Source organism: Xenopus laevis, chromosome 6L (genome assembly GCF_017654675.1).
Source record: "Xenopus laevis strain J_2021 chromosome 6L, Xenopus_laevis_v10.1, whole genome shotgun sequence".
NCBI lineage: Eukaryota > Metazoa > Chordata > Amphibia > Anura > Pipidae > Xenopus > Xenopus laevis.
Window position 1 is genome coordinate 44574811 of NC_054381.1, and position 255126 is coordinate 44829936.

Below are 255126 nucleotides of genomic sequence, written 5' to 3' on the forward strand. Positions count from 1 at the left end.
TCAGATACAGTTGCAGTAAAATCAGTATAACATTCAGTCCAAAACATTATTTTTGTTGTGGCTAATGAAAGAAAATGTAATTCCAAACAACTTTCCAATATGAGTTCATTAAGAAATGTCAATGAACACATAATGGAAAGTTGTTCGGAACAAAATTTTCTTTCACTAGACACATAATTTATCTATGTAATTGCTACTAAAAGAAGAATCTGTCTGTCCCTTTCTGTACCACAGGTCTGAGTTTTGAAACCGTTCCGTTCATCACCTAGCTCCTAGTCTTGAGACTATGCAACTTAAAAAACTACAAATTACTAAAAATAGAGATGCATTTGTGCTTTACAAAGACATAGCATTCCTGTCAAGAACCCTTCATATAATATACTGCATACCTGCTAGAGTAGCGGTTTTCAAACATTTCTATTTCAAGCCCCACTTGAGGTCAACCTTTGGCTCATGAGGTGAGTACAGATATAGGAAAATAGCAGTGTTTGAGTCATTCACTCATAGTTTCAAGAATATCTACAATACCAAAAATATATTCACCCTAAATCTTACTCTAACTGACCTTCAAATTAGCTCCAATTCTCAACCGCTCTGGTCTTCTGGCAGAACCACCCCCCCCAACCCGCACTGCTACATACTCTCCTCTTGGGGACCAGCCCAAAGTTTAGGAACCACTGTGCTAGGAAAAACAACATTCCCTTTTTCTTTATTATGCAAATCAAAATCTTAACTTCACTTTTCCTTAAGAGTTCTATAGTTTGAGAAATATTCTACAATCCTTCTATGAGCATATACTCCACTATTCGATTCTGCCTCACTAATATTTTGATACTGCTGTATGTACAATGATTACATTGATCAGTGCTGTTCAACTTTTTCCATGTACTGGGCTGATTATTTGTCATGCTGCATGCCTGAAAGCCAGCTATAGGTATAGGTTCTTTACTTAGTATTCACTATTCCATTTTTGAGGTTTTGACTTTATTAGTATGAATACCAATAAAACATTAAAACTGAAACCCCACCCCAAAATATGATCTAGTTAAACTGTGACATTGCAATTTCAATGGTGTTTTTTTTTGTGTGATCATGTTATGTGTTGTTGGGAGGGTACACAGATTCTTGATATCTACGTATGTGAACACCGATAATTTTGATCTTGGATATTATTGGATCCTTCTTGCCTCTCATTTTGATTGATCTCTCACTTATTCCTTTACTACCATTTTCATGTAATTTTGAGTTGTACTTATGTCCCATATGATCCTGTTTTAAAATTAAAACTCAATAAAAACATAATTAGAAAAAAAAACTAAAACCCCACATGCAATCTGTACTTGCTAGGGTTGGTGACCAGGCCCGGATTTGTGGCAAGGCCACATAGGCCTTGCATCTTTGAAGCACTGGGGACTTAACGCTCCCCATCGCTTCTGCCTCAGTGAGCGCCACAGCCGGCGCTAGGTCCCTGTGGACACAGGGTGGCGCGACCGGAAGCAGCAAGGGTATGGATCGTGCAGCCTTGGGGCACCGCTTCATTAAATCCGGCCCTGTTGGTGACCCTGACAACTTGACAACATTATCAAGTATAGGATAGGGTTGCCACCTTTGCTGGCGGTTAAACCCGAACAAAGGGGGCGGGGAAGATACCATTGGGGGTGGGGCAGTGATGTTGGGGTGGGTTTGATGACATCAGAAGCTGGTACAATGATGTTGGTGGCGTTACGTCCAGTTTTCTCTCAAAGTTTTGAACCAGACAGAAGACTTTGAATGGACAGCCCTTTGAAAAATTGAGATGTTCAATTGAAAACAACATGGACAGCAACCCTTTTTCTATCTATATTCTGCCTGATGAGTAAGCCCAATCCTTTAATTACTTTGATTATCTGTTATACAGAAATCAGTAATCCGAAAGCTCTGAAATACAGCAATGCTAATTTAGAAAAACGATTTTTTATTTTTGCTTTGCTTTTTTTGTTTCTGTAATCAGAAATGAACTACACATGATAATAACTAAGCCATGTCATGGTCAGTAGTGTTGGACTCAGGGGCCCAATGGGGCTACTGCCGCTCCAGCGTGCTGTGCTTGCGTGTATGGCGCTACGATTGTGCACATGTGCCGAGTACGCAGGCAATTTTTTTGGGCGTGAGCACCCTAAACAGGGAGGTTGCGCCATTAACAAGCGGATCTGGTCTGGCTAGTGTTGCCACATTTTTTGGAAAAAAATACTGGCCTTCCTGTATAAAATATCAGCCACAGTGGAGTAACTACATATCACTGGGCCCCTCAGCAAATTATTTTTTAGGCCCCCAATATGTCCTGTTTTACCAATATTTATTGAAATTGTATATAAATGAAGGACTCATGGGGCCCCTATACCTCTTGGGCCCCCCTGCAGCTGCAGGGTCTGCTTCCTCTGTAGTTACGCCCCTGACCGGCCAGGTGGCAACCCTAGGCTTGGCGGGGCTCACAAGAGACTGGGGCCCACCGGCCCAGTCTGACCCTGACGGTCAGTATTTAAATGTTTTATTTATTGGTCAGATTATTGTTTGGGTTTCACAAGGCAGAAAGTTGAGACAGGAACAGGCCTTAGAAAAACTGAACTGTTCGGGTCAAAACCAAAGAGGTGACAACCCTAGTATAGCAAGAGGCAAAATAGAAAAGCTAAATAGTTTTAAAAAAGTGAATTTAAAGTTGAACTTTTCTATTTTTTAAAAAAATAAGTCCCCTTCAGGTCGCCTATCTCTGTACCCCCAGTGTTTTTGCTTGGGTCTGGGAGTAACTATGCCTGGGGAAAGGTGCCATTATAATCATGCTCCTGGTCACAGCTAAAGCAACTGCCATGCACGGCCCTCAAGCCCTGGAGGCGGCAGTGAAGCTACAGGTGTAGAAGAAGAAGCATTAACCAGCCGCACCAGTAGCTTCTCCCACAAAAGCAAAGTGGGTGCAGTGTGAGTGACAGCTGAGCTGGGAGGGGGAGGCCTGCACTGGATTTGCCTTCTCCTGAGCTGTCAGTGCTGCTGAGCCACAGACTGGCCTGTGAGAGGGAACTAGGCGAGAGGAGACTGAGAGGAGTGCGAGCAGCGCCCACTGGCACCGTGACACCTGCACAGCGGCGGAGCAGTAGAAGCAGCAGCAGCGCGAACGTCATATGAGCGAGCAGGAAGTGCTGGGAAAGTAGTGGGAGGCTTGTTGCGAGCAGCAGCGGCAGCTCAGTGCCATGGGCTAAAGGCGCTCTTCTACACTCCTACTGTCCAGCACCGGGATGGCCGCCTCCAGCAACTCCAGCCTGTCCGGCTCCTCCGTGTCCTCAGGTGAGAGGGGGTTACTGTCTGCAGGGGGTCATTTCTTGCTGCTGCTGTCTGACAGCATCTCTCAGGGAAATGATCGGTGTCTTTCCTCTGCTCCCTTCTGTGACAAGTGCCTTCGTTTTCCTACCGGAGTCTGCTGAGCTGACACGTGAGGCAACACACGGCACTTTCCCTGCACTTGGCACAGCTGCCTGTTGTTATTATTATTATATCATTCACTAAATGCCACCGGCCATTGCCACTGCTTTATCTTTGGTCCCTTAGACCTGTGGCATTCGGCTGCTCCTGAACTACAACTCTCAGCACCCCCAGAGACTTCTTATTTACCTAAAGCTGTACAGTCGCACAGGGTGGACATTTCTATCCTAATAGTCCTCTAAATGTGTTTTTTTTTGTGGTGGTGTGAGGGGTACGAGTTAGAATATGGGGTGCAATGTTATTTATGTACAGATGTGTCCCAAGATACAGAATCCAGGCTTTTATCTGAAATTGTCCATTTATGCCATGTTTTGTGTATGCTTTTTTTTTTTTTTGAGAAAGGGTTTGCTGTGCTTATTCTTGTCATTTTATTGGTGCACCCCTCCATCATTTATTGCCTTGTGTCTATGTGTGTTCACTAAAGGTTCAGCCCCGATGTACAAAGTGCAACATAAATGGCACATGCTGCGTGACAGTTGTTAGCGGAGGAATCACTTTAGGAACCATTAGTGATGGGCGAATTTGTCCCCTCCGTTTCGCAAATTTTTCGCCAGTTCTTCATGGAAAGGGAAATGGCGGTTTTGACGCTTGCGACAATTCGCCGGCGTCAAAGTTGACGCTGGTGCCCATTAAAGTTAATGAGTGTCGGATTAAAGTTAATTGGCGCCGGAACTGTTGCTGACGACGTTGTTTTTTCAACGCCGGTAAATTTTCAAGGCAAATTCACGGAATTATTCTACAGTGTCGAAACTGGCAAATTCGCGCCTGCCGAATAAATTCGCTCATCACTAGGAAGCATAAATTGGGCAGATCAGCTGTACAATGGACCTAGGATACAGTAGGGTCAATCACGTTGTACACCTGTTGCTTTAGGGCTAAACTGAACGGGACATTTGTATCAGATTTTGTGGGTCAGACATAAAATCTTATTATACAGCATGCGATATTGGGGGGTGCTTTAATGTAAGTCGGATCAAATAAAATCAGGTGGTGTGTTTTGTTCATGCATCTACATCAACAGTCAATGTGATTCATCTAGTTGGATGTAGACACAGCCTGGTGTGTTCCCTTGCCTTCTGGCAAATAGCCTCTATGTAGTTTGCACATCAGATATTTATATCAGTCCCATTATATTATACATTGATATTTAGGCCCTTGCCAGGAAGGATGCAATCTATTGATCTAGTACCATCCTATAAAATCTCCTGTGTAGTTTAGCTGTCTGTCATGACCCTGTACTGGCCGCACACTAGCTGCTGGGTCTGATGTTGCTGTCTCTACACCCGTCTGCATTCTAGTACAGTTATGGGATCCGTTATCCAGAAAACTGTTATCCAGAAAGCTCTGAATTACAGAATGCCCATCTCCCTTCTAATTAAATAATCCACATTTTTTAAAAATTTCCCTTTTCTCTGTAATAATAAAACAGTACCTTGTAATTGATCCAAACTAAGATATAATTAATCTTTATTGGAAGCAAAACCAGCTTTTTGGGTTTATTTAATGCAGGGGTGTCCAAACTTTTGGCTCGCAGAGCCACATTGGAAAAAGAAAAATTGTCTAGGGCCACACATGAAATACACAAACATGTTTGATTTGTAAAAGTAAAGGAAATGCACACAAAAGAACTACAATGCCAGTTGGATAACCAGATGGAGCTATACACTGAAATATGGGACACCTGGATATTAAATAGACTTATTATTATATTATTATTACTAACTGGGCAATGGGCAGAGTCCCCCCTCTTCCTATATCTTTTGCGACATGACGTTTCCTCGGGAACCAAGCTGAGCCACATTCATATGCATCCTGGGCCGCATGTGGCCCTCGGGCCGCAGTTTGGACACCCCTGATTTAATGTTTACATCATTTTCTAGTCGTCTTAAGGTATGAAGATTCATATTACAGAAAGATCCATTATCCAGAAAACTCCAGGTACCAGGCATTCTAGATAATAGGTCCCATACCTGTACTGGTGCTAGAGGGAAGGATGATGACAGTATTCTTCTATGCTATTTTATCCATAGTATGTGATTATTTCTATTTAACCCTGATGCACAGTACAGCTTACTTATGCATATTCCTGTATGTGGTCGGCAGACCACCACAAGCGTACTAGCATAAATGGGTTTTATTTGGCTGAAGCGTGGAAAAAACATGAATGAAAAATACATTTCAGTAATAGGTGATTACATCTGACCATAATAGGTAAAACATGTGAAATTAGGTATGGGATCCGTTTTCTGGAAACCTGTTATCCAGAAATCTCTGAATTATGGAGGCTGTGTCCCATATCCAAATAAGCCAGATTTTTAAAAAATGATTTTGTTTTTCTCTGTAATAATAAAACAGAACCTTGTACTTGATCCAAACTAAGATGTACTTAATCCTTATTTGAAGCACAAGCAGCCCATTGGGTTTATTTAATGTTTACATGATTTTTTAGTAGACTAAAGGTATGAAGATCCAAATTACAGAAAGATCCATTATCCGGAAAACCCCAGGTCCCAAGCATTCTGGAAAACAGGTCCCATACCTGAATTTTTTCCATGAGTGAATCTCCTGTAGTATCACAGTGAACCACCAGCGGTCTGCAGCCCCTAAATGGGCATCACTGATCTATCTTTGCTCTATATTTCTAAGGGCTTTTACACATAGGCGTTTTGGGGTTTTTAAAAAAACATGCTGAATGCTTAAAATACATTTATTGCTTTTATATGTATTTTTTGGCGCATTTGTTTCAAATTCAACCCTCTATAAAACATAAAACAAAGTGGCATAAAACACCCAATCTACATGAGACCTTAGACCCAATACAAGTGCAGTTTGTCTATATTATGTATTTATATTTATATAGTGCTATGTGTGTATGTGCACTGTACAGCAGAAAATACTGCAATCGAACAATCAGGGGTTAATACAATAATAAATACAAAGTACCGTTACATTATGTGTTAGAGACAAGTGGACAAAGGTCCCTTCCCCATAGACGTTACGATCTAAGTGGGTTGGGTAACTTACAAAGACAAATGAATATATTTAGTGCTTCAATTTACAGTGGTTATCACTGCATCATAAGTGCCAGAACTGAGCCAGATGTTATCAGAGTGCCCCAAGTATACTCAGCTTGATTTATTTAATAATTTGGTGAATTATTCATTTATGGAAAGTCCATGTTTTGATTGTGCTATTTATGGGAAGTCCATGTTTTGCTTGTAATGTTTATTCACAGCGTAACATAGAGCATAAGTATATGCTTACTTAAGGATTCTAATATGAAAAAATTACAGTATTTGTTCCTCCTATATAATTACTCTCTCTGAGTGATATTAGAATTTTGATGTTTGCACCTGTTGTGGCAGAAACAGACTGGTTGACATTCGCTGCAGAGTTTCAGTCTTTGGATTCAGTACCGACAAGTGGTTCAACTTGCATTTGCCATTTAGTGTTTGTGTTCCATCACATGGCAATACAGGTATGGGATCTGTTATACAGAAACCCGTTATCCAGAAAGCTCCAAAGTACGGAAAAGCCGTCTGCCATAGACTCCATTCTATCCAAATAATCCAGATTTAATAAGATATAATGAATCCTTAGGATGCAAAACCAGCCTATTGGGTTTATTTAGAGGCACATTTATCAAAGGTCGAATTTTGAATTAATGTTTTTATAAAAAGTCTAATATAAGTAATATATATGTTATTTAATTAAAGAATTGAATATCTAAAACTTGAACGAATATTACCAATCTGAAAACTCAAATCAATTTAGAATCGAATTTGACTAAACTCGAATCGAGTTTTTTCTCTGAAAAAAACTGGAATGTCAGGAAGGCTAACTAACATCTTAAAAATAGCAGCGGGACCTCTCCCATTGACTTATATATGAACCCGGCAGGTTTTAGGCGGCGAATAGTCAAATTTGAATTTTTAAAGGGCCAAGGTTTGATAAATATTGAAATTCGAATTTGAATTAAAATTCGAATCGAGTTTGGATTATTCACTATTCAAATTATTTTTATGGTTTTGACCATAAAAAATCGGAAATTCAAATTTTGAATTCAACCCTTAATAAATCTGCCACTAAAGAAAAAAAAAATGACAGCTCACTTTAGTAATAGATTGGTGTGGAGTAATGATATTTGTTTTCCACATTCTCTCCAAAATAGTGGTGAAAGATCCGGAAAATGTTCTTGATATGTAATACATATAGATAGTGTTTGCATCCTGGGGATAGCATTCTGCTAATCTTCATTAGAAAATATTTTCTCTAGAGTTTTTTCCCATATCTCTTTTGCAGGAATTTTGTTAAATTCAGCTGGTTCTGCTGCTAGAGAATAACTTATGGCAAGTCCTTTCTTTTTATCAGATTCAGAAGATATGAAGTCTCAAATGCAGTTAGAGGAACATCAGTTTTTTTCATCAGTCCCATTATATTTTGACCCAGGATCTGTTCATCCAACACCATAATACAAAATCTCCTGTGTAGTAGCCCTTAGTTTTACAAGTTCAGATCTAAGGCCAGAACAAAGCATGGCAATGCATTGTGAGTTTTAGCAGGGTAGAAATGTAGATTATGTCTCACAAAATCATTTGATAGAATGAAGAATATAGTAGTGTTATCAGTCTAATAGACCTGGAGCTGCATATTATACTTGGGTGCTTGTCTTGACATTCGGGGCTCTGGTGTGTGCTGCAGACTTGTAATTACCTAGAAATATTCTTGTGTGTAGGACTCTACGATGTACTCCCAGTTAGAGGGTTACTGGATAGAAGTTTATCCAAGTTGCAGCTCTCCAGCCTACTGTTCATTTACTATTACCTGTTGGAGGACCCCAGGTGGGATATTTCTGTTGTAAATTCTTTTTGTCTTGCCAAAGAAGCAGCTTTATTTACTTATAGCGGTCTTACATTGAATTTGTCATGACATATCTCTGCCGATGCTAATACAATGTGACTATTTGCTTGACAGAAAGAAAAGAGATACTTAAAGTAATTATCAGACAATTGGGGCTCATTTATCAACACTAGGCCAATTTGCCCATGGGCAGTTACCTATAGCAGCCAATCAGTGATTAGCTTTTTTTAAGACAGCTGCAAGTAGAACAATTAATGCAACGATCTGATTGGTTTCCATGGGTTACTGCCCATGGGCAAATTTGTCCAGTGTTGATAAATGACCCCCAATGTTTCTGTCTGAAAATAAGGAAGTGAAAACTAATCGAAACATATTTAATACAGATTTACTTTTCTTTAAATTGCTGTTTTTAATATAGTGTTGATAATTTTTCCAAAGGATATCATTATAAGGGATATAGCTGCTTAATGAATGCCATCACAGATGATAAATAGTGAATAACTGTGTCAGGGACAGCAGAAAGGTCCAGAAATAAAGAATGGCCTTTAGACTTGGTCTAATGTAACTATAAAAAGAAGCTGCATTTTGTAAGGGGAGGCCCTTGGAAGATTATAGGGGCAACTTCTGATACCTCTCAAAAAAGGGTAAATATTTTATATTTATGCTGGAATTCTGTTTTAATGCTATACTGGATTACATACAAGAGAAGTTAAAGGAGGATGTTAAGTCCTCCAGTTGTGAGTATTTTCACTTCTCTGCAGTGTGTGCTTCATTTAAAACAGGTCTCTAATTAGTTTCATGTTTTTTCCACTGTTTTGCTAATTAATTTTAATGGAAGTTCAAAGTTTCTCTCAGTATCGCCTATTTATAAGTGAAATTTCACAAAGCATTGAACTATTAGTTAATTATACCATCTGGAATTTGGTGGCCTGTATTACATTGTATGTATGGATCTATTTGCAGAAGGTGATCTATAATATCATTTCTGGATTTCAGATTTTACAGGGAAAAATCAGTGTCCACCCTATTCAGTAATGTAACTAGGTGGGGGCCGTGCAGCTGGGCCTCCTCACCCCTCTCTGTATTGATTTTCTTGGCGGCAGCAGACGGTTATATCGGTGCGCAATCTGCCGGGGGGCTGAGGGCCTGGTCCAATAGCATCCCCCTGCACCCCTGGTAGCTCTGCCCCTGTTCTTATTGCTGTGGGTCAATAGGTGTAGCAGAGTTGCACCTAATGAATAAACATGCTGGTGTCATTTTGATTTGCACAGAAATAAATTCGAGATTTGACCATTGGGGCCTCTTAATTGATACATTTCTTATCTTTGTCCCTGCTGAGCAGAATCCCAGAGTTTCATTAAAGGAAGCTGTTAGATATGGTACAATAGTTGCTAATATTCCATAGATATGACTGAGAAATGTATCAAGTAATGTAGCAAACTGTAACAATTAAGAATCTGCACCTGGAGCACATTGCTGTCCGACTGAAACACCAGAGACAGGAACTTTAATTACGGGAAAACAAACAAAAATAAAAATGGAAAGCAATTGAAACAACTGAACTCAAAAAAAAGTGTTTGGAAGGCGAACAGCCCCTTTAAGGTCCCTACACATGCATAGATGGTTTAAATGCACGTTGAACACTTCAACATGCATGTATTGCATTAATATGTTGTTTTACTTTTTAAAAAAAGTAATCCTTCAGCATGTATTATACAATTTTAAAATATTCAGGAGGTGCATTAAATGCGTAAGAATGCAGCATGATGCATAAAATATTCTTGTTCAGGCCCAGTCATCTGAAAAGTTATTCATCTACCCTAAAGAACCTGTAGTACCAGTATCCAGTGTTCTCTAGTAATGTTTGTTCATTCAGTCCCTGTTCAGCTAGATTGGCTGGCACTGCATGGCTTGGCTCTATTAGTATGCACCTACCGAGCGTTGTTTGTTTGCTTATGACTTTTTATTCAGCATGTGTGTTTTGTTTTTTTATTTTTTGTTTTATTGGCAGCTACCACGCAAAATTGACAGTCCTTTATATTTTCCAATGCCCACATGGATTCCTTGTAGAAAGCAATAAAACGGAAGCAGCTAAATGTTGCTGAATATAGTGAGATTTTTTCAGGCAATCTAATATAAATCTCCTTTATGTGTTACAAAGTATTTAGCCACTGAAACCTGCATGTATTTTTATACTATGGTATACCATACCTTAGATTTCTTGTCAGATATTGGGGGTTATTTATCAAAGGTCGAGTGTTAGAGTTTTTATACCTAGAATAAACTCGAATGAACTAGAAATTCGAATGGTATCTTATTTAAGTAAAAATTCGAATGGCCAAAAAACAATGCGTTCAAGTCCCACAACATGATTGATCATTCGAGTATTATGCAAAACCCTTAAAAAAAAAAAACTCGAACATCAAACAGGCTGTTATCTTCTTCAGGTGGTTCAAGGGACCTCTGCCATTGACTCCTACATGACCTTGACGGGTTTTAGTTGTAGTGTATTTTCGGATTCCAGCTATTTCCAGGGTCTGGGTACAATAAATCTCAATATTCAAGTCTTTTAATAATCCAAGTTAATAATTCACGTTTTTTTTTGTGTTTTTTTGACCAAGAAATACTTCTCTAAAACTCAAATTTTTGTGGAAAACACTACGAACTTTAGAAAAACCTGCCCCTTATGTTTATCTATAGTCTTTTTATATTAAGATACCCTTGGAGATCCAGACGTTTGATCAGGGGCCCTGTGGCTCATAATACATAATTAGTATTAGTAATTTAGCCAAAGTTTTGACAATTACTAAGATTTTAAATATGTTTTCATTCCCAGTCTTATCCTAACTACCAGCCAATGTCCCACTCGTTTTGCAGCAACTCTGCCAGGTTCTATTGCAGTTAATAATTTAAGGTACATGGGTCAGTCACTGGGGCTCATTTATCAACAATAGGCAAATTTGCCCATGGGCAGTTAGTTACCTATAGCACCCAATCAGTGATTAGCTTTTTAAAGAAATTAGAGGGGTTGCACACTCAATGAGATTTAGTAGACAAAGGTGGTATTAAAAAAATGTTCTTTTATAGTAAATTTTATAGTAAAAGAAAAATTTTTTAATACCACCAAATTTTATAGTAAAAGAAAAATGTTTTAATACCACCAAGTCTCATTGAGTGTGCAACCACTCTCCATTTCTATATACTGTTTTGGGTAACTGACTGTGGGATTACCTGGGGTTATTTGCACCTCGTATACCTTAAAAAAGTATTTTTTCTATTGTGAATATTGGGAGTGCCCTCCACCAACTTATTTTTGTATTAGCTTTTTAAAGCCAGCTGCAAGTAGAAAAATGAATGCAACAATCTTATTGGTTGTTAGAGGTAACTGCTCATGGGCAAATTTGCCCAGTGTTGGTAAATGACCCCTACTGTGCCTTATGCCCAGAGGTAATTTTTAAGAGTAAAATAGAAAATTTCTGCCATATATTGGCTGTTTTTTCACATAGATTGATATCTTTTGTCATTGCTAATGTTTACATCAGAAAGCAGAGGGCAAAACTGAAGAATTATACACCTTTCTACATCAACACATTTTCACATAGTTCATGACTTAATATCCAATTTCCATTCATAAATTCATAAATATGCCCCCATATAGGGGCATATTTTTATGTGTAAAACAAAATTTGTTTTAAAATGGTGTAAAAAGCTGTGTAAAATAAATGGTGAATTTATCAAGGTGTGTTTTATTTGTACTCCATGCGAATGCCAGATCTTAAGCCGTTATTTTACACCGCTTTAGACCTTTAGAAGTAAGTTCCGGTGGAAGTTGCTCAAATGAGCGGAAAAAAATGATGCAATTTTTACGCTGTTTTTTAAACATCAATGTCTAACGGTGTGAAGTATTTTTCCGCCGTTCTTTACACCACATAATAAATCTGCCCCGAAATGTATATGATTGTGTAAAAACTGCTTAAAAACTTCTTTGTGCCTTTGCCTGAAATATGTAAATTCGGCTATGGCAAGGTATGTGTTTTCCCCCCCATATAAAATCACGTTAGCTTGCCCCCCATTACTTTTTGTGCACTTGTGCATGTTTCCAGATAATGTAAACATTGCCGTTGCTGGAGTTTCCACACAATGCTCTTAATTATCAGTGGGTGATTTTTGGTGCCTTTTTAATATGGAAAAAAACACTGCTAGCAGAATGCCAGAGACTGCCCCATGTCATTACACAATTATTTAGAAAACATAAAGGTGTAGTATAGCTTTCTTCTTTCAACTTGTTAAAAAGGGTGGGTGGCTGCTGAATGTTTTTTCCATTTCAAATACTAGTTTTGTTAGAAGCGTGAATAAAATTGAGTGGTTTGGTCCTCTTGCAGCGTCTGGGAGACAATTGCTTCCTGGCTTCCTGTTAGAGTGGGTTGCCAGTGAATGAAGCTCATATCTTTTAAAGGGCAAAAATGTGTTCTGTGAATTAGTTTAACAACATCAGCCTACTGTACTCTACCCCATACCATGACCAGGATCATATAAAATAAAATACAAGGGCCTTGAGAAACTATTGACACAGATAAACCCTGGAGCTACCACCGCCTTTAAACTAGGGCTGCCACCTCAGGGACCCCTACACCCCCCCCACCCCAGCTGTGAAGTAACCTTCGCATTCTGCAAGGAATATGAGATGCCACAACCCCCCCCCCCTGCATCATGGGAGGTCAGAGGTGAGTGGTCTGGGTTGGCAGGACCTACTGGGCTTTTTCCCGGTCCAGTGCAGACTGTAACTATGCTGGAATTTCTGGAAAAAACTTGAGGCTAAACACCTGGACTCCTTTTTTGAGTCTACATTGCCTTACAAAAGTATTTACTTTTTACATATTTTGTTACATTCCAACCTGTAATTTAAATGTTTCTTATTTTATGTGATGGATCTGCACAAAATAGTCTAAGTTGGTGAAGTGAAATGATAAAAATATATATAAAAAAGAATTAAAAAAAATGTATTCATCCCCTTTGCCATGAAGCCCCTAAAAAATCCTGGTGCAACCAATTACCTTCAAAAGTCACATAATTAGTGAAATGAAGTTCACCTGTGTGCAATCTAAGGGGCCCATTTACTTAGTTCGAGTGAAGGAATAGAGGAAAAATAGTTCGAATTTCGAATTTCGAATATGGTTAATTTGACCATCAAATGGGCTACTTCGACCTTCGACTACCACCTTCGACTTCGAATCGAACTATTCCAACTAAAAATCATTCGACTATTCGACCATTCGATAGTCGAAGTACTGTCTCTTTAAAAAATTCTTCGACCCCCTACTAAAACCTACCGAGGCCAATGTTAGCCTATGGGGAAGGTCCCCATAGACTTCCTAACAATTTTCTGATCGAAGGAATATCCTTCGATCAATGGATTATTCCTTCGATCGTAGGAATAGCGGTAAATCCTTCGACTTCGATATTCGAAGTCGAAGGATTTTACTTAGACGGTCGAATATCGAGGGTTAATTAACCCTCGATATTCGACCCTAGGTAAATGTGCCCCTAAGTGTCACATGATCTGTCAGTATAAACACATACATGGTACCACAACAATGGTACCACAACAAACTTGCCAAGAGAGTGCCGCCCACCAAAACTCACAGACTGGGCAAGGAGGGCATTAATCAGAGAGGCAGCACAGAGAACAAAAGTAACCCTGAAGGTGTTGCAGAGTTCCACAGCAGAGACTGAAGTATCTGTCCATAGAACCACAATAAGCCATACACTACTCCTCAGAGCTGGGCTTTATGGAAGAGTGGTACGAAAAAAGCCATTACTTAAAGTTAAAAATAAGAAGGCATGTTTTGAGTTTACCAAAAGGCATGTGGGCAACTCCCCAAATGTATGGAGGTGATGAGAAATTGAACTTTTCGGCCACCAAGGAAAATGCAATGTTTGGTGCAAACCCAACACATCCTATCACCCCAAGAACACCATCGCCACAGTGAAACATGGTGGTGGCAGCATCATGCTGTGGGGATGTTTTTCAGCAGCAGGGAATGGGAAACTGGTCCCAGCCAAGGGAAAGATGGATGGTGCTATATACAGGGATATTCTTGAGCAAAACCTGTGTCAGTCTGCCTGTGATTTGAGACTGGGACGGAGGTTCACCTTCCAGCAGGACAATGACCCGAAGAATACTGGTAAAGCAACACTCGAGTGGTCTAAGGGGAAACACTTAAATGTGTTGGAATGGCCTAGTCAAAGTCCAGACCTCAATCCAATTGAGAATCTGTGTTCAGACTTGAAGATTGCTGTTTACAAGCGAAAACTGTCCCAGTGGCAAGATGTGTCATAGAGATTTATCCAAAGTGACTTGCAGCTGTAATTGCCACAAAAGGTGGCTCTACTAACTTTAAGGGGGGGGGGGGGTGAACAGTTATGCACGCTGAAGATTTCTGTTATTTTGTCCTATTTGTTGTTTGCTTCACAATAATAAAAAATACATCTTCAGTTGTAGGCATGTTCTGTAAATGAAATGGTGCAAACTCTCAAACAATCCATTTTAATTCCAGGTTGTGAAGCAACAAAACATGAAAAATGCCACTTTTGCAAGGCACTGTAGGATCTGACACGAGATATGTGCTGATTTGTAGTGCACTACATAGATCATAGACATGGAAGAGAGGTTGAAAGTGAAGGCCCATGTCACTTGGAGGAAACTTGGAGTAATGTACCATTAAAGTGAATGGCAAAGCCAAAATATGATATACCTTTAGCTTTCTAAAACGGTAATAGTTTTTATGTTAGCTCTGAAGAAGTAGTCTATTATAACTATAATCCTGGGAAAACTGACATAGGATCTGAAAGGCACCTTCTAATGCTCATAACTGGTGACTTGGGTTTGTAGGATATTTCGGAGACAAGTCAAAGCTGAAGAGAAATGTGATGTAAGAGAATGCAGTGTGAAATGGAAATGTAGGTCATTTGTTTGCTGAGTTTACAAAACTACAACCATAAATGTTTTTAATCATGTGCGCCTGCAAGGTAAGGATGCCTTTTGGTGAATGTGCAAAGTTATCAGTCATGTGTCTATACCATTACTCCAAGTGCTGTCAAACATTTCATGACAAGTCCTTTTGCAGTATAATATTGAAGTTGCTGATCAATATGGTCATTACATAATACATACACTGATGAATGTTGCCTAATCGATATTGAGCTTCAGACTATGTATAGAGCTTTTACATTTTACTAGGCTTTGTATGTTTTTGCAGCTGGCCAAGGGCATTTCTAGTCAGATTTAACCTCTGCTTTGTGAAAGCAAACACAAGCTACTTGTAATTAAAATTTAAAAGCAATGAAGTGATTGTGGAATTCAAAAGGAAAGTTAGGACGTAATATTGACAAAAAGTAAATAAGACATATCTAGAAGTCAAATCGCTTTCAAGGAAATGATTTGTATGAATTGTATAACTGCAGAAAAATGTCACAAAAAAAAGAGATGTTCTGAAACATGTCTTTTTTGTAGCATAAAAAGTAGATTTTTGTGGCTACAAAATACCCTGCCATAGACAATACTAGAGAATAGAAGAATTGCCTCTGCTAAAACACATGTGGGGGAAATATAATAAAATTTGCAAAGAGCAAAACTTTACGAATAAAAATTTGCCTGTCGCAATGTAATATTCTTTGTTAGGCTTTTATTGCATTGCAAACCTTAATTGTGCATTGTGAACCTTTAACATCTGCTCTGGAGTTTCATTTTTTTTTTTTGTGCATTGTGTATTTTTAAACTTACTCCAACTTGGCCAGTCGGCCAAACTTATGATTAGGGGGGAAAAGAAGAGGGGGTGTGGGGTGTGTGTGTGTGGGGGGGGGTCGGTGATTGAGGTTTTTTTCTATACATAATCTTACAATGTATGTGAAATCCCTTCCTTGAACAACCATATATTCCATACTTCTTTAAATGTACTCATTTTACCATTTTTTAGTGGAGAGAGTTTCTCCATCTCAATTGTCCACCATAGTTTATTCTGAATCTCTTGCATTGTTGGTGGGGGTCCTTTCCATTTTTTGGCTATTAGATGAGTTTCGTTAATTATTTTGTTGCAAAAAAAATTTGCAATTGCATACTCTTATTACATACACTGTGAACATTTTCAAAAGCAATTTGGTTGCAAACTTTACAAGGAAGTCGTCTTTAATCAGTCAAAAATGGCTTAAACATGGACCATTATCTGGCTAGATGTCAATTGAGCAGCGGTTGGGGTCGACAGCTGATTACCTGTATCTCCTCAAGGTGGGCATATCGCTGAAATATCAACTTGTTTGCCTATTTCGCCAAACAAGCAGATCTTTCCATGTAGAGCCAGCCTTAGACTCAGTTCCTAAATAGTACAGTATTACAGGAGGCTGGATTTTGAAAAAGGAAAATACAATAAAGTAGAATTTGTTAGCAAAGTTAGAAACCCCTCTACTGATGGAAGGTAAAACTGTACAAATATGATTCCATTAAAAAATGGAAAGATGGCTATGACCACACCTACTTTGTAGCCACACCCTCACATACCACAACTGTTTAACAAAAACATACCCCGTTAAAATGACAGCATCAGGAGTAATTTGTAAAAGTATTATGAGTACTTGTGTTTTAAGATTTCATGCTGCCTAAATATGGACATTAAACTGAGCACAGGGCTGCTGGCTTTAGGGATCAGCACAGCAATGTTATGGCAAACTACTGATAAATTAGTGATATTGTTTAATATTTCTGTACTTCACAAATGATTTTGCTGGGCCTCTCAATACACGATGCGGGCTAATTCTCAAATATGAGTGCTTGTGCCATTTCATTTATCCATTGCATGCCCTTTTGTCTTGGTTGCAGTATGTTGGTTAAGGAGTGATGGAAAAGCAGAAACAGCAGCATACATGTGCTAATATTTGTATAAATATGCCATATTAACACAATGCATATATAGCATAGGAAGGTGCCAGTTGATTTCAGGCAAATAGGTATGTGGGGCTGTTTGGCACATTTGGGACATAAACATGCCCTGTCATAGCTGTACATCCCTGATATAGAACACCTTCGAGAAGATTCAGCTTTTTTTATTTACCAGCTTCTAAGGATTTAATGAGCATCCATCTGTCAGAAGATGTCAAAAATGATCAATTAATAGAACATGGTTCAGTTTAAAATAGTATTGGATTGGGTTGAATAGATTAAAAGTAACAGCTCTTTTGTGTTTCATAGATCTGGGTTTCAGGGTTGCATGCTATGGACAATAGAGAGCTGGCAGCACTTGTTCCGTCCATTCTGTGTGAGTCAATGAGAGCACTTTCCTGTACAGGTGCTACCTGACACCGACTACCTGCGGCAAACTATATGATGGTGCTACACAATGCTCTGTCTGCTATGTTCACGCATATCCCTTACAGTGTAGAATAGGTAAATAACAAAAACCCCTGATAATAACTCTCTCTTGTCATTGGCAAATGCTCTTCTCTCAGACAAACCGAGTAACCACTAGAGACTGAAACACACGCTAGCCAGACATATGTTTTTCCATCATGTTAAATTCAGCTTTGCTACCCATTGTAAGTTCTCAGTTCTATAAATGACTACTTATAGGACTACTCAAAAGTTCTGCTCTGCAATAGAGAATGTTTAGAAACGCAGTCCCAGTTGCACTGTACAAGGTGTTTAACCTATTTCACCAAACATGCGGATCTTTCCATGTGGCAAGCCTTAGACTCAGTTCTTAAAGAGTACAGGTCTTAGAAAGAAAGTAAAAAGAACACTAACACCAAAAAATGTAATGATAATATAATATACAGTTGCCGTGCACTGGTAAAATGGATGTATTTGCATCAGAAACACTACTATAGTTTATATAAACTGGCTGATTTGTAGCCACGGGGGCAGCCATTCAAGCACAGGATACACAGTAGATTTTCAGCTTTGAATGGCTGCCCCCATGACTACACAGCAGCTTGTTTATATAAAGTATAGTGATGTTTCTGAATCAAACACACCAGTTATACCTGTTTTATCACACCTCGACCATGGAAACAGATCTAATTCGAATATTCGCCACCTAAAACCTGGAAAGTTGATTTATAAGTCAATGGCAGGGGTCTGTTGACCCATTTGAATATGTTATTTGGCTTCCTGACATTCAAGTATTTCTCTGAGGAAAATTCGATTCGAATTTCGTTCGCATTCAAATTGAATATGAATCAAATTTTCGGGTGGTTCCCATTCAATCTAATTTAATACAGTCACATTTTTTTAATTTATAACCTCCCAGTTGAATTGTGAGTACATTCAAATTTATCAGAGTAAAAAAAAATTCATGCAAATTTGTCCTATGATAAATAACCCCCTAAGACACTTTCATTTTTTGGTGTTACTTTTCTTTTAAGTGTTTCTACACAATACTGTAATTCTGCCCGGTTTAACTCTTTCCCTTCTGCTTTCTGTCTCCACTGAAACCAGCTTTATATGTCTTGCTCTGATATAACATGGATACATACATTGTAAAAATGTTTATAGGGCTAAGAAGGTTTGGTTAGCTCTACTGTAGCACACCAAATGTAACATTTTAACTTTTTAAATGTTTAAAAAGTTTAATAATCTTCACTTTTGATAACATTAGAATAAGACAGGTTTCCAACCACTGGCATAATGCTTTTGTTTGATTGCCAAACACTGAATGTAAGTGAACGCTCTGGAGATTGGATTGCTGTGGATTTTCTCATAGTTTTAAGTTCTGGGACAATTTTCCAGCAGAAATGCATTAACATAGAAAACATCAGAAATCATGCATGTAAAGCTTCTTTTCAATGTTAAAGGGATACTGTCATGGGAAAAAATTTTTTTTCCAAAATGAATCAGTTCATAGTGCTGCTCCAGCAGAATTCTGCACTGAAATCCATTTCTCAAAAGAGCAAACAGATTTTTTTATATTCAATTTTGAAATCTGACATGGGGCTAGACATTTTGTCAATTTCCCAGCTGCCCCATGTCATGTGACTTGTGCCTGCACTTCAGGAGAGAAATGCTTTCTGGCAGGCTGCTGTTTTTCCTTCTCAATGTAACTGAATGTGTCTCAGTGGGACATGGGTTTTTACTATTGAGTGTTGTTCTTAGATCTACCAGGCAGCTGTTATCTTGTGTTAGGGAGCTGCTATCTGGTTACCTTCCCATTGTTCTTTTATTTGGCTGCTGGGGGGGGAAGGGAGGGGGGTGATATCACTCCAACTTGCAGTACAGCAGTAAAGAATGATTGAAGTTTATCAGAGCACAAGTCACATGACCTGGGGCAGCTGGGAAATTGACAAAATGTCTAGCCCCATGTCAGATTTCAAAATTGAATATAAAAAAATCTGTTTGCTCTTTTGAGAAATGGATTTCAGTGCAGAATTCTGCTGGAGCAGCACTATTAATTGATTCATTTTGAAAAAAAAATTTTTTCCCATGACAATATCCCTTTAAGGTGAATATGTCAGACAGAGTTTCATAGAAGCCCTAAATGGAGCTATAAGTGGCACATGGCTTTTATGAATAGCTAGAGTTTGGTAAACATGAGCAGTTGGACTAGGGTCAAAAAACATGAATATGTTTTAAGAGTTATTACAGTAGCCAGTACCTCTTACTCTGGTGATTAAATGGCAGTGCAATAACCCACAGCAATCAAACAGAGATTTACATTTCATTATTCGACCTGCAGTAAACTGACAAAAGCTAATTGCTGATTGGTTGCTATGGGTTACTGTACCCAGGCCAGTTTCCCGGTAATAGTAAATTAGCAAAAGTGTTTAATTTTAATGATTTAGTTAATAAATTATTTAAATATTTTGTTGTATAGAGAATTTAATATAAAGATGCCAGCTTGTGTGTGTTTTACAGACAGTGTGCTTGGTTGCTTGCATTTTGTTATTCAAGTACCTAAGCATATATGTAAATTTAAAGTTATGGGCACATAGGTTTTAGTGGTCTGGATTTGCCTCTCCATATGCTTTCATGGCAATTACTGGTGCAATTATAGGACAGATGAGTATGTTATAGAATGTCCAGTTCCTACCAATGTTGAAGTTGGTCTTCATTATTTATATTTTATAGTTTTTGAGTTTTTTCTTCTGACTCTTTACTGCTTTCAAATGGGGTCACTGACCCCATCTTAAAACAAATGCTCTGTAAGTCTACACATTTATTGTTATTGCTACTTTTTATTAATCATCTTTCTATTCAGGCCCTTTCCTATTTATGTTCCATTCTCATATTCAAGTCAATTCATGGTAGCTAGGGCAATTTGGACCCTAGCAACCAGACTGCTGACATTTCAAACTGGAGAGCTGCTGAATGTAAAGCTAAATAACCACAAATAATAAAAAATAAAAAACAATTGCAAATTGTCTCAGAATATACATAATAATAAAAGGTAAATGTGATTGATCGATTGATTGATTCTAGGAAATGTGCAGTGTGCTAGTGCCACTGATTTATTGAATAATGGGAGAGTTCAGATAATAAACAACACAGCGTATTGGTTTGTTTTGCAAGGAAAAAGTAAAGAAGTGTTGGGGGTCTCCTTGGGAAATAATGTATGTATATTCTAAGGATATTCTCAGTTGTCAAACAGCTAAGGAGATCAAAGTTGTAAACAAATATTTTTTAATGATGTCTGCAAGGTTATTTTGCTTTGTGGTAAATTTCAGTAAAATTCTTGTTGGCTTTCCTGCTGACGTGATCATCTCCCATCTAAGGCTTGGCCATAGTTGCCCTATATCACGAGTGCTTTCATGTCAAAAAGGTGACACACTATAATACTTAAGGGCATATACTGTATAGCCACCAGAAAGGATGTAACTAAAAGCATTTTTTTTATTTCCCATACAGACTAGAAGTTATTCTGTTGTTATTATAGAAACTTTTTTTTGTAAATTTAATTAGTAACGTATCGAGAAAGCCCTTCAGCAAAGGAAGCTGACAACCGCCATGTTGTTTTTCAGCAAGGCCCCTCCTTCCATCACAGGCAAGCTAGCTTCACCCCCACCTTGCCACGTTCTGCATGCTGCATTTAAGATCGACCTCTACTTTCTACCTCTACCCATGCCTCAAGATGACCTGTCTGCTCTTTGGAGCATGTGGCAAATCGCCTGTTTCCCTGCCCCTAGTTCCAGGCCTGTTTGGTACCTTTCTGTTGAACATAAAGGCATCAGTTGCATTCTTCTCAGGCTACATTAACTAGTGACAGATACTTAGGGTTCGGTAAAGCGCCAAAGCTGCATTTTCCTCAGGTTACATTAACGAGTAATCAACCTTTGCTAATCTGCTTCTCAAATCCGTTTTTTTAAAAGCTTGGTACAGAACGTATCAGTATCTGACAGGGCTGGAACAAGAGGTGGGCAGAAAAAGCACATACCTAGGGCAAGCAGGTGAGTTGGTGGTCAGGGGGAATGATATCAGGGGCAGATATTGACAGTGGGTTTGTCATGGCCACATCTGCATACTGGGCCAGCACTTGTATCTTGTATCAAAATGCACAATTACTAAAATTGTCATCATTATACATACATATATATATAAAAAAATACTGTGTGTGTGTATGTATATATATATATATATATATATATATATATATATATATATACACACACACACAGTATTTTTTTTAATTACTCAAATTTGTGAATTTGGTGGGAATTTCATTTTATGTTGACTTAAGTCTAGACGTGTTAATTGAAACACATAGTTTTGCAGTGTATATTATTCATATATATCTGTAACTGCTATTCTCCTTTGCTTTGAATGTAGAAAGGAAGGGGCCCTACTTGGGCATATCTGTATTTGATTGGAGCTAGTTGCATGATAAGATCAAAATGTAGACTAAGCAGCAGTTTAAATTGAGGTTGATCAGTGGTTTCCTGACTGAACAAAGAGCTAGTAATGCCTCATCATTATAAAGATATTATTGGCAGTTTAAGAATTGCTGATGATTCTATTATAACGTACAGGCAAAACCTAGATTTGTTTTTTTGAATGAGAAAGTAGAAAGGACAACATTTTTTTCAAGGAGAATATACCAAATTTCTTAGCTGATTTTACTTTCACTTGTCAGCAACTGTTTAGTAAACCAAACCCACAAATGGACCAATGTTATACTGTGGAGTTCTTTTATATCTGATTTTATTATTTGTAATGTGTGGAGACTTTTATATTGCCTCTATCTAAGGTAAAAATCACTTATCATCCATGGGGATTTATACGTTTGAGTGGTAATATGTAAGAAAGATAAAGTAAGTATAAATACCTTCAATTGTGTTCTTTAGTGTTTTAATTTTTTTAATGAATCCATTTGTTATTTTGTCTTTTCTACCTTAATATATATATTAAAGCAGACCTGTCATCCAGAAAAAAAGCTATATAATAAAAGTTATTTTCACATTAAAGGGGACCTGTCACCAGAAAAAAATATTCCAAATTGTATTTTATTACGTTAGTCAAGCAAAGTAAACTTTAATTACACTATATTAACCCTTTACCTGCCAGCCTTTTTGTCCTAGATGCGAACATCTACTGCCAAGCAGTTTTTAGATATTTTGCACTCTTTCACTTTAAGGGCCTTTCCTGGGGCGGTCTTTTAGTTTACCCAGCAAAACAATATATTGTTTTTTTCAGGACAACCTGAACTTTCAAAATATGCAGGAATTTTGGTGTAATTCTACTTCTGTAAATAAATATTGGCTTCTAAGTGTCCAATAAAATGAAAAAAATCATGTTTCACAAAGAACAATCACATATATCAGAAACATCATTTACTTAATGTATGAGAACACAGCCTATTTGGAAAGGTCTATGTCTCCTGAACGCGGCAATACCAAATATATATAGTTTTATGGAGATTTCTCACTTGTATAGATCAAAATCTACAAGCAGTACACAACCAAATTTCCAAAGCTCCGCTCCCCAAACGGCATACTTCTGCTTTCAAGGCCAAACATTCCACTAACAGTAGGTTTACCCTAGAAAACTACCCATTATTAGAAAGAACAGATTCTGGTGAATCAAAAATGGGTAAATATATCGTTGTACTCCAAACTACCAAGTTGCAATTGTTTCCTAAAGTTATAATGTTTTATAGAAATTGGTGAATTTTTTGAAAAATTACCTCAAAGCTTCCAATCTACAGAATCATATCTCCCACAAATCATTAGGTATCAATGTAAAACACCCCAAATATGAAAGCCTGGGGTCCGCTGAACAATTTGATGCCCAATATATATAGGTGTACCCAAACATGTGGCATATAGGGGCCCTAAAATGTAGACACCTCATTTGAGCTATCAGTTCTGTAATTCCAGATACTGCAAAATCAACACATTTGCATCGTTTTGGGGGGGGTAAAAGTAGAAAAAAGTAAGTTCACCCCAGAAAACCATATATTTTCGGAAAGTACACATTCCCACGAATCTAAATTGGGTATGCATGTCTTTGTACTACAAAGTACCAAGCTGCAAATCATTCCTAAATGTGGTGATTTCGGTGACATTTCCAAAAATCACCTCAAAATTTCTACCCTGCAGCATCGTATTACCCACATACTTTTAGGTATCAAGAGAAATCACCCCAAATATGAAAGCCTAGGGTCCTCTGAACACTTTGATGCCCAATATATATAGGTGTACTCAAGCACGTGCCATACAGGGGCCCCAAAAGGAAGACCCCCATATGGTCTGTCATTTCAGGTACAGCAAAATCAACACATTTACATCATTTTGGGGGGGGTCAAAAGTAGAAAAAAGTAAGTTCACCCCAGAAATCCATATATTTTCGGAAAGTACACATTCCCACGAATCTAAATTGGGTATGCATGTCTTTGTACTCCACAATAACAAGCAGCAAACCATTCCTAAATATGGTGATTTTGGCAACATTTCCAAAAATCACCTCAAAATTTCTACCCTGCAGCATCGTATTGCCCACATACTTTTAGGTATCAAGAGAAATCACCCCAAATATGAAAGCCTAGGGTCCTCTGAACAGTTTGATGCCCAATATGTATAGGTGTACCCACGCACGTGGCATATAGGGGCCCCAAAAGGAAGACCCCCATATGGTCTGTCATTTCAGACACTGCAAAATCAAGCCATTTACATCGTTTTGGGGGGGTAAAAGTAGAAAAGGGTAAGTTCACCCCAGAAAACCATATATTTTCGGAAAGTACACATTCCCACAAATCTAAATTGGGTATGCATGTCTTTGTACTCCAAAGTACCAAGCCGCAAACCATTCCTAAATTTGGTGATTTTGGCGACATTTCCAAAAATCACCTCAAAATTTCTACCCTGCAGCATCGTATTACCCACATACTTTTAGGTATCAAGATAAATCGCCCCAAATATGAAAGCCTAGGTTCCTCTGAACAGTTTGATGCCCAATATGTATAGGTGTACCCAAGCATGTGGCATATAGGGGCCCCGAAAGGAAGACACCCATATGGTCTGTCATTTCAGATACTGCAAAATCAAGACATTTACATCGTTTTGGGGGGGTCAAAAGTAGAAAAAAGTAAGTTCACCCCAGAAAACCATATATTTTCCGAAAGTACACATTCCCACGAATCTAAATTGGGTATGCATGTCTTTGTACTCCAAAGTACCAAGCCGCAAACCATTCCTAAATTTGGTGATTTTGGCGACATTTCCAAAAACCACCTCAAAATATCTACCCTGCAGCATCGTATTGCCGCATACTTTTAGGTATCAAGAGAAATCACCCCAAATATGAAAGCCTAGGGTCCTTTGAACAGTTTGATGCCCAATATGTATAGGTGTACCCACGCACGTGGCATATAGGGGCCCCAAAAGGAAGACCCCCATATGGTCTGTCATTTCCGATACTGCAAAATCAAGACATTTACATCGTTTTGGGGGGGGGGCAAAAGTAGAAAAGGGTAAGTTCACCCCAGAAAACCATATATTTTCCGAAAGTACACATTCCCACGAATCTAAATTGGGTATGCATGTCTTTGTACTCCAAAGTACCAAGCCGCAAACCATTCCTAAATTTGGTGATTTTGGCGACATTTCCAAAAATCACCTCAAAATATCTACCCTGCAGCATCGTATTGCCCGCATACTTTTAGGTATCAAGAGAAATCACCCCAAATATGAAAGCCTAGGGTCCTTTGAACAGTTTGATGCCCAATATGTATAGGTGTACCCACGCACGTGGCATATAGGGGCCCCAAAAGGAAGACCCCCATATGGTCTGTCATTTCAGATACTGCAAAATCAAGACATTTACATCGTTTTGGGGGGGGGCAAAAGTAGAAAAGGGTAAGTTCACCCCAGAAAACCATATATTTTCCGAAAGTACACATTCCCACGAATCTAAATTGGGTATGCATGTCTTTGTACTCCAAAGTACCAAGCCGCAAACCATTCCTAAATTTGGTGATTTTGGCGACATTTCCAAAAATCACCTCAAAATTTCTACCCTGCAGCATCGTATTACCCACATACTTTTAGGTATCAAGATAAATCGCCCCAAATATGAAAGCCTAGGTTCCTCTCAACAGTTTGATGCCCAATATGTATAGGTGTACCCAAGCACGTGGCATATAGGGGCCCCGAAAGGAAGACACCCATATGGTCTGTCATTTCAGATACTGCAAAATCAAGACATTTACATCGTTTTGGGGGGGGTCAAAAGTAGAAAAAAGTAAGTTCACCCCAGAAAACCATATATTTTCCGAAAGTACACATTCCCTCGAATCTAAATTGGGTATGCATGTCTTTGTACTCCAAAGTACCAAGCCGCAAACCATTCCTAAATTTGGTGATTTTGGCAACATTTCCAAAAATCACCTCAAAATATCTACCCTGCAGCATCGCATTACCCACATACTTTTAGGTATCAAGAGAAATCACCCCAAATATGAAAGCCTAGGGTCCTCTGAACAGTTTGATGTCCAATATGTATAGGTGTACCCAAGCACGTGGCATACAGGGGCCCCAAAAGGAAGACCCCCATATGGTCTGTCATTTCAGGTACTGCAAAATCAACACATTTACATTGTTTTGGGGGGGGGCAAAAGTAGAAAAAAGTAAGTTCACCCCAGAAAACCATATATTTTCGGAAAGTACACATTCCCAGGAATCTAAATTGGGTATGCATGTCTTTGTACTCCAAAGTACCAAGCCGCAAACCATTCCTAAATTTGGTATTTTGCCGACATTTCCAAAAACCACCTCAAAATTTCTACCCTGCAGCATCGTATTACCCACATACTTTTAGGTATCAAGAGAAATCACCCCAAATATAAAAGCCTAGGGTCCCCTGAAAAGTTTGATGCCAAATATGTATAGGTGTACCTAAGCATGTGGCATATAAGGGCCCTAAAATTAAGACCCCCCCCATATGGTTTGTCATTTCAGGTACTGCAAAATCAAGACATTTACATTGTTTTGGGGGGGCAAAAGTAGAAAAGGGTAAGTTCACCCCAGAAAACCATATATTTTCGGAAACTACACATTCCCACGAATCTAAATTGGGTATGCATGTCTTTGTACTCCAAAGTACCAAGCCGCAAACCATTCCTAAATTTGGTGATTTTGGCGACATTTCCAAAAACCACCTCAAAATATCTACCCTGCAGCATCGTATTGCCCACATACTTTTAGGTATCAAGAGAAATCACCCCAAATATGAAAGCCTAGGGTCCTCTGAACAGTTTCATGCCCAATATGTATAGGTGTACCCACGCACGTGGCATATAGGGGCCCCAAAAGAAGACCCCCATATGGTCTGTCATTTCAGATACTGCAAAATCAAGACATTTACATCGTTTTGGGGGGGGCAAAAGTAGAAAAGGGTAAGTTCACCCCAGAAAACCATATATTTTCGGAAAGTACACATTCCCACGAATCTAAATTGGGTATGCATGTCTTTGTACTCCAACGTACCAAGCTGCAAATCATTCCTAAATGTGGTGATTTCGGTGACATTTCCAAAAATCACCTTCAAAATTTCTACCCTGCAGCATCGTATTACCCACATACTTTTAGGTATCAAGAGAAATCACCCCAAATATGAAAGCTTAGGGTCCTCTGAACAGTTTCATGCCCAATATGTATAGGTGTACCCAAGCACGTGGCATATAGGGGCCCCAAAACAAGACCCCCATATTGTCTGCCATTTCAGATACTGCAAAATCAAGACATTTACATTGTTTGGGGGGGGGGCAAAAGTAGAAAAAGGTAAATTCACCCCAGAAAACCATATATTTTCGGAAAGTACACATTCCCACGAATCTAAATTGGGTATGCATGTCTTTGTTCTACAAAGTACCAAGCTGCAAATCATTCCTAAATGTGGTGATTTTGGTGACATTTCCAAAAATCACCTCAAAATTTCTACCCTGCAGCATCGTATTACCCACATACTTTTAGGTATCAAGAGAAATCACCCCAAATATGAAAGGCTAGGGTCCTCTGAACAGTTTGATGCCCAATATGTATAGGTGTACCCAAGCACGTGGCATATAGGGGCCCCAAAAGGAAGACCCCCATATGGTCTGTCATTTCAGATACTGCAAAATCAAGACATTTACATCGTTTTGGGGGGGGGGGCAAAAGTAGAAAAGGGTAAATTCACCCCAGAAAACCATATATTTTCGGAAAGTACACATTCCCACGAATCTAAATTGGGTATGCATGTCTTTGTACTACAAAGTACCAAGCTGCAAATCATTCCTAAATGTGGTGATTTCGGTGACATTTCCAAAAATCACCTCAAAATTTCTACCCTGCAGCATCGTATTACCCACATACTTTTAGGTATCAAGAGAAATCACCCCAAATATGAAAGCTTAGGGTCCTCTGAACAGTTTCATGCCCAATAAGTATAGGTGTACCTAAGCATGTGGCATACAGGGGCCCCAAAAGAAGACCCCCATATGGTCTGTCATTTCAGATACTGCAAAATCAACACATTTATATTGTTTTGAGGGGGGCAAATGTAGAAAAAAGTAAGTTCACCCCAGAAAACCATATATTTTTGGAAAGTACACATTCCCACAAACCCAAATTGGGTATACATGTCCTTGTACTCCAAAGTACCAAGTCGCAAGTCTTTCCTAAATTTGGCGATAAAAGCAACGGTTTTTACATTTTTGAAAATCGCCTAAAAATATTGCAATTGGCCACATTTATCTCACCCAATTTCTTACATACAATTGTAAAATAACAAATATTGATGCCAAGGGACGACTGAACAGTTTGATGCCCAATATGCATAGATACACCAAGGCAGCTGGCATGTGCAGACCCCAAATAAAAATAGTGCATATGAGTTTTCTCCGCTGCCGATTCGCCTTCTGTGAACATAGACCATTGACTTCATATTATGTGCCTCAAGACCCTCCTTACAGCAAAGACCCCCCAAAACCATATGTTTTTGGAAAGTACACATTCTGACGAATCCAACAAAGATAAAGACGTCTTTCTACACCAAACTACCAAACTGCAAAGCTTTTCTAAACTTAGAGGTTTTTACAACATTTCTGAAAATTGCCTAAAAATGCTGCAGTTTGCCGCATTTTTCGCACACAATGTTTTACGTACAAAGAAAAATCACCCTAAATATGGACGTCAGAGGTCTGATGAATAGCTTGATGCCCAATATGCATAGATTTACCAAAGTATGTGGTGTGTACGGACCCCAAATGAAAAACATGCATATGAATTTTCACACTAGCCAACTAAGCTGCTGAAAACAGTACCCCAACTTTGCGTTATGTGTTGTAAGACCCCCAAACTGTAAAAAGCCCCCAGAACAGCATACATTTTTGGAAAGTACATATTCTGACGGATCAAACAATGTAAAATCTATCATTCTATACCAAAGCACCAAACAGCAAAACTATACTAAAGATACATAAGGAAAAATAATGCAGGGATAAAATTGCAATAAAACCACAAAAATTGTGTAAATCAATGAAATAACAAAATTACTGATCCAACAGCATAATTAGTGGCCAAAATCGATTACCCAATAGTCATGCTGCCAAAACAAATGGTTTTTAGGGGTAAAAAAACACAAATTAGTAAAATGAAAAAGTAAAAAAAAAAAAATCCCTCTTTGTGAGTTTTTTGTGTATACATGTGTATACACTTCTAAAAGTGGTGTGACAGTGTGTATAAGTGTGAAATAAGTGCAAATAAGTGTACATAACTTTCCAAAAAAAAATTTAAAAAAAAAAAATCTTTACTAAAATGATTGTGTAACTGTGTACAGATCTATACAATGTAGTGTAGTGTGTATGTAGTGTTTGTGTAGTGTGTAATTTAGCAAATAAAGTCCACTTACCATTGCTGGAGCAGGGGAGAGAGTCTAATCCTCTTTCAGCAGCGTGTGTGCTGAGTCACTGCAGTCAGGAAGTGCGTGGGCGTCGCCAGAGCAGCAGAGAGCAGAAGGAAGACGGAGGAGCTGGTAAGTTGCTTCTTTTTGCGATTTTAGGTCGATCCTGCAACAATCCTGTTGCAGGACCGACATGACAGCCCCCCAGCCTTGTTGCCCAGGGGGCTGTCAGCACTGCTAAGTCTCTGCAGAGGCGGCTAAAGCCGCTGATGCAGAGTACAGCATGTTAAACTTCAAGAACGTACAATGTACGTGCTTGGCAGTTAAAGCCCTTGCCTGCCAGAACGTACAGCGTACGTGCTTGGCAGGCAAAGGGTTAATTATCTGAATCTTGTTTCCTTCAGTCTGGGAATTAATAATTATAGCAAGAAGGCAGTAGCCAAATTTGCTGACACTGTCTACATCATCATCTCATTTTTGTCTCAATTTTGTTTGTGCACCAGAATGGGGGACCTGATGTCTACACCCATGCACTACTTACACAATTAAATGGTGAAGGATGTGAAGAGTGCAGTGACATCTAGTAAGTGCTGAGTGAAAGAAATTGCCTGCCCCGCAGCTATGAATGCTTAAAAAAAAATAAGAATTGGAATTGAGGTAATTTTCAACTTAATCAAGAACCAAGGCCAAGGGAGGTATAGACTATACAGGCAATAATGTACTCCTGTTGCAAATATAAGGATATTAGAAATCTCTGACTATTTCTCTGACAATTTATGGCTATGGTGCATCACATGAAAATAAATTTGATTTGATGATTACACTTTCATCTCAGACTGTAGGGTTCAATTAGGAATGCAAGTGTAGAGTGCAAAGTGTCATTCTGGATTGTGGCAGTGGCAGTGGAAGTGGTAGCTCCAGGCAGGGGTGGGCCAAACTTACCGGGAGCCCTAGGCAACATGGTTGGCCAACTTGCTTCCCTCGAGCAGGAATCTGGGCACCACGGAACACTGAAACCCGGATTAGGGATAGGCAGAGGGCCCACCAACAGGCACCTGCCCAGCGCCCCTCATTGTTGTGCCGTAGGCAGGTGCCTATTATGCCTACCCCTAGTACTGGCTGCAGGGTTGTCCAATGGTTTTTGCTGCAAATATGAACGTGGGCATCATGTTTATGTGCAATGTAAGGTGTTACGGAATGCCAGGACTGCATCTATTTTTGCAAATGATCCCTTATATCTGGCTGTTTTTCAGCACACTGATTTTTCATACATTTCGATGTACAACAGGCTTCAGCCGCAGCCTAAATTCCTTGAAAGTGACAGCCCTGAATTATCCGCAAGATTGACTGCTTTCTCATCTGCTTATATTCACATGCACGTTGAAAGAATGCATATTTAAAGTATGCATAGCCCATAGCGCTGGATAATATCTATAGCTGAACTGAATTTTAATCATCTCATCACAATCAGGCTACACATTTAGCTCATTTTGCCTAGAATTAGCTGACTGAAAAATAGTGTGAATTGTTTTAAAGTGATAGTGGCTCATGAAAACAAATAGGCTAATTAAAATAAATATCTTCAGATGTGCCCTTGGTGTTGCTGGAAATACTTTTCATTACTACAGAATTCTGTGATAGCCCTGCTGCAAGACTAAGCATTCATTTAGATCAAAGTGTCATTTAAATGGGACATGAATCAATACCAGCACTAGAAAAATCATCAATTTGACTGGGAAGTTGCAAATGCCTTTCATTTTGCCTTTATAAAGCATTTATATAGCATTTTATAGTTTTACAGCTAGTACCTGAAATTATGCCCTGTAAATATAGCAACTCATATGCAATAGGAGTTTTGTATTGTATCTAATATAGTGCTGTTAAAAGTCTGGCTACTGTGATTGCTTGCCTTGTGTACACTTTAAAAGGTATCAAAACAGAGATTAACTGCCCCCGCATATTTGACACCTTGGATTCTGACTGTAATCATCTGTATTGTTCAAACCCTGTAATTCCTTGGATTGTTCACACCTGTAATTCCTGCATTGATCACACCTGTAAATCCCTGCATTCTTCACACCTCAGACTCCATATTGTTCACCTGTTCACCCCTCAAACATAGTATAGGAGTGGTGCTAGCATTATGTCACTGTACTATTGGTTACTTGCATGGTCTTGATAGGTTTTTCTGTCTCCTGGCCTGTTCTGCCTGTGCCTTATTCTGTGTGCCATACTGTGCCTACCTATGTGTGCCACACTGTGCCTGGCCTACGCTATCTGTTGGAGGCTAAAGTGGGTGTGGTTTTAAAGCCCAGGGAGTAGTCAACACTTGCTTCCCTTATTGGCCCTCCACCACACAGGCCAGAAGATTTATACCTTCAGAACCACAGAAGTTGGACAGCAATGCCTTAAGCATTCCTTTCCAATTGTAACAGGCACTTTTGTTTGGGATAAGCTCTTTGGAACTAAACTGTGGCCAGATTTTAGCAGCAAGAGAATCTCAGATCTCCAACATGAGAAGACATGATCAAGGCCACCATTTGAAAATTCTGCCATCTAAGTAGAATGGGATCCCAATGAAAGGCTCACATATAGAGCACATGTGACCACACCCCTGATCTGCCCTAGTCAACACAAATATTCCCCATTTGCGGTTCATGATTTAGACTGTCTTGTCTGCTCAGGCCCCCTACTGTCATGGTTCCATTGACAGGACTCTCTCCAGTCCACCTCTTATGGCTATTGCTATCTTGTAGAGTTTTGATTCTGAGTTTGATTCTGAACTGGGCACAATCTGCAAGTAGTTTGCGTCTTCTCCTTGTGTCTGTGTGGATTTCCTTCAGTTACTTCAGTTTCTACGCAGACTTCAAAACTTACAGGCACATTGATCAACTCCTGATGAAATTGACCATAGCGTGCTTGTGTTGTGTGCTAGCGATTAGAGTGGGAATTTATATTTTCTTTAACATAAACCTGTATGTTCAAAGTATACACTCATGTATTCTACAGTGCTGTGAAATATGTTGGTGCTTGATAAGTATGTGTTAATACAAATCATATTATAAGCAGGGAGCGCCTGAGTAAAGGGCAAATGCAACATGGTCTTACTACTCAGTCACACTGTTTGCTGGGGGACATTATTTTAAATGCACTACAGACTAAGAATGCTAATAGGCAGTGTAGGACTCACAAGGGGCCTTGACGTGGCTGTCATATTTAACCCAAAGTGTTATACGAACACCTGGCAATCTTGCTCCTTCTTTTTATGTTCAAATAATTTTCTTTGTCATTTCTAGCAGCTGGTCATCTAGCAGAATGTGGGTTAGACCAAGTGTTGGAGATCTCTTACTGGGGCTCATTTATAAAAACTGGGCAAATGTGCCCGTGGGCAGTAACACTTGTTATTGCCCAATCAGTGATTTAATTTTTTTAAATCAGCTGCAGGTAGAACAGCCCCACTGTGTTTGTGTTTCTGCTGTCATTGCTTGTTGCCTTAATGAACTATAGGCTGGAGCTATTTATGAAGCCTAGATTTTTTTCTGGTTGAGTTTTTTAGGGGGAAAACTTGAAGTTTTAGAGGTATAAAAAAGATTTATACTGCTCCAAAGCTTCTAAAAATCAGAATCCGAAAAATACTCCTGAAGTCATATAAAAGTCAATGGCAGATGTCCCTTTTACAATTTGAAGATGTTTCTTGCCTTCATGATCTTCGCAGGTTTCAGGCTGTTTTTTGGTATCTGAAAAAGTACGTTTTTCGGGCAACAAAACGAAAAAGTCACACGATTCGATTTCATGCACGATTTTGTTGTGACTTTTTCCTGCATCTACTTTTCCGATCTGATCTTTGAAAATTTCATAGATGGGAATTGGGTCGACTTTGTTTTAATTAAAAAAATGGGAAAAATTTGAGTTTTAGTAAATATCCCTCATTGGGGCAAATTCACTATGCGCCGAAGCGCATAACGCTAGCGTCAATTCGCTAGCGTTGGTCATTTTCGTTACTTCGCAAATTCACTAACGAACGCTGGCGTAAATTCTCTAGTGTTACTTCGCACCCTTACGCCTGGTGAATTTGCGCAACGGACGTAACTACGCAAATTCACTAACGCACGCATTGTACTGAACGCTACCTTTTACGCTAGACTTCCTTCGCCACCTCAAACCAGGCGAAGCGCAATAGAGTAGATAGCGATTGCTTCAAAAAAAGTTCAAATTTTTTCTATGTCCCAAAAAACGCTGGTGTTTTTTCTATATTATGGGTGATAGACTGAAAAAGATCAAAAAAATTTTTGGGGCTCCCCTCCTTCCACTCTACATTTCCTAACTCATGGCAACTTAACTATACAGTGGGCACATGTGTAGGGCAAAATAAAAATTTTATTTGATGTTTTGAATTTGGTGCCATATGCAAATTAACCATCGCTAGCATAACTTCGCTTAGCGAATCAACGCTAGCGCAACTTCGCAACCTTACGCTACCCCTGAGCGCAACTTCGGATTTTAGTGAATTTGCAGAGCGCTGGCGAAACTACGCCTGGCGAAGTTACGCCTGGCGCAACTAAGAATCTTAGTGAATTTGCCCCTTAATCTTGCGTTCTGATCTTTTACATGGGGGAAACATTTATATATAGTATGGGCAAGGTAAGGTAAGTATTGTACGTGCCTTTTAAATGCTCAACTACAGCAAACCCTAGTACACCAATAATATAACGTTATCTAACATGTTACATATGTGTATTTTAAATTGACAGGGTCACTTTATAAACAAAAGGGTACAAAAGGGTATTTAATATTTTTTACTGTTACATATGCTTAAAACGTTCTCTTAGCCTGTACCGCTTTAAAGTATAATAAAGTGTTTAAAACAAGTTCCCTGAGGTTACAAGATCAAGTGCTGTGATTGGTTATTGATTTTCCCCTTGTAGACTACAGCATTTGATTGGCTGTAGCATAACATTGCAACAGGACACATTTCTTACACCTTCCATGAGTGTATACTTTGAACATGTCAGAGGTGCACACGTGTTGTGAAACTTTTGGTAGCGACATGAAAGTGGGTGGAATTCGATTTGATGCTCATGAGTCTCTAGTAGGGTGCCATGCTGGATTGTTTTAAGCAATAACTTTTCTGCAGTCAGAAGTACCCATCTGTCTCACTAGCCATGATGACATTCATTTACACTGGTTGTGTATAAACCATAATCTGATAAAGACCTTGGCATCTGTATTTGGTGGTAAGAATGGCCTTAAACCCCCAGATAATCTTGTATGTAGTCAAATAGTGTGCTTACTGTCCTACAATATGAATGACTCAAAGCTGCAGGTAAAGAGACATATTGCTGAGAGGGGATAGTGAGCACTAATTGGATTATTTTAGAAACAGTACAGAATTTTTAATTGATTATAATTTGAAGCCTTCTCTTTTCAATTAGATGAAGCTTGTATTATATTTTCACTTTAGGACCCTTAAGAAAATACTTTAGTAAAAAAGGAACAAAGCCTGTACATAGGACACTGATTTAATTTTTAAAGAATATTGTATGTAACATAAACCACCATTGTAGAAATTATTGCTGATCAAAAAAATGCAGTAAAGGTATGGGATTCCAAATACACAGAATAACATGCGCTAAAGAAATAACAATAGCTGGCACTGGTGAGGGTGTAGAATCACTCTGGCTAGAGATTTTGACTGGGCAAAAGGTAACAAAAAGAATTATCATTGGTGTATGCTATAAACCACCTCGTATAAGTGTCGAGTATGAAGCCCAGCTACTCTTGCAGATACAAGCGGCTTCACAGCTGGGTCAAGTTGTTGCTATGGGTGACTTCAATTATCCAGACATTGACTGGGGTAATGGGGTTGCTAAAACAGAAAAAGCTAGTAGGTTTGTAAATATGCTGAATGACAACTTTTTATTCCAGCTCGTTCAAGAACCTACTAGGAATAACTCTCTTTTGGACCTTGTAATAACTAATAATACTGAACTCATCTCTAACATTTGTGTGGGTGATCATTTAGGGAATAGTGATCATAACATGGTCTCCTTTGAGATTCTGTTGCAGAAGCAATTCTATAAGGGAGTAACTAAAACACTAAATTTCAGACGTGCAAACTTTGACAGTATAAGGGCATCTCTGCAACATATTAAGTGGGAAATGCTTTTCACAGGGTTAAACACAGAACAAAAATGGGAAGTCTTTAAAATGCTGCTTAATAAATATACTTGTCAGTATATTCCAATTGTAAGCAAGGAATGTCGTTGCAAAGCAAAACCTTTTTGGTTCAATAGAACGTTGGTGTTGAGGTGGGTAAGAAAAGACGTGCTTTTAAGGCTTTCAAGTTAGCTGGTACAGCCGAAACATTTATAAGGTACAAGGAGGCCAATAAATCATGCAAAGAAGCTATAAGGCAAGCTAAAATTGCTATAGAAAAGGATATTGCAGCAAGCAGTAAAAAAAATCCAAAATTATTTTTTAAATATGTTAATAGTAAAAAAATGAAGCAGGAAGGGGTGGGACCCTTACTATCAGAGGGGGGTCAGCTGGTTGATGAAAACAAAATAAAAGCGCAGATTCTGAACTCATATTTTTCATCTGTCTACACAAATGAGGAACCAGTAAGTGAAGGTTTCCTTCTTAACAGTCCCAATTCTAGTAATACAACTAATGATGCATGGTTCACACATGAAGAAATTCAAAATAGACTTGAACATGTTAAGATTAACAAAGGTCCAGGGCCAGATGGTATTCATCCCAGGGTAATTAGCGAGCTTAGCTCTGTGATTGCCAAACCTCTTTACTTCATTTTTCAGGATTCATTGAGATCTGGCATAGTGCCGAGAGACTGGCGAATTGCTAATGTGGTGCCTCTATTCAAAAAAGGATCCCGTTCTTAGCCTCAAAACTATAGGCCAGTTAGTCTCACGTCAGTGGTAGGAATGCTTTTCGAAGGCTTAATAAAGGATAAGATACTGGACTTCATAGCAAATCATAATACTATGAGTTTGTGCCAGCATGGTTTTATGCGTAATAGATCTTGCCAGACTAACTTAATTTCTTTTTATGAGAATGTAAGTAGAGACCTCGATTCTGGGATGGCAGTGGATGTGATTTACTTAGACTTTGCTAAAGCATTTGATACAGTGCCACACAAAAGGTTACTGGTTAAATTAAGGAATGTTGGCCTGGAACATAGTATTTGTACCTGGATAGAGAACTGGCTAAAAGATAGACTACAAAGAGTGGTGGTAAATGGAACATTTTCTAATTGGACCAGTGTTGTTAGTGGAGTACCGCAGGGCTCTGTACTAGGTCTCTTGCTTTTCAACTTGTTTATTAATGACCTGGAGGTGGGCATTGAAAGTACTGTTTCTATTTTTGCAGATGATTCTAAATTGTGCAGAACTATAGGTTCCATGCAGGATGCTGCCACTTTGCAAAGTGATTTGTCTAAACTGGAAAACTGGGCAGCAAACTGGAAAATGAGGTTCAATGTTGATAAATGCAAGGTTATGCACTTTGGCAAAAATAATATAAATGCAAGTTATACACTAAATGGCAATGTGTTGGGAGTTTCCTTAAATGAAAAGGATCTAGGGGTCTTTGTAGATAACACGTTGTCTAATTTTGGGCAGTGTCATTCTGTGGCTACTAAAGCAAATAAAGTTCTGTCTTGCATAAAAAAGGGCATTAACTCAAGGGATGAAAACATAATTATGCCTCTTTATAGGTCCCTGGTAAGGCCTCATCTGGAGAATGCAGTTCAGTTTTGGACTCCAGTCCTTAAGAGGGATATAAATGAGCTGGAGAGAGTGCAGAGATGTGCAACTAAATTGGTTAGAGGGACGGAAGACTTAAATTATGAGGGTAGACTGTCAAGGTTGGGGTTGTTTTCTCTGGAAAAAAGGCGCTTGCGAGGGGACATGATTATACTTTACAAGTACATTAGAGGACATTATAGACAAATGGCAGGGGACCTTTTTACCCATAAAGAGGATCACCGTACCAGAGGCCACCCCTTTAGAAGAAAAGAACTTTCATTTGAAGCAACGTAGAGGGTTCTTCACAGTCAGGACAGTGAGGTTGTGGAATGCACTGCCGGGTGATGTTGTGATGGCTGATTCAGTTAATGCTTTTAAGAATGGCTTGGATGATTTTTTGGACAGACATAATATCAAAGGCTATTGTGATACTAAACTCTATAGTTAGTATAGGTATGGGTATATAGAATTTTAATTAAAAGTAGGGAGGGGTGTGTGTATGGATGCTGGGTTTTCATTTGGAGGGGTTGAACTTGATGGACTTTGTCTTTTTTCAACCCAATTTAACTATGTAACTATGTAACTATCTACCATAGCGTCAATTCTTTTTATCGATTCAACCGTTAAGGAAGTCACATGGTGAGAACAGAGACTTTTACCACTGAAATAACAAATTGGTTATTTACCGTATATACTCGTGTATAAGCCGACCCGCGTATAAGCCGAGGTACCTAATTTTACCTATGAAAACCAGAAAAACGTATTGACTCGCGTATAAGCCTAGACACAACTCAGAAAAGTCTCAGAAATATCAAACAGTCGGTTTAATGTTAAAAATCAAGCCATGATGCTTAAAACATTAATTCATCGTACAATGATAAAAAAAAAACCTCTGGTAGATGAAATAGATATATTAAGAAGACAGCTGCCTTACCGGTAAATTTGCTCCAATGGGGTGGGGAAGAGCGAGAGTTGTAGTTGAGGAGGAGCCACAGGTTGCAGACATGAGGCATGGCCTCCCCATACAAATATATGGCCTCCCCATACAAATACATTGTTCCTACACCCAGGCACCTTCCCCCTCTCTTACTCCCACCTCGGGCCCTGGGGATTAACAGTACGAACACACTCACAGCTCCAGAGCCGAGCCGCGAGCACGGACACTGGGGAACCCGCACTCACTGCAACATGGCGAGGGAAACGACGACGACCCGACTTGTATCAGTGACACATATATACACTGCCCTCCACCCACAGTTAGTGCCCCACATATACAGCGTCCCCCACATGTAGTGTGGCAGTGACACATATATACAGCGCCCCCCACATGTAGTGTGCCAGTGACACAAGGAAGGAGGTGTATGTTCCACGGAGCATACAATCTATACACTTATACTGGGCACTGTAGCAAAACACAAGTTTTGCCAACCCCCGGCCACATTTTGGGTACAGGGGGAACCAAACAATCACTCACAGGGAAGTCCTGGAAGTCACGTCCGACTCCGGCCCGTGGGCGCCTGCTCTCTTCCCGTGGTAGGTGACCAGAGAACGAGCCGAACACCCTGCGCTCCATGCCGGCCCGCTTTTCGGACAGTGTAAGCGGCCTACTTCACCGAATCCCTCACTTTCCGCTTCTTTTCCCGCGGCCTCTGCCCCTTGCGCGCCCTCCCCTCACAACCCGCTAGGCCCCGCTCCAACTCCGCGCGCTTCCGGGCTCTGACACAAAAGGCCTAGCGCTTATTCACTTCCTGCTCCTTCCCTCCCACTTATTGTTACCGGTATACCTCCCACAGACCGCGACGCCTCCTAGCGCTGTTCTCTCCTCGCTGCTCTTCCGGCTACGGTACTTCATGTGGGATTCATCAGCAGCTGACCCGCGTATAAGCCGAGGTAGGATTTTCAAGCACATTTTGGGTGCTGAAAATCTCGGCTTATACGCGAGTATATACGGTACTGTATCATCCCCTGATAAAGAATTTAGAAAAATAGTGTTGGGTCTTATGTATTGTCCCCAGAAAATCAAATGCTTGGAGGGAAAAAATTGCGCCTGGTGGGGGAAAATTTAAACATTTTTATAAACGATGGGAATGTGCTTTTCAGCAATTACAGCATACAATCTTACCATCATCTGTGTGAAGCTGGAGTATAGAGTGAAAGCACTCTCACATCACTGTTACAAATGTCTTAAAGTTAGTCCCCTGAAAATTGTCTAACTGCCTCTATATGAACAGTTTATTAGAAGGGCCACTTGTGGGTACGATACCCTAGGTCAGTGCTGTCCAAGTTCTGTGGTACCGAGGGCCAGCATTTTACTGGCCTATGTGAAGGAGGGCCGATAATGGAAGTCAGTGTTGGCCACTCCCCCTTTGAAACCACACCCACTGTAAACCACACCCATATTACCACAAGAACTTTTAAGATCATATCCACATTAACGGTGGTAGCACACCAAAAAACCAAATGGTTGGTGCTCACTACAGGCAAATACCTTATCACTCATATCTGAAAAATTTAAGTCATGTTAAAAACATACCCTTAAATCCATATGCCTCATTCTCCCTGGTGGATAATACAACAACCCCCCAACATATGATTAAACACCTTAGGGGCCCTTAACAACTATTTCCAAATGCTAATAACCCCAAGAACAAACCCCTAACAGGCTTACATTCCACAGGTAGCGTAGGGCAAGCAGAGAATGGCACACACAAGCAGCACTGGGCAAGCAGAGAATGGCACACACAGGGAGGCAGGGCCGAGCCAAGGTATTTTTGCACCCTAGGCAAGGGCTTCAATCAGTGCCCACCCATTCCTGCATTACCATTTCCTACCTTACCAGTCATATAGCCCCCTGTACCTGTGCCAGCACCTATCATATTGCCTCCATTTGTACCTATTCCAATGGCAGTCAATCCCTCAGATTGCCCCCAGGCCCCAATCTGTACCTGTACCAACATAAGACAAAACAGCCATCATATTTTTACCCCCAATCTGTACCTATGCCAGCGGCAACCAAAAGAATCCATCATATTGCCCCAATTTGTATCTGTTCCAGCAGTAGCCAAAAATCCATCATATTGCTCTCAAACATCTGTGTACCTGTGCCAGCAACCACCATATTGCCCCATGTACCTGAGCCAGCAGCAGCCAATCCCTTATATATTGCCCCCAATCTGTACCTGTGCCAGCAGCAGCCAAAAAATCCACACTATTGCCTCCATATTTGTACTTGTGCCAGCAGCAGCCAAATATCCATCATATCATCTGTTTACCTGTGCAAGTAGCAGCCAAGATATTGCCCACAAATATGTACCTGTGCCAGCAGCTGCCAAAAGGGAGCTGGGAGTGATTCTGTCTGGAACAGGGGGTTTATAAAGTTGAAAAACTATTAAAGGCCAAGCAAATCAGGATTTAAAAAAGAAAGAAAGGAAATTCCCCTTAAAAGTGTGCCACCCCCATGATTGTGCCCTAGGCGGGCGCCTACTCTGCCTGCCCCTAGTTCCGGCCCTGCAGGGAGGGAAGGCAGAACAGAGCAGGAGACAAGGAAAGCTATCATTCTAATATGTACTACATACAGTGACACAATGCTGGTGCCCCATTAGCATTCTGAATAAGGTGTGAACAGGTGAACAATGTGGGCAGTTTCAGGTGGAACAGTACAGGGCTTTAGGATGTGAACAATAGAGGTGTCACAGATGTGAACAATACAGGGGGGATCACAGGTGTGAACAATACAAGGGGATTAGAGTTTGAATTTGAGATTTAAACAATGCAGGGGCCAGTTTACCTCTGTAGTGATACCTTTTTAAATTTACATAAAGTAAACAGACACAGCATCTGGGGGGCCACATAAGGGGGGGTCGCGGGCCGCCAGTTGGACAGCCCTGCCCTAGGGGTTTATTTATCAAAGTACAAATTTAGCTCAATATTTTCTGCTACAAACTCAGATCAAATCCGCTCTGGTGTTTTACGCTTATTTTTTATTACATTTTCCCAACAATTTGCTTTGCGGGAAAAATCCGATTTTCATGATTTTTTCGGATTTTTTTCATCCGATTTTCACAAATTTCATGATTTCTTCTGATTACAAATTTCCTATGTATTTTAAATTAATTGTATTTGTATTGCTACTGAAAACCATGTTTGCCCTTGTCTATTCTCTGCCCTGGTGGCTGAGACTGTGGAAACAATGTAAGACAAGGAAGCTGATTAACAGATCTGTCTTTGCTATGGAACTAAGACCTTTGAAACATTGTTTAAAAGGTAAAAACCAGAAGTTAGGCAAATGCTGCTTTCAATAGTAATGGGTTTTACAGATAACTTTAAAACTACTGAATGTTTTTAATAAATATATTTTGGAAAGTTGCCTAGAATTATGTTTTCTTTTATTAGGCAAATTTTTATTTTGGGGTTGACTTTCCCTTTAAGCAACCTCTTCAAAACTTCTTTCTTTTCAGCTCTCTAACTCTGAGAGGGCCACATGGGACATACCGGTAACTGTTCCGTGAGTTTGCAATTGATCCTTAGCATGCAGATCAGAGTCAAAGCAAACAGTTAAAGCCCATGTGCCCCCCCCATCAAGTCACTGATTGGTTACTGCCTGGTAATCAGTGGAAACCAAGAGAGCAGCAAAGCAGGAAGTAGTGTTCTGGCTATTATGTTAGACATCCAGTCACTCCAGCCTTTATACATTACATTTTTGGCTAACTAACTATATGAAAACATGTTTTATTTACCCAGTTTTTATTTTTATATTGAACAATACCTTTAATCCAAATCCTACCTCTTGGAGCTCTAGCACAGTCTCTGAGTCAGTTTTGTCACTAACGGGCAAGTGGCCCAACTATTGAGAATGGAAGCACCTTTTACCCTCATATTTGTATCTGTAAGTTACCAACTAGACTAAAGCTCTTCTGGCCAGAAAATGTCTTCCTCCTACCTTAACTCGTAGCACTTAATCTTTGTAACTCTATTTATATTTTGATTTATTGCAAAACTTTCTTTGTGTCTTTACTATTTATATATTGGAAAAGTGTGTCACACTGTATGAACAAGTACAGTAGTTATTTTTAAATAAAGATATACAGATACATACTAAGTTATTGCATAGTCTTTTCTCTATGCAAGATTGAGCAGCCTCGTTTTCAAATGATTATTCTATTTTTAGCATATGCATCAAAGAAAACGTGTGTGCCTCTTCTTGTTTAAATAATTACTGCTTTCCTGTTGAAAAGCTGTGAGGAAAGCTTTGTGCTGAGGCTTACTACTTTTAATATCACCATTGAAACAGATGTTGTACATAGTAACTGTGGTAGTATAGGCTATTTTAGTTTTTTAGAATGTACTTTTTTAAAATTTGTATTGTTGTTCTTCCACATCGCATTCCCAGCTAAGGGTATTAATAATGAAATTAGCCTTCTATTTGCTGCTTAAGAGCCATAACCATCCACTCTTAAGGTAAGGTTTTCCAGTAGTTACTGAACTATTGTTGGTTGAATTGGGCACTGATGGGCTATGGCACAGCATATTGTCATTTGCTGAGAACAATCAGAACCACATTTCTGTATTGTTTTTGTATAAAGACACAATAGACGATCACAGGGGAAGACTAACATGGGGATGTTTGGAATAACTGATGAGATAGTAATTTGTAATGATGCACAATTTAAATAATGGGGCATTTTTACGAGTTTTTTCTTAAAGTGACTTCCGCTAGAAGCAATGTAACTAAACAGCGGGCAATCTGGCATTTGCGTGGCATAAAATTACACACACCATATCATATTTTACACAGTTTTTTTGCGAATTTGTTTTACACAGCATGATAAATATGCCCATAGGTATATTTATATTCCTGCGTTTTATGCTACTGTCAGTCAAGAATTAAATCTGTAACTCAAAATGATTATTGTGAATGCACTGTAAGATTATGTGTTCCTCACTTGATCTCCATTGGACTATGGGCCAACATTCAGATCAATTCAATTTGGCTCAGTGAGTGGATGGCCAAATCAGGCCAAGATCCTTGTATGGTCAGTTTAGGAGATTGGGCAGGGGGATGCAATTACACAAGAGTGCAAAGGCGTCATTGCTGATGCCTAGGATCACTTGAAATGTCATTTTTCTAGGGCTACATACTTTCCTAGTAGATGGAGCTGCTCACAACTTCCAAGCACACAGAGTATTAAAGCAATATAGATTAATATGCGTGTGTGTATGGCTTCATAGCAGCAAACGACCAGTTTGGATAATGTAGCCACAACAATAATAACCTACAGGAATCCATAGACCTGTATGTGTGATGAAGTGACATGCACAAGACTGAAACAGTCTTTCAAAAAAACAAGTGACTTGAAAGCCATAGCAGTACATCTATTTTAATAGATCAAGGCAGACAACAAGAATCAGTGCCTAACTTGAAAATTATGTGGAACAAATCCTAATGCAATGGAATTACAGAAGCAGAAAGACATGCACTATGACTGCAAATGTATGTTTTCAGGCGTTAATCGTCTTGCACTGTGACCTGACCAAAAATTTCCACCACTGTTACATGCAGTACATGTTAAAGCTGTTAGGTAGGACTTTGATACATTTAATTTTGCAAAGTGAAATGAAAAAATGTCATCACCGCTATGAGCAAAGCAAGGCTTCTAATGTCCATTAATGGACATAGCTCAGTGCTAGAAATGGGATGCTGGTGAAGCAGGTATATGTGGCACTATGCAATTGTTAGAATTATTTTCTCTGCACTAACAAACATATTTAGAAGGACAATTTCCTTATACAAAAAAATTTGGCAGAAATGCACTTGTTATGGTGGCACAGGCTTAAGTACAGCCCGAGATACCTGTTTAAAAGGGAATGCTGCATGGTGTGGTTGGAGGCCATCCATCTTGGTCTAAGATACCATATCCAATATTATCAGTATGCTGGCTTTAACAAAAATCTAAAATAAAATTCTCCATTTGTAAAACATTGTACTGGGCTGCTCAACTAAAGGACATAGGCAGCCTGACATTAATATGAATCTTGACAAATGCTTGATGTTTCTTATCAATCATACAGCTGCCTGACAAGTGCAGATAGCAAGTCACAATTTCCTTTGTCAAACATAAATTATTTTGACTTTCCAGATAAAAATATCTAAAGCTATTGACAAGGAAAAACTCATATTAGCCAAAAACATTTAAAATAGAAGACAATTTATTAAAATTCAGTTCATATGAGCTCAGTAGCGAAAGAGAGAAGTCTATGTTAATGTTCAGTGTGTCATAGGCTAAAAGAAATGCTGATATAAAGCATCTGTCCATGTAGTGCTTAGCTAGCTATATTTCTAGGTGACAAGATATGCAAAGTCTTTCATTTCTGATATAGATGCTTTTTGGTAAATGCATTATAGAAATAAAAAAATGCCCCTGCTTGGCAGAGTCTTTGGTTAATAATAAATATACGGTAAGTATGCTGATTCTTAAAGGGAAGTCCTGATTTTGACAGTTCAACCCGCAGTCCCGGCTTGTTACTGAAATGTCACAACTTTCTCTTTGCTCTCCTGCACTGAACAGTCAGAAATATACAGCCGCAATGTGCACTTGGATACGTTTGTAACAATATAAGATGAGCAGGTCTCTTGGGTAAACTGTGATTAGCAACTTAAAGGGCAATTAACCTTCATTAGCAAAACTGTAATAACACATAAAAACTACAGAAATGTGTTTAAAATTCCATAACCTGCCAAATTTTGTAAAATGAACATGGTAATTAGGGATGTGGCCACCAAAATGGGCATGGTCAAACATTTTTGCCTCACATGGCAAATATTTTTGTCCCTCTTTCTATTTTAAAAATGTTGGGAGGTATGAAAATATAGACTATTAAGTATCTAACAGTGTGATTTTTTTCTAAAATTATCAATTTGGTCACTGACCCATTTCAGCATGTGTAGGGTTCATCAGGTGGTTTGGAATTAAACAAGTCTATGCTGACCCATTCGGCCAGATCATCCTCTAGTGACAGCTATCGTGTCTGTATTGGCACTTGCATGATCAGGTCCCACTTCTAGGTGTTTAGTTTAGATTGCATTTGTATTTATATTTTCTATGCCTACAGCTACAAACATCTTATGATACAGTATTTCTGTCTTTTTTTAATGTTGTCATTTGCTAACACTGGGCAGTTTTTACCATGCAGTAACCCATAATAACCAATGAGAAACAAATATAGAAGTAAACAAATAACAATATCTTAGTTGTGCTTTTGCTTTTATATGCTGTTGTTTTGTAAAGATTGCTAACAATGTTTTCTTACCAAATCCTAATTTTAGATAGATGGCTGAAAATGAATACATTATTTGATTAACTATTTTTCATAAGCTGAGAGGCACTGCTTGCCATGGATCACTAGCCTTGGAAAACAAGAGAGCTTTCTTCAATTATATAATTTGCCCAGTCCCTTCTCTGCTGTGTGCGTAAGAGTGTGCGTGTGTGTGTAGCAACTTCCCCTAAAAGGTCACAATTGGTGTCATTTCAGAGACCTGCATTTTTTTATTAAGTTTTTTTGGGGGATTATGAATATATTATTTGTTTATAAGTTGTAAAATGGCTATTCTAAACGGCTGCGTGCTCCTCGGGGTAGCTTTTGATCATCGCACTAGAAAGATTTCACCTGGCACAGGGTCAGATGCACAGCGGCAGAAAACAGCATTTGACATGCACAATTTTTATCCAACTGAAAGAAGATTCAGAAAGTTTGAGAAATTTAAGGCAATGGAAAATTCTGTCCAATGCTCATAGTCTCAAGTAGGTCCTTTATAGTTCCAAAAAAACAGAATTGCATGTTATGAAAGGTCTTGTAAGTTTGTGTATGTGATATGTTTAAGATAATTAATTTAATTTCTGATTCAGGGCACAATTACACCACCAGTAACATCATAATAGAGTTCAGAGAAGCAAATAGATATTCCTGGTTTGAATCAACTTGGACACCTGTATTAACTATCTTCATGTAAATAAATAAACAACTGTCTAAAGCTACCCATACATGGGCAGATCAGCTCATTTGGAGAAGTTGCCAAATGAGTGGATCTTGCACCAATATACCCGCCCTAGGGCCCACAATCGGATCACAAGGCCAGGAATGAAGAAGTTGGGATTGAGGGTGCATCAACAAATTGATGCAGTACTGGATTCAATAGGAATTTTAAGACTGCCCAATCAACATCTGGCTGATTTTCAGCCAGATACCAATTGCGGATTTCATACCATGCAATTGCAAAAGCCCATCGGAGGGCCGTCATATTCTCTACATTGTATGGCCACCTTAAAATACCACTATGGATTATAGAACTGACTTTGCGCAACACTGGATAATTCACACAAATGTCCAGAATTTTTGAAGGCTTATCCTTGAACCTAAAGGTCAGGAGTGCAACCACGGTCTGACAAGAAGGGTTAAAAGATCCCCCCCCATAAATAAAGTAAAATGCCTTTCTACAACAGTATTCAGTTAATACTGGGACACCTGGGGCCCACCAAAAAACCTTTGACCAGGGGCCCAATCTCAGCACTATTTTCTTCCTCTTCTCACTCCACCTCTATTCTCCTAGTCTATTTTCTTAACATACTTTAATCTATTATTCCATCTATATAGCCTCTTTATTCTCATTCTCAATATAGACCAAATATTTAGAAGCAGACACCTGGGCCCACCGGGAGTTTTCCTGTTATCCCAGTGGGCCAGTCCGACACTGGTTAATATAAGATCTTGGCCAAATCCCGAACTGAATCCTGGATTCGGTGGATCCCTAGTTGATATGAACCGTAGAGATCATAATAGAAATTAAGAAGTAAACCTTGCTACCACTTAGATCCAACTCATTAGACAAATTTAGATTAATAAACTAGTGAAACCATACAGGCTAACAAACCGAGAAAGTTAGGCTTCTACCAGCATTCCGTTATACAAGTGAGCAGCAGTCTAGCTTCCCAAGTGTGAGACACGCCGGGAGATTGCTTAACTCCCTTACCTCCCGGCGCATCTCTCCTAGGTTGTTGGCGCGCACTTTCGGGTCCACAGGAAGAATGACGATGGAGCTTGACGCCAAGCGTCATGACGTCATCAGAGGTGCCGAATTTGAATCTTTAGCGCCAAAGACTCCTTTAAAACGCAAATCTTCCATTTTGATGGTGCCCAAGCTGGTTTCAGTTCCTGCCGAAGCGCTTTGATTCTGTTTTGAATATCTGGTTTTGACCTCTGCCTGACTCGTGACATTGTTTCCTGCCGCTTGCCTTGACTCTTTGCCTGATTGTGACTACATTATCTCTAAATCCCTGCTGGTATCTCGTTTACGGACCTGAGTCTACTTACGCACCTCCTTGTTGGTTTCTGCAGCAGAAAGCCCGGGACCCCTATAGGGCGTCGGTGAACATTGGGATCCACAGGGTCTGCCTGTGCGTCTGAAGGTAACCATCACTGTGCAATATTCCCAATAACGTGAACGTTACACCAAGTATCCTTAGCAATTCAGGCCTAGAAGGACTGCTGACTGCATTGTATTGATAAACTGTATTGTCAGAAATGCTATTTTGAAGAAAATGTCAAAGATTTTGAGGTTGACAATGGCATGATTTGTATATACTGTTATTCCAGCCTGTTCCTTCCAAAGCACTTTATCTACCATAACCCAAGCAAGGAAGCTTCTGTAAACAGTGAAAATAATCCCTTGAGTTTTACAGATCTTTCTGTAATTTGGATCTTCATACCTTAAATCTACTAGAAAATCATGTAAACATTATATAAGCCCAATAGGCTGGGTTTGCTTTCAATAAGGATTTCTTATATTGTGGTTTGGATCTAGTACAAAGTACTGTTTTATTGTTGCAAAGAAAAAGGAAATCATTTTTTTTTAAATCTGGATTCTTTCAATAAAATATAGTCTATGGGAAATGGCCTTTCGGATCCCATACCTAGAATACATGTTAAGTTGTCCTTACATTAAATCACCAAACTCCATGATGCTATGCCTGGTTATCTACACCTTTTTTATTGTTCCCTAATTAGATTCTAAAGTGTGACAAGTAGGGATTTTCACGTCTCTTTCTATTTGAGTATCATTTAATTTTTCCTGTAACATTTTTGCTCTGAGTGTCCATGTGCAACCAACTTTGAAGAAGAACATTCCCAGTAGACCAGCCTCATATCAATGCATTATAATTCTCATAGTTTATGCTTAATGGATCCAGCTGCCAACAACAAAGAAAAAAAGCAAGAAAATACCAATTGTGCTTCTTGAAAGTTTAAATTCATATTGTAATACCCGCTATAATATTTACAAAAATTACTGAAAATCTCATTGAATGTCTAATATGTTTTTAAAAAACCTCATACATTACAATAACATTGGTTACATTTCCATGTGTTATATAACTAAAACACAACATAACAAAATATAATAGTAATTGGTATTGTGTTTGTTGCCTTTTTAACATGTTTACATAAGTATTAACTATTTGTTTTAAATCTAAACTAAAAATGCCTAGCCAATGGTTTTATTTGACCATTGGGGTAGGCTTAAGACCTCCTGCCTGCCCCAGAGCATGTGAACATGTGGTTTATGAGATAATTGTTCCATATAGTTTGAGAAAAAAGAAACCCCACCAAATAGAAGTTTCTATACCTATACCAAGTCAAATTGAACCGCAAATTGCAAAATCAGGCTAATTAATGATAATAATAATTCATTAATAAAAGTGCTAGTTATTAAGTTAAGTAAAGTGCTAGTGCAGATAAATAAAATGAAATTAATCAGTACCAAAGGCTGATAACAAAATTAATTATTTCTGAGACCAATGGGTATATTACCCCACCAATAAATTCCAGTAATACCCCTTAGTAAATAAATTCATTAATTAATTCATATAAAATGTGATTAAACCAGGTAAGTATAATAAATTAGTATAAGTTACAACAATAAAGTGCGGTGCAATAAATAGGTTAAAAAATGAGACTTGGTAATTAATTAGATGGTTAAAAAGGAATTGGTAAAAGGATGGCCAAAATTCAAAATGGGTTAAAAGGTTATTCGGTCATATTCCAAGATTAGAGTTGTAAGAAATTGGAAAATATAGTGGGTGGAGTTGTCCCAAAAACTAACTGCCTATTTTGTTTCTAAAGCCTGGGACACCACAAAGTCAAGGCAGGACAGGGTAACCGGAGCTGTGGCCTTGTAATTAAATTGCCCTACCACTTAAAAGAGGCTAAATAGCCCTAAAAAACCACAAACTCACGGCCCCTTAGAATGGAAGGAAGATAGAAGAGGTGGTATAGTAAGGAGTTTAGACCAAAATTCCTGCCCCCATAAAGATATCCAGTATATTCCCCTAATGGAATTGTTGTTCAGAATCAATTTCGTTAGAATAAGGAGATCAATTTTCAAAAGAACGCCGACGCGCGTTTCGCTTAGAAGCTTTGTCAAGGCGAAAATGAATCATTAATAATTGTTCCATATCATGGGGAAAAAAAAACTACTTTAAACCAATACCAGAACCCTTTCATGTAAATATAATCAGGGAGGAAACAGAAAATGTAATAGCAGATCCTGTACAAATGGTGTTTGTTTGCCCCAAACAACTTCCCCAACTTTCCCCCCATTTATTTGACTTGTCATATAGCAACTTATGTGTGTCGAACCACGGCAGGATCTTCTAATTAGTCACAGTGGATATTTTTTGCAAATTAACAGTCTGGGCTTTATTTTTAGATATAGCTTTTAACAGAATATTGACATACATTGCAGCTCTAAATTACACAGTATAATATTAAGGAAAAAAGACTGTTTGTAAGTATTTGTTTAACCTTACGTTTTAAGGTTGTGTTTGACTCGTGTAATGCTTTGTGATTAATAACACTTATTATTTTCCAGCTAACATTGTGAATTGATGTTTCCTATTTATTTTCTAATATGTTGACATAACATGAGATGGTTGTGTTGCCATTACATTGCCCTAACATAATTTTCTTTCTGCTTATGCACTGACAAGCCAATTTTCCTGTTTCAGAAAGCTTCCAGGCCAAGCCACATTAAATTACATCAAATACATTTTATTTATTTTACTGAAAATGACAATATGAGATTTGACATTTTTTTACCCTTTGAAATTGCTGCTGTATATAAAAATATGGAGATTAATTGTAATGTTTTCCTGCATTTCTGGCAAAATAGACATTGTAGTGAGCTACATACAAATTGATATATAATTGGCCATGAAGACAACCAGGATTGATTGGAAGTCCACCAAGTTCAGGTCCTACAGAACTTTAGCGGGTCAGTCACTAGGCTGAAAAAAAGATTCATGTCTTTGGTGAATCCTTTGATACTGCTGTAACAAAAAGGTTCATTTATATAACATAACTGGAATGTGCAACATGCAATTTTGGATGTAATTAGCATGTTTTTAGCCACAGTGCATCATCTCCCATATTTCCAGTAAAAATGCTATAGCAATTGAAGATGTGCCTGATGCAGTTGTGGCCAGTGCATTTAAACACTGCAAATGCACTTGCACTTTGATGTGGACAAAAGTGCAACATTTTGGGCACTGGGATATTGTCATTTCTGGCATCTGAGTACAATTCTTTATGCACTAGTGCTTTGTGTCTGCTGTGGGAACCATGGAGGTACTGCTTTTGAGGGTAATAGTAAGTCCAGGGTCCTCCTGCTTCAATAGGCTCACTTGCACAGCAGGTGGGGCAGCCGCATAGAGCAAAACTATACAGAAATGCAATGAGCATTTTAAGTACCTGTAAAAATGCTAATAATTCATGCAGCTTCACTAAAAATGGAACGGCATTTTTCATGGTAAATAACGATTGTGGGAAAGGATGTTGTTGTTTTAATACATCTGTTTGTTGATTTATCTTATTCCAATGATTTTTGTTCACCATATAGGAGTTGTTTAAGATTTTGACAACTTCTGTTTTGGCCAGTGCTGTGGATCAATGATACTACTTGTGCGACCTTTAGCTTGCACATTAATCTCAAAAGTTTATTCATTTTAAGAACTGTTAGGGTTATGTATTGAGAGTCTAAATTGTGGCTCATGTCACACGTGGCTGAATATTTTAGCTGGAGGAGAAAACTCCCTCAACACCTATGCTGTCTCCCACTGCCTTTTATTGGAATCGTCAGACATAGCAAGAACTGTCCCTTTTTGGGCTAAAAATGCTTTTGTCTGCGATTTCTGGCTGAAAACCACTAGTGCTGCCGGTCTGTGGCAAAGGTAGTGTGGGATGTTTCTTTGCCAAAAAAGTGCTTTGTGACTAGTATAAAACTGTTTTTAGATGGTCTTAGATCAATTAGGTTTCAAAGTCACTCTGCGACCCAAAAACTGGTTTAGAACCAGATACAGTATGCACTTTGTTTTAATAATCATGTTCCATGGCATTTCACATTATGTAAGGGGGTTATAAAGACCCAGCCTTAACAGCATTGGCACTCAATTTTAAGTCATGACCCTTCTATATGGTGCAGTGCTTATTGTAATGATACTGGATTTGTTTACAATGCTCAATCTACCGTAATTTAATGACCATTGTTAATCTGTTGCATGAGGACAAGAGTTATTACTGCGACTACACTTTTTTCAGAATTCTATGACAGTGAAGGATGTATAAATAATCCCTTGACCATTTCTCAATTAAATATTGTTCTTATTTAATAGTATTATACTCGTTATTTTGTTTAGTTTACTACATCTAGTTTCAACAAAATAAAAAAACCCTGAGAACTATTCATTTTATATCTGTGTGTGCAAGAACATTAAAATACAATTCTATTTAAAAACATGTGCAAACTTGAAAGGTCAAACAAAACCCAAATACAGGTTTAAGAAAAACCTACCGAAGTGTCAAATATATATTTTGTTTCATAAAATAGCAGAACAGGAAACCAAAGCTGAAGCATTAGTGAGACAGTAAAGCACATAAAAGACCATTTCTTTCTTCTCTTCCTCTTTCCATTTCTGTAATATTAGTGAAGTTGTTAGCATTACTGTAAATGACTTTAATTGTTCTTAAAGCCGTGTGATTATTTTTTCATAACATGGTTTTAATATTAATATCATAGAAATTAGGGTTTATCTATAAACAGTGCAAAATTCAGACTCAAAGCATACACGGATGCACCAGCCATGAAGATGGCAGCACCCCAAAAGTTAACAGTTATGGCAACCTCCTCTGCTCCTGGTAACTTTAAGAGACGATTTTACAGTTATTAAACCAATGGCGTTCTCTTCACTAGCGATGCCCCCCCAGACTTCCTTCACCGCTGAAAACGTAAGCGTGGTGGAGTTGGGGTGGGGTGGCAGATGGGTAAGAATCGACCCTGAAATGCAAATTTTTCCTCAAAATTCCAGCATACCAACAGACACATGCTAAACCACACCTTGCTTGTGATGCACAAATATGGATGCAAAATGGCATCAGTTTTGGAAAATCAGATTGTGGTGCATGGTTTTCTTAATGTATTTATGATATTCCAATATTTTATTTTGTCCATGTTTGCCAATTTGTGCATTCATTAGAACATGCATTGGCCACAAGTTGCAAAGGAGCATAAATAGACACAAGTACATTTGTGGATGTGCAGTCAATTTTGTGTCCATTTTAACTGTGGCCATTGCAAACAAAAATCCTATAATGTGCATATTGACTGCTTTCACAACAGGCGTTTTGCATTTATAAAGTAGATATAACTACTAAGCAGAAAGCATTTAAGGTTTACTAAACTAGAAAGGACGGTTTGTGGGAAAACTGATAAGACTGTTATGCAAAAGTGATACTTTCATAATTGGCATAATTGTGGCCAGTTCAAGAATATATTAAGGTAATACATTTCTTTATGCTTTCCTTCCTATCCTACACCACAATATGATGCTCTGTAACATGTATTTTAGTGTTTTCCGCAACAAAATACATTCATGTTTCTTAATAAAATTGTGTTTCTAAGAGAGCTAGTAATCTCAAAATATAAAATGGCCTATATAATAACATTTTCAGGGATATATGATTTTAGAAATTGCTATTTGTAAAGTTGACCGTACACGCATAGATTTCCGTCTGGAAATTAGGCCCATTTTCAACTGTACGACATGACCATCTGGGCATAATTTTTAGGTTGGTGTTCTGTTTTCATCAGACCAAGAATCAGTGGACAATCCTGTAATCTTTTGGGATTGCAAGCAATGGGTCAGATTCAGTTCAATGAGAAATGGTTATTTTATGGTTTATCATGTGAAAACATATAGGTGAGATTCCATTTGAGGACAGAAAACTTTTCAATTTAGTATTATGTGATAAACAATGAGATAACATTTTCTCATACATGTTAATCTGGCTCTATGGGAAAATCTGGAATTGAATTAGAAAAAATTTAGATGCAAGCAAATGATTAAGTTACGTATTCCTATTATTGTTATTACAATGTATGCTCAGTATATAAATTATGTTCTGTTGTGATAGCTTACTGCTTCCATGTAGCATGGGCATTAAAGTCAACAAAATCATCCTGAACAGGACTACTTTATAGGTGTAAATATGCAATATGTGAATCAAGAAGCAGAAAGCAGAATACCTGCTAATTAGTGTTTATTGTGCATCCACACGACATGTTTCGGGCAGCAAATGCCCTTTTTCAAGTGTTACTACTTTATAGGTTTGCAGGAAATATATATTATATAACGTAAAATAATGACTATTTTAAAGCAACTTATAACAAATGAATGGATATTAGAGCATATGGATAAACTGTTTTGCTGACAGAGGGCCAGTTTGGTTTTATGAAGGATCTGTCAAGACAAATATTCTTTTTTGTCTTGACAGATGCTTCATTGCAGTTCATATGATAATTTGCAAATACAATATGCAGAAGAAATGGACACTCAACTAGGTGCCCAAAACTACAATAGGATTCCCAATCATACATCTGCAGATTCTTCAGATTTCTATTATGGACTAACCATAAGTATTCTTTAGATGCATAGCCGCCCATTTAGGCAACTGTGTGCAAAGGCAGCCGGTTATGTTTTTAATGAAGTATAATGGTTGGTCATATATCTTAATGAAAGATGAAAACAGAATATATAGTGCATTTCAGACAGAACCTTACATTTAATGCAGCAAACTCATTCCAATAAAATAAACCCATAATACAATATTTTTACCTTTTATACGGTTTATACAGTTTATTAATGTGACTCAGCAAACACTTATTCAGTTATCAAAAAAATCTGCAAAAGCTGAAAAAATGATACATATGTGCAATGCTTAGGTTATACAGTATGTGGGTATCACAGTTACAGCAACATATTACATACACTATTATAAATAAAGTATTTGCATACATGGCTTTTTACAGCATTCGCACATTATGTCAATAATACGCTGATATATAATCAAGTACATGTCTGTTCTATTGTATAGTACATGAAAACAACGTATTATCAGGTTACAAGTTTGTCTCAGGTCTGTTATCTAATGAAATATTTGCTTCCATTTTTCTTGGAAGGTGCTACAATGCTAACTAAACACATTCCCTTCATGACTATAAGGGGTTAACATACTTGGGTTTCCCCTCTTTCTGGCAGCCTAGTTCTTAGCCATTTAAAATATGCATTATATTTGTTATTGCTTGTTTATGTGTATTGAAGTTATATCAATACATTAAATAGAGTAAACAGATGACAAGGACTAAAAATTGTGGTTTAAATGAAGCTGTGTGTGACCTTTACCCACATAGCTCTGTCTCTGTGTTCTTTATTTGTTTTGTTCCTGTTTTATCTGAGTTTGAGCAGAGAGAAGGGAATTAATCTCTACAGTCAACTGTTGTTGAGTAGTAAATGATAACTTATGTTTGTTGGCTATGGGAATTTCTGGTCTCTCTCTCTCTCTCTCTCTCTCTCTCTGTCTCTCTCTCTCTCTCTCTCTCTATATATATATGAATTTGAAATCCTAGTTAAGTGCAGTATTTTATAGTTACTACTCTTGTACTCTTGCCAATGCACACATACTGCAGCTGCTTTACTGTGACACAGCAATTTCATTTCCAGGCAGTATTCCAGCAAGGTACAATTTATTGTTGAGTTCTTAATAGTTTTAGAATATCAATTTAAACTTTTTGCTGTAAAACTTAAAGGAGAAGGAAAGTCATCCTGCTCTTGGGGGTGCACCCCCAAGTGACTGTATTTACTTACCTGAAACCCCGGGCCGGTGCTCCTATCAGCAGAAATTTGCACCGGCCCAGTGAGCATCACAGAGCGTTCCTCTTCCGGCTTCTTCCTGCTTTAAATTCCCAGGGCAAACGCATGCGCAGTTGAACGAAATAGCCGACTTTTTAGTTAAAGTTCGGCTTTCCTTTTACTGCTCATGCGCTAAGAAAGAGGAAGAGGGAAGAGAATCACTCCGTGGGGTTTCAGGTAAGTAAACACAATCACTTGGGAGTGCCTAACATTTGGCACCACCAAGTGCAGGATGACTTTCCTTCTTCTTTAAAGGCTCTATTTCCACATGCTCCTAAACACATTCCTTGCATAGTTGTGTAGAGTGGCAATGCACCACCCAGTCTGCTCTAATGAATTGACACTAGGGAACACTAAAATTACTTTCAGTGTGGTAGTCACAGTGGTAGTCCCACAGTGGGTTTGTGGCTTGACTACACATCTGTGTGCCACTCTAGGTAAATCCTGCCAGTTGTCTAGAAATGGCCCCAACATCTTTTGCTGATCACTAAATAAAACGCCTTGAAAATTATATCCCTAACCTCTAAGTTGCCTTGCCTAATAAATATTTTATGGCCTATGGGTTGAGTCGGCTTATTACACTGCTGTCTTATTACATTTGGGTTAGATATGGATTCAAACATTAGAAATATGGTACACAATGCCAATAACCGTACCATTGTTAATCAAAAAAAAAAAATAAGCAAATAATAAAGGGAGAAAAAATACAGATAACCGCCTGTGTTTCGTATCTACTGGGGCACTTACTCATAGGCCAATGAGTAAGTGCCCCAGTAGGTACGAAATGCGTTAGGCATATAACTTTCTGGCCTTTACTTTCGGAGATAACTCACATCTTTTTGCTCCTTTAGATATGGGTTCAGCTGTGCTCCAAAGACAGAAAAAATGCCACCTTTGTAAAAGTTTAATGAACATTTAGTGCACTTTTAACTGCTTAGAAATGTATTTCACGAACTCTGGCACATAAATCAAATGTTTCATTTAAAAAAGGAACAATCATTTTAGCTTTTCTATGTCCTTTGCAATTAAATGGAAGATGGGGCCCAGGGTTGTTTATCCCCACTATTTTAAGATTCAACCGAATTCCGAATCCTTTGTGGAAGAGTCGGCCAAATATTGAACCGAATCCGAACCCTAATTTGTATATGTAAATTAGGGAAACGAGGGGGAAAAAGAGTAAAAAAAGCCACATGATTTTTTGGATGTGGATTTGGTTCGGCCAGGCACTTGGATTCGGCAGAATCCGAATCCTGCTGAAAAAGGCTGAATCCCGAACTAAATCCTGGAATTGGTGCATCCCAAATCCCCAGACAGCTTATTTAGTTGAAGAACCACAACTGTACATGCCTGGTGTAAAAAAAAAATGTTTTAGTTACTACATAATAATAAATAAGCATTTATGGGCACCCACTGTGCAAGGCTTGCTTCTAGGACCAGGGTGACATAATTGCCATAGGTCTATTTTATGCAGAAGGTTTGAACCCATTTGTGTACCCCAGCTGGAATATCAGATTTGCTCTCCTTCTTTCCTGCAGTTAGATTAAATCTGAGACTGCTGCATGACCCACGCTTTGGTTTTAAAGTGTCATCTTTTATAGCAATGTTTTTGTATATTCAGAATCTTTTACTATAGTCAAATGGGTAATTGTGAACAACCACGAACATCATCTAACACAAATTAAAAGGATGGTCCTAGAGATTTTTTATGAGTTTGAGATTTATTTTTGACTAACGTAGAGAAATATTAGGAGGAATTCTGGGTGAAAAGGCCCAGTACTAAATAAAAAAAATTTGAGACTAAACTGCAACTTCATAATGTAATGCACTGTGCATTTATAAGGAGTCTCCACTCAAAAATTGAAAATGTAATTCTGACCAACTTTCCAATATACATTGATTACAACATGTCAGTGGCTTCAAAGTTATTTTAAATTGTAATTGTTACTGAAAACAGTATCTGTCTGGTTGCTTATATTCTCTGTACTGGTCCTTACACCTGAAATTATGGTCTGCGGAGCCTCTTTAAATAGCTGACTTAAATTCTTGAGTGTAAAGGAGAAGTATGTGTCATTATTGGCCCTGAGTACAAAGAAGAAGTGTGGGTCCCTCATTGGTCCTGAATACAAAGGAGAAGCATGTGACCTCCTCAGGCTACCTGTATTTCTGTTAACTTCCTCTAACGTCTTGCTTCTCATGCTAACAGTAACCATATATTTCATTTCATTTCCTTAATTAAAAGAAGATCTGAGAATTCTGACTATTCTGAGAATTCTGACACCTCTTAGATCACATGAATGCCTAGCAAAACCATACGTCAGTCACATTTTTAGCAACAGAGTTTGTTGTTTTATATTTGAGGTTTTTTTGTTTTTCTTTAAATAAAACATTTTTAATACATGGCTACAGTTACATTCTGGCTGCCATTGTTCAATTATCTTGCTTTTATCACAAATGTACAGTAAAACATTATATAAGACATTAATATTGGTCTCTAATGTCTATTCACTTTTAGCTAATTTCATTTAATCTCATAACCATGACCTGGGCAGGGCCAAATACCTGCCTTGCTTTTGCTTCATCCACCGGCCTAGAAATAAACACAACTTACCCCCTTTTTTCCGTTGGAATTTTTTTTTTCGGCCACAGCTTTATTAGAGAAACATAAACATCAAAATAAATAACAAAAACCAAATACGTAACAGCATTCTCACAATAAATGTTTGCCAGGACATAACATAAACACAACAGTAAAATTAACACCTGCAAGGTCCCTGGCAATGTACCTACAATACCTGCATGTCAATCGTACCAGCCATAGTCGCTTGTGCTCTCCAGCTTGGTGGCTACGTTGGATTGCATGCCTCAACCAACACCTCCCAGATACCAAGCAAGTCCCACTGCCAACTTGGGACTTGGTAAACTCTGCACTGACAACCATCACCGTTGCCAGGGCCTGGCTGTAACAACTGGCCATTAACCCTGAACTCTACCCTACTATGTCCAAAATGGATATCCTGCCTTACTGCTATTGATTTACATTAACTCAACTACACCCCCCAACACTAGCAACTAAACCCCAACTACGAACCCCTAGCCGGCAGCTTTGTCCCGCCCCAGTCATGAGCCCTCTGCCAGCATGAAGCTTCCCTTTATCATCTGACATAACCAGGGATGGGCTACATCCAGTTTGGGATTTGTTCAAAACCAACATGTTTAGCCAAACAGAATCTGAACAATTTTTTGTTCAAAACTGATGGAATTTTTTGAGTAACCTTAAATCTCAATATAGAACGTAGGGGTCTGATTTTTTTCTGTATTTGTTTCATTTGAGGAGGATTTGGTGTTAGGTCAGATTAGGAATTAGGATTAGGCAAATCAATAGAAATCACTACAGGGAGGTAGATTTAACAATTCTTGAATTTGGGGGGAAAAACCTTGAATGCGTTTTTTTGTTTTTTTTTACTCAATCTCTTAAAAAAAACGTATAGTCACAGTTTTTTACTGCCCAAAAGTTACACACAAGTGAAAACCATAATCTTCCTTCATTTTTAATGAGGCAGAAATTCTCAATATTTTTAATAAATCGGAAAATAAAAGTATTTGAGATAACTCTCTTTGACTTTGAAAAGTGAGCAGTGTCTATGTGAAATTCTTAAAGAAAGGAGATGCTCAGATTTTCATCAACCACCAATTTTTACCTGCAATTAACAGAGCAACATCTCTCTTTTTCTGTATAGCATAGCTCAACTAAAATGCCAGTATATTTGCCTAGGGAGGGACAGGGTTTGGCTATCCATTGGCTTCTAGCATCATAGGACGCATTTTTACAACTTTTTGTCATCAGTCGTCTTTTCTTATATCTAAAATTAACACAACATGGATAATGAAGTTACTTAAAATCTTTTCTGCCAGATTTGTCGTCTTTACCTCTTTTTAGGAGCCTGTGTGGCTGCATGCAACTTCTGAGCAAATCATTTGAAGACTGAAGTACTACTTAATCCCAGGAAATATATTCACTGCTAGGAGACAGATCTTCAGTCCTTGTACATCATACCACACAAGTGTCTATTAAATCATTAATAATTAGGAGCCGACTATCTCCAGCCATTAGGACTTTTAACTGATTATGACAGCATGTACACTTACAAATGCACACATTTCGCACACCGAAATTTAAGCGTATGAAAAGAGAATATGTTAACTGTTTAAAGTTATAGGTATTTAACATATTTGTCGATTTTACACTGCCCAAATATGAACTTTTCTGCTGAACAAGTGATTTAACCAGTCTGTTGAATTAATTATTGGTTTTGGTTTGATATTGCAACATTTGAACCATGTGTTACCAGCAGAAGTCTAATATTGCACTGGGTGACACTTGGGGATTATTTATAAACACTGGGCAAATTTGCACCTGGTCAGTATCCCATAGCAACCAGCTAGTGACTGGATTTTTTTAAGATAATTGCAGGTTGAACAAATGGTTGCCATCAGTTACTGCCCAGGTGCAAACTTTCACAGTGTTTATAAATGAGCCCCAATGTAAATCTAGCCCAAAGAAATTACCCAAGACACTTGCCCAGTACTGGTAACTCTGAGCAGTTTAGATGCAGTTTAGAGACAGAAAATGAATGAAACTGAAATACTTTGCAATGGCTATTTTTATTGTTTTTAGCACTGTAATATATGCATATAATACACAAAAGCCATGAATATCTTGTAAATTATATCCTTATAAACGGTGAGTTCTGATGTCATCGGTTATAAACGGTGAGTTCTGATGTCATTTCTGTCACATGACTCACTAAAATTTGTGTATTATAATAAATAAAATACACCCAGTTGCAAAATATGAGGATATTAGAAGTTACCTCGGAGTTTCATGACCTGTATAAAAACACTCGGCCTTCGGCCTCGTGTTTTTATATGGTCATGAAACTCCTCGGTAACTTATAATATCCTTATATTTTACAAGAGGGGGTACTTTATTCACTATATAATACACAAAAGCCATGAATATCTTGTAAATTATATCCTTATAAACGGTGAGTTCTGATGTCATCGGTTATAAACGGTGAGTTCTGAGGTCATTTCTGTCACATGACTCACTAAAATTTGTGTATTATAATAAATAAAATACCCCCAGTTGCAAAATATGAGGATATTAGAAGTTACCTCGGAGTTTCATGACCTGTAAAAAACACTCGGCCTTCGGCCTCGTGTTTTTATATGGTCATGAAACTCCTCGGTAACTTATAATATCCTTATATTTTACAAGAGGGAGTACTTTATTCACTATATAATTTCCATTCATTGTAAATAATTTATGCTGTATGTCTTAGTCGTTTTGTTTATAGAGTATCACATTAATCATTTTATATGCACTAAAACCACACATTTAATAAGAGGGTACAAATCTTTTCTGCACATATTATGAGTTCTTTATTACATAAGATAAAGTAAAAGTGCTCTTATAGTTAAAGAAAATATAACATGTTTTTGAGATAAATAACAATGCTGCATATTCAAGTGAAATATGTGCCATCAGAACATGAGCAGTTCAATCATTTCTTGTAATTATATTCTGCTGCGTGCTTGCATTGCTAAGCTCACTGGATCTCAGAGCTGCCTCTGCACAAAGGCCGAAATCAAATATTCCCTGGGCTACATTATTTAATAGCAGCTATTATTCAGCTAAAATTATGTGCACTGAGTTCAAAGTATTTCCACTTACCTATTCTTGCCTTTAGATTTTGCTTATACTTGGGATCAGATAAGTTGCTTCATGAATCCTAATTATGGATTTTGCAATTTAATGCCTCAGATGATTAACTCTTGTTTGGAGAACTGTATGATAGGCAGTGTCTAAAGGTCCCCTACACACTTTTACTGATTGATGCCTGTTCAAATCCAAAGATATATTGATCAGGTCAGTTGTGGCCTAGGGCTTAGGTTTTATTTATGGCAGAGGCCCTTGGCTAAGGTTGGTATTGGTATTTGAATAAGGTCTTCTGTATTATCCCAGCCCGCCGTGGCTTTTGGCTGTAGAGCATAAATTAAAAATTAATAATACATGAAAAGGGGTCTATTATGTGTTAATTTGTATTATATACAAATTCACAATTTGTATTTAATACAAACCAACTCTGAATTTAATGTCGGTGTGTATTTATTTTAGAAACATTTACTACACAACACATACCCCAGCCACTAACTCTTCCACACCGCGTTTGCTAACAACCCACCGCCAGCGTCCACATTGATCCCTGTAAATGTTTGCGCAATCGGAGGGTAGGGGCGGAGTGCCTAATGTTTGAATTGGGGAGCAGACCGGGGTCAGCTGGGCTCACAATATTGGGTATCCATTGGTTGAACAAGGCAACTCGACTCTTTCCAGTTTTCAAATGGGTGTCACTGACCTCATCTAAAAACAAATGCTGTGTAAGTCTGTAAATGTATTGCTACTTTTTATTACTCATCTTTCCTATTCATATCGATGCATGATTGCTATGGTAATTTGGACCCTAGCAACCTAGCTGAAATTGCAGACTGAATAAAAAGCAGGAATCTCAACTGAATCCTGAATTCGGTGTATCCCTATAAAATACAGGTAATATATGCATAAAGCAACTAAAATTTGTAACCAAGGCCCCATCTCCCTACATGACTAATATATAGTTACTATCTATGGAATCTTACTGCAGCCATTCTAGTCCATTTATCCTTCTACCCGGGAACTACATATAGTCCCTACCAATATCACTGCCACAGCTACTACTTATGCCAGTGGGTATAATATTTGCCATGATAAGAATGATTTTCTGATCATTGTTGTATTAAATATGTTGGTCATTGAAGGTATAATATTTATTGGTCATTGCTCATATATAATGTGTTTAATTGGTGGTGATTGTTAGAATAAAAAGTAAAAAAAAAAAGTTTTGGTCATTTCCAGGATATAGTATGCTGACCACTGGCAGAATATAGTAATGCTTGTTATAGGAATATATAATTTATTTAGTCATTTCCAGATCCATTGGTCTGATAATATGATGCAGATTGCAGTATATAATATAGATAACTGGAGGATATAATGGGGTCCTCCACCCAAAAATGATTTTTTTGCATAATGTCATACTATGCTTTTCTATCCCAGTAGTTTTAAAGTTGTTTGTAAATGAATATGCAGTCAAAAGAATTTAGATGGAGGACCCTGTTAATGTGCTTTTTGTCTTTCTTGATCTTTCACAAACTAGGTATTATTTTCTGAAAATTGTTCGAGTATGTGCCGTTAGAAGATAATATGTGTTTCCCTTTAAAGGACTGGTTCACCTATAAGTTAGTGTTTAATATATAATAGATTAGCCAATTATAAGCGACTTTTCAATTGGAATAATTTTTTTCTTTTTTATATAGTTTTTGAATTATTTGCCTTTTTCTTATGACTCTTTCCTGCTCACAAATGGGTGTCACTGACCCCATCTAAAAAACAAATGCTCTGTTAGGCTACAAATGTATTGTTATTGCTGCTTTTTATTACTCATTTTTTATATTCAGGCCTCTCCTATTTATATTCCAGTCTCTTATTCAAATTAACGCATGGTTGCTAGGGTCATTTGGACCCTAATAACCAGGTTGTTGAAATTGCAAACTGGAGAGCTAAAAAAACGTTCAGTTAGTTTGTCTCAGAATATCACTCTCCTCATCATACTAAAAGTTAATTTAAAGGTGAACAACCCCTGTAAGCTAATAATGTTTTGCAATATTTACCAACCAAGGAAAGCTAGATTATAGTGTGCTCAATTTTATAAATATATTGTTAGTGTTCTCACACAAAAGACTTTACTCTTGCAAACCCGTGGCTGTTTCACGCGTTCCACTGCAATGGAAGCATTTTAAAGTGAATGAGGCATGAGATGACTGGAAACTAGGTTCTTTAAACCTGCCATTTATTAGGTGTGAAGTAGAGGGCTGCTTATGTACATTGTGTCCCTAACCATGTAAATAAACATCTATATCCTTCACATGTCATAGCCTTTTTTGTTGCAGGTGCTGTTGCATATAGTTTAATAACTAACTTGTTTCCCAATTCTTTGGCACAAAATTGGATTTGGGAGTTGGTTTTGCAACTGTATAAGTTTTTGGCCCATTTTGATAACAACATTGTTAAAAAGGCAAACATTTCTGTTCATGCTCTGTGAGCAAAGGTTATTAAATGGAATGCAGGCTTGGCTGACACTGTAGATAAAACCAAGTACAGTAAATGTTACAGAATAAACTGACAGATGTAGGAAACGGCCATCACAACCTGTAAGCAAGTAGTTATTTTCTGCTTTACTCACCTTACATTTTCAATAAAGCTGAATTTATGGCAAAAAAACAAAACAAAACTGGTGGCCATTTAAAGGAAAACTATACCGCCAAAACGATTACTTAAGCAACAGATAGTTTATATCATATTAAGTGACATATTAAAGAATCTTACCAAATTGGAATATATATTTAAGTAAATATTTACCTTTTACATCTCTTGCCTTGAACCACCATTTCGTGATGGTCTGTGTGCTGCATCAGAGATCACCGGACCAGAAATACTGCAGCTCTAACTGTAACAGGAAGAAGTGTGGGAGCAAAATACAGAACTCTGTTAATTGGCTCATGTGACCTAACATGTATGGTTTGTTAGGTTTGTTTGTGTGCACCGTGAATCCTACAATCTCAGGGGGCGGCTCTTATTTTTTAAAATGTCAATTTTCTATTTATGTTTATTACCCAATGGCACATACTACTAAAAAAAGTATATGATTATCAAAATGGTTTGTTTACATGAAGTAGGGTTTTCATATGAGCTGTTTTATGCAATATATTTTTTATAGAGACCTACATTGTTCAAGGGGTATAGTTTTCCTGTAAGTGATTTATTTTTTGTTAGCAATATTGTGAACTTGATTTCAAGTATGGCACAATAAATTTTGATCAAAATATTATCATCACCCAATAAATTCCTTGCCACCCGAATTACTTTATTACTCTTTGGCACATGTCACCAACACAAAATTCATTTAAGGTGCATGAAGTAGCTTATAAGTCTATCCCAAAGTGGCATTCCCCTGACAAAGAGGATGTATATTATTTGCAAATGCACTGAGCCAGATCAATAATAGCTGCAATGTGCACACTCTGAATGGAAATATTTAGACAACAGTTATGTCATAATTAATTTCTCCTTATAAAGAGCGTTTTATCTTGCACTATAAGACACTTATTAACATATATATATATATATATATATATATATATATATATATATATATATATATATATATATATATATATATATATATCATAAAGCAAATCAGTTTTAATTAATTAGAAATATATTTAAATTTAGGTCTTGGTGCATTTTATCAATACCAGTTGTTTCATTACAAGGCCAATGAAAAAAGAATGTTCTTGCAGGCAAAGCCTTTACTATATGAAATTTCAGTAACTCAGTACAAGTCGAGCACTTCTGTAGTCTGTGTGAGCTATTGGCAGCAGGGGTCCCAACCTCAGCTGAGACTAGATATCTTCTAGGACTCAAAGGTGTGTAGGTAGCACTAGGGTCTTTAAAAAAATTATTTCATCTATGCTTGGTACCACTACCTGCCTCCTGCTCTAAATTGAGCACTGCTCAGCCTATTAACATAGGGGAACCTCCAAACCAGTCGTTAGCTCCTGGGTCTCCCTAATGCCCTGTAATGATAGGCTAGGGCGCATATTCCAAAAGAAACAGCCGCACACATCACTCCCACACTGAACGCCAAAAATATTGTTTACCAGATATTTAGCCTACTTGCATCAGATTTGTATTGGAGAGTGCACTCAATTGCAATGAAGATACACGATTACCTGGGACAAGGACATGTATGTGCAGAAGGTTTATTATGGTCAAGCTTTTTCAGACTTAGGGAACAACATATATTTCAGGCTGGAGTAATTTTTGTCCTCTAACATATTTAGAATTGCATATTTGATTTTTATCAGTTTTAAGTGAAATGTTATTCTACCAGGATTTCTCTCTGTTGGTAGCACTGCATAAACTCGCACATGGGCAAGTATAAGTAGCCAGTGTACAAACAGTAGGGCTCATGAATGTTCTAAAGAGAAGTTGTGGTCCCCTAATTATCTCATAGTCAGTTGTGTGTAAAATCACTTCCATTAATGGTGCTCAAATGCACTTTCATATAATTGTGCTCGGCAAACTCAGTTCTTCCTGTTTTCTGTTCCGAATTGATTGCTGTGGAACCTATTGATGCATGAGAAACCTGAAGCTACTGTTACCAGCCACACTTCAATTGTTTCTGATTCCCGACAACAGTTGTATGACAGTTGTGTTAAGCTTGTCACCCATATGACCCTGGGGAATTATTATTGAGAAAAACACTCCATTGTTAGAAAAAATATGGCAATTGCACTTGAAATTGCACTTTGTTCACTGCCCTTGTGGACATACAAGTGCCATAGTCACTTTAGAAATGTATTGGGGCAGTTTGGGCATTTTGCCATATAGCAGACCCCACAACCGCAAGAGGGGGACAAGAGGTCACAGTGTAGTAACATGGAAACTTGTTTTTTTATTACAATTATGTATGGCTTGGTTTCCATTGGTGCTTTTGTGTCAAAATTGATGAATTTTAGCACTTTATTCCAAAAAATCAGCAATTTTACAGCAAAATTACATGTGCACCTGCAGTTCATTGTCAATATTAGATTTTGGACAAGCAATTATTTTCCTAAACTGAAATTTTAGACATTCCGGGGGTGTAGGAAGCCCTGTGCAGGATAGTTAGAGGTGGATATCAAGATTTTATTTCAACTGTCAGTTTATTCTTCCTTATTTCTTCTTAGGGCATCCCTTTGCAACTAGACCATAATTTGTGACCAGAGCATAATTGTTTTTAAGGTATTTGTTCTGCTGGTACTTTGCTGGTCAGAGATACTCTTGAACATATTTATTAAGATACCGAAAATTCTAATTTTAAACATTTATGAAGATGTTGTTGTGCCAAATAAGACAAAAACATCCAGGCGATTTAATAACAGGATTCATGGGTTACTGTATACAGATCAACTTGATATTTAAATGCAACCTGTTTCTTTATCTTCAAAAATACACATTCAATTTATCTTTAATGCTCAAACTTTTCCCTTCTAAAAAGTTTCATTCCTGCCATTGAAGTAGGCATTGAACTTTAGATCCACTCGCATACACTGTATGCCTGTAATTGATTTTAGCATTCTTCTTTGAAATAGCATTATGCTCTGGCAAAAGCAAGAGATTATTGACTTGGCAGGTGAAGAAAATTGCAAGTAATCAGGATTTTGAAGCTGAGTTGCTTTTTTATAGAAGAAAGTGACAAGACTGGCAGAATGTAATTGGATTCAGAGATGGAGCAAAATAAAATTACTGGGTTCTAAATATCAATTGTTTCTTGTTTGCAGAGGAAGTCATGCATGCAAAGTCCTGCAGATGGGATTGTTTAGGATTCAGAATACTACATTGACCTGATAGAATGTTTGCAGAGATGAAACTCTTCTAAACTTGAATTGGATTATGTACAATTCTATGCACATTCCTTGGTTAGGTTATGAACGGTTCTATGATGTGACGCACTAACTGTATAGTAATTTGTGATAGTATGCAATATGGTAAGCACAGAACTCCTGTGCGACGCAACCTAGATATGCACACACCTTTAGGTATCCTTGATTCCTTCCTCCCTGAAATATCAAGTCTTTTACTCCCCTGCTACCACTTATTCCCTTCACCCCAGTGACCTGCCAGATATGTCATGCACAGTTCTTCCTTTACTAACTCAAATCTCAGTTCTTCCTTCTCATTCTCTCATCTCAATTGAAATATTTCCATCTGTCTGAAAGCATGTCCTTTTACCCCAGTACATAACAAAGCCTCCTCTAATCCAGCTTCCATTCATAAATTTAGTGTAAATAGTTCTAACAGGTCCTCTTCAACTCTGTCAGATATTTTGCCTTCTCCCCACCTATTTGCTGACAACCATCCTAACCTTTACTTCCCTGATTAAATTTCACATTGCTATCAACTATTTCATTATATTTATTGTCTCCTAAAGCAGGGATCTAGATGTCACATTGCTTCACCCTTTCAACCCAAATTGTGCATGTCTACTGCCTCAACATTGATTCCGGTTCTTATCTTCTCCAGGATAGACTACTGCAGCATATTTCTAATTGGTCTCCTAAATTCCCATGTCCATCTGCTGCAAATAATTCTTAATGCTGCTATCTACATTATTTTACCTGCAGCTCACTAAACCACTTTTCCTACTAAAGTCTCTCTTCTGGCTCCATGGTCAACTACCATATAAATTATAAAATTCTCATTCTATTCAAAGCGTTGTATTTCTTAGTTTCACCCTATTAATTTGCTCTCATCTCTTCAAACAAGCCCTCCTGGTCCTCATGCTCAGGTCAGGATAATCTATTGTCTATACAGTTCATCATAACAGCTGTGTTACATAAACAACTCATTTCCATGATTTTATAATGCTTTTGGAATACTTTGCCATCTTTCATCATACAAACTCCCACATTAAATGACATTAAAAAACAGGATTCCTTAGCAACTCCTCTTATTTACGTTCTGCAAAGCTTGCAACCACTATTTCATTTCTTAAATCTACACGTTTTCTGCTTTGAGAAAAATAAATGAGAAAAAGCCAGTAATATATATTTTCTTCTTAAAACTTGGGCTGTTGGAGGCTGTTGGAGAACATAGCACTGACAGCTTATATAGTTTAAAGTGGACCTGTCACCCAGACATAAAAAGCTGTATAATAAAAGTCCTTTTCAAATTGAACATGAAATCCAAATTCTTTTTTTAATTAAAGCATTCATAGCTGTTGTAAACTCATTTAAAAATCTCAGCTGTCAATCAAATATTCCCTGGCCCTCCTCTATGCCTTAGGCATAGAGGCGGGGCAAGAAATTACTTTCACTTTCCATTCAGCACTTCCTGGATATCACTGCTTTCCCCATATCCCCCATTCTCTTCACCATTTAATTGTGTAACCAGTGCATGGGGATGGACATCAGGTCCCCTATTGTGGTGCACAAACAAGATTCTGAGATGATGCAAGGCTTGTCTTAATAACAGTGTCCACAAAATGGCTCCTGACTGCTTGCTATAATTATGAGTTCCCAGAATGATGGAAACAAGATTCAAATAATTTATACAGTGTAATTAAAGTTCATTTTGCTTCGCTAATGTGATAAAATATGATTTGGAATAATTTTTTTGGGTGACGGTTCCCTTTAACGGGCTGTAATTTTACCAGTCTGGGTAAAAAAAATTATACTCAATGCCAATGTTATTTGTAGAGAAGAAAGATAACAATTATAGTGTGATGGGGTGAATTTAGTTTTTTTTGTTTGTTTATGCTAATTTGTTTTGCTGGCCAGTAATCTGTGTAAATAGCTATGTGTATAATTTATGTAAATACTTTGGGTGTTATTTAGCTTTGGTTAACAAACTGAGGCCTACTTTGTTTGAAGCATGTGACTCAGCTGTGTTCAGATTATATGTAAATGGTGCTAAAACAATTGTATATTGAAAGCTGTTTTTGCTGTATGTTAATACACAAGTGTGCATGGAAAGGTATACTTTTATATATAATAGTGAAATTTATTGTACAAAGCACTTACCTACAGCTCTCAGAGAAGCCACTTCCTAAAGGGGTGGGCAGCCTCTCCTAATGAATATTTATAGGGTAGATGCTGATCACATGGTGTCAGCATAGAGCAGTCTGGAAGCTATAAAAGCTGCAGACTGAAATCATTGGGCTGTGTTAAGCCTTTGTGAGAGGTTGTTCTGGAGCTCAGGAATGTGTGTTTGCAGGGTTACTGCTGACCGCCTGCTGGTGAAAAGTGCATACTGCAGCTTTGCACATTGTTTTCTTCATTTGCATGAAAAATAAAGCACAAACTTTCCACTGAAGATCTGCCTGGCTACTGTACTTGCATGCGCCCAGTGACATATAGGAAGGCCTGTGTTTTTAAAAAGTTGATAACCCTACATATAGGTAAAATACAGTGAATGGTCTATACTTCTCTCAAAAGCTGTGCCTATAATAAGTCAGCCTATAATAAGTCACTTGTGAACAGGGGCCAGCTACAGTACATAATAGATAGGGCTCAGCTGAACAGTACTGCAGCTATCCATAACGTATATTATGTTTGCCTCGTATTTATATGCTATGTAATGTAAAACACTACAGGATGCAACATTTTGAAAAGAATTTTAACTCTGTTTGCTACAGTTTCTTCTCTTGCTCATTACCGCTTAGTGGCAATCCTGTGTGATTGCTACAGTATAAGCCCAAGGAACATAGGAACCGTTTAGTGTATTTTCCTCTTTCAGTGTAATCCTTCAATGTCCTCCAGGACACTTTATAAACTGCCTCTATTAAATATGTTTACTTGAGTGTGTGAAAGCTAAATCTAATCTGAGAAAAGCAGTGACATATGGATCTAATCTCTAGGTTTTTGCACAGCTTGCAGTGGTCATAAAAATGCATAAACATCTAATGTTTCAATACACATCATGCAGTTACCAAGCACAGAGATAGCTTATCAATCATGTGTTTTCTAGAATCATAAATAGTAAGCTATGTTTTAAATGTGGGATGCTTGCAAACAGACTTGACAATGTACTGCTGAGCTTAATGCCATTACAAAGTATTTAAAGGGGTTGTTGTCCTTTAAGTTAACTTTTAGGGGCACATTTACTAAGCTCGAGTGAGGATTCGAAGTAAAAAAAACTTCGAATTTCAACGTTTTTTTTGGGGTACTTTGACCATCGAATAGGCTACTTTGACCATCAACTACGACTTCGAATCGAACGATTCGAACTTAAAATCGTTCAACTAATCGACCATTCGATAGTCGAAGAAACTTTGACTACCTACTTTGGCACTTTAAACCTACCGAGTATCAATGTTAGCCTATGGGGACCTTCCCCATAAGCTTTCTATGCTTTTTTTGATCGAAGGAAAATCCTTCGATTGATGGATTAAAATCCTTTGAATTGTTCGATTCGAAGGATTTAATCGATCGTTTGATCGAAGTATTTGCGGTAAATCCTTTGACTTCGATATTTGGATTTCGATGGTCGAATATCGAGGGTTAATTAACCCTCGATATTCGACCCTTAGTAAATGGGCCCCTATTTATATTATAAAATGGCTAATTTTTTTTTTATAGTTTTTGAATTATTTGCCTTCTTTTCTTGATTGTTCTAGCTTTCAAATGGGGGTCACTGACCCCATCTAAAAAACAAATGCTCTGTAAGGTAACACATGTATTGTTATTGCCACTTGTCATTACTCATCTTTCTATTCAGACCCTCTCCTATCCATATACCAGTCTCTTATTCAAAACAATGCATGGTTGCTAGGGTAATTTGAACTATAGCAACCAAAATGAAATTGCAAACTGGAGAGCTGCTGAATAAAAGGCTAAATAATTAAAAAAATGCAAATAATTAATAATGAAAACCAATTGCAAATAGTATATCACTCTCTACATCATACTAAAAGTTTTAAAATGTGAACAACCCCTTTAATAAAATGACCAGGAAAGTGATGGTACGGTAGATAAAAAGGAACCTAATATTATTTTACTGTATAATAAATACAACAAAAACTTTCTAAAATTGTTAGGTATTGAATGTTTTTATAAAGTGCAAGTATTCAGTCTTTTGACTAATTCTATAATGTTAATGAGTAACAAATACTGCATGGTAATGGTGTTGTGTGTTATAGTATCATTTCAAAGAATTAAATATTAAATCCTCACACTTTATAACAGTTAATAGAACTGTTTTAAAGGGGCCACAATTTGCACTTTGCTCTCTGCTTTCTGGTGTTTCCAAATTGCTGTAGGTTCTCTGCGGCAAGTGTGCAGGATACTAAGGTCACAATTGGGCCCTCTCCTTATCACCTGTCCTATGGCAGAAAGTTCACAGAATCTTTGCCAAAATCTCAAACTTTCACTTTTTTTGAGTATAAGTATTCACAGCTCTTTATATGGGTCACTGGTGGACCTTTATTCCACTGTTAGCTACTGAACTCTGATGGCCGCTCTGTGGCTTCTCCTACAAGTCTCCTTCTTGTCTGCAGAGAATATATAGTGAGCTGACCTTTGCTTGGTAGCATCTGTGTGGCTTGGTAGCTCCAGGAAATATTCCTTCCTGACTGCAAGGTGGCATACGCACCAGTCCCTGGACTTGTACTATGAGCTATTTCCCATAACCCTGTATTCCCTCACTTGTTAAAAAAACATCCTACCTCTTCTTAAAGCTAACTAATGTATCAGCCTGTACAATTCCACATCTTCACAGCTCTCACTGTAAAAAAAACCCTTCTGAATATTTAGGTGGAACCTCCTTTCTTCTAATCAGAATGGATGACCTTGTGTCAGCTGGAAGGACCTACTGATAAATAAAGCATTAGAGAGATTATTATATGATCCCCTTATATATTTATACCTAATTATCATATCTCCCCTTAAGCGCCTCTTCTCCAGCGTGAACAACCCCAACTTGGCCAGTTTTTCCTCATAGCTGAGCATTTCCCTACCTTTTACCAACTTAGTTGCCCTTCTCTATACCCCTTATCCGGAAATCCCCAGATTTTGAGCAATCTGGATAAAAGGTCCCATACCTGTGTTTAATATATGTACCCCATGAATATAACATAAGTAGCTAGCTGGACATTAAATTGCATCCAAACATATTCTTGATCTGAATTGATGGTGAAGTCTATATAAACAGTATGCCTTGTCCAAAAGGGCTTTATTTGTATTTCCTAAATGAAATATTGTAGTAATATTGCTGTACTTTCTGGAGGCACAACATTGTCAGCTAACCAAAATAAACTTAAACCAAAAGAGGTGACAGTTAGTGCTATGCATGTCAATGTCAACAGCTCAACACACATGGTTAAATTATGTACCTGGATGACTACTTGTTCAATAGGCAGCTCTATCTATCATGATCAGTAACTAAGAACTCTTCAACATAAGTGATAATCAATCACATCACTTTAAACATGAGGCTCCCTATTCCGTTTCCTTATCAGTATCTACAGTTATTTATACTTTTCAGTTTGTCACTGATTTATTGTATTGCCTTAATATATGTACTGATAAATACGTTTTTTTTTTATTTACAATCATAGTCTATAAAGAGTTTTTTGAGTAGTCAAAGAAGAGGCCCATATAAGAAATAGAAATGAATATCTAGAAAACCAGAAAGGAAATAAAGGAAGGAAGTGGCATCTCTTGTTATCTACAATTATATTATTAAGTCACAACAGGTTACCACGAGAATCAAAGGTAGTCTAATTATATAACTAATAACACTAATATATCACACAAAAATCCTGTAATTCATGCCAGTAGTAAAAAAGGATCTGTGCGTATTTCATAATAATTGATAATATCATCATCATATTACCAGCTGGGCTGATGAGATACTGGTTGAACCACTTTTGGGCAATATCCCAAGTTCTTCTAAACCATGGGCAGACAGGATCTTAATGTGGCAAATGATAAGTACAGTTGTTTAAGGAAACTCTAATTAACAACTGGGATGCCATGAGAAGAATGGGTGATGTGATCCTCCCTTTGTTTTAGAACCACAACACCTTCAGCTGTCAGAGGCATTCTGAGCCTTAGGTTGACTACACTTATCTTTGCCATTAAAAGTATATTTCATAGATCATAGGGCGGATGCAAATGCAGCATGCCTCAATGGACTGCCATATGTCTGATTTTGTGTTCACTTCCCAGCAGTATTTATTAATGGATTGATTTCTTTGTGTTGTAGATGCAGAGGAATACCAGCCTCCAGTCTGGAAATCTTACTGTGAGTATTGACATTTTTCTTCCTTCCATTTTTCCATCTGCTGAATGTCTAGACTGTGTGTGTACATCAATGAAACAATAAACAAAAGTTATTAAATACTTAAAGACAAATCAATAATCACAGTTAATAAATTAATTTGGCATTTAAAGTAAGTCTTCACTTGTACTGGACCAATGGAAATAATTCTACTGCTGGATCCTGCATATGCCACTTTCCTCCAGATTATTGTCAGCGCTGCACTTTTATAACCATATATTTTGTTGACCTGGCAATTCCATGACCTGTGGGCATGTTGACATTTCGGCATACATTTAGTACAGTAGATGTGCATTTATCCCATTCTAGTAAGCTGCAGCTACCAATCAGAAAATTGTATGTATTGTATTTGGTGAGGCAAAAACCTTGTCTTGGTTGCCACTTTACCAGACTCTGCAAAAAGCCACTGCCTTTTTTAGCGATTTGTGTTTCCTCTCATATTTAAATTAATGTGAGCACTTTTATCTGTTACCTAATTAGCTGCAAGAAGCCACCTTTGATAACTTTAACTGAATCTTTTTAAACCAGATTTGACTCTCTTAGTGCAGAGCCCCACTATCCTGCCGCGAACAACGCTGCAAAACAATCCTTAATCTATGCTCACCTTTTGACCACACTCTTAAATACCACGCCTGTTTTACTAATATATAACCCACATGTGCCAGTATAATTACTACAGAAAATGTATAACAGGCATCATAACAAAAGATGTGTCAGTATAATAACAACAGAAATTAATTATGAGCATATTAACTCCAGACATGCCAGTTTAATTACTACAGAAAAATGGATAATCAGCATATTAACCCGAGCTGTGCAAGTATAATGTCTGTAGAAATTGCCAAGGAGCACTCCATTCGTCACAGACAAGAAAGTAAGATCACCAGTTTAATTACTACAGAAAATGGATAATCAGCATATTAACCTGAGCTGTGCAAGTATAATCTCTGTACAAATTGCCAATGAGCACTCCATTCATCCCAGACAAAAAAGGAAGATCACTGAAAAATGGCCAATGAACACTACTTTATTTTGAGCCATGCCAGTAAGACCAGTGAAAAATGGCCATTAAGCACTCCATTAACTCCACACATGTGAGTAAGATCACTGGAAAATGGTCAATAAGCATTCCATTAACTCCAGACATGCCAGGAGGATCACTGAAAAATATCCAATGAACACTCCATTAACATGCTTGTAAGATTGGTCGATAGAGTGAAAGCAGAATATACCAGCTGCAAAGTTTCTTCTTTCCTTTTACTCCTTCTGCCTGCCTGGCTTGTCGCCAGTGTCGGACTGACACTCCCGGGTGGGCCCAGGTATCAGTGAAACATGCTAAACATTTGACGTATTTCATGGTCATTCCCTATTTCTATGAGAACAAAGAGGCTAAATAGATGGAATAATAGATTATAGTATGTAAAGAAAAGAAACTAGGAGAACAGAGGCTAAGTGAGGAGAGGAAGAATAATAGTACTGGGAGTGGGCCCCTGGTCTGAGGCTTTTGGGTGGGCCCCTGGAGTCCCAGTCCGACACTGCTTGTTACTTGCATAAATGGCTGTAGAAAAATCCAAGATGCCTGTGCGTTCCATAGTGGAGTCAACTGGCTGGAGTGAGGAGGGCAGCGGCAGAGGCAAGAAGAAAAATTAAGATATTGTAAGACAGTTGCCCCCCCCAAACAGTGTGTCCTGTGCAGAAGCCACTTTCTTATAGCAACCATCTTTGTGATGCAGCCTTTTTTTCAGTCCAGTTGGTTTTAAAGAGTTCACCACAAAGAAAGACTTTCAATTAATTTCTATTTTTTATTTGTCACTGTTTTTCTAATATTGAAGTGTAAAGTGTAGTTTTTCACCTTCTTATGCCTTTCTAAAGCAGCTCTGAAAAGGGGGTCGCTGACTCTGTAACTGTTCTAAATTTATACATTATGGGGCAGATTTATTAAGGGGCAAATTTACCTAGGGTCGAATATCGAGGGTTAATTAACCCTCGATATTCGACTGCCGAATTGAAATCCTTCGACTTCGAATATCGAAGTCGAAGGATTTAGTGCAATTCGTTCGATCGAACGATCAAAGGAATAATCATTAGATCGATTTTAATCCATCGATCGAAGGATTATCCTTTGATCAGAAAATTGTTAGGAAGCCTATGGGGACCTTCCCCATAGGCTAACATTGGCCTCGGTAGGTTTTAGGTGGCGAACTAGGGGGTCAAAGTTTTTTGTAAAGAGACAGTACTTCGACTATCGAATGGTCGAATAGTTGAACGATTTTTAGTTCGATTCGAAGTCGAAGGTCGAAGTAGCCCATTCGATGGTCGAAGTAGCCAAAAAAACACTTTGAAATTCGAACTATTTTTCCTCTATTTCTTCACTCGAGCTAAGTGAATGGGCCCCTAAGCAGGGCTGGCCTTAGGCCAATTGGACCAATTGGGCCCAATTGGGCCCCGCACCTCTGGGGGGCCCCGCACCACAGGGCAGCACAGATAATATTTCCCTCAGCACATGATGCTGCCTGGCCTGCCCCCAACTTTGAGAGTCCAGCCCATCCCCAAATCCATAGGTCTAGCCTGCCCCCAACTCTCATAGGCCCAGCTTTCCTCCAACCTTGATAGGCCCTGCCTGCCCCCAATCCAACCAAGCCTGCTCCCAAGCTGAATCGGCCCAGCCCCAAACTAATTGGCCCAGTCCACTCTCCTATTTCCTCCCTCTCTCTCTTACCCTGTGTGCCCCTATTATGTTACCTTGTCTGCCCCTTTCCTTTCTATTTTGTGCCTGTATGCCCTTATTTTCCTAAATACTTGGTGTGTCAGTAGCCAGCAACACTTTGTCTAGGGGCCCCGCCAACATGGTCCCAATTGGGCCCCACATTTGATAGGACCAGCCCTGCCCCTAAGTGTCAAATTTTGAGTTCATGGGAGTTATGTTAAACTTCAGCTCCACCTTTTCATTTGCAGCACACCACTTACTTCTTATTGCAGGGTGCATTCATATCCCGAGCTGCTTCCAAGCCCAATATGCCCAGGTGCCAAATAGGGACGAAGCACACCAACTCAGCCAGGCAATGCTTTTATCACATTTAATGCAGAAGTATTAAAAGTTATTTTAAACTCCCATGAACTCGAAATTTGATCAATTTTAATTTATTATAAAAACTTGGGTGAATAGGAATGACCCGCAAATTCGAATCAAATTAGATTCGAGTTTTTTCTCTGAAAAAAACTCAAATGTCAGGAAGGTTACAAACAACTCCAAATATGTCTTCCGTAGGCTAAAACAGCAATTCGGCAGGTTTAAGGTGGCAAATAGTCAAATTCTAATTCTTAAAGGGTCAGTGTACGATAAATTTCGAAAATTTAATTAGAATTTAAAAAAAAAACTTGAACTGAATTTTTCACATTTCCCTAGTCGAATTTGACAGTTTTGCCCATAGAAAATACGAATGTTCACTTCAACCCCTCGTAAATAAGCCCCTCATTTCTTATCTTTTCCAATGCTGAGCAGAATCCCTGAGTTTCATTAAAGGCAGGTTTCATTAAAGCAATTAACACAATAGTTTTCCACAGATGCTGCTGAGAAATGTAATAACCAATGTAGCAAATTGTAACAGTTCAGAATCTGCACCTTGAGTACTGAGGATCACGACTGAAACGCCAGAGACAGGAACATTAAACGTTAAATTTAGATTTTGGAAAAACTGTAAAGAATAAAAGATAGAAGGCAATTGAAAAGTGTTTGAATTTCTGGTAAACAATCTGAAAACAACTGAACTGAAAAAAAGTGTTTGGAAGGTGAGCAACCCCTTTAAAACTGCTAGAGCACTTTTGCTCAGAAACACTGGCATGTTTTAAGTGACAGTGACTTGTTAAAAAAAAAAGCACTTACGCTTTCAGGCAAATGCTTTTGTGAAGTGAATGGGGAGTGTTCTGAGCATTTTGTGTCCTGTCCCTAGAGCTACAAAAAAAATGCGTGGGTTACAAAACGCTAGAAATCTACCTGTGTGCCATAGACTGATTAAAGATGCATATTGGTTGCTATGGGTTACTTCTTTGTATTTTTTTTTATAATAAAAACCCACTGTTGTCAGTCTGAGCTTCATGCACAGTGATATTATGTGTTTTTATTATAATTGATAGGATGTTGTATAGAGTTGCAAAAGGATGCATATATTGTAAACTTTTGTAAAGAAATCCTTCAGCCCAGTACATATTAAAATGATTGTTACACAATGCAGAGGTCTATCTTCATATATTGTTTTAATAATTGATGTCTGTTGCCATGTTTATCACAGTACCCCTGTTGTGCTGGAGTATTTCTTCTTTCCTTGATATATATACCTTTGAGAGAAACTGTGTAATTAGTCTAAGCTAATCGGAAATCCAGCTACAAATTCCATTTTCATTAATGATATTTGCGGTGAAGAAAGCAGTCTCTTCAGCCTTTGACCTCATGCATAAGTAAACCTGGCTAAATAGTCCCTGAACATATTCAGAGAGATCTAACTTGTAATAATAAAGATAGTGGACAACCGTATACCACAGAAAATGATATTCAGCTCAGCAGAATTTTCTTAATTCTCAGTAAAACCATCAGTACAAAAGCATGTGGCTGTTCTAAAGAAATTAAGAACTTTGAACACAGCACAATTTGTACAGTAACTAGCTTGCTAGACCTCAGTCTTTACCCTGACTTGTACAAACATTCCCTCGGTGTTTTCCTATTTTCATTTCAGTCAATTTGACTACATTGTGCAAAATTACAGTCCAAGCATTTTTCCAGCGGCGCAGTGTTTGAAGCAATGAAATATGCCATGTTCAAATAGTCTATGCTGTAAGAGTCAGCATTTAGGCAGGATTAAATTCACAGTCCCACGAATGTTGACTTTTATAAGAGTGATGAAACTGAACTGGGATAGTGGACAAAATGAAAAAAATGTATACCAGTGTAAATGTTATATGTTGTTTACAGCAAATACTGCAGTTGCCACCAAGCACATTTTAAAAAGTGGATATTTTAAAAAGAAATTTATCTTTTATTGACCAAGATACCATAAGTCCTACATGGAAGACTAAAATTGAATTTCATCACGTCCAGAGCAATGAAGCAGCACCAATGTATTCTTTTGTGCATATATTCTTCTTTGGTGCAATGTATACTTCATTTGTGTTTCATGCCTTGCATTTCCTATTTCTATATGCAAAACCCACAGTATGTCAGCAGAAGGAAACCTTTTGTAAATTCAATGGATCGTATAGAATGTAATCTTTTATGTTTCACAGTGTATCAGTTACAACAGGAGGCTCCACGACCCAGGAGAATCACATGTTCTCTGGAGGTATGTACTAAAATAATTTTAATATATGGCTTGAAGTATAAAACATTTTGATACAAAAGATTTCATGTGTAGACAGATAACACTTGTAATTTGAGGTGCATTGTGAGTTGCTAGATTTCTGCATCATTGTATACAGTGCCTATTCCTTTTTTTAGAGAAATGTTTATTTAGGTATTGAATCCTCAGCAACAATTTTATTAGTACACCATGAGAATACCTCAACAGCAATTAAAACTGTAATTTCTGATATTGCTCATAACATGGTTCTGCACATTATTTTCTCTTTACCCACACCAAAAAGAGAGGTTTTCCCCAAGGCTCAGAAATTTGATCCTTAGGAAAAAGTTGTACAGTGCAAACTTTTCTCAATGCTAGATTTAAAAAAAATACTACCAGGCCAATTTTCTTCCATCTGGCATTGATCTTGGTTCATACTAGTCAAAATGTTCCTGCGGCTTAATAGTATTTATAGAATTTTAAGATTGCACCTATGCATAGAAGAAGTTGCTGGAGCATTTGATGCAATACTGGATTGGACGTTTTACTGAATTTGGTGTTTTGCATTCACTTGGGACAGTAGTACTGTGGTTGGGACTAGCCCTAGACTCTTTCCCCTTGGAACTACTAGAATACTACACCTCTCTGGTCTCGATGTAGAAAGTGCAAATAGTACTATTTTGCTGCTAGCATAATTTTGCATGAGCCTTGAAAGGGCTGAAGATTAATTATTCAGTAATATAGTATACAGAAAGAAAACTGGTATACAACTGATGCATTTGCATCTCTTAATTCAAAAGCACCCCAAAGATTATGGAAGGGTAATCCATACATAATTTCCAATCACCTTTCTTTATTTACTAAGGTACCCAGGTACTGGTTGGTAATTCATCTCCAATAGTTTCCCTCCATTAGAGGGCCCCACCAAAATGTTCAACATTGGGCCCTTTAATTGATAAGACCAGCCCAGCTCATGGAAATGAGAAACAATATGTTTCTCAATACTGTATAATAAAGTTGGAGTGTTATTTTGAAAGACAGTTATTTTTAATACATTGTCTAGGCCAGTGATATATTTGTATTTGTATCTAACTGTCCATAAAAATCTGACTCCTACCTGAAAGGAAAATGGAACTTTTAATTGGTTTTATTTAGAATGATGGATTTTATTCCCATGATGTAAAACTCATTAACCAAATTATTTTGGTTACAAGTCATCCCCCTGCCCCCATTGGCTGCTATGGCAGTTATCTAAAAGAACTCCTGCATGGCAGGTCATTGAAGCTTGGAAATGCAGACTGACACATCCCTGTGATCACAGCTTTCCTTGTCCTTTAAAGATGGGTTACAAGGTTGGCAATTATACCAAACTTTAGTTGGCCCTAACTAGTGAAAATGTTATTTTTGGCTTAACATTCCTTTTAACAAACTGAATATCCATTTAGGCATTTAAACCAACATGTTTGTGCTCTTCAGCAATTGCTCTATACTGTCTTGTTTTATTACTATGTTATGCAACAAAGGGCCCTATGTATGCACAGTATTGTAGACTATAGCAACCAATCAGATGGACAAACAGCTGGCCAGTAAATTATATTGATAAATGGTTAATTAGGCTTAAAAAAAGTTAGAGAGCTAAGGCATAGTTTAGGTGCCTCATTGGACACATGAAGTTGTCAGCAGAAGATATGCAACACAAATGTCTGTCCCATATGAGAATGAAAGGTTATAAGTACGTATACAAAATAAAATGTGTGTGCTTAGCTCAGTTTTATATACAAGTTCTGCAAGTGAAGCATGCTATGTTTATCTCACTAGCACTCATTCTCAGAAAGGTAACATGTGGTTACATGAGGTGCAATAAAAAACACTAGTTCATAAATTTGAGCCACTACTGTATGACCTTTCTGCAGAAGAAAGAAAACAAAATACTGTGAACCTGCTTTTCATTTTGCTTCTAAAATGCCTTCTGCAAAATAAGTAAGGGGAACTGCAAAATGGTGCTGGATGTTCTCTGTGCTCTGTGAGATTTCTTTGCTAGTGCTTTTGTGTATCTAACTATGTTGGAATGATGCAACACAAGTAGGAGGACTACGTCTCCACTCCATAGTCACAGTTATTTCAAGTTCAGGGGCCATAGCAAGCACGTTAACAATTCCTTGCGCTATAACACCTTTCTCACCACTGCCCTCCCACACAGATACCCCTCCATTAGCTTCCTGTTCTTCTACATATGGCACATTCATTAGCACGCACTGACTTTTTTGAACATTGTACCTGGGATCCCACCGTGAGGCCTGCTTATCATATTTCAACATTGGTGTTGGTTTTATCCTCAATGTGTAAGGTCCCATTCACATTCATACACACACACGGTCAATGTTATCTGCCAATCTGTATGTCATTTTGGAGTGTGGGAGGAAACCAGAGTACTTGGAGGAAACCCATGCAAGCACTCCTTTCAGATACTGGATACCTGGATCTTTACTTTTGCTTTTGTCAGCATCCCTGCATTCCTTTACTTTCAATATGACTTCTGTGGGTTAGAGGGCAGGAGGAAATTTGTATTTTTCATTACATTTCAAATAGAAACACCAGTAAAGTTATGGTTAGATGGCATACAAGGAGCCAAATTGCTTGGGCTTTCTGCTTTAAAATGAATACAGAAAAAGCTGTAAAAGTGTTTTACATTTTATATTTATTTTATAATGGAGAGAAATTTGATCCTTTTATCCTTACTCAAAGCCTTAGTGGAATCCCTTCTGGGCGGATGATGAACTTTACTTAGATGACCTTTTGCAAAGTAAAATTAGGTTCAGTTAGTAGTGACAACGTTTAGATATAGTAATAATAATGATTTTATTTTTATGATTAAAAAATTTAAATCTTGTCATTCATGACTTTTTCCTGTTATTAACCAATTAACCAGATTCTAATAAGTATGCTAAAAATTGCAGAAAAATAGTAATATCATGAAAAAGTCAAAATTTTTCTAGCACAATACCCAGTCAACTGGCGCCAATGCAAACATTTTTCCAGAGTACTGGATTGCCAGATGCCCAAATTCTCAGCATGAGATGAATTTAATTGCCCCAGGATTCAGTCAATTTTCTTGTCAGTAAAGTTTTCTAATGGATTGGCATATTCATAATTAGCTTTGTTTGTTTACATATTCTAGTTCAACAAAAAACATCTAATCTTCCTTGAGAAGTCCAAAGAAATTCTTTTATGTGTGGCATTACATTTTAGTGGCAGCATTTTGAGTTGCAGGCCAGAAAGAGGCAAAATAAGAAGGCTAATAATAGAGAAAGAAAAAAAAAATTACTTAATTTTTAAAAGCTTTACAGATGTCACCTTTGCCAGATGCAACTAATGTGAATATTTTTTCTTATTTTTGAACACAGGTGGTAAACAGACCAAAGCATTATGGAAGGGAGTACGTAAGCCTTTTATTTGTACTGTTATTCCTACTGTTTTCTGTATTTGCTCAGCTTATTGCCCTAAAGTCTCCATTTCTGAAGGATAAAGTCCTTTTATGTTTGACAGAAGAGTTTGTTTATAATACAGCGAATAAAGCCTATGCGTCCTTTCTCTCAGACCAGTCCGGCCACTCACCACGTTTTGCCAAACTCAAAATAAGCCACATCTCTACTGACCATGTAATTTACTTTACTCAACCCATTCCAGCTCTCTATGGGGCAGATTTACTAAAGGGCGAAGTGACTAATGCTGCCGACGATTCCCAGCATTACCGATTTCAAGCACTTTGCCAATTTACTAATGTGTGCAGGCGTAACGTCTCTAGCGAAAGAGACAGACGCTAGCGGTCATTCGCACTCTATCGCCAGAACGAAAATTCGCCTGGACGTTACTCCGCAAATTCACTAAGATGCGGATTTTACTGAACGTTACCTCTTTCACCAGAATTGCCTTCGCCAGCTGAGACCAGGCGAAGTGCATTGGAGTGCATAGATCTTCCTCAATCTTCTGTTGCTTATCATATTTTTAGTGGAAAAAGTCCCAAAAAACGCTGGCGTCTTTTCCTTTTTAGCCTGCAAAAGTCCTTAAAAATTTTTTTGGGTAACTGGATTCCCCCATAATTTTCTAACATATGGAATATAAACTGTACAGTGGGCTCATGTGTAGGGCATTATAACAACTATATTTTCTTTATTAAGGTTTCCTGGACTTATGTAATGTATTTGCTGCAACAAATACGTCCATTAAACTTTATAATTTCCCACCGTATGCAAATTAGCCTAAGCAAAGACTCCTAACAAAGTTGTGCTAGGCACTAGTGCATCTTCGCTTTGAATGCTGAAGTAACGCAAGTGAAAATTCGCCAGTGTTCGGCGCCCTGGATGCAAATTCGCATTTTAGTAAATTAGTGTTGTCTGAGCAAATTTTCGTCTGTCGAAGTGTTGCGTTGGCTGCGAAGCCGTCGCTGGCGAATTTTCGCTGCTTAGTACATTTTCCCCAATGAGTTATGTGACTGTACAATAAATTATAAGGAGCAAAAGGGACAAATGAATATTCAATAAGCAATATAGCAATAAATTGCCAAGCATTTAACCACAAATGTGGAACTGTTTTGTAACTTCATTTCCTGCTCTGCGTATCATCTAATATCCATAAAGAATGAAGTGTTGGAAATACTATAAGACTCCCTGCGGTTTGCCATTACTAAGTAATCAGAATGGCTCATTGCTTTCAATTAGTTAATACAAGCGTTGCATTCTATTTACAGAGTACAATTCCCTGACAGCCCATAGTCAACTTAAAGTGAAGAAAAATACACTACATTTTAAGCCAATAATTCAAAATTGAAAAAAAAATCCTTTTTCTCTGTAATAATAAAACAGAACATTGTATTTGATTCTAACAAAGATTTATCTATATCACAGGCACACAATCCTACTGTGTTTATTTAGGGGCAAATTTACTTATGGTCGAATATCGAGGGTTAATTAACCCTCGATATTCGACTGTCGAAGTAAAATCCTTCGACTTTGAATATCGAAGTCGAAGGATTTACCGCAATTCGTTCGAAACGAATTGACTACATAAAAAAATAGACTACATTTTAAGCCAATAATTCAAAATTGAAAAAAAAATCCTTTTTTTCTATAATAATAAAACAGTACCTTGTATTTGATTCTAACAAAGATTTATCTATATCAGAGGCAAACAATCCTACTGTGTTTATTTAGGGGCAAATTTACTTATGGTCGAATATCGAGGTTTAAGTAACCCTCGATATTCGACTGTCGAAGTTAAATCCTTCGACTTCGAATATAGAAGTCGAAGGATTTAACGCAATTCGTTCGATTCTAAGGATTTTAATCCATCGATCGAATGATATTTCTTCGACCAATAAAAGATTGCAAAGCCTATGGGGACCTTCCCCATAGGCTAACATTGACTTCGGTAGGTTTTAGGTGGCGAACTAGGGGGTCAAAGTTTTTTCTTAAAGAGACAGTACTTCGACTATCGAATGGTCGAATTCGATAGTCGCAGTCGAAGTCGCAGTCGAAGGTCGAAGTAGCCCATTCGATGGTCGAAGTAGCCAAAAAAAAAACATTCGAAATTCGAACTATTTTTTATTCTATTCCTTCGCTCGAGCTAAGTAAATGGGCCCATTAATGTTTAAATGTTCTTTTTAGTAGATCCAAATCACAGAAAGACCCATTATCTGGGAAACTCTAGTTCCCGAGCATTCTTGATAACAAATCCTAACTAAGATGCATAAATGCATATTAGTGGCAAAACAATCCTACCGGGTTTACTCAATGTTTACATGTTTTTAACAGAGATCCAAGTTACAGGAAGAATCCAATGTAACAAGCATTCCGGCATACCTAGTTTTAATGTCTGAAACCTTTTAGCTGGCTCAACACCTACAGTATATTTTGTATAATTTGGAAATACTGTATAAATTGAAATCTGAATAGCCAGGGTCATCAGATTATGTAGTTTCTGGATTTTGTATGCTTTACACAAATTATTGATATTCAGTAAAATAAATATGTCACTAAACTGTGTAATTTCAGTAGGGTAAATTTAGCTTGCTATTGGTTAAGAACATCAAGGGTACTGGTTAATAAATGTCAGTGTATTAGAAATGTAGTCCGATAGCAAAACTATATAGATAGATGACAGAGTCCTTACAACAGCAAGCGAGGAATCAGTCATCTGTCTATAGTTTTGAATGATGTACATTGTATCAGCTTTCATCACTATTAATAGCTGAAATATATTTGTATATGATTCAGAAGGAAATTTCACTATATTAAAGGGGGGTCAGATTCAAAAGGCCTAAAGTGTATGGTGCCCCAGTTTTTGATCCTGACCTATAAGTTAAGAATCCCACTTTTTTGAAACAATGTTTGCACTATGGTAGGTGGATTCAAGTGCTAAAATATACTTTTTTAAAATGTTATGAATTTTTTTTATAATTGTTATGATTTAATTGGGTGAGTGTGCATGGAGATTTTTTAGTGTGCACCAAAGTTTTTTACATGCAATAGTGTCGATATTTTAGACGTGGGTGTAGGTCAAATGCTATTCTTGCCTGTGGTGTTCTGAGGGTTCTATCCTGTCTGTGTATGTCCTTGGGTACCACAGAGAGCAATTATCTTAAGGGGGATGTTTACGCTTGAACACATTTTTAAAGTGTTAAAGATGGACTTATATAGGTGATTTTTATTAAAGGTTTTTGTATTATTAGCCTTCCTATTTTGTAGTTTTCTGCTTTGCAATGGAAAATGCAAAAAAAAAAAAACAAAAAAAAAAAACAGATGGCCTGCAAGGCATCTATTTGATCATTATTGCTATTTTTTGTTGTTTATATTTCTATTCAGCGGTTCAACTGTTTCTGCCTGGTATTTAAAAAGAACATGTTTTCTTACAGCAGGAAAAGTAAAACAATCTTTAAACGTACTTTAAATATAACTCTTGTCTCTGGTAAATAGAAAGAGCATGCAAATATTAGTCATTAAGTGACCCTTCAGTTAATGTAGACCTTGTACACCATCAATCAATTGTTGAAATATAACTCCAAACACTATTAGTCGGTCACTTGGGTGTTGGACTTCAGTTCAACAGGTATGAGGCCATGAGTTTAATAACTCTACTGTACAGTTGACGGAAACCTCCTTTATAAAAGAGGTTAATGCTTTACTGGCCTTCTGGTTACACATTGGAATTGGTTTTGCACAGCTCAGTGAAGTTTATTAAACAGCCATGATTTAAAGACTGCTGCAAGCTACCTACAGCTTTGGAAATCCACTGATAAAGCTATCTTCTGTTCTTCCTGACTCCTGTCAGTGTTTGACTTGAAGAATGAGGAGGAGAATGGAGATGGGAGCAGTGCATTTCACAGATCATAAACTAATGAATTCATATCTGCATGCTCTGCATTTATTTCTGACATATTTGTCTTACAGTTCTGTATCAGCTATCAGCTTTAAATAACAATCTCCACAACTAAGAAAGATGCTTTATTACATCAGCTCAGCTGCCTTCTTACCTCTACGGCTTATGCAACAGCTAATAGTCAGATGAGAGTATTTTAAAAATGACAAAGAAATGTACATGCATGATAAAATAACAGTAAGAAGGATGGTTAAACCCCAGAGCAAGCTGCAAAACTAGTATTTATGTCGTTCTGTAACTGTGGCCTTTGTTTTGACTTCTGCCCACTTTACTAATGACCAGGAACCCAGAATAAACTTCACAATTATATACCTTGTATTCTGTATATATACCTTGTGCAGCTGTAGCCTAATCATTTTTTTGTCTGATATCTCTCAGTCAGGGTTGTAATAATAAATGGAAATCTATCTGGGCATTTGGTGAAGACCCACCATCAGAAATTGATTAAAGCATCTCCTAGAAATGGCTGGCCCCTCATTTTAACATAGCCATTTCTTTATTTAATTTAAATTTCTATTAAAACAAAGTGTTTCTAAGGTGAGAACACCACGACACGTCTGGAGCCGACACGTCGCTATGCGACAAAACGCATGCGACGTGTAGCATGTTCTAAAGAAACAGGAAGTGAAGGAGAAATCGCAGGTAAGAACAACGCACTGCGTTTTCATCCGGCAGTCGGATAAATGTAGTTCTTACCTGCGATTTCTCCTTCACTTCCTGTTTCTTTAGAACATCTGACACGTTTTGTCACATAGTGACTTGTCGGCTCCAGGTGCGTTGTGGAGTTCTAGACTAAGGGATTTTTTTTTAATGAAAGGTTTATATCTGTGATTATGGCTTATTTACTGTATTTCCAAGCAGTGCACCTGAACCTCATACTTACCTCATTAAGTACAGACTATTTATTTATTGCCTGTCTTATTATAATCAAGTTCTCCTGCTAGAGCAGCGATCCCCAACCTTTTTTGCACCATGGACCAATTTCAAGCAAAACTATTTTAGGAGGACCCGGGGCGGGGGGGGGTTACATGCATGGCTGCATTTCAGGCTTACCAAAAAAACTGTCCAAACAGTATTTTGGTCCTTATCGCAATCAGTAGAAAGCTTCCTGGGATTCGCACAGCTGTTGTCATGGCAATGGGGCTTCAGGGAGCTCGGATTGCAGGTAATTAAGGCCTTTTTTATTGTTTTTGCAGGTATTATAGACTGCAGCTGGGACCAGAGGGGGCCCAGTTCAGTACAGCCCACGGCCCAGTGGTTGGGGGGCCCCTGTGCTAGAGTATAGTCCTATTACAAATTTATTGGGGCAGCTGTGTGGGTCCACCAATGAGATCGGTGCCCTGGGCCTACAGGTACCTTGAAGTGGCCCTGCTCCCAATATTTCTATTCTGCTGAGTAATTTCTCCCATCCAAGGGAGATACATTTCTATCATGAGCACAGCTCATAAAAGATCAAGTGAAACGAGACACTTGACATAGCACTTGCAGGTCAAATCAGTAGCAGGTCCAAGCAGGTTAAAATGCAGGTTCTGGTCACAGGTCTGCTTTTCAGAAAATGAACTCTTGCAGAGATTTACATTTGCAAAACACTAAAATACAAATTCAAAACAAACATTTTTTCTCGGTTTCCTGCTGAAATGGTTAATCGGCAGCATAGCCTTGATTTCTCCAAAGTAACCTGCTTTTTTCCTGCAGATGATTTTTCTTCTTTTTATGGTAGCTGCAAAGGCAACAACCAATCTGTACAGCCATTAACCTTCACACATTACAATGTAATTTCAATAGGAGTCTTTTGTTATAGCTGCGCCTTGGCTATGTACATATTTAACCTTCAGCAGAATACATCCAATATAATCTTCTGCAAAAGGATTCCACTGAGTCGGGTTTAGAATGTAAATTAGATCCCATTGTTTTCATAAATGAAAGTGATAGAAGGGAAATTGAATCATAATTAGTGATCTGGGCTCTCAATGTTCAGCAGCAGGTGTTTTCAACATGCAACCTTACAGTTACAGCCCATCTACTTGTGGCTGGGTTTTTTTTAAATTTAGCCATGAATGGAAGGCTGCAGGCTAAACTTCCTACACACTTATTTTTAAAGGTGTTTATACATCTCTTGTTTTACAAGAATTACCCTACGCAGTTGCACCTTGGCTGTACATCCTACACACTTGTTTTTAAACGTGTTTATACATCTCTTATTTTACAAGTATTACCCTACGCAGTTGCACCTTGGCTGTACATACAGTCCATTGTATCACCCTGCAGAGGTGAAAACAGGAAGAGGAAACATTTACATTTTCTATGCACCATTCTCTGCGTTTTAAAAAAATGATATATAGCTGAATACTGTTTGTTCTTACATTTCCATACTTACAAAATATGTCCTGATTTTGTTCATTGAAAACACAAGCACAGAAACATTTCCTGATTTATTTCTTTACTTTTCAAGGCTCAGAAATACTCGGTGGGAGAAAATAATTATGAATGAAGACAGATTCCCGAATGCCTCAACCTTGAAAGGGTTATATCCGTTACACCAACCTAGATACAGATTGGAAATTGTGTTAGGTTCTTATATAAGAAGGTGGTGCATTGATGCATACACATTTCTTATCTATAATTACGGGAGGGAGAGCTTACCCTGGCTCCCTACACACAAGATTAACATTGAGCCAGTCATCCAAAGGAACCCAAGCAGCACCCATCCCCTCAGTGGAGCATGCTGATGGGGATATTTTGGGGTCACTTTTCTTCATCAGGGACAAGATTAGGATAGAGACAAAACAGGGAGATTATAGAGGAAAATATCAGGGGCCTGATACTGAGGTTCATATTCCAGCTAGGCAATGACTCATCCAAAGATACACTGGAGGGGTTTAAAACCAAAAACCTGAATTATTTGTTACCACTCTTTTGTTTTATATGGGCCCTGGAAACTAGTGACAGCACATGCTGTCTACGATAATAGAAACATGGATAGCTGTCAAGCTGCAGTGAGAAGAGTGCTATCACATAGCTTTATTTGAAATTCTGCTATCCATATTACCATGCACACTCCTCTGACAGCATATCCATGCTAGTGCCAATAATAATGCAAACAAGCCATAACATGGGTGTCCTGTAAAAACAGCACCCATAGTAAGATTCAAGTGTCTGTCCATTTAGGTTATGAATAGCACCTTCACTTCTTACTTGAAAACATGTAATTGTAAAGGCAGAGACACGGTCAGATTCGGGGAGATTAGTCGCCCAGCAACAAATCTCTTCTTCGGGGCAACTAATCTCACCAAACTGCCTTCCCCTGCCTTCCCTCCGGCTAATTCATGCGTAGATGGAGCACCAAGATGGCCAAAAATCGATTAAAAACTTAGATTTTTATTTCATCATATTAAAACAATCGACAAACAGCATGCCCTTGTAATCCCCTGGGTCATGTGCTCAACGCGTTTCGTGACAGCTCGTCACTTCCTCAGGAGCTAACCCCTGCACACACCCACACCAATTTATAAAGGGAACGTGAACTCCACAGCACACCTGGGTGAAAAAATCAACCAACCCAGGTAGGTGTTGTATGTTTATAACACCCTCCCACAATTGACAACAGGTAATCCATAGCCCAACAATGTCTATACAAAATCAATACCTAAAACATATATACAATTAAAAACATAACTGATAAAGAAACAGAAAAAGGAAAAAAGAAGAATAAAGCTCACTGAACATGTAAAGATACTATGTTATTCTTATTATCTGATCACTCAGAAACTGCCACAAAAATTGTAACATTAATGAAACAAAAACTCCCTAAACATCAAATGTAGCAAAATGCGGGAGTACTTATATATAGAAACCACAGGGATAATCTACATTAAATTCATCAATTAGAAAAGGAATAATTAAATTGGAATGATTTAATAGAACATGAGTACATATATAATTTACTATAATTTAATTAATTTAATTTAATTTAATTTAATAAAAACAAGATAATTCCCATTCCCTATTCATTCCCCCAAGGGTCTCCGAAGTCTTTAACTGATAAATCCAATATGCTTCCTTGCACAATAGTTTTCTATCTAGATCCCCTCCTCTTACTCCCAGTTTAATGTTATCTATAACCTGAAAGGATATCCCGATCTTCCCATCATGTTTCTCCAAAATATGCTTTGCTACTGCTGATCTATAATCCCCTCTATTAACCGCTGATAGGTGTTCTAGGAATCGTGTGCCCACTTTTCTTATAGTTTTGCCTACGTATTGGGCACCACACTTGCAATTTATCAAATAGATCACTCCCGTCGACAAGCAATTAAAATATCTTCCAATAGTATACCTCCTACCCGTGTACGTAGCTGAAAATTCCTTAGACACCTGTATAAACGAACATGCCTTACACCTGGTCCTGCCACAGCCATAGTTACCCTTGTACCTCAGCCAAACGCTGTTGTCCACCGTCTCCTTGGAGCTATATAAGCTCTTCGAAACCCAGGACGCTATGTTTCTGCTTTTCTTATATACAAACGATGGACGGGCATCCAAGACTTTTGCCAGCACCTGATCTTGCATGAGAATCCCCCAGTGTTTCTTGATACTCCTTGTTACTGCTCCTGTTCCCTTACCAAAAGTAGTACAGTATCTCAGGGGTCTATTCTGTAATCCCCTATCTTTCCCTCTATGGTTACTCCCTTGTAGCAATATTTTTCTATCCATCGACACCGCCTTCTCATAGGCTGACCTAATGTCCTCATTATCATATCCTCTCTCAAGGAACCGATCCCAAAGTTGCATAGACTGACTATTAAAGGTTTCCCATGTAGAGCATATCCTTCTAAGGCGTATGAACTGTCCCACCGGTATACCCCTCAAGCAATTGGAGGGGTGGGCACTACTTGAATGTAACAAAGTGTTCCGTGTGATAGGCTTTCTATAGAGATCAGTGACGATCTTACCCTCCTTTACATAAAACATCACGTCAAGGAAAGGAATCTGAGTTTCGTGTGTATCCATAGTAAATGTCAATCCCTGTACCTTCTCATTACAATATCCAACAAACTTATTTAAGGAATCTACATCCCCATCCCATATGCCAATGCAATCATCAATGTAGCGAAAAAACCGGATTAGTTGTCCTTTAAAGGGGTTCTCAGGGACGAAAATATGGAGTAGTTCAAACCACCCCATAAAAAGGTTGGCATATGTGGGGGCGAACGACGCCCCCATCGCCGCCCCGCATTTCTGTAAATAGAAACGTCCATCAAAAAGAAAATAGTTTGTCCTAAGAAGAAAATTGATAGAATCTAATAAAAATTCTGACTGTTCTCTTGGAAAAACCCGTTCTCTCTGTAGCCAAAAACTTATAGCCTCAATCCCCAACTGATGGTTGATGGAAGAATAGAGGGCCACAACGTCCATGGAAAACCATCTATATCCCGGACGCCAAACCGTACCTTGTATCTTATCGATACACATCGTGGTATCCCTTAGATAGGTTGGAAGTTGTTCAACCAAAGGTCGTAATAATCCATCAACATAAATTGACAAATTAGAACCTAGGGAACCAATACCTGCCACAATGGGCCGGCCCTTAACCTCCGTCAAGGACTTGTGTACCTTGGGTAGTACATGAAAGACGGGAATAATAGGGGACTTGCACCCAAGGCCTTCCCATTCTCTTTTAGACAGTACCCCATTATCATACCCTTCAAGTAGAATCGAATCCAATTGGTTCATGAACTTTTTTGTGGGGTCTGATTGTATACGTGAATATGTATCGGTGTCATTAAGCTGACGTAAAATCTCATTCTCATATGTTCCCACATCCAGAACCACAACAGACCCCCCCTTATCTGCCTGCTTGATAACAATGCTTTTATCTTTACTCAATCCCCGTAGTGCTTTAAATTCTCTTATTGTCAAATTCTTACATCTTGTGCCCTTAACGGTACCTACCATCTTTTCAATGTCCGATTGGACCAATTTCTGAAATATAGATATTTGTGGGCTCTTAGAATTAACTGGATAGAAGTCTGACTTTCTCGTCATCCCTGAATGTCTCACTGCCAAATCTGCATCGTCAATGTTTTCATTCAATAAATCATTTAGGACATTTAATGTGCATAAATCACCAAAATCATGAATATCACCCCCCTGTCCCACTCCATAGTCCCCATCCTGTAAAGAAATCATCGATTCAGTTAAAACTGAAGGTGTCAGCATATCAGCCCCTGACAGAGTCACATCATCATTGTCCTCCCTGGCGGTATCCTCTTGGGCAAAATGTCTTTTCAGGGTAAGGTTCCGTATAAACCTATTCAAGTCCAGTATCAAAGAAAAATCATCGCAATTTAGATCGGGGATAAAGTTAAGCCCCTTAGATAGTACTGACAGTTCATCCGAAGTCAAAGTCTTAGATGACAGATTAATTATATTATCAAAAATAGGCTTACCCCTCTCATCCAATGGAGCCGATGTTATCTGCCCGTCGGTCCCAAACGAGACCCCGTCGGGTAGCCCACTCACCGCTGCTTGGTGCGTGCTCCTTTCCCCGAGTACCATTGTTGGGGGTATGGATCTGTATCTCCGTCCGCCCCTCCGCCTCCTCCTCTGCCCCTTCCAAAGCTGCGGGTCTTCATAGGATCCATCCTCGGAGTCGACTGATCCCTTGGATTGTATAACTGCGGCCTCGCCATCCGGTCGTTGTCCATGGCCTCCGGGTCCGACCTTAAAAAAGGAGAAGAAGGAGAAAGGGAAGGTGTACGGATGCCCCGCATCTCGCTTTCGTGTCCCACGAACTGCACCACTCGGTCCCTCTTAAGTATTGAGCGAGGTCCTGAGCCGGAGAGCACAGAATTCTGTCCCCCTCCCCCATGTGGGGAGCGCATGGGCACACTATTGGATCTCCAAACATACACCTGTCCACTATCGTAGTCACGTTTATCTCGTTGAAATTTGTCCCTCTTGTTAGTCTTAACCATATACTCAAATTGTTGCATCTGTCTATTCAGTGTATCCAATAAACTTTTGTCAAAACCTGCGCATTTCTTTGATTGTAACAATACTTGGCTCTCAGTTACTTCTTTCTGCACCTTCACCAGCTGTTGTTTATTAAATGAAATAATGAGATCCATTAATTTGTTAGAACAGTCTGTAAGTGCAGCATTCCAAGCCGGCTAGAATGTAAATCGCGGGTGGGATGGCACTCAGAGTGCTTCGTTTTCCGAAGTCGCCCAAAGTTGCCTTATGAGGAAATTTTGGGTGACTTCGGAAAACGAATCGCTCCGAGTGCCATCCCACCAGCAATTTTCATTCTAGCTGGTGGGAAGGCAGGGGAAGACAGTCTCTGCCCTTAAGGATATAGATTAAAGTATGCTGGGAAGTTCTCATGCTGTAGATTATATAGTGAATAATGTACCCCCAGTAATAATATACAAGTGCAAGTATGGGGCCCTGTTATCCAATGCTCGGAACCTGGGGTCTTCCAGATAACGGATCTTTCTGTAATTTGAATCAACTCTTAAGTCTAAAATAAAATAAGATTTAAACATGAATTAAACCCAGTAGGATGGTTTTGCCTTCAATAAAGATTAATTATATATTTGTTTGGATCAAGTACTGTTTCATAGGCACTGTTTTATTATTCACTTTAGAAATGACTTGTGAATTGGTTGGAGTCTCCCCTTGCTGCAGGTTCAGGGGGCTGCACCTAGACCACAGATCTGGAGCGGTGAATGACCTGCAAATATACAACATATTGAACAGAGTCTCTCAAGTTAGAGGTTCAGGGCATATGCACCCAAACCTACCCAGTAACTGGCTGAGCATCTTAGGAAATATAGTGCATATTACACATTGTTATAATTGTGAATATTTCTATGAGTCGTTGGGGTTGAGCATATCCAATGCTGTTCATTACAGAGAAAAGGAAATAATTTGGATTACTTGGATAAAATGGAATCTATGGGAGACAAGTCTTTCCATAATTCGGAGCTTTCTGGATAACGATTTTCCAGATAGTGAATCCTATACCTGTATAAGTTTTTTTGGAGTTCCTTGACCATACAGAGGCTGATTTATAAATGTCATGGAACTACAAGGTAACCTCTAATGTCTTCACATTTTACAAGATGGGGTACGACATGTTTTAAAGTTCACAAGTTTCAGTGAGTCATGTGACACAATTTACTTAATTTATCTCTCAGCACAAATTAAAAGCAGCATTTATAAGGATACCATTTACAGGCTATGCATGCCTCTTGTGTATGATAAACTGATAATTATAAATATAATTAGTAAGAACTTTAGGCAGCCTTAAATTATGTCATCATTCTTAATGATTCTTTAATATCATTCTCTGTTGTCTCTCAGGTTTCATGGCATCATTTCCCGGGAGCAAGCAGACACGTTGCTGTATGGAATGGAAGGAGCGTACCTCATTAGGGAAAGTCAAAGGCAGCCTGGCTGCTACACACTTGCACTTAGGTACATATATTTCTCTTGCATGTCAGTACAAACTAATGTCATGCAAATGCCCTGTAAGCTTTATTAAAGGGTGAAATTTTAAGTCCTCTAGATTGTAACAAACTGTGTCAGTTATATTTTAGCAGAATCTAAAGGGCTGCAGGTTAGCTATATCAGAATTAGTGAATGGGAAAAGTGAAAAAGTGACAGAAACATTTTTGTGCATGCCCGGGATGGCCTTTCCTGGTTAACATGTGTCTGCTGCCTTCCATTCACCGGATTCCGTTTCTTCCAATCCACCCTTTGTCGTGTTGAAACTTTAAAGGGCATGTAAAGGCAAAAAAATAAAATCACATTTTTACTTTCTTTAATGAAAAAGAAAACGGTCTCCAATGTAATTTAATTAAAAAATGTGTACTGTTTTTATAAAAACCTGACTGTATGCAGTGAAATTCTCCCTTCATTTACTGCTGTGGATAGGAATTGTCAGACAGTCCCTCACTGCTCTGCAGGGAAACAATCATATTTATGAACAGCAGGGGGAGCCCCCGCCTTACTTCCCAGAAATCAAGCAGCTTTGTTTCTTTCCCTGTAGAGCAGTTCCTTGTTTTGTGACAAAAAGTCATGTGATTTCCTTCCCCGCCCCTAGTTTGCATATGCAAATTAGGATTCGGTTCAGCCGGACAGAGGGATTCAGCCAATCCTGCTGAAAAAGGCTGAATCCCGAACCGAATCCTGGATTCGGTGCATCCCACTGTTTTTTTACACAGCATAATATATATGCCCCCTAGAACAGCATTTGGTCCAGTCTCATTTGCCACTGCAAAAATATTTGTGCATGGCAGCACTTTAATCCTGCTATTTGTGCTTGTTTGTTATCCACACTCTTTGATTGTAAACTCTACAGAGCAAAAAGCTTTTTCCTTCTATGTTTCGTACCACATTGCGCCAATCTCAGTGTATATATATTGTATATTCATTTATTCCAATGTTAATGGAAACTTTTAGTATGTTATATTTCCCTCATTCTTCCTGGGCAATCTGATATTTGACTACACATGTGCCTGTGACCAGTTTACACAGTATCTGAGTGAACAGGACTTTAAAGCTAAAAAGGTAAATACTTTCTCCCAAACCAGAAAAAAGAGGGTTATGCATGCTCGGATGAAAGTATATCTCTTTTATTCATCGCTGCATTAATAATAAGCATTGAATGTTTTTTTTTTTAAACTAGCATAAGCAATTTTATTCATGCTATAACAGATAATCAGGATATAGATAAAGATAGCACCTGGTCTACCAAAGTAACAAGTTGTTCGCACATTATTGCCCCAGAAACCCCAACTCTGATACGATAATGCAACTAATTGTACTGCCACAAACCAAATCCAACTACAGTGTGTCATTGGATGTGATTTCTGGTTGCTTTTATGAACCCTCTATTATGATTTTATGTGTGAGTAGTTGTTCCGTCTTTACTTACATATAAATTGGAGATCTACAGGAGGCCAAACTGAGCACTAGAAAGTAACATGGAAACCGATTGATGCTCTTTTTCCCAGGTTCGGTCATCAAACCCTAAACTACAGACTCTTCTATGATGGAAAGCACTTTGTGGGAGAGAAAAGGTTTGAATCCATTCATGATTTGGTAACAGATGGCCTTATAACTTTGTACATAGAGACGAAAGCTGCAGAGTATATTGCAAAAATGACAACCAACCCAATTTATGAACAAATTGGATACACGTCCATGCTGAAAGAGAAAGTTACCAGGAGGTTGAGCAGAACCAAGAATGAATCAAAGCGGAAAACTGTGACAAATGAAAGCAAGTCTGTGGACAAGGTGAATACTATTTATTATATACAAGTGTATTTGTATTATACAATAAACATGCTTGGGATAGATTCAGGATTAGCATTAAAGGAGTGTGAAAGACCAAATGCATGTTGGGTAGGTTAAGGTTTATCAGGCTGGCACACGTCACAGTCAGGTTGGCGTGATTCTCGAGTATTATGATGCCTACAGATTTGCAGTGGCTAAAAAAATATTTCTATAACCAGAGGAAAAATACTGGAAAGTATTAGTTATTCTTTTTGTTGTCATACCGTTTTAGTTCTCACTGCAGCAAATATAAACTTTAAATGTATGAGAAAAAACATCCAGTGCTTCAATGACAAAGACCTACATTATATCTTTTTTAAGGAAAGGGGAAAGGTAAAAGTCACACTTTTTCATTCTGCTATTGCTAGATGCTATTTTTTTAATACATTTTCAAATAGTGCCATTTCATTGATGTCCACTAGTTTCGTTCTGTATGCACCAGAGACAAAGCACACCATTATTCAAGGGACATACAATTACGGCAGACATTTTTACCTGTCCTCCTTTCTGATTTTTCAAATGGTTTTCTGCTTATTTAAAACATAAAAGAGCCCTCTTCTACTATAATGGACATGGGTTGTTGGCTGGGAAATTGCCACAGCAACTCTGTTCCCTACTGGGGCTTTTATGATTATGTTGAAAAAATTGGTTTATTTAAAAAAGGAAATAGTATGGTGACATTATTCTTTTAAATATTTTGCAGAGTGTATTTAATTTCATATTAAATGTCTGTCTCAGAATTACTTTCCCAGCAGAGATCTCATTAGCAGTAATATGCAGCTGTAATGTTTATGTTCTGATTTTATCAATCTGTGATAAAAAGCAATTACACAGCAAGTGAACCGTTTGCCCCATACCTTTATTGCATTGTGCTCTTCTCAAACTCGCTGTTCATTATTATTCAGGTATCAATTTGCCCTACAAGAAGATAAAATTCCGAGCATTATATTGTGTGCTGTCTGAAATGTAGAAACAAATACCATGGTTACCAGGGATACCAACATATTTCTTTGAGCAGGGTTACTCAGATACTGTATATGTTCTGGTGCTTGCTCAAGCCATGCACAATGTTTTTCATAAGCAGCGCAGATGTTTTGACTTCAAACTCCTCCTCCTTAAAGTACCATATTTGGGTAGGACTCATTTCACAGCATAGTAAGGTTTTATCAGTCCTCCATTATAAGAATATCAAGGGCAACAAATAAATGTTTGCTCCAGGTCTCATCATAATCTGTCCAAACTGGGCCCAGAATAACCAATAACGGGCCAGATTCAATTCAGAGAGGAAAAGGCTTATCAAGTAAAAAGTCATGGACGAGATTCAATTTAAGATGCAATTCAATTCAGAAAAACTTATCTAATAGAGTGAAAACTCTATTGAAGTCCATGGGAAAAAAATGGACCTGGATAAGGAGAAAACTTTTTTCTCCTCTAATTGAATCTTGACTTTTCACGTGATAAACCGTGAGATAACTTTTTCTCACTGAATTTAATCTGGCCCAATATGTTTGCTTTTCAACAGGTAACCAGTAAATGCTTCCTGCTGGTTGGTTGCTAACTTACATAGCTAATAGAGAGCCAATAAGTATCTACCTGAATTTTTAGTCCCCCAATCAGTTTCTTTTGGCCCACCAGGGTACACCATCCTCCTTACATGTTATCTTAAAGGGGTTAATATTTAGTATGATTTAGAGAGTAATATTATGAGACAATTTGCATTTGGTTTTCATTTTTATTATTTTGAGTTATTAAGCTTTTTATTCAGCAGCTCTCCAGTTTGCAATTTTGGTTGCTAGGGTCCAAAATGATCTTAGCAACCACTGCTACTTGAATAAGAAACTGGCATTTGAATGGGAGAGGGCCTGAATAGAAAGATTAGTTAAATGTAGCAATAACAATACATCTTTAGCCTTACAGAGCATTTGTTTTTTTAGATGGGGTCAGTGACCCACCATGTGAAGGCTGGAAAGAGGCTAATTAAGAAGTTGCTTAGCATTACCCATTCCATAACATACTAAAGGGTAATTGTACTTAATCATGTTTTAGGTATGATATGTATTACTTGTGTATAATAATTTCTTTAAATAGAAACTGTATTGGGATAACCAGGCTATATGGGATACCTCTCTCATGAAACTGTAGTAGAGATGTCAGCCTGGATCTTTTAAGATGTAGGTACTGTAGGGACATGCTGTAGGCAAAAGAATCTGTGTATATGGAACAAGTTTGCTTGTTTATAGTACTTCTACATTCCTCTAAACTGGACATCACCAAGGGGGTTATTTACTAAAACCCAATTTTGCCCAATTTATTAATAAAATAACTCGAATAAATTGAATCGGAAAAAAAAACAGTAAAATTGAGTGAAAACCCGAATCATATGATTTTTTCTGACTTTTTTCCCAAATCTCTTGATTTTTTCCGGTTTTTACCCTGAATTTATCAGATTATCGGGCTAAACCCAAAGCAAAGTACAGCAAAGGAATTCCAACGGCACACAGGACTGTAAGAAATTCTCCGCTTTATTTCTTACAGTCCTGTGTGCCGTTTGAATTCCTTTGCTGTACTCTGCTGTGGGGCTTGCTGAACCTCTACCATTGTGCACCAGGAATATGGTTGTTAGCTATTGGATGTGTGAGATCCTGCCTTGTTCCTAGCTTGTAAACCCAAAGCAAACCATGATAACTTCCCATTGGGATAGGGATATCTCCCAATGAATTATACAGGACCTCAACAGTTCTGAGATGGTGGATTTTCGGGTTTTGGGTTCTTTGCAGCATTGGGGTATAATAAATCTTGAAAAATTCAATTAAATTTAGGTTTTTTCTTTCCACGAAAAATTTGAGTTTTTGTCCCAGAAAGCCATACCAGATAAATTTGAGATTTGGTAAATAACCCTCTAAATCTTGGTTTAACTGTATTAGTGATTACTTTTACTTGTACTTTACTTTAATGGTTGTATGTATGTATATATATTTTTATTCATATAGCACTATTTGTGTACACAGCACTGTAAAGCAGAACAACAAATTAATAGAACAGAGTCATCACAATAGTAACTACTAATGCATATAAAGTACTGTACAATAATGAATACAAAGTACAGTTACAATAAAGAGTAAGAGCGTGTCGAAGAGACAAGAAGATGGAGGTCCCTGCCCTGTAGAGTTTACAATCTAAATACAAAGCCATTTTAATAGTATTTTGTGTATAATCACGCATAATTACAAAGCTGTTCAATGTAAGGTTTTCAGAGCATGTCAGAAGTCAGAGTCATTAATATAAAATTCAGCCAAAATGGATGAAGTTGTTTGCATTCATTTTAAAGGCAATCAATACCTTATGCAATATGCGTTCATTAGATGTGTCCCTGACTTTTGATCTAGTACTTCAATATAATACATTTTGTGCCTGTAAGTATACCACTTCTTTGTAACTCTGTATTTGTTTGTTCTTCATGTATCTGCTTTTACTGTATTGTAAAAATATACTGTTGTTAACACCGTTATGTGCTAAAAATGATGTGTGAACAAGTAGCACAACATCAATAGTTTTATATATATATATATATATATATAACAAAACATTTTAAATAAAAAAATATGAGGTAAGTGTGATGGACAAGAAGTACCCTCTGCAGGCCACATAGATAACTGCAACCTGGGCTGCCTTACGATTTAAATTTGTTCCCTGGAGCACATGAAGTTAAAGCATTTTAAGGCTCCTGTGACTAAATAATCAACAAGAATACTGATTTGCAGGGTTTCAGGGTTGACTGAACCCAATATATCCCCCTCTCAACCTTCTATAGGAGCCAATGACTAAAATAACAAAAAACAAAAATATTGTCTTGTGAACATGATATTATCTCCAGGGTTCCCATAGTGTGTTGCATCAATAGGCTCAACAGACAGAAAAAGAATCAGTGTAATGCCAATTTAACAACACATACTGGAATTGTCTCCTCTGACAATTTTGACCACAAGTTGCACAAATCAGTGCCCAGTCTCAATGACACAGGCAAAAAAATGCTACATTGCAGTTTTACAAAAACATGAGATTGGTACCCAAATTGCACTTTGCACATTGCAATGCATTCAGAAATTACCCTTATGCTGTCTAACTCTTCTATACCGAGTACATTTCATTTAATTTTTTATCTTCTCTTATTTTCTTACTCAGTATTTATAAAATCATTAGAATGCCAATAACTAAATGACATATACAAATTACTTTTGATTTTTATATTGCCTCTCTATATTTCATTCTCATGCTTACCCAAGTGTATGTTGTACTGATATGGGATATATTATAAAAAAATGTTTGGGACCTGTGGTTTTCCAGATAACACTATATGCATTAACTTATTTTAAAGGACAAGAAAACACTGTGTCCTTGTCATTCCTCACTAGGGATACTTGGGAAAGGTATCAAGAATCTGCATTAATTTTTTTTCCTTAGGCTGGTGCAGTTTTTTTCCTAAAAAGTACACCAGCATGGGGAAATACATAGCAATTGAAATGGGTGAATCCACCTTTCCCTGTCATTTACGTTTTCTAATAAATCTAAATTTTTGTAGCAAAATAAAAACTCAAATTTTTAGAGATTTATCATAGCCCAAAGCTGCTAAAAATATTAATCCAAAATACGCCATCTCAAACCTGTAGAGGTTATGTAGAAATATATGTCAATGGCAGATGTTGTTTCTTCAAATCGTGAACTGTGCTGGATAATATATATATATCTCTAGCACACACATATATTTTTGAGCAGTTTTTATAAACCTCCTTCAGGAATTCATAAGTAACCTTTCAAAATTAAAGGAGCACAATACTGAGCTCTAGTGGCTGTTATACTGTATAGCTCAGGCTCAGACTTAAATGGAGAAAAGTGTGACTTGCAAACTTGAATGAGTGGATCTTTCCCCCGATATGCCCACCTTGAGGTGGTCGATATTGTTTTGATTGTTTGCCCTCATGGCCACATCAACAAACTGATACAATCCTCACCCTGGGGCACCTTCCCGATTGGCTGATTCGATTGTTTGCCCTCATGGCCACTTCAACGAGCTTGGGAAGGTTGAGCAACCTTCCCAATGCCGCACACCCACACTTAACTTTTCAGCATTGCAGCTAGCCGAGGTGGGGCTTCATCATGTCACCTGCAGGGGAGCCCTGTACTTAATGCCTGCCATAAGCATCATATGTTCCTGGGCTCATCACATTTTCTGCAGACTGGGTAACATGCAAGCCAGGTGAGTTGCAGTGGACAGCTATGGCTGCCCACCTCATATCCCTCCTGTTCCATGTGAATTTGTTGGGACATCTTGAAAATAAATTATGACAAGGAAATCTCAGCATCTAATATTTAATAATAATTAATCAGCCTATGTGTAATTTATTTTAAATGGTCTGTGAAAGTGTTAGGCTACAGAAAATATTTACTTTAAGGATAGAGCAAAAAATAAATGTTATGAGTTATGTATCTAAAGGCAAATAGCATGTCAATGCAACTTAGTTTAAAACCCTAGCTTTTAAACAGTGTACAGTAATTAATCCTATGTCTTGATTTTACAAAAAAAGGCTATTGCAGTAAAAGTCAGGCATTCTGTAAAGTAGAACATGATAACAAATCTGTCTGGTATTCTGTATGATTAATGCAACTATACGTCACCCAGTAATTGTATTGAGAAATATTTTCCAACTCAGAGATAATAATAGGTGTGTTAATCTCAGCCAGGTTATATTAGCCCAGAGTAAACTCCATGAGTATTCTTTATTTTCATTCTTGCTTCCAGTACTTGTATATTATGTTAGGCAATGTTGAATTTTTCATTCACCATCAAATTCCTAGAAATATCTCACATGGTGGAGGTATGGGATCTCTTATCCAGAAAATCTATTTTAAGCAAATAATTGACATTTTTAAATGATATATGGAAATCTAAATACGGAAGACCCCATTTTGTTGCAAAAACCTAGGTCCCAAACATTCCAGATAATAGATCCTATATATATGGGATTTCTATATAAAAAATATCTTCTAGTAGGAATGCAGGGTCTCACACATAATAATAGTTGGATGCTGCTCTGTCAGACTATGCAAGGTACTTCAATAGTATTTTGACACCAGGGCTTGTATAGAATTATTTTAACTGAAGATCAGCCTTCCTTGTTTTTCATACATTGACAAAGCAATGCATGGAAACTTGGACAGAACAATGCAACCACTACTGGGAAATATTAATGAGATCATAATTAGTGATGGGCTAATTTATTCCCTGGGCATGGATTCGCCGTGGAAAAATGTGCTGCGACAAAAAAATTGTCACTCGTCAAAACTGTCGCACATCAAAATTATTCTGATACCCATAATGCATTTGGACAAAAGAGTCGCACGTGTAAAAATTGTTGTGCGTCAAAATTATTGGGGCGCCCATTGATTTTAATGCATTTGGACAAAAGAGTGTGTGTATAAAATTTTTCTCTCAATTGTCGCTCTTGAAAATAATATTGACGCCCATTGACTTCAATGGAATTTTTTCGCTGCTTCGGCGAAGTGAAACAAGACAGATTCGCCCATCAATAATCGTTTCTAATGCTTTATCTGGCATTGTTACATAGATACTGTACATTGCAACTGAGGTTGAAAAAAAAGCTTGTCCCTCAAGCTTTTGTCAAAATCACTCCTAAGAGACTCAGTGAAAAGCTGTAAACTCGTTATTAGGAACCTTGTGTAGTGAACGGTACTTTTGGATGCACAGGTGAACCCTGTAGGTTCCAGTGTTCACCGACTCACTTTTGGGGCCCAGGTTTTCTGATGCGGAAGCCAACAAGGAAGTGCATAGCAAAAACGTAAACAAGGTACCGGCAGGGATGAAAAGAAAGCGTAGTCAGAGTCAGCTGAAGAGTTAAAGGCAGGCGGCAATAATCATAGTCAAAAGATCAGGCAAAAGTCAAAACCAGGATATCAATAAACAGGAATATGCTTGAGCAGGAACAGATAAACTGAAGCCTAGCTTGGGCACTTCAAAAATGGAGATTGGGCTTTTTATGAGAGATTTGGTGCAAAAGTTTGAAATCACAGGACAGCCAGCTCCTCTGGTCAGGACTCAGCTGTGTACCTCCATCTAAAGGATAAAGGACACACGTTTGAGGACTGCCAAGTTCACAGGAAGAAGGAGGATTGGGTCAAAGAAGCCATATATGTGAAATCAGAAATCAGGAGGCAACGCCTGTAGTCTGCCACATACAATGCTGTTAGCATCTCTTACTGGATGGTTAATAACAGGTCATAGCTCCAATCATACTAAAACCATCAACCCCTAACTTCAAGAGGTCTATGTTCCTATGCTGGTTTTACTAAACATATTATGCTAATTGGGGTAATATTCCAGGGTATATATAACCATAAATATTTTTGTACAGGACATTCTGAATTGAGAAAGCCAGTGGGATGACTAGTGAAACATCTTCAGGGCAAAAGAAAAATACCAGTTGATTTAACTTATTACTGTAGACATTCCTCTTGATTTTTTTTATCTCTTCAGTTTTTACTCAGCAGTGCTGCAACTATACCTTTTTAAGATTAATCTGAGCTGGAATAATGTTAGTAAACACAGAAAAAAATATTCCCTACAGTAGTGCTGTATTAAGGTATGAGAATTCTTACATGTTAAATACATACAGTTCCCTAATTCAGGTACCTGCTATCCATGAAAGCTCCAAAGTCACCTCCCATAGTGTTCTTTAAGCAAATAATTTTAAAAATGGTATAGGTAATAAAACAGTACAGTTATGGGACCTGGGCTTTTCTAGATAAGGGTTTCTGTTATTTGGATTGCCATACCTTAAGTGTACATAAAAATAATTTTAACATGACATGAATCCAGCAGGATAGTTTTGCATCCAGTAAGCATTAATTATATCTTAATTGGGATCAATTACAACAGGGCTGTCCAACTGGGGACACCCCCTTCTGTGGCCCCCCACATACTGTGTCTGCTTACCATATGTAAATTTTGAAATTTATCACTACAGAGATAAACTGGCCCCCCCTGCATTGTTTAAACCTCAAATTCAGACTCTAATCCCCTGTAGTGTTCACACCTGTGATCCCCCTGTATTGTTCACACTTGTGACACCTCTATTGTTCACATCCTAAAGGCCTGTAGTGTTCTACCTGAGACCCAGACTGAAACTGCCACATTGTTCACCTGTTCACACTTTCTACAAAATGCTAATGGAGCACCAGCACTGTGTCACTGTATGTAGTACAAATTAGAATGATAGCTTTCCCTGTCTCCTGCTCTGTTCTGCCTTCCCTCCCTGTGTGTGCCATTCTCTGCTTGCCCAGTGCTGCTTGTGTGTGCCATTCTCTGCTTACTCAGTGCTGCTTGTGTATGCCAATCTCTGCTTACTCAGTGCTGCTTGTGTGTGCTATTCTCTGCTTACTTAGTGCTGCTTGTGTGTGCCATTCTCTGCTTACTCAGTGCTGCTTGGGTGTGCCATTCTCTGTTTGCCCAGTTCTGCTTGTGTGTACCATTCTCTGCTTGCCCAGTGCTGCTTGTGTGTGCCATTATCTGCTTGCCCAGTGCTGCTTGTGTGTGCCATTATCTGCTTGCCCAGTGCTGCCTGTGTATGCCATTCTCTGTTTGCCCAGTGCTTTGTGTGTGCCATTCTCTGCTTGGCCATTGCTGCTTATGTGTGCCATTCTCTGCTTGCCCAGTGCTGCTTGGGTGTACCATTCTCTGCTTGCCCTATGCTACTGTACCTGTGGAATGTAAGCCTGTTAGGGGTTTGTTAGCATTTGGAAATTGTTGTTAAGGTCCCCTAAGGTGTTTAATCATGTGTTGGGGGGTTGTTGTATTATCAACAGGGGAGGATGAGGCATATGGAATAAGGGTATATTTTGACATGACTTAAATTTTTCACATATGAGTGATGAGGGATTTCCCTGCAGTGAGCACCAACCATTTGGTTCTTTGGTGTGCTACCACCGTTAATGTGGATATGATCTTAAAAGTTCTTGTGGTTTCAGTGGGTGTGGTTTAAAAGGGGGAGTGGCCCTCCACCACATAGGCCAGTAAAACTGTGGCCCTCGGTACCATAGAAGTTGGACAGCACTGAAGTACAATATACTATTTTATATATATTACAGAGAAAAAGGAATTATTTAAAAAAATCTGAATTATTTTATTAAAATAAAGTGAATGTGAGATGGCCTTCTCATAATTCAGAGTTTCCTGTATAACAGGTTTTTTTAGATAACAGATCCCATACCTGTACATTGTACTTGATGGTAACTAAGCTACATGACTCCATATTGGTGGCAAAACAATCCTATTAGGGTTTTTTTTTATCTTATTTTTAAAAGATTCGTAGTAGACTAAAGGTATGGGGTTCCAAATCACAGATCCTGGAAACTCCAGGTCCCAAGCATTCCGAATAATAGATCCCATAACTGTACTGTTTTATTACAGAAACCATTTTTACAATTAAAATTATTTGCTTAAAATGAATACTATGGGACATGGCTTTCTCTTAATTTGGAGCTTCCTGGATAACAGGTTTCTGGATTAGGGACCTGTATGTATATTACATGTAAGAATTCCCATACCTTAATACAGCACTACTGTAGGTAATATTTTATGACTGATTATAATAGTTATTTATATAGCACTTTACAAAATAGGGGTATAAGAACAAAATGCATAGCAATTTAAACATGCAAACTGACATTGTACAGAAGCAGACACACACTGTACCATTAGCTTAGTGTCAAAACATAGCTGGGGTAGGTCAGAGCCTGAAACAGTTGATGTATTTTAGACGCTATCTACCAATGACTATAGTAATGTCAAGCAGCAGTTAATGTGTTAGCTAATAAATATTACTTTAAAATGTATTAGGTCAATACACAAACTTTGTTTTGTCAACAAACTATGCAGCGTCAGCAGAAAACAGAACAAACGGTACCTTGCCTCTGGCTGGCAGAACAGCACCTGAATTCTGATGGTATGTCCCAGGAAATAATGTGTTGCGTGCATGTGATATTTCCCTGTGATGTCACTGGGTTTGCTCATAATCCACAGAGACGTCACTGGATGCGCAGTGAGCAAACCAGGAGAATCTCATCAATGCACGGGACAGGAAAGTCTAGTGACTCCTGAAAATTTCGGGAGAGTTGACAGCTCTGTGTTTTCTGCAGTCAGCCATGAAAACCTAAATATATGTTACTTCCTAACATAAATATAATACGGTAGTTATAAATTAAAATGGTATTATAAAATATATTGTATATACATGTACTGTATGTTTTTATTTCCTCCACAAGACTACTTGTATGGACTGTTTATGTCTATTAGCATTTAGATAAAAGTCAGTAGCATGTTTAATTAAAATTGTGAGTATATTGCTAGGGAGTAACCAAACACAATTCCTTCTTTGGTTCAGTTACAACAAATATCTTAAGCCAGTTTTTAGCTATTTAGAGCTGCTTCCATCTCACTGGTAACACTTCTTGTTTGTTATGATTCTAAGAAATTGCTTCCAGCTAAATTATCTGGGAACTGGATCTCTTTCACAGCCAGTGTTGGACTGGGCCTGCAGCCTCAGGGGCCCTCCAAACCATCCCCTGCAGCCGCAAAGTCCTTTCTCTCGCCACCCTGTGTGCACATACCTTTTTCCTGTGCGTCAGCGAAACCGGGGTCAGAGAGGGAGGTAAAGAGAGGGAGTGCAGGGAGCAGGTCTGGGCTCCCATACTATAGCAGGTATAGTAGAGAGAGATGGTGCCTATAGTAGCAGTGGGGATTGTAGTCTCTGGGAAGAGACTGTGACTGTGGGATAGTAGGGAGAGATGTCTATAGTAGCGGTGAGGATAATATCTTAAATGGCAGAATATAGTCTGGTGCAGATTAATTTTTTTTTGAACCATCTATCATTGCTAGAATATTGTTTCCAGGTACATGTTGGTAATGTGTCAGTGCATAACATGAGATCTACTCTAAAAGAGAACTGGAGCATCAGATCCACTGTACACAAAATTCCCAACTATTACACTATCACTTAACTATAAATTACTACATGATAAATACAGTATGAGAGTGGGGAGCAACGGAGATAAGTGAAAACTGGAGGAAGGTCAAGGAAAATTATAAAGGGCAGGAAAAAGTGTGGAGTTGTGATCGCTACTGTGCTGTGGGTGAGTGTTGTACCAATTTTTATTTTCAAAATGTGTTTGCCCAGATATAGTGATATAGGGGGACGCCCCTAGTACATCACTGGTGGACATTATCACAACTGTTTGATCCCAGTAATTGCATGGTAAAAGCGGTGATCAAATCATTCCTTGTGGGCCAAACTCTATCTGGGCATCTGCTAAGTGATCTGAGCACTATAGAACTATAATTATCCACACAACCTCAGCCTAAAACTATATTAACTTCTGATATAAAGTTAACAGCTTTCATTTATGAACTTTCAGTAATCATCGAGCATTTTAAATTGAGATTGAAGGTGCATGAATCAAGAATTTTTTTAATGATGCTTAATTAATGAACTACAGCTATATATATATATATATATCATTTATATTTTAAAATTTTGTTTGAGTCAAAAGGTAGGTCGGCTGGTCAATTATTAATAGATTGTATATCAGCATGGACAATATTTTTCTTAATTAAGTGAATACCATTTTAAGGTGGAAAGGGTTTCCACCTATTGGTAATGGGAGTTATTTTTCTACATGATAATAAAAAACTGGAAATTGCTTTTTGGATATAGAAGCATGCTTTACAGCTAGTTAAACCTAAGCCAAAATCAAAAATTTAATTTGCTAGAGTCAGAAATAGTCTTTCCCTGCAAAGTAAGCACAAGTGGGAGACAGTATGGACAGTACAAAATTAATTGGGCTATGGCTTCATCCAGGGCTGCAGGTTGATCTTGCATGTGGATCTTTTACCTGCCTGAAAATGAAATTATTGCCTTTTTAAGTTTTTAATGAGCCCTCCTTACCCCCTTGATCAATATGGGCATTGGAGCAATTTTAGCAATGCTTTTATCAGGAAGCTGTTATCTTGTGTCAGGGAGCGGTTATCTGGTTAACTTCCCATTGTTCTGCTGTAAAGAGTGACTGAAGTTTCTCAAAGCACGAGTCATATGAATGGGGGCACATGGGAAACTAGCAACATGTCTAGCCCCATGTCAGATTTCAAAATTAAATATAAAGAAAATCTGTTTGCTCTTTTGAAAAACAAATTGCAGTGCAAGACTCTCATGGAAGAGCACTATTAGATGTTTTGTAAAAAAAATATATATATATAATATATATAAAATATATACTGTATATATCCCTACAATTAGTTAGATTGCAGCTACACAACAAAGTTGGAAGGGCAGGGTATCTGTAATCTTATTATCTAACAACTTTCCAGTTAGCATTTTCAGCAGTCTGGCTGCTAGGGTCTAAATTACCTTATCAACCATGCATTGCTTTGAATAAGAGACTGGGATATGAATAGGATAGACCTGAATTGAAAGAAGATGACTAGCAAAAAGTATCAATAACAATACATTTGTAACCTTACAAAGCCCTTGTTTTTAGACAGTGACCCCCATTTGAAAGCTAGAAAGAGTCAGAAGAAAACAATAAATAATTCAGTTATAAAAAAGAAGAAAATGAAGACCAATTTAAAAGTTGCTTACAATTAGCCATTCTATAACATACTTAAGGGCAAATTCACTAACCTCTGATAATTCGCCAGCGACGGCTTCGCTCACAGCGCAACACTTCGCCAGGCATAGATTCGCCAGGACGACGCTAATCCACTAAAATCCGAAGTTGCATCCAGGGCGCCAAACGCTAGCGAAGTTGTGCTAGCGTTACTGCACCAAGCAAAGCGAAATTGCGCTAGCTTTGCCTAATTTGCATACGGTGGGAAGTTAAAGTATATGTTGCAGCAAATACATTACACTACACAAGCCCAGGGAACCTTAATAAAATAAAATAAAGTTGTTATATTGCCCTACGCATGAGCCCAGTGTATAGTTTATGTGCCATAGTTACGTCCATTCAGCAGACTGAAAATTCGCCAGGCATTAGGGAGCGAAGTACCGCTAGAGTCTATCTCCGTCGCTAGCAAAGTTACGCCAGCGACCATTAGTAAATCGGTGAAGTACAGAAATGATGGCACGCTGGCAAATTTTCACCCCCGTTAGTCACTTCGCCGTTTAGTAGATTTGCTCCTAAAAGTTAACTTAAAGATGAACCACCCTTTTAAACACTAAGCAAAAAGTTTGTTAAGCACAAGCCCTATTAATTGTACTCATATTGAACTATTATGTTGTCAGATTAGGGAGCTAGTAGTAGCAGCTAATTTTTGTGACGACAAAATACCCTGCCATAGACATTACTGAGAATTCCCTCTCCTAAAACACAAGTAGTGTCTTAGTAAAGCCAATTATCACTATTGTCTATTTTGTAGCTATGACAAGTAGCTGCTACTAGTAGATCTGTGTGTCTTCGCCAACGGTTGTCAATGTCAGAACTCCCTGGTAGCTTTAGTTCACATAAGCTCCTTGTAGGTGCATCACACATTAGTGAGAAATTGTAAAGGAATTGATGGTCAATATTATTTGCTTCTGAAATTAGAGAGATATTTTGATACAAAATAAATATTGTGTACATTATGAAATCTCAAAAAAGCTTGTGAAATTGAGTGGTTTAAGCACAAGGCAGTTTTATTCTTATTCCACAAGAGGTCCCCCTGAGAGAGCAAACATTGATTTTTGTATTGCTAGCTACCAAGTGGCAAACACAGACCAAGTGATACAGACATTCTGCAGTTGCAAGGACATCAATGTCACCGACAAAAAAATAAGTCCATCAAGGTGGCCATAGATATTACAATTCCTGGAAAAGATCTTTCCAAAGATTGTTTGTTTCAACACACACGTGTAGAGCTGAATTGTCAGATATATACAGGTAGTAACAATAGAATTCTACCTGTATCTGATGATTCAGCACTAGTAAGGGCTAGTCCACACGAGGAGATTTTGTCGCCTGGTGACTAATCGCCTCGTCTTTTGCGCGACTATCTCCCCGAACTGCCTCAGCGTTTTTCCCCATAGGCTGCAACGCAAAGTCGCCTGTGCTAATGCATACGCGGCGATGCGTTTTTCAATAGTCGCCCAAAGTTGCCTCAGTGAGGCAACTTTTCCGGCCAGCCCAATCGACGAACCAACCTTTTTCCAGGTCTCCTGCCAATATCGGTCGGCTCATCTCCTACTATACATGCACCAAACGTCGTTCGAAAATTAGTTTCGTACAATATTATCGGTGTGTCTATGGCCACTATTAGAGTTTTTAAATGGCATATAAAAAGCTCGATATCTTTTAGGGTAAGGTCACACTGTGAGATTTGGGGAGATTTAGTCGCCCGGCAACTAATCGCCTCTTCTTTGGGGCGTGCCTCACGAGGAAACTGCGAGTGCCATGCCATAGGCGTTTTTTCATTCTAGCAGGGGGAAGACAGGGAGAAGCAGTTTGGGGAGATTAGTCGCCCCAAAGAAGAGACGATTAGTTGCCAGGCGACTAAATCTCCCCGAATCTCACAGTTTGACCTTACCCTAAAGTGCGCTACTGCTGCTGAAGGAGAAAATCTTCAAAGAAAAGGGAGTCTTTTTCTCTTCATGTTTGCACAGGAGAGTTTTGTTTGCTTGACATTAAGCTATCAGCTCCCAAGCCCGAGATAAAGAGTGTTGAAGGCTTTGCTATTCAGGGCCTGGTATAAAGGGAAAAAGAAAAGTACAATAGTTGCACTCCACTAGGGAACAGCCCACAGCTTGTGCCTCTGGCAAAGACAACCTATGGCAAATTCTTTGCATATTAAAAAATATGCCACATAAAGGAATGCTCGTGAGGAGTGAACCAGGAACGATAGGGCCATTGCAAGGCAAAGAACTGGAAATGGGGTTTAGGGATTATGGGTGTTATAGTTCCTATGTTGCTATTCGGATGGGTGGAGACATGAGGGATTAAAAGAGGAAGGAAGTGAAGGGAGCATTCTCTTGAACAGCTTTCGGCCACCCTCCCCAGAACAAGGGTAGTGGTGTTGGGGGGTGGCATTAGTGAAGTGTCGCAGCGGGAGGTGCTCTCCTAGGGCATAACAGGGGTTAGGCCTGGGGCCAAAGTGATGGAAGGGGCCTGGTGGAAGAGTCGTGAAATACTAAGGAAATCCACACCTACAAAGGAGAGCAGGCGGACCCTCGCTCTTGAGTTCAATTCTTTTCAGCTTTCAGCGGCTATCAGATGTTAAGAAAGTTAATGGTTAAATATTATATAAATGTGATTGTACATTGCCCTACATCCAACTGTTGTTGGTTTATGTTGGACGTTATTTATGTGATTTAATACATTAGCTGTGGCCTTTTCACCCATGTGGTTGGTTTGTCAATTTAAGAAGAGGAGGGAGAAACTTGGTGTTGTTGGGAGGGGCCCATCAGTTTGACGCTGCCCCTGTCATAGGTCATTCAGTCCATCATCTTTCAATTCAGAGAGCCCTATCTATGTAGCTTAGTGTGGACCTTGCTGTTGTGCCTCCTTTTAATTTCCCTTTAATTTCTGAAACCAACAACAATTTAATTTGTCATTTCACATAGTTCATAGAACAAAATATATATCGTTTATGTATATTGTCATGATAACAAGGCTGAGACTGCATATTTGTCAATGATGGCGATCTTTGATTTCCAGCGCTACATAAGGTCTTATTTGCCAACACAACGTGTATATTAAAAGAGTGGGCTGATACTATTTCTGTGCGTGACAGCTCTATTCTTCTGTCTGTTGACCCAGGGTGGGATATAAAAAAATGTAGGCATGACTATTACTTATTTTAGGAGGAAAGTTTCCTCTGCTTTACTAAATTTAGTTAAAAGGTTTCCTGTTCTCTCCTGTGCATATGTTAGCCATTAAATGTATCACTGCGTGTTCTTTTTTTGCTGTATCTGCAAAAGTGTCATACAGTCAGATCAATTGCTCACGCAGAAAAAAACCAAAACGCTGTCCATGCACCTATTTAGATTCAATTTATATTTGCTCTTCTTTTTAAGAAACTGACTGATACTAATTCCAGATCACTGGAACTGTAGTTACTGGGCATACATAGACCCTATGTTGATATAGACAGGAACATGGATGACTAAGGTTTTCAGCTTATCCCATTTATGATAAATCTTGCACTGGAGAGAAACAAAAACAATGCATTCAGGTAGCACTATGTTACTTAGCTAGGGGTGGCATGGCATATGCAAGATAGATGTCATGATGTCTACTGATACCCAAAGGAGAATTACATAAGTAGGAAAGTATGCAATGTATGATAGTACATGCATGAGATCTGTTATCCGAAAACTAATTATCTCAGAAGCTCAGAATTACGGAAAGCACATCTCCCGTAGATTCCATCTTATTCCATTAATCGAAAATATTACCCTTTTCTCTGTAATAATAAAACAGTACCTTGTACTTGATTCAAACTTACAAATCATGAATTCTTATTGGAAGCAAAACCAGCCTATTGGGTTTATTTAATGTTTACCTGATTTTCTCGTAGACTTAAGGGGGCAGATTTATTAAAGGGCGAAGTGAGTAACGCTGGCGACTATTCGCCAGTGTTACCGCTTTCAGGCACTTCGCTAATTTACTAACGGGCACAGGTGTAACTTCGCTAACAAAAGAGACAGATACTAGCGCCCATTTGCACTCTATCGCCAGGCCAATTTTCGCTCTGGCGAATGGACATTACTCCACAGATTCACTAAGATGCAGATTTTACCTCTTTCGCCAGACTTGCCTTCTCCAGCTCAGACCAGTGAAGTGCACTGAAGTGCATAGATCTTCCTCATTCTTCTGTTACTTACATCATATTTGTAGTGGAAAAAGCTTCTAAGCCCCAGAAAACACTGGCGTCTTTTCCTTTTTTCAGAGTGATAGCCTACAAAAAATTTTCTTTGGGTAACCGGGTTCCCCCATAATTTTCTAACATATGGAACATAAACTATACAGTGGGCTCATGTGTAGGGCATTATAACAACTCTTTTTTATTTATTAAGGTTCCCTGGACTTGTGTAATGTAATGTATTTGCTGCAACATATACGTCCATTCAACTTTATAATTTCCCGTCGTATGCAAATTAGCCTGAGTGAAGACTAATGAAGTTGCGCTAGGCATAATTGAACGCCAGCGCATCTTCACTTTGATTGGTGAAGTAATGCTAGTGAAAATTCACCAGCATTCGGCGCCCTGGACACAACTTCGCATTTTACTATTAGTAGTATCAGCGTTATCTGAGCGAATTTTCACCTGGTGAAGTGTAGTGATGGGTGCGAAGCTGCTGCTGGCGAATTTTCGTAGGTTAGTAAATTTACCCAAAGGTATGAAGATCCAAATTAGGGAAAGATTGATTATCGAGAAAACCCCAGATACCGAGCATTCTGAATAAAAGGTCCCATTCCTGTATTTTTATAGCACATCATAAGTGTAGCTCGATGTGCACCACTGGCCATAGTTGGCAATGAGGATGAGCACTCTCTTTAAAGTTCACTATAAGGGCCATGACACACGGGGCAGTTTGTTGTCTGTGAGAAATTGCCTTTCCCACACGTAACAAAGAGCTTAAAAATAGCTTCCCCTCAATGTTAATGCACATTGCTTAGATGGAAGAAGGCATGGTGACAAGATTACTCTGGGCCACCACATGTTAATTGGGGCGATTTAAGTTCACACCGAGGGGAAGATATTTTCAGGCACGTGGACGAGAAATTTCCCACTGACGACAAGATCCCCATGGAAAATGTATGTAAACAAGGCTCCAGGGCCTGATGGCATACACCCCTGGGTTCTAAAAGATCTTAGTTCAGTTTTAGACCAGCCCCTATTTCTGATTTTCTCAGATTCACTTTCATCTGGTATGGTGCCTATGGATTGGAGAAAAGCTGATGGCATTACAATATTTAAAAAGGGATTACGATCTCAGCCTGGCAATTATAGGCCAGTAAATTTGACATCTGTGGTGGGCAAATTATTTGAAGGCTTGTTAAGGGTTCACATTCAAAATGTTGTCCTAGTGAATGGCACTATGAGCAGCAATCAGCATGGCTTTATGAAGGATAGGTCATGTCAGACAAATTTGATTGCATTTTATGATGAGGTAAGTAAGATTCTGGACAGTGGGGGGGCAGTAGATGTGATCTATTTGGATTTTGCCAAACGTTTAATTCTGTGCCCCACAAACGACTGCTTTCTAAACTAAGGTTTGTTGGGCTTAATGAAATTGTTTGCACAGGGATAGGAAACTGGCTACTGGATCCGGTACAGAGGGTGGTTGTTAATAGGACATTCTCTACTTGGAGTAAGGTATCAGTGTTTGCAGATGACACAAAACTATCCAGCCCAATTAATTCCATCCAGGATGTGGCATCCTTGCAACATGATCTTGACAAACTGGCAAAGTCGCCAGCAACAGGAACTCCTATCTATTGCACTTTGCCTGGTCTGAGGTGGCGAAGGCAAGTAATGTTCATTGAAATCCACATCTTAGTGAATTTGTGGAGTTACGTCCATTCACCAGAGCAAAAATTCGCCTGCCGTTAGAGTGCGAAGTAGAACTACAGTCTATCTCCTTCGCTAGCGAATTTACGCCTGCACCCGTTAGTAAATCGGCAAAGTCCCGAAATGACGCTACGCTGGCGAATTTTTGCTAACGTTATTCACTTCGCCCTTTAGTCAGTTTCCCCCTTTGTGTACTTGTACAACTTTACAAATATGCCTCCTAGTATTTGCTTTTTTGTAACATATAATAATGATAGTATAATATTTTAACCACAGAGAATGAATCAAACCTTTGCTGTTTTCTGCTCATTGGAAACGATGGCCAAAAAGTCCTGTGTGCCATAGGCCATTGGAATTTCCCCATTATTAAAAATCAGCCATTGCCCTGAATATTACAGTGTTTGTTTCCCAATTGTAAGCTATAGTTAATGAAAAGGAATGTTTCCAATGCATCATAAAAGGGACATTATCATCAAACCATGGTTTCGCCTATACTAATTCATGGCTTCTTAAAGGGGTGTCAGGGTTAGCTAGAAGGAAAAAGAACAGGAATAGAATCAGAAAGTCTAACAGCACTGCATTTAAAGGCATGTTTATCGTGAGCACACAAAGGGGCAGATTTATCAAAGATCGAGGTGAATTTGTAAATGAAAAAAATTCTAATTTCAAGCAATTTTTTGTGTACTTCGACTAGGGAAGAGTCCAAATTAAATTCGAATTTGAAAAAAATTCGAAAATTCGAATATCTAAATTTATCATATACTGTCGCTTTAAAAATTCGACTTCGACCATTCGCCATCTAAAACCTGCCGAATTGTTGTTTTAGCCTATGGGGAACCTCCTAGAACCTATTTGGAGTCAATTGGTGGACTGAAAAATCTAATGCGCTATTTCTTCGATTCATACAATTCGAATTCGACCAAATACGGACCTATTCGATCGGTCTTTTCAAATTTCAATGTTTTTCCAATTTGAAATTCGACCCTTGATAAATATGCCCCAAAGTGTACAGACTGGTCTAAATGTTTATATTCTTTAGTCTGTATGAAAATAATGCAGAAGTTCTGCTTGCCATGTTTTTAATATTATGCACAGATGATTTGATAAATGTCCAGATGATATCAATAAGAAAACCCTATTCGCCTCACAGTGTAAATACTAGGAGCTACAGACTTCTGCATGAATTGTTAAGATAATAATAAAAATGTTATCCAGTGCATTTCATGAGCACTCAAGTGGAAACCTGCTTATTAATGCTAATCCTATTATATGGAGTTCAGCTGTTCTACTTATCTCCCCCGAGCACATCCCTCTGTATCTGCATAAAGATATTTATACATCTTTATCTTATCATAAAGAGATATATACATATTTAACTTATTATATATATATATATATATATATATATATATATATATATATATATATATATATATATATATATTTATATATATATATATATATATATATAAAGGTTTATATTATATCAAACAATCAGGCCCCGCACAATAGAGTTTACTGTATATTTGACCAGAGGTGATTATTGCACCTACAGCAAATGATTTATCCAGGCCCCTGGAGCATCATGGGGCCAATCTCAAAGTAATGGCCTTGCATAATGGATTTGTATGTACTCTCAGCGTGTAGACTTAGAAACCTGTTTATTAACCAGTATAGACTGATTTACACCAGAAAAGAGATAATAATTGACATATTTATAAAGCCGTGAGAACTGTGATTTCAATATGGATCACTGCAGCAGTTTCTGCCACTGCTTGCTGTGGTTTCTAATATCAGGTTCCAGGGCCTTGATAGGTCTGAGATGGCGGATTTTCTTATTCGAAAAATTTTCGTTTTTTCCACAAAAAGCCCGACCACATAAATTTGAGGTTTAGTAAATAATCCCCCTAAGTGTCATTTATTTACAGCCCTCCCTCATTCCCAGTTGCTTCCCAGCAGCCACTAAAAATCCCATTTCTTAAAGGAACATGCACTCATCACATTTCCAAACTTCCAGCACTGAGTGCTGCTGCCTTTCTGCTGCCAGTTCTTGCAATTTCAGCATAGTTGTACCATTGTGGGGAGCCTGTAGCTGTCACCACCTCATAACCAGGCAGTTGCTTCAAGGTTCCCTGTGCCCATTGTAACTACAGTTATGCTGGATTGTGGGTAAAACTTCTTACAGCAGTGTGGAGCTTAATGACTTCTTCTGTCTTTGTGCCTTATGTATATGAATTTCTGCCAAGGGAACATTGCTTCTTGTACCTACTTCATTCATCTGGCTGCCTAACCCCAAATGTTCTCTTTAAATATATTCATATTATAAGCCTTTATTCTTATCTATTTATAAGTATTTGTAGCCTGTGTTTGCCACAAATTTCTTTTGCACAGACCTTTGAACAATTGTCTCTGTTCCCATTGTCTGCATTAAGAAGCAATGCCATGTAATGTACACATGTAGTTATTCACAGTAACACAGACTTTACTTTATTCAAGAAGGGTCTGGACAGCAGATTTCCATCCTTGGCCGTTTCCACTTTAGCAGGTTGGTTTTGCTTCATTTTTTTTACATTGGCATCTTTTTCAATGGAAAAATCAATGACCCTCTTCCTGGCCTCTCTTTGGCCATTGGGACATAAACGAATCAGTGAAGAAACTCCATTTAACTCTAGCTGGAAGTAGCTCTGGTCCAGATGGCTTGACACAGTAAAGTTATATTGCTGAGACCTAATTGTCTTATGGTTAAAAGCTTTCACTGAGTTGAGGCAGGGACACATTAAAGAAATGAGTAGACAAGTGCCTTCCCACTTGGTCAAGTGTCCCCAAATGGCCATTCAAGTACAATACATCATTTAACGCTTTCCCTGCCAACAATCTTGGTGGAGCATCACCGGCAAGGTAAGTGATATCCTGCCAATAAAATAGCTCGAAGGCACTAATTCACTTGTATAGTCAGTGGGTCATTTATCAATACTGGCCAATTTTCCCATGGCACCCAATCAAATTGCTGCATTCATTGTTCTACTTGCAGCTGGCTTTAAAAAGCTCAGCAGTGATTGGTTGATATGGGTAACTGCCCATCTGCAAATTTGCCCATATTGTGGCCAGTCATCCATTTCAGACTTATTATGTATGATGTTGTTCAGACTTGTGTTCAATAGAATCAGGTCCTAGTTGCCAAAGTCGTGTAAAAATGCTTTTAGTTCTTTCAGTCAGCTTTAAGTCAAAGTTGATAATGACTGACTCTTCAACACTAAATAAAATAATGAGTCAGTGTTATCTGTTATGTACACATTTAGGCCTATGGCACACAGGTGGTTTTAACCACTTTAGTCCTCTAGCACAGAAACATAGCAGTCAAATCACCTGCCACCACTGCATAGCCAAAGTAATCGAAATGTTTATGATAGGCAGCCATCGGTCCTGACTGAGGCTCAGTTCCACTGAAAAAGATTGTCTTTTCCGGTAGCCTTTACTATATTTTATTCTTCTATATTGTTGTGTAAATCTATGTTACTTTTAATATTTAGTATTTCCATGCACTGAGCACAGTTGCACATTATGGGGCGATTTATCAAAAATCTAGTTTGTTTTTTTCATAGTTCAAGAAAAAAACGAAGTGAAAAAATCGAGAATATTCTTTGTAAGCTCCATCACCATTTATTCAAGAATAAAACCACGAAAAGTCACCAGAAAAAACTCGGCTTATAAAAGCTGACGTGGTTGTATAGAAGTCAATGGGAATGTTCTCTGACAGCCTTATTTATTTATTTACTTTCCCAGTTTATGAAAACATTTCAGATTTGAAATGGATGGGACAATGAGATTCTCACTGGCATGCGACTTTTTTTCCAAGAAAAAACGTGCAGGAATATTTTGTTGTGTTTTTTTTCTTAAATAAGCTAGCATTTGAGGAAAATGTTGCACGAGTTGTTGTTTTTTTCACAAACTCAGATTTTGATAAATCTGCCCCAATGAATAAAAAAACACTTTTCCTTTTTTTGTGCAAGAATTGCACATTCAATGAACACTTTCAATGCTATATTCTTTCTGTGTAAAATCCCTCTTAGTTGGTGGCTTTTCATATCTCCCCCACGATTCCTGCAGTTTTTCACTACATTTAAGAACATTGTATGAGTTTTACAGCCACCCCTTTCAAAGGGTGTAACGAAAGGCACCGGCCTGATGCTATGGAATGAATCCATTCCTTTTGTCTAGTTTTATGGCATGTACCCAGTGCTAAAGAGAGGACAGGACAGAGGCATGTTACCATCTGTCATTGCTGTTATGTTATATTCAATCAGAAAGAGAAACAGCTGGCACCCTGCTTTCCAATCAATGATTGCAAATAACAATTTAAGGTAGCAATTTATATGGAGACACCCAAATAACCCAATGCAGATAACACTTGATGCCTTAGAGCAATATAGCAACAATAAGGGCTCTTACTGACGAGCGGTTGAAGCTGTGCTCCCCTGCGTTCCGTTTTTCTGCGTTCAGCCGCAGGGGAGCGCAGGAATAGAATTAAGCTTTTTTTCAATGGGGCTGTACTCACACAGGTGCGTGTAGGCGCCGAACGCAGGAAAAATGCAGCATGTTGCGTCTCAACCTGCGTTCGGCGCCTACACGCGCCTGTGTGAGTACAGCCCCATTGAAAAAAGCTTAATGCGTCTATTCCTGCGCTCCCCTGCGGCTCAACGCAGAAAAACGGAATGCAGGGGAGCGCAGCTTCAACCGCTCGTCAATAAGAGCCCTAATAGTTTACAAATTCCACATTCAATGTAAGGTTGATTCTTATAGCATGTTTATCAGCTGAACCAAACAATGAGATGAATTAGAAAATATATGTCATGACTGGGGTGGTTTAGCAGGTTACAGAACTGTACCACAAGTTGCAAAATGCCTGTGGCTAATAAGATTTCATATGAGGCCAGTATCTCAGTCCTGGATAGTAACTGAGTTGAAAAGCCTTTCCTACACAGATTTCATATTGATTTCATAGATTTGCTATTGCTAACTTTCCTTATGTTCTAGGGACAGCTGCAATATTTTAAATTCCAGTATGCTTTTAGAGCTGTCCAGCTGCACAGAGGTATTTGATTATTTTTATGGCCAGAGGCAATTTTTTTCTGTTCACTATGTCTGTCTCTTATCCCTGCTGTAAACTATTTTAAACCTTATTTAGCTTTACATGGCAAGACCAAGAAAAACATTGCAAAGGATAACAGCCTATGTAAGGTCTCTTTTTTTGCCATGAAATCCAAATAGTGTTTAATCGCAGTAGCAACTAAATATAATATGATATTGCCAGTATGTTCACTTAGCATGAGAGGCTTTAATGGAGCTGTGCTGGCAGTTATATGTCTATATGAATATGCAGGTATGCGATCTGTTATCCAGATGTAATGTAATAAATTCCAAAATATGGCAGTGCTTTTTTCCAACAGTGCCCTATTTAAACTACATTTATTTATTGGTGATTGGTTTGCTTAAACTTTGAAAAAATAAGACAGAACATTGTCTGTGATGTTAACACTGATGGCAAATCAATACTGTAAAAGAGAAATCCATATAAAATTAAGGAGCACCCTATGAACAATATGACACGTTAAATGAAACAGGCATGAGTTGTAGACCAAGCAGCTCTTATATACTCCATTCTTGGCTGCCTCCTATTAAATTCTAGGACCCTGAGTAGCAGGTCTGAACTGGGACTCAAAATAGATTCTGGCATTTCAAGTACACAGAGGCCCAAACAGCCTCCACCAGCCCTCTAAATAGTGACTATGGATTCTTACCCTCTGGCATTTGCCAGAACCAACAGATTGCCAGTCCCAGCCTGCTGTGTGATCATCACCGGCATGGGATCAGCCACCTTGCTCTGGTGCTCTTCAGTCAGTCAGCCACCACTACTCCCAAGGTGACCCACACCACACACACATAGACCGATTGTTTCTGTCCAAACTGTGGAACAACATATATGAGTTCTCGTAAAGAGTGAGGGGGCTTCATGCTTCATACCTTAAATAATTCATAGCACACACACTGAAAATATAGTTAAGAGTTCATTGTATTATTAAAACCAAGTAAATCGTATTTCTCAGAATCTAGGAATGACAGCAGGGAGCCACAGTTTAGTCAGGATGATAATCTGATTTATACCACTGAAAGCTCTGACCAATTTAGACTTTAATGTAATTCACTATATCTCTGTCCTTCTTAAGGGACCTTATTAAATGTGACCATCTACTTTCCTCAGATGACTAAAAATGAATTAACAGCACACGTGCCTTAGTGATGAAAAATAGCTCTTAGGATACTGGCAGACAGGGAGTTTTGAAGCCTGTGTTTAAATCTGAGCTACTGCAGTCAACCAATCTCCCCTAAATGTTCTCCCAGTGGCAATAAAGTAAATCACCGGTAGAAAACATATGCATTGCTTCATTTTTTGAATTTGCCGAAGTTTCCTCACGAGGCAAGGAGCCAGTAGCAAGTCATGCTGCTTTTCTACAGATGGTTTTGCCACCCAAGTACAGGTATAGGATCCGTTATCCGGAAACCCGTTATCCAGAAAGTTCCGAATTACGGAAAGGCCATCTCCCATAGACTCCATTATAATCAAATAATACACATTTTTAAAAATGATTTCCTTTTTCGCTGTAATAATAAAACAGTAGCTTGTACTTGATCCCAACTAAGATATAATTAATCCTTATGGGAAGCAAAACCAGCCTATTGGGTTTATTTAATGTTTACATGATTTTCTAGTAGACTTAAGGTATGAAGTTCTAATTTATGGAAAGACCCGTTATACGGAAAGCCCCAGGTCCCAAGCATTCTGGATAACAGGTCCCATACCTGTATACTTTAAAATGGAAGCTATAGCTACCATTGAAGATGAGCCTTTATAAGAAAAAATATTGCAGCGTATTTGAAGTTTCTTGGGAAGGGAAAAAGCTATAAACTTCTTTTTGGACATCACATTGGCCAGATTCACTTTAATAAGAAAAACATACCATGTAGTTTATGTTATGAAAAGTCAATAGTCTATGGGGAAATTAGGAATTAAATTAGGAGACACGTTTTTCAGCTTGAATGGATTTAAAGAAAGGCTGGGTAGATTTAGCCGGTGCTGTCTTTTTGAGACAGAGACAGAGCCAGACTGCCCAAGAGACAGCATGAAATTGGATATTGAAGGATAATGGGCAGGCAAGAAGGCAATGAATAGCTTCCCCGGGAAGTGAATAGCTTACAGAAACCATGGCACATGCAAGTTAATAGTCCAAGGTACATCAAAGGGATATAAACCAGATATGTCCAGTAGGAGCCAAAGCTGCAAACTTGCATTCTTTGAATACTAAAGCTGGCCATCGATCCTTAGTCAATAGGACATGTTAGAAGATTTCATTCGCTTAACGATAAAATCTCTGCATGTATATATCTGACGGTATCAATGGGTGACTGTCATATCATCTGATTTCTTATTTTAACCACTTTATTTAATCTGAATGGTTAGTGGTTGGTCGGGAGATTGCAATGCACGATCGATCATCGGACATAAGGATATATCTGCACGTCTATTGCCAGCTTAAGAGATGCCTAATGATCAATTATTACCATAATTATTCTATAGAGTTGTTAATGAAACATAGAAGTGTACACTAAGGGGATTATTTAGCAAAGGTCGGGTTGTATTTTACCTGAAAAATAAGATGGAAATAGCTTGACTCTGAATATATGCCATCTAAAACCTATCAAGGTCATGTAGAAGTCAGTGGCAGAGGTCCCTTGAACCATTTCAAGATGTTTGTAGCCTTCATGATATTCAAGTTTTTTACATTTGAGATTTTTCATAAATTAGAAACCATTCGAGTTGTGAGTTTATTCGAGGTAGAAAAATCCTCACAACCCTCTAAAACTTGACCTTTGATAAATAACCTCCTAAATGTTTGCCTGGTCAATGGCACAATGTAAGTGGCATATTGTAGAATAAAAAGTAAATTTAGCATAGGAAGAAGAATTATCCTCAGACATTCCATAATACTGATTCACTGGAAGATATTTTGGAGTTGTGGGCAACTTTCTCCTCTGTTTGATAAATATGTCCAAAGGCTGGTTGTAGTCTCAAACAATGCAAGGTTTCACTCCACAAAGATATAACAAAGAATGTGATTGACAGTTGTCCTTGTAAAATTACAGACAGACCCCGTAGTGTTAACCCACTGCAATAAGAATTTGTATACTTTAGAGAATGATTTAAATAAATTAAATCATTATTTCAATAGCAAACTGTACTTTTTGATTTCAGTTTAGCTTCACTGACCACAATCTGCCAGCAGTTCCCCAGTACTGTGATCAGTCTTAAAGTATTAGGAATTCCCAAATGTTGGGGGGTTATTTATCAAAGGTTGAATTTTAGAGTTGTTTAGACCTCGAATAAACTCACCACTGGAATGGTTTCTAATTTAAGAAAAAAATGAATAAAAAAAAAACGCAAATCAGCGAGTTTGAATTGATCGCGTTTTCGGGCAAAACTCTCAGCAAAAAACATGAACATCATGAAGGCTATTAACATCTTCAAATGGTTCAAGAGAACTCTGCCATTGATTTCTACGTGACCTCAACAGTTTTTAGATGGTGTGTTTTCTGATTCAAGCTATTTCCAGGGTCGGGCTATAATAAATCTCAAAAAAGTTTTTTTTAAACCCAAAAAAATCGATGTTTGACTCAAAAATAACCTTGAAAACTCGAATTTTTCATGGAAAACACAACTCGAACCTTAATAAATCTGCCCCTTGGTGTTGCAGTTGGAAAAGGACAAGTAAAAGTATTTGTTTACTTTTAAAATATTTTGCTGTTCACCAGCACCCACAGTTAAGTCCACAAATTGAGATGTCAGTGTTAATAATGAGATTTGATGTGGCAAGAACTATTTGGGGAAGCAGCTCTTGCTATGAGACAGTAGTTGGATTCCTTGGGAGGAATTTATCATAATGTGAGGGGCATGTCTGGTGAACTCACTGGGGGAGCAGGAGAAATGATGTGGGTGGGAGTATTGAGTTTACATGGATTTATATCTAATAATGTACTGAAAATTCTTCTTCACACAGCAGCAGACGTCTGAATGAGCTGTGATATGTATTTTGAGTTGCCTGATCAGTATGTTAAAGGTTTCTGTGACAAGGGAGCTGATTATACAGCTAAAGGACATCAATACTTTTGGGATAGGGAAACTGTAATCCAACAACACTTGGAAAGCTGTGTATATCTGAAGAAGATCATAAGGGAAAATCAATGGTGAAGTCACATATGTTATAGCTGCCTTGCTATTGCAGAGAAGAAGCAAACGAGCCAACAATAATTCATTACAATTCTTTATAGTAGGAGACTATGGCGATTGGCATTGCTGAACTTCAGAGCTTTCTGGATGATGAATATTCAGATATGTTCCATACCTATATTTTTAGCCAATGTCGACTTACTTATACTATGACTAGAATTTAGTCTGGGAGAGGGAAAAGCCAACCTCACTAGGTGCCCAATCCTGCTTGTACTACATTTTTAAGTCTTCTAGAGTCACTGACGCTGAATTCCTTTTGTGGTGAAAGACACTCACAGGGTTTAGGTCAAAGTTCACACCCTGTCTGGGGGGGGCATTTTTAGAATTTTTTAAGTGCTTAAGAAAAATCTGGGGAGAGACACTCAAGTCTTAAAGGTATATTTTAAAAGTTATGACAAGTCTATGTATTGGATTGCTTTTTCTCACTCAAATTTAATATTTATTGAATAAATTCATATTTATTCTTAAGTAATCAGAATTTTCACAGGTTACGGGTGTTTTCTTTCAAAAGTAAATCCGTGTTTGTGGGAAATAACTTTACATACATAAATATATACAGGTATGGAACCTGTTATACAGATTGCTCAGGACCTGGTGTTTTGTGAATTTCCTTCTATAATTTGGATCTCCATCCTTTAGATCTGCTAAAAATCATTTAACATGAATTAATTGTTTTGCCTTCATTGATGATTAACTCTATCTTAGTTTAGATCAAGTACAAGATAATGTTTTATTATTACAGAGAAAAAGAAAATAATTTTTACAAATTTGAATTATTTGATTGAAAGGGATTCTATGGGAGGTTTCTGGATAACAGATCCCATAGTTGTATGCATATATATCAGTACTAAAACTTTGTAGATCCTTGGCTCCTTGATCAGTGATTGTGTATAGCTGAAAAAGTGACTGCCCTTGATTATGGGTGTAAGATGCAGAGTGTTCTTCATTTGTTCTTCATATGGGTCCATTAAAGGTTATTGTCACCACAAGAGATAGTACTCATAAATGTTGGGCATCCTATCAAATAACGACACAATATCTAAGCATATCTTCTAGATCAACAGCTGCTAAGCTTATGCTGTGACAACACCAAACGAAATCCTTTTAGCCCAGCCATTATATGCAAGTCTTATATATCATCTAAGTGACAGATTAAGCTGTTTTAAGACATAAAATCAAGTGCACTTACACTAAGCTGACTTCACTGAGCTCAAATATTGCACCAACATTAGCATTTCTCCTATCTTCATTCTGCATCTTTAGTATCTTGCCAACATTTGCGGAGGTCTGGGGTTACAAGATATCACTTACCCAATTGAGTGTATTTACTTTCTTGAGTCTCTTCCAGGCAAATATACACTGCCCAACTGCACCTACTTTACTTTTACAGGTATGGGACCTATTATCCAGAATTCTCAAGACCTGGGGTTTTTTGGATGAGGGAGGTTCATAAGTCTCCTAAAGTCTACTAAGAAAAATTCATTTAAACATCAACTAAACCTGGTAGGGTTGTTTTGCCTCCAGTAAGGATGAATTATGTCTTAGTTGGGATCAAGTACAAGGTGCTGTTTTATTATTACAGAGAAAAAGGAAATCATTTTTACAAATCAATTGATTAAAATCGAGTTCATGGGAGATGGCCTTCTGGCTGCCTGGATAACGGGTTGCAGAATAATGGATCCCATATCTGTACTATGTTACCCATAGTTCCCATCTCTTGGTTGTTTCACACACTGGAGTATAGCACAATGGGTATTTTAATCTCTTCTATTGTAGCAGTAATTTTTGCTTAAAATACCAGGTGATAATTCTGGTTCCAGTGTGTCCTCTGGCACTTCCTATTGAAAGGCTTTGACTGAATGCAAGAGAAAGCTTAGCAAGTTAAAGGAAACAAATCTGCAATAGTTGTAATATATATAATTTAACGAAAACACTTATCACTAATAAGAAGCACATATAAGATAAAAACAGAAATATTTCATAAAGGAAAATATTGACAGTATAGATTTTTAACAACAGAAATACTATGACTGGGACATAAGATAATCTGCAATTCCATATTACTCCAGTAATATTTTGCAGTAGTAGATTGTAGTGCAGTACCATAGAGAATAAAAGAAATGAGGAAATCCTGATGCTGCCTGCAATGCTTAATCCTTTTACATAAAATTGTGTAACTGAGAAGTAACAAAGGTCTTACACCAGAATTACCTTGTGGAACCTGGTAACAGTACATAACATTAGGTATAAATCAGAATAAGTTTTCCTACTTATTCCAACTGAAATGAGGTTATCTTACATTGATTTTAAAATATATCATTCGTATGGGTTTACAGAAGGGATGCCCTTTCAGTGGATTACAGGAGCAATTCCTTTTTGTGCTTGCCAAACCACTGCCCGAGTAACAATTAGTACATGTAATGCCCTAAATTGCAGTGTCAGTGATTTTGTGTTTGTTTGTACAGAGCTGGGTTTGTAATTAACAATATAAAATGTAATGTGATCATTTAATGTAATGTAATAAATGGGACTAAAGTGCCCTTTAAAAGTGCTGTCCTTCATAGCTCAAGGTGATCTTAGATGATAAAAAAAACCGAATAAACATGTTGGCTTGATATGACTGAGGTCTTCCTAGGGAAAGCAGCAATCATGTAACAGTAGAAAAGCAGGAACTGGAACAGCTGATCAGCTGGTGCAAGGGATTGCTTGCCTGGAGCGAAATGCCTGACCTAGATTCAGAAAAAGGGATTGGTTAAAGTCATGGACGTAGAGAAATTGGCAGCAAATATCTCATCCAGCGCTTATACATAGACATAGGCTGACAACCTGTACATCACAAATCTTTATTTTAATTGAAGGATTTGATTGTCAGACAGTTATTTTTATAATAATGGATGTAGTCCTGCTCAGCCCTGTTTGTTATATAATGACAGGATTAGGAGAAATCAACTAGAACAGTAACGGGCGGGTCATTGGCAACAGGCAAAAACTGGCTGAAACGCTTGGCTGAATTTCTCTTCCATGAGACAGTGGCAGTGGTAGCTGTGGTCCAGCTGCTAAATGTTTTAGCTTCAGTGGGATTTAAAATGCTACAAAACTGCAGGATGGCATCCATTACATTACAAGCAGTGTGCATCTTAGCTCATATTCTGCACAAACAGATTATCATGTGATATCAAATGTGTTTTAGAACATGCTACAGCAACAACAACAAAAATAAATTCACTGTCTGGAATGCCGGAATATAGATAACTGGACTGTATATATATATATATATATATATATATATATATATATATATATATATATATATATATATATATATTATATTCATAATAAAGGCATGAAGTCAGTTATCTGAATGTTCAGGACCTGGAGTATTACCAGTTATGAGGTCCTTCTATAAAGTGTTTTGCCATGCCATAGGGCTACTGGAAAATATTTAAGTGTTGTAACACATACACATACTAAAAAAGTATATTATTATGACAATGGTTTATTTACATGAAGCAGGGTTTTACATATGAGATGTGTTATTCAATATATTTTTATAGAGGCCTACATTGTTCCGGGGCTATAGTTTTCCTTTTAGCAAATATATCTGTCAATAATGAAATGGGTTGATAGAGCAAATAGTATTTCCATGTCTCTTAGCTTTCTGGATAGAAATGTTTTCCAGTAATAGATCATAAATGTATAAGTTCACACAAACAAGACAAGAATGCTCCCTATTAACATCATATTTACTGCATAAAATTACTATAGGAGCAAGCGATGCACCAGATCCAGGATTAGGTTTGGCTTTTTTCAGCAGGATTCCGATTAAGCCAAATCGAAGTGCCTGGCCAAACCAAATCCGCTTCCTTAAAATCACGTGACTTCAAAAAGGAAGTCAAAAAGAATTTTAAACGTGTGTATCTGGGTTCGGATTCAGGATTTGGCTGTATCTTTCACAAAGGATTTGGAGATTCGACTGAAACCCAAAATAGTGGATTCAGTGTAACCTTAGTTGGAGTTAAAAGAGGTACAAGTGGTATTTTCTGTAGGGCTTTTAGAAATGCTTTGTTATGAAAAAAATCCTGATAGTGACTCATGAATAGAATTGTGTTTGTGACTTAATTCTGACAATGACATGAAGTTTTTAGCAATAATAGCAATTATCATATAATGACATGGATTGTGCTTTCTTTTAACTAACTCTTATAATTACAGGGGTTGTGACACTTATATCTATTAGCAAATTTGAATAATAAACCCTTTCTTCGATAGTACTATATTAGCTTTCTGTATTATCTCATAGTTAAACCCGGATAGACTCTTGACCTATAGCAGCGACATCTGTTATCTAATTCTGATAATGTCTATTCAATAAAGATTGATAACTGTAATTGAACTCATCAGCAAATTCAGTGACATCTAGCACACTAGTGGAGTAATGTAATCAAAGGTGCAAAATGTGTTCCAGGTCTAATAACCCACATCAATCACTTGTTTGCTTTGCAGCAGACCAATAAATGTTCTTCTTTAATTGGTTTCTCAAGCGGGAACAAACTTTGCACCTGTTTATTACATTACTTTTTTATTAATCCATTTGTCAGAACCTTCCCATGCAAAACTGCTGTGATCAAAATATTTGTTTGATCTTGATCATTTTTGAGTATGTTACAGCAGTAGGCTAGCCCTCTATATGCTGTTTCTTAGCCCCATCTCCAATGAGATTTTCTGTCTGATATTGGTGTGGGCAGGCCTGCCGGGTACCCCATGCGACTAAATCCGACTTGTAACACGTTTTGTCACCATCCTACAAAATCTCCAGTGGAGTTCAGACCTTACTGTATTACCAATTTTATAGGCTTAGGGTCATGTAAAGCAAAGTATACTATAGGTCTGTAGCAGCCAATCATCAGGAAGCATTACTGTTCACCTATTCAAAAGCAAACATCTTATTGATTGCTAGGGGTACTGCTCCTGTAGTTTTGTGACTCTTAGGGCTCTTACTGCGTTCAGCCGGTGAACACAGAAAAAATGCAGCATGTTGCGTCTCAACCTGCATTCGGCGCCTACATGCGCCTGTGTGAGTACAGTACCATTTAAAAGAACTTAATGCGTCTATTCCTGTGCTTCCCTGCGGCTGAACGCAGAAAAACGAACGCAGGGGATCGCAGCTTCAAGCGCTCGTCAGTAAGAGCCCTTAGGCTTGGAATTTAAAATGCTATATAGCTGCTAGGCTTAATTACCATATCAACTAGGCAGCAGGTTGGAAACTAGAATACAAAATTAAATTCAGAGCACCTGAATGGACAGAAAAGCAATGCAAAATAAGAATGAAGCAACCCAGTTGAATTTTTTCTGGGGTCAGTGACCCCACAACTACAGTACAGAGTTTTAGTAGCAGATGGATAGAGACAAAATAGGAAGGTTAATAATTAAAAAATATATACAAAAGCTCCATGTGACACTGTACACTTTTTACGAACTGCTTGAAATATCTTTTTATTGTGGGAACATAACTTTTTCTGTGATATGTTTTATTCAACATTGTGTGCTGGCTCAAACTATAAAAACTATATATTCATGAATTCTTTTTTATGATAACAAATGTGCTAGAAAAGAACCCTTACTGTTCTCATTGCTCTTATTTTATCACTAGAATTGCATTTCATGATAAAAATAAGATAAACTGCGTAGTTAGACACAGTATAAAAAAAAAATCTTGTTTTTGTTTGGACACAGACTTAAAGGTGCAACACAGCCCCTTCTCTATCCACGGGTGCAGAAAGCATTGCACAGCTTTTACATCCCATTGAACCACTTCAGCTATGAAGCACAGCCTTAATTAACTCTCTCAGGCACAGGTGCTGGGTGTTGTCTAATGAATAATCAATCATATGAATCAATGGGACTGGCGACAGCAGACATAAGGGGTCGTTGATACATTTCCTAGCTTTGCCCCAGACTGATGAGCACAGCAGCCCTTTAGCCCTACATAAGCATGGCTGCTGAGTTCAAGTAATGCTGGTGTCCTGCCCACTAGGGATTTCCTACTGTTTTGAAACGCATGTTAATCTTGTTCTTTTTCTCTCATTTATAATTTACTCATTGATGCTTAAGGTGATGGCATCAGCTAGGTTGCAACCTTTCCTAGAAAAAAAAAAACCTTCTGATATTATTGTCTTCTTTTCCATATCAAAGAGGTGGATCCCCTTTAAATTAACTTTTAGTATGTTAAAGAATGGACAATTCTAAGCAACTTTTCAATTGGTACTTTTTTATAATCTTTTTAATATGACGTCTTTTTCTGAATCTTTCCAGCTTTCAAATGGGGGTCACTGACCCCATCTAAAAACAAATGCTGTGTAAGGCTACAAATGTATTGGCATTGCCGCTTTGTATTACTCATCTTTCTATTCAGGCCTCTCCTATTCATATTCCAGTCTCTTATGCAAGGCCACGCATGGTTGTTAGGGTCATATGGACCCTAGCAACCAGATTGCTGAAATTGCAAACTGGAGAGCTGCTGAATAAAAAGCTAAATAACTCAAAAACACAAATAATAAAACATGAAAACCGATTGCAAATTGTCTCAGAATATCACTCTCTATGTCATACTAAAAGTTGAAAAACCCCTTTAAAAACATTGATATAAAGCATTATTTCATCGACCAGGCCTGTAAATTGTCACCCTAGCACCAGCGCTAAAATCTCACATATATCCCAGAACATTTCAGTCTCTTTTTGTTACTGTTTTTATTTATTTGTATTGTATATAGAATGGGTCAGTTTTATTTTATCTACAGTTTCAATAAACAGCAACATTGCCTATTGATTTATTTTAAAAAAAAGCTGCATGCAGATTTGTGTTTTCCAACTCCACATGATTGGGAGGGATGGGAGAGGAACATGTGGTGAGATATCCCAGCAAAGAAGATGCCATGTTAGCAAATACCAAAGGGGAGTTTGGAGGCTGGAACAACAAAGAAGTTCATTAACACTAAGTAGTGGGGGTTTAGGCATTTAAATTAATATCACAATAGTGGACTGAAAAATAAGGATCAGCTTTTTAGTTCAAAATTAATTCATTATCCTACAGAAAGAATTTAAATGAAAGTAATGAAAACTGAGGATAACAGGGAAACATACTTAGGGCTCTTACAGACGAATGTTTGAAGCTGCACTCCCCTGCGTTCCGTTTTTATGCGTTCAGCGGCAGGGGAGCGCAGGAGTAGATGCATTCAGTTTTTTTCAATGGGGCTGTACTCACACAGGTGCATGTAGGCGCTGAACGCAGGTTGAGACGCAACATGCTGCATTTTTCCTGCGTTCGGTGCCTACATGCACCTCTGCGAGTACAGCCCCATTGAAAAAAACTGAATGTGTCTACTCCTGCGCTCCCCTGCGGCTGAATGCATAAAAACGGCATGCAGGGGAGCGCAGCTTCAAACGCTCATCTGTAAGAGCCCTTATACTGACTGCCTGGTCTGACTAATATGTATTAAACACCAAAACTAATGTAGTTACCACAGGGCTAGATAAAGTACCTTTGTACTTGCTGGAACCTATATTAAAACTAACTACTCACCTGTCACTTCAGGTTTCATATATTAAATTCAGCCAATTGTTCACCAGTGCAGTCTGTGATCAATCAGGGAACCATGACAAGTTATTCAGTATTGACCCAACAATTGACCTTCAAGAAGACATTCCTCATGAGTAAATGAGGGTATTCTTCAGACATGGAAGAGCTGTTACACAGAATTGTGACTTGTAGAATTTCCCCCCTGTATCCATTACTGTATATATATATATATATATATGTAACCACAATAGCAATTACTACAGTTATGGCATCCGTTATCTGAAAACCTGTTATCCAGAAAGCTCCAAATTACAGAATGGCCGTCTACCATAGACTCCATTTTATCCAAATAATCCAAAATTTTTAAAATAATTTCCTTTTTCTCTGTAATAATACTCTTGTCTTGTAATTACAGAATGGCTGTCTCGCATAGACTCCATTTTATTCAAATAATCTAAAAAATTTTAAATTATTTCCTTTTTCTCTGTAATAATAAAACAGTACATTGTACTTGATCCAAACTAAGATGGAAGCAAACCTATTGGGTTTATTTAATGTTTACATGATTTTCTAGTAGACTTAAGCTATAAAGATCCAAATTACAGAAAGATTTATTTTCGGGAAAGCCCCAGGTTTCGAGTATTCTGGATAACAGGTCCCATACCTGTATTACATTGCTGATGATACCTGCTATAAGCTATAACCTTTCCCTCATTTACATGACTATGAATGAAATGATACTGTATTTTAAGTTAATTACAGTATTAATAAATGTAAGGCTGTGACCTGAACCCTCCCTCCCATTAGGGCTTGATGTCTATATTTATAGCACAATGAAACAGCATGTGCTTCACTGCAGTCACAATCAATGGATCTGACACAAGAGTAATCTCTGAGGTAAATGATCCTCTGATCAGTGGTACATATTAACATTTCCCAGTAATTAACTACTGAATGCAGAACTTATTTATTGCTAAATAAATTCTATTGGTACCTTTCATGCCTGGACATGCTACTCCTATGGTATCTGTTTATGCTGGCTGTGCCTCCCACACACTATTTTAGCATAGCCTATTATTGTTTCTTTCCAACTTGCCATATTTTCATATATTCATAGTTTAATATCAACAGGAGGTAGAAATTTAAGCATACTCTGGCTACTAGCAAATAGCCCAGAAATCATTTATCATGAATGCTCAAAGCATTATATTGTAATGGGATGCCAAGCTGACAGCTTTTAGAGTTAGGCAGAACCTGCTATCTCAGCTTCTGAATCAAACAGAGAGCTACTACAGGTATTGGACCTGTTATCCAGAATGCTAGGGACCTGGAGTTTAAAACAAAATATGCCATCAGGTCATGTAGAATTCAATGGCAGATCTCCCTGAAGTTGCTTCTTGACATCGTGATCTGCGCTGGATAAACCGAAAAATTCAGGGTTTTTGTTTGATAATCTGAAAAATGTTGAATTTTCACAGCAAAACTTGAAAAAAAAGATCACGTTTTCAGAGCAATATGTTTCAATTTGATCCTTGATTTTGACATGACGTTTTTTTTTATTTGATCAATCAGTTAATATAGTGGATGGGAGTTTGGTTGGAGTTTTAGTAATGTGCACCTAAGTCTACTAAAAATAATTTAAACATTAAATAACCCAATAGGATTGTTTTGCCTCCTGTAAGGATTAATTATATTTTAGTTTGGATGAAGTGCAAGGTACTGTTTTATTATTTTAGAGAAAAATGAAATCATTTTTAAAAATGTGAATTATTTCATTATAATGTCTATGTGAGATGGCCGTTCCGTAATTCTGAGCTTTCTGGATAACTGATCATATACCTGTACCTATATCGCAGAGGATCCCTCTATGAGTAGCATTTCTAACCTTTTTTTTTACCCTGTGGCTTTTGCATATGCACAATGTTCTCAATATAACAGCATGGTATACAGGAGATAAAAACTACGTACGGAAATACGCAGAACAGTATAAAAAATCAATAGCAATTCCAATATGATGCAGTACCTTTTAAAACATTCTTACAATAACAGTAAGAGTCAAAAATATACGCTTGCATATGAGCTCTTTGTACTGCTTAACTTAGTTAAAGATTGTAGGTTTTGTTTATTAAAGAATGAAAATGTCCTTTAGTGTATATCTGTGTGTCTGTGATCTCAATACATCATGCTCAGTTGTTGGATAATATCATCCTGTAGTTTGATAAAGAATATATACTACTGTTCATGTCAAGCTGTTTCAGTTTTATTTTTACAACTGGACTTTTTGTCCAAAGTAATTATACATTTGCATGATGATGCTTTATATTGTACCACATTGAATGTATTAATAAGATTCATCGAGCTGCATATAAGAAGCCCAGAAAGCCATTATAATAAATACTGGGAATAGTAGATTAAAAATGACGTGCAGGAGAGCCCGGGCTAATCCTCCAAGTCCTGCTGGATTTGCACTCTCCTAGGAGATGGAAAGAGAGAGAGAGATTTTATCATTGCAAGATTAAATCATCATGAGGATTTAGCATAGTTTAATCTGTAGAGGCTCAGACCAGAAGGGCTCATGAGTTCTTTATGGGCAGCAGCAGCAGCAGCAGCAGCAGGCGTCTGGCATGATCGTGATGTGCTCACAGAGCAGAAATGATGTCTGAAATGACCAAAAGCCTGTCCTTCTGCCTCCCCCTTGCACACTGCTAACTGCTTGTTGGATGCTGTTGCCGAGGAAGGGGGTTTGTCCATTTGAAGTGTGAGGGCTGCAGTTGCAGGCACACGCTTGCCTTTAGAAGTGAAACAAAGTAGGGTTGTTAGTTATTGAAATGCAGAAGCTCCATCCAACCCACAAGACAGCCCATTCAAGTCACATGCCGGAGGTCTCTGTAGAATGGGCTGCAGCTGCTTCCAATCTGGTGTCTAGCATCAGAAGCAGCTGGACCAACCTAGTGACTGTAAGCCTTCAAGGCACACAGGAGGAAACTGAAAGGATCTGGGACCCAGACACCATGCTGACCGATGAGCCATGGCTGGAAAGTGACAAAACCTATAATGCTGTCCACAGGTCTAAGAAGGGCAGAAAGCGCCAAGAGCTGCTAGCACTCGCCCTAGGGATGAAGGTTGGGGGTAGGAGCGAAGTCCTGTGGCAACCTCTAAAACTCTTTGCCTATTCGCAGATCACTTCTCTGGTAAGAAGAGCAGCAATAGCCAAAAATGACAACCATTTCAACTACGAGAAAGCACACAACTTCAAGGTAAGTGACCTGATGGAATATTCTTTTACTGTGTTTATGTTTATTATTAATCCATATGTGTGGCACAGTGTATCCCTGCAAAAGTACAGCAAATCCCTGCAGAAGTATCCAGAGGATCTGCTGTACCTTTCCTTGTATGCAAGCATTCTGTAATACACTTCCGCTATCTAGACTTGTATTTCTTGCTTAGGCATCCATTAGGAGAAAGATCCTTCAAATGACTGCCATTATGTACAGCCTTTTTCCTTTTTCATGCCAGAGTGGCCTTGTACTAATCAGGTACAAAGGCAGAGAAGAATCCGCAGACATGTACAGTAACTTTGAAGTACATATATATGAACATAATCATTTTGTGACTTGTGCACAGATTTGTATATATATAATATATAATGACTAAATATCATACTGCTATATACCCTTAGATATTAGATACTTAGATACTGAGTAACTGACGCTTCGGCTAGCCTTCTAGCCTTTCTCAAAATATATTTATATATATGCAGTGTAGCTAACCATAATTCATACCACAGTAAAATATTATGTCCAGAGCTAGACTGCAGCCAGGGTAGGTCTCCAGCACAGTCATGCGGATCCTCTTATTTTGCAGAGCAGCTCATTTAACCATTTATTTACAGTTTTCTGTTGTTAAATTAGCATATGTATATAAATTGTCCTGGGTATACTATATTAACGTTTGGCTGGCCAAATGATAGGGGGAGATATATAGTGTTCACCTTCTAGATGCTGTTAAACTGCAACCCCCAGAATCCTGCTGATAGCCAAAGGCTGTGAGGGATGCTGGGAGTTCACTTTAAACATCAAATGAGGTCTACAGATTAGACAGTTGCTTTAGTTACATTTCAGATGTTGAATTATTATTATAATCTAGATTAAAAAAACGTTTCTGCAATAAGAATGTATAGATGTGAATGCCCTTACTCATCTTCAACTCCTGTTGTCCCCAATTAAAAATGTTGCCAATATCTGTTGGCAGATTTTGGCAACAGAGTTTTACATAGAGGCACATATATCAGGTATATTTATTGGATGACAATTCTTAGCATGTGCAAGAAGCCATCTGCAAACCTGTGCCACAATGCATTATTTTCTCTTACACAGGCACACATACATAGGTGCAGATTCAGCAAGGGTCGAATTTTTAAATTCGAATTTCAAGCTAATTTTAGTGTACTTCGACTAGGGAATAGTCCAAATTTGATTTGAATTTAAAAAAATTTAGAAAATTCGAATATCGAAATATACTGTCTCTTTAAAAATTAAACTTCGACTATTCGCCATGTAAACCTGCCGAATTGCTGTTTTAGCCTATGGGGGGCCTCCTAGAACCTATCTGGAGTCATTTGGTGGACTTTGAATATATCTATGTTTTTTTTTATTTTTTTTAAATACTTTGAATCAAATTCGATCAAATACGATCCGAATTAGATTCGAACCATTGAATACAGATAAATCTGCCCCATAGAGTATGCTGGATAGTATTTACATTTGCAGTAGAGAGAAAGTACAAAACAAGCAAATTACGCCCAATCAAGAATGGCTATTCTAACATAAAGGCAAACAAATAGGATATGTATGAGTTAATTTGGTCAGAGGATGAATGTGATTGGAGGGCTTTGTGTCTGCACTGTGCCTGTCACACTGTTCCTTCCTTTATCATTTCTGCTGAAAACAGGGATGTCTCAGATTGTCTCTGATATAATCAGCCTGTTGTGAGTGCTCCCTCTGTGCATTGGGCCCTTTCAGTATTGTTATGAAAAGCTATTCATACAATAAGATGCCAAGGGCACAGCAGCAGTCTGTGTTGCTGCCATCATAATATATATATATATATATATATGACTTGCCTTAATACTCAAGAGCACATCATCCCGGAAAGTGCTTTCTATAGATCTGCAGATAGTTAAGAAGGCCTCCTGACTGCCATTATGGCAGCCTCTGGGCCCCCTTGAAGCCATTCGTGATCGTATGGTAATTTGGCACAGTACACGCCATCTAAATGAGCATATTTTGAAGGATGAAGGTATTACAAAGCCAGAAAATCATCACGTATAATGCACTCAAGCCGCCAACATCTGCAACATGAGACTTGAATTAAATCAAAAGATGGTTAAAGGGATTGTTCACCTTCCATACACTTTTTTTCAGTTTAGTTGTTTTCAAATTGTTCATCAGAAATAAATCAATTACTTTTTATTATTACTTATTATTTGTTATTTTTTACCATTTTTCCAAAATCTAAGTTTAAAGTTGAATGTTCCTGTCTTCTGGTGTTTAAAGTGATAGTGACACTAAAAATTGTATTTAAAAATATTAATCTGCATGAAAAGTTGTCTATAGGTCATGTTGATAATTGTTTGCTGATCATTCTGCTTTTATAAGTAATTGTTACTTGAAGTTGCTAAGCCTGACTGTCCCTTCTTAACTTGTCAGAGTTTCTAATCAGTGGCGTAACTAACGGGGGAGCAGCGGGTACGATTGGGCCAGGGCCTGCATCCCCTCAGGGCCCCCCCCGCCAGCTCGCGCGCCACTAATTCCGCCGGTTCCGGGCATACGGAGGGGGGCGGGGGGCTGGCTGTGCATCCCGCACCAGGGCCCGTCCCCCTCTAGTTACGTTGCTGTTTCTAATGCTGAACGACTACTGCTGCACAAATATGGCAGCCCCCTCATAGGGAAAAAAAGAGGGTAAGAAAGGGGTAATGTAAAAGCATCAAGCACATACTTTTATGGCAAAAGTATAAATTGCATTCAAAGATAATGATATAATAGATATTCTGGTGAACTATCTGAAACCAACTGAACTGAAAAAAAGTGTTACAACGTGAACAAGCCCTTTAATCCATCCCTGTAGCTTTTGATTGTTGAACCTGTCTACATCCCTAGATTCTATATCATGAATGTCCTTTAAAGTGCCTTCATAAGCCTCGTCTTTTTCATATATCTCACAGCTGCAGTACTGCTGCTTCCCAATGGCTTGGGTTAGGGTTAGGCCTTACCCTAGTTACACTTGTACATAATCATAAATTTGAGAGGACTGGGAGCCTGTCATTTTAAAGACCCCTATAATGTTATGTGATGCTATTTCAGTCATTATTCCACCTTGTCCCCTACCAGAGAATGGTAGGGAATTCACACAGTATCTATACACATGGTACTGAGCATGTATAAAATAAATAGTTTGGGACTTTCGTTGACATTTAAAGGACCAGTAACAACATAAAATAATAAAACATTTACACCTTACTGTGCATTTACACTGTCAAAAAAATGCACCATATGTATTTGAAAATACCAGTAGTTTGTGTGGTTGCTTTGGGGGGGGGGGCCGCTCATGAACATGTAATATCTAAGGCCTCATTGAATGCAATAGACTGTCCGTGGCTTGTTTCTGAAACTGATTAAGTATCTCTGAAAACAGCAGAACTGACAGCAAAACTTAAACAAAAAGTGCATCAAGTTAGGTTTTTCATTTTTGATGTTGCTGGACTCTATCTCCAAGAAATGTCTTAAAAAGTATTCAGAGTAGTTTAAAAGGGTTTAATTCAGTGAAATGCTGATGCCACCTTTAAGTTTACCTTGGAAAGAGTAGATGGTTAGGCCCTTTCCTTTCCCTCACTAAGCAGTAGTTCTTCCATGATTGGGAACAGAATAGCCAGCGATACCCATTTAACAGCACAAATGTAGCATAGACATGTACCATTGTCATTCCTGTGCCATTAGCATAACAATATTCAGATTACAGGGTTCAAATCTTTGAAACCCAGTATTTATATCGGTGCAGGATTTGTGGCCCTTAGCAAGCGGCTATTTTAGAGAAGAGATAAGGCACAGAAATGGGTGCAGCATGCACTTGGGCTACAGTCTTGCTTGGTACACTTACCATAACACATCAGGCACTACAATGCAGTGCACTGGTTTTGCCAGAGAACCCTGTAATTAACATCTGTTTTAAATAAGGGGCAGATTTATCGAGGGTTGAATCGAAAAAAAAAATTATGGTCAAAACTGTCAAATTCGACGGAGTTATCCAAATCCAAGTTTTTTTTAAAAAAAAATTGAATTAGATTTTCGTAATTTAGTATACTCTGGCCATTTAAGAATTCAAATTCGACTACTCGGTCGCCACCTAAAAGCTGCCATATTACTGTTTAAGTCAGTGGGAGAGGTGCAGGGATCAATTTGGTGATGTTTGCAGCCTCCCTGAAACTTGAATCGAGTTTGATCAAATTCGATTCAAATTTTCAGGTCATTTAAATTGGTCCCAGTATAAAAAATTTGATTTTAATAATACATTTCGACAAGTTGAATTTCGAATTAATGGGAGTTTTAAAAAACTCGCATGAATTCGAAAGTCGACCCTTGATAAATGTGCCTCTAAGTATATTGTATGTCGCTCTGAAAATGGCCTCAACCTCTAACATGCAGGAAGGCACCAATGCAATTAACTACCTGCTGCAAATCATTGTTTTATATCCTTTATTTTAAGAGTTTCCAAGGGAAGGGAAAGTAAACAATAAACTTTAACACCAAATAATACAAGTCATTCTAATAGGGACAATAAGTTCAGTATATTATACCAAATACCATACTGATCTTATTCTAAGCAGAAAAAGTAACTTGTGAATTGTTTATAAAAGAACAGATGCGGTTCACTAGGTTTATATAAAATTAATAGATTTCGAGGACACTGGCAGTCACCTGTGCAATACCTAGGCAGTGAGCTAAAGAGCTCATTAATACCCAGATAAAAGGCCTTTATTGAAATGTGACACTAAATCCTACTGTGTTGTAGTAAAACCAGAATCCTCTGCTCCATATTAAATCCAGCCAACTGTAATAGGAAGATAAGAGATTCTTTGTAGCTTCTGTTGCACATGCCAAACACAGGTCATACACAGAGGAATGCATTTCTATATTCCATTTTACTTTAAAGTGGTTGTTCACCTTTGAGTTAACTTTTAGTATGATGTAGGGAGTGATATTCTGAGACAATATGTGATTGGTTTTCATTTTTCATTAATTTTTTATGTGTTTTTTGAGTTATTTAGCTTTTTATTCAGCAGCTCTCCAGTTTTCAATTTCAGCAGTCTGGTAGCTAGGGTCCCAATTGCCCTAGCAACCATGCATGCATTTGAATAAGAGACAGGATTATGAATAGGAAAGGGCCTGAATAGAAAGATGCGCAATAACAAGTGTCAATAACAATAAATGTGTAGCCTTAAAGAGCATTTACTTTTTCGATGGGGTCAGTGACCCCCGTTTGGAAGCTGGAAAGAGTCAGAAGAACAAACACACAGTCTTAGAGCAGAGATACACACTCAGATTCGGGGACATTAGTTGCCCAGCGACAATTCTCTTCTTCGGGTGACTAATATCCCCGAACTGCCTTCCCGTCTGTTAGAATGTAAATCGCCGGTGGGATAGCACTTGAAACGCTTTGCTTTCCGAAGTCGCCCGAAGTTCAGAAAACAAAGCGTTCCAGGTGCCATCCCACCGGCGATTTACATTCTAGCCGGCAGGGGAGGCATTTCGGGGAGATTAGTTGCCCCGAAGAATAAGAGATTTGTTGCATGGCGACTAATCTCCCTGAATCTGAGCGTGTATCTCTGCCCTTAGTGGGAGCACTTACTCGCCATGACGAGTTCTTTGTGCTACACGTACACAGCAATTCCACACAGTTGCTTTGATCCAAAGCATATAATTCGAACACAGAGCACCAAGGAAGCCATCGGTTGTTTAAAAATCACGATTTATTCTCCAAAATTAAAAACATGTCATCATACAGGATTGTCCATTTAAGCAGTCGGCCTTTATTATGGTCCAACCCTGTATGCTGACATGTTTTTGGAGAATAGATTGGGATTTTGAAACAGCCAATGGCTTCGTTGGTGCTCCGTGTTCGAAGTATATGCCAAGAGTTAGAAGAAGGCAAATAATTAAAAAACTGTTAAAAAATATTATAATGAAGACCAATTGAAAGATTGCTGAGAAAAGTTAACTTAAAGGTGATTTACCTCTTTAAAAGCAAAGGGAGCCCAAAAGTGTGGTACTGCACCAGCACAGTTGCCCACAGCAACCACTTAGATGATTTTACAACTTGTAGGATATAAATCAAAATAAACCAGGGATTTATTGGTGTGGGTAGCAACACTGATGCAAGTTAGCACTTATGGGTGTGAATTGCTTTGTGTAAAATTTTGACTTGAATGGGAAAAAGTGTCTTTAGAAGCATACCTCCCAACTGTCCCATTTTTAGAGGGACAGTCCCGCTTTTGACAGCTCAACCCCCAGTTCCTCATTTGTACTGGAAAGTCCAGTTTTTCTCTGCACTGAACAGCCAGAAAAAGAAACAAACTTTCTAACTTAATTGGCTTTTGGCAGAGAGCCCAGAACAGCCACAAAAGAAGAAAAGATACATTTGTAACAATTCAAATGTATATAAGCAAATAAGTAATTGTAACAATATAAGATGAAAAGTTAGACTGACAGCTTAAAGGTCAATTCACCTTCATTAGCAAAACTGTAATAACTGGAAAAAAATACAGTAATAGGTTCAAACTATTATATCCTGTGAAATTTTGTAAAATTAACATGGTAATTATGGGTGTGGCCACAAAAATGGGCGTGGTCAAAAAATCACCACGGTACGCGTGGCAACTTTTTTGTCCCTCTTTTTATTTCCGAAATGTTGGGAGGTATGCAGAAGTGCAGATATGACCTGTCAGACAGGCCTGAATAATGATAGGTTTGTACGCAGGTATATAAGTTAAGGCCAAAGACAAATGGCAGGTGTGCACTATATATGTAGGTCACACTAGATCATTAGCTTTTTCAGCCTGCCTATTCAGGGATTCTACTGTGAACAAGCATCACAACCTCGCATGACATGAAAAAACTCTAAAAATCCAGGGGTTCTCCATTCTGCATGTTTTTCCACTGCCTACAGAAGTATATGGTGGCACATTTGCCCCAGTAATCATTCAGCAGTTGCTTTTGTTCAATACCTGAAATATGCACAGTGTTACAAATGAGTCCCACATTTATGGTTTATAAATAAGCACAGACGTCAGAGTTCCCAGCATGCATCACTAGTGGATCTGGGGCATGTGAGCAGCCATGATCTGTCAGGAATTCCATAAATCTAGTGTGAACAAGTCCACTTTGAGACATTAGTAGCGCTCTCTTACAGACTCAGTGAGATTGTTTATCTCTCATTTCCTTTCAACTTGTCTGCTTCATTATAACTGCACAGATGAAGATGGAAATAATGCAGACTAATTAATCTTTTAAGGGGAACATAAGCCGTTCCTACTTGTGTCTCTGAGCTCTCCAGAGTAGGCAGCCAGAACTTAAAGGGACAGTATGCCCATTTTTTTCAACATTAGTTCAATGAATAGCACTCAGTGGACTGCTTATTTGTTTTGGCTTTACTTTCATTTTCAGATTAGGCCCTGCCAAGTGCGAGAAATAGCAAAAGATATAGATATCTCTTGGATATTTCTTAATTAAAATAATAGGCAAAAATGATGTCCAGTACAAGCTAATGTTGAAAAGGGGGTTATACTGCTTCTTTAAAGAGACAATGTACACTTAGGGCCAGGACTCATCAAAGAGTGAAGTTAATAGTGAAGTTCCGCCACTAGAGTGATATTCCGCCACTCTCCATTCATTTCTATGGGATTTTTATAGGCGTCTTTATCAAAGGGTGAACTTTTACTTTCACCCATTGATAAATAAGCCTTTCAAAATCCCATAGAAATGAATTGAGAGCTGCGGAATTTCACTCTAGTGGCGGAACTTCACTCTTTGATAAATTTACCCCATGGGGCATTGGTTCAACTGCATTCAGTCTGTGTTTTTTGCAGGCTAAGAGAAGGCTTGTGTTCACAGTTTCTGCTTAAAGGAGAACTAAAGCACAACTAAAGAAGTAGTCTAGAAATGCTGTACATTATATTTTAGGTTTTTGTACCAGCCCAAGACAACCAGTAAAGATTTGAGCCTCTGAAGATGTCCCAGTAGCTCCCCATCTTCTTTTCTGCTGATTCAGCAGTCTCTGTGGTGCTGTCACTTACTGAGCTTAGGGACCCACTCACAATATACAGTACAAATAGAATAGAAATGTCACAATATAAGGCTGATTAGTAATTAATACAGATAATTACTACATGGCAGCGCAGAAAACCAGTGCAACTAGCATCAGAATTTAATAATCATCCCTGTAGCATCAGCTTATATTACAGACCAAACTCATTTTCTGCTGGATAATTAGTGACGACCCCTAAGCTTAGCTTCTCAACAGCAGCTCAGAGCCCACTGAGCATGTGAGTGTCACAGACACTTTCCAAGATGATCCTGTGACAAGTTTGAAGTCCTGGATCATTGCTGCTATTGACAAGCTGAAACTTTAGGCTGGTGCAATAAGTGCCGTATATAAAATATGGCATTTTTAGCCATATTAATTTTTAGGGTTTAGTTCTCCTTTAAGTTAAATATATATGTATTTTAAACAGTTTAGAACAAGTACTTTAAATTTCCTCTGTTCTTCCAATATAATGTGAAAGAAGTAGAAGAAAGTTCATTATATTACCATTTCCAGTTAAACTCTGTGTCAAATGAATTCCCCCCTCATCTGTAAACGTGATACAGGCAGCAATTTGCAGAAGCAGTGGCATTACTACAGAGCAGGGGTCCCCAACCTTTTATAACCACATTTAAATGTAAAAATAGTAGGGGATACAAAATAAGGGATGCGATTGGATATTTTATAGCCCCTATGTGGACTGTCAGCCTATAGGAAGCTCTGTTTGGCAGCACACCTGTTTTTTATGTAACTAAAACTTGCCCTCAAGCCTGGAATTCAATAATAAGCTCATGTTTGAGGCCACTGGGAGCAACATCCAAGGGGTTGAGGGAGCAACATGTTGCCCACGAGCCACTGGTTGGGGATCCCTGCTATTTCTGGAGCAGTTAGAAAAGCCTGTTAAGCATAAATAAAGAACATTTGTCTAACATCTGGTTTTATTCTGCCCCTCATGACAGTGACCATTACCTGCATGGTGGTAGGGGCAAAATATTTTTATTTTAAGTAAAATTATGCCACTAGAGCATCATATATTTTTTTTAATTTTTTTTTGTTTAAGTTTTCTTGACTACCGAGACACATCATAGAATTATTTACTAATAGCTACTAATCAGACCTTTCCACTCATTATCTAACTGACCGTAGACTGGTCAAAATGAATTGCTGGTTGGTTGCGTTCCTGTTATAGGACAAGAAACCTCCGGGTAAATAATACAAGATTAGCTTTTAGTTAGTCTATATAAAAATGTACAGTCATACAGTAAAAAAAGGCATTAACTAGTGAAAGATAACTTAATGTTTTCAACATGCTCCATGTAGATCCCTCGTGCCGACGCAGTTACAGTAAAACATCCCATCTGTCCGAATGCTGAATAACTGTTATTGTATGCAGCCCAACTTGGTAAATGTGAATGTACACAAAACATTTGACTCATGTGGTTCTTCTGGGAAAAGAGGTCGGAAGTCCGTAGAAGTATGTGCTCTGAGATCCTGGGAAAGTATGCACGTCTTCAACTCTGCCCAATGGAAGTTGCATTTCTCAGACACAATAAAATCAGTTTTATGCTGAAACGAAGAAAAATCAAAGGAAACTTTCCAGCAGAGGTGGATTTTGGCGTGAATATTTGGCTAGTGCTGATATGAATGAGTTATCTTTTGGAAGGCCTCGTTTTCCAGTAATGTGACTCCAAAAATTAGCATTATGCTGCAATTGTATCTGATCTCGCAAAGGGCAAACATTCTCCCCAAGCCGCTCATATGTGGATTTTAAAGTCTAACGCTCTAGCAGTGGCATAATAAGAGGATTGCCATATGTGAAGCTATCCTCATGAAATCTGAATGTTTCGGCAATAGCTAAAGGGTCATAGCTTGATCATCCTTAAAGCTATAGTTCACCTTTATGTTAACTTTTTAGTAAGTTACAGAATCTTGTATTCTTCTAATATTCTAATATTTTTTTTGATTATTTACAGTCCTCTTCTGCTTCTTTCCAGCTGAAGAGGATTTTCTTTTCTTTCTATCCTGGCCCACTTTGCTTTGCATTCCAAACTGATTTAAAATACTCTCTGGTTGCTAGGGTAAATTTAATCCAAACAACCAGTTAGCCGCTGATATTTCAAACTGCAGAGCCGCTGCTGAAATCAAAAAGTTAAAAATCTTGTGATAATAATATCTTTCAGTATCCGTATGTGATTATGTACTTTGGCACAGATAATATAGTGTGGTACATTCCATAAAAAGAATGTTCCCGACATTACAGAACATTAATGTGTGCAGCTAAACTGATTAAAAGAGTTATTAAAAAGAAAACAGGAAAGGGAGCCAAACCGTCATAATGGCTCTGAGTTATTCATTTTAAATGAGTCTTTGCAGAATTGGCCAAGCCTCAAGCTCCAGCAATAGTGAAAGCCACACTGATTCAAACTATAGGGAATCCTGTCAAATGTCTACATCGAGCTAAAAGGTGGCAACCCTAGCATCAACCCATACTATAAACCTAGAAAAATATTTAATACAGATATGGGATCTATTATTTGGAAACCCAGAAAGCTCCAAAATGCAGGCCATCACACATAGGGGCAAATTTACTAAAGCGCGAAGCAGCTAATCCAGCTGTTTGACAGTTCTCTTTTTTGCATCATTTGAAATCCTGGCAGGGAAGGAGGGACTAAACACTGATGTTACAAATTATAACAACTTCTCCACAGCTTACAGACAGCATGCAGGAACTACATAACCCACAATGCATTGCACTGTGATGTTCAATTCGTTACTGAATTCACGTGTGCAGGGAATTGTGGGGTTTGGAGGATGCAGGCTAAAGACAGATGGCTGCTGATACAAAGTAGCAGTAGTCAGCCAGCTCAGCAAATTAGTCAGACAGATCAGCAGGAAATCAGGAGGCTAGGCTTAGGGAACTGTTCCAAACCATTAAAAATAATGAAAAGTCTGTATATTTTTTAACTGATGTATATTGAAAAGTTGCTTGATATTATGTTTACTTTTCAAAAAGCTTAAGTTATGTTTTGTGGAGTTCCCCTTTAAGAAAACTTGTTTTTTATGTTAACTAAGGTGCATAAATCCATATTTGTGCAAAAGAATCCTATTGGGTTTATTTCATGCTAAATGTTTTTAGTAGACTTAAGGTATGGTGATCCAAATGCCAAGCATTCTGGATAACAGGTCCAACCAGAGAAAAGGAAATATTTTATTAAAATTTGGATTATTTGTATAAAATGGAGTCTATGGTAGAGAACCTGTCCATAATTCAGAGCTCTCTGGATAATGGGTTTCCGGATAACGAATCCCATACCTGTATTAGGGTAGGACTCCATGAGCGATTTTGTTACGATCCGACGCGCTGCGACAAAATGCATGTGAATCGTCGTATGGGACAAAAATAAGGCAAGAAATAGAATTGTCGCATGTCGCAGTCGGATCGCGTTGGATGCAGACGCTGCGCGCTGCGTCTGCATCCGACAGTCGGATCGCGTCGGATCAATGCTGCGACACCATGCGACAATTCTATCTCTTGCCTTATTTTTGTTGCATGCGACAATTCGCATGCGTTTTGTCACAGCCCGTCGGATCGCGACAAAATCACTCGTGGAGTCCTACCCTAACACTTCAAAAAATGCAAAATGCAAACACAGTAGGAAGAAACCAAGATGTCAATGTAGCCTACCCTTCTTGGACTTTGTAGAGGCCTTTCATGTATTTCAAAGTATAAATCATGTTTTCATCTAAGTAAAACTTCTAGTGTGTGGATACCATTTTGGATATGCAGTTTCAAGAACCAGATTACAAAGCGTGTCTCTACTGTTCGTGTCTATTGCCCGGCTGTTTTGTTGAACTGATTTTCATCTAAAATAAAAAGCATGTGATGCTCTACTATTACTGTTACCTTCAGCGTACCATTAGTTGTATCTTGGTTATTTTGTGTGTCCTACATGCATTTTTTTGCAGTCCTTTGTCCTATACGAATCATTTTGCAACAGTTTTGTTCACTTCTAATTTAGTCAAATTCAACTCCAATACACACCCAGATATCAACGGCACTCAGCTGCATTCAGACTTTTTAGTTGCCCGACTATGGGCCAGATTCAGTTAGAGGCAACTTAGAACCCAACTATGAGGCCACTATGAGAAAAAAAGTGATCTTCAAATTGAGTTCCACAAAGGACCAGATTAAACTAAAACGGGAGGGCTTTTTTCATCAAACCTATGTCTGAAACTGGGAGGCCCATTTATTAAAGTTCGAATTTTGAATTCATGTGAATTTTTTTACTCGAATAAATTTGAATATACTTGAAATTCAAATGGGAGGTTATTTGAGAAAAAATGTAAACATCTAAAACTCGAACAAATATTCAAACAAACATTTTCCAGGAGACACATATGGACTGTTTGTTAAAAAAAAAAAAAAATAACATTATGTTTAGCGATGGGCAATTTTGTCCCGAAAAAATTAATGAAACGCGAATTTTGACGCCAGCGTCATTTGATGCACATTAAAATCAATGGGCGTCCGTTTACTTGTCGCCAGCATCGGAATATTTGCGGAAATTTTGTGAATATATTCGCTTGCGGCAAAATGCGCCAAAATTCGCCGCACATTTGCGCCTGGCGAATAAATACGCCCATCACTAATTATGTTCTATAATATCATGATGTGTTAAAGCTCAGTAGCAAACAAGCCTCTCTGAAGTGTTATCCCTGATGCAAGTTGTGAGGGTGGAATTAATGATTGATGATTGGAATGATTAGAAGCTCTTTTGGGCAGGGCCGCTTGCATTGGTTGTTTTGTATGTTTTCTTTCTATTATTGTACAACGCTGTAGTATATGTTGGTTAGTGTTGTAAGTACATGTTATTAACAATAATAAATCTGAAAGCATCATTGTTGTGTTTTTTGCTGGAAGGTAAGCATTGTTATCGCTCTCTATATAATAACGACCATATCTCTGAATCTTGCAAACAGTCTCTGTTTTTCGTAAGCCATAATCATGTTAATATTTAACATAGCAAAGAATACCCAAGACAGTTAGGGAATGCATGACAACTATTGTTGCACATGCTTTGTTATTGTTATACATTGTTATTCTCTGAACTCCATCATTGCCATGTTACTAACAGGATAAACTCTATATCACCAACTTTCAGCAAAATCACATGGCCACTACAATTACCAACCACCACATCTATCAATTATTCAGAAGAATGGCCAGTGCATGAGTTAAACCTGTACAGCTTTTGGTTAAAGAGACAAATATGAACTGGCTGTAACAACTCACAAATATGTTCATTCCCTATAATTCTTTAGCACACACTCTAATCTGCTGTGCCTCATGTCTTCATTATATAAAACTATAGGTTTCTGTTCCAGAATATAACCTATAATCACGATTCTCTGTACTGTTCGAGCTGTAGTGGACCAATTACGTTTGAAGCTAACCACTTAAATATATCTCTAAAATCAAGTTTCCAAACTAGAACTGTGCCACGCTGATGCAATGTCACTGCAAGCTTAGCCATTTTGTGTGGTTTATTTGGCTTGCAAGCCATGTAAATTCAGATTTCCCCTTACAAGGAAAACCCATTGTTTTATTGAATTTATTGTAATATACGTTGTAAAAATATGCTGTGTCATTGTAATTTCCAGTAATAATAAGAAGTGTTGAAGTCAAGAACAGCACAGAAATCAAATAGCTGTGAAATATATCATATCAGTAAAGTTAAGTAGCTGAAGACAGAAAAACTCGGTTCTCAGCTTGTCTCTCTATCAAGAGCAGTTTTTATAATGCTCTTTTTGTTACTTTATTGCTACATCGCATTCTTTTTGTGTTTAGTCTGCCTCACCATCTGTCCACTTTTTAAACCAATTTCTATTTACATTTCAGGTTCACACATTTCGGGGGCCACACTGGTGTGAATACTGTGCCAATTTCATGTGGGGTCTCATTGCTCAGGGAGTCCGATGCTCAGGTACAGACATTTGCTTAGAATTACATTTTCGTCCTTAATGCAAAATATATATTTATTGTATATGTATTTTCTGTGTAATGTCTCTTTAAATGCACTGCAACAATAGCCACTGAAGCAAAATGCACCTTATACATTCATTTCGTAATGGGTGTATTTCCTTTTTATGATTCAGTAATGTAACATAGATATATGTGTGTTGGATGGATAGATGTGAGCTAAGCTCATTTACTGCTGATTTTATCTCTCAGCTGCTGTTCTATTGAAAATCCATTTTAAGCCCCAGTGCCCCCAGAGGATCGTTAATCTAGGACCCCTTCTTGTATCTCTGTAACACCTGCTGCCTCCAAAGGTTCTATTATTTACACCCTCTTATTTAAACATTAAGATTGCTGCATTAGATAATGCTCATTTTTCTTCTGGATTTGCTATAAGGACTCCATCTTCCAAAGCTTGTTATCTGGTAGGTGCCTAACAATACACAAGTGTGACCAATAAGCAAGGCTGATCCTTTTTCTTTCCTCCACACTCAAAGGAACAGTAACACCAAAAATGAACGTTTTTTGAACGTTTAATGAAAATGTCATGTACTGTAGCTCTTCACTGGTAAACTGATGTGTTTGCTTCAGAGACACTACAGTAGTTCATATAAACAAGCCGCTGTGTAGCAATGGTGGAAATTGAAAAAAGGCTATATGGCACAGGTTAAATAGTGGATAACAGATAACACCATTGTATTCTACAGAGCTTATCTGCTATGTAAAGGTGGCCATACACGGAGAGATCCGTTCATTTGGCAATGTTACCAAACGAGCGGATCTCTCTCCGATATGCCCACCTTGAGGTAGGCAATATCGGGCTGATCCGATCGTGGGCCCTATGGCCCCACGATCGGATCCTAACAAATGGGAAAGGGCTGTCGGATCGCGGGACCGCATCAACGAACAGATGCGGCCGCGATCCAACAGGATTTTTTGTCCCATCCTATCGAGATCTGGCCGACTTTCGGCCAGATCTCGATCGGGGAAGCCCTCGGGGGGGCCCTATACACAGGCCAATAAGCTGCCTACTCGGTCTGTCGGCAGCTTTTATCGGCTCGTGTATGGCCACCTTAACTTGAGCCTTTTCTCCTTTGAATGTCTGCCCCCATTGCTACACAGCATCTTATTTATATAAACAATAGTAGTGTTTCTGAAGCAAACACAGCAGTTTTACCAGTGCAAGGCAACACTGCATTATATTTTTATTACTTTAAAACACTTTAATCTTTTGATGTTACTGTTCCTTTGGCCCCAGATGAAGTCAACAGCTTATTGCCCAGTGTATGGGGGCCCTCCAACGGGCTTCCCTGATCGATATCTGACGAAAGCTTAAAAATCCGGTTACTCGAGGATTGCATCAGTTCATTTATACAGTCCTCGATCCTACCGCACGTTATAATCCGATCGTTATACCCTAGGGCCCATGATTGGATCAGCACCAATATTGCCCACCTCATATCGGGCGGGGGTTGGGGATCTGCATATTTATGGCCAGCTTTAGACTTTGGGTTTAATTAGATTTCAGTTATCATCAGAAAACCTAATGTACCACATCATATCTGTCCTGGCAGTTTGAGCTTATACATCGCATATAGTATGTGGATGCCCAGCAGGTGAAATCTGCCCTTTTTGTTATTGTTACTATCATCCTTTTATTTGCAGTCTTAACCTTGTAGTGTAATTATTTTTTGACACTAATGACTGTTTCTTCTTGTATCCTTACACATTCTGACATTCCTAACACTTGAATGGTGATATGCTAACCTTATATTAGATAAATGAATGGCTTCCGGCAATAGGATAGATAGTCTCGTGGCATCTCCATGATAAGTCATGCTTGACTTCACTTGGGTTCTGCTACCCAATCAGACATCCAGTACTTCACTAGCAATTTAATTCACTGATGTCACACAGAATGAACGATTAAGACTTTCTGTGGTTCTTTCATAGCCTGCAGTCGAATTAGTCTGTATCAGAGCGGCAATATTTAATTACGCTTAGAGCTGAGATTTCTTCAGCCTGAGCTTCTATCTGTAGCTGCTAGCATGCTGTGATATTGCAGTCCAACAATCTGGCCACACTTAATATGATGCTAGCAGAAACAATACAAAACTGCCTTTGTGATCCTTCTCGCCGTGATATTATATTGAAAGTATATTCTGCGCTTATCTCTGAAGTACGTGACTCTGCTTATCTGCAGAACTGGTCATACAGTATTTTCTATAGGAGGAAAGGGCATCAGGGCCATAGGATTGCATGTGAATGTTACATGACAGAATGGTGGAAGAAATGCCACATTGTGTATTGTGTGTTTTGTTAAAGGCCAATAGTTTGTTCAGTGATGTATATCCTGTGTACATTAAGAAAGATGTGTGTTCCACTGTTAACAGAGACAAACACTGATTGCTAATTAAAGTGGACCTGTCACCCAGACACAAAAAGCTGTATAAAAAAGGCCTTTTCAAATTAAACATGAAATCCAATTTCTATATTTTATTAAAGCATTCATAGCTGCTGTAAACTCATTTAAAAATCTCAGCTGTCAATCAAATTACTTTCACTTTCCATTCAGCACTTCCTAGATGTCACTGCTCTCCCCATATCCCCCTGCTCTATTAACCATTTAATTGTGTAACCAGGGCATGGGGATGGACATCAGGTCCCCCATTGTGGTGCACAAACAAGATTCTGAGATGATACAAGGCTTGTCTTAATAACAGTGTCCACAAAATGGCTCCTGCCTGTTTGCTAGAATTATGAATTCCCAGACTGCAGGAAACAAGATTCAAATGATTTATAGAGTGTAATTAAAGTTCATTTTGCTTGACTTATGGGATAAAATAGGATATTTTTTTGGGTGATGGGTCCCCTTTAAACAAAAGCCAAATTATTGTAAGGGGGAAAAAAGTCAAAAGCAGTTTTGTTGCAGCCAGTCACTTTGCCCCTCATTGAGGAACAGTATGTTTTCCTATCAATGTCGTAACTATAGACGAATATGGTCACCACTGCATGAGAAACTAGTGTTCTGTATGGAGTCCAACCAATTGTCATGTTGTTCAAGCACTTTGTCCCCTAGAGGGCATTGGTGCCTAAATGCTTAGTGGAAATTTAACTGCATGAACAGATTTACCCTTCATTTCTGATCATTTTGCTTTTAGTATTCCTTGAAATATTTGTGCAAATTCCCAATAAATGCAACATGTAGTATATATTCTGTAAGATACAGTACATAACAGGCTTACCTTGTGCTTATTAGAATGATGCCAGTAATTGTATCTCTCTCAATCCTTAATGCAAATATTATATTGCTTTCTACTCATTTGTTCAACTTTTTGCCTTCTTATGAAACTGAATTCATATTCCATTGTAGCCTTATACATTTGGCAGTATGGTAGTGCCAATCATATTAAAGGAGAAGGAAAACTACGGAGGCATTTTACTGCCAATAGATTAGCTGCAATAGTGTAAGCTAGAATGCTATATTTATTCGGTAGAATGTTTTACCATACCCGATTAAAAAGCTATAGAAGTTCTCTGTTTGTTTAGGATAGCAGCTGCAGTATTAGCTTGGTGTGACATCACTTTCTGCCTTAGTCTCTCCCTGCTCACTTATAGCTCTGGGCTCAGATTACAGCAGAGAAGGGGGGGGGGGGAAAGGAGCAAACTGAACATGCTCAAGCCCGGGGCAAGGAGGTTTAAGCTGAAGGCAGGAAGTCTGATACAGAAGCCCATGTGTACACAATAGAAGGAAAGAAATGCAGTGTTTCTTTTGACAGAGGACTCAGAGCAGCATTACTTTGAGGGTTTGCTGGTGTATTTAGGTGGACCTTTCTGATAAGGCTTACTTAGTTTTAACCTTTCCTTCTCCTTTAAACAGACACTATAAATCTTTTCCAGTGCATCCCCAAGTTCACTACAGAACACTTAATTACACAGGGAAAAAACAAATCACCAATGAAAATTCTACTGATCAAAAAATTAAACCAAAGGTGCAAGAGAATTCACCAATAAGAATGCTGATTCCCAGCACTGTGTCTGTTATCTTACATAAACAGATTAGTATTGCATTTTGGAATCTTTATATTACACTGGACATCTTTGTTCAGTGCTATGAAACTGTGCTTAAAGCTTCCAACTCCAAAAAAAACATGGAGGCAGATTTACACAGATCAGCTGGATTCTCCTTGTAGGATTATTTTGCTGCCATAGGCCCCTAGAGACCCGGGGAAAGGTTTTAATGAGAAATATTGCTTTAAGTATACAACCTTGATGTTGCTGGACTACAGCTCCCAGGGTGCCTTAACACTGATAATATGTTAGTGTTAATATGGCATTGGTAGTAGGGTTGCCATCTGTCTGGTTTTGACCCGGACAATCCGGTATTTTGAAGGGCTGGCCGGGACAAATTTCCAAATTAGGAAAACCGGCAGGATTCCCTATGATTGACACAGCGATCAGGCAATCGCCGCATCATAGCCCTGCCCCTTCCTCATCACAGCTCTGCCCCCTGCCCGGTCTCCACTGTGCTAAAAGGTGGCAACCATAACTGGTAGTCCAGAAACAACTGAGTAAAGTGTGGTTGAGCAGGGCAGTACAGTAGAGTTTAGCTCCTAAGGATTTATTTTTTCATGGAAGGGTAAAAGTGCAAAAATCACTGCAGTGATTGTCCCTGCCATGTATACTGGAAGCATTCCATATAGGTGTGGGGCACCAGGGGATATAAGGTGCTTCAGAGCCCAGTGAGTCTCCAGTTATCTGTGGGTTTTGCATAATTCTATTTTACTCCACCTCTCACAATCATTATTGGTGTGGGGATGCGTGTAGCTACAGTAAGTACTAGAATTTATCAGCACCAAAAAGTTCCAGGAAAACTTCTTCAGCTATCCAACAAATGCCCTATAGTGAATCACGCCTATTTAATTACTTTACAAATATTAAAATCAAGATATTTTACATATGGGTTTTACTGGTGCCAAATTTAAATAAAAAAAAAAAACAAGCTCCAGCAACGAAACTATTGAATCGCTTCTAAACAAACATCTATTGATGAGACTGGTGTGGTTTTTTTAGAAGCAAACCAAACCTTGGCTGTTGCACGACACATAAAAGAATCACAATTATTTGCTTTGCTCATATTGTGTTTCTGTTTTCATAAACGTCTCTTGAACCCTTGTAAAAAGGTACCTTGAAACTAAGGGCAACCCCAGCGATTGTTATCTCCTGTTTCTGTTTGCTCAGGCCTCGCTCACAACAGCGCAACAGTTTCTTAGTGCACATTCTGCATGCTTTCTGCACATGTTCCATGGTTATATGTAGAGATTTGGTCATTTAACTAAATCTTTGCAGATTTCTAATAAAACAATTGTTAGATGTTGCGAACTACTTTGAGGATAGGACTTTCTTTGCAGCAGTTTTTAGAGTGTAATTTGGCATTTTCCCTATTCAGCGCTGCATTCCTGATACATTTGCAATGTCACAAATATCAATTTATCAAAGTGATAATGCTGCAGATATATTTCTTTTTTCAGAATATGCCCATACTTTTAGATTGTTATATCTATTGATCAAAACCCTCTGTAGCTCTTGTATCAGTTGTATTTTTATATCTAATCTGTTTGGTCAATGTATACACATATATGCTGTAGAATAATTAAGTGTTTTTAATAATAATAATAATAATAATAATAATAATAAAAATAATAAAAGTTACATAGTAATTTGGGTTAAATAAGACAAAGTTAATCAACTTCAACTGCTGAAACGAAACCAAGAGACCTGACTGTACACTCACATACTTAAACTATATATACTGATACATATACAGGTATGTGTCCTATTATCCAGGATTGCTCAATACCTGGGGTATTCCAGATAACGGGTCTTAACATAATTTGGATCCTCTACTAGAAAATCATGTAAAAATTAGGCTGGTTTTGCTTCCAATAAGGATTAATTATATCTTAGTTTGTATCAAGTACAATGTACTGTTTTATTATTACAGAGAAAAAAGAAATCATTTTAAAATTTTTGGATTATTTGAATAAAATGGAGTCTATGTGAGACTGCCATTCCCTATTCGTGGCTTTCTGGATAACGGCTTTCTGGATAACGGATCCCATACCCGCACTTAAAACTTCTGTTTTAAGGAATGCTTGGGTTTGCTGTTATTTGGATTAGGGAAGCACCAAATCCAAGATTCGGCCAGGATTACTCCTTTTTCGGCCATGCATTCCACAACCTCACTGTCCTCACTGTAAAGAACCACCTACGTTGCTTCAAATAAATTTGAATATACTCAAATTATTTAAGAAAAAATATGAACATCTAATATTCGATTGAATAGTCCCGACCGGAAAATTTGAATCGAATTCGAGTCTAGTTTTCATTACAAAAAAAACTTGAATGTCAGGAAGGCAATTAACATATTTAAGTGGTTCAATGGACCTCAACCATTGACTTGTACATGAACTCGGCAGGTTTTAGGTGGCGAATATTCAAATTAGAACTGTTTCCATTGGCGAGGTGTGATAAATCTCATTCAAATTTACATTCAATTTGGGGGATTAACATTTGTGTGAATTTTGACACCAAAAAAAAATTTGAATTTACTGTTCGACCCTTAATAAATCTGCCCATTAGTGCACTTTTCCCCATGTTAGGAAACTAACAGAAATGTAAAGAAAGCCATTCCATAAAGCACTATTCCTGCCATCCTAAACACTATGGGCTGAAGAGATTCAGATTGACGCCATGATTATACACTGTCTATTCAATAAACATTTGATTGTTTGTGAGAAGTGTCAGTAATTACCCATAGTTACAAAAAAGCTGTATTTTCACTGACAGAAGAATAAAGGAAATGCATTTTATGCAATCTTTTTGTTCAACCCACTGAATTAAAGCTGAAAGTCTGCAGTTCAACTGTATCTGAGTTGTGTCATTTAAAACTCATTGTGGTAATGTAAAGAACCAAAATTAGAAAAAAGTTTTCTCTGTCTAAATATTTATGGACCTAACTGTAGTTAATAAATAATCAAAACTAATATGGTGTTCCATTTGTCAAAGGATGCTTTCTGCTGTGAATAAATCGTTCATATCTCCTTGGTCCATGGATTATTTGGGTAAATTAGCAGTCGTGCAGGGATTTCACTTCTAATTGCTTTCAGCTGGTTTTAACAGGCAGAAATATGCCATGAGATGAAGCATCCAATCAGAAACAGCACATTGTATTAGAAAAATAAAACCATTTCCATTATAATCATCTTTTGCAGTTGCCATTATAAATATAATATCACATCATTGGAAATTGCTAGTAATTATTATAACTCTGCATTTTCTAAATCATGGAAATTAAAGACTGATTTAATGTTTTTAAATCATTTACGCTTTTGTGGAATAGTCTGTGTGGGGTAGGGAGTTAGTGTTTTTTTTAATAAGGGATTTGTTTCTCATTTAAAGGGATCCTGTCATCAGAAAACATGTTTTTTTCAAAACGCACCAGTTAATAGTGCTACTCCAGCAGACTTCTGCACTGAAATCCATTTCTCAAAAGAGCAAACAGATTTTTTTATATTCAATTTTGAGATCTGACATGGGGCTAGACATTTTGTCAATTTTCCAGCTGCCCCTGGTCATGTGACTTGTGCCTGCACCGGAGGAGAGAAATGCTTTCTGGCAGGCTGCTGTTTTTCCTTCTCAATGTAACTGAATGTGTCTCAGTGGGACATGGGTTTTTACTATTTAGTGTTGTTCTTCGATCTACCAGGCAGCTGTTATCTTGTGTTAGGGAGCTGCTATCTGGTACCTTCCCATTGTTCTTTTGTTTGGCTTCTGGGGGGGGGTGATATCACTCCAACTTGCAGTACAGCAGTAAAGAGTGATTGAAGTTTATCAGAGCACAAGTCACATGACTTGGGGCAGCTGGGAAATTGACAATATGTCTAGCCCCATGTCAGATTTCAAATTTGAATATAAAAAAATCTGTTTGCTCTTTTGATAAATGGATTTCAGTTCAGAATTCTGCTGGATCAGCACTATTAACCGATTCTTTTTTGAAAAAATTTTTTTTCCCATGACAGTATCCCTTTAAGGTTTTCGTCAGATCACCTGACGAAGGGGTACGTCCCCAAAACATTGTACTTTGTTGGCTTGACATTAAACACAGGCTACTTTCTTGCATTTAGTGGTGGAGGTGCTGTCTTCCTATACCCCAAGCACCGTACGTCGAAAATTGAGAGGCCTGGGGTGCGAGTGCAATTTTGCTAAACTACATCACTGTGGACCTCTCATATTGGGGAGGGAAGAATCAGAAGTAGCCTGGCACATTTTTCCAGCATTTTTCCAGTTCTTCCCATTCTTCCCAGTAGGATGTGATCTATGGCTGTCATTTGTTACTGTCATTTATCACTACTGAAATAGTGGGCTACAAATCACTTAATTACCAAGAGAACTAGTAATGTCTGACAGGGTAGCTATGAAAGCCTGTGTGGTTTGGCTGGCTGGCGAAAGACCTCAACAAGTTATTTTTGAATGACTCCTTTCCATTTTGCACTCAAAGGAAATTAGTATTATCAACAGAATTGTAAAACCAATTTGTACAAATCTTTTTTCCACACCTAAAGGAATTAAAAATTGTTTAATTGTTATTGTAATGTATTTTCCTATTAAAACTTAAATATTAGTACAACAAATTCTGCAGGAATTTTAAGTGCAACCTACTATTTTGTGGTCATTGTGGTATTTTGAGGGGCACATTTACTAAGCTTGAGTGAAGGATTCGAAGTAAAAAAACTTCGAATTTCTAAGTATTTTTTTGGGTACTTTGACCATTCAATAGGCTACTACCACCCTCGACTTCAATTCGAACGGTTCAAACTAAAAACCGTTCAACTATTCGACCATTCGATAGTCGAAGTACTGTCTCTTTAAAAAAAACTTAGACTGCATACTTCGGTAGTTTAAACCTACCGAGGTACAATGTTAGCCTATGGGAATCTTCCCCATTACTTTTCTATGCTTTTTTTGATCAAAGGAAAATCGTTCGATCGATGGATTAAAATCCTTCGAATCTTCGATTCGAAGGATTTCATCGTTCGATCAAACGATTTTTCCTTCGATCGTTCGATCGTAGGATTAGCCCAAAATCCTTCGACTACGATATTCGAAGTCGAAGGATTTTATATTGAGGGTTGAATTCGAGGGTTAATTAACCCTCGATATTCGACCCTTAGTAAATGTGCCCCTGAATGTTATTCCCAATGCTATATATTCCAGCTTTGTGTCAAGAATAAGACCAAGGCCATTCTTTTGTACTTCAGTCACTTGCTGTTAATTGCATATGATTCTGTTGTATCCAAGTGCTTTGGAACACCACACTTAAGTAGGTATTAGACTTCTGGGCATTTGCAATAGCATTTGAATCCAATCACAAACGTAGGGGCCTCTTACATTCCACAGCTATATCCACTTTCCTTTGTATAGCATATGCCTGGTAGAAATGATCATAATTCAAAATGCAAATGTGAGCATGACTACATATACTACTTCATTTAGAAAACTGTCTGTCACTTAGAGACCCATTTATCAATGGTTGAATGTTTGATCAAATGGTTCCGACCTGAAAATTTGATTCCCATTCGAATGATATTCAATTCATACGAAGCAAATTTTCTCCGTAAAAGGCTATTAACATCTCCAAATGGCTCAACAGACCTCTGCCATTGACTTGTACATGAACTCGGCAGGTTTTAGATGGCAAATATTCGAATTAGGACTGGTCAAGGTGTGATAAATCTCACATTCGAATTTACATTCAATTGGGGGATTAATGAATTTTGACACTCAAAAATTCGATTTTACTATTCGACCCTTAATAAATCTGCCCCTTAATCTTAGCCTGTGATTAAGGGGCAGATTCAATTAGATTCAAGTTTTTTTTAGCCATGAAAAAAATTCGAAATTCTAAGTAATTTTTTGGATACTTCGACCATCGAATAGGATACTAGGACTTCAAATTTACTTCAAATTCGATTCGAAGTAAAATAGTTCGAATATTCGACCATTCGATAATCTAAGTACTGTCTCTTTAAAAAAACTTCGACTTCAATACTTCGCCGAATTAAACCTGCCGAAGTGCTGTGTTAGCCTATGGGGACCTTCTAGACCATTTTTCTAAGTCTTTACACATCGAAGTAAAATCATTCAATTGTACGCTAAAAATCATTCGAAACGTTTGATTCGAACAATTTTACTTTGATCGTTCGATCGCCAAATTCGGTCAAAAATCCTTCGACTTCGATATTCGAAGTTGAAGTATTTTAATTCGATGGTCGAATTTCGAAGTATTTTTTACTTCAAAATTCGACCCTTGATAAATCTGCCCCTATTGTACCCCAACCCTGGAAATAGCTTAAAAACTTGATCAGTTTGAGTTTTTGGGTTGCTGGACTGGAACTCACAGAATCGGTTTTTCACGATCGGTAAGATACCATTCGAGTTCATTCGAGGTAAAAAAAAACTCGTGCCACACAGACATGAAACGTGTAAGGCTGGGATGATTGTTTAAAAAAGATTTTTCTACTTTTTAGCAAATCATTTTTGGTCTGATCTGCATGTGGTTTCCAGAGTGCCCTAAAGCTTCCACTTTTTATTCTACCTAGTAGAAATGACCCTAGTTGACTGGAGGTTCAGTAACTGGTGAAGACTCATATACCAGTACATTCCTGCCTTAAACTTCAGGTACAGATTGTAAGTGCTATAGTGCCTGATTTTGCCTGAATAACTCAGTTTATTATGGTGTGTCTCGTTAGTAGGATTAAATAAGGAAAATATATGACATTTTGGACTTTGATGTCATTCTAATTGCAAATGAATGCTAACTTGCAAATGATTGCTGGAGCATTAATAATAATAATATTAATAATAATAATAATGTTTCTTTGCAGACTGTGGGCTGAATGTACATAAGCAGTGTTCAAAATATGTTCCCAACGACTGTCAGCCAGACCTGAAGCGCATAAAGAAAGTCTACAGCTGCGACCTGACCACCCTAGTGAAGGCTCACAATACTCCCAGGCCTATGGTTGTGGACATGTGCATCCAAGAGATTGAAACAAGAGGTCTGGAGAATATCTTGCTTTTTCATCTTAGACTGTGACTGTGTATGAATCTGCTACTTTCTACAGTATATATTACATGTTAATATATGATCTTCTTAGTGAAAGGGTTTGAGAAGCCTAATGTTTAACTTGTTAGCTTTTTAATCAGTTAAATATTGGTGACATTTATAAATTGAAGTGCGTGATTATTTATAATTGTATCTTGATCCCATCATGTGTCGCACAGCTGCACTCTGTAATCCCTGTTTATGACGGGAGCTTGAGACACGCTGGAGCCAAGAAGAATGTGTCACCACCATGGCTACCGACTGAATAAGACTGGGGGCAACCAATCTTATTCAGTAGCCAAGAGGCATGAATACATGTCAGGTTTTTTTGGGTTGCCACCATGGGGAAGAAACTTTTACAGGATCATGAGGGTCAGGGTCACCCCCCCCAATGACCTCATGTTATGTTACACTACGACATTAATCAAGGGACTCCAACTCTCTAATTGCAATAATGATATAACCTCTGATCTCAGATCTTTTTTTCCAGTTACCTAAACATTCAAAATATCAAATTATAAAACTGAATTAAATTTTTTTTCATGGGTTCTTGTACAATTAAACTATGCTTTAGTCTCAACCATTCTACCCATAATAATGACCCTGCTAATAAAATAGGTCCATGTGCCCCCTGGATATCTCTACCACTGCTGCTAAATATCTGTTGTTTTGTTATGTGTAATTTGTATGTTTAAAGTATACACCCAATAATGAAGAAAATAGTACCCGGAGAGCACCCAATTATTGTACAGACTATGTTGGTGCTATATAAATACATGTTAATATCTATGATTGTGCAACACAAATGTTAGGGCACCTCCCCAAAGATTGTAATTGCGCATCTGATATACTGGGCCGGTGGGCCTGGGGCACTAGCCAGCGAGTGATCCTCTTTCTTCACTCGGGTTTAAACAAAAAAAACTGGCCTTTTTGTACTGTGCATGCGTCGGTCACTGAATTCTGAATAAGGAAGAGGATTGCTCGCTCGCAAACGCACCGGAGTGCACTCGCAAGTGGCCCGGGAAATCAGGTAGGTCATTAGAATCCTTGGAATCCTAACATTCGGCACTGCCCAAAGGTTTTTTTTTATTTTGCACCAGACAGTCCCAGTAGATAAGTGTACAAGTGCCCCTGTGGCTCTGTCTTTTGTAGCAAATTCCTCTAGTGCCTGGAAAGAGCTTGCGTCACTTTTGTATGTTCCTTCATGCCTCCTCCTACTCCAGTCTCTGAGCTGAATCCCTGTAGGTGTTCCCCAGTAACACACGCTCCAGCAGCTGAGTACAAACAGGATTGCCGGCATAGCCCGGGGCTCCCCTCTGATCATATCTACAGCTCAGTTTCTGTACATGATGTACTGTAAATTACAAGATTGAAATGCCAAACATAAAGATGTTTTATAATAAACAGAGGATTATTAAAATGTTGAGAGTATGTTTTACAGATTAGTCTAAACAGGATGGAATCAGAATTATTATATAGTAAAAATGAAAATGTAGCATTCAAGGTAACTTTTCCCCAAAAATGTCCTGCTTTATGCAAAATGTAATTTCTAATAATAAGAAAGGCATGTGAGGGTTAGGCATGTGAAGTAGTTTTGCCCCCCCCCCCCCGATTCCCTAGTAAATTGTGTGAAAACACCAATAAAGTGCATTTTAAGGCAAGGATTACATTAAAACACAAGCACATGTGATATTCACATGACTCTTACCTGAAACTCTACTTGTGTTTTTGGGTGAAAATTGTGTCAAAATCACTTTTACTGATCAGTGGCATAACAAAAGCATGTCTGGACCTCCACAACAGGTTCACAACAGCCCCTACCTGACCGAATAGGTAAGAGTATAGTTGGGGAGAGGAAATGTCTTTGAACTACATGTCTGGGCCCCACCTGTGACCATGGAGTCTGCTTGCTCTTTAGTTACACCACTGGTACTGGTGTTTTCACTAGATTCACACAGGCTGCCGTGGAGGGTGAATTGGGTGGTGGGATACTGCAAAACAGCAGACAAAATGCCTGAACCATGTTCTGTGCCATCCCTCTTATTATACTCTGTCTGTTAAGCTTTTCCATCCATCTGAAATCTCTTTCCTTTTTGCTTGCTATGTTTTAGGTCTACAGTCAGAGGGTCTGTACAGAGTCTCCGGATTTACTGAGCACATTGAAGATGTGAAAATGTCCTTTGATCGAGGTGTGTTTGCACTCGTCACTGCTGGGGACTTTTTAGCTTTTATAAATAAATCTATAAATCGATTTTGTGCCTTGATTTATCATTGTCACTGCAGGTATTTTATTTACCCTTTAATTACCCAGTATTCAAGGACAATAGAAAACGTATTTGGCTTCCCTTTCTTTTTTTTTGTAGCCTTTCGATTGGTGACAGAGTAGTAGGTCTAGTTCTGCAGCCTTCATAGTTTATGTACGATTGATGTTCAAAGAAAAACCTCTCAGGATTTCCGAAGAGTTTCACTTGACTTTTACCCGAGTTAACCCCTGCAGTGGTGTGAGGCAAAGACAGCAGGAGCTGACAGATATTGTAACTAGTGTATTATAACAGATAATTTACCCCCTGTTGTAAAATATGAAGTACCCTGTATAGAAGCCCTCAACCCCATGCCTTTACATAGTCATGGAACTCTACAGCGACTTATAATATCCTTATATATTGAAATAGTGGGTACATTATTCCCTATATATATGGCACTTTTTGACTTCACAATGTGCTGTTTATAACTCACAATAATCAAAGCCTGTGGCCTTGTGCTTCTGTCAGCTGAAAAAAACCATCATTTTAAATACGTGAAGAACTTCCCAGCAGCCATTGCCTGTGAAGGGGTGTTAATTATAAGGTACAGAGATCAACAAGAGCAAGAAGCAGGAGGGCTTCGGGTTGGGCATCAGTGAATCATAGTGAAGTGATTAAGAAGAAGGCGTTTTGTGATCATATATATATATATATGGCAGGTGTAGTCCCTTCACTGGTACTTATCCAAAATCCATTCACCGCTCCTCTTGTTTACATAGCCAATTCAGCGAGACATTAAATACACAGAACAAAGGGTTGTCTCTATGGGCCCTGTATTAGTGCACCTGTTGGCTTATTTTCCCTTCCTAAAAAAATCTATTTCTTTGTGTTTGGCAGAGGGGATGAAAGCTTCGCTAATAGCCCAACACATTGCTATTGTGGCTGTTAGGAGGCAGCACAATACAGGCCTCTTTCTAGTGTTTACTTGATTCAAGACCAGTTGGACAGATTTCATCACAGTCAGAGCATTTTAATTAGCTTACAATACGGAGGAACAGAAGCTGATTCATTTCTCCTCAGTCACCTCATTCTCAGGGCAATGTCCCTAGGAAGAACATGCCACTGCATCTGTATCCTGGTGCAACTCATCTCTACATTCAGCATTAGAAGAATCAATCCCATTCTGCCCTATAGGGGCTCCATCAGTCAGTATTGGGGAGCTAATTTTAGGTGGTTATTTACTAAAACTAATTTTTTCTCATATTTTACCAAAACTCGACCTAATCCCATACATGAATTTGGCTAACTTACTAATAATTAAACTCGAAAAAAGATCGGTTTGAGTTTTTATAAATACCTCAAATTTTTCTTGTGTTAGGGATAGTGTTGCCACCTGCCCAGTTTTGACCGAGACAGCCCGGTTTTTTGAAGGGCTGCCCAGGTTAAAACACAAGTTAGGAAAATTGGGCAGGATTTCCTACAATTGACACGTGACTGGCCAATTGCCAGTCACCGCATGATAGTCCCGCCCCTGACATCACTGACCCGCCACATCATGACCCCCACTGCATCATGGCCCCGTCCCTGCCCGGATTGCACAGTGTGAAAAGGTGACAACCCTAGTTAGGGAGCTGCTATCTGGTTTCCTTCCCATTGTTCTATTGTTAGGCTGCTGGGGGATGAAATGGAGGGGGGTGATATTACTCCAGTTTGCAGTACAGCAGCAAAGAGTGACTGAAGTTTATCAGAGCACAAGTCACATGACTGGGGGTAGCTGGGAAACTGACAATATGCCTAGCCCCATGTCAGAAATGTAAAATTCAATATAAAAAATCTGTTTGGTCTTTTTAGAAACGGATTTCAGTGCAGAATTCTGCTGGAGCAGCATTATTAACTGATGAGTTAAAAAAAAAAAAAATGACATGACAGTATCCCTTTAAATGGACCTATCCCATTGACTTTAACATGAATTCGACAGGTTTTAGCCGGAGTATTTTTGGATTCTTATTTTTTTTGGCTGCTGTGGGGCATAATAAATCTTTCATTTTCCTAGTGAAAAAAACTTACATTGTTAGAGAAAACAAAACTCGACCTTTTAAAATAGACCCTTTCTGTTTTCCTGTTATAAAATGATTTATATGCCTTGCATACATGGTAAATGCCAAAAAGGCATGTCAATATTATCAACATAAATATAAAAAATAACATTTTCTCTTGCATTTCTAGATGGGGATAGAGCTGATATCTCCAGTACTAGCTACCCCGACATCAACATCATAACCGGAGCACTGAAACTCTACTTTAGGGACTTGCCAATCCCAGTGATTACCTATGACACCTATTCCAAATTTGTAGAGGCATCAAGTAAGTGCTGCTTTTTTGTTCAGTATTCCTTCTGGTTTTTGTTTTTTTTTCCTCTTATTTGTGTTCTTTTTAAAAGGAAAAAAACGGTATAGTTGTCAGTTGTACAGGCTGATACATTAGATAGCTTTAAGAAGGGGTTGGATGGCTTTTTAGCAAGTGAGGGAATACAGGGTTATGGGAGATCGCTCATAGTACAAGTTGGTCCAAGTTACTAACTATGCAAATCTGACTACTATAACTGTGGCAGTGAGTAGTGCAGGGCAGGTACAAATATATGTGTATGTACTTACAAAACTAACTGTGTTCTGCACAGCTTGAGTGTGCTGGTAACTTGTGTACACACATATGAGCTTGCAGCGTGGAAGGAACATTAAAGGATAAGGAATCCATAGAAAGTAATGGCTACAATACAGACCTGGACTGGCAATCAGTGGATTCTGGCAAATGCCAGAGGGGCTGCTTCAAGATGCCATAGACAGTCACCATTTATTGGGCTGGAGGGGGCAGTTTGGGCCTCTGTGCAGTTGAAATGCCCGGCCTATTTTAATTCTCAGTCAAGACCTGCTTGAAAGCATTAGGTATGGGATCTCTTGTCTGGAAACCTGATATACAGAAAAAAACTGATGTACAGGAAGTCTGTCTCCCGTAGAGTCAGTTTTAAGTGAATGATTATATATGTTTCTTAATGATTTCCTTTTTCTCAGTAAAAATAAAACAGAACCTTGTACTTTATGGTAACTGCATGAATTCATATTTCTGGCAAAACAATTACATTTCAAAAAATGTTTTACGGTATGGAGATGCAAATAATGGAGAAACCCATTCTGGATAATGGGTCCCACAGAGTACAGGGTTACTTCTCCTTGCTAATTTACAAGAAGAAAAATCTTTCTTTTATTTATTTTTATACTGTGTGAGCAGAAAAATCAGAAAAAGATGAAAGTGAAACCCAGGACAGTGCATGCTGGCAAAGGGTGCATGACAGGGGCGGGACAAAGCTGCCTGGCAGGGGATTAGCAATGGGTTTAGTGACGTAGTTGGGGGGTGGAGTTGTAAAGGGATGTGTAGCACTAACTGCTAAGGAGGGCATCCATTTTGGAAGAAGAAAAGGAGTCCCACCCTCCCTCCCTTGTATTACCCTTTGTGCTAGTTGTCACAATTGTGGCCTGGGTAGTGGGGCACAGGATAAGTTGATGTGGAATGGTGAGTATTGGGCTGACTAACCAAGAGGTGATGAGAGGGAATAGCCCGTTGTCACAGCCGGGCGGCGGGTCCCTGGCAATGGGGAGAGTTAATTAAGTGGAGTTTTACCAAGTACCAAGTTGGTTAATGGAACTTGGTTGGTGGTGTTCCTCTCTAAGAGCGGTGGTCTCTGGGAGGGTATGTTGTATTGGGGTAAGCATGCAGTCCTGTGTACCCATCATGCTAGAAGGCACAAGCGGCTGGTGGCTTAACGATTGCATGCACCTAATTGGGTCCATTGCCAGGGGCCTTGCAGAGGATTTAAATGTTAATGGTATATCACTGTTCATATTTGTATGTTTATAATGTTGTTAATATAACTGTTATTGATATATGTGTTATCTATTGTTAAATAATCTGTTGTGCAATAAAGCTGTGGACAAAAAGACTCCAACAAATAAAATGTATGGTGAGCAAGTTGGTTATTCCTAGGCCAGTTTGGGGGAAAAGGCAGGTATTTGTCCCTGCCCATGTCATGGGTCCATACAGGGGCGGAACTACCGGTGGAGCAGGGGGTGCGAGCGGGCCAGGGCCCACACCCCCTCAGGGCCCCCCAGCAGTCCGCGCCGCATATTCCCGGCCAGTTCCGGGTGTACGGAGGGGGGCGGGGGCCCGGCTGCGTGTCTTGCGCCAGGGCCCGCCCCCCTTTAAGTCTGTTTCTTGGTTCATATACTGTGTATATATATATATATATGTGGAACAACTTGCTGAACCCAGAAGACCCTCTGCCTTCTGTCATACTGACATGTAAATGTTGCTGGGCCTGTAAGGGACTGATTTCCCCATGGCTCAGATCCATTTAAAGCTGGCTATTATACTTATTGTGGCTAGTCAGAGAGAGACAGAGCAGTCTGGGATGTATTACTGTCAGCATTCAGTAGTATGTGAATTCACTTAGTTTAGATTTTATTCAGTTGTTTCAAAAAGTAACTATCAGTGATGGTCGAATTTGTCCCGTTTCACAATAAATTTGCGAATTTCCCACAAAATTTGCGAAACTCGAATTTTGACGCCCGCGTCAATTAGTGTCAATTTCGACACCCACATTAAAGTCAATGGGCGTCCAAATAATGTTGACACGTGACAGTTTTGTCTAGATTTTTGTGACGCTGACGAATTTTCGCTGCAGTATCGTGAATTTCATCGGAGGTGAAACGTGGAAATTTGCAGTGAATTCGCGCCTGCCGACTTTATTCGCCCATCACTAGTAACTATATTAAATTGTTGTTGGGGTTAATCCATGTTTTTTTTCATCTGTTAACACACATACTGTAGATAAGAATGGAGCAGACAGACATTTTTAGGGCTGTCCCTCGGATCTGAGAATGGCACTAGAGCCTGCCATAAGAACAGGCTAGCGGACAGTCTGGGCCTCATCCGACAATAGCAGTTTGGCTCCATCAACCCCCCAGCTCAGTTAATGAAAAATATGTAACTGCCTGAATTCATATGGGTAACAGCTTTGTGACAAATCACTGGAAAATGTTCAGCTAGAGAGGTCATTTACTAAGTGCAGGGCAGATTTACTAACATTGAAATAATAAAGCATTCCCAGCATTCAAATTTTAGCACATTTATAAAACTCTAACCTCTCTGTCAGGGATGTTTTCCTTACAGAAAGTGGTTAAGCAACTGACATTTTTATCTCCTCAAGGGTTGAGAACTGAGTTTTAATACCCCTCTAAATTATTTATCCCCTTTGTAAATAGAAAGCAGGGATTCACAACTAATTATTATTCAGGAGCAGAGCACTGATTACTAGAAGGGAATGAGCCTGAATATCTGTTGTATTCCAGAGTAGGGATGCGCCGAATCCACTATTTTAAATTCGGGCCAACCACCGAATCCTTTGCGAAAGATTTGGCCCAATACCGAACCGAATCTGAAACCTAATTTGCGTATGCAAATTAGGGGTGGAAAGGGGAACAAAAATGTACTTTCTTGCTTAATGACCAAAAGTCACGAAATTTCCCTACCTGCCCCTAATTTGCAAATGCAAATTCAGATTCTGTTCAGCCAGGCTGAATCCGAATCCTCCTGAAAAAAGGCCGAATCCCGAACTGAATCCTGGATTCCATGCATCCCTATTTCAGGGATTTGGTTTGCCATATTTCATAAAATGAGTTGTAAAGGGCGGTAAACAAAGGAGATACTGTGTGAATCTACCAGAAGCAGTTTAGAAACTCACATATGCTTCCTGTATGCAAAGCATACAATGCAAATTGCATGTAATTATTATTCATTTTCTAGAAATACCTGGTGCAGACGAGAGACTAGAGGCCATACACAATGCACTTATGCTCCTGCCACCCGCACATTTTGAGACTCTCAGGTTCCTGATGATCCACCTGAAGAAGTAAGTGCTCCTAACAGTCACATGATCAGGTCCAAAGTTGTGAGATGGTTTAATAAATGTCATAATAATGTTACTTTAGGTTAAAGGGATACAGGTGACAAAGCTGTGTTTTGGCTGGCAAAATTTCTTCCTCTGGCAATAATCACACAAAAATATTGTAATTGCTAAAAAAATCTTAGCACCTGTAGGCAAATTTATTCCAGTGAGATGCAGAGAGATCTGTCAGGGCTGCCACATGATTTCTAGCCTCATAACGTGTTCTTTAAAAGGATACTGTCATGGGAAAACATGTTTTTTTCAAAACGAATCAGTTAATAGTGCTACTCCAGCAGACTTCTGCACTCAAATCCATTTTTCTAAAGAGCAAACTGAATTTTTTTGAAATCTGACATGGGGCTATACATATTGTCATATTCCCAGATGCCCCCAGTCATGTGACTTGTACTCTGATGAACTTCAGTGACTCTTTACTGCTGTACTGCAAATTGGAGTGATATCATCCCCTCCCCCCGCAGCAGCCTAACAACAGAACAATGGGAAGGTAACCAGATAACAGCTCCCTAAGATAAGATAACAGCTGCCTGGTAGATCTAGGAACAGAACTCAATAGTAAAATCCAGGTCCCACTGCAACACATTCAGTTACATTGAGTAGGAGAAACAACAGCCTGCCAGAAAGCAGTTCCATCCCAAAGTGCTGGCTCTTTCTGAAAGCACGTGATCAGGAAAAATTATCTGAGATGGCTGCCTACACACCAATATTACTACTAAAAAAAATACACTTTTTGGTTAAGCAATTAAATCTTATATGGTAGAGTGAATTATTTACAGTGTAAACAGTGTAATTTAGAAATAAAAACTACACCATAAAAATCATGACAGAATCCCTTTAAAGGGAAGGAAAGATTAAAATTAAGTAAGCTTTATCAGAAAGGTCTATATAAATACACCAGTAAAACCCCAAAGTAATGCTGCACTGAGTCCTCTGTCAAAAGAAACACAGCATTTCTTTCCTTCTATTGTGTACACATGGGCTTCTGTATCAGACTTCCTGTTTTCATCTTAAACCTCCAGGGCAGGGCTTGAGCATGCTCAGTTTGCTCTTCTCTCCCCCTCCCTTTTCCCCGTCCTTCCTACCCTCCCTGCTGTAATCTGAGCCCAGAGCTATGAGTGAGCAGTGAGAGACTCAGGCAGGAAGTGATGTCACACCAAGTGAATATGGCAGCTGCTATCCTAAACAAACAGAGAGAACTTTTAGAGCTGTTTACTCAGGTATGATAAAGAATTCTGCAAAATAAATATAGTTTTATAGCTTGCACTATTGTGGCTAATCTATTGGCAATAAACAGCTTCAGTTTCTTTACTATTCCTTTAAAGAGAAAAGAAGTCTGTTGGCTGGTTAATCTCTTTAAGTAACATGGTTCATTGACTCCCCCCAATCTGCTTCATTCTAGGGTTGCACTAAATGTGAAGGAAAACTTGATGGGAGCAGAAAACCTCGGGATAGTGTTTGGTCCAACACTGATGAGGCCTCCTGAAGAAAATGCACTCACCTCTCTAAATGACATGAGGCACCAGAAGCAAATCGTGCAGCTTTTAATACAGAATGAAGACGTTTTGTTCTGAGGAAATGAAGGAACGTCACCTGCTCGGCTGGTGGCAAGAGGCGCGGAGAGATAACGTTAACGGTTCACTCGCTGGACTTGGGTTTCTCAGCTGCACTGTGGATACAATAGATGCCAAAATGTAAATGATGACATGTCTCATAGACATACCTATTTATCTCTTTCAAATGAGGAAAAAGAATTCTTGAGAGGAGGTCCGAACGAGTCTTTTGTTTGCCTTTATTTGGCCTTTACTTATTTTTTTAACGTCTTATTAGTAAAGAAACTATATTTTTTTCAGCCCCAGAATGAAAGTGAGGTTTGCTAATATTATCCATATCTGCTCCCCTGTATTTACCTGGACAAACCCTGTATGGACTTCCAGTAGAGCCCTTAGTGACTAATTCCTTGTTACCCTATAATAAGGCCATGAACAATAATTGCACAGTAATTGATTCATCATTTTATGGAGGGTTTTAGGAGAACACTGAATCTAAATGGATTGTGACCCAATCCCCCTGGCTCATTTACTAACACTCAAATGCAAAGTCGCTATTCATAGAGGCAGTTCTTCTGAATTAGGTGCAGAAGTAACTCCAAAATGCCCCCAGTTGTTGGGAAACTGCTACTAAACTGCATTACAGGAAGGAGCACTGCATTTTGGGTCACAAAAATGGCAATTTACATGTTTTAACACTTTCCAATTTACATTAGGGTTTGTAAAGTAGCCCTACAAGGCAGGGACTCTGTGTAGAGTATTTTTATACAGTGTTAGAGCTACATTATATCAGATTATATGTCAAATAGAATTCCCCTGAAAACAAGTCATGGGTTCAAGCTGTATGTATAGAAATAGGTATTTGATTTGTTGGGGTAACCAGTTGTGAGCCATAAATGCTTGCTTATTTGGTCGTCTATTTCATTGTGGGACAATCCCTTTATAAAATTCAGTGTTTCCATCAGTTTCTCAGAGAGATGATTTATCAGCTCATTGAACCACATTTTTTATTTACACATTTCAGTATTGTTAGCTTGCAGAGTACTCTTATATGGTGCATCACATTGCCCCCCCCCCCAAGGGCACAGGATTTATTTGTATGAAATGGATCTTGTGTTTTCAAGCACCTTGAAGGTATAACTATGCCCCTCTTGTACAAAGCTTTCCTCCTCATCGTTTTACCCCCCCCCCTACAAGTCCTTTTATCCACATTTTTATCCACAGTGGTGGTGATATTCACTGCCCTAAATGCAGAAACAAGGGTTAGTAGCAACACACCAAGCACAGGTATGGGATCTGTTATCCGGAAATCCATTATCCAGAAAGCTCCAAATGACATGAATGCCAGAGACTCAAAAATAATCCAAATTATTAAAAATGATTTCCTTTTTCTCAGTAATAATAAAACAGTACCTTGTACTTGATCCAAATTAAGATATAATTAATCCTTATTGGAAGCAAAACCAGCCTATTGGGTTTATTTAATGTTTATATGATTTTCTAGTAGACTTATAGGGATACTATCATGGGAAAAAATGTTTTATGTAATTTTGAAATCTGACATATTGTCAGTTTCTCAGGTGCCCCCCAGTCATGTGATTTTGTCATGTGATAAACTCCAGTCACATTTCACTGCAAGCTGGAGTGATATCACCCCCCCCCCCCCTGCAGCCTAACAGCAGAACAATGGGAAGGTAACCAGATAACAGCTCCCTAACACAAGATAACAGCTGCCTGGTAGATCTAAGAACAGCACTCAATAGTAAAATCCAGGTCCCACTGCAACACATTCAGTTACATTGAGTAGGAAACAACAGCAGCCTGCCAGAAAGCAGTTCTATCCTAAAGTGCCAGCTCTTTCTGAAAGCACATGACCAGGCAAAATGACCTGAGATGCACCTACACACCAATATTACAACTAAAAAAATACACTTATTGGTTGAGGAATACAATTTTATATGGTAGAGTGAATTATTTGCAATGTAAACATTGTAATTTAGAAATAAAAACTACACCATAAAAATGTTGACAGAATCTCTTTAAGGTATGAAGATCCAAATTACTGAAAGATCCATTATCTTTGAAAACCTCAGGTCCCGAGCATTCTGTATAACTGGTCCCATACCTGTAACATAAATATAAAAGGCAGATATGCCAATAAGTGGCCCAGGCAGAGAGCAGGAGCCACATTACTGAACATTGCAGGATTCACTGATACACATACCTACATGATTGTGACATTATTGTACTATAGGGCACAAAGGAGGATACAGTGAACTGCTGTAGGTGACCATGAATACCGTTACACTAGCACTTTTGTTGTTCCAGGATGTGTCAATATTGTGTTTGTTGGTTTGTAGAACCCGTGCATTTTATAAGATGTTGTGTCATTTGTTCACCTTTAATTTTTGCTGACTAAACAAATGGTCAAACGCGTGGGGTTTTGTGCTTTGTTTTTATGAGCCCGTCCTTTGCAGAAAATAAAGAACTGCTGGTGAAAGACACGAGTTTATATTTATTAATAAAACCACTAATATGACAGTGTTCCCTACAGTTTATATGGGGCTGGTATACAGCTGATTGGGAGGACAATGTGTAAAGCTGTGGTTGCTACTTGGTGGTACCTGGGGTGAGGAAGACAACCGGATTAGTGTATTAGTGGTCCCCCAAACAGTAAACTCCCTCAATATGAATATGCACAATTTTAAATAAAAATAAGAACTAAAGCTTGCAATTGTACAGTCATTTCTTTGGTATTTATGTTTCAGTTTGTGCTGAGCTATGTGATCACAAAAGCAAACATATAACCACAAGCGTCCGCTGGGCATCAGAAATATGTAAAGTTAAAAATGTGCTGAGCCTGCACTAAACTGTATATCCTCTAGCTGCCTCACTTTAACCCATTGGCAACTGATGATAGAAGTTCCCTAGCCACAACTGCTGAGATATACACAAATGGAGCACATCACATTTATTCATTTATTTTTTATTGTGTCTGAGGAGCACGAGTCCATGCCGATACATGTGTTTTGTGATGATCAATGTAATATTTTTTACTTTCTCAGCGTTCTCCTGGCCGATTCCAGTCCTCTGCACGAAAAGTACCATCTTCGCTTACCCGATGGTGGATGCGGGCTTGTTGAAGCTTCCTTGCAATTTGACTTATTGTGCATGTGCTGCTTCCTGCTCAGACCAACTGCACATGATCACAGTCTTGGTATTAGTGCAGGAGTGACGGATTGTTTGAAGTTAAATCCTTCGACTTTGAATATCGAAGTCGAAGGATTTACCGTTATTCGTTCGATCCATCGAAGGATTTTAATCCATCGATCGAACGATTTTCCTTTGATCACAAAAACCTAGGAAAGCCAATGGGGCCCTTCCACATAGGCTAACATTGCACCTCGGTAGGTTTAGGTGCCGAAGTAGGGTTTTGAACGATTTTTAGTTCGAATTGTTTGATTCAAAGTCATAGTCGAAGGTCGAAGTAGCCAATTCGATGGTCGAAGTAGATTATTCTAATCCTTCACTCGAATTTCAGGGTAACATACAAAGGTGTCAGTTCACTAAGGTGCAATAAGCAGCGATAATAGCCTGAGCCAGAAAAAACGCCAGAAAATCTGCAAGAGCAAGTTTAATAAAGTGTGTGCACTTCTGTCAATGAGAATATTATAGAGAACATATATATTAATGCCTATTATCAAATTCATACTCCGTAAATTGTCTCGCAAAGGTTTGCTAAAGATTATCGCCAGAATTGTCGCCAGGCCTAATCCCGAACCAAATCCTGGATTTGGTACATTTTATTATTCTATTATATATAATCATTGGTGTGGCCATTGCAGTGGTGTCAAAAAAAATCTATAAGATTTTTAAGAAGATTATGCAGATAACCTAAATGAGCACCAAAAAACTCACAAATATGCCAGAAATTTGTCTCATAACACTGTAGTAAACATGCGAGTAGAGTTAATTTTGTTACAAGAATATTCTCAGCGATGGGTTATTGACAATTGTTACAAACTTTAGTAAACGGACCCCAAAGTCTCATGTTTCTTTGCCGAGATCCACCAAGTGTGTTCAGGCTCAAGCCGACACAAGGGTTCCAGACTCAAAAGAAGAAGAGGATACTCGGTAGGTACTGTTTGGGGTGAGGGGCTGAAATTGGCCTGTGTTTTTCAGCATTCAGCCCCCCTATGTCCTTAGCCTAACATCATTTACAGTACACCAGAAATCATGCTGCATTGACATCGGAATCCTAAAAATACAATTTATACGATTTACACCTGTATTGGTAAATCATGCAAAAGTTGTGGCACACACTATTAAGCTTCTGGGGGGGGTTTTAAAAAAACATGGTCCTTTGTGTCCATTTTTGCTCGTGTTTGTAAATGAGGCCTCTGGTTTGCATAGCTTTATTAGTACAGGTATTGGACCCGTTATCCGGAAACACCTCTGAATGACGGAAAGGCCTTCTCCCATAAACTCCATTTAATTCCAAAGAATCCACATTTTTAAAAATGATTTCCTTTTTCTCTGTAATAATAAAACCGTAGCTTGTACTTGATTCCAACTAATTAATCATTATTAAAAGCAAAACCAGCCTATTGGGTTTATTTAATATTTATTTGATTTTCTAGTAGACTTAAGGTATGACGATCCAAATTATGGAAAGATCCGTTATTCGGAAAAACCCCAGTTCCCGAGCATTCTGGATAACAGGTCCCATACCTGTATTAGCTACTGGACTGGGAAGCTCTGACGCTGTCACTTGGTAGAAGGAATTTTCCCTCAGTGATTCAAGTACATCAGTAACCTAACAGGTTGTGGCTCAGGTATAATACACTACTGGTTTGGACAGCAATTTTAGGAAACGGCAAGTGTCATGTCAACAGGGAAATTTTCTCCCTGCCATTATGTCAACCAAAGAATAATTAATTATGACTCACTGGAATGTTACAGATGCCTGAATGTCCTATATACTGAACATACATCAAGACTCTCTGAGATTTCAACAATAACATTCCTCCTCCTTAATCCTGAGGTGTTTGGAAACAGCCTGCAGAATGATTACTTATGTAAAGTAGTGACACCATCACATCTAGGGTGAGAAGGAATCTAAATGGAGTCAAAGAGCCCTTCATAATGCAAGAAATGCAATGTAAATCCACAGGGGGGTATCTGGCTATGCCGGCAATTGCACTCAGCATAGATTATTTAAAGGTATTTCAATAAAGAAATGTATTTATTTATGTTCTGCATACGTATGATATAAAAAAAAGTTATACCACAAAGTTAATGGGCAGTTTTATTCCTTCCTGTGGTACAGTATGTGTGATACAAAGGAAATGTTTGGTATATTTTGTGAATATTTAGTTTTTATTCTTTTTCTATGTTTTATTAATTAATAACCAATAGTTATAAAGTTATGGTGGGGGCGAAGCCAACTGAAGGTTTTTATTTGGGCTCATTGTGGCGGTAGCACCTTGCCAGAGTACTGCACGGGAAATTTAGAAGAAGAAAGGAGGGTCTCTCCTGTGACTGGGACACTTAGGGGCAGATTCACTAAGGGTCAGAGTGAATTCAAGGGAATTTTGGAAGTAAAAGAATTCGAAGTAATTTTTTGGATGCTTCAACCATCGAATAGGATACTACGACTTGGAATTTACTTCGACTTTGATTCGAAGTAAAAATCGTGCGAATATTTGACCATTCGATAGTCGAAGAACTGTCTCTTTAAAAAAACTTCGACTTCAATACTTCTCCAAGTTAAACCTGCCGAAGTGCTATGTTAGCCTATGGGGACCTTCTACAAACATTTTCTAAGTCTTTATACATCGAATAGAAATCGTTCGATCGATCGCTTAAATCCTTCGAATCGTCTGATATGAAGGATTTAATTGTTCGATTGTTTTATTCGACGGCGGATTTTTTTGTACTTCGAAATTCGACCCCTGATAAATCTGCCCCTTATTCTAGTAGAACGCTATGCGGGTAGGAGGCAGGGAGGGGGCCAGTGGAGGGTGATGAATGGAGGCTTTTAGCTGTAGAGGGCTTTACTTCTCCTTTAAAGTCTGAGACTAATGGCACATGAGGCTTTTCTATATCAGTGTAGTTCAGTCAGCAGAGATGCTGCAAAAAAAGTGCCGCTGTCACCTCTCATTTATTGTATCATAGGGTAAAAATTAATCTATATGTAATTCTGTGCTATGAAATATATAGTACGGTATATAGTTTGCCCAGGTTACATGTGGTGCTCTGGGCAGCCAGCATCCCCTGAGGAAGGAGACACATTCCTTTTCTGCTGGAGGTGCAAGGTCCATTGATACACTGAGTTTCACTAGACTAGGCCTTAGTGCTGGTGATACTAGTTATCACTTAGTTTCAGTGCACTTGGGGAAGGAATGTCAGGTAAATCCATTTCTTACACATAGCAGGGACAGCGTTGGAATGTAAAGTAATGAACTCTGGGCAAGGAGCCTAGTTTCATGCAGAACTTTTAATTTGATACTTTTCTCGGTTTCAGTAATCAGAGAATGTAACCAGAAACTCCAAACAAGTTTTATAAAACTCAAATAAAGTATTTCCTGACACATGGCAAAAAAAAAAAAAGATATTAAAAATAGTTCACCAATATCCACTAATCGTGATAATGGCTTCCTAACCATATATATCGCTACTATAATGGAGAGTTCTCCTAGCTTACCATATTTTCCATCACATCTGATGCCTGCGTTTTGGTGCACCGCGTTGGATCCGCCGGAATCGCTTTGAAGACGCTCGTGTAGTTGTACCCTTACAGGCAGAACCAAGGCAAAATATACACCTGGTAAGTATTTTAAACCTCTTCATTTCACAAATAATAACATTCATAGAGGGAAAAAATACATTTTTTGGATACATAAGGACAAAACTTTGATGCAAAATCCTGGAAAACATGACTTAAAATCAGTGTAATGCACCCATTGAAATGCATTCTAAATTGGTGGGACCACAAATAAAAAATGTAAAATTTACAATCAGGGCACTTAAAATCGAGGTGTTTCACTATATATACAGTACAATCACTTGGGGTGCGTAACTTTTGGCACCCCAAATAAAAATGACTCTCCTTCTTTAAAGTTAAAAGTCTCCTGTTAAGCTTTCTGGTATGTTAGATTTAATCCTATGGGAGTCAGCGGGGGGGGGAGGTTGGCAGGGGTAGGGGGTAATTGGGATGCCCAGAATCTGCCCAATGTGGATTTAGACTTGGGCAATAAAAGACTCTCATTGCTCATTAGTGTTATGGCTTATGATGAGGGAAGTGACAGCTTTTATACACATTTATGACTTCTTGGACAAGTATAACAGCTAAGACTATTATGATCTTAAAGGGACACTAAACCTAACTGTGACTCAATATGCCCCCCTGTGCCCCCTAGTTCCCGACAGAAGTTGATAAAAAAACAAATTACTCATGGAAAATAATTAAGCAATGAGAGTTCTACTGACCAAAATATTAATTATAGATGCAAAAAGTCCACCAATAGAATGTTGACTACCAGCACTATGTCATACTGTGATTATTATGTCATCACTGGTATTGCACTGAAATTATGGGGAAAACATTGCATTGTGGGGAAAAACATGGTGCTTTGCACCCTAATTTGCACTTTTCTCATTGCACTTGCTCTTATCATTTTTAAATGAAGATCCCGGCCAAGAATTATTTCTGTTCTACTAACAAAGGAAAGCCATTGGACAAAACAAGTCCATTATTGGCGGGTGCTGCACATTCTCCCTTTACTGAGAGCTACAAAATCTAATATGGTGTCAGAAATGCAATCCCTTTTAACATAGCTGAGTATCAATAATTCATAAGTAGAATAAAGAACTTTCAGAATCTGATCTGGCTTCTTTTTCTGTTGAACTCAAAGAAGAATCATACAGGGTTTCTAATTGCAGCATTGCATTGATAAATAAACATATAGTTAGAAGTTTAAGTAAAGGGAAAATATTTTTGACATAAGATCATTATGTGGAAAAGGTGCATAAACTCTATCTGCACTTCCAAAACAATCCTATTGGTTTTATTTAATGTTGAAATGTTTTTTTGTAGCCTTTAAAGGACACTAAACCCTAATGTATTGCAACACTGAACCAAACTTTACTCAGTTGTTGCTAGACTACAACTCCCAGCATGCTTTAACACATTATCAAGGTTAAGGCATGCTGGGAGCTGTAGTCCAGCAACATCAGGGTTGTATTCTTAAAGCAATATTGAGACAGTATGTAAGATAGAAGCAAGATGCCTAACAAAGGGCTGCTAATCAGAATTCTCATTAGTGATTTCTCTTGCATCTATAATTAAGTTTTTGGTCAGTAGAATTCTCATTGGTGTATAGTTTTTCATGAAATTCTATAGAGAATTAGGGGGAAATGCAGGACAGCATTACAGTTGGGTTTAGTGTCCCTTTAAATGGGGTTTATGAACATATTGTCTCCAAATTAAAATCCAACCTGATCTATGTAAATCAGGCTTTGTGTTCTTTGTTCCTGCAGCTGGTGTTGAAAGCTTTAAACACATTAGAATCTTCCTGTCACACTGCGATTTATTGCCTCTAGAAGAATATTAGCCTAACTAGCAGTGAGTGGTTGCCTCCAGCAGTATGTTAACCAAACATGCAGTGCAGTTTTGGCTCCAGCAATCTCATAAGCAGCGTGATACTTCTAATTGTACCTTTACTCAAATGCATTTTATAGATCTAACTAGTAGTCTCAATACTGAGGAGAAATATTATTTATCTGGACAGCATTAATAGGGCAAGAATGTTGCTTTAAAAGTGAGTGGTCTCATAAGTGTAAGTGGCCATGCAGATAAAGAATTACTATCCCAAAATAATTTAGTGCAATGTGATTCTCACACCTTGTGACATGCCCAAATCAACCAAGTCATAAAGGAATATTTGGGGTAATATGTACTGTAGTACTCATTGCTGGCATTGGTTCTATTACAACACAAAATCACGTGTTTGTTGATTATATATATACCCTTTGACTAAAATACTTGAATGTTTTGCCATTTTTGGTTCAGATAATTCCAGAATGTCTAATGTAAATGTAAATTTTTTTTTCCAAAAATGACTAGAATTGTTATCATTAGCTTGGGTTTTGATTATTGGGGTACTGCACCCATTGTATATCTAGTATTGTCTAGGGTGATAACACCTTTTATCCTTATGGTATCCAGCACTTTGTATGATTACAGGATTCTATGATATTATTCAGATTCCTTTAAGAATTCAGCAGCTGACAATGCACAGCATATGAAAGTATTTGATTGGGCCTTGTGATGGATAAGCTGCAAATGTCCATGAAGTGACCAATGCCATTGTGGAGAGAGTCTACACTGCTGAGCTGCCTGTGAACTCCAGGGTGCACGTCCCTCTGAGCACCCTAATGAGTGACCCACCAAGGGAAGGATATTGGAAAGGGTACAAGTGTGTGGTCCCTGTGTGAGGATTGGTTTTGTTTGTGTGCCTGATATGTGGGAGCAGCTTCCAAATCCAAGGAGAAGTGCTTTGGGGGTAAGGAAGTGCTGCCTAGAGTAAAAGAGCTCTTGATGAATGGATATGTTACAAGTCATATAGTTCCCCACGTGTCCATATAGCAGGACTGTTAATTGTACTAGCTACTTATTGTATATTTCTTTTTCTATATAAAGATTATTATCGCTGCAAGTCTTTGTGTATTTCATTTTCCTAGACCTAGAGGAACTCCCTCTCTCAGTGCCCACTAGGTGGAGGCACAGCATAACAAAATCCCACTTTCCCAGTATCTTCCACATATTAAAGGGGTTGTAAACCCAGCCATGACACTGTCCAACAGCGCCCCCTAGTTTTCTATAAAAATTGCCAAAAATTTAATTATGGATGCAAGAAAATTCACCAATAAGAATTGTACTGTTTAAGACTTCATTATAATTATTGCAAAGGAACTGACCAATGAGGATGTTGAATCCCAGGCATCTTGCTGTTATGTTACATATAGAGATAATTATATCACTCCTTTCTTCATTATATTACACTGGAATCAGACATGGGGAGAAAGGACAGGCATGTTCAGTACTGGGAAAATTGTACTTTAAAAGACATGTAAACCCTATAAACCCTTACCATGTCTTTAGGTTGGGCACATATTCCCCACACAAAATGCATCATTGTCTTTGTATATTTCATCAGCCTGCACTGTAGTGTTTTCCTGAATGCAAGATCTGCTTCAACCAGGCGGCCATTTTCTATCAACTACATCATCATTTATATTTGCCTATTCAGCCACGCCTGATGACCTTGCTCAGAAGTTTTTTTTTTTGTAAGGTAACTTTATTAGCAAGTATGAATTACCCTAATTATTCCTACATGTATACTCCCACTCATACATGTATTCCCACTCACTCACTCATACATGTAATCCCACTCATGTACAAGAACTGACAATTCTTCTGTTCTAAGGAAGATCTGCAAACAAGGATCAGCTTCATCCATTGGTTTCTGCACAACAACATAATGAAACAAACTGCATCAGAGAAAGGGAGGAAGGGAGGTCACTCATACATGTAATCCCATTTACGCATACCTGTAATCCCACTCATACTCATAATCCCACTCACTCAAACTCATATTCCCACTCACGCACTCATACATTTATAATCCTACACATACATGTAATCCCATTCACTCACTGCACATATATTCCCCACCCACATCATTTGTACTGTATATTCCCCCTCCGTCTGCCAGCAACATCACATTTTCCTAAAACAAATAGCGGTTTTCACCCGGTGGCCATTTTCCCTGTGATACATCATCAGTAACATTGAGATATGTATGCTAAAGTTTAGGAATGCAGGTTACACAGACACAACATACTTTCTTAAAAAGTTCTGCTGTGACTGAGCACTGAGCTCAGAAGAGGTGGCTAGCAGAAAAAAATAGGAATAAAATCAGACAGCTAGAGCAGAGTTTCTATGAGAGTGCTATCTCTTCATTGGCTGTTAAACTGAGGGGTGTGTTTAGTAATCTGAGTTGAGAAGAACTGAGCATGCTCATGAGTCTAAAGTCAAAGCAAATTCCTGAGGGAGGGGGCCAAGTAGGTTAGAGGAGTATAAAGATTTTTAAATGATTAAGGGGATTAAATTTTTATGGGGGGGGGGTTTACATGTCCTTTAAGCTTCCAATTGCAAGAAAAAAGAACATGAAGCCAGATTGATACAGGTCTGCTGGGATTTTCATTGGATGATTTTTTGCATTTAAAACACTGGCTGTGGAGATTTGGGGAGAAGTTTGGAAAAGTTTTATTGTTTTAAGAATATAATCCTGATGTTTCTGGGCTACAGCTCTCAGCATGCCTCAACCTATATTATGGGGCAGATTTACATATGGTCGAATATCGAGGGTTAATTAACCATCGATATCCGACTGCTGAAGGTAAATCCTTCGACTTCAAATATCGAAGTCGAAGGATTTACCGCAATTTGTTCGATCGTTTGATTGAACGATTAAATCCTTTGAATCGTTCGATTCGAAGGATTTTAATCCATCGATCTAATGATTTTTCTTTGACCAAAAAAAGCTTGCAAAGCCTATAGATATCAGTTTCATCTAAAGTCTCTAGTATTGATTAAAGTACAGCACCACTGTGGTGCTGTACTTAATCAATACTTGTGAAAGGATTGGAAGGTGGCCAGTCAGGGTACTTGCACCAGGACCCACAAATTGACAAAGTCTGGGAGCTGATTCTACTATATAAGCAATCATCTAAAGTCTCTTGCATGTTCCTCCAGAGAGTGTTTATAAATGGAGAACTATCCTTTTCGTTCCCTATATATTAAAATAGCAATTGTGTTATTGTCCCTATGCCCCCCCCAATCTTGTGTTGAGTTTTCTGAACAGTTTTGCCTATACAAAAAAGGTCAACAGTAGAAATGATAACATATACAATTATGTTATGATTGACAATTACAGAAATTACAAACTTGAATGAAGTGGTTGTTATTCATCAGTTGTTTCAGCTTAATAACATAAACACAATTAATGCACCTTCCGTAAGGCAAATACCTTGTGGTTTACTCCATTTACACAATGATCTGCTGTGTCTAGGATCTCCTTTGAGTAGCGCTACGAATAGAAACATTGCCAAATAATTTGGAGCTAATTTCAAAGTCTGATATCTCACTACGGTTCCTCTGAATATGTAGGAACTCTAACAGCAATGTCACATATCATTCCATAGTGTGACAATGATGGGTAAATATAATGTAACATAAATATCATAACATCAAATGTAACGCCCAAGAATCAATTTTTTCCTACAAAAGAAAATGATATTCTAAGCAGCTTTTAAATATGTATTCATAAAAAAAAATTGACCTCAGAAAGTGTAGATCATCTTTATTTTTTTTAAAAAGTTTTTATTTTTTCATTTTTACACACACAACAAACAAAACATAACAACACCTAATCATTGCATTTCGTATAAGCAATAAATGAAATCATTGTACATATACATTACATACCAGTGCATATCGGTTACTCAAAATGTTTCCTGCTGCAGAGTTCTGAATAATATCCTGGTTTTAATAAGAGGAACTAAGTCATCTACTAAGCCAAAGTAGTAGATGACTTAACAACAAGGGTTACTGCACCAGGTAGTAGGACCTGAGTTGTTATATATCTGATCAGATTAGCCCAATATTTTTGTATTTCCGGACATGTCCACAACATATGAAATAGGCCAGTATCTGGGGCTTGGCATTTAGGGCAGTTTGCGGATTTCAACCCATATCTTTGAGTCGCAAAGGGGTGATATATGTTCTATGAATAATTTTGAACTGCACCATTTTATCTCTGGTAGAGATGAGTGAGTTATATAGGTTCGCCTTAACATCTTCCCAGGTATCTTCATCTAAAGAGGGGATATCTACCACCCTAGTGCAGTTACCCATGGCAACCAATCAAATTGCTGCATTCATTGTTCTACTTACAGCTGACTTTAAAAAGCTATTCACCGATTGGTTGCTATGGGTAACTGCCCATGGGCAATTGTGCCCAGTGTTGATAAATGATCCCCTATTGTGTATTATACATCACCAATAATAAGTAGATTTCCCAGGAACTATGGGTAGGCAGCAGAGGCATGTGCCTGGGGAGCCATAACGAGTGGGAGGTAAGTATGTCTTTTGTCTGCCTACCTAAAGTTCAGGGTCCGGGAGAATTGCTGAAGATTGATGGGGTGGGGAGATAACATCGGGGGACAGAGCAGTAACTTTGCTGACGGATTGGTGATTATATGGTGGTGGGTAGTGATGGGCACATTTGTCCCGAAAAATTTGCAAATCACAAATGTTGATGCCAGAGACAATTTTGATGCCTGTGACAATTTTGATGCTCGCGACAGTTTGACGCATGCCTATTTTGTCCAAATGCATTAAAGTCAATGGGCGTCCGAATAATTTTGATGCACAACAGTTTTATGCGCGTGACTATTCTGGCGAACATCCCAGATTTTTTTTTTTTTGACACTGCAAATTTTCACAGCAGTTTCGCAAATTTATTCGCCGGTTGCGAAACGCGGAAATTCACAGAATTTATTCGTCCATCACGGTAATAGAGGGGGTGTGGATGCGGGGTTTAGACAGGTTTTTGTTCAGTTTTTACAATACAGAAACCCAAATAAAGAGTTTTGAACTGAACAGCCCCAAGAAAATGAAACATATTGGCTGAACTTTAGGCAACTTAATTTTACACCAGAATTTATTTGCAACCGAATTTTATATCATTATCTTCAATGGCTTATGGCAGATAAATAGAACACAGTCTGTTGATAATGGTTTTGCTAAACTGACCATTCTACAACATCACAATACATAGGGCAGTGCTCTCCAAGTTCTTCCATGCAGCGGGCCACATATTCGAGGGCTAGATTATATACATTATATGCATAATATGATGTTATACAAAGAAGTCTGTGGAGCTCTTGCACAAGCTGGGGGTAGGGTTGCCACCTGGTCGGTATTTCATGGTTGATCCCAATGTTATTAATAGGCAAAAAAGATAAATATATAGGAAGGCAAGTATTTTTTTCAAGAAACGGTGGCAACCCTAGCTGAGGGTTAAAAAAATCCCTTAGAGGGCCACATCCATCCCTCAGGTCTCCATTTCGACAGGGCTGCTTTAGTGCAATGCTGGCCAATTTTTTTCCATCCACGTTATGGGCCAGAAATGTAACAAAAAACATGTCCAAGGCTGGATTACATAAAAACCTTTGTGCCATAAAGAGGAGACTTTGGAAAAGCATGAGTTGCAAAATCTTGCCGTATTCAACTGCGCAACATTGCTCGAATACGACCCTATCTCAGTTCAGAATCAACTAAAACACTGATTCAGTCTCTCATCATCTCCCGCCTTGATTACTGCAACTTACTCCTCACAGGTATTCCAACAAATCACCTTTTCACCTTTCTAAACGCGGCCGCTAGACTCATTCATCTAGCTCGCCGCTTAACATCAGCTGCTCCCATATGTATGTTCCTTCACTGGCTCCCAATCTCTTCTAGAATCAAATTCAAATTACTTACACTCACATTCAAGGCCCTTAATAATGAAACCCCTCCCTATATTTCATCTCTAATCTCCAAATACACTCCTTCACGAAACCTACGCTCTGCTTCTGATCTTCGCCTCACTTCTCCTCTGGTCACTTCTGCCCATCTCGTCTACAAGACTTCTCTCGGGCTTCTGCTTTTCTCTGGAACTCTCTGCCACAAGCTGTCAGACTTTCTCCTTCCTTCCAAACTTTCAAGCGCTCCTTAAAGACCCATCTGTTTAAAGAGGCCTATTCGATGTACCTTAATTAATCTGTATCAAAAATGACAAAGTGTTTATACAATCCTAATGTCTCTATTGCACCCTAACCTTTTAGTTTGTAAACCCTATTGTACTCTGTAATCCTTGTCTGTTATCCACCATTTATTCCCTGTTTGCTATAACTGCAGTAAAGCACTGCATATCTTGACAGCGCTATATAAATAAATGATGATGATGATGATGATGAGTTTGCTAATGTTGGAGGCCGCATTCAGCGCACAAAATCAAAAACACTGATTTGGTCAATTAAGAAAGTAATAGCTCATTGTCTATTTGTTTTAAGAGCAAGATGTTATCTACCAAAACTGACCCTGCAGCTTTCTGACAGGGAAGAAGAATGGTGAATGCTCTGTCTAACCAGAGCAGATGTCATTAGTTGTAGCATTTTCCCTTCACCATATATCTGCACATCACTAGAAAATCCAGCTGGGCTATCCACCAAGGGGGAGGCATGAAACTTTAGGATTTTGTAGGGAAGAAAACTTTACTTAGAGATAAAGCATTTTCCACGGACACCACACAATTTCTCCCACTGAAACAAATGGTATGAAGACAATCTTTGCTCCAGTTGAATTCATGCTTCCTTTATCTGCATTCCTAATATGCAATATGGCTTCTTCGGGTTTTAAAGTGTTCTCTACAATTCTAACATTAAAATAACCATAATATACTGGTTCCCATTGCCAATGTCTGTAAAGAGAAGTAACAAAAATAGTATTGCACTCTGTGCTGAAAAAGATTCACATAGTATATAGTAAGGAGTTCCTCACCAAGGGATGCACTAATTCCTTGGTTTTTCGATTTGGCCAAATACAGATCCGCTTAAAATTCCACCAGAATTCTAAACCAAATCAAAGATAACAATTGTTTTAGAGCAAATTAAATACAATCGCATTGTGCTTTGAACAACTATTTTGAAGTTGTTTAATATAAAGCAGCAGATTTTTCTGGTTCAGATATCACTGGCAACTCCTAAGACACTAGAGAGGAAACTTCATTTTCTCTCAAATTCAAAACACTATGATATTTAAATAACTTTTTACCGCACAGATCTCATCTTCAGAGTGAGAGTGTGTGTCAATATACTTAGAGTAGAGGCACATTTATCAAGGGTCGCATTTCGAATTCATGTGAGTTTTTTTAAAATCTCCTAAACGCCCATCAATTCGAAATTCAACTAGTCAAAATCTATTAATAATAAAATGGAATTTGTTAAACTCAAACGAATTTAAACAACCTGAAAACTCTAATTAATCGAATTTGATTTGAATTAGAAAAACTCGATTTGAATTCAAATAACTTGATTCGAGTTTTTCTCAGAAAACAACCCAAATGTGAGGAAGGCTACAAACATCGCCAGATTGATTCCTGGACCTCTCCCATTGACTTACATAGTAATTCGACAGGTTTTAGGTGGCAAATAGTCAAAATTGAGTTCTTAAAGGGACAGAAATCTCGAAATTCGAATTAAAACTCAATTCAAGTGTGGATAATTCACAATTCAAATTTGAGAGTTTTGACCAATAAAAATTAGAATTTTCACTGACCCTTAATAAATCTGTCTTTATGTCTACAACTTCTTTCAAGTTCATTTTGACATCCTCTATGTCGCCTGAATTAAAATTCCTACAGAATCTAACCGGGGCTGCCACATCAGGGGCCTGCACACACCAACCCCCGAACCCCCTCCACCACCCCCGTCCCAGCGCATACCTTCTTTATGCACTGATGCCCTTTATTTTGACTGCAATCAGGCGGGGGGAGGGAGGCCAGGAAAGAGATTAGGTAAGAAGCGGCTCTGCTAGCCGCGGGAAGCAAGTCTGAGCCAGTGGGGCCCACCATGATTTTCCCCAGTGTCCGGCCAGCACAGTTTGCTCCTGAATACCTAAATCTTACATTTGCCAACATTTTACAGCATTTTCTTTTGGTCTCCATCACTTGTGTCCAGTACAGGCTCAGACTGGCAATCTGTGGCTTCTGGCAAATGCCAGAGAGGCTGCTGTAAAATGTCACAGACAGTCACTACTTATTGGGTCAGTGGGGGGCTGTTGGATCTACTTTGGGTTCCAGTCCAGGCCTGGTCCAGTCTTAAGCAAACAGCATTATAGTGAGTCAATTTATATGAACTGGAAATCTGAGAATATTAGAAAGATAAGTAAACATATCGGTACAAAAAACATTGCTAATCCTTTCTTTACCATAACTGGCTTTACCATCCCATTCAGCATGACTAAGCTGACATTTACACTTGTTCATTATGGATGGAGGGTGGGTTGTGAGACAGGGTTCAAATCATGGAACCTCAATACTAACATGTCTGCGCGTAAGACTATTGCATAATTTGTACTTGCTCGCAATGTACTGCCCTTGCGTCTGAAAAGAAAAAATAATACTTTCACACCCCTAGGCTTGGTTCATTTAGTAATGCTGCTGACAGGGAACCTACTAGGAATTTGGCTGTAACAAGATTCATCTCACCCTCTAACCAATTAACATGTTCCTAGAGTGAAATTTTAGACGTCATAATATGTCACGGAATGCCATAGACTCCTTACACGAGCAGCATTGCTGGGCTCTACAAGTGACAGGTAATTTGAATACAATCCGAAAATTGTTGCATGTATAGCAAAACATAAAAAAAATCCTTTATTTACATTAGTTCTGAGACGTCACAAAGCTCATAAAAGAAAAAACACTGTTGCAAAGAATTTTTCAAATATACTTGCAGTAAAACCCTTCACTATTTTAATGGAAATTCTGATCAGAATAATATGTGGGTATAGTCTTTCCAGTTTACATTTCATTGTTAGCAGAGTCCCATCAAAAAGTTTTAAAAAAAATCACCTTAAATAAAATATGCTGATATCTGGCAAACATACTTTTTTTTTTTAGGATTTGCAAAGGAACGGCACATAGACTATGTTGTTATAGTTTTATTGCACATAGCAAATAGAAATCTAATGCTATAATAGTTCACTTTATAATATAGAGACAGCCCTCTTCTAGAAGGACATGACCCGGTGGAGTTGGGGGGGGAGGGTCAGACTGAAGACCAGTTGGGGTGAGATTTGGGGAGACTGCCTATTTGATTTCCTAGGCACACCTGAAGCCCAGCTTGAATAACAATTAGGGTTATTAGGGTAAACTTATTTTGTGCTTTAAAAAAAATAAATAAATTATTATTAATTTTAATAACTATTAATAACTAAACAACTTGATACATTGGTGTTTCCTATACCTCTAATCTTGTTCATAGCTAATGGGGTCTTGCCTCTGTAAATATACACTCATATATTTTTATTTATACATTAACATATGCCAACGCATATACATAACAGTGTATGTAACAATATATATATATATATATATATATATATATATATATAATACACAAAAGCCATATATCCTTATAAATGGTGAGTTCTGATGTCATCAGTTATAAACGGTGAGTTCTGATGTCATTTCTGTCACATAACTCATTGAAACTTGTGTATTATAATAAATAAAGTACCCCCTCCTGTAAAATATGACGATATTAGAAGTTACCTCGGAGTTCCATGACCTGTATTCGGCCTTCGGCCTCGTGTTTTAATATGGTCATGAAACTCCTCTGTAACTTATAATATCCTTATATTTTACAAGAGGGGGTACTTTATTCACTATACTCTGCCATACATATAACTGTAGCACTGGATCTTAAAGGGGATCTATTGTGAAAATGAAAATTTAATATAAGCTTCATCTCACTGAAATAAAACACTTTCTAAATACAATCAAATAAAGTGTGTACCGTTTAAGAAATAATCAAGTTAGTCTTCAGTATCTCAATTTTTATTGACAGGTAGGTCTAATACGTTTTTTAGGGGGGCTCAATTTCTTAGCAGAATAACTCAAAAAACCAACTCCAGCACAAACAAAAGGTAAAAAAATAACAGACTCTGGCAAACACCCTACATGCAGCGAAAAAGGATTTCTATCAGAGTCGGTTATTTTTAAAGAGCGAGCACCTAGTTTAAAGGAGATTTCAACCCTAAACTTATAAACCCCCTAACTAACCCCTACCCTACATAGACCCCCTCCCCCCAGCCTAAGGGTTACACAGGGCAAATGCCCCTGTGCAGATTCAGGCATCAGAGTTCACGGCACCATCTTTAGCCGCTTCGGTAGGCTTCATAATGGGACCGGCACTTCGGCAATTTCCGTGCGTTTCGTCGCATTCAAAGTTGTCGCAAAAAAGTCAATTGCTCCAACCGCGCATGCTCGGACATGCCAGTCTCATTCCGAAGATTTCCGGAGAGAAGAAGATGGCGCCCATGAACTCCGATGCCTGAATCTGCACCGAGGGGTAAGGGGTAAGGAAGTAAAACGTTAGGGGCATTTGCCTGGGGTTTCACTTAGGCTGGGGGGAGGAGGGTCTATGTAGGGTAGGGTTTTTTAAGTTTAGGGTTCAATTCTCCTTAAAGGGTGCAACCGCCACCCCCAAAGTATGCATTAGACCTAACTGTCAATCAAAAACTGACTCCACTACTGCATGAAGACAGAATGAAGAGAGACAGGTTGCTCAGAGGGGGAGATTGAAGAGTAACTTGATTCATAAATGGTACCATTTTCTTAATTGATTATATATAGAAATTTTCTTATTTCAGCAAAATGAAGCTTATATTACATTTTCATTTTCCACTTTAAGGTACGTAATATATCCTTTCTGCCTAAGAAGAAGAAGTGATGGAGGTCCTCCAGTGAAAATCCTGTCTGCCCTCGCCCTGTATTCACTTGAATCTCTGTTCTTCATTCATGTGGTCATTTCCAGAAGCATTAAACATTTTTCACACTAAACTCCTATAAAGCCCATGTAGGGATGATATATGTTTCATTTTAAAACAGTAATTAAGATTTATTGTAAAAAATGTGCAGCATCCTCAGGAAGGCCAGTACAAAGCAGCTGAAATGCTGGACATTATTACATGGGTAAATGTCTATCCTTACTGTTAAAGGGGGGAAAAATCCCCTTTTTTGACATGAGCGTATTCAACTGGGTTTATCTCCAAAAGCTTCCCTGATTCCACCAACTTAAATGGGTTGTTCGCCTTTAAATTAACTTTTACTACTATCTAAAAAGTGATATTCTGAGGCAACTTGCAACCGGTTTTTCTTTTTTTATCAATAATGAATTTTTAATGATTTCGCTTTTTATTCAGCAGCTCTCCAGTTTGCAATTTCAGCAGTCTGGTTGCTAGGGTCCAAGTTACCCTAGCAACCATGCCTTGATTTGAAAAAGACACTGGAATATGAAGAGGAGAAGGCCTGAACAGAAAGATGACTCATATAAAGCAGCAATATATAAATGTGTAGCCTTTATCGGGCTTTTGTTTTAGATGGGGGACCAAGATTCCAAACACAAGGACAAGAAGTCAGAATGTGAAAACTCAAGAGCATAAGTGTCATAACATTTGCCTAATCTGAACAATATGAATGAAAAACTATGACTGGAAAAAGAGACCCTTGAACAGTGTGTAAAGCCGGCGTATAAATGGCGAGTTTTATTTTGCCAAAGCCGCCATTTCCCTTACTCGGCACATAAGGGATTGTGGAGTCATCAGAGAACAGAAGAGCTGTGATTTCTCTCCAAAACTAATACGGTGAAGCGGTGAGTAAAGAGCTATTTTATGTCTTCCTAAATGAGGGGCTAGGGAAGGGAAATATCACAACGGACAGTAAAAGTACATTCGGCGAGTAATGGGTTTTTCCTGTTCCTTTCACATGGCAGTGGGCAACTATGGGTTAATCCCCCCTGCTGTGCAGATTGGCAGGAATTACCTAATAAAAAGTTTTGCTTCCGCCCCCGCCGCCATCTTTTTTTCCTCCTGCAGTCTCCCCCCTACGTACCAGCAGACTGCCTCTCCACTGCTGTAGCTCCTAGACCGGGGTAACCCTAAATCCCTTTGAGAGTCTCAGGAGGAGCCGCGGGCTCTGGCCAGTTCGTGCCTCCGGCGCAGTAAGTCGCAAGCCGAATTCGGCATAACGCGCACTAAGACGCCGATGTTACCAGCTTCCAAGATGGCGTCCACGGCATCAATGCGACTATGCGCAGGCGCGCAAAAGAATTGGCGCCAAACGGAACGCAACGGAAGCTAAGACGCTGACAGTTAAAACGCAGCGTGTTTTCCCCCAGAGCTGCCAGATTATGGTAAGACACAAGCTGGATAGATCACTCTTACCCAAGTGTGCTTTGTGCTACCATCAAGGTACAACTGTAAGTACTGAAACTTTCTTCATGGCCCTACCATACATATATGGTGAGACGTCTCTATTAACCCTTTTTGCATGCATATATCTGCAGGGTGAATATGAGCTGCAGACGATCTCATTCGGGCTCCAGGGGGTGAGTGGCAATGAGAGGCAAAAGAATACTATGGGATGAAGAAACACGAAAATAGATCTGATTTGTTTGTTTTGTTTTGTTTTGTTTTGTTCGTTTTATTACAGAAGCTCTCCTGGTACTGAAAGGAGAAGAAGTAAATCAGCTAGACAACAATGCATTTCTTGTACAGAAACAGCTTTACCAGACAAAAGACAATGTGAGAAATGTATGCAGAATACAGATGAACCACCTGCTCAATTCTCTGAGCTAATGGGGTGGATGAAGGACTCATTCAACAAAACAATGGAATCTATGGTGTCACAGGTCACCCAAAAAGTATTACAAGATATCAAAGGAACACCTTCCTCTCCTCAGCTAAGAGGCAGAACCAGCCCAAGTTTAAGCCTAGGAGTTACTGAGGAACTCCAGGACTCAGATACAGAGGGTGAAATTCTTTCAGACCAATCAGAACAGGAAAGTTCAGATTTTAATCTTGAAATGATTGAGCCACTTATTAAAGCTGTTCGAAAATCTCTTGATTTGGAAGACAAAACAGCCTCACCACAAAAAACAGACAAGATGTTTAAAGCTAAGGCAAAAAAGAACCATCTTTTTCCTATACATGACATCATCAGCAAAGCGGTCAATGAAGAATGGGAAACACCAGACAAGAGGCTTTCCACTTCTAGAAGGTTTAAGAGAATGTTCCCTTTTCCTACAGATCTTACCAAGAGATGGGACTTCCCACCAAAAGTGGACGCAGCTATAACAAGGGTAGCAAGAAGAACAACCCTTCCGGTCGATGAGGGGGTTTCTCTCAGAGACCCAATGGAAAGAAGACAAGATGTAGCACTTAAAAGAGCATACACAGCAGCAGGGGCAACCTGCAAAACGGCCGTGGCAATTACAACAGTATCCAGAGCAAATAAAGTATGGCTGAACGAGTTACAAGAAGCAATTAAAAAAGGAGTGGATAGAGGAAAGCTTAATGAAATGCTCCAAGACATCAAGCTAGCAAATGAATTTGTGGCAGAAGCTTCAATGGACACGGTTAAGTTAACGGGCAGAACAATGGCATCATCTGTAGTAGCCAGAAGAGGATTATGGCTTCGCCATTGGAACGCAGATGCCCAATCGAAGCACAACCTATGCTCCCTTCCATATGTAGGAAATCTTTTATTTGGGAAAGAACTAGACTCCATTATTTCAAAAGCTTCTGCGGGCAAATCTTCTTTCCTTCCACAAGATCGAAGAGAAAAGAAAGTTCCAAACTTTCAGAATTCAAAAGTTGGAACCTCTTACAGAGACGCCAAACAATACAAACCAGGAAAAGCTTTCTCCCGACAATGGAGACAGAGGGATCAACCTTTTCGCAAAAGAGTTGAACAAAAAACCGAGAAAAGGCCCTGAAGGTGTGGGAGTCCCTCGGCTCAAGATAGGAGGAAGGCTTTCATCTTACAGAGCAGTGTGGGCTCGAGAAATCAAAGACAACTGGGCCCTGGATATTATATCCAGAGGATACCGACTAGAATTCACTTCAAATCCAAAAGAATCCTTTACAACATCAGACAAGATAAGATCCAAAAAAGGGATATCAGAACTACAGGAGATCATTTCAGGACTCCAGGAGAAAAGATTCATATCGAAAGTTCCCAAGTCTCAACAGTACAAAGGGATATATTCTCATCTGTTCCAGAAAAAGAAACCAAACGGAGAATCGAGAGTTATTCTCAACCTGAAAAAACTAAACACACACCTCAATGTACAGACTTTCAGGATGGAGACGATCAGATCCATTGCACAATGCTTAAACCAAGGGGACTGGCTAGCGAAAATAGACCTCAAGGATGCTTACCTTCACATCCCAGTATGGCCAGAACACAGAAAGTTTCTGAGATTCCACATATTGAATCAACACTTTCAATTCAGAGCATTACCCTTCGGTCTGTCGACAGCGCCGAGAATATTTACAAAGGTTCTTGCCCCAGCGATAGCAAACCTGAGAATAATGAAAATACAGATTTTCTCATACTTAGACGATATACTGATAAAAGCACCATCAGAAAGACTACTGAGACAACATGTGAAAATAGTTACAGAATACTTGCAGAATCTAGGTTGGATCATCAATTGGGAGAAAAGTCACCCATCACCAGCTCAAACTCTGGAATTTCTAGGGACAGTAATAAACACAACAACATTCAATATCAGCCTCCCAACTCTAAAGATCAGGAACATTCAACAAAGTGTTCACAACCTCACACAGCAAAACCCTGTCTCGGCCAGATCTTGCCAGCAGGTACTAGGACAGATGGGAGCGACAGTGGATTGTGTAAAATGGGCGAGAATACACTCCAGACCTCTCCAATTCGAATTCTTGACAAAATGGGATCACGACTACAGTCACCCAAAACAACTAATATATTTATCAGAGAAGACAATATCATCCCTATCCTGGTGGACAATGACAAATTCTATAAGAGTCCCAATAGATCTCCATCAAAGGAACTGGACCATCATCACAACAGATGCCAGCAAACAAGGCTGGGGTGCCCACATGAATACCCAGAATATCAGAGGGATATGGTCGACCCAGGAATCAAACTACTCTTCCAATTGGAGGGAACTGAAAGCGATACAACTGAGCCTGATAAAATTTCAAAAACAAGTGATGTACAAGGAAGTTCTGATAAAATCAGACAATTCAACAGCGGTCAGATACCTGAACAAACAGGGAGGAACAAAATCAGAGAAATTATTGAATCTGACCATACATATTTTCGAATGGGCGGAAATACACCTGAAAGAACTGAGAGCAGAACACATACCGGGAACTCAGAATATACTAGCGGACAAACTGAGTCGAACTCTTCCACCAGCAGGAGAATGGGAACTACACCCCAAAGCTTTCCAGATGATACTGGACAAATGGGGTCCCCTTTCTATAGACCTAATGGCAACCAAGAAGAATGCGAAGCTTCCCTCATATGTGACCTGGACCATGGAGCAGGGAGCATGGGCAGTGGACGCTTTCTCCATACAATGGAAATTCAAGAGAGCCTACATATTCCCTCCATTCCTGACCATACCAAGAGTCCTACAGAAAATCAAACACGAGAAAACGGAAGTGGTTATGGTGGGACCTTGGTGGCCAAGGAGACCTTGGTTTTCACAGGTCCTTCAAATGTCCTCATGCCCTCCCATCAATCTCCCAGAATGGCCGGACATACTATCAAGAGGGGAACAACATTATCCAAATCCAAAAAATCTGAAATTGAAGGCCTGGCTCTTGAAAGGCTAAATTTAGAAGCATCAGGTCTTTCTAGTGATGCGGTTAACACGCTCATGTCAGCAAGAAAACCGTCTACAATACAGAAATACTTTACAATATGGGAAAAATTCTTGGAATGGCTTCCAGATGCCAATATAGAAATATCAAAAATAACCGAAACTCAGGTTATAGACTTTATACAAAGTGGAGTAACTCTGGGACTCAGCAATTCCACACTAAAAGGCCAAATTTCAGCAATTTCCCATTTCTCGAAAATACAATGGGCCTCAAGACCTCTGGTCAAAAGGTTCTTTCAGGGACTGAGAAGACTTCGACCTAAAGTTAGATCACAAGTTCCCCCATGGGACTTGAATTTGGTTCTTGACTGCCTCACAAAAGAACCATTCGAGCCTATTGAACAAGCATCGATAAAAAATATGACCCTAAAAACTTGTTTTTTACTTGCAATAACATCAGCAAGAAGAGTCAGCGAACTCCATGCCCTCTCTATTTCTCAAGGGAAAATTAATATTCTAGAAGACAGAATAATACTGCAAACATCCGACAAATTTTTACCCAAGGTAGTTTCAGAATTCCATACTTCACAGGATATTATATTACCTTCGCTATACCAAAATCCACAGACAGAACAAGAAAATATATGGCATACTCTAGACGTCAGAAGATGTCTCTTAGCCTACCTGGACAAAGTGAAAGAAATAAGAAAATCAGATTCCTTATTGATCCTTACCAATGGCGCCAAGACGGGAATGAGACCATCCAAATCAACAATTGCGAACTGGATAAAACAGTGCATTTATCTAGCTTACAGCCTCAAGTCCAGTACAGTACCTAAATCTATTAAAGCACACTCTACAAGGGCTATGGCAGCATCCTGGGCATTCCAAGCCGGGACATCATCAGAAGATATCTGCAAAGCAGCCACTTGGTCCTCTATGCATACTTTTGTAAAACACTATAAATTTGATGTATTTGTCAACAAAAATACTTACTTTGGTACAGCAGTATTGCAGTCTGCTATATCTAATAAATAAACACCCTCCCTAAACTATGTGTGGAAAACTTTTGTACATCCCATAGTTGCCCACTGCCATGTGAAAGGAACAGGAAAACAGAAAATCAAATCATACTTACAGAGATTTTCTTTTCCTGGACTGGAACATGGCAGTGGGCATAGCTTCCCACCCTATTGGGGGAGACTCCAGTAGATCAAAGATGGCGGCGGGGGCGGAAGCAAAACTTTTTATTAGGTAATTCCTGCCAATCTGCACAGCAGGGGGGATTAACCCATAGTTGCCCACTGCCATGTTCCAGTCCAGGAAAAGAAAATCTCTGTAAGTATGATTTGATTTTCTGTTGTCATTGTGTAGGAACAATGTTAAGGCACGACTGTACAGACTGAACAATCACTGGAACAGAACAACCTGTTCTCGCCTTTACCTCACTTCAACGTTTCCGCTGAGCTCCCGTGAAAGTCTGTCATTGTTTCTAGCCAATTGGTAAGCGCCTGTTTTTTCTACAGCGAATCATAAGTCTCGATGGGCGTGGCTAGCCTGGCCACCCCCTTTGCACCTGTTTGAAACAGGTACCTGGGCACGGGGGCGGCGCGTATAGAGAGGGCAGCGAGTAAAGGGTGGCACTTTTAAGCCGAAGCTCAGTCAGTCTTGTTATCTTTCTAGCGGGAGCGCAGGTGTGAAGCGCATGACTCGGTTTCTGAGAGGCTGGTCGGAGCAATATTGTGTGAACAGAAGTCAGACAGAAGAGTGACGTGCGGCTCTGCGCTACCTTCACTGCAACTGCCACCTGCACTGCTACTGCCACCTGCATTGCTACTGCCACCTGCATTGCTGCACCGGGACCCCGTACCCTGGGGAAGAATGTATTCTGCTGGTATCCCTGCGTGTCATATCGTTAGGATTGTGTGCGACTTCTCCTGCTCTTACTGACACCTGGCTCCTGCCCTCTCCTGGGAAACACGAGTTTGTTGCTGTGGAACACTCAGGTGAGCCGGGAACCCGCTGGGAGTCAGCGCTGCACAGACATGTTCGCTCATTTCAGCAATTGCTTTTGTAACAATGGAAAAATGATCATCTAGAATAATGCAGGGTGTTATGTGGCATCCTGGGAATTGTAGTTCTCTATAACAGCTGGCACTGTATAGTGGCAACAAGTACAGGATGATGCTGAGAGACTCAAATGGTGCAGAGACGCCTTTTTATATTTGCCTTTGTGCCACCCTTTATTAGTTATCAGCTAAAGGATATATTGCTAGATAATGTGACTGTAAGTGTCTCCCTATCCCTGCCATCTGATATGGAACCTCCTATCCCTTTCCTCAGGTGCCCCCCCCACACCTACTTTCTTTGGGTTTGGACTCCTAACTTCAATTTGCCCAGAGAGCTTTTATTTAATATAACAGGCAAATGATACTAACAAATATTTGCGTCGTTTTGGTGGGTCATTGCACACTGTGATTAGTATTTTTTCATTAGTAAATATTTTGTTTTTAACAATTCATAGGACTCCAAGGACTTAAGGCATATTAATAAATTCACGTACAAATGGAATAGTGCGCAGAACTACTAAACTTTAGTCTTATCTTCAGACCAATACATAATGGGGAAATGGAACAGAAGAGGCAATGTGCCTTATCATAGAAGTGACAAGAAACAACTACAGGGTGAGCAAGGGTTAAAGCATATCCTAGACCTAGGCGATCCAAATGAGCATTAATATTCAATATTCTTTACACAAGATTGGGTGTGTGTGTATATATATATATATATATATATATATATATATCTATATATCTATCTATCTATATATATATATATATATATATATATATATATATATATATATATATATATATATATATATATAAAATAGTTCAGTCCAAGTATATTTGTGAAGATTCTTATTCATCCAGGTCATGGTATATCTTTAGAAATAAGTCAAATCAACTGGACGTTTCACCAGTCATCCAATTTCTCAATTCAGAATAACTTGTACATCTTCCTTCGAGACGTAAAGTACAATCAACACCTAATTTAATGACATCATTGTGGATTATGATAAACAGATTATGCTGATTGGAGCAACATTCCAGAGGATATATAGCGAAGCAAGATCCTATGTACAAGTTATTCTGAATTGAGAAAGCCAGTTGGATGACTGGTGAAACATCTTCAAGGAAAAAACACAGCAAGTCCTGTTGATTTGACTTATTTCTATAGACCAGGCCCGGACTGGCAATCTGTGGATTCTGGCAAATGCCAGAGGGGCTGCTATAAGATGCCATAGAAAGTCACTATTTAGTGGGCTGGTGGGGGCTGTTTGGGCCTCTGTGTACCTGAAATGCCAGGGCCTATTTTAATTCTCAAAACGGACCTGCTATAGACAGTCCAAGTATAGATGCACACTGGGAAAAAAGGTCCTAGAAGGGAATCGAAACATTGACCTGTTGTTTTTTTTTTTTTTTAAATATATAATCAAGGAGAAGTGTTTTAACTTTTTTGAAATCCCAGTGTGTAACTTTACTTGCAGTTAACTATTCTGTATCTGCCACAAGAAAGCACCTGGGTTAATAGTTACTTATATCATGGGAGTGGGAATATATATATATATATATATATATATATATATATATGAATGCAGGTGGAATTAAGAAACTAATTGAGATCAGACGTGTGAGGCATGCTTGCTCAGGGCAACAAACTTGTGGGCTGGAATTCATTGCTTACCTCAGACAAGCCACATAGCACTCATTGTACACTTGTAGGCATCATGTACCTTCATTATAGGGCCCAGAAATATTACTTTGTCACAGTTTGGCAAGTCATCTGTTTTTTATACATAAATGAGGCTTAATTTACAAATCAAAGACAAATGGCTTGTTGCCAACACCCACATCAATAGTTTATAGAATTGATGGAAAGTGCTTATATGTTTGAGCTATAGAGTAACAGCTGCAGAAGCTCATTTTTATAATGAAGAGCTCTGGGACCCCATGATTACATGTAGGCATATGGTCGGCTTTACTATTTCACTATATATCAGCTAGCCTCCCTGCATGCAAGATGAATAATTGCCTATGTAGCTCCCTCTTCAGTGACAATCTGCTGGGAGTTCTCTAATGTTAAGGTCAAAATATGAAAATCACAGCATTGTCCCATGGATCATAGTACATTTGGGGAGCAGGTTGTTGAGCAGGGACCCTAATGGTTTATACTTACATGGAAAACAGGATTGTTTAGCCTGCTTGGCGGAATAAATGCCGGATCAAGCTGAATACTCCCTTCCCATGTGTACATTGCTTGGCAGTAGAACTAGCTGCAAATAGAGGTGTAAAGATACACAAATGTGAAACAAATATTTTGCAACTTTTTCAGAAATACATGAAATGGTACATTCCCCCTAATTTTCCTGTGGCCATTATCCCTTACTGGTCTATAAGCTAAGCAATTGGCTAGAGCTGGAGTTGTTCACTAGATCCATATCAGTACTGGGCAGATTATAGGCATAATATAGTCATGTAAAATCCACCGCACTCTTTTTTATGGGTAATTCGTAGCTGGAAAAAGAAAAGATTACCGGCACACAGAACTCCATGCAAACAAGGTAAACCCTGTGTGTTATATGTAGCTGGGTCATGCCAATGGTTTTTAATGCAAGCCAATATATTATAGTGGAAATATTTCTATTGTGGCAACCACAAATTGTAGGGTTTTTCCAAGTGTATATGGTATTTTTTTTTTTAGCTTTACAGATTTCTTGTCATGACTTAATTTTATTATAGTTTGGCTGACATCTTGAAAATCAGATTATTACGTCTACTTCTACTGCTTCTTAACCAAAGTCCTCAAGACTCCCCATGATGTTCCCTATTAGAGCAACTTGTCTCTTTTTGTTTCCATGTGCCTATACTGCAAGCCTGCACTGTTGATGGTTTGTTGTGAATTCTGGCGCATATTGCGGGAAGAGGGAGGCCGGGTCCCTGCAACGGGATAGAGGGTGAATCCATGTGATACCTGAACAATTTGGGAAAATTCTTATGTCTGTAAACATTTCAGCTCAGAATTTCACTGGCTGATAGCTTCAGTTTGGCATTAAAGGAGACTTAGTTTAGAAATAATTGTTCGATGTTGTTGTTATTCATGTATACTGTTATACTGTGTTGCTAAGTAAACTAAGTGTATAGTCGAAACTAAAATTGTGTGTATCTCTCGATCTCTGTATGTACACTTTCCTTCAGGCAAATTATACAACACACCCCGACAGCTCATCTGAGTCTTTAGAGATGTCAGAGCTGTGCAGCGTGTTTTGCTTTGACTCCAACATGTAACCTGACCGCCTGCAACAAGCAAACGCCACCTTACTGTACAATCTATTTCATTAGATAAAGAACATTTTACACAGATCCTACGCATTTCGTTTTTTAACCCACTATGTTCTGATAACTTTATCTTTATAGGAGGGTCTCTAACGTTACATTTTTAATGCTTTTTATCAGGGATTTATAACATAAAAAGCACAAAATCTAAAATGACTGGCATAAAACATAATAGACATGGATTTAAAATAAGATAAGCCTAATACACCTGCATTGATATGGTCGTAGGATTCAGCCATTTCTGACTAAAGATTGTGATCATCATTCATTAGCTACTGCACCAGAGCTGGCTTCCCAAAATGAAAATCAAATAAGGAGGGTTGTTAGAGCACTCCAAGGATAAGTAAAAATATATTTAAATATAATGGAAGTGCTACTGATCTGGCCAAATTAACTACAAACATACAGAAAAAAGGCTTGATCAATGCATGTTCCCTGGTCCCCTGTCTTATAAGTAATCTAGTATCTATACAAGTGCATGTATTTACAAAAACAGGGTTTTTTTGTTACAAAGTTATGATCATAAAATTGGTAAGTCACCATATCTCGTCAAGGAATACTATGACCAGAGGTAAATAGTTAGGGACCACCATATGGGGTTTACCGTGATTTGATATGGTGGCTTATCAATTTTATGATCATAACTTTGTAACAAAAAAACATTTTTGTAAATACATGCACTTGCTCAACCCCCCTTTTTTCCTGTACATTTCCAAAATGAAAATCACCCACCAACTCAGACTTGCATAGGGCAAAGCATCAGTATAACCACATTGCAAAGTCTGGCCCAAAGGCTGACCAGTAGGAAAGCATGAGAGTCAATCAGCTGCTATAATCTTATAGTAGAGAAATTCCACAAACCAGAGATTTCTTAATTTTGTCTTGAAGAATCAGATGTGTTGTCACATAACTGCGGGTGGATCAGGAGGAAGGCTTGCCATGTGCTTTTCCTTTACTTATCAACACCTACAGCTAATACTGGGAGCTTACTGCACAAATCCTTCCTACAGCTTTGTTTTCACAAATTTCACTTTAGTCCTGCTACTTCCAGTCACCTAATTGTCTCTGAAATCCACAAGAAATGAAGTGTTACTATGGCAGTTTCTATTTTCTGCAGGTTGTGGTGTAAATTATTTGTAACAGACCTATCATGTATTATAAAAAACATTTCCAGAATACAGTTTCTCAAATGATTCCATTTAATTAAAGGGATGGTTCACCTTTCAGTTAACCTTTAGTATTTTAAAGGATGGCTAATTCTAAGCAACTTTTCAATTGGTCTTCACTATTTATATTTTTATAGTTTTTTCATTATTTGCCTTTTTCTTCTGACTCTTTACAGCTTTCAAATGGGGGTCACTTAGACCCCATCTAAAAACAAATGCTCTGTAAAGCTCTAAATGTATTGTTATTGCTATTTTTTCAATACTAATAATATTTCTATCCAGTCACTTATTCAAATCAGTGCATGGTTGCTAGGGTAATTTGGACCCTAGCAGCTAGATTGCTTAAATAGCAATCTGGAGAGTTGTTGAATTAAGAGCTAAATAACTCAAAAACCACAAATACTAAAAAATGAAAACCAATTGAAAATTGTCTAAAAATATCACTCTCTACAAGTCTACATCATACTAAAAGTTAACTCAAATGTGAGCAACCCCTTTAAGGAACATTTTGCTTACAGTATTAAAACAAGAAGTTATGCATGAGGGCCAAGGGTCGTAATGTCATTAAGAAAAAAAACAACCAATTGCAATCAATGAGCATACAGCATTTTTTTATTCTGTGTAATTTGAATAATGTAAAGGAAAATGTTGCTAGATTTGCACCAATTGCCATGTCATTTCTTAAACCCCGTTATATATGATTAAATGACAAATCTGGATAATAAAAACCATTTCCATTATTAATGCCACCAACCATTTATATTTAATGCTTTTCTTTCTTTTCATAGTTTGGTGCAACCAAGGAAGGAAGTACAATTGTTGACCTCTTCAAAAATCTTCATCGAAGTAAACAGATATCATGGCAGACAGTGCCACAGAGAAAAATACAGGCGGGACCTGGTGGAAATCATTTACTGTTCGTAAAAAGCCCAAGGAGGTGTCCATGTATAATACTCCAGTTTCAGTTGAGACTACAGAAGACAGAACTTGGGGAGTTGGAAGTGGATCTCTGAGCTCGTCTCCAGGTTCCAGAGAGAACCAGCACCCAAACTCTATGTCTGCTGGTGGCACAGAACACTGTAATGACTCCAAGGCCGATAAGATGTTCAATGAGAAGACTGGTCGCAGGAACCTAAAAATCTCCCGCTCAGGCCGCTTTAAGGAGAAGAGGAAGGTGCGTGCCGGTTTACCAGAGAGTCCTAAATTCTTTCAAGAAAACCCATCAAATGCAAATGATGAGCGGCAGTGATAATCAAATTAGGCCATTTATAGGGCCACTGTATAGAAGGACTATCTATGGCTAACAATGGATATTTTATTAACTTTGGGAGCCAGGAAACCTCTCTCTCTTTCTCTCTAAAGGGAAGGGAAAAAATATGGATTTGTTAATGTTAAAAACATTCATCATGCCTTAAAATCACTCAACTTTTGAGTGCCTTATTTCGTAATTTTTTTGTTAAATCTGTAAAGAGACTAGAGCACAATAAGAAACCTGTAGAGTGAAGCTCCTCCTTGAAGCTGTTTTGTCTTTGTAACCGGTACAGAAGAATGTTTTCTTAAGAATATTTATAATTTTCAAATGATGAAGAATAATTTAATAGTTTGGTAGATATTATAATTACGTGCTGCTGACAAATTATAAAGAATTTCATTGTACCATGTGATTAGTTTCACCCCTGGTCTGGTGATGGTTAAATGTTTTAATAGATGAAGAATCTAGTGAGTTAATTGCAAGATGAAGCAAATATATATATAAATAATATATATATATTTATTTAGTGAGTTGACTTTTTCACTGAAGTGAAGAGCATTGACAAGCTGACAGTTTTTGTAGTTGTGGTCGACAGTAGGACCAGATTTGCAAGGGCTATAATTACCTTAACACAGATTTAATTCTTCCCATGGGAAACAAAAGGAAGTGTCAATTTGCATATTGTTAATATTTCATGATTGAGTTAAATATTTATTTCTTGAAATTAGAGTTTCCTTGTTATATCATTGATATTATTTTTACACTTGTCAATAAAAATACATTTATGGAGTTGAATAAATATATTGAGCACTTTTTTCCCCAAGTATATATGTAGTTTTATACATATATATGTAGTTTTTAATAGAGCCATTCTTGCAATAATATTTGTCCAGAACCTTTGCAAAGAATAGACTTCTGAGTGCACTTTGAGCTGGAATATGTTAATCGTTTTCTAGCTGTGTAATAAAGGAAGGGCTGCCTTTGTATATCAGAACCTATGATCATGCAACGTGTCTTGACCGCTTGGCATGTTATAACCCTTCAATATTTTTCTGCTGGTTGTCTGAACTTATAAGGAGTTCTTAGTTGGGCACATGTCAGCCAAGAATTAAAGGAATTGTTCACCTTTAAATTAACTTTTATGTAGAGAGTGATATTCTGAGTCAATTTGAACTTGGCTTTCATTTTTTTATTTGTGGTGTGGTGTGTTTTTGAGTTACTTTTTATTCAGCGACTCTCCAGTTTGCAATTTCAGCAATCCAAGTTGCTAGGGTCTAGTTACCCTAACTACCATGCACTGATTTTAATGTAATATGAATAGAAGAGGCCTGAATAGACAAATGATTAATATAAAGTAGTGATAAATATAAATGTGTAGCTTTACAGAACATTCATATTTTTTTTATATGGGGTTAGTGACCACCATTTGAAAACTGGAAAGCTTCGTTTTTGAGTTACTTAGCTTTCTATTCAGCGACTCTACAGTTTGCAATTTCAGCAATCCAAGTTGCTAGGGTCTACTTACCCTAACTACCATGCACTGATTTTAATGGAATATGAATAGAAGAGGCCTGAATAGACAAATGATTAATATAAAGTAGTAATAACTATAATTATGTGTAGCTTTACAGAGACATTTATTTACTGTATATACAAAGACATATCCATACTAGTCCATAACGCTTGCCAACGCTTGTATGTTTTCTGGAAATACGGTTGCATTAATCGTTCCCATATCCATTAAAGTTACAGACTCATAATTTTTGCCTTTGCAAGCTCAATAAAGAAAGGGTTTAAGAGGCTTGATCCATTGCTGGCATAATATTCCTAAAAAAAAAGTCTAAAACCATATCACTGATGTGGCGGATCTTACCAGTGATTATAATCACTTAGCCAGTGCTCCAGTTTGCCTACACCTGCACCAGGTCCATGCAGATTTGGTCGGAGTAGTTTTCATAAATTACTCAGATATTTGCGGATTTTGATAAATAATCCCCTTAAAGCAATACCCCAGGGGTTTCTGCTTAGATGAGAACCCCAAAATTTTGGCACCTCTCCCACCAGCAATTATAACTTTCCTTCTCTTTTAAGAAAATAAAGAGAGCATAAATACAGTATTAAATCATAGCACATCATAAAGCTAACGGCTTACCATTTTTGTTTGTGATGTGGTTTTTGTGGTCAAATGAGACCAAGGTAGGTTTATTTGGTCAAAGTTTAAAGCTATGCATGTCAAGTAAATCTAACACTGCTATACATTAACTCCACAATTTTAATCTTCTGTAATTTCCGAGTGCAAGAAATGCTTCTGTGCTTTGTTTCTACCACACCTTTCAATCAGGAAACAGTTGTGTGGTAACACATTTTTAATTTATACAGATCTATTGTCCCTAGCTGTCTCTAATAGGCCTAAAGGTAATGGTAATCCTTTGTTTACCTTGCTGAAGTCAAAAGATTCTTTTACCAGTCTGCCGCAGTATTTCTACTAAGTAAATCTACTGCACCTTCTACTAATATGTAACATTTAATCCTCAAAGCTTAGTTTGTTAGTTTCACACTGTCACAATATGTAAAGGGCAACAGTCATAAAAATACAATTTTTATTTGAAGTTTTAAACCCATTGTCCAAGCTATTGGAAAAAAACAGGAAGAATTTATACCTGGTTCCTTCTGCATTTGGTCACATAGTTTCCATTTCCCACCCTGTTATTGCAGGTAAAGTTGTTGTTCTGTGTTAACCAGTCAAAACATTCCAGGGGCGACCCTTTTGAAATAAAAAATAACAAAAGTTGTACAAAGGTGATCATACCTTTATTGGCTAACTATAAATATAATTATAGCAAGTTTCCAGAACGTCTTAGTTCCTTTTCTCTGATAAATAATACACAAGAGCCATTAATATTCTGTAAATTACAGTATATCCTTATAAACGGTGCTTAGTGATGTCATTGGTTAGAATCTGAGTTTAGTGATGTCATTTCTGTCACATGACTCACTGAAACTTGTATATTATATTAAATAAAGTACCCCCTGTTGCAAAATATGAGGATATTAGAAGTCACCTCAGTTGATCCAGAATAAGGCAAAAAGAAAAACACTTTTGGCTCTTGCTAAGTTGCTATGAGAGGGGAAAAAAATCCTTCTTGTCTCACGGCACAAAAAGCATTAAATAAATGTCCTGATGCTGCCTTCTGTTTTTTATCTTTCTCTAAACTCTGGGTTTAAGTCCCATACTAGGCAAGCACTAGGTATCTTGTTGCTTGTTATGCACCCAAAGCGGACATTTTTATTTTGAAGTTAACTCACACTCCTTGGCTCGCCCCAAATTTTTTTACTCTAACCCAGGAAACAGACCCCCGTACTACCCTCTTTCTAGGTGTAGCCTCTAGGAACAATTATTTGAAACACTGGACAAATTAGTTTCTTTGTTCTATATCAGCCCTCCTACCCCTGACATACATATAACAAAGTTCTCTTTTATAAAACATATACTTGTAACTAGAGCAAACAAGGCACATTTGTGAAGTCTGGAATCTTGGCTTCTAGGCGATTATCTAAGATTAAGCTGTAAAAATGGCATTCTTTCTCGATGCACCACAGGTTACATTTGATACTTGCTGTTGTATTGTTGACATATGAGGAGTACTAATGCCTCATGCTGCTTGTGTTTGTGTTAGGGTAAGGCCACACTGGGCGTGGGGAGATTTGGTCGCCTGGCGACTAATCGCCTTGTCTTTGCGGCGACCAATCTCCCCAAACGCCTTCCCTCACTCTGCGCCGTCTAAAATGAAAAATCACCGGCACTAATCACACGCGGCGGTTCATTTTCCCGAAGTCGCCCGTAGTTGCCTCACGAAGCCTTAGTTTTCTTAATTACTGCAATAGTAACACTTCACACACACAGTATTTTCTGTAAAATGGGTACAATATGGCTTTGTGGGAACCTGAGTTACTGTAAGGAATAAGAAAGGGCACCATTATTTTTTTGCCAGTTACTTTTATTGAATGCATATAAAGGCTAACTCGTAGCTTTAACATTACATTGTCATAATTGGATGTAAAAATATGTAACAGGCAAATAACTAAGTAAAAATTGTAGCATATGAATTAAATATGTAGCTTATCTTAAAGTAAAATTATCCTTAACTGATATTACCATTTAATTATGACTATATGCTAATGTAGTTATATGGTGTTTTTAGCTTGTTTAACTGTCCCAGTTCCATAAACATGCCCCCTACTATTTAGACTATTCCATATCCAGGATTTGGTTTGAGATTCAGAAACTTTTAGCATAATTCTGATTCACAGATATTTAGGGGCACATTTACTTAGGGTCGAATATCGAGGGTTAATTAACCCTCGATATTCGACCGTCAAAGTAAAATCCTTCGAATATCAAAGTCGAAGAATCTAGCACTATTCGTTCGATCGAAGGAATAATCATTAGATCGAATGATAAAATCCTTCGAATCAAACGATTTTTCTTTGATCAGAAATTGGCTAGAAAGCCTATGGGGACCTTCCCCATAGGCTAACATTGATGCTTGGTAGGTTTTAGTTGGCGAAGTAGGGGGTCGAAGTTTTTTTTAAAGATACAGTACTTCGACTATGGAATGGTCGAATAGTCGAACGTTTTTTAGTTCGAAGTCAAAGTCGTAGTCGAAGGTCGAAGTAGCCAATTTGATGGTCGACATAGCCAAAAAAATACTTCGAAATTCAAAGTATTTTTTATTCTATTCCTTCACTCGAGGTAAGTAAATGTGCCCCTTAGTGTTAAGCTGAACTGAAGCCATTAAGGTTTAACAACACTACTCTCCCCCAAAAGGTCTCCATCCAGTTTCCCCAATGGCCCTGCAGTTATACTGTTTGCTGTACCTGTGAATAAAAAGCACAGTAGTGCATTAGGGTTGGCACCACCATATTGCAACATGGGATGTCATTTCACACCAGAGACTGGTAATCAGGAGCATGCACAGATGAAGTCAGGATTGGATTGGCTTCAACTGTGTATACCAGGACACTGCTGGGGGTCCACTGTGGTATTTTTGGGTTGTTAACTCACCTTTAAATTAGTAATGGAAAATCTGAAAGTACAGACTGGGAGAAAAATTCTAATAGAAACATACAAGTGTGTACAAGTTGCTGATTGTATTTAAATTGTATACTAAAACAGGCATGTCCAAAGTGCGGCCCGGGGGCCAATTGGGCTCATTTTCAAATTTACACCGGCCCTCAGCCTCCGTCATGAAATTAATAATAATGGGCCCCCCAGCACTGTGCGATCAGGAATCCCATAGCAGTACTGTTAAGGCACATTAGTGAAATGATCTGCCACTTGGTCTATACTGCTGCCTGTGTGCTGAAGGTGTTAGCAATAGACACGTACTGGCACATAGAGACGCGCTGCTTCACATACTTCTTTAGGGCTGAAGGTGTCAATAGACGTACTGACGTGCCAGTACAGTAGACTAAAGAAGTATGGCGTCACTACGTTCCAGTACGTGTCTATTGCTAACACCTTCAGCACATAGGCAGCAGTATAGACCAAGTGGCAGATTATTTCAATAATGTGCCCAAATATTATGGCTACGCGATTCCTGTAATTTAATGTTAATGGTTCAAAGAATGTCGGGCTGAATGGTTGGCCCCCACAGATTTTCACCTCACCAAATCTGGCCCTCGTGGCAAAAAGTTTGGACACCCCTGTACTAAAAGCACTGAATAACATCAATGGTTGGTGCATTTACCTTTGCCGGGTGTGAACCACCACTGGAAGGATGGTTAAATTTGCCTATACTGGGATCATCAGGTGTTTAGTTGTTCTCTCCATATACCGTATATAAAATGATGCAGCAGAGCACAAGGGTTGCTTTGAAACCATTCTGATAAGCCAGAAGGAACAGTAAGATAATTCTACTAGGTGGAAGCTTGCCTGTGTGCGTGAGAAGGTCCAGGTCAATGCATGCAGCATAGGTTTAACAATGATAATTCAGGCTGTAGGTCACAACAGAAGGCAGTCAATTAGAAAAGGGACTTGATTACCAAGCCACCTGTTGGTTCTCTTGTTGCCTTTTTAAATGCTGGAGGAAAGTGATAAACATAACAAATCCCAGTATCTAGTAGAATTAGAAGGCAACTGGACATTTAGAGTTTATCTTGAAAACATTTCACAATCATGTTGAGTTAAGAAGCCACTCGGATGAATGGTGAAACGTTTTCAAGAAAAATTCTAAATGTCCTGTTGCCTTTGACTTAATTCTACTACATACTGTATATCATTAACTGGATAAATGAGAATGTTCATAGACATAACATATCACAGAAACCAGAAATGGATTTGTAGACACCACAGCAACAGTGAGTGTGAGTGGCCTCCTGATCAGAGCAGAGAACGGGTTCAATAAAGTTTTTGTAAAAATTTGAGACCAATAATATTATGTATAGAATCCTGTTCATTTTCTTAATTTCTGCAGCATGTCCCGTTATGTATCAGATACTGTTGCTGTTTACACTTGACTCTGTCATCCAAAATATCCTCCATTTTATATACTTGTTGGCCATTGAATAATAGGTGTGGAGAAAAAGGAGAAGAAGAATGTCTTTTAAAGGGATTTCTGAACCAAGTTTGAGTAGGACTGAATGGAAAACGGAATAAACTTGATAAATACCACAAGAAAGGTAACATTTTAGTTTAAAGGCAACAGGGTAAATTTGTTGAGTAATTGTGAAGAGGCTTTGAAAGTTTGTTGAACTTTCACTTAAATCTTTTGTAGAATCAAGTTATTATCTATTTTAAGATATTATTTTAGGAAAACAAACTTTTACAATTAAATGCTGTACATCCGATCTAGTACTCTGAGTAGGCCAATTTATTATAGCAGAGATCTTCTTCTGATCCATTTGGATTCCTTAAGGAGAAATCATAAACCTTAAGAATTCCACCAAAGTTCAGATGAATAAATCTGTGGTTAAACATATTTTGCAAGCATCAATGAAAGTTCTAGGTACTAAGATAATTTGTGAATTTGTTAATAAGTGGAACCTTGGGACCCATATGGACACCCTTATGCAGTTGGTCCTTTGGATTCACTTTGCAATATGAAGGTTAATTAAATAATATTTCTGGATTTTGACTTTTTTCTGCAAGTGAATGAAAAATCTAATCTGGTATTTTTTTTATGTATAGATTTTTTGGGGATCAGAACTCCACCCTTAGCAGGAACTTAGCCGCTCATTAGCCAGAGAGGTCACTGTCACTGAAGCATATCTCTTGCGTTGCTTTTATTTCATTTTACTCTTAGTCATGTTTGGGAATTGCTTGAATCATAGAACAATAAGGCAAAAGTTATGGCTGACTCAGCACCATTATTTTGAAACATACTGTCTTCTTTGATCCATTATAGAGAACACAGCAGCCATTACAATTTGCGAGCAAGCTTTTAATTTCAGGCTCAGACCTGGAGAGTTCCCAAGCCTGACTGGCACCAGAGTCAGTTTACCTGGTTGCAGTTTTATAATTTGATGGCGTGTAACTGCTTGGCTCGATTTTTGTTTTTTATGGGCTCAATAACACTACGGGGCTGATTCACTAAGGGTCGAATATCGAGGGTTAATTAACCCTCGATATTCGACTAGGAATTGAAATCCTTCGACTTCGAATATCGAAGTCGAAGGATTTAGCGCAGATAGTTCGATCGAACGATCAAAGGATTATTCCTTCGATCGAATGATTAAATCCTTCGAATCGAAGGATTTAAATCCAACGATCGAAGGAATATCCTTCGATCACAAAAAGTTAGCCAAGCCTATGGGGACCTTCCCCATAGGCTAACATTGACTTCGGTAGCTTTTAGATGGCGAACTAGGGGGTCGAAGTTTTTTTTAAAGAGACAGTACTTCGACTATCGAATAGTCGAACGATTTTTACTACGAATCCTTCGATTCGAAGTCGAAAGTCGAAGTAGCCCATTCGATGGTCGAAGTAGCCCTAAAAAACCTTCGAAACTCGAAGTTTTTTTACTTTGAATCCTTCACTCGAAGTTAGTGAATCGGCCCCTACATGTATGGGCATTTTTAATTCTTACAATGGTAATATGTTTTGCACATCAATTAACACAATGGGTTCCACAACCAAACATCCTATATGTTTATTATTACTATTGACATTAAGTTTTAGTGGTCAGGCTGGTAAAATCCTGGCCAGGTGGCAACTTCCCCAACTACTCCTAATCTGTTTTAAAGGAAGATAGATCCTGTTAATCCCTAGCTAGTAGCTCTTTTGAGATCCTGAGCCAATTTTAAAAGTAAAAAGCATAAATCCTATTATTACAGCAGATTTACAAAGACAAACACTTTTGCATGATAATGAATTGCCGTAAAGACTGATATCTGGTTGTTATAAACTGAAGAACAAAGGCCAAATATTAATTGGACAAGGAGACCTTGTTAAACAAAACAACTAAACGGGACAGAAAACAATCATATATTTTAAAGCAGAAGGAAAGGTCCAATCGATGGGGGGTGCCAAATGTAAGGATTGTAATCAGTTGCCTGATACCTGAGCTGATGCTTCTTCAAGAGATCCCCTTCCTGCTTCTGTCTTCACGCCACTTTTGCTTGCACAGTAGAGCAAAAATTTGAACGTTAACAAAAAAGCCAGCCTTTTCATTCTACTGAGCATCTGCAGGATTTTGAAGAAAGAAGAAGGAAGGAAGAGTAACCCCAGGCCGATGCAGTTTTCTACTAACAGGAGCACCAGTCCAGGGTATCAATCCTTGTGATAACAATCCTTGGGGGGTGCCCTAACATTAAGCACCCCCCCCATTGATTGGACCATTCCTTCTACTTTAATCTAAATATTTGACGCTATTAAAGGGATCCTGTCATCGGAAAACATGTTTTTTTCAAAACGCATCAGTTAATAGTGCTACTCCAGCAGAATTCTGCACTGAAATCCATTTCTCAAAAGAGCAAACAGATTTTTATATATTTAATTTTGAAATCTGACATGGGGCTAGACATTTTGTCAGTTTCCTAGCTGCCCCCAGTTATGTGACTTGTGCCTGCACTTTAGGAGAGAAATGCTTTCTGGCAGGCTGCTGTTTTTCCTTCTCAATGTAACTGAATGTGTCTCAGTGGGACATGGGTTTTTACTATTGGGTGCTGTTCTTAGATCTACCAGGCAGCTGTTATCTTGTGTTAGGGAGCTGTTATCTGGTTACCTTCCCATTGCTCTTTTGTTTGGCTGCTGGTGGGAAAAAGGGAGGGGGCTGATATCACTCCAACTTGCAGTACAGCAGTAAAGATTTATTGAAGTTTATCAGAGCACAAGTCACATGACTTGGGGCAGCTGGGAAATTGACAATATGTCTAGCCCCATGTCAGATTTCAAAATTGAATATAAAAAAAATCTGTTTGCTCCTTTGAGAAATGGATTTCAGTGCAGAATTCTGCTGGAGCAGCACTATTAACTGGTTCATTTTGGAAAAAAATTTTTTCCCCATGACAGTATCCCTTTAAGTGTTCAGGGCTGTGGCATCTCTTAGTTAATGTGACCTATAACACATCTAAATTATCACAAGTCTAGTCAGTGGTGTAACTAGATATTACTGGGCCCCACAGCAAATCATTTTTCAGGCCCCTAAAATGTCTAGAGGTTGACTTGTTTTACCAATATTTATTGAAACTGTATATGAATTAGGACCTCATAGGGCCCCTATACCTCCTGGGCCCCCTGCAGCCGCAGGGTCTGCTTTCTCTATAGTTACACCCCTGAGTCTAGTTTAAAACTTTTGACATCACAGAAGAGACAAAGGGAGAAACCAAGCATTGTGCTTCAAGGGCCATTAACAATTCCCTGATACTTGATATTAAGAGCTTTAAGTGCATTTTACAATTTCTACCAAAAAACTCTTGTGTATATTCTAAGAACTAAGCAAACAAACATAGAGTAGCCACATATGTAATGCTTAATCTGACCTTAAACTAATCAAACTAATGGCAGCGTCACAGAGGTCCCATTTTACATAGTAACAAAGTTAGGTTGAAAAAAGGCACACGTCCATCAAGTTCAACCTTTTAACTCTATTTTAACCTGCCTAACTGCTAGTTCATCCAGAGGAAGGCTGAAAACCCCTCTCCAATTTGCCCCAAGATGGCGATCAGACCAGTCTCTGGATTAACTTGTACAATGAGCTATCTCCCATAACCCTGTATTCCCTCACTTGCTAAATACCATCCAACCCCTTCTTAAAGCTTTCTAATGTATCAGCCTGTACAACTGATTCAGGGAGAGAATTCCACATCTTCACAGCTCCCACTGTAAAAAACCCTTCCAAATATTTAGGCGGAACCTCTTTTCTTCTAATTGGAATGGGTGACCTCGCACATCTGTAGTTGTGATTGAAAAAAAAACACACACCCATGTCTGCAGAACATTTGGAGCTAGAAAAAATGTGTTCCAAGATGTTTTAGTGATAGTTAGTGGTAGAATTGCAATGTTTTATCCAAACTGCTGAAGATTCTGTTGTTCACAGTTGGCTCTATACAGGTGAAATTGAATTCTATTCCGAATTGGCACTAACCATTTTCTTAATAGTTCCTCTTATTTATTCTGAGTCATTGTTTGCTTTTTAATACATATTGTATGAAGAGCAATGGAATGTTTATACAGTAGCTAGAATCTTAAAGAGACATTTAAACGGACTAGTCCTGGATTTCATGAATAATAAATGTTGCACAGTTTTATGGCAAATAAAATTATCAAAGGACCTGTACAGTTAAATTGATTCACTAGAATATGTTGAAGACATTCTTTGTCGGGTCGGGCCACATACACAAATATATGCAGAATATATATGCAAAATTAAGTTCTCTGTGCAGAATAACCCTACTATACTTTAGTTTATATTTATATACGTTAAATGAAATGAAAGCCATGCTTATAAACATTAGGGAAAGGGGAAGGTATATTATTTTTAAATTAAGTTAATCTATAAAAGGGAATCAATCTTATTGTTCCTGTTCTTTGAAGTCCAAATACTGCTGAAGAGCTTGAGGAAGGAGGACTCAAAAGAAGCCTGTGTAGTCCATAAATATGACAGACCTTAGTGGAAGTTGGGGACTGATAACTTATGATTGAGGGCTTGTAATTAGTGATAGGGTAGCAACTGGCATAGCACACTCCAGGTGGGTAAGATAGAAAGAGTTAGCTAGTTGAAGCATGTGTGTGCTCAATTGAGAAGATAATAGTACAGCACAGTTCCCCAGCAGACATCCACCATACTGTAGAGACTCCAGAGGGTAGGGCTCACAGGGCAGTATCCGTGAAATTTCTTGGGGACAGACTAAGAGATCTTGCTAGGGGCAGACACTTGGTGGTGTAAGTAAGCTGATGATAGAGCTACTATGAATATCCAAATATAACCAAATTACTTTTCCTTTATTTCTGTCATTTAGTAAATCTATTCATGTTTAGGAACCACTGTCGCCAAAGGTTTCTTCTGAAAATGTGTGTGGGTGTTATAGATCAACTGGAAAATTCTTTACTTTCATTAGAATGGAGTAGTGCTCTACACGGAGAACAGCAGGAGTTCATTTACCAATTTTGATAGTTCTACTTTTTTGTTATTGTTGTGCCTTACAAGATAAAACTGCACATGTTGTGAGTCAGCTGTGAGTCTGCAGGCTGTGCACTTATCCATCTTCAGTTGGAAAACAAGATGGTATCTTAGCTGATGATTTCATAGTGTAAACATAAGTTATGGAGCTGAGTAGCCACTACTTGTAGAATTAAGTTTCCTTCTATGATGAAACTCCATAGAAAACAATGAAACTTATATAGCAAAATACAAACAGAAGGTATATATATATCCACTCCACTGCTTTATGATATCACTTACAGCATATTACTCAATTTAGCTTAAGTATAATTAGTAGTAGTAACTATACCCCAGTCCAAAATGTTAGAATAGCAGATGTAACCTTGGGGGGAAATTTACTAAAGGGCGAAAATTCACCAGCGTAACGTCATTTTCAAGTAGACTCTAGCGCTACTTCACTCCCTGAAGTTTTTTTTTCTGAACGTTACCTCTTTCGCCAGAGTTTATGTCACCAGGTCAGACCAGCTGAAGTGCAATAGAGTAGATAGGAGTTTGTCTAAAAAAAATTGAACATTTTTCTAAGTCCCAAAAAACGCTGGCGTTTTTTTACTTTTTACTGGGTGATAGGCTGAAAAATTTTTTGGGGTACCCTCCTTCCCCCTTACATTGGGCACCTCAACTATACAGTGGGCACATGTGTAGGGCTCTATTTTATTTTATTAAGTTTCCCTGGCGTCGTGTAGTGTAATGTAGTTGCTGCAGCATACACGTCCATTGTACTTTAACTGCACGCCATATGCTAATTAGGCATCGCTAGCGTAACTTCGGACTGCTTATCGTATTATCGCAAGCACAACTTTGCAAGCGTTCGGTAACCTGTGCGCAATTTCGGATCTTCGTGAATTTGCGATGTCGTGCCGAATGTACGACTGGCGAAGTGTTGCGGATGTGAGCGAAGCCATCGCTGGTGGATCTTCGGAGGTAAGTAAATTTCCCCCTTGAAGTTCCATTATGTGAATGAGAAATAATTTGATCTATGGAAACATGCTCTTTATAGTCATACAGCTTAGTAAATTCTCTATAATGATATATTATCCCCTATATAATAAACTACAGCCATTGACAACCCATAAAATATATATCCTCTTAAACGGTTTTAGTGATGTCATTAGTTATAATCTGTATTTATTGATGTCACATGCCACATAACTCATTAAAATGTATTAGAAGTCACCTTGGGAGTTGCATGCCCTCTAGAACAGCACTCAGCTTGTGGTCTTGTTCCTTGACATGTGTGTAGATGAAACGCACCTCTCACCCTTTCCACGAAGCTTCTTGCCCTGGTGGTGCAGATCTCTCTAGACGGTCTGCACTCGTCAGTACAATGTAGAAGATTTAAGAGAATAGCACAACACCATGTATGTTGCAGGTGGGGAGCTTACCCCTTCTATTTAAAGTGACCACCTGTGCATCACTTGATGCAGCTAATGTATTTAGTTGAGCCTAAATAAGAGGTAACATGCACTCCCTAAAGAGAAGTCGTTTAAAAAAAAATACATTGCTGTGAGTTCTTTCATGAAATGGTCATTTCAGAGGTAAGTTTAACATCATGACAAAGTGATTCATTCTCCTGCAGTGGGCTCAAGCACATCTACTCTACTGAGAGAATGGAGGGAGAGCTTAGCCTTTTTATTCTTGTGTGCTTGGGAAAGTTGATCCTGAAAGGCTGCCTGATCCGCCACTGAGCAAAACAAACGAATCAAATGTCAGATGGATCTTGTTTCATTTTGTTGATCCCAGTCATTATTTTCATGCCAGCGGATACTGGGGGGGCTCTAATTATTTTAGTTTACCTATTCACGATAGTCAGATACAAGAATTCCAGCTTGTTTAGTGTGTATTTCAAGAGGTATTGTACAAAAAGCATTAAATGAGATAACTGATGGCTCTTGCCGATATATATTATTAGACGGCCTTCTGTAACTGTGCAACAAAGTCTTGTAATGTAACTGAGCACGATTGTAATAAAAGCACTGCCTAAGTAGCCCTGTTATTGCTGGCAACACAATTGCTCATTCACAAATGCAAGAGCTTAGCTATAGACTGTATTTAAGGAAGAAGCTTGCTAGAAACCATCATAGGTAATTAACTTGCAGTTCTATTTGCCAACACACACTGACTCTGATATCACAGATGTGCTCCGGTGTTATCATTACTGAGAAAAAGGAAATAATTACAAGTAATTAGAATTGCAGGTATGTAACCTGTTATTCAGAATGTTTGGGATCTGGGTTTTTTCGAATAAAAGCCCTTTATGTAATCACCATATACTTTAAGTCTACTAAAAATCATTTTAACATTAAATAAATCCAAAAGGATTGTTTTGCCTCCAATGTGGATTCATTTATATCTTAGTGCATATTAAGTTCAATGGACTGTTTAATCATTATAGAGGAAAAGGAAATACGTCTTAAAATTTAGAATTATTTGATAAAAATGAAGTCTATGGGAAATGGCCTTCCTGTAATTTGGAGCTTTCTGGATATAGGAGATCCCATATCTGTACTGGCAAACATAGAGGCATGCAGGTGATACAACTGATAAGTGTACCTTATACTCTTGCTCAAACTCCAGTGTCAACAATGATGTATCAGACACTACCTCAGCTACCAGCTTTTAAAAGGGGTTTGTACACATGCTGGGAAGCCTTGTGTAAAAAGGGGCTTTAAAGAAAAAAATCTCATGCCGTGTTGTTTCCAATTGCCTTAGCCAAGGTCAAAACTTTGTGTTGGCTTAGACCCAGCACTGGCACTACTACCTGTTATTGTATACTGAACAATTGCACACAAAAAAACCCCAGGTGATCTCAACATGAACAAAACAAATTCCCTTTCCATTTTAAATTGAATTGTCGAATTGGCTTCTTCCCAGACTGCTTGTTTCGTCTTCAGCTCTTCAGCTATTGCGATGTACAGTATGACCAGGGGTACCAGTGCCTATTCAGTTTAACCAAATCTATCTGCATGGAGATATGAAAGATAATACAGTCAATTATAACAGGGAATTTTAGGCTTTGTTACAACAGTGCATATCTGGTGGCCAAATATGCCCAAAGACTTAAGGGTATAGAGGTGAATTTTTGAATTTCAAGCTATTTTTTGTGTACTTCGACTAGGGAATAGTCCAAATTCGATTTGAATTAAAAAAAAAATTCAAAATTCAAATATCTAAATTTATCATGTACTGTCTCTTCGGCTTCAACCATTCGCCATCTAAAACCTGCCGAATTGCTGTTTTAGCCTATGTGGGACCTCCTAGAACCTGCATGGAGGCAATCGGGGGAGTTTGGGAGATCAAAGGTTGAAGTTAAAAAAACTTAACTCGATTCGTACTATTCGGCCCACTTCGACCCCAAAAAACCTTTGACCTCCATTCGACTGGTCTTTTTGAATTCGAACTTCAACCTTTGACCTTTGATAAATATGCCCCTCAGTGTGATAAAAATGTTCCCCAATCGTGCTACCGCCTGTTTCTATAGGAATATATAAAGAAACTAATGGGAGCTTCTCACACACCAAATGTCTTGGTTGCTGGTGGTAAAAAGGTGACACGGACTTAGTCACATAGTATTAAAAAAAGTTTAAAGGAGAAGGAGAGCTCCAAGACAGTTTATTGCCAACAGATTAGCCACAAAAGTGAAAGCTATAACACTATATTTATTTTTCAGAATGCTTTACCATGAGAAAACAGCTCTAGACACTGTCTCTGTTTGTTTAGGATAGAAACTGTCATATAAATTTAGTGTGACATCACTTCCTACCTGAGTCTCTCCCTGCTCACTTACAGCTCTGGGCTCAGATTACAGCAGGGATGGGAGGAGGGGGGGAGAGAGGAGCAAACTGAGCATGCTCAAGCCCTGCCCTGGAGGTTTAAGATGAAAACAGGAAGTCTGATACAAAAGCCCATGTGTACACAATAGAAGGAAAGAAATGCTGTGTTTCTTTTGACAGAGGACTCAGAGCAGCATTACTTTGAGGGTTTACTGGTGTATTTATATAGACCTTTCTGATAAAGCTTACTTAATTTTTGCCTTTCCTTCTCCATTAAACCACCATTCTGTAGCAAATCATGGTCCCATAAACACTCTTTCCCTCCCTTCCATTCGATCCCCCGTGAATGCAACCTATCTACATGGGGACTAGTTGGAGCTAGTCACCCACCGTCCACCTATGCTGCCCAACGCGCATTTACGCCATAAGTTTTGCCCCTGAAGAAGCCGAGGTATCTGTGAAACGCGTTGGGTGGCATAGTTGGACGAAGCTCCCATTAGTTTCCTATAGAAACAGGCGGTAGCACGATTGGGGAACATATGGAAGGGAGGGTTAAATGATTAAACACCCTGGAAATGTTATCAGCTATTTATGCTTTAACTGAGATTAACTCTGACTACAATTATTAATTTACACCGCTGATTCACTCTGTGTATTTTTATTAATTGTTGGTTTTATGGACACGGTCCAGCACTACATGTAAGGCTTTATAGTAAGTCCATTGTATTTGGTAGCGTGTTTTTAGTGGTTGCTAATAAAAGTTCATTGTTATCACACTGAGTGGGTCTGTCACCTGAACTGGTTAACTAGAAGTGCACTTCGAAGGGGGGGGCGTGATTGAAACATTTTATCCCACTGGGCAATACTTGTTGTGATTATAAAGATTTAGGGGCATATTTATCAACGGTCGAAGTTCAAAGTTAAAAATACTTTGAATTAAAAAATACCAACTGAATGGAGGTTGAAGTTTTTTGGGGTTGAAGTGGGCCAAATTCAGCCTAATTCGAATTGTACGATCATACTTTGATTCAAAGTTTTTTTAACTTCGCCCTTCGATCTCCCAAACTCCCCCAATTGCCTCCATACGGGTTGTAGGAGGTCCCCCATAGGCTAAAACTGCACTTCAGCAGCTTTTACGTGACAAATGGTTGAAGTCGAAGTTTTAAAGAGACAGTACTTCAAAAAAATTCGACCTTTAAATTTCGAAAAAAAAATTAAACTTCGAATCTAAGCATGACTATTCCCTAGTCGAAGTACACAAAAAATAGCTTGAAATTCAAAGTTTTTCACTTCGAAACTTCACCTCGACCTTTGATAAATCTGCCCCTTATTGTGCAATATTGATGTTGCTGGACTACAGCTCCCACAGCATACCTCAACCTTTATTATATATATATATTACATTATTCTAGGATTTGTAGTAAATTCCATGCCTCTGTTTGTTTGTCTGTCTATCTGTCTGTCTTCTTTAACAACTAAAAACCTAGGGTACTGTCATTAACATTAGTGAGAGCAAAGTGGCTTTTTTTGTATTTCTGAACTGGCCTACCTTCCTTTGCCTTAATTTTCGTCATTAATGTGTAATAAATGATCACTGAAGCCAATACTCGTGTTCCGAATTGATGAAAGGGAATTATATAACAAAACAGGAGATAAAACAAAAGCAAAGTTCCCATTTTATAAGGAATATTTATAAAGTGTCAACCTGTACTAATCATTAAAGAATTGTTCTGCCTCTCCTACTTTCCGCATTTACCTGTAAATAGTGACCTTGGCATGATAAGGGAAATAGTGAACTTACATTCAGTTATTAATAGGCAATTCTCATTGTTCAATTGTATGTGTCAACACAAACAGGCAGAATGGCCATTGAAATTATCTGCCATTAATTTTTCTTTCATTTAGCATGCCATTTTGTTTGAGAGATTATTTAAATAATAAAGAAAACTTTTCCTGTCCATCTAGTTCAGTGGATGTTTACATTTTTGATCCATTATGTGTTTAGTTGATTATTTATTATTATTATTATTTATAATTGCCTTAACAAGCTCATGCTTTTATGTTCCCAGAATCTGCAGAACTGCCAATGAACATTCACCCCAAACCTTATCCTGGTTTATGTTCAGGTTCTGCTCATTGTCCACTAGTTTGGGGCCTACCTAGGGGTACCTGCCCCACAGCTACAGATCACTCCATATATTTAGTATGTCATCTTTGTAGATGTTGCTTTTTGCACCACATTTTATTCTTTGTGTAACAAATACAGGAAAAAATAATAAGCATTGTGTATCATGCCCCTACCTGGAAGGTCATAATAGTAGAGAAGCATTAAACTTAGGATTTTATTTAGGAATGCCATTTAATACCCACATATTTATGCGGAAGAAACAATTGGGTATAGCCAAGTAAAACTCATAATTACATCAGTACAACCTTTTGCAAAGTGTCATAAAGGGACACTACGCCCTGCAGTAAAGCTGTCCTATTGCACTCCTTAGTTCAATGTAGACGTTCACAAAATCTTAATTACACATGGAAAACAATAAGAGAATTCATCAATGTGAATACTGATTACCAGCACCATGTCAGTTTTTATATACAGAGATTATAATGTTATTAAGGCTTTATTATATTACACTGGAATCAGACATGGGGATAAAGGACAGACTTGTTCAGTACTGGGAAACTGTGATTGAAACTTCCAACTCCAGTTGCAGGAACAAAGAACATGGAGTCAGATTTACACAGATCGGGTGGGATTCTCATTAGAGTATTATTTTATATTTTTTGCATATATGGGTCTTGGGGCCTTAAACAATATAATCCTGATATTACTGGACTAGAGCTCCCAGCATGCCTTTACCTTGGAAATATTCCAAAGTATGCTGGGATTTGTAGTCCAGCAAAAGTGTGATTGAGCAGTAAAGTACAGTAGGGTTTAATTACCCTTCAAACTGAACTGCTGTAAAATGCTCCAAAATTCTAGTGGATGTTTACTTTCCTAAACATGTTTACTTTCCTAAACATGTTTTATTATTTTACTCTTAAGGGAGAAGGAAAGACATCCTGCACTTGGGGGTGGCAAATGTTAGGCACACCCAAGTGATTGTATTGACTTACCTGAAACCCCGGGCTGGTGCTCCTATGAGCAGAAAACTGCACCAGCCCGGGGTTATACCAGTGAGCACCACGGAGCGATCCTCTTCCGGCTTCTTCTTGCTTCAAATTTCCTGGGGCAAATGCATGCGCAGTTGAACGAAATAGCTGAATAGCTCTGCTAATGCGCAGCCGCAGGAAGAAATCGGAAGACAGAAGAGAAGCGCTCCGTGGTGCTCACTGGTATAACCCCGGGCCGGATAGGAGCACTGGCCCAGGTTTCAGGTAAGTCAATACAATCATTGGAGGTTCCTAACATTTAGCACCCCCAGGTGCAGGATGCCTATCCTTCTCCTTTAACTCTCATATGTAATAATAAAAAAAAAAAAACAAAGTTTTCCCAGGTGCAGTAACCTCTAGCAGCCAGTAAGATGTTTGTTTTTTAAACAGGTGACCAGTAAATGCTACCTGCTGATTGGTTGCCATAGGTCATTAGACCTGCAGGAAACTTTGCACCTTTTATTACATTAAACACTTCACTTTTGCTGTTTCTCACGCTCTATAATATACAACATAAACATTACATTTATATATGTAAAGTAATGTCACAGTATTTGAAGACATATATACATACACACCACATAGTCATATATAGTTACAACACAAGCATCAGAGTACACTCCCACTACATTATTTTCTTATTTACCCATAGAAGTGGGCCAGTGGCCTTTTTTTTTGCAAATGTCTCTACAGCACAATCTGCTGTTTGAATGCAGAACTGCTACTCTGTTCAGTCCCAAGCTTATTTTTAAATTTGGGAAGGGGGGCACTGCCCAGCTCGGCAATCCAGAGGGGCTTCTTTGTTTTTTAGTTCTGATGGGCTACTTTGCTCATAGGAGTCTGCTCTTATGGATGGAATTAGAATATGCTATGGGAGCTAGACTTCAAGTCAGGGTGAGGTGCTGCTCTGGGACATTTTCAGCACATAGTGGGTTTAATCCTGCTGGAGGTGCTATTAGGTTCTTCTGCTGCATGAGACATAAAAAGACGAGCAGTGACAATCCTGACATATAAGGGATTAATTACAACACTGAATATTAAACATAGAAACATATGCAAAAACATACAGAGTAGATTAAGAGCTGCTTCAAATTTGCTTAATTAGATTATTTAAGACTTAATGATTTAGCCATAAGGAGACAAAAATGTGCTCTGTTCTCTGCCACTGATTTATTAAGGTCTAGATTATTATTGCACATAGATTGACTCTATTTAAGGCACCAGAGCAGTTTCCCATAGCAACCAATTAGATCTTTACTTTTATTTTCAAATTGTTGACTTCTACATTCACCTGTGCCGGTGAATTTTGCCACCTGCAGTAGTATAACAGCACTTTTGTTTTTATTGAATAAAGGCAATTATTTATTAAAATAATTTATTTTAGTTTTAAACCCACAGAAGTGGTGCTGAATGCAAGTGCATTGCTTGCATACAGTATATGTGGAATGGGAATGCTTTGATTTTTTTGCCAGGGCTGCTTTTTATTCCTAGTCAAGCCCTAGAGAAGAACATTCGTTAACTTTGAACCAGCTGACTCATGTTTGGGTGCTTGCAGATGAGTTTCAACAACTCACCCAATGCTTGTAGGGTAGGGTTGCCACCTGTCCCATAATACCACCCGGGTCACCCCATAATGCCACTGGTCCACCCTCTGCCCAGTTAGGGTGGTAACCCTATTGTAGGAACCCCAGATACAACCTTACCAGCAGCAGGCACAGCTCTGCTATCACACTGAAGTAAAATCTCACCTTGAAGTAAAATGTTAAATATTCCCTGATTGAATACCTGCACATTAATAATAGAAAAGAGCAGCTGTCTGGTGGATTGGAGATGGTTTCTCAGCCTGAAATCAAGCTCTAAGGGCTGAACTCCATGGTGTGTCTTCATTAGATCTGACGCGATGAGAGGAAGTGGATGCGAGGAGACAGATGCTTTGAATATAAGGCAAGTAATAAGTAAGTAAGTAATAAGGCAAAGTAATTTCTATTACTTATATTATATTTGCCACATCCACTTCCTCTCATCGCATCGGATCTCAAGAAGACGCACCATGTGTTTCAGCCCTTATAGTTACTTCTAAAAACCTAAACATGGACGTCAGGAATGTCGAGAACTTGGGGGAACTGTGGCTTGTTATAAGCTAAGGGGACACAGAGTCTCCAGTTCAACACTGCACTTTGGTGTCCCCAGTCAGGAATATGTAACACAATACAGTATTAAAAATATTTACATTATTACAGTTTTAACATTCCTAACTGTCCTCATGGTATAATGATACGGAAATCAAATGCAATATAAAAGGAAGTTGGTGATAGTTGCACTGATACTTGGTATGACAATTTTGGACTATAACAGACATATGTCTCAATGCCATACTACACAATGAATGTAAGATACAGTATCAGTGATGTGCCAAGTAATTTGACTTCTGTATAATATAACAGTATACCATTATGAAGAACATCTTTGGCTCAGTATTTTATATATATATTAGCTTACAAAGTCTTGATTGGAGTCATGTTTCTGTCTCCAGGCAGGGATTATTTAAGAAGACTAAATTGCACTCACGTCAGAATTGTTTTCGTTTGCTCAGAGATTTTATAACATTTGTATATTCGTAATTGGTAAATAACATGAAAATGCAAATATAGTTACTCCAATTACACCAAAACATGCCCCTTGCCCATCTTTCCTTAAAATACCTCATTCCTCAGTACAGTATTGTGTGTGTGGGGGGGGGGATAATGCATTGTGGGTAAAAAATATGAATTGCACACAAAATTGCATTTTGCACATGCTCCTATAAATTGTAGTATCATTAGTAAAACACATTAAGCAAATAATAACTAAAGTGATAGCAGAAGAACAATTTTAAACAGATTGAGTATAGGAGGGGACAGAAAGGAGGGCAAGTTAATAAACTCTAAAAAAAATAATAAGGTATGGGAGACCTCAAGTAAATAAGAGGGTTGTTTGCTTAACTGAGGGACACCAATCATTGCTTTATAATGGTCAAAGTATTTGAACATTATCTAGATGATGCCTGAAAATGTGTCTTCGTCTTTGAGAGTGTCTACTGAGAAGTCCTCAAATCTCTACATATCATAAATTTCATAAAACCAGTCCTTGAGTTGAGCCGGATTTCCAGAGTAGAAGAATGAGGTATTTAGCTGTATTAAAGGGACACTAAACCTAACCATAAAGTGTCTAACTGCGCCCTCTAGTTCTCTATAGAAGTTGAAAAAAACATATTGCAGATGCAAGAGAATCGACCAGTGAGAATGCTGATTCCCAGCTAAATCTTCATTATATTACACTGGAATCAGACATGGGGATAAAGGACAGACTTGTTCAGTGCTGGGAAACTGTTCTTTAGACTTCCAAATCCTGTTGCAGGAACAAAGAGCATCTAACCAGATTGATACAGGTAAGATGGGTTTTCAGTATTGTAATGCTGCATCTGGCCCTGAAGAGCTGGGGGAGGTTTTATTATGCAATATTGCTTCTCGGACTTCTCTATCTCCATCAACCGAAGGTAGAGAGAAAAAAATAAACTAGTAGACTGATTTTAGTAGTGAAGAGAGCATTTGTTATAAACCCTTTCCATAGTTTTTACTTGGAAGCAATTTTTTAAGACGGTGGCAACCTTTTAACAGACAAAGCAGAAATGGTTTGACATAGTTATTCTCATGGATCATGTCATATTTTCAGTAGCATTTACTGCCATGAGTGCAGTTTATTTTCCTTCTGCAAGAGAACAGGGAAAACACCATATAAAAACTACCGGTACCGGATGATTAAATCATCAGATGAAAAACCATCATAGTATTTCAGTCTCTTATTTGCAGCTTCTTTATGGTAATCCATTGTTACCTGTATTTTATGTGGCTTGTCTCCCAATATTGTAATTATTGGAGAGGTATTGGTAAAATCATTGGAGGTGCCAATATGTGGGTGTTTTGTCCCCCAATGGTAATAAATATTGACTTCTAAAACTTGTAAAAGGAAATCAGAATATAGTTAATGGTCATACCTTCTTGTAAACACTCCTGTGTATTCTAAATATTGTTGGCTAATGGCACCCATACCTCTTTTGATTCATGCCAGTGCCATGTTATCTAACTTAAAAATAATAAAAAAAATAACAAAAACCATCACTCGCTCATAAATGATCAAACTGTGAGACTCTTCTGCTATTCTTTTGAGACAAAATTGCTGTTCCCTATAATTCTTTCAAAAGTGCAACCCCACTTTTCTTTTCAGATACATGATTCCAAACACAGGAGGCCCTAAGTCATACTTTTATCTGTTTCATGTGGGAACGTAAGGTACCTGGCCTAAACCAACCTGATTTTCCAGTGGGGACCTCTGAAATGTAGTCACCTCCTAACATAGACTATATAAGGCTATAAACAAACTTAGATTTTGCTCTTGTTCCAGTTACACCTATAGAAATTAATGGTATCTTCAGCTGAAGGAGGATTATGGCTATAGAAATGGATAAGGATGGTTGTGGCCAGACAGCCAGTAAAAGATGGAGGCTAGAAGTCTGTAACTGCAAGCCAAACACTAATATCTTCAAATAGGAAAACAAAATAGACCTAAATAAAGTACCTTGTAATATTCAAATCAGACTAATCAGCCAGGCCAAGGGCAAAAGTGCATGGATGTTAAAAGGTGCGCTTTTGTGTCCTTTAGTGCCTCTTTACTCCCAGTCTTAGTAAATTACCCCATATATTCACCATTAATGAATAAAGACAGTTTATATAATGTTTTCTTGTGATTTCTGAGAAGCAAGATCATTGGGAACAGTGTTATACTCCCATTCATCTTGTCAAGAATTGCTTCTATTAGTGCATGACAAGTATTATGTTAGCACTATTATGAAGAGTTGCCATTGGCATACAACTAGATAACATATCAGGTTTCATGATGCAATTGACAAAGGTGAGACTGGTGGGTGTGGTGTGTGTGGGAGTTTAAGAAAAAAAAAATCTCATGACTCAAATAGAAATAAAACCACAGTCTGTTACTATCCTTAGATAAGATAGGTTGGGAAAAACATGAATTAATACTTAAGCCAATGAATAACAGGTTCATTCTGTATACAGGGAAATTGGAATCTGAATTAAATGGGAAGGAAAAACTACTTAGAGGGCAGACAACAGAAAGAGAAATACAGTATAAGGCTTAATTTATGTACATACACAAATGAGGTTACTAGAAAAGGACACTTGGGATGAGACCCATAATAGAAATAATTAGAAATAATAAGCATCATGTTGCTCATTTACTAATACTGGACAAATTTGCTTTGGAGCAGTAAGCAGTCAAAATTTTATTTGTTCATTCTTAGAACAATGAAAGCATAATTCTGATTGGTTGCCATATTGCCTAGTGTTAACGTATCAACCTTATATGTCTCTCTATTTTATTAAAGAAACATAAAATCTAGTTGATACATGATTTTGAATGCATGTTTACTCTAAAGGTGGCCATACATTGTAGGATCTGCTTATTTGGCACAGTCTTTTTAGTCCCTTCAGAGCTCTCGCTTCGCCTACTTCTCTTGCAGTTAAATCACTTGTGTCTCCAGTTACTGTGTATAAAGTGTCTTAGAGAGTACTGGTTTTGATGATTCACTACTAATGCCATACAATCTGGTTACAATCTTAGTTATGTTTAGACACATTTGATTGTTGCATAGGAGCCTGAAATTATCCTATTAGTTGGGTTACCGACCCAATGTAATAAAAGTCACAAAGAGCAAAACAATTAGCATAAATAAGAAAAAAAAGTCTAATTTCTCAATGTAATACTCTTCCTTAAACTGTTATTACATTGCGAATTTTAATTGTGCATTGCCCACTTATGAGAAGTGCTTGAAGATGTAGTAATCTTCTGGAGCAAACATAACTTTTTCAGTAAGAAGTTTTATTAAATTCACTAACTATAAAATTTGCAAACCTTCTTCCACTGTCAGAAGTGGTCTCTAAACAGTTTCCGAGTTCGAAAAAGCTATAAATTTGCGCAAAGGAAAATTTGTTCGCACAAAGGCATAACTTTTCGCATTGCGAATATTTTTTCTGTTGCCGATTTTTATTACATTCCCTCCTTAATAAACTTTACAGAGATGTCTCTGTGTCTAAATGTTTTTTTTCTGTCATATTGAAAAATTATTGGAGGCAATTTGTCAGCAAAGAGTACAATAGGAGGGAGTCATGTCAAACCAGTCACAAGCCTGAGGGCATTGCACTAACGTCAGGCTAGTTTGACAAACATAATGTTTAGGTAAAAGTTTTTTTTAAAATTTACAGTTCTTTGTACTACTTGTACTACGGTATCTGAAAAACTGTTTTGCAATATTTCATTAAAACAAAATGCACACACCCTGCCTTAAAAACATACTAGCAGTGTTTGGGGGCAATTTTGCAACACATAAGTAGATGGATTTTGTCAAAGTATTTGTGACATGTTAATAATGTTAATAAGGGGTAAGATAATGATATGATGTATTGTACAGGTTTAGGATCCGTTATCGGGAAACCTGCTATCCAGAAAGCTCCGATTTACGTGAAGGCTCCATTTTCTCCAAATAATTTCAATTTTAAAAATGATTTCCTTTTTCCCTGTAATAATAAAGCAGTACCTTGTACTTGATCCAAAAGATATAATTAATCCTTACTGGAGGAAAACAAGCTTATGGGAACCTATGGGTGAGGATCAAAATAGGTCCCCATACTTGAATGTGGTGCCCCATGGTCCCATTTATTGATGTGTCATTTTTTTACTATAATAGTTAACAGTAATGAAGATGAGCTGCATAACTGTTTCTAAACCGAGTTGTGGATCCCTAATTGAAAAGGGTCTTGGGCCCCCCTTGGGTCTTTGGGTGCTGCATTAGCATACTGAAAGTATTGATAAATATTGTAATAATATTCATTCATTACAGCCAACATGTATGTGTAGCACAAGCACAATACAAATACCACCAGTGAGAGTATCTGTGTTTATTATCATCAATACTATTATCACATATTAATAAAGCACTAACATATTCTGCAGTGCAGTACAAAAAATGGGTGAAGAGACTGAACATAGATTTCAAGATTTTCAAGATTTCAACACAAAGCAGCCAATAACTGATGCAAGAGGTAAAGGGGGCCCTGCCCAAATGAGCTCACAAGCTAAAAGGTTGTGTTTGGGTGTGTACAATATTATCTTTCATATAGTAACCTTATCATTCTGTAGATTCCCAGCAATGTATAGACCAGTTGTTTTTACAGCAGATGTGCCGTTTATTCATTGAGAGAAAAAAAATCTGTTTACCTCATAGCAACCAAATTCCAGCAAGATATATGTTTCACGACATGGCCATTAATAAGAGAAAGTACATTACATGTGAACCTGTACCAATATCATCAAGATCTTAGCTATCCATGAAGATAAATTACAGTCTAATTATACTGAATAGAACTGGCTGAGCTAAATGAATCCAGACAGTTCAAAAGCACGGGCGTAGTGCCAACCTTTGCCCTTGTTTGATAACCCAGTTGCCAAGATTTGCATTCAACAGAACACCTTAGCAACAGCTTGTTTGTTATTTGGCCCTGGAAGCAATACACTATGTAGAACTGCAAGAGCACAGCTGTTTAAATAGGAAAGCCTTAGTACATTTCCCCTGTTTATATGCAATTGCTACCCTTTTCTTATTGTTTCTCTAGAATAATTATACGAGATACTATATTCATCTTGTAGTTTTCTGGGCTGAACCATTGTTATCACATTTTTATAAACTAAAACAAAATGAAAGCTGTGTATGATAATTTATTGATAAGGTGGGTGTACAGGCTGTGAGCGACCACAGGGGGGAAAACCCTGAGGGGCAAATTCACTAAGATTCGTAGTTGCGCCAGGCGCAACTTCACCGCGCTTCGCCGCACTTCGCCAGGCATAGTTTCGCCAGCGCTCCGCAAATTCACTAAAATCCGAAGTTGCGCACAGGGGTAGCGTAAGGTTGAGAAGTTGCGCTAGCGTTGATTCGCTAAGTGAAGCGAAGTTACGCTAGCGAAGGTTAATTTGCATACAGCGCCAAATTCAAATTTCAATGGAGGAACACGTAGAATCACTACAAATGCCTGGGAAACCTTCAAAACATCAAATAAAATTTTTTTTTTGCCCTACACATGTGCCGACTGTATAGTTAAGTTGCCATGAGTTAGGAAATGTAGGGGTGAAGGAGGGGAGCCCCAAAAAATTTTTCGATCTTTTTCAGCCTATCACCCATAATATAGAAAACACGCCAGTGTTTTTTGGGACTTAGAAAAAATGTGAACTTTTTTGGAAGCAATCCCTATATACTCTATTGCGCTTCGCCTGGTCTGAGGTGGCGAAGGAAGTCTAGCGTAAAAGGTAGCGTTCAGTACACTGCGCGCGTTAGTGAATTTGCGTAGTTACGTCCGTAGCGAAAATTCGCCAGGCGTAAGGGTGCAAAGTAACACTAGCGAATCTACGCCAGCGTTTGTTAGTGAATTTGCGAAGTAACGAAAATGCCAAACGCTAGCGAATTGACGCTAGCGTTCGGCGCTTCGTCGCTTAGTGAATTTGCCCCTGAATGTTTTGCAGTGTATTTACTGAACTGTACCCTGCATGTTCTACAGTGAAGTTGAACTGTAACCTGAACATTTTTTCTGTTGCCTTTTTGTTGGGAATGTCCAGTGCTTAATAAAGCTGTGTTTTGTCCTAAACCTTGGTGTCCCTGTCTCTAAGCTCCAAATCCTACGCTACCTGCCTACCAAACGCTAATTCCCCCAAAAAGTGCATGTGCAGGCCAGTGGCATGTCACAGTACATAATGAATACATTTGAGATATGCTTAGTTGCAATACAAAATTAAGGGATACTGTATTCAGATTAAAATGTCCTGATCCTCTAATTACTCTACAATGTTTGTGAATTAAAGGTTAAGTATAGATGTAGGCTAGAAATGTTTTACATTATGTTTTGGGCTTCTGTACCAGCCCAAGGCAACCACAGTCCTTTAGCAGTAATGATCTGCGTTTCTGAAGATGCCCAAGTAGCTCCCCATCTTCTTTTCTATTGATTCACTGCACATGCTCTGTGATGCTGTCAGTTACTGAGCTTAGGGACAACTCACAATATACAGTACACAAAGAATACAAATGTTGTATTATAGTACTGCTTAGTAATTAATACAGATAATTACTACAACTACTACAACCAGTACAACTAGCATCAGAATGTAATAATCAGCCCTGTAGCATCAGCTTATATTGCAGACCAACCATCATTTTCGGCTTGATAATTTGTGACAACCCCTAAGCTTAGCTTATCAACAGCTGCTCATTGAGCATGTGAGTGTCACAGACACTTACCAAGATGGTGACCCCCTGTGACAAGTTTGAAGCCCTGGATCACTGCTGCTATTTTCAAACTGAAACTTTAGGCTGGTGCAATAAGGTCATTATATTCATTATATAAAATAAGGCATTTTTAGCCACATTCATAGGTTTAGTTATCCTATAAGGCTGGCTAGTGTTGACAAACTGTTTGTCGCTTTTCCTGCTTTCAACAAAAAGGACACATTTTAGTGGCTCTATATAGTTCCATTGGGAAAAATATAAAAGTTCATATGGTCTTGCTTTAGGACTGAGTCTGACTCAGCATGAGTGATGAAAGGGTCATGAAAATGTTAGTGGTACTGATGTCAGTGATAATGTCAATCAGTGAAGACAAAATAGCCCCAGGGGCTTCAGAGCCATAACAAGGCCTTATTGCCCTCAAGCTGAATATTATAATACACTTATCCCCAAAAGTATTTGTTTTGCTTTTTTTATGTTGAAATTCAAAACCTTGGGTTCTGGTCAGACCAGAAATTAGATTATCATCTAAAGTATTTCTCATTATTGCTACACACCAACTAAATACTATTTCCGACATTCCTCATGTGTTTAAAAGAGGAAACAAATCCTTGATAAATAAAAAAAACCTACCCCCTACCCTATATAGACCCCTCCCTCCTCCCCCCAGCCTAGCTGCCCCCCCCCCAGGCAAATGCCCCTAAATCTTTACTTACCCCTCCATGCAAATTCTGTCCAGTGGAGTTCACGGGCGCCAACTTCAGCCGATTTTGTAATCTTTGGAATGAGAATGGCGAAGCAGTGCATGCACAGTTCAAGCAATTTTCTGTTTTGCGCATGTGGCAAAACTCACAAAAATTGGCTAAGCGGTGTTCTTATTCCAAATATTACTGAAGCGGCTGAAGATGGTGCCTGTGAGCTCTGCTGGACATAATCTGCACGGAGAGGTAAGTAAAGAGTTAGGGGCGTTTGCCCGTGGGGGGCGGGGCAGCTAGGCTGGGGGGAGGAGGAAGGAGGGTCTATGTTGGGTAGGGTTTTTTATTAAGGGTGTGTTTCTCCTTTAAGGACTCGTGTGTAATGATGGGCGAATCTGCCCCATTTTGCTTCACTGAGAAATTCGAGAAACTCCAGAAAAATATGCGAAAAGGTGAAAAATTTGCAAAACGCACTGAAATCTGTGGACGTCAAAATTATTTTGTCAGTTTAGAAGTTATGTTTTAAATGCAAATGGCTGAGGCCTCAGTGTTGACTATGTGATAAAAGATTGAGAACACAAGCTGTAGAGTAATGTTTGAAATGGAGTGACCTGTGAGTTATTAGAGTAACTGGTCTGAAGTTTTCTGCACCTCATAGGAATCCCACCAAGGGAATTAGCAGCAGGAATGGATGGATAATAAGAATAGACATAGTAGATCCATGTTCATGGAGTCCCAGTGAGGATCCTGACGGAGTTGCAGTATAAGTGTGTGGCACAGGTCATTTTGCCAAAGGATTTTAGAATGTAGGAGTTAAAGTATTTTTGCTGTGTGACCATGTAACTTGCTGGTTCTGACTACATGTATCATTTAAGAAATATTGCAGTCATCAGCTTTCCTCCAGCCAAAGCTCCAATTGCCACAATTGTCGTTTACAACCACTTGATCAGATTGCTATTGCAATTATGGCCCCACATGACCTGAATGGGGTACAATATGAGAAGACCTTACCTTATTTGTGTTAGTCCAAATAGATTGGAATGTATTGAGTATGTTACAGTGAACATTTCTAGAGTTTGATAACGAAACCAGATCTACAGCATTACATGCATCCCAGGATAATTACTGGTTGCTCAGTGACATGATCAACAGGAGTCTATGGGGTATATTTATCACAGAGTGAAGTTAGAGATCACCACGGTCCTCCATTCATTTCTATGGGATTTTTTAAAAGAGTGAAAGTTCATCCTTTGATAAAGACACCTTTCAAAATCCCATAGAAATGAATGGAGAGTGGCAGAATATCACTCTGGAGGACTGTGGCGATCTCTAACTTCACTCTTTGATAAATATACCATGGTTAGTAGGAGAAGGAAAGGTCATGAATTCACTTATGCTGTGCAACAGTAACATGTCTATTTCTATAATAAAAAAAAAAAATTGGGGGTAAATAGGTACAGGAAATATAAATACCCAGTTAAATTGTAATTTTACAAATGTATAGCTCACCGTGGACCTCAGTGGTTAAATGTGTTTATCAATGTTTTCTTCTTTTTCTATATACCTGCAGTTGTTTACCTACAATGTGCTCCTCCTGCTTAAATTACAATAAAATCAAAAAGCCAGAAAAAAAAAAAAATCATAATTATGTATTGTTGTGTTCTGCACATACTATTTGTACTGCTTATACAAATGACTAATACTGTAATTAATGCAAGTTTGCAAGAGACGCCACTGAATATTAATGTACATATTTGCAAGTATGCTAGAGTTTTGCTAATAAAGGTGACCAAACCAGTTGATCTTTTACAGACATGCCCACCCTGAACCTGGCAATATTGCGATGATCCAATCACTCACCACACAGGATTTTTAAACCTGTCAGATTTGGCATCTGGCAGATTTTCATCCAGCTATAGGTCAGGGAGGCCTCTCGGAGGGTCCCAAATGCAAGCCAATAAGGTGCTGGCACTGTCTGTTGGAAAGTTGGCTCTTTTAGCAACTACACTCCCTGCGCAAGCAAATTAGCCTACCCCTAGAACCGCTCCAATGCAAAATAAGTAAGTTTGGGGAGGGAAAGTGTGGGGGGGAGTGGCATTAACATTGCTGCTTTAGGTGGCAGCAGCCCCTAAAACACACCTGGGAATGGGGTTTTGATTTATTCAGCTGCCAAGGTCAATAGTAGTAGAAAACTGGAGTTAGTTTCAATTCTTCACTTTCTGAGTTTCTGTTGGTTTATTGCACTTTCTTTCAAATTTTATCCCAATCAATTTGTTTTGAGTATTTTATACATATTTATTAATTCATTTATTAATTCCAAACAGCAATATCAATATTATCACATTATCATCATTAATTTGTTTTTGGTGCATTATGGCCAAAAACATATGGACGATTGACATCAGTTTTTTTGCACTTAGCAAACGACACTATTATTGTAAATGAGCAATCGTATAATTATCGAACAGTCAGATTAGAATGGGAGTTAGTGAGGCGTTCCTCTCCAAATTTATATTATTTTCAAGTTAGGTTGGCATTTGTTGGAGTAGATGGGCTATGTGAATCGGAAACGTTGTACTCCCATTAGCAAGATGCAATATCTGACTCCATACACAGAAAATGCTGATTTTTATTAATTACCGTGTTTGACCCCTGCTTGTACTATTACTGTATTGTGGAAATGTATTGCACTGCATATACGTTATGGTTCCATAAATATATACACACATACATACAAATAAGAAAACAGTTAATTCAGTGTTTACTGAGTAGGAAGGCTCATTTTTTATCACAATGCAACAATACAAAACTCAGTAGTCAAAGTGTCGTTTATTAAAAGGAAAGTGATATGAGGTTGTTAAGAAAACAAAAGATCATGGGAAATTTTTAGGAGGAACTTTTTTTACAGTGTATATCCAATTATGACTTAACTTCCTTTTGGCTACTCAAACAAAGCCAGCATTAATATTCACTCGATTCTTTGTAATGGCAGAGAAGAGGGGGGTAAATACAGACAATTTTTACTTCAGTGTACAGTTCTCCTTACCTCTTCCCAACCACAGGACTAGACCTATGGGTCAGTTTCAGTGCATGCTCCTGCTCATTCAAAACTGCCATGTGACCTGGGAAAAAAACAAATATGGTAAATTGTCAACCCTGCTACAAAGCTCTGCATAGCAAAATAAGATGAAGTTGGTCGACCTTATCCAGCTCATATTTGAATACGGGAACGTATAACATCTTGCTTATGGAAATTTAGGGAATCTGCTCCACATAACCCATCTACTCCATCAATTGGTAACTTAAGCACTAATTGCCCATTCTAATCTGATTTCTAAGAGATTCTTAGGTATTTGATGTGGCTGTCTTATATTTTGTGAAATAATGGTAACACGGAGCTAAACATATCATTGTCATAACCTGTAAACTAAGCATTTACTTCCTCCACTTAATGATATTCTAGAAGCCTAGCCTGAAGTAAATGTAACATTTCAAGGCAATCTCTTTTGAATAAAGATTTGATATAAGATTCTTTAGCTTGTGGAATGGACGACTCGCCTCTCACCTTAAAAGTTAAAAGTTAAAAACTTGTATGTGTGCATTAAAAGGGTAACAATAGTTGTATTAAACAGGGATGATTTTCAGTTACCAGCACAACATTGTCTTTGTAGCAGCTTATTAGACTATTAACAACATACATTTTACTCTAGGCAAAGGGGCCAAGCACATATACCGTAATTTAGAAAATTAGTCCTAGTAATATCCAAGATGCTCCAATTGTTATAACCATGGTTCTAAATTATTGTATCTGCTTCTGTTAAAGGAGAACTAAAGCTTAACTGAAGAAGTAGCTAGAAATGTTGTACAATATGTTTTGGTCTTCTGTACCAGCCCAAGGCAACCACAGCCCTTTAGCAGTAAAGATCTGTGTCTCCAAAGATGCCCCAGTAGCTCCCCATTTTCTTTTCTGCTTATTCACTGCACATGCTCTGTGCTGCTGTCACTTACTGAGCTTAGGGACCCACTCACAATATACAGTACACATACGTAGTACACATAGGATAGAAATGTCACAATATAAGGCTGATTAGTAATTAATACAGATAAGTACTACATCTCAGCACAGAAACCAGTGCAACTAGCATCAGAATTTAATTATCAGCCTTGTAGCATCAGTTTATATTACAGACAAACCTCATTGTCTGCTTGATAATTAGTGACGACCCCTAAGCTTAGCTTCTCAACAGCTTCTCAGAGCCCACTGAGCAAGTGAATGTTGCAGACACTTTCCAAGACGGTGACCCCCTGTGACAAGTCTGAAGTCCTGGATCATTGCTGCTATTGAGAAGCTGAAACTTTAGGCTCGTGTAATAAGTTCAGTATATAAAATATGACATTTTAGCCATATTCATTTTTCGGGTTTAGTTCTCCTTTATATGGAATAGCACTACCATTTCTCAGCGCCTCTGACATTGCTTCATTTTTTTCCATTGTATGTGTTGGGAAGCAGGTTACTCTTACAAAAATTAGGGTAATTTTAGCAGCCCAAAGCCACATAGTTCAAATTTGCAAGGAAGCTCCCATTCCATGTTGGAATTAGTCAATTGGGAAGTTAGAGCGGTCTAATCAGAGCCCGGTAAATAAATTATGGTACTCCTTGAACAGTTGAATATCACAGGGATCTAACCCTCATTCACATACACATATGTAGAAGTATACTGGGCATCTACAGATTCAAAGACACCAGAATATGGATTGAATTTGGGATTGTTTGAGTATAAAAACCACGAAAACCTCTCATACAAAACTTCACCAGGTAAAAATTGTTGAGGTGCTAAAGAAGTCAATGGGAGCTGCGCTGATCCTATTGGACTGTTGAAAATCAAATCAGACTTTTAAAGGTTTTCAGATTTTATTTTGCTAAGAATTGTCTGAAAATTTTTTTGAGGTATTCGTATTTGTTCAGCACTATTTTCTGTTCGTTTTTTTTATTCGGATCTTTTAATAAATGTTATGATGATCGTAGTTTTAGAGAAAGCGAGTTAAATCATGGTTTCAAAAACCTCTAAAACAACTTAAATCCAACCTTTGATAAATAGGCCTCCACAAATAGTTCACTTGCAGATTGCCAGCTCCTTTCCATACCTCCCAAAATTTAAAAAATAGAAAGAAGGACTGGCAAAATTTTTGACCACACCCAGTTTATGTCCACACCCCTTAAATACCACAACCATTTTACAAAATTTGGCAGGTTATGGAAAGTTTGAACACATATCTGGGGGTTTTACAGTCAGGTTTTATTTTTTTTTTACAGTTTTGCTAATGAATTGCCCTTTAAGCTGCAAGTCAGAGTTTTCCAACATATCTGCTTATCTTTAATAGTTACAATTGTAGCTTTGCTTGTTACAAATGTATCTAAGTGCATGTGCTGAGTATTCTGGGCTCTCTGCCAAAAGCCTTTTATTTAATTAGATTTAAGAAACTTTGTATCTTTTTTTCTGGCTGTTCGGTGCAGGAAATCAAAGAGAAACTCAGGACATTTCAGTAACAATCTGGGGCTGCTGGTTGAGCTGTCAAAATTGGGACTGTCCCGCAAAAAATAAGACAGTTGGGAAGTATGCCTTTCTACTCAACTCTCCATTTCTAATTTACCCCTTTTTGTTAAAGCCCCATACAGCGATGAGCTATCTATCTAATTGTCTGTCTGTCTGTCTGTCTATCTATCTATCTCTCCAACTAGCTATCTGTTTTGCCTTGTAAGTTCACTTCAGTTTCACTAAGTACCTACAATATTCTCCCTTTTTATGTATAATGATCCACAGAACTTTATTCCACAGAATTCAAGGAGTTTCTAGGCACCACTGATGACACGATATCCATGGGCTAGAAGATCTATGTCTAGCAATGGAGTGCATGTGACTGGACGTGTAAAGATTAACTGCAGAAAAAAAGTATTCTGTTTTCTCTTGTTTCAAAGGTGGAATCACCTTGTAATTCTTATTGGGTATGAGTAATCTTTTATTACTCTATACTACTTGGAGGAACACTTGGAGCAAAGTAGAAAAATATGCTCTGCAAGGCCCTGGGTGGCTTAGTTAGTGGAGATAACTACCAGGGTAATTTAGCAAAACAACCAAGTCAGTATGTAAATTTAATGAACATGTATTTAAAGGAGAAGGAAAGGTTAAAACTAAGTAAGCCTTATCAGAAAGGTCCATCTAAATATACCAGTAAATCCCCAAAGTAATGTTGCTCTGAGTCCCCTGTCAAAAGAAACACATCATTTCTTTCCTTCTATTGTGTACACATGGGCTTCTGTATCAGACTTCCTGCCTTCAGCTTAAACCTCATTGCCCTGGGCAAGAGCATGCTCAGTTTGCTCCTCTCCCCCCCACCCCTCCCTTCTCTACTGTTATCTGAGCCCAGAGCAGGGAGAGACTCAGGCAGGAAGTGATGTCACACCACATTAATACTGCAGCTCCTATCCTAAACAAACAGAGAGTTTCTAGAGCTTTTTACTCAGGTATGGTAAAACATTCTACAGAATAAATATAGCATTCTAGCTTGCACTATTGCAGCTAATCTATTGGCAATAAAAAGCCTCCGTAGCTTTCCTTCTCCTTTAAAGCTCTGCAAATTTGACCTGATTTATAGAAACTTTTTTTTTTTTTTTTTTTTAATTTTTGATTTTTTTATTAAGGTTCAACAGAAAACAGAAATCCAGCATAGCATATAATCACAATAACCAAGAGTATATTGTATATTATCCTTCGCATTGAAACATTTCAAATGTTCAGATAGTTTCAAAAACATAACATTTGTATTTAAGTTTGCTGACGTTCATGATACAGTTGCATGGAAATTAAAAAAGAAGTGTTTATAGAAACTTTAACCTAGAGTACACCCCCTTTAAGATATTTTCACTGCTGTGTTAGAGACCAGCACTAGATTACTAAATTAAATTTTTGGTCATAACGCTTACCATTCACCAGTTTTTCCATAATTCCAGAGTAATTGCAGGAGGTTAAGTTGCATCCAGCACAATTGTGGCCAGTGCATCAAAACAAGTACAATTGTGTAGGGGACAAGAGGAATCCTTCCCTTGTTTTTCTGCCTGTGACATCATCCAGCCCAGTTACAGGCTGGAGAGCAATCCGATTGGCTGGGCACCACAGTGCATCCTTGGGAGAGAGGGTGTGCCTGACTTTGGAGCCAAATGTACAGGGTCTCCCAGAGAGCTAAACAGAGCCAGCACGAGTAGCTGTAAGACTGTCAAGTACAGAGAAGCTGTCACTGGTGAGATTTATCCTGCTGTAGAGCTTGCCTGTAATCTCCAGTGTGACTACCTCTGAGAGCACCCCGGTGAATGAGCCACCCAAGCGAGGATACTGGCACGGATACAAGCGTGGGGCCCCAAAGTGAAGACAAGTCTTGTGTATTTACCTGCTACGTGGGAGCTGCTGCTAAATTTCAAAGGGAGAGGTACTTTTGGGAAATATTAGCTCTACCTGGGGAATAAGAGCTCTGAATGGACATTTCATTTGAACTGTGTGGTTATTAACCCCTTCCGGAGGATTGAGACTTTGATATTAAAAAGGACTGTGTTGGAGCAACAGTTAAGTACCTAATAGGGATTTAGCTAGTGTCCCACATGTTCCCAGTGCAGGAGTGCATGGTGTATTCGTTTGTCCAAGTTTTACTGCAGTTTATATAAAGTTGATATTTGTTTCATTTGCAAACTATGTGTTCTTCAGTGTTCCCTAGGTGGAGGCACTGTGCTGTAATTCCCAGTTCCCGGTACACATGCGCAAAAGGGACTCAGGGCCCCTGGATTGCCAAGGGTAAATTGCTATTTAAAGAGACAGTAACCAAATTAGGGTTATAATTGCATTTGTGCATTTTAATTAATCTGATGCAAATATGCTGAGAGTTTTCTAAAACGGGGATTATGTCATTTCTGGTGTTTGGCATCAAAATGATGTCTGCGCGTGATTTCTTAAATGCAAGTATGCTGTGTCTAGCGTAGGGCAGCATGTGGGAGCAGCGTTGCCCATTGTCATTTTGCAAACTGCACATGATGAAGGTAGAATGGATGCTGAGTTGGAACTGCAAGGGGCAGCTTTTCAAACAAGTACTCATTATGAATGCCTGTGACTGCAACCAAGTCCTATAATATTGCTATCTTTACTGCAGTGGTTAGGTACTCACCTTGCTACTAGGCACAGAGACCTTGGTTTTCTAAGCTTGTTGTTAGGCAGCAATATATATAACATGTAAATATTTATAAAATTTAGAATAACTGTGGTTTTTACTGTGTTTCTTCTAAATATTATTTACACTGATTATATAATGCCTATAATATTTATTAGGGTATCTCCCACATCAAGCAATCATTATAAGGATATTTCCAAAATTATATATACTGTGTGTATATATATATATATATATATATATATATATATATATATATATATATATATATATATATATATATATATACAGTATAACATCTATATGTGTGTGTGTGTGTGTGTGTGTGTGTGAAAGAGAGTGCTGCATCAAACTGAGAAGCCCTCTGTATAAACAAACCCACCCCCAGCTGCAACCTGTTAGGCTATGAAACAAAAGAATAGTTCTTTATACAGAGGGTATACTGTCTATTTAAAGGTGTTTGGGATACATTTATTATGTTGTAAGCTCTCATGAGTAGGCCTTCGGATACTATTTTTATTCTGTAACCCTTCTTTGTTAAATTATTGTAAGAGCCCTGTTAATGTAAAGCACTGAAAAACTTGCTGGTGCTATATAAATGCATTATTATGATTATCATGGTAGCTTGAGGGTGTATACTTGTGGATCCACAATTCTACCCTATTCCACTATTGGTTTAGTTTACATAGATGTTTTTCATTCTACTTAAAGGATTTGCAGAAAGGCAATGAACCTCTCGCTGTTAATTCTTATATAATCACTGGGCAACTCTTGTAAACATTGTTAATATCAAATTACAGTCATCTTTTGCTGCTTAGGTTCAATGAGCACAAACTAAGTCATAAATGTTTCAGCAGACAGAGTAAGAAGGTTGTATTGTAACTGGCTAACTGAGCAAAGCTAAAGACACAAAGCGAAACAATCCGCTATTGATACTGGCAAGTAACAAATTAGGATTCAGTATTAAAAGAAGTATTCAAAAGACCTGAACATACCATACAGTTTAGCCAGGGTATAGGTATAAAAGCTTTCATGGTACATAAATAGAAGTGCAGTCAGCTTCATCTTATATTACACCAAGAATATCCCTCTCTAAATTATTTAGAACATGTAACTGTGATCATATTCAAATATCACGATTAAAAGGGATGGCACACATTTAAGTTAACTTTTAATATGTTTTTAGAATGGCCAATTCTAAACAACTTTTCAATTGGTCTTCATTTTTATAGTTTTAATGATTTGCCTTATTCTTCTTCTTCTTTTCAGCTTTCCAATGGGGGTCACTGACCCCATCTAAAAAACAAATGCTCTTTAAGGCTGAATAAAAAAGCTAAATACTCAAAAGCACAAATAATACAATGAAATACAATTCATGAAAAACAATTGACTCAGATTATGACTTTCTACATCACTCTACAGAGGGAATGTAATATGCTTTGTTATTGCAAAAAAACTTTCTCAAAGACGCTTGCGCCCATTAGTGACCATGTTTGCTCCATCTGATTAAGACCTGAATGACTTCCTCAAAAAGTTTAAGACCAAACTGCTAACGTTCGCAGTGTATGTAATAAAATCTTGCAATCGCAAACCGTTATTTTGCAACAAAATATTTAACGAAACTGCAGAGTAGGTGTTAAAAGTTCACAATTAAGATTCACAATGCAAATAAAGCCTAACAAAGAATATTACATTGCGACAGGCAAATTTTTATTCACAAAGTTTTGCTCCTTGCGAATTTTATTACATCCCCCCCCTAAAAGTTAATTCAAAGGTAAAAAAAAACCTTTAAACATTTCTCTCTTTCTTGGATGAATGAATGAAATATAGAGTTTTTTGTAATCATACGAACATTAAGTTAATTAACCTTTTTTGCCCTGCTTTAGGAACTAAACCATAAGTGATATCTCTGAGCCAAAACAGCATTATATTATAATGGTTCAGTTCCAAGGGTTGTTAATTTAGCTCACAGAAACTACTAAGTATAATATAAGATTATGCAGATGCTCTAATAATATTAAACCTAGTAAATTATAATATTATAAATATTTTGTGAAGACATGCTGGGTCGTTTTTCAATATATATAGGTAGCGGTGTATCTACCTGGTCCATTCTCTCCTGGTCACTTGGCAACGGTATAGACTGCTAATTATCATTCCTGCCTTCTACTACTTTGTTCTACCCTTGACAATAATATTGTTATCTTATTTACTTTCTTGGTTATGATTTTGTTTTAATTCATTTTACTTGTATTCTGGAAAAACTAATAAAAACATTTGTGAAAAAAAAAAAATATTTTGTGAAGCCCTCCAAGGAGTGACCCAGCCATTGATTATTAACAAGGTATTTACAAGAAGGTGTTTACAAGATGCTTTATCTGTGTCTAATTATAAATATTTAAGAAAAGAAAGTACCTTGGAGCAACTTGTCAATTACTGGTATACCAAAGAGCTGCATATGTAATTGAAAGTGATTGAAAAAAGCCTTTAATTCTGGTGAATCTGAACACAATTGAACTGATAAAATTATGGAAGGTGAACAACGCGTTTAAGATGTTATTTTATTCAAGTTTGTAATCAGATTGGAGAAAAACTTGATAAAATTGAGCAAAAACCCAAGTCGTATGATTTTTTCAGACTTTTCTCCTAATTTTTTTTTTCAGATTATCGGGCTAAACCCAGCACAAACCACAATATCTTCAAATTGGGATAGGGACAGCTGCCATTGATTTATACAGGACCTCGACAGGTTTGAGATGGTGGATTTTTGGATTCTGGCTTTCTTGCAGCATAGGGGTATAATAAATCTAGAAAAATTTGAGTTTTTTTCCTGATGACAAATTAGAGTTTTTGTCCCAAAAAGCTCGTCCAGAAAAAGTTTTAGTAAATAACCCCCAAATTGTTATCATTCTTTAAAATTAATATTATGAAAAAAGATTATTCATAAGAAGATTAAAGTAATTAGTGGATATTTAACTATTTGACAACTATGTGTTTCATGAAAGTTAACTACCTGTTTAATTAAAGAATGATAACTTGAGGACTGAACTGCTTATGTTATTCTTGCTAAAACACACACCAATCACCTGTATTTACAGATCACAGTAATGAATGGGGTATGAATACACTGATAGTCACAATGTAAGGCTAAGGCCACACTAGGCGATAGCGCCGCGATTTGACTCGCGGCGACTTTTCGCCTCGACTTTTAAGCCGCAATCGCTGGGGAAACTTTTGCGCTGGCGTCTATGGGGAATCGCGAAAAATCGCCAGCGTAAAAACACACGCGGCGATCTTTTTTCTATTGTCGCTCGAAATCGCCTAGCGAGGCAATTTCGAGCGACAGTAGAGAAAAGATCGCCGCGTGTGTTTTTACGCTGGCGATTTTTCGCGATTCCCCATAGACGCCAGCGCAAAAGTTTCCCCAGCGATTGCGGCTTAAAAGTCGCGGCGAAAAGTCGCCGCGAGTCAAATCGCGGCGCTATCGCCTAGTGTGGCCTTAGCCTTAGTCTGAATGCTGAATAACGATCATAGAAGCAGGTTAACAAAGAGTTTAGTATATTCCAATTACTTAACAAAGCATGAAAAACAAGAAGAACAAATAGGGACTCTATTGACATTAAGGAACCAGCATGAATCCCAAAATAATTGTTCCCATCTGTAGTATAACAGCTATTATGGCAAGATGGCTGTATCTTGTGCTTAGGAATTGCAAGTAGCAGGTGAACTATAACTTACTATCATAGCACAGATAATACCATTCTGCAGACAGTGCTTCCCTGATATTATATTATACCTACAAAGGTTAATACTTTATAGATCTTATCAGTCTGACATTTGGATTTGACATCAACAAAGCTTGTCAGGTTACAGTGAATAAAGATACTGTAAATCCTTGTAAAGGTTATGTGGTATTAACATGGTGCAAGGTACGACTCTCCCTAAAGTGTTATTGTAATTAAGGGGTAAACAATATACACCATATCAGTTATAACATAGCCCGCATCTCTGGGTGGTTAATCTGTCTGCTTTATGATCCAATCCAGTGAATTAACCAGTTGCATCAGAGGACCTTGGACTGATGATGATGATGGTGGATTGTGGGGGGAATAGAGATATAAATCAGTTATTAGGACTGGAGGATTTGAGCTGGGGAGACATCTAATCTTGCAGAAATATGTGCACATTGATCCATGCTGATTGAAGCCTATGCTCAGGATCAGATTAAGAATGAGGTTGATATTCAGGCCCCTTCCAAAAAACAGATCTGAGGTTGGCGTGCTGCTGCCAGTAAATATTGCAATCTACATTTCAGCTATGATTATTTGGCCACCAGAAGGCACTGTAATCAAATGAACATAAAACTGTTTTGTCTCTCTGCTCCCTATTACTCTGCTTTCGCTGGCTTCCTGTTTAAAGAGTTGGGGCCAGGGCTGTTTAAATTATTTGGTGGTCCCTGGGCAAAGACCTGTTTAGTGCCCTCCCCCAATCAATCCCACACAACCTGTCCCCTCAGCACCACCTCCTCTAATATGTTTTTAAGTTCTTTGCTACTCCCTTTGGCTATACTGTAATTACACAGTCATGCCACTAAGATCACTGCAAACATTTTTTAATGAGTATATGAACCCAAGACATGCCAGTAAAAATTTAGGTAATATGAGCATATTAATCTAAGACGTGCCATTAAAATAATGGGTAGTATGAGCACATTAACCAAGACATGCCAGAAAGATCACTGTGCAAAATGTATAGATTGAAAGCATTACTTCACCAACAGCTGAACAAGGAGAAGACCACCAACATTTGTTCTCTCTGATTGCTCCTGTACTAGAAATTATTGTGCTAGGAATTAGAAAACGGAATATACCACTGCATGGGCCAGCAACATTCCCAGGGCACAATGACCTCTTCTTCATGTTTGTACTGTATATTGTCCAGTAAAATGAAAACTGTAAATGCTGTAAAAGGAAAGTGACCACTAAAATTATTATAGTACAGAATAGAGGTCCTAACTGAGTTGAGTTAAAGGGGTAGTAAATTATGCTGCACTGCACTGCTCAACCAAACTTTACTCAACTCAACTATCCCAGAATAATGTAACATTTAATGAATGTTGAGGCAAGCTGGGAGCTGTAGTCCAGCAACATCAAGGGTTGTATTTTTAAAGCAATATTGCACAATAAAACTTTTCCCCAAATCTCCACAGCCGTCTACTGCTTTAAACTGCATAAAATTCTCAGATGAGAATCCCAGCTGATCTGTATCAAACCTGACTTTTTTTTTGCTTTAAAGGCAGGGGCGATCTAGTTGCTGCTGCCCCCCCCTCTCCTGGAAATTCGCTCTTAAAGTACCAGGTGCAGCATTTCTGCTGCCCCTGGTACCTAGTGGGGCGCTGCCGCCTGAGGCGACAGCCTCAACTTGACTCGTTGGCGAAGCACCTCTGTTTAAAGGGGTTGTAAACTCATAACCCGCCCCACAGCAACCCCCAGTTCTCTATAGATGCCAAAATACATAATTATAGATGCAACAAAATTCACCAATGAGAATTCTACTGATCAAAAATTAATTATAAATACAAAAGAACTGACCAATAAGAATGTTGAATCCCAGCACCATGTCAGGCATCTTGCTGTTATCTTACACATACAGATATTTATATAATTTCCCAGCACTGAACTTCTGTCCTTTATCTCCTTATCTGATAGATCTGATAGGGGGCACAGTGGGACAGTTTTACGTTTGGTTTTAGAACCCCTTTAATGAACTCCAGTAATACAAATAATAGTCATGGAAGTCAGGACGCTCACTGGATATGTGACTGTGTGTCCCAAAATGCCTACTCCATAGTACAAAGAGGTACATACAAAAACGACCAGTTGCAAAGTTATTTTATCTAAAATCCTTATGAAATAAAACAGCACGTGTAGGTTGTTGTTTTTTTTGTTTTCTTTTTGAACAAAATACAATTTTACTTTTGTGTTTCAGCTCAAAAAATGTCAAATGCAACAAAGAAAGAGAGTGATTTGCACAGACAGGGCTCCTGGGAGGTAATGAAATAAGAGATGCAATGTTTTTGTTATTTCAGTTGTAGGAAACCATAGAAAGCAAGCAGCAGGAGGCATATACCGCTCTTTAAGGGCAAACATATAATTGATCTGATCTGGATTACTGGACCTCGAGCAATTGCTACATATGTTATTACCCTCTGATGGAAACTTCTGCGATTTTGGAAAACAAAGCGATCCAAGTGTCACCCCGTCAACAATTTACATTCTAGCCGGCAGGAAGGCTGGGGAAGGCAGTTCTGGGAGATTAGTTGCCCAAATAAGAGGAGATTTGTTGCCGGGCGACTAATCTCCCCGAATCTGATCTTGTGTCTCTGCTCTAAGGGTTAGGCCACACTGGGCGTTTTGAGGAGATTTGGTCGCCTGGCGACTAATCGCCTCGTCTTTGCGGCGACCAATCACCACAAAGGCCTTCCCTCACTCTGCGCCGGCTAAAATGAAAAAACGGGCTACTTCGGAAAATGAATTGCAGCGTGTGATTAGTGCCGGCGTGTTTTCATTTTAGCCAGGGAAGGCATTTGGGGAGATTGGTCGACACAAAGACGAGGCGATTAGTCGCCAGCCAACCAAATCTCCCCAAACGCCCAGTGTGGCCTTACCCTAAAGTATATAAAAATTGAACAATGATATCTGATATACCATGAAGGCTGTCAGACAGTCATAAAGTTGAACTGGATTATTAACCCTTTAGGGTCAGGCCACTGGGCATTTTGGGGAGATTTGGTCGCCTGGCGACTAATCGCCTCGTTTTTGCGGCGACCAAACGCCTTCCCTCGCTCTGCACCGGTTAAAATGAAAAACGCTGGCGCTAATCACACGCGGCGATTGGTTTTCCATAGTTGCCTCATACCAAAAAATGGCTGCTAATATTTGGCCACACACATATAATTCCAGTACTCCAACCAGTAGGCCACATATTGGGCTGTGTGCAGAGAAAGGGATGATCATCGGAGGAAGGGGGGGGTGGCTGTAGCAGGGCCCTGCAGTCAGGTCCTCCAATGGCTCATGGTACTTTAGTCTGACACTGCTCTAAGGTAACATTTATAAGACATATGATTATCCTGTACATTATATCCTTTTAAACTGTGCTTGGTGATGTCACCAGTTATACTAATCACTGCTTAATGATGCAATTCCTGCCACATGACTCACTGAAACTTGAGGCCTATTATAACCAACAGAGTGATTTGCACCCTGACCCAAATGTTCTAACCAACATTTGCTGCTATACAGACAAACTGAGATTTATACTACGTGTCTGATATAAGGTTTGACACAATAAGTAGTAAAACCAAAGAACTACAGGTGGATAACCATGCACTAAAAGATGCTGAATTACATATCATAACTAGATCAAAGAATAATCAGTGATACAAAGGTTGGAGATACTTGGATAAACCTACTGAAGACATAATAAAAGATCCAATATTACACACAGACGTACACACAATTGGCTTATGTAGGAACTTTATCAACGATTCATTATTCTCTATACACTGTTACAGATGTATTCATCTTTGTACCCAGGTACTGAGAAATCATAAAACTCTGGTTGATTGTGCCAGTACTTGTTGCATAAAGCTATGTAAATAAGTAACAAGAGTATATAATGTTCCACTATTTCCTCTTGGAGAATGAAAGTAGCAGTAATCATCGTAGTAGTCATAGATGTTTAAGGGGTCATTTACAAATGCAGCTACAAGTTCTCTAAATTGAACTCAATGAAGAGCACATTTTGACACACTTCATTAAAATACTTAGATCCAAACATGCTCCTGTACTTTCTGCAGCTGCACCAATAGAAAGTGGGTAACCCTTGAACTTCTGTCACGCTCAACCTGGCCCTAGTTCAATTGGCCAGTTGTGGACTGTTTTTGCACTTTGTACACTGCATCGGGCATTGTTAATCAGCCCTATTCTGTTTAAAAATTCCTTTGTACTGTTCCATGGCCAGTCCATGTATAATACATGGCAGGGTAAATGCAGTGCTAGTTTCGAAAAATCCAACAAATGACAGGATAATAACAGTGCCAACCCCATTTATATTGTGGAGGTATAGTCCGATGAGTAGAGCTTCTAAGTCATTTACACAATGAGGACCTATGCAGACCATTAGAGGGCCACTTCCAATGAACTATGCAGTCCTCTTCTTGCAACATTATTAGATGTGTCCATTAGATATGTTGTCCTGTTTATATCCAGTATAAGACTACTGAGGCAGATTCCTCTTACTGACTAACCATAACACTAACTTTGGGATGTAGTAGTAAATAGTCGAAATACTCATTTATTAATTCTGCTCAGGGACCACTGCCAGTGAGCCTGTGCACCAGATGTGGAACACCCACTGCTCTACATTTTCCCAAGAGGTACAGGGAAAGGGAGCAGATTGATGTGGTTTGGGGAGGGTGTATGTGCAAGTTGAGTAATGGAAAGGGGAGTGGGGGTCAGTTATTAAAGGGGTTGTAAACCCAACAGTAATACTATCTCACAGCACCCCCTAGTTTTCTACGGAAGTTTCCAAAAAAACATAATTATAAATGCAAGAAAAGTCACCAATGAGCATTCTACTGATCAAAGATTTCATTATAAATGCAAAAGAACTGACCAATGAGAATGCTGATTCCCAGCACCATGTCAAAAATCTTGCTGTTATCTTACATATAGAGATAATTATGTCATGTATTTCTTCATTATATTACACTGGAATCAGACATGGGGATAATAGACAGACTTGTTCAGTGCTGGGAAACTCAGCTTTAACCTTCCAACTCCAGTTGCAGAAACAGAGAACATGGAGCCTGATTGATACAGGTCAGCTAGGATTCTCAATGGACATTTTTTTGCATTTTAAAGCAGAACATTCAGCGCTGGGTAATTGTATAATAACAGCAAGCTGCCTGACATGGTGCTGGGAATCAGTATTCTCATTGGTCAGTTCTTTTTCATTTATTATGAATTTTTTGAACAGTAGAATTCTCATTGGTGAATTTTCTTGCATCATTAATTATGTTTTTTTGGCATCTTCTATAGAAAACTAGGGGGTGCTGTGGGGCGGTGTTACAACTGGGTTTACAACCCCTTTAAAGCTTCCAATTCCAGTTGCAGGAACAAAAAATGGAGCCAGATTGATACAGATTAGCTGGGATGTTATGCATTGTAAAGCAGTTGCTGGCTGTGGAGATTTGGGGAAAAGTTTTGAAAAAGTTTTATTGAGCAATATGGCTTTAAGAATACAACCCTAATGTTTCTGGACTACAGCTCTCAGTATGCCTCAACCTTTATTATATGTTACATTATTCTGGAACTTGTAGTCCAGCAACAAATGAGTAAAGTTTGGTTGAGCAGTGCAGAGCAGCAGGGTTTACTACCCCTTTAAATTGGTATGCATTGTACAAATATAACTTAAAATAATCACATTACTATTGCTAATAAAAAAAAGCCTGATACAATGTGTACAATGTGATTTTCTATGAAAATACTTCCAAAATATGTACTGCCTCAGATATGTCACCAGATGGCATTAGCTTTCTCTTTCTAATGATTATTTCAAGAATATCATAATATGTTTATGGTCATTAAATCGGGTGTCTTTAATGAAGGCTACCAGGGTATGGCATGTTCTTATATTCATGATGGCATGGTTTCCACATCTGATTCACATAATTTAAGTTTTAGTTTTTAAGTCTGATAACCGCACCATAGCCCTTAATTCACCTGTGCAGTACAAAGTAGCATTTCTTGCAGACACAAAAGATTAAAAACTTGCAATTAAGTTGAATGTGGCCAAAGTTACTGGTCATGAGTTTGGAAATAAATCACAATTAACAGGAATGTTAGTAATATTATTTTTTTTAGTATCACATGTTTATAATTTAATAAGGATTATGTAGGTCAAACCATCCATTATGTAAAACCCAGGGTAAGGCAATCTATATCTCTAAGTTACATAACAAGTACAATGGTAGTTTGTTAAATAGACATTAGACATTATGATAAGGACATTAGGACTGGATATTTGGGGCTCTGGACAGAAAAGAGGTCAAATAGAAATTTATGCAAAGAACTAAAAAATCTGGTTCTCAAAAAATTGTCAAGGAAATGTCACATGTCATGATGTTATGAAAGATTGAAAGGGAACCTTCTAATCATATCTGAATGTGCAGATATTGTTACACAGAAAATGGTGACTGTTTTTATGTAGTTTTAAAAATCGACTTCAAATTTTCTTAAAGGTATACTGTCATGGGAAAAAAAATAATTTTTTCAAAACACATCTGTTAATTGTGCTGATCCAGCAGAATTATGCACTGAGATCCATTTCTCAAAAGAGTAAACAGATTTTTTTATATTTAATTTTGAAATCTGACAGTGGCTGAACTACCGAGGGATCAGGGGGTACATTTATATCAAGGTAAACAGATAAACAGTCACTCTTTACTGCTGTACTGCAAGTACAGCAGCCTAACAACAGAACCAGGGGGGGAACTACCGGGGGAGCAGGGGGTGCGAGCGGGCCAGGGCCCGCACCCCCTCAGGGCCCCCCAGCAGTCCGCGCGCCGCTTATTCCCGGGCCAGTTCCGGGTGTACGGAGGGGGGCGGGGGCCTGGCTGCACATCCTGTGCCAGGGCCCTCCCCCCTCTAGTTCCGTTTCTGAACAGAACAATGGGAAGGTAACCAGCTAGCAGCTCCCTAACAGAAGATAACAGCTGTCTGGTAGATCTAAGAACAGCACTCAATAGTTAAATCCAGGTCCCACTGTGACAAATTCAGTTACATTGAGTAGGAGAAACAACAGCCTGCCAGAAAGCAGTTCCATCCTAAAGTGCTGGCTCTTTCGGAAAGCACATGACCAGGCAAAATGACCTGAGATGGCTGCCTACACACCAATATTACAACTATAAAAAATACACTTATTGGTTCAGGAATTGAATTTTATATGGTAGAGTGAATTATTTGCAAGGTAAACAGTTTAATTTAGAAATAAAAAGTACATCACAAAAATCATGACAGAATCCCTTTCATTATGCATTTAGACATCCTCCCCTTTATTTATAGGCCCGCTCTGCCCCACCATAGCGATGACACTACAAAAGGGGTGGGGCGGGGGAAGGTCACACCTACAAAAACAGAAGCCGGAAGCCGGAAGCAAGAAGCCAGCAGTGTAAGGTTGCAGGTGGGGAGAGCAGGCAGAAGAGCTCAACCTGAACCTGCCACGACCCACAAAGGAAGTGAGGCTGGCCCAAACCCACCCGACACGAGGATATTGGGCCAGCCCGCACATCACGACTTCATATCCTGCTGCCCCTGTCACACTGATCTTCTGTGTCATTGCTTGATACATAATTTGCATAAGCTTCTATATAAGCTACATAAGTCTCTAGGCAAGTTGCAAACGTTTTTATGGAAGTTGCATATGTTATAACATACATTTATATGTATGTTCGACAATTTACATAACATGGACGTACCCAACCGACCTTCAGATTAGGATTTGACTAGGCCTAGTACAGCAAACTTCCTCTGCCCTCCAATAGCTGCCATATATATATAGAGAGAGAGAAAGGGGAGCAAGGAGAAAAAGGGGAAGTAGATAAAAATCATTGGGCTCTAGGACCAAATGATTGGATCAGTACAACATTGCCCACCTCATAAATCTTTCTGGGTTTGGATCTTTGTGTACTGGAAATGCCAAAACCTATTATTATTGATTTCCACTAAACTGCAGGTGAGTGTAGTGGTGAGATTATTGTATTAGCTGAACTGTGTGAGTTTGTTTCTTTAGTCTGTATGTGATTTAGTTTTGCAGGTTGGACCCTGGTGCGGGGAAATGCATGGCCAACAGTTTAATTCAGCAGTAAGTGGGCAGCAATTTTTTATGTTTGTCAAATACTTTTCCTTTCCCTGCATTAACCTTTTTGGTCACTTGATGTCACTATCATATCTATTTTGGCTTAGTTTATAATTCCATTCCATTCCAATATGTTTCGTTATATATATATCTACAACACCTTGATAAAGGTCCCCATAGGAGATCTTTTATCCTTATACTCAATATCCAGAAGGCTCTGAATTACAGTTAAGCCCATAGAAACCATTTTAATAATATGTAATCATAAAACATTACTGTACCTTGTACTTCATGATAACTAAACTAAAAAAATGCATGTTGGTCCTAAAAATCATATTTCATTAATTTCATGTTTAAATGTTTCATTAATCGACCGGATAACAGAACAACTCTTTATCTGGAAAACCCTGGGTAAACAGGAGAATTGTTTGTCTAATACAAAGTGTCTAATACACAGTGACTCAAAAAAATGAGTCTAGGTTCATTTTAGACTCTCAGTTTCTTCTTTTTCCCTTGCAGTGGGATTGTGAACTAAAGGTGGCCATACATGGGCCAACCTGGTAAGGTATCTGACCAATAGGCCTACAGAGAGAACATGGTATTGTGCTACTTGTTAGGTTCAACGGCTAAACAACTGGAACAGCAGGAAGTGAAGAAAAACTGGAAAATATTGTGCAGTAACAAATTCTCAAACTGGGCAGGAAAATTACATCTGCCAGTACCCTTTGTTAGCCATGGTGCACTGGCAGACAGGCCCAGATTTATGGAAAGGCCACCAAGGCCCTGGCCTAGGGCACCAGGATTTTAGGGGGTGGCATGCTGCCCATCCACACCCACATTGGTTCAGAATCACTGTTGATGCGCAAATGATAAAATAGTTTTTTTAATTTCCCGTGCGCCAATCCCCATTGCTCCGGTCCAGATGATGAAAATTTGCACGAATAAAAGGGAGAGGAAAAGGGAGAGGATGGGGGCAACGAACACCAGTGGGCCTAGAGGTGCCTGTTATGTAAATCCAGCCCTGAATAGGGGACTGTTTTCATCAATATATTTTCAGAGACCTGCAATACTCCGGGGCATAGTTTCCATGGGCATCCGCATAACATTTTCCAGGGGGGTGCCAAGTTATCAAGCAAAAACAGCCTGTTTTCCTAAGTCTAAACCTGTATACAAAAAATAGGTGCCAAGTTTGCATGAAATCAATATATCAATTGGCAAAGCTCATCAAGTTGCTCACAACTTACATAATTATATAACTATGTCATAAACTGTTTAAGTAGTGTGTATAAATCATGAAAATCTGCCACATGCAGTGCTGCATATTATCCCCAGATTTGCCAATATGATCACTAAATAGAATAGATAAAGGCGTGCCGCTATAATTGCTACAGAAAATGGCTAATGTGTATGTTAACAGTTGTTATTGGGACCATTATGACCAGATGACACTTTCACAGCTCTGTGAGTTTCAGCCAACACCTACCTGAATAGTTAAATTAAACCATTGTGATTGGATATTGGTGACAGTTTCCTTAAAGGGTAACCTTAGCTGCCTACCAAATAAATATGTCATTCTTCTTACTGGATTGCTATCTTAATTTGGATCACAATTTAGACTGCAGCATACATATTTCCCCCTTCCTCAGGATAAGATAGCAGATCAGTTAGGCTACTTTCACTTAGATACACTTTTTATAGATTAAAAAATAATAATAGATCTTTCTGTAATTTGGATCTTCATACTTTAAGTCTATTAAAAATAACTTAAACCTTTAATAAACCCAATGTTGCCTCCAATAAGGATTAATTATATCTTAGTTTGGATCAAGTACAAGGTGCCAATTTATTTTTACAGTGAAAAGGGAAATCATTTTTAAAAATATGTATTGTTTGGATTAAATTGGATTAAATAAATCCATGTGAGACAATCTTTTCATAATTCAGAGCTTTCTGGATAATGGGTTTCTGGATAACGGATCCCATACCTGTACTTTGAAACTGCATTAAAAAGGCAGCTACTGTTTTTTGCAGTACTGTTTTTTTTTTTTCACATTTATTTTTTGCTACTACATTTATTACCGCCAGATCTCTTACACAAATTTGGAGTTTTTGATGCACAACCCAAGGTCAAATACGGATGATAAATTGGGCATTATTTTGGTTCAGGCCACTTCGTCAGATATTTTGCCTGAAAAAGAGGTCATGGTGCTCTGAAAGCTTGCAATGTGTTTGTATTGTTAGCCAATATAGGATTCACTTCTATAATACTTACTGGGGTACCAGTGCGGGGGACTAGTACAAAACCAGTTAACTCCTGGTGCATCCAAAAGAGTCAACAAATATGTAATAAAATTAAATGCTCTTTGGAGTACTTTACATTTAAACAATCTGTATTTCATATAATACAAGCAGAATAGATGTAACCATTTTATTAAATTTCCATTTAAGTCAGAAAGAATTACAAAATAATAATTTTTAAAAAATATATATATATTTATTCATGTATTTATAAATACATTTTTAAAAAGGTAAGTATGGAGCTGCATCGCACAGCAATACAATTCTACATAAAATAATTGTATAAATAAATAAGATTGAATCACTCTTCATTTATGCACGAGATATGGCAAGTAGCCATAGTGCAGGGAGATGTCCTTGTCGCGCATCAGTTTTTCTCTCTCTCTCTCTTTTGTTTCCTCAGAAACACTGCTGACCGGCCTAGGCTTTTTTTGTGCCCTTTTTAGTCTTCTTCTCACTCACTGCATTGGCATTTGTATCATCAGAGGGATCATTGGTTTTTCTCTTTTTCTTTTTTGTTTCCTCAGAAACACTGCTGGCCGGCTTAGGTTTTCTTTTTGTGCCCTTTTTAGTTTTCTTCTCGCTCACTGCAGACAGTTTAGGGCTCTGCATAATAGGTTCCTCTGTATATAAGGGCATAGAGGTAACTGAAGTAGCAGCTATATCAGGCATTGGTGGAGTTTTCATTTCCACAAATTCTTGATAAGATTGTGGTTGGCCACTCTCTGTAATGGAACTTACAGATGGGTTCGGTAACTCAGAATTCTCTGCATTATAATTTTGCTCAGGTATACCAGGTGTTTGCATAAAATGTAACTCTTGAAGATATATGGCTGATGCAAGGTATGTCTGGATAACCACAGGATAAGCCATTCCATACATGTCATACACATAGGAGACTATGGGAAGAGCTTGTGGCATTTG

At 38.3% G+C, this 255126-nt stretch overlaps 2 protein-coding genes across 3 annotated transcripts; both read left to right on the forward strand.

Moving 5' to 3' along the window:
- The first annotated feature begins 2999 nt into the window (after positions 1-2999).
- chn2.L (chimerin 2 L homeolog) lies at positions 3000-173245 on the forward strand. 2 transcript variants are annotated; one of them, XM_041565431.1, is made up of 13 exons: positions 3000-3315; positions 73687-73725; positions 79039-79094; positions 82496-82527; positions 94893-95006; positions 96548-96830; positions 135578-135655; positions 149653-149737; positions 160719-160892; positions 163051-163128; positions 165409-165546; positions 169039-169144; positions 170598-172103. In XM_041565431.1, exons 1-13 carry the CDS (start codon positions 3267-3269, stop codon positions 170767-170769), a joined length of 1404 nt encoding a protein of 467 aa, XP_041421365.1. In that variant the 5' UTR covers positions 3000-3266; the 3' UTR covers positions 170770-172103.
- A 23686-nt stretch (positions 173246-196931) lies between these two features.
- Positions 196932-203910, forward strand: prr15.L (proline rich 15 L homeolog). Its single transcript, XM_018267425.2, has 2 exons — positions 196932-197303; positions 202648-203910. The coding sequence occupies exon 2, from the start codon at positions 202719-202721 to the stop codon at positions 203106-203108; it is 390 nt and encodes a 129-aa protein (XP_018122914.1). The 5' UTR covers positions 196932-197303; positions 202648-202718; the 3' UTR covers positions 203109-203910.
- Positions 203911-255126: the final 51216 nt, after the last annotated feature.

What these genes read in the sequence shown, in the direction of transcription:
- chn2.L (XM_041565431.1), top strand. Translation starts at nt 3,267, where the DNA reads ATGGCCGCCTCCAGCAACTCCAGCCTGTCCGGCTCCTCCGTGTCCTCA. An exon ending in CCAAAGCATTATGGAAGGGA is followed by an intron (nt 82,528 to 94,892) that starts GTACGTAAGCCT and finishes GTTGTCTCTCAG; the next exon opens with GTTTCATGGCATCATTTCCC. An exon ending in TGCTACACACTTGCACTTAG is followed by an intron (nt 95,007 to 96,547) that starts GTACATATATTT and finishes TCTTTTTCCCAG; the next exon opens with GTTCGGTCATCAAACCCTAA.
- prr15.L (XM_018267425.2), top strand. Translation starts at nt 202,719, where the DNA reads ATGGCAGACAGTGCCACAGAGAAAAATACAGGCGGGACCTGGTGGAAA.